Source organism: Meriones unguiculatus, chromosome 3 (genome assembly GCF_030254825.1).
Source record: "Meriones unguiculatus strain TT.TT164.6M chromosome 3, Bangor_MerUng_6.1, whole genome shotgun sequence".
NCBI lineage: Eukaryota > Metazoa > Chordata > Mammalia > Rodentia > Muridae > Meriones > Meriones unguiculatus.
In genome coordinates this window covers 180,559,893-180,828,689 of record NC_083351.1, presented here as the reverse complement: position 1 = coordinate 180,828,689, position 268,797 = coordinate 180,559,893, and the positions used below count along the sequence as shown (strand labels likewise).

The window sequence follows — 268,797 nt, the reverse complement described above, 5'->3', positions numbered from 1 at the left end:
AAACTGAGTCCCTTTGAGGCTTAAATCCAGACTTTCTGAAATGTTACTTTTGCTCTGTTCAAATGAGAAAAATTTTATGTCAGCCCTAACGGAAGAATTAACAATGAATTTATGGTTATTTTTAACCTATCACACCCTGGATGGTGTTGGCCTGAAACAAGCCGTGGCTAGAGAGAAATGAGGATATTTAGAAATCAGAATTGGAAAATCTTGGGTGAGGGATTGTTCTTGTGGAGAAGTTACAAATGACTCCAGGTCTGTGGCTTGGGTGATCGACAGTGGTAGTGCCCAACACTTAGAGAAGGAAAAGAAGAATGGGTTTAGATATAATACATCTCTGAGTGGTGTCAAGAAAGAGGTGTCTTTTAGACACCAGATGAGCAGAAGTGGGGGATACAGGTGAGGTTCAGGGACAGGTCTGCCTGCAGATACCAGTTTGGAAGCATCAGATGCCAGAAGCCTATGGCAGTTTTCAGAGATGCTATGTTTTAGAGTGGATGTTTTGGGGGGAGGATTCTAATAACTTGGTTTGTAGCTAAACTTGAACCTACTGGAGTTTCCAACACAAATTAGTAAGTCTGTCCTCTCAGTTACGTTGTCATAGCGATGTGAAAAGCACCTATTACATGCACTAACTCCAAAATGTACTTAACCCAGCTGCTGATTAAAGTTACTTATTTTGTCACCTGACTAGATGGCAGCATTGCTCCAGTGCAAAATGAGATGATGAAAAAATGAATTAAATATGCAGGAAGAGTCATCAATTCTTAACTTGTAAAGACTTGTAATTGATATATAGAGCTTAGGTCCTGCCAGGAAAATATCTCCCCAAAATGGCTCCTTACTTTGAAAGTAGGAAGTGCATTATCAACAGAAGGTACATTAAGGGCTAAAGAGCCATAATTAGGAATGCTGAAGAGGACAGTATCTCTCTAGATTAGAAGATAAACCTTGCTGCAAGAACCGATTCTTGGAAGGCAAACTTCTCAGGTTACACCCATAGACATTCAGCTTTCAGAATCTCCACAAATCTCCATTGAATGGTAATTCTACTAGGATGCCTGATCCTCACAAGGAGCAGCCCCTAGAGTATAAAAGACACATTGGCTAGGCTCTCATCCACTCATTCATTTATTGATTCTTTCCATATGCTCCGCACTGTGCCGCAGGAATATAGATAGACAAGTGTCAGTTTAGGGCTGCGAACTGTTTTGTAGCTGCTGTTAGCGCTAAGTATCTTCCCAGCTGGATCTCAATAAGGTAGTGAGAAGGCTTTTGTTTATAGCGCTGGTCTGATAAAAGACAAAGCGAAAAGTATTCAGTTTGACAGCACATGTGTTAAAATTAAGACAATATAAGCCCTGGAGAGATGAGCTAACAGTTGCTAGGACTTGTTAAAACTGCAGAGGACCCAGGCACAGTTCCCAGTACCCATGGCGGGGCTCACAATCATCTGTAACTCCAGTTCTGTGTGATCAGGCCTCAGCTGGCATCAGGCACACAAGTGATGCACACGCATGCATGCAGACAAAGCACTCACACGTAAAACAAGTTATTCTCAAACCGTCTCTTTTCTTTTTTTTTTTTCATGGAATGATACAGAAAAAATTTGCATGGTCCCTGCACAAGGACAGCAGGCATATTTTTGAAACTCATTTAGTAAAAAAAACACACACACATGCCAAATGAAAGGAATGGAATACCGTGTTGGGGAAATCTCCAACGGGGAAAATTCTCTGTCTGTGTTCAGGGAAATTTCAAATAAAACTTCTGGGCGAATAATAATTACAAAGATGACACGTATTAATCGTTCTCTCTGTGTGGTTATGACAGATATCACCGCTTTTCTTGGACGATACATACTCTTCACGCCACAGCGTAGTTCAGCACAAGCCTCCTCTGGGCAGCATCTTCACAGATCGTTAAATTACGCGCTCGACCGCTGGGAGACTTCCGGCATGTGGAACCTTGGTTCCGAGGCTGCGGTGGGCGCCCGGAGCTTTTAGCTGGAACTCCCGCCCTAGCGACGCGCGCCTGGTTGCTAGGGTCGGAGGCGCGGGAGGCTGTAAAAGCTGCGGATGCCAGCTACTCACGCAAGCGGGCCTCCTCGGCAGCCCGCCGGTGGGTATGAGCGCGAGGTAGGAGAATACCGGAGGTGACCCGATGGGGTCATCGGGGAGGTGGGAGTCCTCGTGCTGTCTCCGGCGGCAGCCACCTACCCACCCGAAGTGGAGGGGGGGTCTGTGTTGGACGAGTGTCACCTGCTTCCATCTTGGCAGAATACTCCCGGGGCACGTGCACATCAAAAATTAGCTCTAGCTACCTGGATAATGGGCAGGAATAGAAACATATATAATCTGAAGGGCAAAAAGAAGACAAACAAAAAACAACAACGAACTGCACACTGATTGTCCTCAGCCTTATGAGTTCTGATCTAACACTGACCCATAGTGAGACTATAAATACTTTTACTGTCTGAACTTTTTCATTAGAGTCAAACCGGACCACCTCCTAAGTAAGAGCTTCTGCCTGTAGTTTTGTTACTGTTTGGACACTGGTGTAGATGTCTTGGTTTCAGAGAGATTTGGAAAGAGAGCTGAGAATTAAAAAAATAAATAAATAAATAAAAAATAAATAAAAATCATTTACACGAACCAGGCAGTGATGGTGCAGGCCTTGAATTCCAGCGTTGAGGATGCAGAGGTAGGCAAGTCTCTGAGCACGAGGACAGCCTGCCTGGTCTACAGAGTGGGTTCCAACACAGCCAGGGCTACCCTGTCTCAAAATAACAAAACAAAATAAATCCCGTACTAGGAACAATGGTGACAAGCTACAAGTCTCAGTGATAGTATTTACAAGGCCAGAACATAGAGCTTTATTGAAAAGAATATGTTGCAAGAAGAGACAGTCCTAGTGGGCACATTCTCAGAGAGAGAATAATCCCTGAGAGGGACTAGTTCTTTTCTATAAGAGTTACAGTGGAATTGCTGTCTTGTGTGGTCCATGTTTGGATAAAGAGGTAAGGGAACATGTCACTATCTTGTTAAATAGTAAATTCTTCAGCACCATGTGCCTTGGATATTTGGGTTAAAGTACCTTGTGTCACTAGGAATCAGACTCTAAATGTTTGTGTGAAACATCCCAGGTCGATAGGACCAGGCTCTATGTAAGACTTTGTTTTGTTTTGAATCGTATGTGTGTGTGTGTGTGTGTCTTTACAAACAAGGTCAGGAAAGTCCAGGGAAATATAATTTAGCTCACTCAGCTCCGCCCCTGTAATAGCAAGTCAAGTCAGCCCTATGGATCTCAGTTGTATCAAAGTCTCTAAAGGAATTTTGTACTATATAACTGAAAGAGAATTTTCTGGGATCTATTTAATGTGATCAGTGTGCCTGTGGAAAGCAGATTTGGGCAGGGGTTCAGATGTACACCTGCTTCCCCTAGAAATCCATAGGGACATCCAGAACCATCTTCCAGCCTCTGTGGGTTGAAGCAAGATCATGTGCCTTCAGAGATTTTGCTGTACACTCTTGTTAGGCAGTTTGAAGAGACCATTATTTTGAGATCTGGTCACACATGCCTGTGAGGCATGAGGACTTTGAGCTGGAGGCCAGCTTGGGCTATACAACAAGATTTTGTCTCAAAAAAAAAAAAAAAAAAAATATATATATATATATATATATATATATATTCAAAAGCCAGAGAGTGTTATGTTTTGCCCTGAAAAAAAGCTTTCAGGCTAATCTGACTCTGTATTTTATAACCTGATTTTTAGCCTGATTGTGATCTGTCACTCTAGTTAGGTGATAAAAAAAACTTGTCCTAGACTCATAAGTCCAGACTCATAAGTCCATCTATAAAAATGCTGCCTCTGTGTGTTGGGTGTGTTTATTATGGGTGTACTATGAGCAGTGCTAAGTGTGAAATTGATGGTTCTGGTAATTATTGTTAATATTGCAATCAGACTGGCAACCATCATTCATTAATAGCTTGCCAAGTGGAGCTGGAGGTTCTTGAGGCACTAGCTTTTCTTTCTTTCTTTCTTTCTTTCTTTCTTTCTTTCTTTCTTTCTTTCTCCTTCCCTCCCTCCCTCCCTCTTCTTTCCTTCCTTCCTTCCTTCCTTCCTTCCTTCCTTCCTTCCTTCCTTCCTTTCTTCCACGGTTTCTTTCTTTTGGCTGTTCTGGAACTCACTCTGTAGACCAGGCTGGCCTTGAACTCATAGATCCACCTGCCTCTGCCTCCAGGGATCAAAGATGTGCTGGGATCTGCCCAGCTAAGAGGGCTGCAAGGTGTGATTTTGGGAAAATAATCTTTCCGCAATCTCCAGATCTTTAAAGAAGGCATTTTTTTCATTTTTATTTTTTATATTAATTATAGTTTATTCATTTTGTATCCCAGCTGTAGCCCCCTCTCTCATCCCCCGCCCAGTCCCACCCTCCCTCCATCATCTCCTCCCTGCTCCTCTCTAAGTCCACTGATAGGGGAGGTCCTCCTCCCCTTCCATCTGATCCTAGCTTATCTGGTCTCTTCAAGACTGGCTGCAGTGTCCTCCTCTGTGGCCTAGCAAGGCTGCTCCTCCATTGTGTGTGTGTGTGTGTGTGTGTCAAAGAGCCAGCCATTGAGTTCCTGTCAGAAACAGTCCCTGTTCCTCTTACTGGGGAACCCACTTGGATACTGAGCTGCTATGGGCTACATCTGTGCAGGGGTTCTAGGTTATATATTAATGAATGATCTTTGGTTGGAGTATCAATCTCAGAAAAGACCCCTGTGCCCAGATTTTTTGGTTCTGATGTTATCCTTGTGGAGCTTCTGTCCTCTCCAGGTCTTACTATCTCCCCCTTCTTTCATAAGATTCCCTGCATTCTGCCCAAAGCCTGGTTATGAGTCTCAGCATCTGCTTTGATACTCTGCTGTGTGGAGTCTTTCAGAGTCCCTCTGTGTTAGGCTCCTATCCTGTTTCCTGTTTTCTTCTCTTTCCAGTGTCCATCCCATTTGTCCTTCTGAGTGAGGATTGAGCATCCTACCCAGGGTCCTTCTTCTTGCTTAGCTTCTTTAGGTGTAGAAATTTTAGTATGTTTATCCTATATTATATGTCTAATATCCACTTACAAGTGAGTATATACTGTGTGTGTATTTCTGCTTCTGGGATACCTTACTCAAGATGATCTTTTGTAGATCCCACCATTTGCCTGAAAATTTCATTATTTCCTTGTTTTTAATTGCTGAGTAGTATTCCATTGTGTGAATGTACCACAATTTCTGTATCCATTCTTCCGTTGAGGGACATCTGGGTTGTTTCCAGGTTCTAGCTATTATGAATAAAGCTGCTATGAACATGGTTGAGCAAATATCCTTGTTGTGTACTTGAGCATATTTTAGATATATGCCTAGGAGCCAGATCTTGAGGAAGCACTATTCCTAATTGTCTAAGAAAGTGACAGATTGATTTCCAAAATGGTTGTAAAAGTTTGCATTCCCACCAGCAATGGAGGAGGGTTCCCCTTTCTCCACATACTCTCCATCATGCATTGTCACTTGAGTTTTTGATCTTAGCCATTCTGATGGCTATAAGGTAAAATCTCAGGGTTCTTTTGATTTGCATCTCCCTTATGACTAAGGACATTGAGCAATTCCTTTAAGTGTTTCTCTGCCATTCGATATTCCTCTACAGAGAATTCTCTGTTTAGTTCCATACCCCATTTTTAAATTGTATTGCTTGATTTGTTGCTGTTTAAGTTCTTGAGTTCTTTAAATATTCTGGATATCAGCCTTCTGTCAGATATGGGTTTGGTGAAGATCTTTTCCCAGTCTGTAGGCTGTCTATTGTTCTGATGACAGAGTCCTTTGCTTTATAGAAGCTTTTCAGTTTCCTGAGGTCCCGTTTATTGATCGTTGCTCTCAGAGCCTGAGCTGCAGGTGCTCTGTTCAGGAAGTGTCTCCTGTAAAGCATAATTTTTAAAGCACTTTGTTCATAAGTTCATGAGTCATACGTATTCAAAACAGGGAAGTTCCCTTTTTCACAAAAACAGGGAGCTCTGAAGTGAGCAGCCGACCCTAAAGATTGCTGATGGACAGGAGTGCTATACTGTGAGCAACACCAAATGCTTACTCACATATTCACTGTTTCTATCGCCCACATTTAAAAGTAGACACATAGTGGTTGGGATGGTAGCGCCTTGTTTGGTAGAGCACTTGCCTGGCATGTATGAGGCTATGGGTTCCGTCCCCAGCATTGATAAACTATGCTGGGGACAAGTGCTTGTAATCTCAGCACTCAATAGGTAGAAGCAGGAGAACCAGAAGTTCAGGGCCATCCTTGGCTACATTGTGAGTTTGGGGCCAGACTGGGCTACATGAGATTCTATCTCAAAACAACAACAACAAAGAAAGCCCCCCCCCCCAGAAAAAAAACAACAACAAATATGTGTGTAGTTACCACCGTGTTATACTCTACCCCACTGATGGAGATGAGGCTTATACACTCTTGGAAATTTGTGAGCTATTTTATTTATGAGGGCAAAAACAACACTAATAATCTTTTTAATTAAAGGAGGCCCTTATTTACATCTGTGCTGTAAATCTCTTTGGTGCAAACATATGCTTAGAGAGGAGATTAACTTGAGCGTCCATTCATTAATTACAGAGATTAGGAAGTGCCTGTCTGACCAGTTTCTGAAGGCTGAATGAACTACAGATCATCAAATACAGCAGCTCACAAAGAAGATCCGGTTGCTTTGGGGGTAAGTAATGCCAAATTACCCTTCCATAGAACATTTCCCCGGTGAAGATACCCACTAAGAATCCAATTGATTTTAAATATGCTTATAGCCCCCATGGTTTCCGGTGACCTAGATCTACAGGCAGCACCTGTCTGTAGTTTGATGACAGTGCTGGACACGGGTTAAGCTGTCAGATAGGCAGCCCTGCATTTTTGCATCTCTATAAATATGCACAGCTCAGGTCTTCTGGATGCTATCCTAGAACCTTTCCTTTTAGTCCATCATGTGGCCTATCACAGGACATCCCACGATGTTTGAATTGGAAGAGATTGCAACAAATATTTTTGTCATAGCGTAAGCCATTTGGGGTACAAAAAAAGTCCTTATTGAACAAATACTATACTGTGTCGTTCTCCATCCGGTGGAAGTCTAGGACTCAGCTGTCAGCTTCCAGATGAAGAACAGAGTGACCCGAATATTGGGCTTCCATTTTTCTCAGAAAATGTCTAGAGCACTTTAGGGCAAGGCCCATGTGCTTTGGTCTAACCAGGGCAGGTGGGAATGAGTTTTCCAACTGGGTGTTATAGATAGCTGTTTAAAACAAGATTGCTGGTATCAGGCAGTAGAAATTCAGGAGTTCCAGAAGTCTGATCTGATACTGACGTGTTATAGTGTTATAGACCATTAGCAGGGATGCAGGCAAGAGCCTGTGCCTCGTCAGCTTGAAGCAAAACATAGGCCTGGTGAGGCCCAGGCCTAGTGTGCATGAGGGCAGGTCTGGTGAGGTACAAGCCTGGGAAGCGGCTCTGTGGCCGCCAAGGCAGTTCCTCATACTAGTGAATGGTGGAAGCTCACTGCGGCTGGCATCATATGGTCGACCAACCAGCAGTCAAGCCTCTGGCAATCCAGAAGCTCTCAGCAGTCAGGCATGTCCAGCCAGCCTAATTGGCAACCAAACCCCAGGAGCTCAGCAGTGAATCTCCAGGGAGGAGGGAAGCCCTCCCTGCTTAGAATAAATGATGAATCTCAGGCGGCCATGGTGGAAGGTTGAAGGTAGCATGTAGCATACAGCATGCACATTTATTTCTTGTGAAATCAGGGACTTACAAACCTTGAGCAGTGGGAGGGGTTCTAGAGTGAATGTGTTTGATTTGCTGGGGTCAGGAGTACTGGGAAAACTTGCTTTACATGTAGTGGGACAGTATCTCATTTACATGCAGTAGCACTGTCCTATCACAAGAAGGAGAACGTAGTCCTTAATTATCCTTAATTAATTAATTAATTAGTCCTTAATTAATTAATGGGTGTGGGGAAGAGCTGTAGGTACACTTGAAGGGCATTGCTGAAAACTAAGATTTCCTTAGTATAGGGTGGGGTATTTCCAGGAATTCCCGGATGCTTGCTGAGTGGTTTTCTTATCAGGAGAGAGTCTGATCTGTAATCTTCCCTGAGGGCTGTATGACCCTTCTTACAAGATCTGGAGTTACCAGATCAGGTGGAGAGAGAAAAGGGAGTTCATTGTAATAGACCAAGCTCAGCTGGCTATCTGGATACTCCAGACTCCCACAGTACTGGTCACTTAGTAGTGTGCTGCTGCCTTCCATAGGGAGGCTTAGACACAAGTGGAGACTGGTGCCACTCAAGGACACAGTGAGCAGTGAGTGAGCTGGGGCAGAGCTGGGGCCAGATCCCAGAACTCTTGTGGCACACACTCCATTCTTTGCACTGCATTATGTCTATGAGCTGTTTGTCTCTTCTTTCCAGGATGCCAGCTCATGCAGTTCCTCAAACAATGGGATGGAATTCTCCTGGGAAACTCCATTTTTAGTGGAGGTGCTATGAATAAGAACATGTACTTGGCAGCTTTAGTTGCTTTCTTCTCTGTGGACAGTTCTTCATGGAGGTGGGCTGTTTGTGTCTGTAAGACACGAATCTTTCAGAACTTCTGTAATCAGAAATCTGGAAGAAATGAGGACTGGTCCCTCTCACTGCCCCTTTTACTTTCTTTAGCCTTTTCAGCATCTCAGGGAATAGCTAGTTTGAAGGGCATAGTTTGAAGGATTTGGGATAGATGAGATTGGTTCCTGGTCTGATTCCTGCCAATGGTCCTGGCCACCTCTTCAGAGTTCTCTCTTGTTCATGCAGAAACATCCAAGTTCTCAGGAGGCAGGTGTTCCCTGAGTGAGTGAAGAGATAAGATGGGTATCTTTGGGTTTTGTTTTTTTGTTTTTTGTTTTTCCTTTTATTTGTTATTTTGCAGCACTGGGGATCAAACCCGTGTTTGATGATGCTAGGCAAGCCTTTTCCACATCATGCAAGCACTCTGCTACCATGCTACTTCACCATAAGCAAAACTAGACCTTTTGTTTTTGTAGTTTAGTTATTGGGTTTTGCTCACTGTCTCCTAATGACAATAAAGCTGAGAAGTTTAAAAAATATCCTCACTTAAAACTAAAAGTAATAAAGCTCTTATAAATAGAATGTGGCCGTACCTGACTATATTAACAGTACTTGGGAAGCAGAGGCCGGAGAATTACAAATTCAAGACCAGCTTGGGTTACACAGTAAGCTCCAGGCCATGCTATGTGACTCTGTCTCTAAAAACAAAGTCTATCATGAGCTGGTATGGTGGTACATGGCTTTAATCCCAGTGTTCTGGAGACAGAGGTAGACAGATTTCTGTGAAGTTCTAAACTAGCCTGGTCACATAGCAAACTCTATGCCAGCTAAGGCTATATAAATGGTTTATTAAAAATTCTAAAAACTCTTAGTTGAAAAAAGTGGTATTGAGTTTTTGAAACTCTCTTTAATGTGTGATTTAAAGAGAAGAGAGTGGATTCTCATACCTGCTTCTTCGTTGTGTGTATCACAGTATACTGCAATAAAATGTATAGAAAGAAAAGCAGTCCTTACACCACGATGCCAGTGAAGGGAGGCTTCTGGACTCCTTGAGAGACTCAGACTTGCCCCCAGTGCCCTGGATTTGAGAACTGCTGGGCTAGTAGGTAGCTCCGTGGTCTCGTCGGTGTTGTCATCTCTTGTGTGCATAATATTCTTGTTGCATAATAACCTCATGATGCTGGTGTGCTGTATTAGAAAAGTGAGGCAAAGAAATTGCTGAAGACAAGTGAGAAAGGTTGTAACTTTAGAGTAACGGAGGCTCTTCTCTTTTAAGAAGCTTTTCTGGGATTAGTGTGGTGGCTTTAGGCGCTGCCTAAACCTGGTAACCTGAGCTCGCACATGAAGAACCCTATGAAGGTGGAAGGAGGGAAGTGACCCCACAAAGTTTTTCTCTGACCTCTGACTCTCACCTCTCTCTTAACTGGCTCAGCAGTTAAGAGCATTGTCTGCTCTTCCAGAGAGCCCGAGTTCAATTCCCAGCAACCACACAGTGGCTCACAACCATCTATCCTGGGATCTGATGACCTCTTCTATCATTTGTCATGCAGGTGCACATGCAGATAGAGCACTCATGTACATAAAATAAATAAATAAATCTTAAAAAAAAAAAGGTCAGAAACAGGCATCAGATCTCTTGGAACTGGGGATTTTGCTATTTTTTTCGTGTGTGTGTGTGTGTGTGTGTGTGTGTGTGTGTTTGCTGGGGATCAAATCCAGGTCTTGTACATGCTAGACAAGCTCTGTATTCTACCACTGAACCACATTTCCAGGCCTGAATTTAGTATTTTTATGAAAAAAAAAAGTGTCTTTTTAACTAGTTCATAAGGACAAAATTGTACATATTAATAGAACATTATGCATCATTCATATTGTATAATTGTAACCAGCCTTTTTGACTACTTTATTGAGTTCTTATATCTACCAGTCTCTTCCACTGCAATCCCTTCTAACCCCCCAACACTATGTAAGTGAGAAAGAATGTTAGAGGGAAAACGGGGTATAGACCTCTTTGGGCTACTTCCTACTAGGAAGGATGGGGCAAGTGCAATCTCCATCCTCAGAATATCTCCAACCAGCAACCAGCCATCCAGCAATAGCAAAAGCAGCAGCAGGGAGAGCAGCCACCGCCACAGGCCTTCTTGGGGCTCTCGCACTTATACCCTTTCGAGAGTCCTCAGAATTCCAAACATAAACTATGTGCAGCTGGCAAAAATCACGCCCCTTCTAGAGCATGAGATAAAACATAGTTAGCAGCTGTGGACAGTCTGAAGCAGCCCCATATCCCACACCTGGATTAAAACAAAAACATATTCACATAACATAACTGGGCTTTTAGCGAAACCAAACTCCCCACCACATGTAATATTTAAATCAGTTTAAAAATAATTGCTGGGTTGGAGAGGTGGCTCAGAGGTTAAGAGCACTGTCAGCTCTTCTGAGGTCCTGAGTTCAATTCCCAGCAACCACATGGTGGCTTACAACCATCTGTAATGAGATCTGGTGCCCTCTTCTGGCAAGCAGGCAGAACACCGTATACATAATAAATAAATCAATCTTAAAAACAACAACAACAAAACTTAAATCTTTAAAAAAAAAAAATACTGAGAGCTGGACATGGTGGTACAAGCCTTCAGTCCCAGCACTCGGGAGGCAGAGGCAGGTGGATCTCTGTGATTTCAAGGCCAGCCTGGTCTACAGAGAGTCTTCCAAGACAGCCAGAGCTCTGTTACACAGAGAAACCCTGTCATCAATGAATGAATGAATGAATAATATTGATGGGCTGGAAAAATAGCTAAATTGGTAAGTGTTTGACACACAAGCATGAGGACCCAAACTTAGTTCATAGCACCTAGAGAAAAACTTGGGTGTGGTGGCACTTGCCCACAATCCCAGTTTTGGGGAGGTGGACAGAGGCAGAGCCCAGCCTAATTCCCTAAGTCCTGGGGAGAGACCCTGTCTTGAAAAGCAAAGTAGATGGCTCCTGAGGAATGACACCTAAGGTTGGGGTGTCACACTCTGGCATTCACATACATACACACACATGCACATGTACCTTCACACATGAACACATGTAAACACAAACATGCACACATAAAGCAATTCTTAGTTGTTGTTTTTTTTTTTTTTGGTTGTTGTTTTGTTCAAACTCTCTGTGTAGCCCTGGCTGCCCTGACACGCTGTAAGGCAGGTTGGCGTTGTTCAAACTCTCTGTGTAGCCCTGGCTGCCCTGACACGCTGTAAGGCAGGTTGGAGTTGATTTGCCTGCCTCCGCCTCCAGGTGTGTACTACCACTGCCTGGCTCTTCTTAGGTTTGCTTTGTTTTGCTTTGGTTTGTTTTTAAACAATTCAAATACAAGGACTACTTTTTTTCCTTAAGATTTATTTATTTATTTATTATAGTGTTCAGCCTACACACCAGAAGAGGGCACCAGATCTCACTATGGATGGTTATGAACTATCATGTGGTTGCTGGGAATTGAACTCTGGACCTTTGGAAGAACAGCCAGTGTTCTTAACCTCTGAGCCATCTCTCCAGCCACCCCCCCTCTTTTATTTTTAACCAAAAAAATTTATTTTTTTTCCCTCTGATTCTATCCCAGTTGTTCCCAAATATCTGTTTCATTGATTTCCTTTCCACATTTTAAAAAAATTTTTATTAATTACACTTGATTCACTTTGTATCCCCCATAGACCTCTCCCTCCTCCCTCCCAATCCCACCTTCCCTTCCTATTCTCCACGCATGCCCCTCCCCAATTCCTCTGATGGGGAGGTCTTCCTCTCCTTCCTTCTGATCCTAGTCTATCAGGTCTCATCAGGAGTGGCTGCATTGTCATTTTCTGTGGCCTGGTAAGGCTGCTTCTCCCTCAGGGGGAGGTAATCAAAGAGCAGACCAATCAGTTCATGTCAGAAGCAGTCCCTGTTCTCATTACTATGGAACCCACTTGGACACTGAATTGCCATGGGCTACATCTGTGCAGGGGTTCTAGGTTATCTCCATGCATGGTACTTGGTTGGCGTATGAGTCTCAGGAAAGACCCCTGTGCTCAGATTTTTTGGTTCTGTTGTTCTCCTTGTGGCATTCCTGTCCTCTCCAGATTCTACTATTTCCCACTTCTTTCATAAGATTCCATGCACTCTGCCCAACAGTTGCCCAACAGTCTCAGCATCTGCTTTAATAGTCTGCAGGGCAGAGCCTTTCAGAGGCGCTCTGTGGCAGGCTCCTAACTTTTTTCCTAGTTTTGATTTATCTGCTGAACCTATATTGACAGCTACAATCCTAGGCCCAAAAGAATGAAGCAGACGAAGGAAAAAAGCCAAATGCACACAGTTAATCCCCTTTTTTAAAAAGACATGTACCACACACACACAAAAAAAAAAGGAAGAAGGAAAGAATCACTGCACTGATGTTGGACCTAACAAAATTCAGCGTGTGTGTTCTCTCTACAGGCAACACACCTCCCGGCTGACCGCAAGGGATGCTGTTACTTGGTAGCCAGCTGAAACCAGCGCTTCCTCAGAAGGCTTCGTGTGGGCTCTGGATTGTAATGGGGAAACTGCAGAGCAAACTCAGGCACAGCACGTACAAATACAGGTAGATCGTACCCTGGGGTCCCCAGATTCCTCATTCTGCTTTAGAATTCGGTACTGAAAAAAGAAGGTACGTATCGGTGGTCTTCCTTGCACGCCTGGCTTGGTGGACTGTTTTAGAGAGAACCCAGCTCCTCAGAGGTAGGCATAGGCAGATGGTCTCATCACCGTCTAGTACCCCCAATGCACACTCAGGGGTCCTGTATCTTTTGGAATCATTTCTAGTGAGATCAAAGACTTTTGTCTTCAGGATTCCCCTTCATCAGATTTCAATAACTCAGTCATTCTGGGTACTTCCCAAAGAAACAACACCATTTATTTCTGAGCATTTTCCAAACAAACAGTGGGTTTCTTTCCTGTGGGTCACAGCCTGGCCTGAATTCCTATCATTACCCACATTCTTCTGCCCCCTTCCCCTCTGTCCATTCAGCGGACCTCATCTTCCATCCTCTCTGTTGCAGGCCTGATGGAATTATAGAAGAGAGAGTCCAGACTAAAGTTTCCCAAGAATACAGCCCTGCTCATGTGGACACCGTCTCTGTGGTTGCTGCTCTGAACTCAGACCTTTGTGTCTCTGGAGGAAAAGACAAGGTGAGGTTTCCAGTGCTTCCCAAGAAAGCAGCTCACAGCAGGAAGAGGAAGCGATCCTGAGAGAGTCTAACACTGCATTTCTACATCACAACAGGGCTCCAGACGAAAGGCTGGAGTCTAAGCCTAGCTCTCCCACTTGCTATTACTGTAGGCTATTACTGTCTTTACATTTTCGGAGCTTTGGTTTCCTAGTCTGTTACATGGATCTACAACACCCGTGTCCTAAGACAGTCATGAGGATACAGTGCCTCACCGTATACCAGGCCACCCACATGCGTTATAAATGAGGGCGTTATGTTCCACCCACCTCGTTCTTAACAGTAATATGTAGACAGTAAGCCTCAGTCAGCCAATAATTTTCCAGTTGCTTTTCATTTTGTTCTCACAGTTCACGCTGGTATGCACCGACCCTTTATTCTTTTGTCTTTCCTCTTGCCTCCACTCTACATTTAATGGCTTTCTGTCCTTGTAGTAGGAGCTAACTTGACAGTCATTGCTAGTAAATTGCAGCAACAATGCACTGCTGGTTATTCCTGAAGGGAATAATATTAATGATGCCCCTGTTTCCAACAGACTTTCAGAATCACCCAGTTTCACCATTTGTAAGATGCATTTACTTTAGATGTTCTTACTTCAAATTAGGATACACTTAAGTAGCAATGTCTTGCCTTTTTTGGGGGGGAGGGGTGAGACAGGGTAACCTTAGCTGTCCTGGACTCCTTTGTAGACCAGGCTGGCCTTGAACTCACAGAGATCTACCTGCCTCTGCTTCTGCCTCACCTAGTGCTGGGGTCACAGGCGTGCACCACCATGCCCAGCTGCAGTGTCTCGTCCTAATATCTGTATTATTTTATATTATGCCTGTGAGAGGCAGGCAGGGCAAGGACTCTCCACTGTGCTAGGTAGACTGGGAACTGATAGGTCAAGTGCAACAGCGAGTAGGCCATGCAGCAGTTACTCCTTTTTTTGTCAGTGAACTGTAGACACTCAGCAAGAAAATGCTTCAAGATCCTGCCCGAGGGGCATAGGAGAAGAGGAGGGAGGAGGGCGGGATTGGGAGGGGCTGGGGAAGGGGCTACAGCTGGGATACAAGGTGAATAAACTCTAATTAATAAAAATTTAAAAAAGAGCCTGCCCAGGGGCCAGTGTGGTGGTGACACCTGCCATCCCATTTCTCTGCAGACTGCTGTGGTCTATAATTGGAAAACTGGACACGTGGTGAAAAGGTTCAGAGGACACGAGCGGGAAATCACTAAGGTAACTATCAGGTGCTTATTCTGAAGGCAACTGGGGAGTGAAAAAAGCCTCACCAATAGCTGTAGATATTAGAGAGCTTGTAGGTGTAGTCTAAAGGAAAAAATGTAAAGGCTTCCTTTGAGGCCAGAAAGAGCATGGAGATCATCTAAATACCTTCCAGAGGTGTAAGCACGCGCCACAGTTCACATAGAGCAAAATATTATAAGCCATCCAGTCTTTAGTATTTTGTTATAAAGGCTTGAACTAATAGTTCAATGGTTTTCTTTTTTAAAGAATGTATCAAAGGCTATAAATAAGGAAACTAAATAAAACCTCTCTGGCATGTCTGAAACATCATAACTTTTTTTAGGGAGTTATTTGTTAAGTCTTTTTTTCTTTTTGGTTTTTTGAGACAGAGTTTCCTTGTATAGCTCTGGCTGTCCTGGAACTCACTCTATAGATCAGGGTGGCCTCAAACTCACAGAAATTATCCCTGCTTCTACCTCCCAAGTGCTGAGATAAAGATGTACACCACTACCACCCTGTTTATTCGGTCTTACAAAGGAACAAAAGGGGGTGGAAACGTGGTTCAGCAGTTAAGCTCACTGGCTGCTCTTCTAGAAGAACTGGGTTCAGTTCCCAGCACCCACATAATGCTTATAACCATCTGTAACTCAAGTTTTGGCTTCCAAGGGCACTGAACACAAAAGTGGTGCACAGACACACGTGTCGATACACCCCACTCATGTGCATAAAATAGCAATGATAAAGACATTTAAAACTGTTATAAAGAAATGAAATTCTGGGGTTGGGTGCACAGCTCCATAAAGCCTAGCATGGGGAAGCCCTGGACTGGATCTAGTACTGAAAAGAAAAGCTATACTCTGATACGTGTGTCAACAAGGGCAAATGTTGGAAGCATGTTTAGTGAAAACAGCTAGACAAAAGAACAGTGTGGCTTCACCGATGAGACAGCAGTGATCAGGGGCTAGAGAGGGGAGAATGGCAGAGTTACACTTTGGGGTGATGAAAGTTCTACAGTTGGAGATTGTAGAAGTTTGTACAACAGTTTGTACAATTTGCTGTACACTGAGCTGTATACTTAAAGTGGTTAAAGTGGTCATTTCTGTCACATAGACACACACAGAGAGAAAAATTTTAAAGAAAAATTAAAGGTGTGCATGTGGAGTATACAAAGCCATCTTCTACTTTAAAGTTCTGCCTAGCATGCACACCTGAGTGATTTCTGTTTTTATTTGTTCTCTGAGCAGTTAGCCTGTATTCCCAAATCAAACCAGTTCTTCAGTGCCTCTCGAGATAAGACAGTCATGATGTGGGACCTGCAGGATTCTTCACAGCCCAGACAGCAGCTGTCTGGCCATGCCATGGTGGTCACTGGCATAGCTGTGAGTCCAGGTAAAGTGAAGCAGAGCTCTTGCCAGCACCTGGATGCATTCCCAGGCCCCATGTTGATTTCCCAGCTCATGGCCATTGTGTCTTCTCACCATTGTTTTTAAAGACTCATCACAGCTGTGCTCTGGCTCTCGGGACAACAGCCTGCTTCTGTGGGATGTGGGCACCGGACAGTGTGTGGAGAGAGCATCTGTCTCCAGGAACCTGGTACAAATTGAGACTTGGTGTAGAACAGGGTGCTGGGAAGAAGCACGGGGTGAGGAAAGCGTGCTGGAGGCTCAGCTCATAGCAGAAGTGTGCTTGGCAGGAGGGGCCTTGGGCTCAGCTGAGAGGGGAGAGGGGAAGTAAAAAATTTTATCTTCATTCATTCCTTCAAGGCCCACTTTTAGCATAACTTTAGTGGACCACACACTGCTAGGAATAGAAATATAACAAGTGACATGGTGTTATCTCTTGCAGGAGCTCACAACTTTTGTGTACAGAATTTGATACAAGCTGGCTCTCATGCAGAGAAAGAAGTGGTGCTCTTAGCTTGCTGTAACTCACTTTGTGGCAGCTGACTACTGCAGACTTCATACAGTCTTTGGGCTCTGTCCCAGCTGCCTTCCAAACTTGTATTTGTGTGGGATTTTTTCCCTTTCCTTTTTCCCATGCTGGGGATTGAACGCTGAACCTGGGTTTGCAAAGCAAACATTTTGCCTTTAACCTACACCCCCAGCTCTGCCTTCAAGTCACATATCTATCACTTATTAGTTGTGAGTGCCTATAGTGTGCTAATTAAGCTTAAGTTCTAAATAGCTCCATTTATAAAATGGGGAGTTATATCACTAGGCCAGAGTCTTTGGGTGATTAAATGAGATAATGTATAACATCAAACACCTGTTATTGTGGTTGGCGCATGGCAGCTGTCCCTTGGAGTTTGATTTTGAATCCAGCTGCAGACGGTAGGATGTGCTTGCCTAATGCCCTTCGTGTTTGTGAGAGCACTGCTGAGAAAAGGGAAACTCTGTTGCCCTGGGTTGTTGTGGAAATTGTTTCTGCTGTTCAGCCAGGGCTCGGGGCCAGGACTACTTTTTTTCTTATGAGCCTCTGTGGTGTTACAGCAGAGTTCAGGGTCCCCACTTAGCACAGGGGGCTGCTCTTCTGGCTGCAGATTGGGGTTCAGGTCTCCAGGGTAACCACAAGGCCAGAGATACAGATAAAGGACTGAGGGCTATGGGACATTGACCCTGCTAACCTGCACTCACTAGCTCAGAATCCTTGAGGGGATGAGGTCAGACAACTAATAGAATTGCAGTGGAGATATGACCTTCCATGCAGACTTGCTAATGACTATTTTCTCCAGGTCACCCACCTGTGCTGGGTCCCCAGAGAGCCATATGTAGTCCAGACCTCTGAGGATAAGACCATCAGGTGGGCTACTGAGCCGCTGTGGAGGTGTTTCTGGTGAAGGTCTGTGGCTCCTGTGCTTACATGACTCTTCCTCCATTCTGCTTCTCCATGCCACTATGCCCATCCTTAGGGCTCTCTTTCTCCTCACTCCTAGCTGCCACTGGGGACTCTCTGACCTGGAGCTTATGGGAACAGACTGAATGCACAAGATGAGGTCAGGCGAAGGTCCAGCTCTGAGTGGTTTGAGCACCTGACCTTGCTAGTGTCCACTGTGGCCATCAGCCTCAGCCTCACCCAGCCTTCAGGCAGCCTGGCCCTCAGCCACAGCCTTGTAGGAAAGCAGGATAAAAATCTACATCAGATAGTCAGTAGTTCACAAACTGGGGCGCATGACTTAAAATACTGCCTCTCAGGAGAGACTTTTCCTATGAAGTGGGAGGGCTGAGATAAGGAGGAAACAGTGAGATGAGAGGTACACAAAACTGCATGGGACCAAAAGGCCAAGGCTGACCACGGCCAGCCACAGCCCAGATCTGGTTCTAGAATGGTGGCGGCATCAGCAAGTGTCTTTTAGCTGTGGCGCAGATCTGGACTACAGTGTCTCAGCTCTTAGGAGGCCGAGAAGTATTACAGTTCGGATAATATAGCAAGACGCGCTTCCAAACAACAACAACATAGCTTTAAAATTTTTTATAGATACAAAAATAGCCTCTTTTCTGTTGAAAACAGTGTCCTAGAGGATCAAATTAACTTGCACAGTTAAGATGTGTATTCTAGCGGGTGGTGGTGTCACACGCCTTTAATTTCAGCACTCAGGAGGCAGAGGCAGGTGGATCTCTGGGTTCTAGTCCAGCCTGGTCTACAGATTGAGTTCCAGGACAGCCAGGGCTACACAGGGAAACCTAGTTTCAAAAACTAATAACAACAAAAAAAGATGTGTGTTCTAAAGTCTCCATGAAAGGTGGTGAGATTGCTCAGCAGATAAAGGCACTGCCACCAAGCCTGACAGCCCGAGTCAGTCCCTGGGACCCACACAAGCTGTGTGTGCAGCTCCTCTCCCCAGATAAAGAAATACCATTCAAAAAAAAGTCCATATGACTTTCAAAATTGAAAGACTCAAGATGGCATTGATTTGATTACTTCCTTCAGCTCTAGAGTTGTCAGGCTCTGACATGCTGTTCTGACTCGAAGCAAAGATTCAAGCTTTCAAGATTCCTGTTAGTGGGTGTGTTTTAGTTCCACTTACTACAAAGTCACTTTCTGCTTCTAATTCCTTTCAGACTATGGGATAGCCGGGGGCTTCAGATGGCTCATGTGTTTCCCACAAAACAGCATATCCAGACCCACTGTGATGTCAGCGTGGATGGGCACACGTGCATCTCCTGCAGCAGCGGCTTTGCTGGGGAAGGCTGTGAAGCCACGGTGAGTGGCCAGGCCAGGCGTCTGCTCACTGACGAGCAGGCTATTCAGCTCTCACTCCCCTCACTGGGCTGTACACACAGGCTCTGCAATAGCTTCAAGTGCAAACTGTCCCCCACCCTGTGCATTCTGGTGGCTTTCTTTAAGAAACATCTATTAACCTGGGTCTGCCTGAATTGCTAATAGGCAAGAGGAACAGGATGGAAATCAAGATAGAGAAGGGCTAGATAGAGCAGCCTGCTGATGTTCTTGCTCCACGTGAAGCCTAAACAGGTAGGGACTGCTTGAAGAGCCAGGTTTGGGGTCTTTGGGACTCAGCTCATTAGGGGAATGTGGAGCTCCACAATTGGTCCAGGGTTCACCCCACCCTTATCTGGATGTACACCTTCCTTCCAGTAATTGCAGGGTACACTCTTTAGGTCTCTCCAAAGTTCTAGGCTCATAATTTCAGATTATCAGTTAAAAGGATGATCTAGCTTCCAAATGAAAGAGTTGTATTTCAGACATGAATGCCATGCTATGCATTGAGCTAAGCATGCATGGTTTCATTTAATTCCTAAGTAAGTTGGTGAGTTCAGTGCTGTTTTAATACCTATTTTTTTACAGTTGAGGGAATGGAGACATGGCAAGTTGAAATCTCCTACTAAGGACATGCTCTTAGAAGGGGTAGATAGGGTGTTGCAAGCTTTGGATGTAGCATCTCTTATCCTGGCTGATGGATGACGGGGTCTCCCGGGCCCCCACTGTTGGCTGATGGATGACGGGGTATCTTGGGTTTCTACTGATTTTGGACACTTCAGTTTTCTCTCATTTCTGAATGGCACCTGGCAGGTGTGGTCTGATGTGTCAGTACAAATGGGGCTAAGAGGGCTGTCTCTTCCTTTGTCAGAGGTACTAGGCATGACCTCAGAGTGTCTGCACCTGTATGTACACATGAGAAGGTGGCCCTTACTGAGGGGTCCCCGGAGCCATAGCTAGTGCTGTTTGAGACATAGTTGGTGCTGCATGGCCACTGGGTGAGTGGGTGGTTGGATACGTAGTTGATATAAGGGGTTCCTCTGGCTTTCTGGGTCCAGGAGTGGAGGGGATCAGTGGGTCATGTTGCATGGGAGGGTGGGTATCAGCGAAACGTGAACATCTGTATGTGTGAGCTGGCTGCTGTCATTACTTTGCAGTTGTGGGACCTAAGGCAGACGAGAGACAGAATGTGTGAGTATAAGGGGCATTTCCAGACAGTTGCATCCTGTGTCTTTCTACCAAAATCCATGGCCTTGATGCCTGTGATTGCTACCTCTGCACATGACTCTAAGGTGAAGATTTGGAACCAAGATACTGGAGGTAAGCAGTCTGCTCTCAGAGCTTCTCAAAAGCTAAATGCAGTCTTAAGATTTTGCATTGCTCACTGTATGCAAAGCCACCCGTGTCCTGTCACCTTACAGTCCCCTGTGGTTAAGAGGTGAGACACCAAGGTTCAACCTCTGGCTGTAAGTCAGCTCTGAGCTTCCCTCATACCATGATGTACAGAGATATTTATTCCTAAAGACTCCAGAGAGAACATGTTTGGCGCCTACATTCTTTCCACATGAAGTTTCTTGTCAGATTTTTACTTGTGACACTCAAAATGTCTGAAAAAAAGAAAAAGAAATGCTACTTTTGAGTTATTACTTCAAGGATACAGTTAGAACCTCACCTCTTGTTGGGACTGTGATCAAATAAGAAAGGACTGAGAAAAGCTCCAGCTGTTGGCACTTGGAGCTGTGTTTGAGATCACAGTAAAGTCAAGTCCCCCAGCACCAGAGAAAAGCAGTGTCTTGTGGGCCATAGCTTCCCAGCTATGTGTGCAAAGCTGTAGAAGTCAAATAGTAGATACCTAGAAATCTGAGTCGTGGTTTAAACATTGGGTAGCATGGAATTCAGTCATAGTAGTACATTTATACCATGGAGATTAAGGAGTGCTGTGAGGAAGTGTTGGGTTTTCTTCTTTTGGAAGTCTGGATTCCCATCACTGACTCTGTGCTGTTTTACTCTGGATGTAGGATTTGGCGAGAGATAAAAACAGGGTTAATCTGGGTTAATTTAGAGAACTTCAAAAGCTTCCCATGGTCACTGTCCAGAAACTCAGTTTCCCTCAGGGAGAGATAGCTCCCCTCTCAGAGAAAAGAGGGGGGCATATCTAATATTCTGTAAACAGCCGTGGCCTCTCCTGTGGTCCACATCAGTGTCTTTGTCTGTTTCCCCTGACTTACCCTGTTTTGTTCTCTGTCCCTTCTACCTATGGCCCTAGGTGTCTTTAATGCTGCTTGGTAGCCTACATCCTGCTGGGTCTGGGTTCCATTCTCCTCATCTGAGGTCATGGAGGTGACTCTTGAGTCTTCCCAGTGAGGGGCACTGTGCCTCGTTGAGAGGCAGAACCCTCTAATAGCTTAGATGGTACAGGACATGCTGTTTCCTGTTCTCACGAGAGTCCCAACTGCATAATGATGTTTTAGTGAACAGCAGGCCACATCCAATAGTCTAGATGTGCTGAAGCAGGCTGCACTATCCACATGTGCCTATGTACACTCCATGATTATGGAGTGACAGAACCGCCTAATGATGCATTTCTCAAACATGTTTCCGTCATAAAGCATATGACTGGTTTTCCTTCCTTCTCCAGCCTGCCTTTTCACCTTGTCTCTTGATGGATCAGGACCCTTGACCTCACTGGCTGTTGGTGACATCACCTCCTTGTTATGTGCAAGTTTCTACAGAGGAGTTCACTTACTGAGAGTAGAGCACAGCCAAGGGCTGGAACTACAGGAAGTGGCAGCCTTCTGAAGCCAAGAGACATTGAGTGGACAATATCAAACAACGGCCCCTCCTTTCTGTGTTAGTTGTTGTTTTAAGTCCAATGATTCAAAAACCAGGGTGTCTGTTTTGTTTGTTTGCTTATTTCTCTGTACCAGGACTTACTCTGTAGTCCAGGCTGGTCTTGAACTCATAGCAATTCTGCCTCAGTCTCCTGACTGCTGGAATTATAGGTGTGAGCCAGCATTCTCAGGAAAACTGATACTTAGAAACATGGAAAAGAGCTGTAGAGGTGGCTCAGCAACTAAGAGCACTGGCTGCTCTTCCAGAGGTCCTGAGTTCAATATTCCCAGCAACCACATGGTGGCTCACAACTATCTATAATGGGAGCTGATACTCTCTTCTGGTGTTCATGAAGACAGAACACTCATGTACATAAAATACATAAGTAAATAAATCTTTAAAAAAAAAAAAAGGACCAGCTGGGTGTGGTGGCGTACCCCTTTAATCCTAGCACTCAGAGGCAGAGGCAAGCCGATATCTGAGTTTGAGGCCAGCCTGGTTTCAGAGTAAGCTCCAGGATCCAGGACAGCCAAGGCTACACAGAGAAACCCTGCCTTGAAAAACCAAAGAGAAGAAGAAGAAGAAGAAGAAGAAGAAGAAGAAGAAGAAGAAGAAGAAGAAGAAGAAGAAGGAGAAGAAGAAGGAGAAGCAGGAGGAGGAGGAGGAGGAGGAGGAGGAGGAGGAGGAGGAAAGAAGGAAGGAAGGAAGGAAGGAAGGAAGGAAGGAAGGAAGGAAGGAAGGAAGGAAGGAAGGAAAGAAGGAAAGAAGGAAAGAAAGAAAGAAGGAAAGAAGGAAAGAAAGAAAGAAAGCAGGCTAAATATAAGGCAAATCCAAATGGAATATTTAATGAGCTTTGGGACTATTCTTCAAAGTGAATGTATTTATTGCTTAAGAAAATAACTTGGAGTCATAAGAGCCTCTGAGAATGAAAACATGTGCTAGGGGCATGACTCCACGTCCCCATGAAGGAGACACATCAAGCTGGGTAAGAATAGTGCATTCCTAGAGAAAGGAGGGATATGACATTAAGCTCGGTCAGCCCAAAGCCACTTAGGGGGAGAGGGCAACAGCCCGGGATGGTCCTGGGTAACACAGCAAGAGGCAGGAACCTCCTGCCATCCACCTTCCTGGGCCAGTGCTGCCGAAAGGCCTGCAAATAAGCACAAGGACCTTGCCCTGAATTACAGAAATTACTAGGCCTCCCCCATGTATCAAGGGCAGAGGCAGGAAGAGGGCTAGAGAGATGGCTCAGTGGTTAAGAGCACTGTCTGTCCTTCCAAAGGACTTGGGTTCAAATCCCAGTTTCCACATGGCAGCTCACAACCGTATGTAACCCCAACTCCAAGGGATCTGACTCCTTTACACTAAAAAAAAAAATTTAAGTAGAGGGGATGAAGAGACTAAGGCTAAGAAATATGCATTCCTAATTCGAATATTTTCATTTATACAAAATACTACAGTATGTACTCTCTCTACCTCCCGCCCCCTGGGGATGGCCAGAGGCAAAGGAGCCATCTCTGGAGTAGAGAGCCGGAGGGATGGAGGCCACTGAGCACCTCAGCAAGAAGGGTTGAGGTGCTTAGGTCATGCTGTGTGGCCCCAACAAGACTGTCCTTAGCCAGGAGCCCAGAAGCCCATTTTCCTCACTGGAAAATGGAGCCTTTCTTGCTTTTAGATGAGCCCTCAGGTAAGGCAGCTGAGGCCCGGCTAGAGAATGGCTGCATTTATAGCTGCTGGTCTGTCTGTCCATGGTTCAGGGGTTGCCCCCCATTTCTTCTCCCTCCTGCTATCTCCAGGGTCAGGAGGAAAGTGTGTTCTTGGGGCTCAGAGAGTCTGGCCTGAGTGAAAAGCCCATGGAGTTAACTTTGAGAAAGTTATCCAGTCTTGGCTTCCTCATAGGGAATAGGCTACTCATGGCCATACCTTCCTCACAGGGCTGTTCTGAGGGCAAGCTGGAACTACAGCAAACAGCAGGCAAGGGAGCCACTTGGTATCTTGTCTGGACTGAATGCTCTCCCACAATAAACACTTACCATTCATCTGTTGTCAGATCTTATTTTCTAAACTTTTGGCCTTTCAATTTCTTAATGTATGGATCTTTGTACTCTGGAAGGAGTGGTAGACAGTGTGAGAAGAAACTGCTTCATTGGGCACCTATAGTGGGCTAAGTAGATTCTCAGTACAAGTCTCAATGATGTTCTCATTTCACAGATGGGAAAGCCAAGGTCCAGAGGCCTGCGTTACTTGGCTTACAGTTATGAACATAGGAAGGGAAGGGCTGAGATTGGACTCTGGGTCTGTCAGACTTTTGCCTTTGCTGTTTTAGATATTCATAGACCATGACATTGCTTTTTGTTTTGTTTTGTTTTTTTGAGACTAGTTTTTAATTTAGTTCTGGAGACTCAGGATGCCATTTCTACAGGCCAGGAGCTCTGCCACTGAGCTGTCCCTTAGCCCTTAGTTAACTTTTGGCTCTAGGGAAATCCTTCCGGTGGGTACCTGGGAGCTGTAGACAGTTCTCTTGGGACAGGCAAAAGCCTAGAATGTGCTGGCTTCGTAGTGCTGTGGCTGACAGTTCCTTAGAGGAGGAGACAGTAAGTAAAATTAGTAAAGGAGTAGGGAGGGAGAGGATCCTGGTGACTTGAAGGGTTCTGACACTCCCGCTCCTTCCTGGACTCTGCCGTGTGCTTGGTGCCTGAGAAGCAGATGAGCAAGTGCTTGTGTTCATGGAGTCTTTCCACAGTTACTACAGAGCCGGGTGTGCTGGCACATGCCTTTGATCCCAACACTCAAGGAGGCAGAGGCAAGCAGATCTCTATGAGTTTGAGGCCAGCCTGGTCTATGAAATAAGTTCCAGGACAGCAGGGCTGCACAGAGAAACCCTGTCTCAAAAAAAAAAAAAAAAAAAAAAAAAGTTATTGTACGCCCTAAGCACACTTTTAGTGTCCAACCTTCTGGCTGCTGAAGTCATGAACTCTTCATTTTAGAACTGCCCTCTACTTCTTACAAAGGAGTTTCTCCTGGCAGTTACATTCCAGGAATGTAAGCCCCGGCAGTCTTGTCAATTATACATTTAAATTTTAAACATTTATATATTAACATTTATCATGAGGATAAATATAAACAAAAGTTGGTGGTGATTATTAATGGTCTTCACTTGGGGGTCATCAGCAAAGTACAGAGTTCAGGTTTCTTGGAGAGTGTCATCCTTTGGCACTGAGAAGAAGGGCTTTGGGCACTTCTGAGTGGCCTCTTGAAACCAATTACTAAAGAGCAGCTTCATCATTAAGCTCGAGAGCCAGCTGCTGTGGTCTGCTTGTGTTCCAGCTTTTGAAAGAACAGGAGGCTCAGGAGTTCACCATCATCCTCACCTTTATGGTGAGGTCAAGGCCAAGCGAGGCCCCCATGCCCTGCCACCTGCCAAACAACAAAACCAAAACCAAAGATCTAGTGTTTTTTTTCAAAGTTGGTACATTTTGGCACAGGTTACCCAGCTAAGTCTACATTCTAGCCAGGCATGCCAGGGGAATGTCAGGGGAATGGTGCCCATTACTTTCACCCAAGTGGCTTGAAAGGAGCGTGAGTGTGAGTGCCCAGGGCGACCCCTCGGGCCCATCCCTGCTAGAGGAGTCCAGTGACTGCTTCAGCGGCTCAGAGGTCGGCGATGGGGTAGCAGAACAGAGAGAAGCCAGGGCCTGTGTCACCTTGACAAGCTGCTCTGCCAGCCTGTCTGTTTACACTGTTGCTAGAAAAGAAGAGCCTCTTTAGTCTACTGTATAATCTAGGCTCAGTCAACCGTATGAAAAATTTCAAATGTCCAAGCTTAAAGCTCTAAAAAATTTGAAAATTGAAAAACCTCTAGAAACCAAGACCTGAATGCAGATGTGTGCAGGACTGGGGACCAGTAGGCTGCTGTGTCCAGACCAAGTCGGGCAGACCCAGAATCAAATCTCAGACCTTCCCCTTCCTATGTTTGCAACTGTGGGCAGAGTGCTTCGTGTCTCTGGGCTTCAGCGTTCCCAACTGTGAAGTGGGAACATGATTGGGAGTTGTAGTGAGAATGTGGATCCAGCTGTGCAGCAGCGCTTTCATCCTCATGGATCTCTGTACTGAGAGGTAAAGAAGGCGGTCTAGGCCGCAAGGAGGAGGCTCCTCACTGCAGGAAGGAGCTCTTAGGGATGACATCACCATGGGCCTCCAAGCCCAGCCAACCTCGGCTCAACAAAGCCTGGTGCATGAACTCAGAAGCCAGCCCGTGATTCATGAGAAATAACAAACTGCTCTTGCTTTAAGACGTATTTTGAGTGGTTTGTGATGCTGCGAGAGACGTGAGTGAGACAAGCACATGCTGGTTGGTGGCACTGGCACAATGGTTACGTGCAGGTGGGCACCGCCGCATGTTCAGGTAGGAGCCCGTGGCACGGAGACTCTGATCTGTGCATGGGATTGGTGCTTGGGTAGTTTCTGCTCAGACGGCGCTGCTCCTGGCACTCTCGTAACACGTCCTCTGGTGAACAGAGGCCTGTGTTTGTGCCCATCCTCTGACAAGCAGGAACTTGCTGGACTGTGGAGTTCACGCCACCAGCTTTAGCGGATACTGCCAGACACTTCCCCCAAAGAATTTGTGCCACTTTGCTCTCAAGCAAGTGTGCAGGAGTCAGAGTTCTGGCTCTTCACCCTTGGTGCTTTTGAGCTTTAAAACCCTCCATTGTGAAAATAGGAGTCCTGATGCTAGAGCATGCTCCACAGGGGCTGGAGAAAGAGGCTGGACCAACCAGCTTCGCCATCCACTCTTGTCCTTAGCATCTCCAGCCAGGAGGTCAGAGTTCCATAATAAAGCCCAATGTGTAGACAGCGCCCTGTAATTTTACACTCTCATAGTCACAATCTTCATTTTTGTCTTCGAAGAAAATAACTCAGGGGGCTAGAGAGATGGCTCAGAGAAGAGCACAGGCTGCTCTTCCGGAGGTCCTGAGTTCAATCCCCAGCAACTTCATGGTGGCTCACAACCAACTATGATGAGACCTAGTGCCTTCATCTGGCGTGCAGGCATGCAACCAGGCAGAACACTGTATACATAATAAATAAATTAGAAGAGAAGAGAACTCCGAGGTAGCTGGCACGGAGATTAGCATTCCCATTCTATACAAGAGCGACACTCCCAAGGCCTAAGAGCACATGGCAGGCACAGACAGTAGCTTACGCCTTGTAACCAACACACAGGTTGGTTTTTCCTGGCAAGACACTCTGCTTTTAGTGGTTTTATGGTAGTTTTGAGTAAAGGCTGAGGGCTGGAGACCAGACACTTAAAACAGAGAACCTGCCTGGTGTGGTGATTCATGCCTTTAATCCCAGCAGGTAGCTCTCTGTGTTCGAGGCTAGCCTGGTCTACACAGGACAACTGGGACTATGTAGAGAGACTTTGTCTTAAAAAGTTAAAATAAAATCCTTCGACTCTACTGACTGTGGCTTATCTGGGTACTGAGTATAAAGCTGAGCTCACCTATTCTCTTCTGCACCCCCGTCCCCACTAACCTTCTCTCTCTTACCAAAGATTAAAGGGTTGCTGGAAGGGAGGAGAGGCTTAAATACCTCAAATAAAATGGTGTTTAAAACGAGCACAACAGTGAAGGTGTTTTTTTGTTTGTTTCTTAGACATAGCTTTTACAGTGACGAGACTGACTGAATGGGACAATATGGAAAGACTAAGCCAAATCAAGACCTTTGTTGTTTTGTTTTGTTTTTAAGGTGAACAAACATTTTGTTTGCACGTATGTAAGTGCCCTGCAATCATGCAGCACCCACAGAGGCCAGAAGGGGGCGTCAGATCCCTTGAGCTGGAGTTACAATAGTTGTGAGCCGCCGTGTGGGTGTGGAGAACTAAACACCAAGCCTCCTGGAGGAGCACCAGCACTCTTAAAAGCAAGGCCTTTGTTTTTAAAGTAAAAACTTTCTAGTCTGCATGATTTTATGCTATAGAAAGATGGCAAAGTGTGTGTGGGGGGAGGACACTACCAAATGGTACACAGAGGTCAGCACAATTCATGAAATGTATTTCTATATGTAAAATACAAGGAAAAGAGAGCAATGTGCACACCCCGGATGTGTCGTGACTAGCTCTGCATGTAGGATTTGGGGTGAGCTTATGTTCTTCGTCCAGAGGCAACGTGTCTTTGATAGTCGAGGCTTGATCTGTGTATCAATGTCCTAGTCTACAATGGAAAACATGGTGATAGGGTTGTCATTTGGCCAAGTTCTGAAATTTGCTGATCCTGGAGAATGTGCCTGTCATTGTTCTTAATTGTCAACAATTATAATCACCTGAGTTTTTATAATTTTCTGTCCTTGATGTATCTTACAACAAAAGTTAAGCTTCAGTGATAGGAGGATGACTGGGAGAGGGGGTGTTTGGCCATAGAGAGGTGACCACCCAGAAGGCCCTAGAGAACAGCAGCAAGCCTGCACACCCAGAGACATGCGGACCGCTGACCTCATGGCTTCAGCACTGTGGAAGCCCCACAGGAAAGACTTTTCCCAATTTATTCTTGCTATAATGGCAGGCCTGACACCCGGTGACTTAGAGGTTAAGAATGTCAAGATAATGTGCAGCTTCTAGCGAGGCCCTTTAATGTGTAGTGGAAAGAGGGAGGGCAGCAGGGATTGTTCTGACAGCCCACAGTCCAGAGGAAGCATTACTCCTCCAACGATAAAATCCCCTCTTAACGGCGTCACCAACTCTCAGCACTGTCACAAACAAAAAGCAAAGATGGTTTTAGAAGGGATGTGCCATAGTTAAAGCAGAGCATTTCACCCCTGCCTCCCTCACCATGTAAAATTCAAACCTCTCCATCCCAAATCTTAACTTGTTCCAAAGTCTATCCCAAAAGTCTTAGTTTGTTTTGGCACCGACTGCCAAGTACAAAGTCCATCTCTCAGCCTGTGAAATCAAAATAAGCTCTCTCCATCCAAAACACAACATCAAGGCCAACCTAAGGCCGGTACACTCCTGCTCCACAAGGGGCCATCCATCCACTAGGTCTGTGTCTAGCATCTGGCATGTTCAGGAGGCATTTCACTCTTCATCGCTCCTCTGGACCCCATTCTCTGCCACACACCATGAGCCCTGAGAGAGCACAGGGTGTGCCCAAGAGCTCAGATCCACTGTCCTTGGGGGAGGGAGGGAAACTTACGGCCTGTTCCAGCCTCACCTCTGATAGTTAGCATCCATATTAGCTGGACTAAATGGCTTGCTATCTGAATCAGCCTGAGGTTGGCAAGGGCTAGCAGATAGAATTGCACCAGTATTTCCAATTTTGTTCAATTGACACGGCCTGTAAACCAAATAAAATAACAAAGTCGGCAGCCCAAAACCCTTACCTTTAAGGGTGAGGGCATATCCCATGCTTTGAAAAATCAAGATTTTTTTTTTCCATTAAATTTCATGGCAAAGCTTCATATACTGTTGTGTTGTTTATTCTTCTGGTGTTAGTAGTTACAATAAGCTGTAGAATATTGTCCAAGGCTTTGTGGGGATCCAGTGCATAACCCGGCAGTATGACTGGCCATGTCATGGCTGGTCTGGTTAAGCAGAAGGTTTTCATTGTAGACAGGAGGGACAGCACAGCCAGAGGCGACTGGAAGAGTACAGAGCAGAGAGAGAAAGTAGGAGACTGCTTATGGCCAGCAGACTGGACTGGGACAGGAGAGCAGAGAGGAGAGAACAAGAGAGGAAAGACAAAGAGAGAAGAGACCCAAGAGAGAGGAGCAAGCAAAGAAGGGCATGGCTGAAATAGCGGGGTTAGGACAACGAGAGGCTGGGCTGGACCAGAAGCTCCTCAGCTGGAGAAGTGTGAGGGAGAAGAGCTGGCTTCTTCTAAGGGAGCCTGGAGGCCAGCATGCACTTTGGTGTGCGAAGACACCACAGCCATTTGTCCCTGCTTCCCAAGTTTCAGAGGAATTCTAGCTTCTGTGTAGTGACCAGAACTCAAACTGACAGGAAGTTCACACGAAGAGGAAAAAGCCACACTTAGATAAAGTGTCTACAAGGATGACTGACCAATCAGAACTTCCTGATGGCGAAGTTTAAATTTGCTAACCCAGAGTCAAAATTATCGAGTTATCTTCAATTTCCTTATTAGTCATTCATTACCCATCTGTGTATCTGATCAAACAATAAACATTTAAAACGTATTTTTAGGAGTCCACTAGTTTCTACCCATTCAAAACCTAGGCATGTCATCAGCTAACATCTGAAACCTATAGGAGAACTTTTTCCTGCTCGCTGTAACCACCTACCCACAGCCCTCACCTGTGTATTCAGTAAATGTGCTGGTTTATGGCTTTCTTCTGTTCTGTTTGTGGTGTGCACGTGTGTGTGTGTGTAATGGTGGGGGTGGCTCAGAGGTTAAGAGCATTTGCTGCTCGTGAAGAGGACTTGTGTTTAGTTTCCAGCATACACATGGTGGCTCAGAACTACCTATAACTCTGGTTCCAGGAAATCCAAAGACCTCTTCTGGCTTCCATGAGCTCCTGCATGCACACAGTGAACATAAACTTGCACGGGCAAACACATATGTGTGCACATAAATAAAAACTTTTTCAAAGAAGCTTATGTAACCACTTCCATGGCAGATCATATCGTTCAGGACCAGCTGGATGTCCTCTCCTGGGCTGGGATCACTCAGACTTGGCTCAGAGTAAATTGCTTCTTACTCTTTCCAGGTGAGTGTTGTGCTTTGTATCAACAGGTTTTCTGCTTGTTTGTTTTAAATTTATTTTGTTTTATGTGCATTGGTGTAAGGATGACAGATCCCTTGGAACTGGAGTGACAGACAGCTGTGAGCCCCCACGTGGGTGCTAAGAATTGAACTCTGGTCCTTTGGATTAGCATGCAGCGCTCTTAATCACCAAGCCATCTCTCCAGGTCTGTAGCAACAGGTTTTAATGCCAAGGATGGTCCATTTTCTCTCGAACACTCACTAAGATCAGCAGCGAGTACCACCATGGGCTTTTCATGCTGTGTAAGGCTGGGGCCTCTTGTTTCACTCAGCAGTCTGTTGGTTTGTTCTGAGCTGGTTACCGGACATTCTCTCCTTTGTTTCAGGGCACTTGTGTTATTTATTAATTTATTTATTACAGATTATTTGGACAGAATATTTGTTTGCTAGCATTCACCCTTTTTCTCCTGACATTTCTTCGTGTTGTAGGACTTTTTTCCTGGGGAGACATGAACAAATGTGTCTGGCTGGTTTTATGTCAACTTGACACAAGCTAGGATTATTGAAGAGGAGGGAGCCTCAATTGAGAAAATGCCTTCATAAGAACAGGCTGTAGGTAATTCTGAAGGGCATTTCCTTAGTTAGTGATTGATGGGGAGTGCCAGCCCACTGAGGATGCCATCCCTGTGCTGGTGGTTCTGGTTTCTCTAAGAGAGCGGCTGAGCAAGGCACACAGTAGAAGCCAGTGAGCGGCACCCCTCCCCGCCCCTGCCTCCTTGTCCTGGCTTCCTTCGGTGATATGAAAGTATAAGCCAAATAAACCCTTTCCTCCTCAAGTTGTTTTTGGACATGGCTAAGACGCCCCAGATGTGACACCAATGCCTGACCAGAGAGAAATGGTTCCAGCCGAGTCTATCTTGCTAAGCCCGTGGTTTCTTAGGGTTGCTTTCAGCCTTCTGCTTCCCTGGGAGTAAGTACGACTCCACTGGCTCTTGTTAGTACTGACACTTGAGGATTTGGGGGTTGATTCTTTTTATCAAAATTATATAGAACAACTCACCTCCAGGAACGACATTGTTTGTGATGTTTTATCCTCGTTTCCTTCCTCCCTTTCCTTCCCAGAAAGCTATGCCTCCGTCGCCCCTGCCCTGCACCTTGGCTGTGCTCCATCCGGTCTTATGACTCTTGGCTCACAGGCTCCAAGGTACTGCTTAGACCAGGTACTTTTCCAGCTGGCTGGCCTGGCCCCCCAAGCATGGGCTAAATCAATTTAACTCTCAAATTCCTGAGATGCCTCACCCTCCTCTGTGTATCTCTCATATTTAAAAAAAAAAAAATTCCACTGTTTACAAAGGACTTCTTAGCCTGGCCACCCACAGAAATCAAGATGACGGCCCCACTCACAGGACAATTAGTGACCCAGAGAAAGGCCCAAGATATTTTATGTTTACTTCACTTCTTGCAATGCCCTGACTGATTCTTACCTGCACTACCTGCTTTCAATTTTGTTTGTTTTTATATTCGTGGGTATTTTGCTTGCGTGAATTTCTGTGCACCATGTCTGTAGAGGCCAGGAGAAGGTGTCACATCCCCTGAGACTGGAGTTACAGGTGGCTGTGAGCCACCATGTGGGCACCGGTTATTGAGCCTGGGTCCTCTGGGACAAGCAACTAATGCTCTTAAACGTGAGCCATTGCTCCAGTGCCTAAAGTCTAAAACATCCTGACACATCTGAAAGTCCGTAGTTCTGTTCCACACAGCTAGAGGCCAACCTAAAATCTGTAGTAACTTTTGAATTTATTTTCACATCCAGCATTTACATATTTAAAATCAAAGGGTTTTGTCAGGCGTGGTGGCACATGCCCATAGTCCCAGCACTTGGGAGGTTGAATCAGGGGGATTATCAGGTGAAGGCTAGCCTTGGCAGCATAGTGAGTTTGAGACCAGCCTGAGTTGATTAGACTGCTGGGGACTGGTTAAGTAATTGATGGCACAGCCATTATGAAAATGAAACCAATTGGCCTGGTGAGGCTCAGTGAGGAAGGGCCTCTGCAGCGAGATGCAGAACAGCCTATAGAACTTGCACATTTGGATAGCAGGATGAGAAGGAACAAGGAAGCCAGCCATTTTGTTTGTGCGCACACAAGACATCTTTGGAAAGATACACTAAAGACATATAGTTTAGTGCTTTAATTTTGATGCAACTAAATTGCTGGGAAAAGAGAATATTTACTTCAGAATCAAGCCTTTCATGTACAAAAACACATGAATGTCCCTGTCCAAATAAGGGATCTAGAATCTTTGATTTAGCATCAATCATGCATATATATGTATGTAGATACATATGTGGGTGTATATATACATTTATTTCTGTGTATTCAAGAGCCACTGAAAAAACAGTAGAAGAATAAGGAGACCAGAACTGCAAAGAATGACACCAGTTAAAGATAAAATTTAACTTAAAAATTTAAGATCTGAGCAAAACAATGGGCCATGTGAAATACATTTTGGAAGATGGTGAGGCCATAGGGCCTATTACAGAGCCTGATTTCCAGTCTTCACTTGAACCTGTGTGCGCGTGCGCGTGCGTGCGCATGCGCGCGTGTGCATGCGCGTGCGTGTGCGTGCGTGTGTGTGTGTGTGTGTGTGTATGTGTGTGTGTGTGTGTGTGTGTGTGCGTGCGTGCGTGTGCGTGTGTGTGCGTGCACACTCGAATGTGCAGATGTTGCATGTGGCAGCCAGAGGAGGATGTCAGATGTTCCTGCTTTATTTCCTTGAGGCAGAGGCTTTCCTCAAGCCGGAAGCTTGCTGCATGGGCTGGGCTGGTCAGTCTCACCCTTCACCAGCTCCAGTGCTGGGGCTGCACGCATGCCCAGGTTGTTTGGGGTTTGAATCAGGTTATTGAGTTTGTGTAGCAAGTATTCTTTCCCACTGAGCTGTCTTCCTCGTACCTCCCACCCAGGTAGGTGTCTTTTTTCCTCCAGTTTCAGGTGAGGAAACCCCAGGCTTGCAGAAGTAAAGTCCTTCATTGCTCGTATGTATTCAGAAGTCACTGACTCTGGATTTCTGATGTCTGGCCTGTTGAAGAATTCAGGTTCTTCCTGTTCATGCTTACTGAGCTGTCTTTAAAGTGTCATTCCCCTGCTGTGTTATCTGTATTTTGCAAGAGCTCTTAGTGTGCCTTTATTGCAAGGGCTCAGAGTGCCCATATATCTGACTTCAGGAATCTCCTACCTTCCCGTCAAAGCCAGGCTGAGTGAGTTCAGACAGGTCAGCCTAGGGTGAAAGGAAGGTTTGAGCTCCTCCCTTTCCAGAACAGAAGTTTACAAGGATGAGTGCATGTCCTCCTTCCAGTCAGAGAGAGCAAGAGTGAGTCACAGATGCAAATTTTCAGGTCTCTCGTATGTGCAGAGGTCCAAAGTCGTCTGAGGAGGGAAGAAGGAAACCAGCCAGAGAATGGATCAGAGCTGGGAGTCCCATGCAAATGAGGCTGGTCCCAGTGACCTGGAAGCCAGTGCAGGATCGAGAAACCAAAGCACCTGCTTGAAGGCTGTGCTGAGAGAGGAGGAGGCTGGCCAAAGCTGGTAAGGAGGGACCAGGGTCTCTCAGGTAAGAACCGGGAGAGGGAGGAACAGGTGGCATTACTTAGTATGAACTCTGACCCGGAAGGCAGGCTCCTGGGTTAGTTTTCAGTCTCAGCCACTCTGTCTCTGAGGCCCCGACCAAGTCACTTTACATGGAGAGCCCCAGTCTCCCCACCTATCAGCTGGGCATTAACAGGATCATGCTAACTTCTGTACTGGTCACCCACTGTGACATGCAAGCATGGCTCCTTCCTCCCAGCAACAGTAAAGACGGGCCATGGGCTTTTTAACAGAGCAAAGTGGAGTTCAGAGAAGTGAAGCCACTGATTCAGATCAGCAAGAATCTTCTTGCAATTTGGGAAGACTTTTCCCTCCCCAGGCTGGCTTGTTTCTAGGCTGGGTTTAGAGAATCAAATGGCTTCAGAAAATGGCAACAATTTGTAGAAGGCAACCATGTTCTCTAGGTGTTTTACCACACCCAGCCTCTAGCAAGGACCCTTGAAAGACCATCAAGTGCCACCAGGATGCCAGTTTTCCATGCCTGATGTGTGTGTCTGTGTGTGTTGCTACAGACAAGTTAGTTAACGATGACTGCAAGGTGCTGTTTAGAATTTGCTGTTGCTGAGCTGTCCTGCAGGAAGCTGGGCCCAGAAGTCACTGGCTGTCTCCTAGAGACACCAAACTCTGTGCAGTGGGTGCTTGGGGGAGCACCTCAGATAAAGACCCAGGAAACTGTTGCCATCTTTTTATTGAACATCCATTTAGAGCTGTGGCCATGGAACTTCAGAGAATGTACTTCTGAACTAGGGTGAACAAGAGCTGATCTTCAAAGATAGCATGACAAGCTTATCAGGTCGTCGGGCTTCATGGCAAGTTCCTCACCGAGCACCTGGATGGGGACCTTATCACCATTTGATGTTCTTTGTTGTTGTTGTTTTAAAGATTTATAATTTATATAGTATTCTGCCTGCATATGTGTCTGCTCACCAGAAGAGGGCACCATATCTCACTTTAGATGGCTATGAGCCACCATGTGGTTGCTGGGAATTAAACTCAGGACCTCTGGAAGAACAGCCAGTGTTCTTAACCTCTGAGCCATATCTGCCCCCATGTTGTTGTTGTTGTTTTTAAAGATTTTTTTTAAATGTGTATTGATGTTTTGCCTACATGTATGTCTGTGTGAGGGTGTCAGATCCTCTGGAACTGGAATTATAGACAGTGTGAGCTGTCACGTGGGTACTGGGAATTGAACCAGGGTCCTCTGGAAGAGCAACCAGTGCTCTTAACCTCTGAGCCATCTCTCCAGCTCTATTCTTTGTGTTTTTGATAGCCAGTCTGACTAGGTGAGATGCAGTCTCCATACAGTATTAATTTAGCTTTTATTGATGGCTAAGGATGCTGAAAATTTTTCAAATATTTATTGTATTCTATGTTCTTTCAGCTATACTCTCACCTGACCTATACACGACATCACTGTCACACACCTGAGCTAACCACTGTAGCTATAACTGACCTTTCGTTTCCACTCTTGGCCCTTTCAGTCCATCCTCTGTAGCTGGAAGGCCATTTTAAAAATGGCCATAGGAGGCTGGAGAAATCACTCCATAAGAGCACTTGTTGCTCTTCCAGAGGACCCAGATTCAATCCCTGGCAGCCATACAAAAGCTCATAACCATTTGTAACTCCAATGTCAGGGAAATCCAATGCCCTCTGCTGGCATTCATGGGTACCAGACATACAGTTCATGGATAGACATACATGCAGTACCAAAAATTTAAACTACAGATACAATAGATATAGGAACCCTATATCTATATAGGAATAGATATAGGTGGATCACACCTGTTATCCCGGCGCTTGGGATTCAGGAGGCAAGAGGACCATTGATTGAGATCAAGGTCAGTTGGACAAACAGCAAGTTCAAGGCAGCCTTAGCTGTAGCATAAGACCCTATCTCAAATTTTAAAGAAACCTCCAAATAAAAATGAAAACAAGTCAAGGATTAGGTATATCCCATCAATGAATCTCAAATGAGTTTGTGAATTTAGAGATTTAGCCTCCTGCCTTCACTCTGAGCACTTTGGACTCAGCCCCTCAGCCAACCCATCCTTTCCCTTATCACACCGGCAAAAGCCACCTCTGAGCTTTGAGATGAGCTGTTCCCTGGGCCTGGCATGCTCTTCCTCCACTCTGCCTAGCTGGATTATTTTCAGCCTCAAGCTAGCAGTCACACCCCCTCTTTGGAGAAATCTTCCACTCCAAGCCCCCTTTCTTTTTTATTCTTTATTCATGCATTTCATTGGGTGAGGTGGCGCGCACCCTTAATCCCAGCATTCAGGAGGTAGAGGAAGCGTGTGGATCTGTGTGTGTTTGAGGCCAGCCTGGTGTACATAGTGAGTTCCAGGACAGTCAGAGCTACACAGTGAAATGTACATACATACATATATACATACACACACATATGTGTGTGTATATATATATATATGATTTCTTTGTATATTACTATTCATGAGACATCATTTTTTGCCTCAGCAGCCTACCTATGATTGTCATGAAATCAAAGATCAACTTTGTTCACTTTTGTCTCTCAGCTGCTGGTACTGCATCTGGCATGGGGTAAGCAGTGACCAGGAAGGGAAGAATGGCTGAGGCAGCAGCCACATCCTAGGGGCTCTTCCAGCTTTGGTTATGGCTCTGCCATTGCTCCCTGGATCTCCTAAGTCCATGTTCAGAGCAGTGACTGAGGTCTAGCTAAAGCCAGGAAGCCTGGGTAAAAGTGGACACAGGTTTTACTTCAGGCATCAAATTGGTCAGGATATAGATGTCATATCTCAAAGGAAGTCTTCCCCTGCACAGCTCCTAGCTTCCTCCCTGGAGTCTTAATTGATGTGAGGAATCAGGAGGAAACAAGAGCACCTGCTCAGCTCCTTCCACACATCCTGCAAAGTGGAGCGAATGGCTGCAGCGTCTGTGTTTGTGGCTACAGCATGTGGTGGACAGGAATCCAAAGCCATGTGTCCCGGGGTCACCGTGGCTACAGCATGTGGTGGACTAGGAATCCAAAGCCATGTGTCCCGGGGTCACCGTGGCTGGCTAGAATCACTTCTCATTTCCATGTGAATGGCTTTGAAGGAGAAGTAGCTTTCTTAAACACCCTCTGGCCCCAACAACTCAACTCCTCTAATTGAAATGACCAACATGAGTAAGGGATGAAAGTCAAGTGTTTCTGCTGGGAATGGGGAAGCAGGGCTTGAACGCTCCTCTCCAAGGTTGGTAGAATGGCCCTCTTTGGGACCGCTGACTGTCCCTGTCCTAAAGGTTTGCCTACTTTCGTTGCAGCCACCTAGTTAAAAAGGAGGGGAGGAAGAGGCTCTGGAAAGTTTAACAGTCACATCTTTAGGGGTATGCAGCAAGCCGAGCACATGGCAGTCAGCTCCTCTGCGCAAGGAGGAGGGTCCAGCAGTTTAGAAAGAAACGAGGGCCCAAGAGAGAAGAAACCCAGAAGGCTTGTCCTCATGGTGATCTAGAAAGGGGAAACTTACCCTCACCTTCCCGGTGCAGGGATTCCGGTGTGAGAGGAGCCACCCTCAGACCTGTATCTGCTTCACACTCAGTTGCTGCCACACCGCGTGTGTGTGTGAGGGAGAGTTTGAGTGTGTAGGTCTGTCTGTCTGTCTGCCATGCCCCTGTGAGTCTCATTTGGGTCTCCCGGGCACCGATTGGCCTTGACTCCAGGCAGGTGCTGAGGCTGCAGCCAGGGCCACCTGGCGCTGCAGGTGCTGTGAGCATGCTGTCATGGAAACGGCCCCGGGCTTGGTGGCAAGGCAGCAGATTTCCAAAGCTAGGCGGGTTCAGGAGAGGGAGAGCTGGGGAGCTCAGACCCTTTGGATGGTCTCCGGATTCCCCTCCTACCATGCACAGAAGCGCAGGTGGGTGCTGGGAGAGAGTGGGAGGAGGAGCCAGGGGAGGCCAAGAACTGGCAAGAGACCACACAGCTGCTCTGGGGGCCCGAGCAGGGGAGTTTTCTCTAGACTGGTCAGTTGGCTGTGAGGAGTTGGCCACTGGCCCAAAGGAAGGAGCAGAAAGGGGGCTGGTGTTTGTCCCCAGAGGATGGACAGACTATCTCTGTTCCAGTCAGGGATTTGAGAGCAGGTAAGGAAGCATCTGGCCCTTAGCAAAACCCACCAAATATGTAGTTCTCTCTTGCTCCATAGAGCCAAGGCACCTAGAGCAAATTCAGGCAACAGAGCTGGCATTTTAGCAGTCTCCAGCGCCCCAGTCCCCCCTATGGGAGGGTGACCCAGAGGGTGGCTCAGTCCTTTATTCTGGGCAATGAGCAGCAGGATAGCTTCAGACTTAAGTCTGTGACCCAGGACTGGGTGCTCTTGGACAAAATGCTCTTAGACATACATTCCTCCGCCTGTGAAATGCGGATGGGCAGTTTTTATCCTCTCAGTGCTGAGGGCTTCAGACCAAGCCCAGGGACAGAGCCCCACGGGCGCGCTTTACACTTTCTCTCCTTTACCAGGACATCTCCCGAGAGGCTCCCTGCATGCGATCCGAGGATGACCGAGCCACAGGGCCCGGAGCTCATAGCTGAGTGCCCTGTCTGCTGGAGCCCCTTCAACAACACGTTCCACACCCCCAAAGTGCTAGACTGCTGTCACTCCTTCTGCGTGGAGTGCCTGGCCCACCTCAGCCTAGTGACGCCGGCCAGGCGCCGCTTGCTCTGCCCACTCTGCCGTCAGCCCACCGTTCTGGCTTCAGGGCAGCCAGTCACCGATTTACCTACAGACACTGCCATGCTGACCCTGCTCCGCCTAGAGCCTCACCATGTCATCCTCGAGGGCCACCAGCTCTGTCTCAAGGACCAGCCCAAGAGTCGCTACTTCCTGCGTCAGCCTCGGGTCTACACCTTGGATCTTGACCCCGAGCCTGGGAGCCAGACTGGCCCTCCTCAGGACACAGCCCCTGACACCAGGCCTGTGCCCATCCCCAGCCACTACTCTCTCAGAGAGTGTGTCCGAAACCCTCACTTCCGCATCTTTGCCTACCTGATGGCTGTCATCCTCAGTGTCACCCTGCTGCTCATCTTCTCCATCTTTTGGACTAAGCAGTTCTTTTGGGGCATGGGGTGAGCTCTCCGTGTTCCAGGACAAGGAATGGGCCTTTCTCAATGGTTGCTGGAGTGGGGACTACAGAACCGCCTTTCGTGTTGTCTTCTTTGTAATGTTGCCCAGGGATCTGTTAGGTCATGTGTCTGCTTTGGAGAACAGAGATGGCCTGACAGGAAGAAAAGAACTGAAGGGCCAGAGCACTGATTATGAACTATGGGGTCACAATCAGGGGTAAAGAAGCAGTTCTGCGGCCACATGGCCACACAGCAAACTGTGCCAAAGGGCTGGCCGGCACTGTCCAGACAGCCAACTAGATGAGATAGCTTGTAGCATCTTTCACTGAGCTGTTCCTGTGTTGCTGCAGTTCTGGAAAGTGTTTCAATTCTCTGTGCTAATGTGCTTGTCTCCCCTTTCAGTTTTCTCATTCTTGCCACCATTTCCAGTAAAACAAGCCTGCATTCTTTAATTCATTGATTTCTTCCTTCCACGACCATTTATCCGTCAGATAGAATGACCCAGGGGTGGCAGGTGCCCCAAGGGGAAGGGAGGGTGTGCAAGGGGAACTTGTTCAGCATGGAGTGCGAAGAAAATGAATCTGAAGGTGAAGGAAGCCAGGATAACTCTGAAAAACCTGGGGTCTGAGGCAAAGGCCTTTATACTCCTTGTCAGCACCCACAGGGCAGATGGAGCAGAGCTCAGGACCATTAACTCTGGCCTCAGAGAGGTGCATATCTGGGCAGAGGTGATGCCTCAGCTGCATCACCTGGAGTGTAGTGGGGAGCAGGGAGTGACCCTGGCTTTCGATTCATGTGACAGAACCCAGGAATCAAGTACCTAAAATCCAGCAGAGCTAGCTGCTGCTGGACACCGCGCCACGTGTGAGCGCTGCTTCTCTGGTTTGAGCATGTCCTTCTGGGTCTAGACTTTGAAGCAATCCTAGTGTCCTCAACACAATCAGAAAAAGACATGTTACTTTTTTTTTTTTTTATTTCTAGAATAAGCTGTCAGAGATCAGAACCTGAGTCGGGTGTATTTGCTCTAAATAATATTTTCACAAAAGTATCATTTATTTATAACTTTCTTAAGGGTCTAAAGGTAGAAAATATTATTATAAAATGGTCAAGATAGAAACTATATTTTGAGTTAGTAAACCAGATAGTGCTAACTTCTAACACGGAGTTCTCCATAACTAAATTGGGAAGGCATCTACGTGTTCCTCCTGAGACTGGCGCCGTTGACCCCATCAAGTAGCTGTACTGATGGTGAGACTTGCAATCCCCACTGACTTCATTTCGTTACACATTTTTGCCTCTTAACTGTGTGGAAAGTAAGTTAATCAAGTTAGGCAACCATCTCACCATATTCTCTGAGCTAAGGGGGAAGAGTACAGCAAATGCCCAAGGAAGATTTCCCCTCCTTCAGGGCTCCTGGTCCAAGGAAGCTTCATCGGAATGGAAAGGCTCTGCCCAGGTGTTGTCCAGCTATCATGCTGGAGTCCTTCCCATAAGAATACATGCTCTGAGGTACCCAAACCAGCAAGTTTGTTGTTTTGTTTTTGAGACGGGAATAGGATGTTAGCTTCTGTTTTGTGTTTGTTAGTTCTAACCTTGGGACAGTTAGTCACTTCTATGTCACTGTGACCACAATACCTGGAGACAACTCCAGGGGAGGTTGACTTGGGCTCATGGTTTCAGAGGGTAGAGTATGGAGAGGGAGCGTGTGGTAGATGCTCACGTCATAGCCTATCAGGAGTCGGGGAGCCGCTGGAAATAGAAGCTGGGCTAGTAACTTCCAGTGCCCCCTCACTGGTGGACCTATTTTTACCAGTTGGGTCCTATGTCCTGAAGGTTTAATGGCACAAAACAGTGCTGGGGACATTTCCGAAGCAAAACTAAGAAGCAGTTTCACTCACCTCCAGGACGACTAGGAACACATGGGAGCACCTTCCCTGTGTTCCCGGGGACAGAGACCTGCTGCTGTGCTTACAAGCCTCTGCAACAGACAGCATCACCCACGCTAAGATACTATTCTGCTGAGGAGCAGCAGCAGGCTCCATGTCAAGGCAGGAGTGGGCATACTCCGTTTTTCATGACCTCAGAGAGGAATAATCTGTCCATGGCATCTACAGGCAGAAAGATGGAAAACATCAGCCACATGTGCTGTCCTTGTCTTGTCAGTGTGGCCCATATTCTCCATAAAACACTGTGAAATCCCTTCACATGGGCTTACATGGTCCCACTGCTTACTGGTAATTTCCAGTTACTGGAGTCCACTGCACCATTCTTAAAGAAGGAGCTGTCTTAATATGCCTGAGCACCAGCTAGGGAAGGTTAAGTAATAGTGGTTCTGTCACTTGGAAGCCACGAACCATTTCCTTACAATGGCAGAAGAAATGGCTATTTCCCCAAGCACTTGCTTTGCCTAATAAGGCTTACATGGAACATTTCCAACTCAAATGCTCTCTTGAATCAAACAAAAATTGTTAAGTCCCCACTAAGGGACTTCTAGAAACCAAAACCTGTTGGTGTGTTAGAGCCTGACGACAGGGTACTACAGCAGTCCCATCATTTTACAGACACTACATGTCAAGACAAGGATACTTATTGTGGTATGAAGGCTGTGTACTTTTTCCCCTGATGGACAATCTGTTCAGTAACATCAAGCATCTAGTGCCTGATCATGTTATCCCTGAGTTTGAGGCTAGCCTGGTCTACAGAGTTCCAGGATGGCCAAGACACACAGTGAAACCATCTCAAAAATCCAAAAACCAAACCTAAACCACCACCAACAAAAATGCATGTTTTAGTATACACCACCTACCCATAACCTGCAGACAGGCAGTGAACAACAGGAAGCCGGCAGAGTTTAAAATCTGAATACTGGATGCTTCCAGTTCATGCTAATTTTACTCTACACAGAACTGAGTCTGAAATTACTGTTTTGTGTGGATTTACTGTGCAATTTTGGAGTTTTGAGGATGGATACCTGCAGTGGGCAGGTGAAGATATTCACAAGACTGATGAGGAAGAATTGTGGAGCCCAGATACACCTCTGGTAGCCTGGTCTCTTAGCCCAACAAATCCATAAAAAAAACCTGCTACTGCCTGGATGTGATGGCTTACACCTGCAAGCTACAGAACCTGAGATGCAGAGGCAGGAGGATTAAGAGTCTGAGGCCAATCTGAGCAACATAGCAAGATCCCATCTCAAAAAACAAAAACAAAAACCCTTCCTCAAAAACAAAAAACACAAAACAAACCAACAAAAACTATACACATCTGTGGATAGAGTAACAGAGATTAGAACAATTCATGCAGAGAATGACATTAGATCTCAAAACTAAAGGGAGGCTTTTTGGAGTAATGGTCAGGTTCATAAAATGCTGAACTAGAAACAACCCTTTGAAAGATAGTTTTTATGGCAGGATTTTACTCTCAGGAAGTATATTTTAAAAAAAGTTTATGTCTGGGAACACCCAAGCATAAGTTAGGATTTTTCCAGTTGCTGTGACATGAAGCACCCTCTAATACATAACGTACGCCCTTTAAATAGTCAACAGGGAGGAGGCTGCACAACACAGGCATCAGGTTTGTTTTCTAAAAACTCCTTTGAATCTGGATACAATGTTTTGCTCTACCAGGAAGGATGCCGAACTTCAGAGGTGCTCCCTAAGAAGGCCAAGTGCTCAGTTCCGAGTTCCCCGATGAAGTTAGCATCCTCTGTGGGTGCCATGCCAAGACGGAAATCTTCACTGCGGAGCCACCACGCAGCCACAGTCTACCGCTCATCTCTGGGGCAGGAGAGGAGCTTGCCATCAGGTACTGCTCACCAATGCCAGTGACAAGGCCTTGTAACTGGGGGCATTACAGATACAGTCCAGCTATCTTGCTTGCTGGATCACATGCAGTCCAGAGCACACATCATGTTATAAAGACCCAAGTTCAAACACTAAAAATGCAACTGCTAGGCACAGCAACACACTTCTGTAACGCCATCACTTGAAAGGCAGAGGCAGGAGGATCACTGACGATGTGAGACTTCCTGACATATACACCAAGTTCCAGGACAGTCAGGGCTACGTAAGCAGACCCTGTCTCAAAATTTCAAATAAGAAAAAAATAAAAATGAAAGAACAGTCACAATCCTGAGTGCTAAGGGAAGTGGAAGGGCATTCAAAAGTGTTGAGTCTAAATAATGTCTACACAGTTTTCGGCAGAACCTGAGACGAGAATTGCGTTCTAACCATGAAGGGTTTGCCATCACCTAGAGACTGGGTTACTCAGAAGTGGGGCTGATGTGAAAATCCAATCCTATACATGGTATTTGGCAGAAAACATGATAGAACACAACACAGTTCTTTTCCTTTGAGAAAAATGGCTCCACGGTGAGAACACAAGGTCCAAGTCCTCCCATGGTCTGGCCTACTCTGCCATCCAGAGCTTGAAGGTCCTGTCATATGAGCAAGTGGCTATGAGTTGCCCATCTGAAGAAATGTCTAGGCCCATCACTTTGCCCTCATGACCAGCCAAAGTCTTCAGTGGGGACCAGCCTGGGTGGGTCCATATCTTGGCTGTGTTGTCATAGGCACCTGTGAGCAGGAAGTCTCCATGGATAGCTGCAGGGCACAAAGCAAACAGAGAATTCACGTACTGAGAAGGAGCTTAAGAAACAAACCACAAACATCTGCCGGAACACACTATTTTGAAAGAACACATGGATTCTACGTTTCCAGAGGGCTTCCAAGATAAGGGACAGTCATGAGCAGACCGAAGACAACCAAGTAATGGTATGAAGGCTGTGTGCCTCTTTCCCTGATAGACAATCTGTTCAGTAACACCAGGCATCTAGTGCCTGATCATGCATGAAGGACAAACTGACACTGCCTTCGCACAACTCTCTGCCTCAAGAAGCATGCATTGCCACAGCTTTGTCTACAGGTATGGCAGAGGGAAGGAAACTGAACCTTGCCTTTTTGAACACAGGTTCCATGTCTAATTTAGTCTAACAGCTAGCATGTCCTCCATGAAGCAAAGGCTTTGTGGTTTTAAGGCCAAAACTAGCGCGAAGCTTACGCTCAAACTTGACACCAGTCACTAGGTTCTGGTGGGCGGGGATGGTGTAGACGCAGCGCCGCTGCCGAAGGTCCCACACCTTGCAGGTGTTGTCGCCACTGCCAGTTGCAATGTGGTAGCTGTGGGTCACAAGTGTCACAGTCAGGAACAGTCCTGGCTGACTAGGGCCCTTCCCGTTCAGAGTGGGCCTTACCCATTGGGGGAGAAATTTATCCCATAGATTTCCTTCAGGTGGCCTTCTAGAAACATAATGCAACGGCCTGTGCGCAGGTCCCAAACTCGACCAAATGCATCCAGACCCCTGATGAAACAACACATATGTGAGTATACCAAATCCAATTTGACATGAAAGCAGGGATGCCTAAGAGGTGAGACTACTGAGCTGCCGCCCCTTACTTTGTAGAGGAAGTCTTACCCAGTGCCAGCCAAAGAGCCATCTTGATGGAAGGCAATGTCATACACACCCATGCTGTGGCCTTCCTGATGTAGGATCTCCTCTTGAGCCTCTAAATCCCATAAGCGCCACGAACGGTCATAACTTAAAATAAATGCAATAAAATTATGCCAACAATCGAGCAGCAGACTGATCCAGTGGCTATGATAAGGTACTCTAAGTGACCATAGTTCAGCTTATGCTCCTTATTTCCCCCTTCATTCATCAAGCATCTGTATGTTTACTGGAGTCTCAATAGGATGTTGGACATTAAAAAAAAAAAAAACAAAAACCCAGATGAACAAATAGACAAACAGAGCAGATACAGAAATAGACCCAAATATATATAACCAGAACGTTTTTACTAAGGGTGCTAAAGCAATTTTAACAGACATCTTAAACCAAAGAAGATATGCACAAGCTGTGTAAGCATGTGGTAAGACCATTCAACAGCAACAGTCAGCAGGGCAGCAACACTAACGTAAGGTGTTACCATGTTCTAGCCACAGTGGGCAGAACAGAAACACTGACAAAGCTACCAAACAAAGCGGGCAGAACTTACCTGTTTATAAGATTAAATATATATATATAATTCTAGGGAGCAGGGTTCCACTATGAAGCCAGGCTGGCCTCAAACTAGAGATCTTCCTGCTGAATGATGGCATTTATGTAAGCACGTGGCACTGAACCCAGCTTGCCTGAATGTTTTAAAAAAGCTAAACATACATCTATTCTATGAACTAGTAACTGTACTCCTAGGCATTTACCCAAGGAAAAGGAAAAGAAAAACATGTATCTACAAAAAGCTTCAAAGAGACTCTTCTTAGCTGGAGAGATGGCTCAGAGGTTAAGAGCATGGGATTTTCTTCCAGAGGATCAAGTCTGATTCCCAGCACCCACATGGCAGCTCACAACCATATGTAACTCGAATTCTAGGGGGTCTGATGCCTTTTTGGCCTCTGTGGGCACAAGGCACATGAGGAACACAGACATGCATGTTGGCAAAATATCCGTATACATAAAAAAGAATATTTAGAGTATTTTTCTCTTGACTAGCCACAACCTAGAAACATGCCCATGTGTTCATCAACAGAAGAATGCATAAACTGTGGGATAGACGCACAACAGACTACAGCTCAGCTTAACAGGCAGAATGAACAGAAATCAAGTCAGAGGTTACTTGGAAGGGGAGATTAAGAAGTACTGGGAGAGAACTTTGTTGGGTGGCAGAAACATCTATTCTGATCAGGGTGTGGGTCACAAGCAGTATGTACTGGTCAAGGTTGAATTGTACAACAAAACAATCTCATTGTACTATAAAACAATCCCATTCCATTGTATGTTGCTTAAACCTGAAGGAAAAAGAATTTTAGTAGAACTAAGCCTCACTGAACTTACACAATAAGAAAAAGAAGCCAACATTTTGGCACAGAGAAATTTTATTCAATGATTTTGTTTGTTTTTCAAGACTGGGTTTCTCTGTGTAGCCTTGGCTGCCCTGAACTCACAGATCCTCCTGCCTAAAAATTTACTTGGCAGATAACTGAAAAGGATTACCAGACCAAAAGGCTTGTAAAAACTGGATAGTATCAGATGACTGACTTACCAGGTTGTGCCCAGGAAACGCCCTGAAGGATGCCACATTACCCGAGCCACTCGCACTGTATGGCCTTCAATGTCTGCCACTGGTTCATCGCTGAAGGGGACCAAACACATACAGGGATTAAAACATCCTGACAGCCACGCAGACGCCCACTGAGTTTACTTGCTGCTGTAGACATACCCACTCTGTAGTTTGAGTGACCATGTACTCACTACACGAGCAGCTCAGGCAGCTGACAGCATTCTGCACAAGGCTTCATGCTAACTAGTAACTTTATGTGCAAAGGGAGAACAATAATTTAAGCTACTTGCTAAAGTTTTGTAAAAGGGAGGTTTATTTCTGTGACCACTGGGCAGAGTGTCCACTACCTCATTTTGGTGTGTCTACAAATTCTCCATCTACGATTAAGAGAAGTTCTTTTTTTTTTAAAGATTCATTTATTTATTATGTATAAATGTTCTGTCTGTATGCATGCCTACGTGCAGAAGGGGGCATCAGATCTCATTATAGATAGTTGTGAGCCACCATGTGGTTGGTGGGAATTGAACTCAGGACCTCTGTAAGAGTAGCCAGTGCTCTTAACCTCTGAGCCAAATTTCCAGCCCCAAGAGAGAAGTTCTTAAGACTGATGAGCAAAATAGTTTCACTGTATCAAAGCAGAGGATTCAAAAAAGAATATACTTTGGTAGAGGTATAGATACAGAAATCAGCCCAAGTGGGTTCCAGATAATCTTTCTTAGCTTGTTCAAAGACCTAAATGGAAAAAAGAATCCTAGGCTAGAGTGACTCAGTGTCCTCTGGACTGCCATTAATTTCTGTTACCTAGCAACAACAGAAAGACTGAAACACCAGAGAGGAAATAAACATGAGCCTAAAGAGGGCAATTAGAAGGGAACACTGTCAGTGAGCACACACAGACCCAACCCGTGTCCTATGGGGAGAAGCATTGCTAACTATTACAAAAGCCAATTAAAACTTGCTGTGCTCGTAGCTGAGACCCTATCTGGCAAAGCCTGCAGATGCTAATTAGTGCTTTTGGAAAAATCTGGAATGAAAACCTTCCTATGCTTTCTCTAGGAAAGGAAAACGAGCATTCAGTCTTTTAGATCACCGCATACTTCCAAAATTTTGATCGGACTAGTACTAACACCTGCACAGAGGAGTAAAATGCGCTATAGTTAGAAAACACATCCCAGGCAGAGATGACACCAGTCTCCTGGACTGCCACACAGAACCTCACTTCCCTCTCTTCTGTGGCTGTGTGCTAAGACCCAAGAGGCCACCAAGATGATCATCTTTAGTCTATCTACAAAACAATGCATTTCTCTAATGCTAACCTACCATGAAAGTTAAACCGGATTGTTTTAGAATAATGGCAGCTGGGAATCGGCTACTATTAGGCTAAAGGCAAGAACTGAGGCTCTAAGTCAGCAAGGAAAAGAAAAAAAACCCTAGCACACCTTCTTTGGAGAAAAAAAGATCTAAGAAGGACATCTACTTTCACTGAGTTCCCTAGACTCATGGAGCATGTCTGGTGTTAAATGTCACATTTTTAAACCTGAAGAGCCAGCCAACTGCCTATCAGCTTTAGGGATGGCAGTATTAACTGCAAAATGGCAATAATCACCTATCAAGACTCCAAAGCTTCACAGAACCATCAGCTGCACAAGAGGCCAAGTTGACATCTTTTTGGTCCAATGAGACAGTGGATTTGGGATGGAATACAATTGCTCCCACATTTGTGTTGTGACCTAAAGAAATAGAGGTGAACAAAATTAAAGGGCTCTTACCTGTTTGTAACCTATAGGCAAACAGAGACTACTGTAAACAATCTGGAAAGTACCTTTTAGGGAATGTGAACACAGTATTGAAGTGACTATTCAACTACTAAAAAAGAGATTCTGTAGTCCTGGGTGACCTGAACTTGCTATGAAGACCATGCTGACCTGGAATTTATAACAATCTACCTATCATTGTCTGAGTGTTGGAATTAAAGGTGTGTGCCACCATCGCCAGCTATTTATGTATTTTTTAAGATTTCTTTTTAAATTCTGTGTATTTGTGTGAGCATGTGCACAGGAGTCAGGTGCCTATGGAGGTCACTGGACCCCCTGGAGCCAGAATTACAGACAGCTGTGAGCTACCTGATGTGGTGCTAAACTCAACTTAGGTTGTCTCTAAGAGCAGCACATGTTTTTAGCCACTGACCTATCTCTCCAGCCTCCAAAAGAATTGTTTTAAACAATATATATGTAAAATTTAGGAGAAAAAAGGGGCAGAAACTGGCCTAGTGCACTATACCCAGCACTCAGGAGGCTGAGGCAGGAAGACACTGAATTGAAGGCAAGCCTGGAAAAGAGCAAGACTTCATTCTCAAAAGACTAAGCCAAATCAAAAGTGTAAACCACAGAAGCTTTGTGTCTTTTACTTTAGATGCTGTAGAGGCCAGAGTGTGGCTGGAGAGGACAGACAGCATGAATGTAAGTCTTGATATTCTGGTGTTGTGGAGATATCAGACCACACATCCACTCAAGCAAAAATGCATGAGCTAGAAAGATGGCTCATCAGTCAAGGGTCTACTGCTTTTGCAGAGGACCTGAGTTTGGTTCTCACAACCCATATTAGGTGGCTCACAACTGCCTTTAAGTCCAGCTCCAGGGGAGCAGACACTTTCATCTGGTCTCTGATAGCACTTACGTATGTATGTAGAGTACATGAGCACGTACACATAAGCAGAGGCAATGCTGTGTGTTGTCTCTGAGTGTCAACCAGAGTTCTGCTGTTCAACGGTTTGCTGGGAAAAGAACAATAACTCCCCACCAAGATTGTAACTCACCTCGGAGAGTATGAAGGAGACTGCAGTCGGGGACAGACCAGAGCTTGCAGAGTCCACTCCTATCAAACACAAAGGAGAGCATCTCAGCCAGGGCTGGTCTGGGAAGGGAAAGGCATCTTCGCACATTACTAAAGGACAATGCTATCTTGCCCCTATACACTTAACAGTGGCCATGAGAAAAAGTCATGGCTTGTTGAAGAAAAAGCTACAGCAGCTCTCAGTCCTCTTCTAGACTATCACGGAATACAAGCTGCTACTCTTAATGCCCAGGTCAACTTGCAAGGGAAGGGAGAACAAATTAAACTGGATCATTAATGACAGGACCTGAAATCTGAGCAGCATTTTCCCATCTACCAAATACTTTAGCCTTTAGCTTTCTCATGAAGCACAGCTTCACTTTCTGCCTTCTGAAGTAATTTCTCTGTGGTCAATGCTGTTTTCTCTTTCATTAGACAGCCTTGATCCAGAAAAAAAGGCAAAAGTAAAATAAATGGGGCTCAGGAAATGGTTTACAAACTCAATAAAGTGCTTGCTCCGCAAACATGAGAATTTAAGCCCAGATTCCCAGAACCCATGTAAAAGTTGGATATACCTGTCCATAACCCCAGCACAGGGACAACAGATAGATCCCTGGGGTTCAGGGGCCAGCCAGTTAAGAGAACTGATTAACTTCAGGTTCAGTAAGAGACCCTGTTTCACAAATCGGGAAGAGCAACTGGAAAGGAAGATGGCATCCAACACCGGCCTCTAGCCGCCACATGCACACACATTTTCAACTGCGCCCACATGTTCATATACATACACACCACACACACACACACACACACACAAAGCCACACACACCAGGCACCCTAAAACCAAAGTGATCACACATTTTGAGTTTCTTGTGTATGTGGTAATCTGTGCAAGACAAAGATAAGATTAATTAACATTTACCAGGCTCTTGCCAAATGGTTGACAAATGTTAGCTACTTTACCAATGGTACAGATAAGTGCCCCAAGGCTTCCAAAGACTGCCTACCTCACTGAGACCATAGAACTAAGAAAGAAAAGCTGACTAAGGCATGAAAACTACTTGATCTATAAAGTTCCCATGCCAACTACTCCAGACACCAGTGGAAGAGCCTAACAGATGTGTCATGGACCTCTGGGGACCATGACTGGTCAGCAGGAGATAAGCAGGCAGAGCTGTGCACCTGCTATGAGAAGCGAATGAAGAGGGAAATGTCTGAGACAAAGGCATTTTTCCTTCCTGAACTAATGCCCCGCTTAGGAAATTGCTATTGTAAAATGAAACTTACCAACAAGCCGTGGCTAGCATTTTGGAGTTGGGACTAAAGTGACAGTAAGAGATTGGCCGATCATCTCCAATCTGACTGCAGAAATTATTCAAAGACTAAAAGGAAAACAGAAACAAAAAAAGGTGATTATTAAAAGGTCAATCTAAGAGTTCTTTGGCTTTTTGACCTTGGGGAAAAAAAGGGGGTAGGAGGATGGGAGAGAAGGAGGTGGTAATAACCTTTCAGCTCAACCCACCCCAAGACTTGTTTTACGCCGGCTCTTGATAGAAGACACTAATGTTGATGAAAGAATGGAATCAAGGCTTATCTGTAATGCCACTTGCTTACCAGTCTCGTTAGCTTTTATGTCAGCCAAACCCAAACAAAAGCCACAGAGAAAAAGCAAAGGGAAATAGTCAAGGCAGAAGCACTGGCCTCTGTGAGCACAATGCTCTTGTCACTACAGCTGAAGGTGCCTCCCACATCACAGGCCTTTACCTTCCTGTGGGTGGGGCAAAACAGACATTAAGAATGTAAGAGACTGAAGAGCAAAGAACATCTCACCCGGAGAGACTTGTGCAGCTCCTGCATCTGGGAGGTTCTGGTTGTCTCGGGAATCTCCTTATGGAGACGGGCCTCCTCCAAGCGTTTCATTGCCCTGTGACCCACAAACATCATCACTAAAGGAACTATCTACAAGAGTCTGCACACTCGCACTTTCTCAATCCTATGAAACAAACGTCACCATCACAGAGCCTTCCCTTGGTCGCTGAGATGGCAGAATTCTTTCTGCTTACCTGGGGAGTGAATAATTAGCAATCCACAGTCTGGCCACCTTCAGGCTATTTGGCCCTTCATGATACCAGGTTTGCTGATACTGAAAAGGAAACAGAAGAAATGTTAGGTCTGAAGCATGCCTGCTCTTCCAACAGCTGTTCTCAACTGTAACTGCTCAAAGAAAGGACTGGCTCAGTAACAGAGCAAAGCAGGCACACGGGCTTTCTATTAACTACCTTTTGTTTTCTTTCGTAAGTTATTTAACTACATGTTATACGACTATGTGGGGGGATGTGCACATGAATGCAGGTGCCATGGAGGCCTGAGGACAGCCCAAGATTTGCTCAGCTGCTGGGAACTGAACTTGGCTCTTCTTGAAGAGCAGTGTGTACTCTTAGGGCGGAGCAAGTTCTCCAGCCTCCTAATTATTTTCTGGTTTCTTCTTCTTTTTAAATTTTATTTCTTTATTTCAGGTGTGCATGCTCTACCTGTATGTATACCTCCATACCAGAAGAGGGCATCAGATTCTAGTATAGATGGTTGGTTGTGAGCCACTATGTGCTGGGAATTGAACTCAGAACCTCTGGAAGAGCAGCCAGTGCTCTTATCCACTGAGCCATCTCCCCAGAATGTTCTTAATGAGTCACACCAAGAATGCCACAGTTCCTTCCTGAATGGAGAACTTCAGAGGACCATCCCAGGTCACATAAGAATTACCAATTATTGCCATCAACTGGTCCTAAGTGGCAGAGCCTGTAGACTCTTCTCTTCACGCTAGCAAAGCAAAGCACCGGAAGGAACTAGTCTTGGATTTCTCCATGTTTTACCTCCTCTTTTGACTTCTTAGACCTCTCATCGTCTCTCTTCGTCTTTTTCAAGGCATCAGTCCCAACCACTGAGAGGATATTTCTTAACCTGTAACAAATCAACACAGATGAAACAAGCTTGTTAAAAGCTCCAGTAGGCCATTACCACTTGGAAAGACACATCAAGATCCCTGAACGCTTACAACTACAGGGAGCAATGGACTTCACCTGTACTGTGTTTGTTTCTCAACTCACACATTTTTCTGAAAAAGTTTAATTCATAAATTAGGCAAGGTAAAAGGTTTGTAACAACAAAACAGATGTTTATAATTACGCAAACAAGGTCTGTTTTCCTTCTCACTCTCAAAATATCTTATTCAACTTCACACTAATGGGAAGGCAGCAAGGACATAGCAGACAAAGGGGCAGGGCTGGATGGAATGAGATTTCAGCACATCACTTCTGGTATTTTCCCAGTCAATATTTTTGGACATCAGATGACTACAGAGGAGAAAGCAGGAAAAACAAGCACCCTTTACTCTTTCACCTTGCAGACTCCTCCAGTCTTCCTTGGACTCAAGTGTGCATGCTGAACTTTTTCACAGTCTTTATTTGAAGGCTCCCTAAAACAGCTATGAACAATTACTCTAAATGGAATAGAGTAATTGCTGCCCAATACACTCCTGCCCCTTAGGCTCTAAAGACAACTGGAATCCACTTCATGCCATGATGTGCAAAGCACTGATTCAAGGGCTAAGGATATTTAATGACTAAGAATAGTTCCAAAGGAAGTAGGCTTGATGGCACATTCCTTGAATCCCAGCACCTGGAGGCAGAATCAGATGGATCTCTCTGAGTTCAAGGCCAGTCTGGTCTACAAAGTGAGTTCCAGGCCTGTCAGGGTAACACACAGAGATCCTATTTCAATAAAATAAAAATTACAAGCCAGGTATGGTGGTAAGCTTCAGGACAGCCAAGGACCCTGTTTCAAAACTACAACTACAAAACTAAACTAAAGGCTATTTCTGAAGGGAATCCATAAAGAAAGCAGTATATTACACCAAAATTAGACAGTGGTGAGAGAATGTGACGGGATTGTGAAAGAAGTATGGAGCAAAGGCTTTCCAGGAGTGTGGGACAGATCTCAGAGAAGGGTTTACAGAAAAGGTATTGACAACAGAAAAATAACAGTTGAGGCAGGAGGGTTCAACCATCAGGGAAAACAGGTTGAACTTAGGCCCTCCAAATGGCTCAGCAGAGCTGGAATATGGACTAAAGAAGGAGGGCTAGATTCAAGTCGGGCCCAGTTACCAGAACTATTTACTCTATAAAGAAGGGCTTGCAATAATAATGATATGACAATAGGCAGGAGAGGAAAAATGAAGTACAACACCAGAATTTACTGTTCCAGCAATCCTAAGTCACAATGGTGGACTCAAGCTAAGGCATTCACCTAAGGAACATAATAATGAAGTACAATAGACCTGGCAGGTGAAAGAGACAAACAGTAAATATAGCCCGAGTCAGGCTTGGTGACATGGCTCAAACCTGCTGACTTGAGATCTATAGATCCTTGGGACACACGGTGAGAGAGAATCAACTCTCACAAGTTAAGTTGTTCTATGGTCCCCATAACTGTGTGGAGGCACATACATGTTCTACACACACACACACACTTAAAATGTATCCCTTAAAAAGGTGGCGACAGAAAATAATGAGAGGCTTACTCCATAGGAGAAAGGCTTCTATGACCAAGTGGCACTTATGCTCAAACAAAATAAAACAACTCTCAGAGGTAAGAGAGAGAGAAACAAACAAAAATCTTGTGTGCCAGAGCCAGAAATGATGGTTCAGAGGTTAAAGAGTGTTTCCTGCTCTTCAAGAGGATCCAAGTTCAGTTCCCAGCACCCATGTCAGGTAGCTCACAATGGCTGGTACCTCTAGCTCCAGGAGCTCTGACTCCTTCTTCTCAGCTCCCAGGGTACCTGAACTCACCTGTGCACACTCCCACAAAGACACATGTGGAGTTTAAAATGTCTCTTAAAACAAAACAAAACAAAACAAAAAACCACTTAGCCTTTCAAACAAACAACTTCACACCAGAGCAGGAAAAGGTTTGAGGGGAAGTTGGCACCTTCTTCACAATCCATAAAACTAGACCCTTGTAATTAACAAACAAACAAAGCATATAACTACTCATAAAGGATACCTTTCTCTTCGTTCAGCAGGGCCCTCTCCAAAAAGTGTAATAGGTTCTCCCAAGGTTCTGAGGGAAGCTTTGACCTCTGAGTCATCCGTGGAAACATTGATTTGCCGAGCTCGCTTTCTTCTTTCAAACTCTGCCAAGACTTCAGCCTGCCGCTCACTGATGTGCTCCTCAATTTCAAATACTTCTCCTATGCAAAGAACAGGCAACACGGGGGGAAAGAAGCAATTAGGAATAACTTTCACGCAGTCCACGCGTCCTGCGGAGCCTAGCTTCTTCTTTTTTTTTTTTAATAATTTATTTAATTTTGTTTTATGTGCATTAATGCGAAGGTGTCAGATCCCTTGAATTGGAGTTACAGACAGTTGTGAGCTGCCATGTGGGTGCTGGGACTTGAACCTCGGTCCTTGGGAAGAACAGTGCTCTTAACCACTGAGCCATCTCTCCAGCCCCGAGCCTAGTTTCTTAAGCTGGGTAGAGAGGCCACAGAGTGTGCAAGCATAGGGCCCACAGGAATTCAGTAATTCTGAAGGGTTCTTGAAAGCGCAGTGCTCGATAATCACAAATCAGATTCAAAACAAATGGCCGTTGCTTTTGGCAGTGCCTGCTAGGCCACACCGTGAATCTTTGCTGCAGCCTTGGTTCTGAGCAGGTGCAGTTATGCAATACACTTATTGTCTGTCAGCTGTGAGGCATTCTGTCTCAGAGTGGTTCAGAGACCATTACATGTGATTAACTGCAAGACAACGGTTCTGTTATGGGGAAAAAAGATTTAATGCCCTCAGCATCAAATATCAAATAATTTTACTCTTGGATTATACTGTGTTAAATGTTCGATTATTTAAAATTGCTGTTTGGCCAAAACAGAAAAGAAAGATGGGAAGAAGCTCAGAGTACAGGGCACGCCTGTAATCTCAGTACATGGAAGAAGGCACGAAGTCCAGGAGATTAATGTCATACTTGGCTCCACAGTGAGACTGAGCACAGCCTGACAGACCTTGTCAGAAAGAAGGATGGAAAGAAGAGAAGGGCCAACAACAAAAATACTCACAATCTGAGCTGCCGATTAAAAAAAAAAAAAAAAAAAAATTCAAAGTACCCTGGAAAACATTTTAAATGTCCTATGCCTTACAATATTAAAATGTCAGCCAAGGGGCTGGAGAGCTGGCTCAGAGGTTAAGAGCACTGTCTGCTCTTTCAGAAGTCTTGAGTTCAATTCTCAGCAACCACATGATGGCTCACAACCACCTATAATGAGATCTGATGCCCTCTTCTGGTGTGCCAGTGTACATGCAGACAGAATATTGTACACATTTTAGTAAATAAACAAATCTTAAAAAAAAAAAAAAAATCAGCCAAGATTTAATTCTCTATTAACAAGTATGTCCATCTTATTAATACCCAAATCTGTTTTGGTCTTTACTAAGCTGAAATGTTGTATGCATATAAAATAACTCCATCTAATTTATCTTACATTTTATAGCTTATCATTTTCTGCTTATTAACTAATGCCAAATGATGCATTAAATTGAGAGCAGGAGAGCTGGGCCACCTTTCTCATTTATTTCATTATCTCTTTATATGGTTTAGAACATCTCTTATTTGGGAAGCCTACAAAAATATTACTTATAAACTGGCAAAGCTACCTGCTAAAATAGTACCCCTATAAAAACATTCACACACATTAACTAGTGAGAGAAAAAATGGCCATGAAAAAGATTCCTGTGACCACTGGCTTTTTGGATACTTTAGTGACTAGTTTTAAAACCCACAATACACACATTTGGAAGAAAAAAGGAGGTATATGGGAATAAAGACAAGTTTAGAGACAGTTAAGAACAGTATATGTGTGTAGGGAAAAGTGTGTGAAAGGTCAGTAAGAAGCACACAAAGCCCTTTCTGCACTGGAATCTTTTACTTCCTTTTTCTTTCTTTCTTTCTAAAAAAAAAAAAAAAAAAAAAAAAAAGTTAAAAAAAAATCATAATTTCTTACTTAAATTAGCCAGGCAGTGGTGGCACACACCTTTAATCCCAACAGTCTAGAGGTAGGCAGGCTAATTTCTGTGAGTTCTAGGACAACCATGGCTACACAGAGAAACCCTGTCTCTAAACCAAACAAAAACTAGAAAAATAAAAGTGAGAATATTATAAACAGTTACACATCAATGCTAGAACTAGGTTACATCTTCCAAAGACAAATACAACTGATGAACCCAAATATCCACTGAAGAAATTTGCAGAGATTACCAGTACTTCCTGCAAGGGACTGTATAAAATGTTACAAACAAAAACAACAACAAAACAAAGCAAACCCTCACTGGATGATGGCCAAGTAGGCAGTCATAGACCCAACAGTAAGAGCAGAAAGGTAGGCTGCATGTGTTAAGTTAGTCTGTCTTCCCAACACTGGGATTCCAAGTAGGTACCATAGTCAGCTTCTTTAAAACAAAACAAAACAAACAAACAAAACAAAAACAAAACAAACAAAACAAAAACAAAACAAACAAACAAAAAACTTGGTTTCTGGGGATCCACTGTAAAAGTAACTTATTCACCTGTTTCAATTGTTGTCTTAGAGGATTACTGTCTCTGCTAACCTAGGCCTAGTCCTGGAAGCTTCTAGCCTCTGTACAATCTAACCTATGCCAAGAATGTTTTCAGTCTCCGAGACTTACAACTTAATAAGCTCACCTTTACTTGTTCTTACTGAGCTCTGGGCTGGCTGGCTCAACTCAGCTCAAACGCCTCTTCCAGCTAACTTACTCAATCTGGCTTTTCTCTGGGCCTCTGAATTGCTTCACTTAGCCTCAAACTAACGCCAACCATCTGTTCTAATCTGGCTCCTCTGTCTTCACCTGTCTCTAACTTGTTCTCTCATTCTCTCTCTATAAAACTCTTCCAGTAAGGGGTAGAGAAATGGCTCTGAGGTTAAGAACACTGACTGTCCTTCCAAAGGTCCTGAGTTCAAGTCCCAGCAAACACATGGTGGCTCACAACCATCTATAACAAAATCTGGTGCCCTCTTCTGGCCCGCAGACATACATGCCATCAGAACACTGTATATATAATAAATACATCTTAAAACAAACAAAAAAAACCAACCCAACCCGGAAAAAAAAAAATCTCTCCAGGTAAGACTGCCTCTGTCTGCATTACCCTAGCTTCTCTTTCTTCTCTTCCCATGAGAAAAGAGAATCCTATTTTTTCAGATCTTTCACTATTTCTGCCACCCAATTAGACATCACTTTCAAACATGGGTGCTTTCTTCTACAAACTAACTTTACCTTCATTGTTTGGGATTAAAGGTGTACACCATCATGCCTTGACCTAAGCTTTTCTTTACCTGAAACTTGCTCTATACCAGGCTGGCCTTGAACTCAGACTAGCTGTCTCCTGGATTAAAGTTATGTTTGTATTCCAGCCAGATCACACAGACCTAGGTCTTTGGATGTGATCTCTTGCCAGAGCAGCCATGGTCCGAATTAAAATTCCTCTACAATCAATCTCAGGTCCTAATGGTTGCACAGCAAACCTTTTACCACCTGAACTAGCTCCCTAGACCAATCGAAGGTTTTGACCCTATAAACCTAATGTTATGTTGTTGGTATAATATTCTTGTGGAATGTACCCTTGTTAATTCAAATGCTGATTTCTTTATGCCATCATTTGGTTTCAATCCAGACATTGCATTGTGATGCTTATTCTAAGCATCATCTGTCTCAAGTTTGTGTAAACATGCCACTATTTGTTCTCTGTGTTGTCAATAAAACCACCAGCCATTGCTGTGCAACGGGGAATACAGGGTGGGACATTCTGGTCTGGAGGGGAGGAGAAGGAAGTGAGTGGGTAGGGCAGGAGTAGAGGTGGGCAGGAGTAGAGGTTGGCAGGACAGGACTTGGAACCATGAGGAGGGATGAACTGGACCCAAGATATGACTAAAAAAAGCAAGTATAATGGGTAAAATCTGAATGTTAGGAAACTATGAGGGCTTGAAGGTTTAGGATGGAGTAACTATTGCCCTGCATTGTGCTCTAGGTTAATTAACTAAATCCTAGTCTCTGCGTGGTGATTTGGTTATACAGCTAGTTTAGTAAAAGATAAATCAATAATAAATATTAATAAGCCACAACATTATGTGGTTTGGGAAGGTGTTCATCAGAAAACTGAATCATCAGTGGTGCACGGGAGTGAGTGTACACCTGATTCTAGTATCTGGGAGGAGGCAAGAAGAGTAAGAGGCAAGAGCAAAGGCAAGAGCCTAGCCAGAGGATGGGGCTGTGTTTCGGTGGTGGACCACGTGGGTAGCATGCCAAACACGCTGGGTGGATTCCAGGTCCCATAAAAAAAAAAAAAAGATTTGCAGTTTGCATCTTACCAGAGGTTATATTTATATTTCCTGCTTCAATGCCTGCTTTGAGTCCTTCTTTTCCCAAAATCCCAGACTCTCCTTTGGCCAGCCGTTCCCTCTCTTTCTCTTCCAAGCTTCCATAATAGATGTGTGGTTTCTTCACAACGGGAGCGACTAAATCATCAGGTGCTTTGGTTTTGGTTGCCTGTTAAACAAAGACCCAGAATAGGGCTTAATCCTAGTAAACCATGCTTTCCAAAAGACTAAATCTAATGCTGAGCTTTCATTTTATTGCCTCCAAAAACGAAAGGCCAAGGTTGAGACTGTGTGAGTTTGAGGCTCCTGTTAAGTTTGGCACACAAATACAACTAACCAATTTCTGTCTGATGTGTCTGGTTTGTTTTGGAAGCCGTTTACTTGATTGTATTGGAAATGCAATCTCCGATTTTTCGAAAACAACTGCTCACCACTGGGCAAATACCAAGAACAACCAACAATCAGGGCGGCTTTAGGTACACCAAGTAACAATGTTAGTGGAATACACATTTCAACTACTTCCAAATACTTTCAGAGCCTATTAGAAGTTAGGAGGCCTCATCTAAGTACGAGTCATACAGTTTAAGTCAAGTCACATCCCGATTTCAAAGCACCGTGTTTTGGAGCAGTCAGGAAAAGTGTTCACTGCTCAGGGCTTACTGAAAGCGGTGCAAAATGAGATGCAGCATACGAAGGCGTTTAGGAATCTGGAAAAGGCTGCTAAGCACCGCACCACTGGTCCCTCAGCCTTCCTCCTCTCCCACCGCCTTGACCCGCAAGGTAACGGCCCCTTCCCACGGAAATGCCGCCCTCTCTGGGACAGGCAGGCCTGAACTGCGATCCCGAGTTCCGTACCGTGGACGAAGCTCGTGAGGAGGCCATTCCGGGCTCCCGAGCCGCGAGACCCTAGCCAAATCCGCGCTGTTCCTTTCAGACCGTCCACCGCGCGCCTAGCAAAGTGGAAGTGCGTCACCGGCCGGAAACGTATCAGGATCGTACTCCGTGCTCTGGGAGGCGCGAAGTACCTTGGGAGTCGTAGTTGCCAAGGGTCGGCTGGCGTCCAGGGCCGTGGTCTCACGGAGCGTCAGGCACAAGCTCTCGGGAGAAGAGTGGTGTGGGAAGAGAGGGGCAGAGCAGCCTGGGAAGTGTAGTTCGGTCCGCGCAGCAATGGCGTCGTGGTGGGAGTTGAGCTTCTAGGAAGCCACAGAGGCCTGAAAAGAGGTAGGTTCGCGGATCGCGACTGTAATCTGGAGCGAACCGAGGGTCGCTGCTCTCCCGGAGGCCCTGAACTGAGGGTCGCTGCTCTCCCGGAGGCCCTCTTCCGTTTCGAAGCCGAGGGCTGTGTTGCCGTGAAAATCTCTCCCTAAACTAGTGCAGCTTTGGAGCTGGGACGGAGGTCCTCCCGGGGCTCCTCGTGACAGGGTGGCTTCGTTGTGAATTTGGGCTTCAAGAGGACGTTACACTCGAAGAGCCTTCTGAGGCTAACGTACTGACGTGGTGGAGGAGCTGCGGCCTGGCTGGCTGGTTTTCTTGTCTACAGCCTGCTCTTTGAAATAAAGCGCCCAGGGAGGCGCCAGGTAGAGTGCATACCAGCAGCTCTTGCTAGGCCATCAGAGATAAAGTTTGTATTCTTACGTGAAAATTGTGGGGATTGCCAGAATATTTGTGTTTGCTGAGCTGAGCAGACATTCTTCCACTCTTAAAGCCCTTCCCCGAAGAACTACAATGAGAGGAGCACTTCTCTTCGAGTCCTTACCAAATGCCACGTTGTGCCCTAGGAACTGACTCTCTTTCAGTCATTCAAGTCACGTGACAACAGACCAGAAAATAACTTCTGGTGAGAAAAGAAGGTAGTCCATCCTTCTGGAGCCATAGAGAAGTAGAACTCATGTGTCGGGTGGAGGAGAGCCGCGCTTGTAACCTGTACTCAGCGTTGCTCTCTAGTGGTGAGGCTTTCCGTTGTACACTAGTGTTTCTAAGTGTACTAAGTGTTTCTTCATTTCCCAATTCGCTTCTATTTCTGTGCTTAGGGATCTGGTGGACGGTAGTGTCTGATTTAGAATAAACCATTTGAAATGCCAATAAATAACTAAATACAATAATTTTTAAAAAAAAGCAAAAAAGTTTTAAAGTTACTAAAGTGGAAAAAAAACCAATAGAAGAACCTAGAACGAAAGAAAAGGTATTTCACTTTTTCTATTTGGATGGCTCAGTTTACTCCAATACTTGCTGTCTGATAATTATGGATACTGTGGAAGATAGAAAGATGATACCTGCAACAGGTACTAAGCTCAGCTTAGTATTTTTTAAAAAAATGTATTGATCCTTTGTGAATTTCTTTTTTTCATCATATTTTTTATTCTATAATTTCACGCACATACACACATGTAGAATGTACTTTGATCATATTTCCCCCCCTTTTCCGTTATCCCTTCCCCTTCCCATCGGACCCCTCCGTACTTTCACATCTTTTTCCTTCTGGCCCATGACATTTATCTAAGGTTGTTGGCGAAAGCCTGGCTGGGTTTGGGTTATTTCCTTGAAGGGGCCAATTTACCTGCCAGTGGCTACACCGCTGAAGAACGCCCTCTCCCAGCAACTGTCAGTAGATCTCCAGGGAGGGGCAGGGCCATCCGAGCCCCTCACTGCCCTTGAGGGAAGGTGGAGGAGCCCAGTGGTGTGCGGGTCTTGCTCTGGTGGCCCGATTCTGTGTAAGTTTACCAGTCCCCCCCCACAGAGCTTCTCAAACCAAGGCTGATGGCAACACTCATCTATGAATGTGAGAATAACATCCGGGCTGCTTGACCACGCGAGCCTGCCGCCAAGCCTGGGACCCATCTCCGGTACCCACGTGGTGAATGGGGCAGGAATGGGGCGAGGGGTGGTTCGCGAGGGGAACTCGGGAAATTCCAGATCGGCCTCATTACCCTGGTGTCCAGGAGAATGATCCATTCTTTGTGAATTTCACACCATGCATTGTGATCCCACTCATCTCCCTGTCCCGTTGTATCCACTCTCTGCCCTTGCAACCTCTCCCCCAAAATAAAATAAGATAAAATTGTTGTGGAAGCTGTAATGTGTCACTCACTACACTCTTTTTTGCTGCACCTCTTTACTTGCAAATGCTCACTGCAATGAGTCATGGGTCTGTTTTAAGGCCTCTGGCTTCTGCTGCACTATACTGGATCCTCACTGGGACTGCTCGAAGATATCCCCTTGTTGCTCTGTGTCATGGAGATTCTGCCGCTTCGGATCTGTAGAACGGGCCCTTTTGCCAACTCTAGAAGATCATAGATGGGGTAGATGATGGGGTGGACCAACTCAAAGCCCTGGATCTGTGCCTGGGAGATAGCTGAGTTAGTCAGCCTGCCAGCTCTCCTCCATCCGTACTAACCGTACTAACCGGGGTGAGCTCTCCAACACTGCTCCAGCTGGTCCATCCTATTAAAAAGATACCATTAACAGACTAACTCCCGACACCCACCTCCACTGCAGTCAAGGGGCAGGATCAGCTCTCCTGTTCTCATGTTCTTGGGGCTGGCTCACGCATGCCTTTACCACTCAGGCCAGCTCTACTGCTCTACTGCCCAGGTGAGGTACAGGGCCCACTCTCCGGAGTGCTGCCAGCTTGGGGTTCTAAATCAAACATGGGCTTTGTTAACACAAGCATTCCTTCTCCATATGAAATGATTTTGAACTTCTGTGGCCTTACTGGTTGTCTGCCTACCCTTCAAATTCACTAAGACACCCTTTTTCACAGAGAGTTGAGAGCCCTAGCTACTTATGTGCAGCCCAGCCTGGGCTAAATATTTATGTAGTGCTGTTGAAGGACCCTCCTCACAGTTCTGTTTTTACACTAGATAGCATAGTCTGTTTTCTGTTTTCCTCACAGATTGCAACAGTGACTTTAAACTCTTACAGCTCTGCACAGGAAGCATCTGATTAATGATTGACATACTCATTTAGGACTGCTTAGATCCTGCAGATAATCCTGTGAATTGGTAAGTTTAGTTTTCACAAGATTTAAGCCAGCTGATTTTAGCATCCAGGAATAGTCACAGTCTCTGATGATGTTTATAGAAAGCAGATTGAACTTTGGGTTGTTCATTTTCCGCTAACTACACTCGCGTGAGCGAGTGTGATATGTACACATGCGTGTATACCTTGAGGCTAGAGGATGTTTGTTGGGTGTTGTGCTCTATGCCCCTCTGTCTTACTCCTTGAGACAGGATATCTCCAGAGCCAGGCTGATAGCTAGCAAACCCCCAACCCAGAACTCTTCCATTCCTCCATAGCTCAGGGGTTACAGGCCCCCATAAGACCATGCCTCACTTTTTCTTATTATTGTTTTTTGTATTTTGAGACAGGGAACTATTGTCTGTAGACTAGGCTGACCTTGAACTCACAGCAGCACAGACTGCCTCTGTGCTGGGGATTAAAGGCATGGCTACCACCACCTGGCTTTTTATGTGGGTGTTGGGGATTTGAAGTCAGATCCACAGGCCTGGGCAGGAAGTGTCCTTGCTCAGTCATCTCCTTAACTCCTAACTTTGTCACTTTGTCCCTTTTGTTTCTTGTCTGGTTTTTTTTTTTTTTTTTGAGACAGGGTCTCCCAGAGTTTCTCTGGCTATCCTTTAAGTTCTGGGTCCAAGTTATCCCAAGAAGTTGAGACTGTAGTCATGTGCATTGCACTCAGCTGGTTTCTTTTAGCTAGTGCATGTCTTTGGAGGGTATTGCAGCACAAGATGAAAGTGATTGTGGGGTGTCTTGATTGGGAACCCGCAGCTGGAAGGGTCTCAGTACCTGAGTCTGGGGCCCCAAGCTTGGTTTCTGACCTCAAAACTCTGGATAGGGAATAGCTTCTGTGCTGTTTTATCAGTGGTATCCCCGAGATTTTGAACAAAGGATTTCAAAAAGTGTTTAAAAAAAAAAAGAGGATTGCTGCCTACATTCTCTGCTGGCAACTTGCTGGGTTTTGTTTTAAAAGATTTTATTTTATTTTTAACTTTGTATGTGCAGGTACGTGAGTGCAGATATGCAAGAGCCATAGACATCTGCTGGAGTTACAGATAGTGGTGAGCTGGCGATTGAACTTGTGTCCTCTGCAAGAGCAGTGTATGCTCTTAACCAGCTCTTAGCTCCAGCAATAAAAGATGCCTAAAGATTTTGAAGCTGGAGCCGGGCTTGGTGGCTGATGCCTTTAATCCTCAGGGAGGCAGAGGCAGGCAGATTGCTGTAGTTCAAGGCCAGCCTAATCTACAAAGAGAGTCCAGGAAAGCCAAGGCTACACAGAGAAACCCTGTCTCAACCCCCATTCCCCCCAAAAAGATTTTGAAGCCATAAATGAATTAATGTCCCATTCATTTTATTGTTTGTATTTACAGATTCAGCTATTTGTAGCTGAGACTTCGCACCCAAAGCTTTTCCATTTTTGCCATTTTAAGCAGCCCATAGCTCGTTGGATCTGGCTCCTAGTGTTGATTTCAGTATGCTGCGACGAAAACCAACACGCCTGGAGCTCAAGCTCGATGACATTGAAGAGTTTGAGAGCATTCGAAAGGACTTGGAGGTATTAATTCACTTTCTGATTCTCAGGGAATATTTCAGACAAATTACCTTCTGAACCTCAGATTCCACCCGCAGCTTCTTTGAAATCTATTTGGATGCTTCATAGACATCTCAAAACAAAAATGAATTTCCTGTAACTGTCACAGCAGAGAGCATGCTGGCCTGAAACAACAGTAAACGATCCTATTTATAGTGCTATTTTATTTATTGATTAGTTTTTCATATGCTTTGATCACGATTCTCCAACCACATTCCGCCCAGGTCCCTCCTACCTCCTTACCCTCCCAACTTTACATTCCTTTTCTCTTTCACAAACAAAACAAATCCTCCAACCCAGAAACAAAAAGTCCACAGAAGTACCACTGAGTTCATTTTGTATAATGTTCCTTTAGTAGAATTGTCTTAGGCTTTTCCTAGGCCTGTGATTTATCTAGTCTCAGTTTTGTGCTTGCCAGACAAACATTCTACCAACTGAGCAACATCCCAGCCCATTAGCATTTGTCATAACCTGGAGTAACCATTATTTTTCCCCCCTGTAGTGAAAATTTTAGTTTCTTTCAAAACACAGAAATAGTATATGTTTTTGTTTTAATCCCAGGTGTGGGATATGGGGCTGCTTCAGCTTGTCCACAGCAGCTGACTATGATTTGCCTCATGCTCTAGCAGGGACATGATTTTGCCAGCTGTTGGCAGTCTCTGTGATTGTGTGACATTTGGAGTTCTGGGGACTTTTCAGAGGGTATATAAATGCTAGGGCCTGGAGAATTAGGGGGCTCTTGGTAGGCTGCAGGTTGTTGGTCGAAAGTTTGTTAAGTAGTCATGTGGAAAGAAAAAAAAAACCCAAGAAAGTTAGTTATCCTGAAGGCAAAGATTAAATCTGCCTCAAGGAACTCAACACCCCTAATCAGCAGGAAGTGGTCTAAGGGTAATGTCTCTCACTTTCCCCTCTGTCCTTTTTTTATAATAGTTATCCATTAATAAGAATAAATTCCTTAGAGCCAGAGGTAGGAAGTGCATTTTTAAACTCTTTTATGTTTGGGGAGTTAAGGCCTCTCCCTCCCTTCCACCAACCCTTTAACCGTAGGTAAGAGAGGGGGCCCAGATCCCTTTACTTTTCCTGACTTTTTAGGGTCAATGGGTTATTTTGGGGGCTATACCAATCTGTCAACAGCAAGCTCAGCAAGCAGTCTCCTCCGTCTCTCTCCTCCAAGCTGCTGCGCCCCAAAGCATGGTCCTTCTCTGGTCTCTCCAAATTGCCACACTTTCTCTTTCAGGGCTCTCCTGTTTATAGCCCTCAGAGTCCTAGACCACGCCCCTCTCTGCCACAAGAGAGTCTGGCAAAGACCACGCCTTACAGGAAGCAGTTACCAGCTATGGACAAACTAAAATCCCACACTTGGGATTAAAACAAAAACATATTTATATAACATAACTGAGTTTTTAAAGAAACCACAACTTCTATTACAGAGCTCTGTGAATTTGAGGCCAGCTTGGTCTATAGAGCAAGTTCCAGGGCTGTTCACAAAGAAACCCTGTCTGGAAAAAAAAAAAAAGAAAAGTTCTTCAATGCCTTCAGGAAAAAGTCCAAATTCCTAAGCATGGTACATGAGGTCCTTTGTGACCAGGTCCTTACTGTCTCTCCACTTTATCTGTCAAGTTATCTTTCATCTCAGTGCTAGGTACACTGTTGCCTTTGCCTGATGTGCTCTATCCCTTCATCAGGCTAATTCCTCCCCATCTTGGCCCTTCTAGCCCCTAGTGGGGTTAAGTCGCTTACCATCCTGTGCTGACGTCTCCTGGGTGCCACTGCTTTCTGTTGTTCTTCTCTTGAGCTGGGCAGGATGCTCTTTGAAGGTTGGATGGTATATTAAGCTCTGGGCTCTTCCCAGAGGGCTCGCTATGAGCCTGTGTGTCTGTCACTCTGGGAGGTGCTTTATGTGACAGGGGCTTTATATCTGCGTGTTCCCAGAATGTGAATGGCTTCATTGTTCATATGAAGATTGATAATGTAGGTTTTTCTTGCTCTTCATCCTAGCAACTACAGTGTCCCCAAAGTGTCATTGGCTTTTGTTGTGTATGTGTGTGAGTGTGTGTGTGAGACAGAGACAGAGACAGAGAAAGACAGAGAGAGAGAGAGAGAGAGAGAGAGAATATCAGTGTCCTCTTGGAGCATGTGTCAGCTACAACATATCACATAGGAATTATTTCTCTTCTTTCAGCGTGTTTATTCTTGGGATTGAAGTCAGACTCAAAGGCTTGTCAGGAAGTGCCTTTACTTACTGAGTGATCTTGCTAGTCCACAATTTTTTTGCTTTGTAACAAGTCATATTGGTAGTATATTACTAAGGTTTTGTTTGTGTTTGAGATAGGGTCTCACTGGCCCAAAGTGGTCTGGAACTCATTGTGACCTTCTGCCTCAGATTCCTGAGTGCTGGGATTATGGGCATGCATCATCAGGTCTAAAAGGATGAGTTTCAAAAGTGTGGTTTAAACGTTAGTGTAAGGAATCATAAAATGCTGGCATAATGGACTTTGACTCTGCAGAGTCAGCTAATTGTTGAGTTGGCCTTTCCACTAAAGGTAGTGGGTTTGGTGTCTTTTCAATCAGCTTAGGAAGGAGGGACATTCTTGCAATGAATTAAAATGAAAAAGTAGAAAAGGTGGCTCTTCCTCTGTCCCTCCCTTCCTTGTTTAGTTTTGTAGCCCAGGCTTTCCATCTTCTCTTGGCCTTGTCTCTCAAGTACTAACATTATAATTGTGCACTCCTGTGACTGGCTCTGGTCTTTATTTTAAAAAATCTTTAGGAATGTTCTGACTACATACATGTATCTGTACTGTGTGTATGCAGCCTCCGTGGGAGGCCGGAAGAGGGTGTCAGAACCCTTGGAATAGTTGTAAGCAGCCGTGTGGGTGCTGGGAACTAAGTCTGGGCTCTTTGCAAGAGCAGCGGATGCTCGTTCTTAGCTGTTGAGTCATCTTGCCACTCCACCCCCTGGCATTCTAATTTTACTGACGTTGTTTCCACCTCCGTAAGTCTAGGTACCCGAACAGGTTGTGGTTGTTCGTAGCACACAACTTTTTAATGACTTCATTCCAGCTGAGTATCCTGAGAGATTCCTTTGCTTCTTTGAAGTGGTTTTCATAAAGGTTTTTGGGGTAAACTTCTTATGTTACTTCTTTGTAGTGTTGGCTAACTCGAGAGTAACAGGAAGTTCAATACACCCACGCAATTTTATTTATTATTATGTATATTAATTGTGTGAGGGTATTTGTGCTCCACAATGTTCAGCTAAATATGGTATGGTGGCTACAATGAAGGGAATTTGGCAATGGCATTATTACAGTCGTGATTAGACCTGTCATGGCTTTGGAAATCATAGACCCAAGAACTAGGCTGTTTTAGTTAAGGAAATGCAGGCAGATAGATGGTGGTGGAGATGTAGCTTCATTCTTTTGGAGATAAGGCTTCACCATGTAGCCCAGGCAGGCCTTGAAAAATAGTCCAGTAACAGAGTTCTGTTTTGTTTGGCTTTTAAAGACAGGATTTCTCTGTATAGTGCTGGCTGTCTTGGAACTTGCTCTATAGACCAGCCTGGACTCCAACTCAGAGACCTGCCTGCTGCTGCTTTCCCGCCACCACACCTGGCAAGGAGGAACGTTCTAAACACACAGAGAAGGACTTCCATTCTTAGGAAAGACAGTCGTCAAGAGAACTATAGGTTACTTAGGGACAGTCAAGCCAAATGCCTTAAAGAAACTCTAGGAAATCAGAGGGAGTAACACCTATAACAGGAAGGTTTAAAAAAATTTTTTTTTCTTTGTTTTTTGGAGACAGTGTTTCTCTGTGTAGCCCTTGCTGTCCTGTAAATCTGGGAGACCAGGCTGGCTTCATCCACCTGCCTCTGCCTCCTAAGTGTTGGGATTAAAGGCGTGCTCTACCACCTCCTGTCTGTAGATTTTCTTTTTCTCCATTAGAATTATTACTTAGTGAGTTGCAGTAGTAGTACCAAGAATAAATAGGAAATTAAAAAAAAAATTCAAACCAAAACCAAACCAGGAGCTGGGATATAGTTTGGTGGTAGATTGCTTGCCTGCCATTCATGAGGCCTTGGATTTAATTCCTAAAGTCACCAATAAGTAGATAATTAATTTGAAAGGGAGATGGAAGCCCCCCAACTCAGACCTATTGAGAAGATAGCAAAATCTCTCCTTGTATTAACTGTAGTTGTGTGGAGCCAGTCAGTCAGGTTGTGGGTTTTGGCGACTAAGAGTCATGTCATTTTTCACTTGTTCTCATTAGTAATAATTTGCTGAAGTACCTTAGTTGCCCATATCTGCTATCTCCAATTGCAGCTTCTTGCTGGACCTTTGTTCCGTACTCTAAATTCCTCACCCCCTTTTTTTGTGTTTTTTTGACATCGTGGGCATTCCCATTATAACCCTGAGCCCTCTAGGCTATAAGTAAAGGTTTGCATGTCCATTTGCCTTCTAGACTGTGACGTAGGGTTACATCTAAAGTTGCACGTCTGTATCCTTATAATCATCCTAAACTTGCAGCTTGTTGTTTATTGGCCCCTAACCCTGGCTCTTACCCAATACCTAGTACAGGTAAATGCTAGCTAAACATTTGCTGGTTGAAAGAATGTTGTGCTAAATCCTGATTTATTTGTTGGTTTGTTTATTTATTTATTTATTTTAATCCTTTCAGACCCGTAAGAAACAGAAGGAAGATGTGGAAGGTGTAGGAACAAGTGATGGAGAAGGAGCTGCTGGGCTCAGCAGTGACCCCAAGAGCCGGGAACAGATGATTAATGATCGAATTGGTTATAAACCCCAACTCAAGCCTAACAACCGCACATCTCAGTTTGGAAACTTTGAGTTTTAGAGATGAATTCTCTTGCATGCCAGACCTCTGGGACAGAATACAATGATGGTAGAAATATAACCAGATTTAGAGAATTAAGTGTGTACAACCAAGGAGAATGCTTTCTCTCTCCTGTAGGGAGAAATAACTTCTGTGTGAAATCATTGCTGTTCAACCTTTCTAATAAGCTGGAAGCCAAATTCTGGCTTTTCCCTGGAAAATTGAACTGCGGAAAGCTTACCTGATTTTTGTTTTTAAAAATAAATATATTTTTGGAAAAATGGGAGACATCCTTAAGTAGTAGCCCTGCTAAGCCCTACCTCTGCCAATTAACCATTACTGAGTGATGTCATCTCCTTGCCTTTACAAAAACCCCAAACCCAGAACACTTGCAGTTGATCCCTTGGACATTCACTTAGCTCATCTATTCAGTATTTGGTGACTGCTGACCGTGCTTCGAGCAACAGCTCCCAGCTGTAATCTAGCACTTGGGAGGCTGAGGTGGAGTCTCATGAGCTGGAGCCTAGTCTGGGCTACAGAGTGAAACCCTGTCTCAAAATGTCAAAAAACCAAACAAGACTAAGATCCCTGCCTCATGGAGATTGGATTCTAATGAAGACACTGTGAGAGTCAAATCCACTTAGAGGAAGTCTTCACACAGTGAGGGAAACAGCTCTAACAGGAAAGGCGTTCTATTCTGCTTGGGACTTGTGTAAGAACTCTTGCAGCAGGAACCCATCTGACAGCCAGTCTGGGTACTTTTGCACCATGCTCTATTTTCACCATAAAATCCAGGGACAGAGCCATCAGCTGTGGAAGCTACAACACCTGGAATCAAGTTTCAAAGAGACTCCTTAGCTGGGTTTTACCCAGGCTTTCGGATAGTTCGTGAGTGATGTGTTAGGAAGGTAGAGATAGAAGGGGATGTGTAGTTTCCTCTTCCTGCTCCAAGCTTTTCTACAAAACTTTATTCCAGTTTTATTGATGACCCCTAAGTCCTGTTATCTTACTGTGTAGAAAATAATAAGACCCTGAAAACAGGCTATAGATAGAAGACTCATGTTATTGCAGCCTGCAAAGTTTACAGAAGGGCAAAGGAGACACTCCGCCCGCTTCAGTCCTCTGCTGCAACTCCCCAGTAGTTTCATGCTCCCTGCATGCCTTGCCTCTTGTACTAATAGCTGATAAGCAGAGGGCTGTGTAAGGCAGTACTGAGTGATTCATGAAGACGCCTTCAATTCCGGAGAGGGCACACCATTCTGAGTTTGCAAGAAGTGAACCAGAGCTCAGCCATGAAGTGGTAGGTCGATTTGAACCCGAACAGTCTGCTTTCCAAGCCTGTGCTTCTAAATGGCCTTAACTATGTTGCTTTCTTAGGGTTCTTGGCTAAGTCTTTAAGAAAGCAGTGTGTGGGGGCTGGAGAGATAGCTCAGAGGTTAAGAGCACTGGTTGCTCTTCCAGGTCCTGAGTTCAATTCACAGTAACCATATGGTGGCTCATAAACAACTATAATAATAATTTAAAAAAAAACCCACACACACAAAAAAAAACTATAATGAGATCTGGTGCCTTCTTCTGGCACGCAGGCATACATGCAGATAGAAAACATTATACACAATAAATGAATAAATTTTAAAAAAAGGAATCAGTGTGTGGGGTAGAGAGATTTTTCTATTTTTAGGTTTCCAAAAATTTCCATGTTATCTTATTAGCAGAATGAGACAGTTATATTCATCAGTAGACCAGGACTCACTGCAATTGCTAATCTTTGGGCACACCTACATTATATGTATCAATTCTGTGTTCCTTAGGATCTGTTCCTTTCTGGATTACTAACACCCAGGAGGTTAGTCAGGTGTTTGTAGAGACACTGACCTTATTCAGACCTTTGATTTTTCTGAAGTCCTCAGGGATAATATAATCAGTAGACAGTAAAAATGTAATATGGCTTGGATGCCTGTCTGGTTTGGGTGCCTTATCTGTATTGCTCTTAATTTAAATAGGTGCTAGTCGTCCTTTGTGTGTATGTGAATGCACATGCTAGGCCTGCTAGGGATTGAACCCAGAGCTTAGAAAACTACATTAGGCAAGCACTCAGCCACTGAGCTACACCCATAGCCTAACCCATATTTTTGTAACAGGGTCTCTCATTGTATTAGAATCCCAGGCCAGACACTGTTCAAATTATGTCCCTCTCCAGCCCTCTTCATCACCATTTTCATAGCTGGTTCAGAGATTCCTACTGCTATAGGGAGACAGACATGGTTTGGAGCATCTGTAAACATGATGCCCAGGTGTGGGACTCCATGGCAGAGGGCTTCTGGTGGGGCATATCTGCCACCTTTGTGTGCCCCTCCTCACTTCCCCTATATTTTGAGTGATACCTTTCTTTAGAATTCCCTCCCTTCTCCCTGCCACAAAGAATCAGAGATAGACTGACTAGTGTTGGGCCTAAGCTCTCAGAATCTGTCATGCTGCTGTCTATTTTTATGGTGTTAATAACTCTTAATAAACTTCTTGCCCAAAAGGAAAATCCCCTTGTGTTCCCTTGAACCCCCAAACTGAAGACATTTCACTAGGTAGTCCAGTGATCTTTCCTCATGATCTTCCTGCCTCAATTTGACAAATACTAGAATGGCAGGTATGCATCACCATACCTGACTATCAACTGCCTTTTTTCTTTTTAAGATTTATTTTTATTTATTAGGTATACAGTGTTTTGCCTGCATGCCAAGAGGACACCAGAAGTCATTAAAGATGGTTATAAGCTACCATGTGGTTGTTGGGAATTGACCTCAGGACCCTATGGAAGAGCAGCCAGTGCTCTTAACCTCTGAGTCATCTCTCCAGCTTTCAACTGCCTTTTTATTTTTTTTAATTTATTTATTTTTATTTCTGTACATTGGCATTTGACTGTATGTATGTGAGGGTGTCGGATCCCCTGGAACAGGAGTTGCAGACAGTTGTGAATTGAACCCAGGTTCTCTGGAAGAGCAGTCAGTGCTTTTAACCACTGAGGTCAGCTGCCTTTTTATAACAAGAAAACTAAGGCTTAGAAATGGTTATAATAGGTGTTCCGAGTAGTAAAGCACAGATTTGAGCCCACTGTCCCCAAAGGCCATGTTTATCACAGCATACTGAAAGATTGCAGGAGTGGCAAATAATGATGCCCTGTGGGGCCAGTGGCAAGACTAATAACAGCAACACTTTGCCACTACTACAGGAATAGGCAAAAGTTCAGCAGTGAACCTTATGGAAGCCCAGTGCTCCTGCCTAGTGGCATACATACATGAATTATGAATTATGGATGAAAGGAGGCAAATGTTAGCTTTTGAACGAAGAATCCCTCCTATACTGAGAACTTGTAGCTTCATGAAGATACCATGCCCTGTGCATGAGATCATGTTGATCTAGCAGGCACTAGCTCAGCTTTTTCAGTAGTGAGGTGAGACCAAGGCCATGACATTGAAGACATCCTAGAACCCATGGAAATCTCCAGAGACTGCAAAAAGATAAGCTTATTTGGACACTACTTTCTGTAGACATGTATAATCACAAAATCAAGGTATTTATTTTGTTCTCTTTCACACAACACTTAAAATATCCCCATTACAGCAATCCTGCTCTCCGGGAGCTTACAGTCTCTGAAACAGTCAACATGAACGTAAACCTAGTGATTAAGGCATTACATCAAATGCAGACTTGTCACTTAGATGTATCTTCTGAGGTGGCTGGAAAGGGCAGGCTCAAGGTTAAATGACACGTACACCCTGCTCCACTCTTGATTCTAATAAGGAAAGGGAGTTTGGGACAACCCTGCCATAGGGGTAGTGAAGAAAATTGTTGAATTTTGAGGTTCTATGTGTGGGCAATGTGTTGAGTGTTCATCCGTCTTGGACTCGAGTTAGTACCTAGGATCTGTAACTCTGGGGAAGCTAGTCCTTCACCAGTTTTATAGAAATTCTTGAAGCAAACTTGGGATCTCTACCTGGTTTGTAAATGCCAAGTTCTAGTTAGGTAATTATAACCACGGCAGTAGCAGTGCCTAATGCATCAGGAAGCCGAGAGAGATCTTTGGGAGATAAGACAGAAAGGGAAAAGTGGGGCAGGGGCTAAAGAAATTCAGATGTCTTCCCACAAAAGAAAGGAGACCTTAAGATAAAATAAACACAAAGGCTGGGAATTAAAGTTCAAGAGGACGGGACTTCAGCTTACCTCTATTCTGCACTAACCACATTCTCCAGCAACCTAGTTCAGGGATCTCAAGTTTAGGTTGTGCGGTAGACTATTTCTAACCTGAAGCTACCCTAAAGAACCATGTCAAAGTGAGGTTTCTCTTATTTCAGATTCATAGCACCTTGTCCTAACTAGCCTTGTTTCTTCTCACCTCATTGATAAGGTCCTGTTTCTGATAGTTTATGCTTTATTTTTAGGGTGTTGTGGGTTAAGCACAGGGCCTAGCATACATCAGGTAAACGATCCACTCTGATCTGCACCTCAGTCCCTGGAAGTTGTTTTATTGTAGCTCATCTGGAGATTGCTAGAGAGCACGAGGGTCAACACAAAGTGTGGTTTCTGTATCCTCCCCGGTTTCCTTGCCTTCTGAGAGGACAGCAAGCTATTTGCACCTTGATATTGGGCTCTGTCCGTACCTGTCATTCACTGTGTAGTGCAAAAAACCAGCACAGCGGAATGAATAAGAAAAGCAAAGTTCTAAAGTTGGTTTCTTAGGTTTTTAGTCTCCATTCAATAGGCTTAAATTCCCTCTTGGTTCAAAGCCACCAAAATACACATACCTTGTTCTCCCCTATTTAATTGGCACTCACAGAGAAAGTACAAACTTCAAGACAAAGGGCCAACAAGATAGCAGGTTTGTTTCCTCTGCTTTGAGGCACAACTGGATTTAGCACCAAAGAGGGCAGGGCTTAAAGACCAGCATAGGAAGAATCACTTTAAAGAGGTAGTTTGGGAACAAGCCTGCATATAGACAAAAGATTGACTGAACATCCATTGGGACTCTTTATTGAGAAAAAGGTTTGGCCACTGTGATCTACATAAATCCTCAAATAATAAAGGTGGTCAAGCAGATGATAAGAGGCCCACATAGTGCACATGGAGAAGAATCTGGCTATTGACAGAACATGACCCAGAGAGCTGGGTTTTTGCTTTTCTGCCCTATTGACTGGCTGACTTACACTGCAGATCAAGGTCTCTTGGCCTTGAAATGACTTCCAAGGACCCTCAGATCTTTAAAAGTCAGGACTAGAGACTTCATATATGCTAAGTGTACTTTGGCTGGAATCCCACACACGTTTGTGTATGAGTACACATAAAGGGTATCTGGGACTGAATAAATGTTTGGGGAATGATTAAGTATTGACCAGCAACATTTAGATGTGGCATGTGCCCAAGAGATACCACCTTCCAACCAGCAAGTCAGATGCTTATGCCTTATATCAGGTAGTCCCACCCTCTGTCCCTTCTAGGTGCAACTTTGCTAGTTTAATGCAAAGACTCTTAGGGTAATCCTCTGGACTGTCAATAGAAACATCACCTAGGAATTTAGAAATGCCAGATTTGGTGGTTCTGTGATTGAGGTCCACCAAGCAGGGTCTTAACAAGCCCTCTGGGTGATTCTGAAGTACTCTAAAGTTTGAAAATCATTGGTTTTAGGAGACACACAAAAACAATAGGTATAAAAGCAATACAATTCTTGTTCAGCTGGGACAAACTAAGGTACTGAGTCAAAGTAAAATAGTTTTATTTAACAATCTCTATTTCTGTTGTCTTAAAATGATTGTCCTGTTTTGTTTTGATTGGTAAGTTCATTTTAATCAAAATGTTTAGTGGGAACACAAGTTGGTGAGTGAGGAAGAATACATACTCCACAAACTCTAGGCCTGTATTTAGTCCCTAACCACTCACCACACACGACAAGAATTTCATTGTAACACATCATACCTAGAGAAAGGCACAGTGTGTTTCCCACTTACTGAGTTGAGATTAGAGCTTATCTTCTAGTGTGAAATTTAAGTTCCGGTTGGGTGAGATTTCCCTAATTGCCTTTAACCTTGTTTGAAGTCAAAATCCCTTTCCATCACTGACCTAGAACTCCACCCACCAAAAATACATATTATCTGTTTAAAACAAAAATGCACAGAAAGAAAAACCCCAAAACAGAAAAGTAAAAAGAAGCAGATAACCAAGTCATTAACTGGGAAGCTACCTAGATTAGACAAGGCTCAGGATGATGAAGGAGAAGACATCTCAGAGGTGGCTTCTCAAGAGAAAAGTCAGTTTCACCTTACTGAAAAAAAAAAAAAAAAACACTATTCAGAGACTGTCAACTATGCCTCTATTCAGTAGGTGTGTGTGTTTAAAGAGACAGGAAAGAGAAGGGATGACTGGAGAGGGAATCATATATTCCAGTCCCAAGATGCTTCCTACAGCGATTGGTAAGGCCACATGTGGAGTCTGATGTTAATGGCAATGCTCTGTGATGTCCACTACCACTGCCTTCTTCCAGCTGAAGAGGAAGTATCCTGTCCCAGCCCCTGCTGCTACTGCAATGCACAGGTACCCATTGTAGGTCATGAAGATAAGCATGAGGAAGTAGCTGATGACCACCTGGATGATGTGCAGCACCGTCTGCAGGAGGTGGGGGAAGCTCAGCATCTGCTGCCTGAGGAGTAAACAGATAGGAAAGTCAGACATGGGATTCTGCAGCTCAGGAGAGCAACTACAGCTTTTAGCATTGCCTCAATTGCTTGCGTGCTCGCACAGTAAAACTGTTGATTGTCCTTGAGACAGGTTCTCATGAGCCCAAGCTGGTCTCAAACTCACTGTGTAGCCAAGGATGACCTTGATTCTGATTGTCCAGCCTTCTTCAAGTGCTGGGATCACAGGCATACATCATGTCTGGCTAGATATAACTTTTGACAGAAAGGAATCAGTTACATTCTGCCATTCTTTTATAGCTTAACTCTATATTCTTAAAATGTCCATTACTATATAGCAGATATTTTAAAAACTTGATGTTGTTAAACTTCTTTCAAAGTGACAAACACTTGCAACTTAGAATAAAGGTGCATGTGCCTTTGCAGGACCCCAAGTCCCATAACCACAACCTGGAACTTCTGAAGTAACATAGAATCATTAGCTCAGGAAGAAAGAATATCTGCTTTGTTACGTTAGTAAGAGCTCCTTAGAGTTTTCCTTTGGCTCTGTTTCATTTTCTTACCCAACAGTTTTGTGTGTCTCCATAAGAATGGTTCCATTTGGTCCTGGGACAGGCATGGAATTGTAGCGAATGCTGACTTGAGACTTTCGCAGCAGACCCTCTCGGGCTATCTTGAGTCCTTCATAAAACATTGCTAGTAAAAACACTGCCACAAAAGCTCCAGCCATCTCTGGGGAAAAAGAAAGGACAGGAAAGGAGAGGGGAGGGGAAGGGAGAAGAAAAGAAGGAAGGAGATAATGGTACAGTCAAAACCGTTAGTGAGCACGCTGCTAGGCACAGTGGCACAGGCCTGTGATCCCAGTCCTCGGGAGGCTGAGGCAGAAGAGTATGAATGCACAGTTAGCCTGAGCTCATGGCAAGCAACTATTTCCAAACAAACCAAACAGAAAAAGCATTAGTCTCAGCTTGTGACTAAACTGAATGGTTGCCTTTTTACCTACTCATTGGAGCAGAGATGTGTGTGTGTGTGTGTATATATATACATATATATGTATTTATATGTATATATATATATATATATAGTGAAGAATTGATAAGATGAATGTAGTTATAGGACTGACTTAAATTTAACTTACTACTTGAACTATGTTTCCCCTTCCTTTCCCAAAAGCAAATTGGTTTATTTCAGAAATAAGTTTGGTACCTAAAGCAGTTTAAGTGACCATTATACTCATGCAATTGCAATTTAAATGTAAAGCACACCAATACATGATAGATAAGTGACAGCTACTTTAAAACAAAGAGGGATTCGATGAAATCCGAGCATCAGGAACATGGAAACCAAAGTTTAATGCAACAGAGAAAGCACTGGTTTGGAGAGTTATAAAAAGTATGGACTTCTTTTAGCTCTGTGAGATTCAGAACAAGCTATCTCTATTATATGAAGCTATCTGTAAACAGGCAGTTATGAGATCAACACTCCCCCCCCCTTGGAGGTTAGCCTCTATGCTATCCTAAAGTATCTATGTAGTCATGGCTATCTTTGAACTCTCTATGTAGACAAACTGGCCTTGAATTCACAAAGATCCTCCGCCTTTGCCTCTCAACTGCTGGGATGGTATGCTGCCATACCTGCTAATATCAACAGTTTTTAACCTAGGGTTACACTGTGGTATTTGAACATGCTTATAATCTTAGGCCTAGGACCAATAGCTTAGCAAATGAGAATTGGATTGCAAAAGATCTTTACCTGGCATTTTAATTATTTTCAGTGCTCCAAAGCACACACATTAATTAAAGGAAGCTCACCAGAGGATCAAACATGTATGCATCCATCCACCTTCTGATTGGGACTAGGGATGGTGCTAGTTATGACCCAGCCATATTGACCCAGTGATAGGACAGAAAGAGGTGCTGGCTTTCCAAATCCATGTTAACACCTCTCATTGTCATCTTCAAAGATTATCTGATGGTTACTCACCTCCAGGTGTGTTGATTACCAAACCGGAAAACAATAGGTTCACATCCTTAAAGCCAAAGTAGAAGGTCATAGGCTGCCAGAAAACCAAAGCAAGTCAGTTAGAAGACTGAAGATCCTAATGGGACTCTCTGGCAAAGAGACTTAGAACAGTTAAAAGCAACATGTCTAGAGAAGAAGAAATACTTGAAGCAGTGGGCAGCTTTACTACCTTGGTGCTAAAAGCGTCCCCCACCACACCATCTCATGCCTTTCTCTTTTCTACATCAAACACAACACTAGGATTTAATCCAGGAAAGGATGGATTTTAAAAGAAAGGATCATAGAAGAAAGAGTTCTAGAGAATCTTGGTTCTGGTGTCACTTGGTTTTTAACAGTCCTGCCACACAAATAATGGTAAATCACGAGACTTGCGGGGGGGGGGTCTGCTTTGGTTTCTCTCTTGGGTAACCTCCCAGTACTAAAATTCCATGTTTCTATTTTCCACGTGTGTGGGCAAGGGCCTGTGCTGTCCTCTGTGACATTTACCATCTTCATGCTGTGTCCTCCACCATGATTGTGTGAGGCCGAAGTGGTCGGGTGATGGTGAGGTGGCATGGTACTGTTGTGGTCCATGTGGTTCATCTCCATATGGTTCATCCCCATATGGTTCATCCCCATATGGTCCGAAGGATCCAGTTTTCCAGAAAAAGATGACAGTCAGCAGAAAAGTCTTTCAAAAAAACAATTATATATATTAAGAACATAGTATTTTCAGTAACTACTTTGTCTAAACAGAATTTTGTTCAATGAACAAACCCTCTCCCAGACACAGAGGAACTTGGACTAAGGATCACCTTTGAGAAGAAGCACAAAGGGCTTGTACTGAAGGCTTGAGCCACTTATTCCTTACTCTGTAGAATTACTCCTCTAAGACACAAGTTTAATGTGTGTTCAATTTAAATATAATGTAGAGAAAAGCAGCTTCTTCAGATCACAGGAAATAGATAATTTGAAATAGTGTATAAGTGGAAGCCAATAACAAAATGTAATAGAAGGCTTTCTGATCATAAACACCAGTAGATAAAAAGCCAGGACTTCAGATAATTTTCCTAATTGGGATGGTCTGTGTTTAACCAGGACATTCAGGTTCTACTCAGGCTTAGAGACAATCAGCTTTGAGCTCATTTATATCTGAAGAAAAGTCTGTTGTTGCCTCAGGCAAGTAGTGTACCCAGACATTAGACACAGTTTCGGTCCCATCAGGACATTAGAGTTAAGAGCATGAAAAACAAGGTATAAATTGGAAATTGGATGGTTTCTATTAAATTAGGTTTAGATACTTCATATTCAGCCTTGTATCTTGCACCACATTAATGCTTTACTGCAGAGGTAAACGTGAGTCAGGGGCAGAAACTCCCATAGTTGTTGTGTGGGCAGGGGATTAGGAAGTTGGGCTGTATGTGCAGGTTTTCCATAAAACCTGCATTTCCTTTTTCTTCTTTCGGGGTTTTCAAGATAGGGTGTCTCTGTGTAGCCCTGGCTGTCCTGGAACTCACTCTGTAGAGCAGGCTGTAGACTCGGATACATCTGCCTCTGCTGGATTAAAGGCTTGTGCTTCCCCCACCCGCCAGGATGAAGACCTGTCTTCTCTCAGCCTTCTGCAAAACAGCAAGTTTGTTGAACCCCTGAGCCACCTGTCTAGCTCCTAAAATCTTTTTCTGTGTCCCTCAACTCCAGTGTGCAGAAGGAGTTCAAAACAGGAGCAGGGGATGGTGGTGCACACCTGTAATCTCAGCACTCAGGAGGAGCAGGAAGAAAGAATCAGAGTTTGAGGCAAGCTTGGACTACATAGTGAGACCCTCTCTTAAAAGGAAAAAGAACTTCTGGGCATTTAAGGACTTGAGTCTGAGTATGCTTCTGATTATTCATTCGATCAAGTTCCTATCGTGGACCCATGCTGGAAGCTAAGTACCTGTAGCTCCACCTCAAATAAAGCAAAGTACCTGATAAGGAGAGCAACAGTGAAGTAAACAATAATTTCATGATGTCCTCAGCTATGGAGGAAATAAGCAGGACAGCAGGACATCACTGAGATGTGAGGAAGAGATGCACCTCAAGTAGGAAGTTTAAAGCTAAAAAGTTGTATGTCTAACTCAAGAACACAGCCATCTCTCCCTACCCCATGACTCTGACAGCAGGCTTACAAATGTCACCACACAGGCAAAATCAGAGTTCCACTGTGAATTTCAGTAACTGTTATGCTGGACCCTGCGTTAGCATTATAGACAATCATCTAGTTCCCCTAACACCATTGTTATGGCATTAAGCGGTTTTACTCAGGAAATTTTTATAAATAAACAACAAATAACAGAAGATATAATAGCCCACAAGTGTCAACGATGGGACAATTGGCTAGCAGTCAGCAGTTTTCCTTTAGAGAGGAAATTATGATGAAATGGTGGGATTATTGGTTATAACCTATGATTCTGATGAAATGGCAAATGGCATCAGGATAAAAGAAGCCAGAACGACTAATAAAGATTCACAAACATAAGTTACAAATTTTGTTTCCTTCCACTGTAAGGCTGGAAAATGGGAACATTAGAAAGGCATTGAAGATAATTTCATTCCATATTATCAACAGGAATCCATGCCATGGAGAGGCTGGGGACATTTTATTGGGTACTGTCATTTCTATCTTATTATTTTATGTGCATTAGTGTGAAGGTGTCAGATCCCTTGGAAGTGAGGTTACAGACAGTTGTGAGCTGCCATGTGAGTGCTGGGAATTGAACCTTTGGAATTGGGTCCTTTGGAAGAGCAGACAGTGTGCTCTTAATCACCGAGCCATCTCTCCAGCCCTGGGTACTGTCATTTCTAAGAGGCTGAGGGAGATAAAGAAATGAACCACACAGTCTTTCCTTAAAGACGAAAGAGTTGAAGGAGAAACTGAGCAAACACTTCCTGACATGTACTCTTTAAAAAGGAGGAACACAGCACCACCAACTACTTGCGCTCCACACCCTTGATTTCTTCAAACTATGACAATACTGTTTTTAGTAACAATATTTGAAGACTTGGAGGTTTCCTTTTGTTCAAGCCCCATGTACCAACTAGAGAGAGCTATTCAATGGTAAATATAAAAAACTCTTGAGGCAGCTCAGTGACCCAGGAATTCATTCCTTCAAAGCTCAAGAAGAGCTTTAAACTATGCACCTGTTTTGCAGTGTCACTCATGTAGGATACATTCCACTCAAATGCACTAGAGAGCAGGAAGACAAGCTGCTGTGTTTCTTGTAGTGGACAATGGACTCTGTAATGGGAGCCTTCTGCAAGGCTTGCCCAGTGAGGTCTGCCTGGGAGGTTACAGACTGGGGGAAACCAGCATACAGTGTAGCTCAGACTACAACCTTGTGCTCACCAAACTTGCTCGAGGACTGTAGCTCAGTGAAGCATCATTTGCTTAGCATGGGGCCCTGGGTTTGACCCTAACAGTGAAAGGGTGAAATTAGGAAAATCCCCACACAACTATGTCAAGCCAAATTCAGATAAGTAGATTCAATATATAATATTAATAGAATATATAGCAGGAAGAACTCAGAAATTATTTTGAAAACATAATAAATAAGGGCTGGAGTTATAGCTCAGTGGCAAAGCACTTGCCTAGCACAGGTGAGGCCTTGCAATCCATCACCAGCATGGCAAAAAAAGTGTTTATTTTTAAATTTTGTATCTTTATTCACTTTTATTGCATGATTTTTTGGGTCCTTTGTAAGAACAGCCCGTGCTCTTAACTGCTGAGCCATTTTTCTAGTCCCCTGAAATTTTAATCATAAAAGTAAATGTCAGTTTATAATTTTTTTTGTCATCTTAGTTTTTCAGTGATGTGTCATGTGTTTGGATAACTGACTATATGTATATATACATACACATATATACATATATAACACACTTAACTCATTCCCTCTAGAAAATAAATTCTATTCATAGGAGGCAAACTGGTATTGTTAGTTTTCCTTTTATAGCTTTAAGTTGACCCAAGTTTAGTTCATTCTATAATAAAAATGGATACTGACAGGAGAAAGAGTAGTCAGAACTCAGAAGCACATGAGACTGTCTGGCCTTAGTTCACAATCTGAATAGTTTGACCCCTTAGTAACCTGGAGCTGGGCTTTTCTGTTTGATTTATTTATGCTTCTCAAACTCACAGCAACTTGCTCTCTAAGAACTGTTTTCTGTAATGTAGCTCCACCCTCACCACCTCTTTCTAAGAACCCGGTTCAAGGTCCACAAAGCAGCTGGAGTACATTTTATGGAATCAAGTTCTCCATTATAAAGCAATTAGTGGACCAAGTGGTGATGAATAAGAGGCGGAACTTAAAATCTCTGCAATAAAGCATTGATCCAGTGGGTTTCTGTTTGGGCACACTATGGGTATATGGTAATTCTATGCTAAAACTCAACTTTCCCTTTGCTCCTTATCCTCTATTATTTTATCAGGTTCATACATTATTTATAAAGAAGAACTAGCAAAACATGAATAGAACTGAAAAACAAACAAACAAACAAAAAATCCTTGACTCTTAACTTACAATGTGGTAAAAACCTACTTGCAATATTGTTCTGTTACTGAGCTTCTTATAAGTAGGTAGAAAGAACAGAGATACAGTACTTTTATTTACGTCATTGCCAATTCAGATTAATCTAGTTTTCTTTAATATAATTCAAATAGGACTCATATTTGAAAATCACCTTTGTATTGGAAAATGCAGTGAAGGAAGTTAACATCAGGTATGTGGAAGTTCCTAAGCTCCTAGTGTAGACAACTTCTTGTATTTTTAAGGAAATACAAAACAGTCTAAGAACTGACAAAAACATAACAAAACACATTGCAGATTTTAGTTCATATAACTTTGTTAAGAAGTCTGTTTCTACTCAGCTTCTTAGGAGAATCTGTCTTTAGAGGTGTCCTGATGGATACGGTCAGGTGGGGGAAACGGGACACTCTACAGTGTAAAGTCTACAATGTTGGGTAGCCCTGCTGTTCTCTCTGTCCTTCTTTCTTGTATCTAAGCATACATGTTCATACAAATAGCTTTCTTCCTATTCTAATTCATTCAGCCCACCCCTAAGAACTATCAGAAAAACTATCTTCTCTAACAAAAACTCACCTAAAAGATTAACTTGAGGCAGGTCATGATACAGACCTGTAAACCTTGGTAGGTCATAAGTTTCAGGCTAGCCTGAGCTACATAAAGAGACCCAGTCTCAAAAAGGTAAACCAAGTCAAATAAAACAAAATGCTTAAAAAGCCAGACTTTGCAAGTCCTGGAATATCTAGCAAAATAAAAATGAATTTGTGGACAGAAGCCAGACATTAATAAGAAAGCTGAATCCTGTTGGCACTCTGAGCCTCAGCACTCAAAGTGTTTCTAACAGTGAGCTCTAAGCTTCACATTCTTTTATTTTCCTGGTGTTACATAATACCAGGTGGAGGAGAAACACTCTCTTGGGACTATGGAGTAAACCCACAAAAGGCAGTAAGGAAGTGGTCATGTTTGGCATGCAGGCCCTCTTCCTAGCCCAGGCAGATATAATCTAGAGTCTTGGACAGTTCTGGAAACTGCCTAGGTCTCTCCCAACTTTCCTGAGAAGGGGAATAAAGAAGGCTTTTATTCTTAAAATGATGAAGGCTATGTTTCCTGGAGACTGGTACAAACACGAACCAGACACTCAGCCTTCTTGCTTTTGGAAAAAAACAAAAAACAAAACAAAACAAAAAACAACCCAAACACCTCAAGGTCAAACAGATTAAGCCACAACAAACAGGGATTTATGCTTCTGGACTATGGCCACATGATCAAGTAGCCAGTTTAGCTGCACTGATACTACCTTTTGATAACCTGTACAGGGCTAGTAGATAGTCTGAGAACTGGCCTGACTGTGTTTCAAGTAGCTTTCCAAAACTTTCTTGTATGAAGGATTGATCTACTCTTTCATAGTCCATCTTTGAGGATGACCATAAGGGAACTTTCCTATGGCTAAACTTGATGGCTTTATGAAAATCTCTCTCTCTCACACCTTTTCTCTTAGCTTTTCATATTTTAAGTTTCCCAATGAGCTGGTTCTGGCAGCTTATGCCTTTAATCCCAGCACAGGACTACCTAGTGAGACCCTGCGGGAGGAGGGAAACCCCAGGTGAAACAATGCTTCAGTTTCACTGTCTTAACTTTCACTCCAAAAGAGATCATCTATAAATCCTCACCTACTTCCCTTCACAGCATTGGCTGGGCTGTGAAAGATGTCAGGTGGGTTAAGAATTGATGTAGGGAATCTTTGAAGATTTTCAGTGATCACTATCATTATGTTCTTTTTCTTTTTCTTCACCACATGTCACAGTAAGCATTACTTGAGATAATTTGTGGAGTCCCTGAAAGCACTTTTTATGGAGGAAACCAGGCTGTGCCTTTGTACACATTCTAGCAACTGTAGAATTCATGTGGTTGATTTACTCATACATTAGACTCCCAAGCTGCATCAAAAGTAACTAACCACCAGACACAAAAGGAAACACTACTTCAAATAGTTAGACTTAAGAGCTTTCGTTTATGAGAGCAGCCAATAATCTAGGCAAACAAGAAATGCTGCAAGGATTGACAAGTTTTTAAAATCATAAAACAACAGCTATCAATTAGTGGCTCTTCTTCCTGGAGGCTTTTGGCGAGGACTATCTTTTCAGCAAGAACAGTAATTCAGTTGTCCTGAAACTCCAAATCTAATTCTGTCCATGGACAGCAAACCTGTGATCTGATTCTAATCAGAGAAAGACAACAAATGCCCTGTTTCCGGCTATTAGTTGAAGGTCACTTTCTCATGTCATAAATTTCATCAGCCCACATTACTCCACCTAATTAAGCCATTTGGACTGAACAAGCAAGAAAAGGAAACCTGTTTGGGCAAGACACATGCTGGGGGACTAACTGCATGAGGAATTACATAGCCACTGAGGGCCATCATTTTAAAGAGAAAGCTGCTGATGTCAAACAGTGCTTACAATGTCCCTTGCCCAGACCCTGCATCACTTTATGTCTGTCTTCTGGACAAACATAAATGAACAGTACAACTACCACATAAGCAATACAACAAAGGAGAGAAAAAAAAGCCAAAACTAGTTTAAACATGAGATGTGATAGTTTACTGTGAAAATTGTTGTGTACATTAGGGCGCCATTTCCCTTAACTGTAAAAACAGGACAGTATATTATTAGCGGAGCCTAACCCAAAGCTGAAGTCTCATTCTACACTCTGCCTTGTATCTAGTAAAACTGAATGTCTCTAACATCCTTACTATTGGACTTCATAGGGAGCACCCTGCCTTATTTACCTTTGGATCTCCTACATTTTAACACCTTGAATACAGTAATAAGTTATAGCATCTTCATAAGTAAATTGCTGTTTTGAGACAGTGTCTCACCATACAACTTTGGCTGGCCTTGAATTCAGAGATCCATGTGTCTCTGCCTCTCACGTGCTGAGATAAAAGTCATGTGCCACCACACCTAGCTTCCTTAATATTTAGGGATATACTAAAAAGACACCCTAATTTCCTCTTTACTATCTTAAGGTGTCTGATATGCTTTATAGTATCTGATATGTATCAAACCATTCAATAGCTTTATTTTAAGAAGTAACAAGCAGTAGATGATATAGAAGTAACAGACAAACTGATTTGTTTGTTTGCCTTACTTCAGACCTAAGTAAAACCCAGGAAAGAAAACTTGCAGGTAGGACTATCCATTATTTATTTTTGTGGTGGTAGAACTGAACTCAAGGCTTTGAGCCTGGGTGAACTTTACTGAGCTACATTCTCTAGCCTGCAAGATGAACCTTTAAGAGTTGGATGAATTAATCTCACTTCAACTATTTATTTCATAGAAGTCTATAGTTTGAAACTACAAATTTGAATATTTATATTTTCTGGCCTAACTGGTTTACCTTTATAGATAGATGGATTTAAAAGATATTTATTTTGATCGACAAATGTGAGGAGAGAGGTTAATAACAAAACTCTTACTTATTTCTAAAAGTGAAGGGGAAAATAAGTTAAAAAAAATGAAGGTAGGAAAAGGACAGTGGCTATCAACCTTCAAGTGGATTGAAATGTCAGCCCAGATCCTAGGAACTGAGTCTTGAAGGCCCTATGCCTTGACAAGTCACACGTAAATATACAATAGAGTAAATGGAAGAGCTGTCAGATTAGATCAAGCTAAAAGTCTATTTACTCTGTACATTTATTAAATAAATAATTAAACAGAACCTGAACAAGCTGGGCAGTGGTGGTGCACACCTTTAATCCCAGCACTTAGGAGGCAGAGGCAGGTAGATGGGATCTCTATGAGTGAGGCCAGCCTGGTCTACAGAGTGAGTTCCAGGAAGGCAAGATTATACAGAGAAACCCTGTCTCAAAAAAAAAAAAAAAAAAAAAAAAAAAAAGAACCTGAATAAATGGCATGTTAAAAAAAAAATCCTTTTTGAAAATCCAACATAGTATCTTTTCAAGACGAGGAACCAAGGTGCAGAGAACCTCATTGGCCTAGTCAATGCTATACTAGAAAATCGAGGCCTCTTTGCTAGCAGCTCCATCTTCCTGACTAGTCCAGTCTCTGGAATTTAGAAGATCTGGCCGGCCTCTGGGTTTCACCATTGACAACTCTGTTCCCACCTTTGCGCCTACATTACTCTTGTACTCCAGATACTAGTTTCTTCAGCTTTAAATGTCCACTCTTCCAATCTTCTGGGCAACAAGTCCTCCCCAGCTTCCAGGGTCTACTCAAAGACTACTGCACATCTGTAAAACATGTAGCTTTTCCAGTAAGTTTTAACTGTTTTCATGACTTTTTCAGTCTGTGTTTATTTCTGTTAGCATGCTAACAGAATTGTACAGAGAGAAGGCAGAAGAAGAGTTGGCTGGAAGAAGCAGTTCTCCAGAATTCCTTCTCATCAGCGACAAACACCTCAAACCTCTTCTACACACCTTTATTATTATTATTATTATTATTATTATTTTATTTTATTACATGCTAAGGAAAGGAGCCCGGAGTCAAACAATCAGGACCCCAAAGAAACAAACGAACTGGAAAGGCCTTAGAAGTCACAGCATGGACCCTTGTATAAATATAGGAATTAAAAAATATTTTATTTTTATTTTTTAGATTCATTTATTAGGTATACAATGTTCTGTCTGCATGTACACCTGCACACCAGAAAAGGGCACTGGATTTCATCATAGATGGTTGTGAGCCACCATGTGTGTGCTGGGAATTGAACTCAGGACCTCTGGAAGAGCCACCAGTGCTCTTAACCTCTGAGCCATCTCTCCAGCCCAAACACAGGAATTTTTAATAACTGCTCCAGCACCTGTAGGAACATGTCAGGGAAGTGTAATGCTCCATTCCAGCCAAGCCAAATACAGAAGCTGTTCCACGGGGATCGGAACTGCGCTGTTTGAGGGTGATGATGTTTGAAGAACCAGCAGTCCAGGTTGAACTAGTATCTCTACTTGAGGTGTTTACTGTTTCTCAAGCTGTAAATTGCTCTTTAGGCTGCAATACAAGGAACTCTATTCTCCTCAACAGGCACACTTATTTATTATCTGACTTTCAGGTCTCTCTCTCTCTTTCTCTCTCATATTCTCAGTCTAATCCTCTTGTGTTTCCCCTCTTATCTCAATCTAATCCTCTTCTTAGCCTTTCTGAATGAATTTAAAACTTTGAAACTTGCCTTTTTTTTTAAAACTCTGTCCTCTTGGAGGACATTATCTCCCATTTCTCCCTTTCTCCCATTATCTCCATAGGTCCAAATACTGTCATGATTTACATGTATTGTGTACCCGAAAGAAGGATAAATCAAAGCCTATAACTCTTGTGAGTGGACACTGCACTTCATTCTGTGTAATTAGGATGTCACTTTGATGAGGTTTTTCTTGTATTTCTAACAAAAAAAATCTCTTCTTTTTTGACTTTCCTACTTAATTGGCAGTTCTTAACATACTAGATGAAAAATATCACATAAACCTAGTAAGTTCCTTGAGGACAAGAAACTCTAATTCCTACCTGAAAGCCTCTAAAGAACACTCTACAAGTAGTCTTTGAAAAGGTATTTGTTGGGCTGTGGATGAAGCTCACTCAGGTGGCTGAAGGCTCACCAGCTTGCAGGAAGCCCTGAGCTCCATCTCTAGCATTACCATATAAACAGGGCACAGTGGTGCAAGTTTCTATTCCTAGCAATTAGGAAGTAGGAACAGAAGGATCAGAAGTTCAAGATCATCTTCAGCGACATAAGGACTTCAAGGCTAGTTATGCTACACAAGATCTTTCCCCTCTCCCCAAAACAAAGTATTTATTAATTCTTATAAAAGCTATGTAGATTTTAATATCTATTTACATGTAAGCAGATAAAAATGACAAGCTATTTGCTTTTGAGGAGCTCCTCCAGGAGAGAAATCCCTCATTAAATACGGAAGCAAATCAGTATGTGTAGGTATACACAATGTGTGGTAAGTGAATGATGGGGTACACAGCTGTGGACGGAAGAGCCCACCAGAGAAGAGGAGGCAGAGTGGGCCATGTAGAAAGAAAAGAGGAGTACTTTTAAAGGAGGTGGCATTTAAGCACTGCTAAATTATTAGAACTCAGTATATGAGCAGGAAAGTGTCAAGAGAAGAAAGGCAAGAGAAGAATCTCGGTTATCCATGGTCAACAACACATACAGGGAGAGAAGAGGTTAATGAGACTGAAGTGGTTGTTCCTTTGCTTAGACAGTGCTCAAGAAGAGTTGAGGAATATCAGATAAAGGGCTTACAGTTGATCAGTCAGGAGCCTATAACTGTATCTGAAGGATAACTGAGTTATTTCCAAGTAGCAAGGAGGGAGTGACATGAGTGTAGGGTTATAAGGTATTCAAATTCTGGCTCTGTCCATTTCTGGCTCCTGGAGATAATCCTTTAAGTAGTCTCTCGTGTTTAGGTGTGCAGTAAGCACCATGTACAGAAGTTGTGTTGAATTCAAAGCACTTGGATAAACCACTCAAACCTGATCCTTGTCAACCAGCCAGCTAAGCAAAGAAACAAAGTGCAGGTAGACTAAGCTCCAGGAAGCACACAGCACAATATAAGATGGCAAGTGCTTAAGAGTTTTCACTGGGCCCCATAACTGTGTTACTCTAGTACACTTTCTACAGCGGCACAAAACACACCAAATGCTTCACTTAAACCTCTACAACACCAGTGATAAGTGGTAGGTAGGTCCCATTTAAATGTCCTGCTTAAGGACAACATACAAGAGTCAGTTCACCAGTATAGATGGTTGTGAGCCACCATGTAGTTTCTGGGAATTGAACTCAGGACCTCTGGAAGAACACACAGTGCTCTTAACCACTGAGCCCCCAGAATAGCTCTTTGAGGGGGCCTAAAGACAGCCTAGAAGAAACCCTAATAAGCTATGGGATGATGCTGGGTCCAAGACCATCATGCAGAATTACTTTGTGTAAAACATTTCTTAAGTCTCAGTATCACTGGCATTTTGAGCTAGACAATCCTTCATTACAAGCTGCCACATGTTACAGGATGTTAAACAGCATCCTTATCCTCTCTCACAAAGTAACAGCTAGAAAACCAATCCTACCCACAGACTCACACTTCCCAGCATAATTCCCAGGCATCATGAGTTTGAGGTCACCGAACCTTTATAGTAATCACAATTAGAAATTTTGATTCTAGCCCTGATTATTTTTCTTATACATTAGGCAATTTGACCTTTCATAATTCTCTTAGTCAAGGGATGGAACAATTTATCTTTAGTGCCTATTTGGCTTAACAGTTCAGATGTGTACAGCTTTGTCAATAAAGCAAACACACATGTCTTTCTAAATGCACCTGGAGCTGATATGCTTTAGACAGTTTGACCTTTCAGGTCTTTAGCATTTACTTATCATCTACTACTGTCCAGTTCACTTTGAAATAATCATCTCTTCTGAGGCATTTTATCAAAGTTGAGACAGCAAGAGCCTTTGCTGCTGATTGGTGTATGGCTTGCCATCACTGTAACTCAGAGCAAGTTATTAAAACTTTGTAAAAACATGAACACATAAAACTGGGATAACATCACAGCATTATAAAAAATCAAATGTAAATATATACATGAAAGCAACTGCTACCCTAATAACACACACAAGAAATAATAATGCTAATTACTTGCTTCCTAATGCAAATTCTTCTCAAAGCACAGCCCAAAGACTACTTGGATCCAAATCATCAGTAATATTGTTGAAAATAAACCCAGGAAGCTAAGGAGGCAGGATTATGAGGTCCAGCCTAGCTTGAGCTACATAGCAAGTTCAAGGCCACCCTGGTCTACCTAGAGAGACCATGTCTCAAAAAAAAAAAAAAAAAAAAAAAAAAGAGTAGAAAAGAAAAGAAGCAAGGGATGGAGAGATGGCTCAATATTTAAGAGTAAGAGCACTGACTGCTTTTTCTAGCATCCAAATTAGCAGCTCACAGAAATCTGTAACTCCAGTCCCAGGGGAATTCCCACACCTTCTGGCCTTCAAGGGTATCAGACATCCAGATGATACATGGCCATTCAAGTGGGCAGAACACCTATACATACAGAAAGTTTAAGAGAAGAGGAAAGAACAATAGCCCTCCCTATTCAGTCTGTGTTCTGTGGTTTGCGAGTTAAGTATAATACAGTGATAAATTGTTTGGATGAGCCAGTGAGATGGCTCAGCAGGCAAAGGAACCTGCTGCCAAGTGCTTTTACCCTAAGCCAGCTCTCACTGGTCCCAAATAGTATACTTTCTATAGTTTTGCATTTCCAGTTTAAAAACAAGGACACTATGGACAGAAAAAAAGATATCTTTTCTTCTTACTTATGGCAACTCTGCAGATCTGTATTTACTTTCCAGTGGGTAGGATGGTGGTACTTACTAGTTGTAGGCCTGTGGGCAAATTACTTAATAGCTTTATGCCTCAGCACAAAGGGGAAATAAAATAACTTATCTCAGAGGATTACTGTAAGAGATATTATCAGGGTTCCACTGAGGCAACAACATAAGAGGAGAGTCTGATTCCCTCTAATAGGGGTGACAAAGCTGGGTGTGGAAGATCATGGCTGAAATTCTAGCCTTCACTCATCAGGCTGAGCCAGGAGGGCTGCCAGGCCAGCCTGGGCTAAACACTGAGACACTGTCTCAGACAAATCAAGTTAAGTGAAACACAGAGAAGACAACAATATCTGTATTGAGACAAGGTGGATGAAAACACTAAAGCACAGTGTCAAAACACAGCAAGTCCTCCACAAACATTCTAAATCATTCCATGGTCAGATTCCCTTTTCAGCACTGGGAGGCTCAGCAGGAGGATCTCTGAGAGAGTTAGAGGTCAGCCAGAGCAACGAAGGAAGAAAGTCTCAAAACCAAGTAACACCCCCCCCCAACAATTATTACTTTTTCTTAAAAAAAAAAAAAAAAAGCTGGGTGGTGGTGACACATGCCTTTATTCCCAGCTCTCTGGCAGGCAGATCATCTTGAAATGGAAATGGGATTTATTATAGTATATATATACATATAATACAGCATTTTTTTCCATCTTATCTCTTCTACATTCTATTTAGGACTAGGAACAGTTCAGAGGTACAAGATAGTACCCTCATGGTATAGCTGAAATCGTAATAAGGAAACTCTTTTCTCTACTAGTTTTCTATAAGGTTTCTGAGTCTTTGACAGAGTACCTAGCCAGGCAAAAGGTACCTGCAGGGCTTCAGTCACTCAGCAGCAACTTCCCCTGAAGGCCTGGAAGCCTTTGGTAGGGCTACCCAGGGAAGCCACGTGCTAGCCTACAAGTGTGTCCTCTGACCTCTAGGGGTTGTAGTTCAACACTTGGCCTGATTATTGAACTCTTGTCCCCCAGAGTTCATTGGTGCCATTCCACAGAGAGACTATGCACAATTACCTGGCCAACAGGAAGGTTTTATTCTAAAATCCAAAAGGCAGCGCTCATCAAATCGTATCTTCTTACTCTACTCTGGGTGGCTGGAGGAGTACAACAGCCCCCAAACTCCAAAAAACAACAAACCCAAACCAAACAAAAACCAACCAACCAACCAACAAAACAAACAAACAGAATCACAAAAATGAAAGCAAAACAAATCAGTTATCTACTTACTCTGAGTTCTATAGCTTCAGACACATGAAGTGAGATTTGTGGGAGTGAAGGAAGACATGTTTGATATGCTCATCTGCTGTGCTTACTATGTGTGCTTTCCTTCACAGCCAGCAAAACAATCCTCCAAAATGTCAACCATAACACCAAGAATGACCCTGGACACCAGGAAGATATGCGTATGCATTAATGCAACACACACACTCACACAACTCCTCAAGATAACCGCTGACTTTAGTCTCCTCTCTGGAATATACAAAGGGATGAGGAGTTGAAAGGTGACAAAGCTGTGCAGAGAAAAGGGAAGGCAGGAACCTGGAAGCTGATTCAGTACTCTCTGCCACAGAGGCCACAGGAAATTCATACCAAACGGGCAGGAGGCTCTGGCTTAAAGCTGTGAAAACACACAGCAAACTTTAGAACTGCCTTAGGAATGCAGCAGCAGATGAAGGAGGTAAGAAAGGAAGGAGAGAAGGTTACAGCTTATGTTTAAGAAAGTGTGTATGGGGGGGGGGCTGGAGAGATGGCTCAGCAGTTAAGAGCACTGTCGGCTTTTCCAGCGGTCCTGAGTTCAGTTCCCGGCAATTACATGGCAGTTCCCGGCAATCACATGTGATCTGATGTCCTCTTCTTGCATGCAGGAGTACATGCAGATAGAGCACTCATATATATAAAATAAAGAAAGAAATCTTTTAAAAAAGAAAGAAAGTATGAGGGGAAAAAACTTGATGTGGTGACATACATACCTCTAATCCTAAGACTCCAGAGGTAGAAATAGGAGGATCAAAAGCTCAAGGTTGCTGGGAGCAGTGGCACGCCTGTAATCCCAGCACTCAGGAAGGAAGAGGTAGGCAGATCTCTATGAGTTCAAAGCCAGCCTGGACTACAAAGTGAGTTTAGGCCAGCCAAGGCTACAGAGAAACCCTGTCTTGAAAAATGAGAAAAAGAAAGAAAGAAAGAAACAGAGAGAGAGAAAGAAAGAAAGAAAGAAAGAAAGAAAGAAAGAAAGAAAGAAAGAAAGAAAATTCTATTGTAAAGTTCTTTGGATTAAAACAAAACAAACAAACAAAACAAACAAACAAACAAAAAGCCCACCTCACTGGAGAGCTGAAGAAAGGATGAAGGGAAGATCAATGAAAATCTCAGGAAGAAAACCCCAGCAGTGGGCGGCCTCTGCTCTGAATTTTGAGCATAGTGCTGATGGTAGGTGTAGTCTAGGCAGCCGAGAGACTGCTCAAGAAAAGAGAAATTGACAAAACTGGAGAGTCTCGCGGCTCAATGTCAGTTTCCCTGGGGCATCTGGTGAATTCAGGGGTGGCATAGAAGTCCAGGTACTATGCCGGAGTCAGAACAATTTCTGCAGCTCTGTGTGCATTGGAGAGCCAAGACTACACAGAGAAACCCTATCTCCAACCAACCAAACAAACAAACAAAAAAGGCTCAAGGTTGTCTTCAGCTAGTTTAGGCTAGACTCAAAATAATAGTAGTAGTAGTAATAATAATATTTTAATAATGATGAAATAAAAGACGTTATTGGTGACAATTTTGACTTGTTTTATGGTCTCTAACATCAAAAAGACACAACTATGAAGGTGCCATACACTTCAGAAAGTTATCATACATACCCCATAATTACATACATCTAAGAGGAGGGTAAAACACATTGGCATGGTATTCTTTTTAATCTCACTCCCTCTGTAGATTGTTGTAAAAAGAAAATGTTCTGAATCCTATATGTAAGTAAGGTAAGTATGACTGGGACATGTCCCTTTTTCTGAGTTTATAATATATTCACCTTGTAAATTAATTCTTAAGTAATGTCACACTGAAAAGCATTAGCAAATGTCTAAGACTGTGACACAGGTTACTTTCTCAGTGTAGTTTGTAATTCTCAGCAGAAACCCCATTTACGGGAAAGAGGTGTATGCTAAACAAGTCCCTTGTGCAATACTAGTGGCTCCTAGTTTTGCCTTATCAGCTCCTAATTCTGTCCAAGGCCTCTCCAGAGCCACCTCACTTATCAAATGAGAAAAGGAGAATGGTTCTTAGCAACTTTTAAAAGACTGAATCACCAAAATGAGATATGGCTAATCTAGACAATTAGTTACATACTCTCTTGGAGAAGCCCACACTGTACTTGGGTCTATCTTGCTTTTCCTTTCTTTGGGAAGCTTACGTGTATCTGTCTGTCTTCTGAGTGCTTCTTTTTCTTAATATTTGTATTTCAGCCTATATTAAAACATCTTTTAATTTTTTTTTTGGTTTTATTTGAGACAGGGTTTCTCTGTGTAGCCTTGGTTGTCCTAGACTCACTCTGTAGACCAGGCTGCCCTTGAATTCACCCGAGACCCACCTGCCTCAGCCTCCCAGAGTGCTTGGATTACAGGCATGCTCCACTGTGCCTGGTTTATGTTCAAACATCTTTAATGTTCCTAAAAGTTCCAGAGAATTCCTCAGGCTGCTGAGGGTGGCAGTGTGGAGCTGCATTTGTCCTCACAGCTGACAAAGTTACCCATACAAGGTTCCTATTCAAGTCCTTGTCTCTAAATAATGGAAATTAAGATGTTTCGAACAATTTTCCCTTTCTTTCACTGTGCATTGGCAATTAAAACCCTATAATCATAGTCAGTCTTCAGTTAAAGTCTGATGTATGCGCCCCTGACACCTTGAAACAGCTCAAAATATCTATCCTAAAGGCAAATATGTGAACTGTTATATGTACAAAGCTATGCACTATAGGACTGCCTGTAACAGAAAACACTCAAATACAGCCCAAGTGTCCACTGATTAAATTAGTTATCATATTTCCAGAAAACAGAATACTCTATAGCTATTTAAGAGTAAGGCGTGTCTGTATACTTTAACTCCATGATCTTCCAGATACATTATGAAACTGATGGGAGGAGCACAGTACGCTACATGATATAATTTAAAAATACTTTAAAGGGGGAAAGTATATACACAGTTTACAATTTTAAAAATGAAAAGTCAGGTCTACCTCCTTTATTTTCCAGATAGGGAAACCAAAGCGCACGTTATTGAAGAATGACTTTAACAATCTTTCTAGGTCAGCTTTACACTTGCTTCTGCAATAGGACTCTGTAGGATTTAGCCTGCCCATTTCTCCAGATGGTTTGCTTGGGAGGTGGCTAAGCAGGATGGGTTTCTGAGCCCCACATATCCTTCTTTGGCAGTAAACAGTACAGTGGCTCTTTTCTTTAGCCCAGTCTCACCTTTCTACACAAAGAAGATCAAGTATAAAAATACATTCTTCACAAAGGCCTTTAGAAATCTTTTATTTGTCTGTCCCCCATCCACAACTCCAATTTGATCTGACAAACAAACTCAAAAGGTCCTTTAGTTATGCAATGGCAGAAGGGCCCAAGTTCACTGGGGAGTGGATCTCCTGGACACTGTACTCCACTTCCCTGCTACCCTTTGTTGCTGGCTAAGCCACATCCTGGAATGCAGCAAAAAAAAGACATGCGCACTTACTTCTCTTACTATCCCACTGCAGTCTGGGTGTAGTTTCAGTCCCATAATTAGATCTATTTCGAGTGTGATATATGTAAAGATTTCAGAATGCTTTATGTGTAGTACCAGAGTAAAGCAAAGTACTGTATTATAATACAGTACTTTCACAGACTGAAGTTTGCTAAAAAAAAAAAAAAAAATCACCAGTGAGACAGCTCAGTGGGTAAAGCCACTTGATGAGCAAAATTGGCAACTTCAGTTCAATTCCCAGAACCCAAGTAAAGATGAGAGGAAGAACTGACTCCCCCAAATTGTACTCTGATCTCTACACACGTGCACGCCCATACCCACACTGCATACAGAAATAAACAGCTCAGGCTGGCCTCAAACTGCCTATGTAGCTGAGGACAACCCTAACTCCCTGATTTTCCTGCCTCCACTTCCCAAACTCTATAGCTTTTTTGTTATTTGATTTAAAGAATACTAGCCACTCAAGACACACAGAGGGACAACGTGTTTCTTCATTTACTTGCTTGATATAGTCAAAGGCAGACTGTACTTTGCTACAATTCAAGGTCTTTTATGTTTAAACTGTTCTTTAGTGACAAATATTTCAACTGATGTGCCCAGAATATGGTATGTAACAAAAATTAGGAAACGGCTTTTGTTCAGTAGGAAACTGCAAGTAAATATATAATAGGAACTTAGGTCCGATCAAACTAATTCACAAAAGATGACTTATCAAAGTGCAATAAGAGAATGTAACTGAAAGCAAGAAAACTGCTCCTGGGAGTGACGGTTCAGACCTGGAATCCCAACAAACTTGGGAGGCAGAAGCAGGTGGATCTCTGTTGCTCAAGACTAGCCTGGTCTACAGAGTAAGAGGCTGTCTCAAAACAAACGAACAATAAACCAACCCTCAAAAATCAAGTTGTCCGAAACCCTGGCTAGCGGTTCCATGGTATACTGCAACCAGGGCTGACTAGGGCCAGGAAGAGTGTATAGACCTGACCATAGGCTCTTGCTAGTCATGTTACCCCGAGGAACATGTTCATTCATTCAAGATTTCTAAGATTTTTACTTTATATGCATGACTGTTTTGACTACATGTATGTAAATAGAATGTGCACAGAGATTAGAAGAGGGCGAAAGTCCCTTGAGCAGTGGTTCTCAACCTGTGGCTCATGACCTCATTGAAGATTGACCTACCCTTTCACAGGGGTTGCATATAAGGTATGCTGCGTATCAGACATTTACATTATGATAGCAAATTTATAGCTATGAGGTAGCAAGAAAAATAATGTTATGGTTGGGGGTCACCACAACGTGAGGGACTGTATTAAAGGGTCATGGCCTTAGGAAACTTGAGGGCTGCTGCCCTAGAAGTAGAGTTACAGACAACCGGGAGTTGCAATGTGGTACAGGGAACTAAACCAGGACCCCACAAGAGCAGCCAGGGCTCTTAACCCCCGAGCCATCTCTACTGCCATAGAACTTTGAGCTTTTTACACTTACTTATTTTGTGGGTACAAATGTTTTGCCTGCCATGTATTATATATGTATATGTACCATGTTGTGCATCTCTGATGCCCATGCAAATCACAGAAGGCATCAGATCCCTGAAACTGGAGTTACAGATGGTTGTGAGCCACAATCCAGGTGCTGGGAATTGAACCTGGGTCCTCTGCAAGATAACCAATACTTTTAACCACTGTGCCATCTCTCCAGACCACATTCAATACTTCTTGTTCATGTACTGAATAAAAGTACCATGATGAAGCCCAATCCCAAAGATGGTGGCAGACACATGTAGCTAACCACAACACAGTTTGAGATATAGGAGTTACAGGTAAAGACTGCATGGGAGCTTATATAAGGTTGCCAAAGGCTGGGCATGACGGCATACAACTGTAATCCTAGTGCTTGGGAGCTAGTGGCAGGTCCATCTCTGAATTCTAGGTCAGCCTGGTCTACATGGCGAGTGAGACCTTCTCTTAAAAAACAGCCAAAGCTAAGAAACAATGGAACAGAGACTATGTGTACAGTTAACAGCATCCCCCCTTTATCTTAGGAACCAAATGACTACATTCTGAATGCCTGAACTGCTTGAAAATCACACCAATCCTTATTAATAGTTCTTTAACAAATGTACTGTCTAGGGAAGGACTCAACAAGCTAAAAAGCATCCGTTAATGCTGCTAATGTTTTCCTGAACTTACTTTTGAGAGGCAGACTTCCATCTCATGTTGTATTGCATAATGTCCTCAGCCTACAAAGCCTAAAAAAAACCTAGGGCCATTGTGTAAAGGAAAAGAGGTAGGGTGGACCCTTCTCAACCCCTTCCTTCTCCACAGGGTTTGCATTCCTAAGGATGGGCCCCTCCTTTCTTGGGGATATTACCTAAATCATAAAATGATACAGCTCAAAGCCATGGAACTTCAAAAGCATTTTCTTCCCAGTACTACTATAAGATGTGTGTGAGGGTGTGTGCGCTCGTATGGGCACAGCATACTGTAATGTATTACATATAAGACTTTTGATAACTTGTTACAAACCTAGGTACAACAAAGGACAGGAGACCTGTTTTTAAAAATGGCTTTTCTGTGCTAAGACCTGAATGTGCGAAGTTGCATGAGCAACTTCCTATTGTCCCTACTCCCTGACCCCAGCCATACTTGCTTGGCAAACTTTAAAAAGCATAGTTTTATGAGCGATTTATCTAACATCAGTTGAAGTCCTGTCACTATAAGCATTTCATTTTTCTAGTGATAACTGTGTCATCTTTTGCCTCTTGTTGCACATCTGGAACAAAAACTCAACAGTAGAGCCAAGTTAGAAACAGGAAGGGGAAGGAGTGAAACATTTCTAAAGAGCAGAAACATTTAACACACACACACACCAGGCTGGCCTCAAGCTTCTTATCAATATGCCTTCTCAGATTTGAACTCCTCCCTCCCACATCCACCTCCCCAGTGTTGGGATTACAGGCCACCATTCCAGCTAAGGATCAGAGACTGCTAGTACTTAATTATTACCTTCACAACAGTCATTTCATTTTATTTACAGTCTGGAATCTTTGTTTTCCTCACCTTGAAATTTAGATTACAATCTAAAGGGAAACTGGATTAAAGTTTGAAGATTACTACCAGTGCCCTAAGTAGTGTTTACTATTCCTTAGTTTACCTCAACCAATCTGCATAACCTCATATGCTAGGATTAGTAGGAAGAAATGAAGGGGGTATCTACCCACAAAAGAGAAACTTAACCTTTACAGACTTCTAAAGTAACTGAAGCTTTAAAATGCTAACCATGGGCTGCTGTGGTGCTACGTGCATATAATCCCATCACTGTCGAGGCAGAGGCACGTGTATCTGTGTGATTTGGAGGCAATCCTGGTCTGCATAGCTCCAGGACAGCTGGGGGTACACAGTGAGACCCTGCTAAAAATCAAACAAACCAGCTAAAAATACTGATCATGTCATTTAGAGTACAAATCACTTGATGCTGATTTAAGTGGAAATCTGTCATCTTGGACTCTCATAATCCTGGCTTTGGGTTGCTTTTAAATATTATTTTTTAATTCTCTGTATATTATTACCTTAAACTCTCAGGAAAAAAATCCTAAAGAACTCCCAAACAATTAACTGACAAAGAAGATGTTTTATTCTATATGGTCATACTGGGAAGAGGGGAAAAATCCAGGGACTCTCTCCTTACAGTTTACCTCAGGATTCTAAAGTGAAGTTGGAGTTTCAGTGGAGGGCCTATTTAAGCACTCCCAGTCAGGGATGGTCTCACACATCATTGTCTTCTGTAACAAACAAAATTTATGTCTAACAAGTTTAAACTCTTTCCAGAAGAAAGGGTTCCTCTCTGGATGGCCCTGGATCTCCCATCATGAGATTCAGGGACCACTGTTTCAATAGTCCAGAAGCTAAACTGTGGAGCACAGGTTTACCCACCTGCTAAGTTGAATATTCTAATACTAACTGAGTACTTACTACCCTGCCAGGTATTGTTTTAGCACTTTATGCCTTACGTGAGTTAACCCATGACATTCATAAGAACTCTAGGAATGGATACTATCATTACCACTATTTTACAAAAGAAAAAAAAAATCTAGCAACTTACCCAAGAGCTATACAATTAATAAGCAGTGAAGAAATTTGACCCTAAAGCTTGCTTAAGTATATGACTTCTACTCTACATAGCCAGTCTAGTGGTTGTGTGTATGAAAATCAAGTTGAATGCTTTGGCTAGACTAGGTAGGAGGGAGTCACACAGATGTCTGCACTCTGCTGTTAGGTGTGGGATTCAACTCTAAAAGCTGGCAGAAACTTTTATAAACACCCAGAAAAATTCTGTAGACAGGCTTCTTTGTGAGCGACTTTGAACCAGTTTTTGTGTGTTGATTTGGGCCAGGCTTTGATAAGCTTTCTACAAAGGACAAAACAGTTAGGCACTGAGGACTGCGTCGTGGCTGCTGCAGATACTCAACTCCACCTTGTAGGATGAAAGTAGCCATAGATAATAAGTAAATAAATTAGCATGACTGTGCTCAATAAAACTGTAAAAACAGGCAGCTGAGATTAAGAGTTGCCTGTAGTCTATTGATCTCTGAGAACCATATGAAGACTAAGTTAAGGCTTTAGGTTATAAACAGCAAAACCTATAGAGGATATTTCTGTTTTAAGCTGGGATAAGATGTGTAAAATGTGCATGATTCCCCACTTCAGCATACTTGAGTTAGCCGAGCCATAGTCCTAAGTGCAGCAGGTAAAAACACAACTCTCATCTTGGAATAACTTGCAAAGCCCCCTTTAGGCTGGTGGTATGTGGCTCATGTTGCTTACTGAAATTCAAGATTGGAAATGCCTGCCTAGTGTCCCAGTCACCAAACAGGCCAGTTTTAGGGTTAATGAATACCTAAAAAACCACTTAAAACACCCACCCAGAATGCAAGAAAAGATCTCACATGTTCTCTTTGTTTTGTTCTCTGGGGAAAAAAAAAAAGCATTACTAGTCCAGTGTAATGACACAGTCTTTAATCCCAGTACTGGAAAGGCATAGGCAGGTGCATCTCTGTGAAAGTTTGAGGCCAGCCTCGTCTACATAATGCATTTTAGGACAGCTACGGCTACACAGATGGACTGTCTCAAAACAAAACAAACAACAATAAAAATACCCAAAACAACAACAACAAAAAATATTCTGAAGAAAGAAAGAAAGAAAGAAAGAAAGAAAGAAAGAAAGAAAGAAGGCATTCTTGAAATGTTTTAGTGCTGGAGTGATCAGGCCTAGGGCAGGGTTAGAACCTACCCATTCACCCCACCCACTTAAGTTCACAATTTCAACAAGCTATTGCTACAGGCTCTAGTCCTAGTGCACAGATTCCAGTTTCTCAATGCTCTAACAGTCAGATTTTACTGCTTTAACAAACATCTTAATCTGTAAAATAAACACAGGAAGCAGACCAACACGCCTTATCCGCAGATAAACAGGAATAATTTACTCACAAGAATTATTAACATATAACATAAAATCTAAGCTACACTGTTTCCCCTTCCCCCTCCCCTGGAGTTTTAGACAATAATACAGTCACCTTCAATGAACAAAAGAGACCAAGCAACCCAGACAGTTCACAGCCAGTACAGCATTTTTATCTTTCTGGAAGCTACCTATAAAAGACAAGGGCCATTGCTGGGCTCTTTGGACCTCACCCGGGGCGGGGGGTGGGGGGAGGCGAGAGTAAATTAAGGAACAAGGGAACAGGGATTAATTCTATTATTCAATCTAATAAAAAATTAATGAGTACCCACTGTGGGCAAGAATACTTACAACTTACTAGTTCAAAAACTATAATAAAAAGCCCCACAGGGGAAGTGCCAGGAGGTACAGAGTTCTCTGGAAGAGAGGAGCTACCAGTCCCTTCAGGATCATCCGAATAGACCAAAGCATTCTGGTAAGGGACACTTTCAGGACCGACCTGACTGAAAAAAACTGAGAGAAAGAACTCCAATGAGATCTCTGGAAAAGGATGTTACACACCCGGACACACTATCTGCTTATCCACAGCGCAGCTAAGCCAGTTCTGGTTCAGGAGTGTTCAAAAATGATACCTGGTTAACCAAACACACACACACACACACACACACACACACACACACAGAGAGAGAGAGAGAGAGAGAGAGAGAGAGAGAGAGAGAGAGAGAGAGAGAGAGAACTGGAGGCGGAGAAGTCAGCAACAACTGATGTTGACTTAGAACCCTGGTAGTAAAACTCAGCTCAGCAAGGTTGGGCTGAGGATTTTCACCTCGAAGTCCTCTCCATCATCCACCTCCCGAATATCCCAGCAATTCTGGACCGGGGACCTCTTCTAAGCAGTCTGCCACACAGTCTAGCCAAGGTTCTCCTTCACTCATCAGCTCTCTGAACTCCGATACAAAGGACCGGGTCTGCCCTTTACTCTGCGTGACCTCGGACTAGACACCCAAGTGACTCGTTCTCCTGTGATCTTGTCTGCAAATTCGTCGACTACGAAGAGACCCGGATCGGACTCGATGATCTTTGAGACTTAAAACCTGGCAACCCGCTTAAGGAGACACTGGACACACGGTCCTTTGCGTAGGTGGGGAAACTGAGGCACCCAGCACCCAGCCTAAGGTCATAACAGCAATGTCGCTGTAAGGGCCCTGCCACCACACGGGCTCTTTCTCCTTCCACCCTACAGGAGCTGCGGGGGGTCCCGGTTCGGACGGGAAGTGACAGCCGAGTACACTGGGATGGGAAAGGGAGGGGAGAGAAAGGCCTTACCTTCCCAGGTCGAGCTCCGCCGCCGGTGCCTTCCTCTCGGACCCGGATCCCCTCACCGGTCTGGACTTCGACCAAGCCCCCGCCACTACTGCCCGGCTCGACGTGTCCCACGATCGCCGCAGAGGCCGCCGATTCCCGCCCTGGCCCCGCCCCCCGAGCTGTCTGACCAATCCTTGCTCGGAGCCTAGGAACTCCACCCCCTCAGAGGGCAAGCGAGGCCGTGCGTCACTGGGAGCTCATCTTCTCATTTGCCTTTGCTCCACCTTCTCCAACTCCGGGTCTCCTCTAGGCCTCACCACCCTGAGAGACTTTGCCCAGCCGGAAAGCAGCTCGCTGCCACGGCACTTTACGACAGCGGCGGTGACAGGCCCTGGGAACATCTGACTTCCCCCCTTCAGCTGGGCGAAAGCCGACGTGATGTTCGGGGCCGGAGACGAGGATGACACCGACTTCCTCTCGCCGAGCGGCGGGTGAGTGACTGAGAAGTGGGGGCCGGAGCGCAGAGCCGAGAGACCGGCGGGCGGTTGCAGGGTCGGTCTCTTCTCAGGCCTCTCCCGACTTCCGGGTCCATACCCTGCCGCACTCCCTCTCAGACGTCGCCGTCGGGCGCAGCTCGCAGAGGGCTCCGATCGGCAGGTTTGGGTTCAGGAGCTGGTATCTACCTTGACAGCCTTCTGCTTTATGAATCAGTTTCTCCAGTGAAACGGAGAGCATTACTTGAGGAGACTGCCTGCCTCGGAGGTTTTATGGGCGTCAGCTCCTGTAATAGATCTGTGAGCTGTAAATTTAGGAGACTTTCTCTTCCCCGTGGACAAGCTGGTGACACTGAACCAGGAGCTAGTGGGTCGACCAGCTCTGGCATCAGTGATTTTCGGCCGGCACAGCCCCAGGCACAACAGACTGCTTTATCTTCTTATTCCCGGGAGTCTTTGCACATGGAACCTACTGAAATCTAAGTTCGGACAGAACTGCTCATTTTTGCTCATTTTTGTCCAGCGCTCAGAACAGTAACTCCTGGCGCGTACTGATTGCTCACGAAGTGCCTGCGAAATTTAGCTTTGTAAGCCCTAAGGCTTAAAGCCGATGGGAAAGACTGCATCTGTTTCCTCCTTCCCTCAAACATCGTCTATACTATTTTGGGATAGAAGTCTTTAAAGGCAGGAAAGATTCCCCCCCCCTTTTAATAATTAGCTCCATGTTTTCCATTGCATTGTCTTGGTGGCTCTCTTGACTTCCTTCAGACTTGTTAGCTGCAAAGCTCACATCTTTGCAGAAGCCCTACTTTGAACACCTGTTTTACAAGTTTTGTCATAACGGTGAACCTACTTAAAACACATTAACACGTCCATCATTCTGTCGGATGCTGAGGGGTAAAAATAATGATTAATCTTCTAGAATACTGGGAATTCAGTACAGGAGTGACCATAAAGTGACTGGCTCTCTTTTGACCTTAAATATTTGTGTGTGGGGGGTGTATGCATATTGTGAACATCTTTGTGGAGGACAGAGATTCAGTATCTTCTCTGTAATCTTCCACTTAATGTTTTTAGGCAGGTTTTCTCGCTGAACCTGAGCTTACCATTTTGACTAGACTGGTTGCCCAGTGAGCTCCTGTCCCTACACTTGGCTTTTTATGTGGTTGCGGGGGATCTGAACTCAGCACAGTATGCTCTTAACCTGCTGTTCAATCTCTCAAGCTCCTCTGACTTCCTTCTTAAATGGTTCAGATCCTTTGACAGACAGTGAGTGGCTTTATAGCACATATCCTTAACTCTTCTCACTTTTCACTCTTACCACCTTGCCCCACCACATCCTCACTTGAGGATGCCTGCATCCACATAGCTCCACTCCGAAATCATTTAGTTGCTACATTACTTTTGAGTTAATTTGGCACTGTTTCCTTTCTTTCCTATTTCACCTCAAACATCTACAGCCTCTGCTGCTGTTGGCTGGATTTTCAGCCAAAATCTTTGTGTGTGTGTGTCAGTACACAGGGCCTTTTGAATATCTTCAAGGGTTGTTTGTTTATTTGAAACAGTTTAACGGTGAAGCCCTGGCTGGCCAGGAATTCTTTATCTATAGAGCAAGCTGGCCTTGAGTTCACAGAGATCTACCTGTGTTCACCCTGAATGCTGGGAGTAAAGGCATGTGCCATCACAACCAGCTTTGAGGTATATTTTCATTTCATAATCTTCACTGTATGAGAGTATCTGAGGAAAGTCTATAAAGGAATTTAAAATTCCCAACTTTCATGCATCAAAGAATCTGCTGCTGACTAGGCAGACAATGATAGTCATGTGCTCTTCTCCTGATTCATGACCCAAGATCAGTTCTTCCTGCCTCAATCTGCGTTCTCAAAAAGGCTGAACTATGGATTTGAGCTATCTCAAGCATATGACTGTGAGTCCTTGTCATAAAAAACAGATATTGGTGATAAAAGACTCAATAAAGAAAGCTATATGGATAAATTTTTGTTCCCGGTAACAGCTAGGAAAACGTAAATTTTTGTCTGAGGTAGTAGTTAGGAAAACAGAATCAGACTAAGAATAAGAAAAGTGGGCTGGAGAGATGGCTCAGTGGTTAAGAGCACTGGAGCTTGAGTCCCGGCACCCACATGATGGCTCAGAACCATCCAACTCCAGTCCCTGGGAATCTTCTGTACTCCTTAGATACCAGGCACTCACGTGTTGAATAGACATACATGCAGACAAAACACCCACACACATAAAATAAAATGAAGAAAAACGACTAGAGAAAGTTTTGTGCGAGTCCTCTGATTTGGCTGTTCCTCCGATGGTTTTGCTAAGGAAGTAGAACATCTGACAGTGAGCACTGTAGCTGTGTTTCAGTTCCTCTTTTAAACTACAGTTTACTTTAAAAATGCTTCCCTAAGTTTTGACTTAACATTATGACTTTTTTGATCCTATTTAGGATATTGAAGGCTAACTGAAACAACAGTACTGATGTCAAGGATGTTGTTTAAGTGACCAATAATCTGATTTTCAAGTTCCTGGGCCTCTTTTTGTCTGTTTGCTTGCTTGTTTGTTTTTGAGACATGATCTTCCTGTATAGCTCTGGTTGCCCTGGTTCTTACAATGTATGCTAGAGTAGCCTCCAACTCAAGAGATCTGCCTGCTTCTGCCCTCTGAGTGCTGAGCCACCAGGCATGGCCAAGTTCTCTAAACTTAAAGTCAATGGTTATCCTAGAAGAAGTAAGCAAAAGGCATGCCTTCTCTTCGTTCTTAGCCCTTTCCCTCCATTATGCCTCTGAAATGAGGAAACAAATATCTGCTAAGCACATCACATTTGACTTCAGTTAGTATAGAGGGGAATAAGGCATAGTTCCTGCCCCTAAGAAACGTCAGTTATGCACTAGAACAAAATCAACCCAACAATATTAGATTTATGTACTTAGCCTTAGTTTGTGAGAGTGTGTGCACAGGTTGTCAGGTCCCCTGGAGCTGGGTTTACAGTGTTGTGAACCACCACCTGGGTCCCAGGAACTGAATCTAAGCCTTCTGTAGCAGCAACAAGTGCTCTTAACATCCGAACTATCAGAGCTGGAGAGATGGCTCAGAGGCTAAGAACACTGTTTGTTCCTCCAGACGTCTTGAGTTCATTTCCCAGCCACCGCATGGTGGCTCACAGCCATCAGTAATAAGATCTGGTGACTTCTTCTGGTGTGCAGGTATACATGCAGATAGAGCATTCATACATACACATACATACACATATACATGCACACACTCTAAAATCTTAAAAACAAAAACTGAGCCATCTCTCATAAGGCTTTGTTTTAAGATTGCACCTCACTATATTGCCCTGGAAGGTTGTGTGTGTTTGTGTGTGTGTGTGTGTGTGTGTTTTGAGACAGGGTTTCTCTGTTTTGCCGTGGCTGTCCTGGACTTGCTTTGTAGACCAGGCTGGCCTCAAACTGACAGCGATCTGCCTGCCTCTGCCCCCCAGAGCACTGGAATTACAGGCGTCGCCACCACGCCACCATGCCCAGCACCCTGGAAGTTCTTAAATTCCTGGGCTCGAGTACTCTACCAGTGAGCTTATGAGCTACAGCCCCACCTGACCTTTTTATTACCAATTATTTGTGTGTAAGCAATTATACCTTATCTAGATGTAAGCTTTGGGCCAGCAAAATAGCTCAGTGGATAAGGCCTTTCAAACCTAAGCTAAATCCCCATAAATCACAAAGTTGCCTTCTATCCAGCATGCACACATGGCACATACACTCCTACATACACAAACACATACACATCATACATACACCGTAGTGGTAAGCTTTTAAAATATATATAAGATTGGACAGTTTTTTACTATTGTTAAATACTATTGTTAAATGTATTGCTCAACTCTCCCAGAATTTTGCTCCTTTAAGGAACCCTAGCCAGGCATGGTAGCTTATGCCTTTAATCTCAACACTCAGGAGGCAGAAGAAAGTAAATTTCTGTGAGTTCCAAGTCCATCCTGGTCTACAGTGGGAGTTCTGGGTGGCCAGGGCTGCATAGTTAGACACTTTAAAAAGAAAGGAGAGGGAGTCTTTAGGTCACCTTGGTTAAAAGGAAAAATCTCAGTTTCTTCTCCTTTCTTTTAGCATTTGATGATGTTAAGTCAGCTACTCTTTCTCTTGTATTACGCTTGTAAACCTCATTTGAACCTCATTGTCTTTAAAGTAAGCATTTGTGGCTCCACTTATAGGACACTTAAAGGAAGCATACTAGATTCTTTAAGTAAATAGTAATGCCAAACCACATTGAATGTATTTTGTGAAATGCTAACTTATATTTATATGTACATATAAATTATATTTTTTAAAAAGCCAGAAGAATTGTGTTGTTGAGAAGCTTCAGAGTTTGTACACCCAAACTAAGAGGAACTTTGGAGAAGAGGAGTTCAAGGATAGACTGGATTCGAGAGTTAATTATTTTCTCAGTTGATTTGTGTTGCTATAACAGAATAGAACAGACTGGCTAAGTAATTAATGAAAAGAAATTTAGGACTTAGTTGGAGTACAATGCCGAATAACTGTTGCCCGTTTGGATAATTCATATTTTGTGATTATATGTTATTTAATATCTAACATCCTCATTTGACTATAAACTTCTGGAAAAAATCATTTTTGCTCACTGTGTCTCCCTAGGACTTAGTATAGTGCCTAACATCTATTAAGCCATTGGAAAAAACAATTTAACTTAGATTAGGGCAGTTTCTAGAGAGAGCAGGCCAGAAAGAATCCTTCAGGCTGAAAGAATGCATGTCTAAAGGTTGGAGTTTAAAAGGATCTTACATTGGCCTGGGAGTGTGGCTTAATGATCAAGTCTGTGCCCATCCTTCATGAGACTCTTGAGTTTAATCTCCAGCATTTGTCCCTCCTCCCCCAAGTTATTGCCTTATATAAGAAGAGATGGCCCACTGGTTAAGAGTTCTGGGTTCCAGAGAATCTGGGTTTGATTCCTAACCCACATGGCAGCTTAAGATCCTCTGTAACAAAAATCCCCGGGAATCTGATGCCCTCTTCTGGCCTCTGCAGGCACTGCATGCATGTGGCGGATAGACACAAGCAGTCAAAACATCCATACACAGAAAAAAAAATCTTATTGATGGCCTTGGTGGTACACACCTTTACTTCCAGCACTTTGGAGGCAGAGGCAGGCAGATCTCTCAGTTTGAGGCTAGCCTGGTCTAAATCGTGATTTCTGGGACAGCCAGTGCTATGTAGTGAGACCCTGTTTCAAAAACAAAACTCCAATAATAATCATTATTTTAAAAAGAAAGTGGAAGTTTCTTATAGTACCTGTAGCACACAGTTGGAAGTAAGAAATGGCCAAGTATGAAGCTGCAGAAGTAAGGCGAGATGAGAGATGAGATTTTTTTTCTTTTTAGTTCTCTTGTTAAGGGTATAGGTAGTTGTTAGCATTGCATTTCCTCATCAGGTCTTATAATTTCAGCCTCGAGAATTTTTAAAGAATATTGGGGTTTTTTTGTTTAATTTACATCATTGTTGTAGCCTCATCCCTCCTCCCCTTCCAGTCCCACTCTCCTTCCCTTTCCCTTTCCCCATCGACTCTTCTTCAGAAAAGGGGAGCTCCCTTTCCTGTCCACTCTAGTTTACTAAGTTGTATCAGGACTGAGTGTGTCCTCTTCCCCTGTGGCCTGGCAAGGCAGTTCTGCCAGATGGAAGTGATCAAAAAGCTGGCAAGTGAGTCAGTGTCCAATGTAGTCCCCCTTTCTTACTAGAGGACCCACATGAAATCTAGCTGCCCATCTGCTGCATCTGTGTAGAGTTCCTACATGGTCCTTGGTTGGTGCTTCAGTCTCAGCAAGCCCCTCTGGGCCTGGTTAGTTGGCTCTGTTGGTCTTCTTGTGGAGCTCCTGTCACCTCCAGGTCCTTTTCTCTTTCCTCCCACTTTTCCACAAGCCTTTCTATGCATCACCCAATGTTTAGCTTTGAGTCTCAGCATCTGTTTTGAGGCACTGTTGGGTAGAGCCTCTCAGAGGACAACTCTTGTTATGCTCCTGTCTGCAAGCTTAGCAGAGTATCGTTCATAGTGTCAGGGGTTGGCACTCTCCTATAGTGTGGGTCTTGGGTTGGGACCTTAGCTTTCATAGTGCCAGGCATTGGTTGGCATTCCCTCAATCTCTGCTCTATCTGCTCTTTGTCCCTTCACATCTCATAGACAGGGTAAAGTTTGGGTTGAAGTTTTTGTGGGTTGGTTGGTTCCCCTCCTCTGCTAGGGAGAGAAGAAATCTTGAAGTCTACTCTAAAATCATCTTGTACAGTTTGGATTTCAAATTTTTTTTTTTTACATTTATTTATTTATTGTATGTGTAGATGCATGGGCAAAGGCACACATGTGCCATAGCATGAGTATGGAGGTCAGGGTTAACTTATAGGAATTGTTTCTCTCCTTTCACCACATTATTACTACAGATTGAGCTCATGTTGTCAGGATTGGTGACAAGCACCTTTACCCACTAAGCCATCTTGGTGGCCCAAGTCCCAAGTCTGTATCTTACTAATGTTGAAAAGTGATCAAGAATAATCACGTAGATACAGTGTGAGTTTGTGTAAGAAAGAGGTAAGAAGAGTTGGGTCTGGTGGCTCAGGCCTATAATCCCAGCTACATAGGAAGGTTGATAGTTCAAGGCCAGCTTGGCCAATTTAGCAAGACTTCATTGTAAAGTGAAGTAACATAGAAGAAAGGGGTGGTTGTGATGGATATAGCTCAGTGGTAGAGCACTTGCCTAGCCTGCTCAAGGCCCTCTGGTTAGTCCCCAGTACTGCAGTAGAGCTGGCAGGGGCTCAGGGCGAGGTAGAGAAAAAAAGAACTATAGAAGACATAGTAGGGAAGTGAATTAGGAGATTGTTACAGTAGTCAAAACTAGACAGAGGTGACGGCAGCATAAACTGAGGAAGTGACAGTAAGTGTGGGGAGTGGTGAATGCATCTGAGAAATCTTTAGGATGTACAGTCAGATGGAGCTTGGGTCAACTGTTGCTATCAAATCACAAATATGGTTTTGATTCCCGAGAGCCCTGGTAGCTGTTTCTGTTACTGAATGGTAAGTTACAGCACCAGAGATATTTAAGATTACAGGCATCAGTGTTTAGAGTAATTGCAAATTCAGGACATGTCAAAATGAAAATTTGTTTTCCTTTTCCATTAACAGTGCCAAACTGGCTTCTCTTTTTGGACTGGATCAAGCAACTATGGGCCATGGAAATGAATTCTTCCAGTACACAGCCCCAAAGCAGCCTAAGAAAGGCCAGGGAATAGCAGCAACAGGTAAGTCAAGAGGCATCAGGATTGTGTCTTAATATAGATTAGTTGGAATGGCTGTCCTTGGAAAGTGACATGCTGTGACGATTAAGTCAATTTGATAGGATTTAGAATCAGTTATAAGAGCAGCTCTGGGCATATCTGTGAGGAGTTTCTATAATGGGTTAACTGGGTAAGAAAACCCACTTTAGTGTGGCTGCCACCATCCCATGGGCTGGGATCCAGCACTGAGTGAAAAGGAGAGTGATTAGAACAGCAGCATTCATTTCTCTCTGCTTCCTGACTGTGGGTGCAGAAATGACCAGCTGATAGCTATAATGTGTCTGCACTGTGTCCTAGGTGCTTCACGTGGATTCATTCTCACAACGATTTTGTAATGTAGGTGACATGACCAGAATTTGGAGGCTCTGAGCAGTTTAGGAACTCAACCGTACTGGCAGGATTGAAATTTGAAATCTGAACTGACTGACTGCACAGCGTTCTCTTTCCTCTGCACTTTGCTGTTTTGAGGCAAGAAGCTGAAGAGGATAAGGGGTTTGTGATATAAAAGCCCTGAGGAGAGCAGGCAGTGAGGACATTAAGCTAAATGCTTGAAGATCTAAGTGGAGGCCTGTTAATGCCAGGCATGATGCTGACTAGTCTGAGGATACTTGGCAGGATGTTGGCATCTCATGCATGGCGTGTAAGAGGAAGACACAAACACTCCTGTCCGTTCCCTTGGAGTCTTCATGGCATGCTTCTGCAGTCCTGGTGGAGGATCCTCCTTATGCACTAAGCAGTTTTGCAGCTGACACCATCTGAGTATCCTGTGATGCAGTTCAGTTCTGAAGTTGTCTGCCTGGGCATAATGTCAGATCCCTCACATAGAGGGTTACTTTGTAAGACTTTCCTCACCTAAGAAGGCAGTAGATAGTCAGGCTATCTGTATTTCTGCCTGACTAGGGGTCTCATGGTACCCTCTCCTGGGTTCAGTGAATTGACTGGAATTACTCATAATTCTGGTTAATTGTTTTTTTAATGAGTCAGTTGTCTCCTTTCACTATATGGGTCCCAGGATAAAATTCAGGCCATTAGGCTTGGCAGCAAGCAATTTTAATGACTGAGCTATCTCCCTTGCCCTCCTCCCTTTTTTTCATAATGTTGGGATTTTTTTTTTTTTTTTTTTTGAGGGTGGTATTTGAGGCAGGGTTTCTCTGTGTTGCCTTGGCTGGACTTGCTTTATAGACCAAGCTGGCCTCGAACTCAAAGATCCGTTTGCCTTTGCCTCCAGAGTGCTGGGATTATAGGCACATTCCACCATGCCCGGCAAAGGTAGGGAAATTTAATATTTTTCTGTTAAAAAGTATTTTTCAAGTGAAGGAAAAGCTGAAAGTCACACTGGAGTGAATAAACAGAGATTTTTACCTTTATAGATATAGCAGGGTATAGAAGAAAGCTTTTTCTTTTTCAAATGAAGAGATTAAAAAGGCACAACATAAGTTTACTAATGAATTTGTGAATATAAGTATAGATAATGAATTAGTGAATATAAGAATATATATAATGAATGTATAATGAATTAGTGAATATAAGAAAAAAAATCTAATCATCCCCTGAACAAGGAGACTAACTTAGTCTTTACTAACTTAGTAAAGAAATTTTCCTCAAAAACATTTTTTTTTTCAAGACTTCACATTATAAGATTTCCTCTTGAGTGCCAAGTCCAAGAATCAGAATAATGTTGGCTTCAGAGAAGGAAGAACCCTGAGCCAATGAGAAGAGCAGGATGATGGCCATGCTCTGCCTGTGTCCCTGGCAGATGCAGAAACAGCTTTCCCTCTTCAGGGCATGAGCTTGGTGATACTAGCCTGAGAGCGCTGCAGGTCGCTGTCCTCACCCCAAGGAGGATGCTAAAATGGCCGCCACAGAGACTAATGTCTAAGGCTGGCCTCCCCAGCCCACTCCTGTCGATTACTCCATCAGGAGAAAACACTTATTAGAGTGCTGCATACCAGAAAGTACAGATTAAACTGAACTGCATATTGCTTCTAAACACAGTAAGGAAAATATAGAACAAACCACTAAGAAACTAAGCAAATAACAGAGGGGTCACTTCATTTTTCACAACTCGTTCCCGTTCCTCCTAGGCTAGTATCCTGTTTCTGGGTGCCAACCCCTGGGGCACTGTTTAGTTTCTGCTTCTCTATAATCAGTAAATTCAGATAAAACAGCAGTGAGATGGTTAGCCCCTGCTTCCTGTTTCCTGTTACTTGGTGAAGATTTAAAGACAGTCCCCTTGTCAGTGATGTGGAATAGTCACAGCTGTACTCCTAAAGAGAGTATAAATTGCCGAGTCATTCCAAAGGACACTGGGGCAGGGGAGAGTCAAGAAAAAGTCTTTATACTGCTTCATCTCAGAATTCTGTTTTTAGTTTAGTCTAAGAAAGGAGTCAGAGGTCACACACAAAAAAAATGTGTTTGTGTGTTTTAAAGGCTGTTCACCATAGCATTATGTATAACAGAGAAAATTTTTGGAATCTGCTCAAAGAAATGAAGCACACTGAGAAATTAAGTAGGGGCTAGAGAGATATCTCAGAGATTAAGAGCCCTGGCTGTTCTTCCAAAGGTCCTGAGTTCAATTCCGAGCAACCACATGATGACTCATAATGATCTATAATGAGATCTGGTGTACCCTTCTGGCCTGCAGGCACACATGCAGGCTGAATGCTGTATAAATAATAAATAAATCTTAAAAAAAAAAAAAGAAATTAGGTAAATTCCTAGACTTAGTCATAGTATTTTGTCATAATAACGAAGCAGTTCAGGCAGTAGCCATGAGCCATCCACCCAGGTTTGTTTTGGAAAATATAGAGAAGACTTATAATATAGTCAATGAGAAATGGAAGAGGCCAAGGTGAATCTTCATTTTGATTTAAAATACTAAAAAGATACTGCAAAGCTTGTGTGTACAGAGAAAGGACTCAGAATAAATACTTGTTTACTAGTGTTTAATCTGAGTGATGAGGTTATAGGTGATTTTTATTTTCATTGTGCTTTCTTATGTTTATCTGACATTTTATCTGTTTATCTGTACTCTAAAATGTTTATCTGTACTCTAAAATTGAAGAGAGGTGTTCATACAGAGAAATAAAAGAGAAAAAGGCGTTTGAAAGTAACTTCACTAATTTTTAGTTAGTGTTCTCTCATTGGTTTTCTATCAAGATACTCATCTAGTGAGCTTAGCATCTAGTTTACCACTGGGTGTAATGGTGAACACCTGTGATCCCAGCACTAAGGAGGCTGAGGCAGGGGGATCATGATTTCCAGACCATGTTGGTCGACACAAAGAATACCCTGTCTCCAACAGACAGACAGAAAGACATACAAAAACCAAAACAACAGCAGAATGCAATTTACTATTAACATGCCTTTTTGAATCATTAGCATTACTATATAGCCATTGACAGATTTAGGTAATGGGTGTGATTTAAATGTTGATGCAAAAGTAGAGCCATCAACCTCAAAGGGGACAAGAGTTTATTCTGAAGCCAAAAATGAGCCATTGTGGCTCAGGAACACAGATTCAGGTCTCCCCAAATCTCACATTGAAACGTGGTAACAGTTTGGTGAAATTTTATGGGAACAGAACAAAGAAAGTCACAAATCAAGGCACTTCTCGCGTGCCTTGGTGGAGGCATGAGGTTAAAACAGACTGAGGAAATCTCTGCTGTATGCCGGTCTGATGACATTCTTAGCCTTTTGTTTGGTGGAAGCTAGTGGTCTTCTAAGTTAATACATTCCAAAAGGCTCTGCCTGTTAGTCACCAGGATGTTAGATTAGACACAGGAGTGAGTAAGAGGACCCTGTTAAGGGGCTGGAGAAAGCTCAGGATAGGTTGTAATTGGGCTGTGAACCTGCAAACATTCCTATGTCTGCCCAATCACTGGCCTTCTAATTGGCTGATTAGCCTTGTAGGGTTGAGTGTCAGGTAGGGTTCCTTCCAGGAACTTTCATCCGTATTATCATCCTAAATTCCCTGCGCTGGAAGAGGATCTAGCTTTATATACCTTAGCTTAGAGCACTGAAAAGAGAAGAGAAAGCTGTAGTATGGCCCTATTTTCTAGACTTCTTGTCCAGCCAGAAAGTTGGCCTGTGGTGGATAGTATTGGGGCTGGAGTGATTCAAGCCTTCCCAGCTGTTGTTGTGTAAAGCCCAGCCGCAGCCTATTTCTTCATCACCTGACAAAGTCACAGAGCTGTCTGTGGGTCCAGCGAGGAGAGCGACAGTGAAAGCATTGTTACGTAACTGTAAAGTGGGAAGTGGAATCCTGAGGCTAGATTTGAGGTGTATTCGTACAATTAAATAGTTAAGATTGTACAAAAAAAAATGTATCACTTATCAGTTACATTACAGTAATGCTTCCAAACTGTAAGACTTAAAAAATTGCCCAGAGGTTCAATAAACTTTAGTTAAGATTTTGTTTTAATATGTCATTTCAAAGATTTGAATTCATAATTGGGTCTGTTTTTCTTGTGCGTAAATTATCATTTTATTAGAATTATAAATGAGACTACAAATCCTATTTTGAAATATAATAACTAGAGATAGTAATAAACTTTATATAAGGTAATATTCCTTTTTTGGAGTAGGAGAATAGTTTGAAAAAGACACAAGTAGCCTCTTTAGTGTAGGGAAGAGAAATGTACCCAGAAAAGGAACATGTAACATTTTCAAATTAATAAAAAATGTATGAAATATTAAAAAAAAATCAAACAATGAATGACATCTTTGTTTTCTTCATCTTCAGGAAATCAGACAGCACCAAAACCAGTAACAGCCACCACAAGCAGTTCCTCAGTGCTGTTTGCAACTGCAGTGTATGCGTACCGATAGTAAGTAGTTGGGAGAGAAAGCTCCTGCGCGGGTGGAGGGCAGGCAAGTGCAGGCTGCAGTTCCTGTCCTTTCTCAGAAGCCTGTGTGCATTGCAGCCTATTTTCTCAGCGTATGCCTAGACAGAGCCTCAGAGAAACACAGCTTTATCATGTCTGTGCTGTTAGTGTTTAAGTCCTCCTCAGCAGCTTCCTAACTTCTAAAGGATGCTGTGGATAATGGATGATTCAAGAGTAAAGAAGTTGGGTCTGCGTGTGGTAGCCCTCACTTTTAATCCCAGCATTTGGGAGGGAGAGACTGCAGGATCTTTGAGTTCTTGACCAGCCAGAGTTATACCAATTACACCCTGTCTCAAAGAAAGAAAAGGAAATAAAAAAATGCTTGCCTCTGTCCTTTTCTAAAGGCGAAATGCCTAGCTGGTTGAGAACAGAGAACTGGCTCATCATGGTTTCGGGGGGTTCTGATATTTGTTGTTTTCTTGCTTCAATAGTGTAAATAGTCAATATGCAAAGCAGGGCAAATTTGGAGCTGCTGTCCTGGGGAACCACACAACCAGAGAGGTAAGAAGACCAATATTTATTCATATGCCACATCCTAAGTATTGTTAATACCAGGGGTCTGGTTTTTATTGACTTGGTCAGAGGATAACTCCGAGTGTGTACTGTTAGGATTGAGTAGATGGCCCTAGTTTGCTTACTGTTATGCACTAAAAAAAGTGCAGCTGCTTCGAATGTTTGCTTTAGACAGCTCCCTTGTGATGGTTCTAGTGTAAGAGCTGGAAAGCTTTAGAGTAACTGTCAAGGATGGGTAGTTAATGATCATTATTGGGTAGCTAATGATCATTCATCGTACTGTCAGTGCATTCCATCTTTAAGCCTGTGTTACGGACCAACATTTATTCTTTGCAAGTCTAAAAATGAGGGTGAGCAGTTGACCACTGTATATTAGTCAGGATGAAGTGTATTTTAGAGGCCCAGGGAACACAGGGTTCTTGCTGCTCTCAGCACAAAGCTAAGATTAGCTGCCCATGGTGACCGACACAAAGAACAACACTCTGAGACACTACAAAACAAGTATAGGAAATTTGAAACACAAATCAGTGGAACTTAAATATTAAGCCACAAGTATTAGCATAAGCTCTATGGTTATTAGTCTTTCATCTGTGATCCTACCCTAACCTCTTTCTTTTCCCACTCAGGTTGTTTTACACAGATCTCCAATATATGGTTTCAGCGGCAAATGCTTTAGTACATAATTCTAAGAGATGAGATCCTTAAAACAACTATCATGCCACTGTCACCCGAGAAAGTAAATAGTGCATCTTAGTCTCAGCCACTTTCAGGAGTGTCCAAAACTCTTTTTCTCCTCTATTGTTTTTCTTCTTATACTTCTATTTGAATCAACATCTAATGAGGTTAACCATTGCAGTTGGTTCCCATGTCCTGCAAATTTTTCATATTCCCTTTAGGAAGCAAATGATGCCTGGCTGCCTCTTGCTTTGTGTATTAGCAGCTTCTGAAGACTATTATCTGGACCTAGTCATTCACTGGAAATTACAATTTGGATCTTAGAATTCTAGTTTTGAGATATCACTATGCTTGACTGCCAGAAAAGGTGGTAGGTTGGAGAAGCAATTAGAAAAAAGCAGATAAGGGGCTGAAGAAATGGCTTAATGGTTACGAGTACTGGCTTCTCTTCCAGTGAACCTGGGCTTGGTTCCTAGTAGCCACATACTGGCTCACAACTCTGTAATTCCAATTTAGGGGATCTGATGCCCTCTTCTGGCCTCTGTAGACAGTGCATGCATCTAATACACAGCCATACACAGGCAGAACAGCTATGCACATGAAATGAAATAAATTTTGGGGGCTGGAGAAATGGCTCAGTGGTTAAGAACTCTGGCTTCCCTTTCAGAGGACCCAGATTCAATTCCCAGCATCTACATTGCTGCTCACAGCTATCTGTAACTTCTGTTGGAGGGAATCCAGTGCTCTCTTCTGGCCTCAATAGGTACCACACACAAGGCACAGACATGGTACACAGACATACATTTAGATAAAACACCCATTCACAGTGAATAAAAAATAGAAGCTGATAGCACACACCTTTAAGACCAGGATTTGAGAGTCAGAGGCAGGAAGGTCTCTGTGGGCTCAAGGCCAGTCAGGGTTGCAGAGTGAGATCCTGTCTTAAAAAGAAACAAGCAGCAACACCATGGTGGTGCCTACCTGTATTCCCAGCACTCTGGGATGCATAGGTAGGTGCATCGTTGTGAGTTCAAGGCCACCTGGTCTACAGAGTGAGTCTAGGACAGCCAAGGCAGAGAAACCCTGTCTTGAAAAACCAGAAAAAAATGGGCTGGAGAGGTGGCTCAGAGGTTAAGAGCACTGGCTGCTCTTCCAGAGGTCCTGAGTTCAAATCCCAGCAACCACATGGTGGCTCACAACCATCTATAATGAGATCTGGTGCCCTCTTCTGGTGTGCAGGCAGAATGCTGTATACATAATAAATAAATAAATCTTTAAAAAAAAAAAAAAAGAAAAACCAGAAAAAGAAAGAAAAGAAAGAAAGAGAGAAATTACAACAATTCTATTGTAAAGTTCTTTGGATTAAAATGAAACCAAACCAAACCAACCAACCAAACAACCCAAAAAACCCACCTCACTGGAGAGCTGAAGAAAGGATGAAGGGAAGATAAATGAAAATCTCAGGAAGAAAACCCCAGCAGTGGGTGGCCTCTGCTCTGAATTTTGAGCATAGTGTAGTCTAGGCAGCCGAGAGACTGCTCAAGAAAAGAGAAATTGACAAAACTGGAGAGTCTGGTGGCTCAATGTCAGTTTCCCTGGGGCATCTGGTGAATTCAGGGGTGGCATAGAAGTCCAGGTACTATGCCGGAGTCAGAACAATTTCTGCAGCTCTGTGTGCATTGGAGAGCCACTTGAGAGAGAGAGAGGACCTGTAACAAGTAGCAGCTATCTTCCCCTCCTGTATTTGCTAGATTTTAAAATGCAGATAGGTTTTCAGCCAAAAGCTTGGAAAGGTTCTGCCTGAGAATCAGGACAATTCAGAGATAGACTGGTTCTTAAAATTTTTAAGGTTTATTTATTTTACTTTAGGTGTGTGAATATTTTGTCTGTATTGCCTCTCTGTGTACTAAACGAGTGCATTGCCCCTGGAGGTGAGGAGGGCATTGGATCCCGGAACTGCAGTTAAGATGGTTGTGAGCCGCGTGTGGGGCAGGGTCAAGCCTGTGCCCTAATGCAAGAGAGGCACCCTGTGCAACCACTGAGCCAACTCTCTAGCCCTGGGGAACTGATTTTTACTAATGTCTTAAACCAGGTCAGTCTACAGTTGACCTGAGGGCTCAACCCTTCACTTTGAAAAATAAAACAATATCTCACGTAAAATCACATAGCAGCCTTCACAGCTTCCCATATGTCTGAGGACAAATTTTATCTTAAAATATTTATTTTGTTACTATTTTTAGTTATGTGTGAGTATTTGTGTCTGCCTGTGGTAATATGCTTATGAATGCAGGCACCTGAGGAGGCCAAAGGCATCTGTGCCCTAGAGTTAGAGTTACATTTGGTTTTGAGCCTCCTGTCATGGATTTGGGGAACTGGACTCAGGTGTTCTGGAAGAGCAGCAAGTGGCTCTTAACTCCTGACCATCATTATGTCTCTAGCCCAGAGGGTGAATTTTAATTCTTTGGATGTTTGTTTAGTCCTTGTGTAGTATACATGTGCACAGTCATTCCCATCTGTGATATAGAATAATGACATATATGATAAAATAATATTTTATGTAAAGTGGCAGAGGATTATACTTGTATATCCTTCCACATGCTTTAAATCGCCTCTGCGTTATTTGTAACGTCTAATAGAATTTAAATCTACACAGTTGCTGTATTATTTAAGGACTATAAGAAAAAAGTATGTGGTTTAAATCTATAGGACTGGAATCCATTCACAAGAAGGCTGACTGTAACATACATTTTTTTAAATATATAAAATTTTATAGTTTAACATTTTAAGTACACAGTCCAGTGGGTATTTTGTTTTATTTATTTTATATTTATTTATTATCCGTATATGAATGGTTTGCCTACATGTATGTCTGTGTACTGCTTGTGTGCCTGGTTCTAAAAGTGGCCAGAAGAGAGTGTTGGATTCCCTTGGGGCTGGAGTTACTGATGGTTATGAGCCTCTGGGTGGGTGCTGGCAATTGGACTCAGGCCCCTTGGAAAAACAGCCAGTGCTCTTACCATCTCTCCAGCCCGAATCCATTGGCCTTAATTATTAAGTACTCATCACCACTATTCCCATTTTTTTTCATATTCTCAAACAGAAACCATTCATTAAGTGGTAACCCTACATCTCTCCTATCCCTCTTCCCCCATAACCTCCAATCCGTTATCTCTGTGAATTTGCCTGTTCTTGATCCCTCGTGTAAGTAAAATCATATGTCTTTTTGTGATTAACTTACTTTATTAGCTCAGTTCCTTCAAAGTTCATTTATGTTTTTTTCTCATTCATGATCTTCCTAAGAACGTGCTCTAGCTCTGTACTATAATCTTGACCCTATGCATAATCCTATGTCGTGAAAAATAAATTAGCAGACAAGAAAAACTTGAGAGATCCATTTCCAGTAGAGAGTTACTATGGGAAACTTGGAAGGAAGTTTATTAGGTACGTGTCCATGTCCTTCACAAGACACAGAGAAAGTTCACAGATACACTATCCATAGTGGTTTCAAACTGTACACAATCTGAAAAGCCACGACGAGGAGAGTGGATAAAGATGTTGTGGTTTGTTCACACAGAATAATAATGACTGACAGTTGTACAGAGAACCAAGTACTGGTAAATGAAGCAACAAGGCTTAGTTTATGTTGTAAGTGAAAAAAGCAGAACAAAGTCAAGATCTGTAATCCATTTATAGTAATGTAACTGTAGTGAAATTGACCTGTGACTGTGTCAGAGTAGTGGTTCTGAGGGGTAGGAGGAGATTATTGATAGGAGGGGGCAGAGGGAGCTATCTAGGATGTAGAAAACACTGGTCTTGTCTCAGTCTGCCTAGTACCTACCTGAGCACATATACATGTGAAAATTTACTGGGCTGTACATGTATGATTTCCCCCCTCAAGTTGGAAAGATTTTTGTTTTTGTTGTTTTGGGTTGGTTGTTGTTTTTGTTAGTTTTTTGAGACAGTGTTTCATTTTATAGCTCATGCTGAACTCAAACTCATGGCAGTCCTGCCTCAGCCGCCCAAATATTGGGGTTACAGACATGTACCACCAAATCTGTCTTGTATTTTCTGTAAGGCATCCAGTTACCATCGTTTAGTCCCCCTCATATAAATGGAAATGCCAGCAAAGTAAAGCTATTGCTAATTGCAGTTAAAGAGTGAGGCCAGAATGAAAGTAGGTAAAATGGGCAGTTAAAAATTATAATTCACAGTCTAAGCAGTTTTGAGATTTACAGCTATATGAAGTATAGCCTCATGTCTTCCTGCTGATTCTGTGTTGCCTTTTAACATGTATTCTTTTTCTGCCTTTTGTGTTTGAGTACAGTATAGGATTCTTCTTTACCTCAGTCAGCAGCAGCCAGTGACTGTTGCTACAATTCATCTGAACTTTGAGCTAATGGTAAGAGTCCCTCACATTGGAATCACTAGCCCCTTTATGTTCTTGGGAGAGATGGGCCTGAACATTCCTGATAGAAAAAGATCCTCTCCTCAGGCCTGGCTATCATCAGTAAGCAGCCTTCCAGAAAGGTCTCCTGGCTCCTTCTGGGAGCGTGGCTAACTGGTCGGGGTGCAGTAGGGGAGAAGGGCTCCTCTTAGCTGCCTCTCTAGTCCCTGAATCAGTCCTCCTTCGTGAGCTGAGGAGGTCAGATTTACTCACGTGCCACTCTGCTTGAATTATCCAAACTTCTTTTTTTTTTTTTTTTTCTTTTCCCAGGTTCGGCCCAATAACTACAGCACCTTTTATGATGACCAGAGACAAAACTGGTCTATCATGTTTGAGTCAGAGAAGGCCGCTGTGGCGTTCAATAAACAGGTGACGTCTTCTTACTCTTTCCTGGGCAAAGCCACAGCACTTGTCTGGAGTCTTCTTTATTTAAGTTATGGCAAAACCGTAACTTCTCTGTGTTATTAATGACAAGGTAAAGAACTCACTAGACTTGCTGTGTTTCAGGAAAAGAAAAGAAGTTCTTACTGAAACTGCCTGAGGAAATGTGTAAAGGGAAAAATGGGGAATTATAAGCTTATTCGATTAAACACTCTTTTGCTGGGCTGGAGTGGTTAAAATGCTTGTTGCTGTTCAAGTGTCGGGACCAGAGTTCACATCCTCAGCACTCATGTAAGTGCTGGACGGATGTGGCAGAAATGGATTCCTAGGACCAACTGGCTGCTTAGACTAATGGAATTGGGAAGCTGTGGGTTCAGCCTGAGTCCCTGCATGTAGCCACATACATGCAGCCACACAATACCACACACACACATACAAAAATCACAGCTTTCTTGTAACACAATTTTTGTTTGTTTGCTTGTTTTTGAGCTAGGGTTTCTCTGTGTAGCCTTGGCTGTCCTGGACTCACTGTGTGGACCAGGCTGGCCTCACAGAGCTCTGCCTGCCTCTGCCTCCTGAGAGCTGGGGCCAAAGGCCTGCCAGCACCACCCAGCCGCTACATAGTTTTCTTAAAGATACATGAAACTTGTAAAAGTAGCATTTCAAAAGAGTGTCGAAATTTTATAAACTCATTGTAGAAAATGTAGAAACAAAATTTTGAAAACATCATTTAAGGGCTAGTTGGTAAAGCGCTTGCCATGTAAACATGAGGGCATGAGGGTTCAATCCTAGAACCATGTGGAAAGGTAAAGCCAAGAGTGGTGGTATGTGCTTGTAATCCCAGCATTGGTGAGGCACACAGCTGGGTCCCTACATTCCTCAGGCAGCTAGTGTAGCTTATTTGGCAAGCTCCAGACCAGTGAGAGACACTTTCTCAAAATGCAGGGTGGGCAGCTCTTGAGGACCAACGCTCAAGGTAGTCCTTTAGCCTCCACACATACATATATACATAAATGCACATGTATCTGAACATACATGTGCATCCACACAAACATACAACATACACACAAAATCTTAACTTTACTACCCAGAGTAACATATATTACATCACTTTAAAAAAAATGTGTGTAATAGGTGTAAGTATGGGTATTTCTTCAAGAGTTCTATATTTTATATATTTTTTCTTTCCACATCATGAAAAATTACTTAGAAGCTAGTAATGTGTATTTTGTCTGCTTTGGCTTGAATGTACCTTGTACCTTTCCCTCTAAAGATCACATTATTGAAATCTAATCTCTAAAGTAATGAAAGTAGGAAGTTGGGTCTTTGGAAGGTGATTATTAGACCATAAGGTCGGAGCCTCTGTTACTTACTGTTACTTCCTAAGTGCGTTGCTAAGCACTCTGTATTGGCCCTTTTAATTTTCACAGCCACCCTGTAAGATTTGCAAAGCTCTTTTTGCAAGTGGGAATGGGTAGGTATATGGAGATTAAGTTACTTGCCTCAGGTCAGTGTTAAGAACTGGCAATGCCCGGCTCTGTATCCAGACGTTCTGACTCCAGTGCTGTCTTGTTGGGCACCTTGATTCCTGGCCAGATTACTGACTTTGGAATTGCTTCTGACCTTGTAATCTGTTTGTCACTGGATGCAGGTATTTGAGAAAGAATGTTAGCAATGATTGGATGGCCATGAAGCTTAAACCAAGCTTATGGTGCTCTGATTTTGATCCTGCAGGTGTGTGTGGCCAAGTGCAATAGCATTTCTTCCTTGGAAACAGTGCTGTGTCAGGACCTGGTTGCAGCAGAGGGCCCTGCTGTGGACACTGGAGATTCTTTAGAAGTAGCCTATACAGGCTGGCTCCTTCAGAATCATATGCTGGGCCAGGTAAGACAGCGAACTCTGCAAGTTCTTTCTGTGTATGACATGCGGCCTTCCAGATGCAGGTGGAGAGGGAACTGTGGCGATTGGCCAGTGGAAACCTGTGGGGAGGCTCAGTTAGTCTCCATAACTGCATTTGGGGCACACTCACGAAGTGCTCCTGTACAAACGTGCGCAGTGCCCACACAGTCTCTGTCAGGTTTAGGTGGAAACAGTTCCCCCAGGATAATTCATGTATATGTCTTGTTTAAACTCACTGCCAGTTTAAAACTTGAATATATCTTTAAGAAATAGATTTTATTTAGATCTTCTCACCATCTTTCTTTCCTTTTTGAGAAAAGGGCTTACTATGTGGTCCTGGATGGCCTGGAACTTGCTGTTTAGACCAAGATGGCCTGGACATCACAGAGGTCTGTCTGCTTCTGCCTCTACCCCTGTCTCCAGAGGCCAGGATTAAAAGCACTTGCCATTTACAGCTACCATTTTCCTTTTTAACAGACACTGTAAATATGTTGGAATTTTTGAGTTTTTAATATTTTGAAAGTTTTTAATATTTTTAATATTCATAAAAACAATATGATATGACAGAAAGAGCTCTATGACTTTAAAAGTGTGAATGTGTGGGTCATGGTGGCACAGTTCTTTCAGGTCAACACTTGGGAGGCAGGTGTAGACAGATTTCTGTGAGTTTGAGGCCAGCCAGGGTTACATAGTGAAACCCTGTATCAAAAAAACAAGGGTTTGGAGCTGGGTGTGGAAGTGCATGTCTTTAATCCCAGCACTCAGGGAGGCAGAGACAGGCTGTGAGTCCAAGGCCATCCTGGTCTACAGAGTCCAGAACAGCCAAGTCTACACAGAGGAACCCTTGTCTTGAAAAACCAAAAGAAAAACAAAAAGAAAAACAAGGTGTAAGGGATTAAGTCCCAATTTTATCCCAATTTGACCTTGCCATTACGCTTTTATTCCCCCATTTGTGAATGGAAGTTAGTGATACTTGTTCAGCTTACTTGGAAGGACTGTCTCAGCACCAAATGAGTACATTTACTGAGAATATTTTATAGATGAAAAGTGCTTCAGTTAATGGTGCCAGAAGTGGGTTTTTCCCCAGTTTGCCAAATCATTGTTCTCAGGGGTATTTATTGTGATAACTTCCAACTATGTTGTAGTTCCACCTTTTAGCTTTTTCAGGAACTATGTGCCCATTATATATCTGCTGTTTTCTGTTCAGAAAGTACTGACCCCATTAGTTGATTATCATCCTGATGATTATTGTTTTTGAAATTGGCTGACTTTTTTCGCTTTACCAAATGGCAGGTTTTTGACTCTACCTCTAACAAAGATAAACCACTTCGCCTGAAATTAGGATCAGGAAAAGTTGTCAAGGTAAAATCCTGTTTTGGAATTTAGCTTAAACGCTATGTCATTTCTAACCTGTCCCTATCTTCTGGAGCCTGGAATTGCTTGGTTGAAAAGTTGGAAGGAAAACGGTGTTTTACACTGTCGACATTTAGGAGGTGTTTGCCTATGAGAAGCTGTGCTTAAGCTGAGTGCGCTTGTTTTCTCAGCCCCACCCTGTCTTTTCACCCTGTGGCTCTGAGGAAATATTTCACTGTGCCCGCAGCCCGATGGAGAGGTGGCACTGTTTCTTCTGGCAGCTACCATACTGCTTGGTCATCATGTGTTTGATTTGATGTAGCATGATAAGCACTGCTCTGGGATTTGGCTTGTGAACTGTGCTTGGTCAGTGAGCATTTGACATATGTACACTGTCATGGTATTGGGCGTGTTAGTGCATTACACCATGTCCATAGTATGGCTGTTTCCCCCAAATTCTTTGGAGCCCTTTTTTGTTAAAGAGTTAAGGCGCTCCTCAGAGTCTCATGTTCAGCCTCAGCTTAACACCTGTTGACTGTATGATCTTAGGCCAGCAGCTGAAGCTGTTTTCTCACTTAGGAGGTGAAGGCAATACTAACAGTCATGAGGCTAAACAGCAGGTGGATATTTAACCACCTGAGAGATGTGGTTAGTGATCGATAGCTTCCGTTCTCTTTTAATACTATATAATTCTTTTTTCCATCAGCTATGTGCCTTATCCAACTCCACATATGCCAGCGTGTAATCTTTTTTTCTGTTTGTTTACTGTGTGTGTGCGCGTGTGCTGTTTGTGAGTTTATGTGTTTGTGTGCATGTTCTTGTGCTTTTGGACTGATGAGCATTTCCCACTTGTGATTTCTGTAGGGCTTAGAGGATGGACTACTGGGCATGAAGAAAGGAGGAAAGCGGTTAATTATCATTCCTTCAGCCTGTGCTGCTGGCTCTGAGGGAGTAATAGGCTGGACCCAGCCAGCAGACTCCATCCTGGTGTTTGAGGTAGAAGTTAGGCGGGTAAGTGACTGAAGCTACAGATTGCTTTTAAAAAGTAGAAATAGAAGGGTAGGGAGAAAGTTGATAAAGTGCTTGCCTTCAGGTATGAGGTCTGAGTTCAGTCCCCAGAATCTACATAAACATGTTGACATGGTGGTGTATGTTTTTAATGACCACACATACTTGTATACATAGTCATACTTACATGTGTGTGTGTGTGTACATATATATATGTATATATGTACACACACATATATATACACATATAAACAAAAGACACATATGTTCATGCATTCATAGGAATTTCTGAAAGCTTCAGAAGAAACAATGAGTGGTTTTCCCTGAGAATGGCAGTGAGCTCAGTGGCTTGTCTTTTTTTAATGTATGGAAGTCTTGTCAGCCAGGTTTGGGGGTGCATATCTTTAATTCCAGTACTTTGGAGGCAGAATCAGTTAGATCCTAGTGAGCTTGTGGCCAAGCTGGTCTACTAATGAATTTTACGTCAGCTAGGGTCACACAGTGAGACCCTGTCTTTGAATATGTATAATTTCTATACTAAAATAGCAACAAATTTTGTTTAATTTATAGTATCACTTCTCCCAAATGACCTTGCTATTATTATGTTGAAATGGTATGGTACTGGTGACTAGAAACCTTAAAATACAACAGAAGAAAATGAATATTACAGCTGTTTCTATGTAGCAGTTACATAGAGCAGAGAGGGTATAGCAGAGAGGTAGTCCTCTTCATGGGAGACTTTTTTTCTCTGTTGGGCCACTCTAATCTTACAGTGACATGTCGCTGGTTGCCTTTTTTTTTTTTTTTTTTGAGATAGGTTTTCTCTGTATAGCCTTGCTTGTTCTGTGTTTGCTTTGTAGACCAGGCTGGCCCTTAACTCAGAGATCCACCTGCCTCTGCCTCCCTGAGTGCTAGGATTAAAGGTGTGTACCACCATGCACATAGCATTCTGCCTGCATGCCAAAAGAGGGCACCAGATCTCATTGTAGTTGGTTGTGAGCCACCATGTTGTAGCTGGAAACTGAACTCAGGACCTGTGGAAGAACGGCCAGCAGAGGCACTCTTACCCTCTGAGCCACCTCTCCAGCCCTCCCCCCTAAACATCTAGATTCTCTCAATTTTTCTTTGAGCTTGAGGAAATCATGGGTAATAATAGACAACAAACTTGTTCAAAGCTATAAATACTGACTTGTAATAAGCAAAAGTTTTCTAATTTAGCAATAATCAAGAAATTAGATCTGAGCAAAGTGGTGCAGGCCTTTAATTCCAGCATTTGAAAGGAAGGGACAAGTGGATCTTTGTGAGTTTGAGGCCAGCCTGATCTACATAGCGAGTTCTAGGACAGCCAAGGCTACACAGAGAAACCCTATGTTGAAAACAAACAAAAAAGAAAAGAAAAGAAAACAAAGCAAATGCCTTGTCATATCTAATATCTATGCTGATTAAACAAAAAGCCAAGAAGACCCTGGTGAAGACTGTGGTTTCTGTTTTTTGTTGTTTGTTCTCATTTCCTTTTGAAGGAGGGGCTGGAGAGATGGCTCAATAGTTAAGAGTACTTTCTGCTCTTTCAGAAGAGCAGGGTTCAGTTACCACCGTGCACATTAGGGAGCTCATAATTCCAGAGGAGCAATGCCCTCTACTGGCCTCAGCATGCAAGGCCTAGGCACACAGGATATGCATAATTTAACAATGGAAAATCAGTCTTTTAGAAAGGAATTGGAGCTTTTTAAATTGGAGTTGATAATGATAACCCCTAGCAATACACTGCTACAGCTTATGAACTAGCTCATACTTCCTAAGGAGAAGTTAATGATTTATATAGAAGTCTTTAAAAATGAGCACACTCTTTAAAATAACATTGATTGATTGATAGTGTGCTTGCACATGTGTGCACATGCATGCTACAATTCATGTGTGAAGGTCAGAGGACTACTTCTAGGAATCAGTTCTCTCCTTCCACCACAAGGGTTCTGGGAGTCGAGTTCAGGTGGTCAGGCTTGGCTGGAAGTGTTTTACCTACATAGTCTTCTGGGCTCAAGAGTATACCTTTTATCCAGTAATTTAACTTACAGGAATTAAAATCAGGGACTATGTGAGATGATGTACAAAGATCTAGATATAGAGCTATTTGTTAACGTATTATTTGTGATAGAAATAAGCCATCTAGTTATGTGAGATAGGTTTTTATAATAAGTACATACTTATAAGTTCTTTTAAAAAATCCTGTGAAGAATTTACCTTGTCGACTGTAGCAGGAAAGAGCATGACCTTGAAGTTAGACATACTTTTCAGTAGCTGAGAACAGTGAAGATAGATATTTAGTGACGTGGAAGTTCACTAATGGATAACCAAGTAAGCAGAACAGCTTTGAAGCTATGGCCCCATTTGTAAAAGCATAGGCGGATTCATTCATTCACGCAGATGACGTAATGGTAGCTGAGTTGTAACTAACCATTTTTTTGTCTTTTGCATTTTTAATTTACCTGTACTGAATAGGCAGCTCATTCTTATGCTAAAGAATAAGCGCAAGTGTGGAAGGGCAAGTGTGTACTTTTGTTCCACCCTAGGCCAAGTTTGCCCGAGATTCTGGCTCTGATGGCCACAGCATGTGCTCCAGGGATTCTGCAGCCCCCTCCCCCGTACCCACTGCTGACAGCCTCTCAGCTGATTCTGTTGTGACACCACCTGCAACACTGCCTCTCAAACCCGGGTAAGACGTTAGGGCCATGGCAAGCAAGATCTAGGAGCCTTCAACATGCTTCTTGATGTATAGTTTAAAACTACAAGTGATTTGAAGTAATTGAAAAAACAAGATCAGGAAAGTGCTGCATCAACTTCTTCTGGCAATGGATTGATAACTGTAAAAGTGGTCATAGAATACCTCCAAAACTTAGGAAGGAAGCTGAGCAAAGGTCAAAGGGTGTGAATACAGAATGCAGGGCCTATGGGAAAGTGGAGCGAATTTGAATGAAAGATTGTTCAGCTTTGGTGGTTCAAGGATTGTACAAAAAAGAGGGCTTAAAATTCTGTTTTAGCTATTCAGTTCAACATTTTAAAAACAACGTTTTAAAGCCAGTTTGATATGGACTTGCGATTATAGATTTTGTATTATCTCAGGATTTTTTATTTGATTTCAGGGAGCCGGTTCTTCGTTCCAAATCTAACTCTGTCAGTGAACAGCTTACTGTAAATGTAGTAAGTATGAGTCTGTACCCCTAAGCTCTGGAATGCTTGTTTCATGTGCCTAGCACATGGCTGAGAGCCACTGATGTAGGATAGAAATTAATCGTTACTAAATTCATTTTATTCTACTTGGAAATTAATCAGTAGAAATTAGCCTGGCCATTTACTTCCACAGATCTGAATTAAAAGATATATGGCCCTGAGAAAATGATCTAACTTTTCAAATACTCAGTTTCTTCATTATTACGGTGAAAATAATTTTTACAGCCTCATTTACAGTTCTGTGAGGATTAAGGATATTTGTAAAGCTCCGAGAGCAGAGCCCACGTTAAGCTGTTTTTAATGAGTGGCAGCTCTGGTATCACTGGGATGGTATACTAGCTCTGGCACGAGGATCGGAGTGGAGCCCTCAGGTAAAACGCGCTTTCATCTTAGAGATGCCATTCATCCCAACAGGAATGGGTTAGAGGTTAATCCTTGGCTGTCTTTGATGCTTATTCTGTGTGACCTTCAAGAACTTACTCTCTAAACATAGTTTTATTTCTTTATCTGTAAACTGACATAAGGAAATGAACACTTCTTAAGTTTTCAGTATTATATCTGGCATATTGTTCACATTATAATTGATGCTAATACAATTTTATGTTATGTATATTTATCTCAAAAAGAACAAAATACTACCACTGCCCTCACCATCAAAGGTGTATATAGGAGGGGTATTGGCAAGCACTCATTTAACTGAAAGAGTAGGCATCCTGTACTTTATTCTCTCAGAGGCACGAGGCTTCTTCATCCATGATTGACTCTGAGCAGGTTACTGATTTTCTGTTTCCCCAACGGTCAGACAAGAGGACCACCTGTTATTTCAGTAAGATTTGGATCTGAATGCTTGGTCCATGCAGGCTTTGAGTGCGCTGGAGGTGGACCAGATGGTAGACAAAGAACTTCAAGCTCAAGCAAGGCCTTCCCCTACCACTGGGACACTAGGTGATGGACGGGTGAAGCCGGCCTTCCTCCAGCCCTGTGCGCACTCAGCCACAGCAGGAAGCGCCTCATAGGCAATTGGTCTGATGTAGGTAAAGACTGTTCTAAACCCAGCAGGATAAACCAAATGTGCGTGTGCACTCTCACTTGGTTTAAAAGAGATCATGCATACGAAATCCATCCATTCCTATATAGGGACTTACTTTTACTGTTGGTATTAACTGTTTACTTCTATACATGACATCTTTAATTCTTACTTTCTTTTGAGGAGGATATAGGGATCGCATATGAGCTAAATGTGCACAGATAGACATCTTTCTTGTCACTATTTTCTCAATATTGTATTTACATAGTATTTGTATTGTATTTGGTATCATCAGTTCTTGATTTCTAGAAGAAATGGTTTCTAATAAGTAAGAGTGGAGCTAAGGGTTTTGACACAAGGCAAAGGAGTACACCTGTTTGAAAGCAATAAACCTCAGTCACAGTAGTGTTTGTACCTTCTTTTCAGAGTCCTGATACAGTCAAGGCCAAGCTGATCTCTCGGATGGCTAAAATGGGTCAGCCCATGCTGCCTATCCTTCCACCACAGCTGGACTCCAATGACTCAGAAACTGAAGTATGTCCCCTTCACTGTATTACAATGAGAAGTGTGGGTGCTGTCATCTTTTTCTTTGATTCAAATCAGTGCCTTTGCTGCTTCTAATCCAGAGTCACTGAGATCAGTGTGGGTACATGTCCTTTACCGTGACTAGCCTGTCTCGGAATAGAGGTGAGCCCTGCATATCTGACCAAGCTCTAGTTCCACACAGGACACAAGAACTAGACCAGGAGGTTTGGTTAGCGTTCATGTGACGGGATATGCAGTGTGTGGGCTCACAATGTCTAGCTGCCTGTCTGGAAGTGATCGGTCTGCTGCATGTTGAGGACAAGGCTCCGTCTTCAGACAAGAAGACATGCAGCTATCGCAGGCACTGCTTTAAAAGTTTCTTTTCCTCTTTTAAAATGTGTTACTTTCTTATTTTTTTATGCATATGGGTGTTTTGCCTGCATGCATGTCTACATTTTTACAGATACTCAATGCTTTTTCCTTTGAGACTGAGTCTCACCATGTTGCCTAGGCTCTTATATTCAAGTGACTTCCGACCTTAGCCTCCCCAGTGCATAGGATTATAGGCACATACCACTGCTTCCGGCTTTCAGCCGTGTTTGTTGATTGAGTGTTTAGATCAGTTTTGAAAATACTGGTCTTCTTGCCAATGTTGTTTAAATATCAAATTGTTACATTTTATGACTTTTTATACAATGCTTTTCCGCATTTAAATATATTATTTAGAAGTTCAAGAATTTTATTGAAATCAAATCTACTAATCCCCCTTGTTTTTTGCTTTTGATGTTGTGCTTAGAAAGTATTCCCAGGTCTGGGGAGATAGTTCAATGGTGAACTGTTTGCTGTGCAAACCCCAGCACCCACAGGAAAGCCAGGTGCAGTGACTCAGGCCTGCAATCCCAGCTCTAAGGAGGCACTGACAGGGGGATCTCTGGGGTGTGTGAGTTAGCCAGGCTAGTCAGTGAGTGAGCTCTAGGTTGCGGGGGGACCCTGAATCGAAATTAAGGTGGAAAGTGATCATGCCAAACATCCAGTGTTAACCTCTGACCTCCACATGCACAGAGTGCACAAGTGCACATGCCTTCCTGTATACACACATGAACACATACAAACACATGCAAAAAAAGCATTCCCATTTTTATACTTCAGAAACATAGCATCATATCTTCAGAAGCACAATTATTTTATATTGATTTAGATCTAAATTTATAATCCAAGCTTAAGCCTTTTTTCAATGATTAGCTTGTTACTGATAAAACAGTCCTTTCTCAAGTGAACTGAAATATATAATATATTGATTTTTAAGAATATTTTCATTTGATATAAAATGAAAATTAATGATATAAAATATGCTCTGAAATAGGTGTTATTTTTTTATAGTATTGATTCATTTTTTTCCTGGCAAAGATATAAAATGTAACATTTTAAATGAAAGCTTACTGGTTTTTTACTGTTTTCAAATGAAATTTGAGTATTATAATTCATTAAAAATCAATTTTTTGATATATAATTAATTAAAATTTAAGTATAATTAAAATTAAAAGTTACTTATTTCATTATTAAAAATTGTAAAGAAAGAATATGTTTAACAAAAAGCATTTTCTTTACATATTGCTTTATAAACTAACTTTCAAAGTTAGTGTTATAAATACCTTTGTGAATATCAGTAATATACGTAGTGTTTTGCTCTAAAGTACATTGCTTTAAAGGTCTTCTACTACCATAATTTCCTTTACTCTCCTGGTAGACATGGAAATCAGTAATAATTTAAAAGTGGACTGATTTTCCCAGAAGAGAACATCTGGGGCTGGGGAAAGCTCAAAAGTATAAGAACGATCAAGAGGCGACAGCCCCAGACCACAGCACAGCAAATAATAGTCACAGGAATCATGTGTCAGACTTGGTGTCCTTGCATGAAGCAGGAATACAGAGCAGCTTTGCTTAGAGTTACAGCTTTGGTTTTATGAATTTTTAAAACTTTTAAGAATGAGAACAAACAGCCAGGTGTGGTGACACACACCTTTAATCTCAGCACTTTCGAGGCAGAGACTGGAGTGTCTCTGAGTTTGAGGCCAGCTAGTCCACAGAGTAAGTTCCAGGATAGCCCTGACTGCATAGAGAGACCTTGTCTCAAAAAAACCAAAACACCAAGCAACAACAACAACAACAGAATTAGGACAGATAGCCTAGGTGGACAGGACATTACAAAAGCCAGCTTGCTAGTGAAGTGCAGTGACTCCTGCTCTGTCCAGTTTTCTGTGGGTGCCCTGAGGTCTGAAGTTGCTTGGCAATTCCTTTCCTTGTAAGAGGCTCTTCTTGTGGGAACAAGTTAGATCCGTGGGGTAGCTGGTGGTGAGTTTGTTCTGTAGAACTGTCAGTTTAGCTGCTGGAAATGATCAAACACCAACAGAACATCTGTAGAAATGAACTGTGTATAATTACTTGAATGATTTGTAAGAATCATTGCTTAATGATTTATAAACTTGTACTCTCTTGCGTAATTGAGTGCTTCCTCCATATAACTTATTTCACTGACTACTGCCTTTCTGCCTGCCTTTTCTTCCTCTTTCTTGACTAGGAATCCTGTCTTGTGAGCAGAGTTAGAGACGGGCAGCCTTTGTCGTCAGCCAAAGGCTTACACTTAGTGACCAACCCTTGTGCTTCTTTCAGGATGCAAATGTGTTGCGAGGGGCTGGGCAGCCCCCAGTGACGCCGCCCATTCAGTCTTCTCTTCAGCCGGTGTTACCACAGATGGCCTCACAGGGTAAGGAAGGGGACTCTAAGGCTGGGCTCTTGAGTTGAATCAGTTTTCATCAGTGTTCCTTAGATTATTAGCTTGCATTGTTAATGTTGGGGCCTGGGTTAGAGACTAAAACTTGCCAGTTAGTCCCCAAGTGGAACACTTTCAGGCTTCGATGTATTCAGCCTGTAGTGCTTTCTGCTGTGTTGCATTATCTCTTTTGGAAGTCTGTGCTCAGCTGTAGAGACAGCTCGGTGTGTGTTATTTTGCACTTGTGTCAGCTGATGGGATTTGAGTCATTGTTTCCGTCCATTGCTGGGATGCCCATGGGGCTTCTTCAGGATATTAAGGGAAGGGCGTGCTCTGGTTTAAAGCTTGGGAATGTCAGGTGCTAGTTCTGATTTCTAAGTGAAGGAAAGTTTCTGGAAAGAGCCGCACTTGACACTGACCCTTCTGTATGGCTGGCTGACTGATAAGAATGCCAGTGATTGTGGAAAGGCAAGGATCCAGCAGGTTCAGAGACCAACTGTAAATTATCTTGTGCTATCTTTAGCACACTTAAAAGCCATTATTGCCCTTCTCTGTGTGTGACCTAATATCTCTGACGCTACTAGATAAATCTTTCAGAATGTACAGAATACTAATCTCCACCATCCAGAAGCTAAGAATGTGGTTAGAAAGCATCTGAGGTCTGAAACTAAGACCTTCTGCCTTTCTGGAACATTCCTACCTGGAGTTTCCCCTACTAAATTTAAAAAGCATCGAAATTTGTGAAAACTTTATACAACTGTTAACTGTGTAAAAACATGGAATTTGGAGTAATCTGAGTCTGTGCTCCCAAGCCATGATCACACATATTTGGCTCCAAAATAAATTATCTTTTATTTCTTTCAAGATGAGAGTTGGTATTTTTGCATTGACACAAGAAGCAAACAGGAATAACAGTAAAAATATCTTGATTTATTTTAGCACATCAGCCATCTGTTTCTGGGCTCCAAACACCCTCTGCTGCCTTGCTGCAAGCTGCACCCCTCGATTCCCATTCAGCTGTATCTGGAAATGCTCACAACTTCCAGGTAACTATTTTTAATTAACTACTTTGTTTGTTTGTTGTTGTTGTTTGTTTGTCTGTTTTTCAAGACAGGGTTTCTCTGTGTAGCCTTGGCTGTTCTGAACTTGTTTGTAGACCAGGCTGACCTCGAACTCACAGAGATCCTGCCTGCCTTTGCCTCCTAATTGCTGGGATTAAAGGCGTGCACCGCTACCACTGCCGCTGCCACCACCTGTTCTAATTTTTTTGTTATTTTGAGAGGGGGTCTTACTATATAGTCTTGGCTGATCTGGTTCTCTCTCTCTCTTCTTATGTGTATGTATATATGTGTGTATGTATGTATGTATGTATTATTATGTATTACACACATACATACATACATATATATACAAACACACACACACGAATTTTTGTTTTTGCCTCAGCACCTGTTCTTCTTCTGTGGCTGGCGAATCTTCCTGCCTCAGATACCTTTCCAGAGTTTCTATCTTTGTCGGAAGTCCTGCCATCTTCTCTTGCCTCAACTATTCAACTCTTTATTAAGCCAATCAGAAGGTATTGGAGGGAGTGTTTACAAAATATGATGCCTGCCTGAGGAGTTAGAATGACAAAACCTTTGGAGAAATGGAGCAGCAGTTAGGAGCACTGGCTATTCTTGCAGAGGTTCCAAGTTCAATTCCCAGCACGCACAGCTCACAATTGTCTGTAGCTGTAGTCCCATGGTATCTGCTGCCCTCTTCCAGTGTACAGACGAAACATCCATAATGAATAGACAAATAAATCTAAAAATAAAAAGACACAGAGCGCTCCCTGCGGTCTACAATTACAAAGCCAAAGTCCGACCTCTAACCAGATCTCTGCCAGTACAGAAACCAGCATTTGGATTATATTTAATTGAACACACACACACACACACACACACACACACACACACACCTCACCAGGTGGGCCTCAAACTCTCAGTGATCTGGTTGTCTCCTGCCTCCTGAGAGCTAGGACTAAAGGTGTGCACCACTACACCCAGCCCTCAGGTGACAAGGTTATTTTAAAAACCTCTTAGGCATGAGATGTAATTTATGTTCTTCTTGTATGAACATAGAAGACCCCTTCTCTCTATTTTACATAGCAGCAGTTCTCTATAATGGGGCTTTCTTTGGACCACCAGCTCCCAAATAATGACACAGAGAGACTTATTATATTTATTATTAGCTTTGGGGCACTATAGCTGGGCAGATTCTGAGCTGTTCTAACCCAGCAAATACTGGTCTGGCATGTCCCGCCACAGTCTTTTAGTCCTTGCTTCTTTCTGTCTGTTTGGCTGGGAACTTCTGCATCTCCAGTTCCCAGCTGCGAACCCCTCTCTCTCTGCCTCCTAATCCTGCCTCAGCTATAGGCCATTCAGCTCTTTATCTGACCAATTATAATAACTACTGAGACAGGAGATGCTTTATAATAATGACAGTACTAGGGTTTTACTTGTGGTCCGATCTCTGTCAGCACAGAACTCAGCATTTGAGTAATACAAGGGTAATCTTTACGTAGTGCACAAAGCGTCACTCCAACAGCTGGCTGCCTGGACAGTCGCCCGAGATTCCTCTGCAGTGTAGGAGCATCCATGTCTCCAGTCTGCAGCCCAGAATATCTGACGACTTATTTGTGAAGCAGGAATGTTGAAGGACTGGCCTACCTGGTCTTGGCAAAATCGAAAGTCAGTTTTCTCTGTGTCTGGCTTGTCCACAGTTTGAACAGCATGCTATCAGCAGTTGAGGCAAGGGCAGTTTTTTCCCCCTGATGGTTAGCTTTGGCACATTTGAAGCAAACTCCATGTGGAAGTTCTTCAGTGCCCATCATCTTCTTTGAAGTGGTATGGGGTGCTGCCAGGAGCAGGGCGTGTCTCACTGTCAAAAAAAGCCTTTTATTATTAAAACATATTTAAATGCCATATTCTGTAGATCTCTCTATCTATAGTGTATCTGAATAGGCAAACATTGCTTGTTTCTAGGTATTTATTGTCTGTTTAACTTTGAAAACATTAACAGGAGGCTAAATAAAGCGTATTTCTGTAATTAGCTAAACTAGCACCTAACAAGAGTTCAGGTTGATTGACTGGCTACACAGTTTGCAAGAGCAGCTTTCAAAAGGACTAGAACGGCACATTGCATTTGTGAATGAGTTGTATAGGTACAGTACCCCAAACAAGAGTTGAATATAAACAGTAGGTTGTAGTGAGAACAACCTTAAATTTTTATCAACACACAAAAATCTACACCAACGTAAAACATTTGGCTTGTTGATGCTCTTTAGTTTAAAAGTAGATTCAATAATCTACCCTTTTATCCTATTATTTCTAGATTCTTCCCTTTTCTTTATTTAACACCCCCCCTGTCCCCTAGCAATTGATAGGGAAGAAAGAATAGAGGAAAGTATAAGAAAGAGAAAGAAATCCCTGAGTCTAACCACCTTTACTTGTCTCCTCCATTAACAACTTGTAACCAGGGGCTGCAGAGATGGCTCAGTGGTTAAGAGCACTGTCTGCTCTTCCAAAGGACCCGGGTTCAATTCCCAGCACCCACATGGCAGCTCACAACTGTCTATGACCCCAACTCCAAGGGATCTGACACCTTCACACTAATACACATAAAATAAAATTTAAAAAAAATTTTTAAAAATAAAAAACAAAAAACAACAACTTGTAACCAACCCCCTTAAATGACAACAAAGATCCATTACCCATCAAACGGCCAAAAACCACCTACCCTACCTCTTGGGAATGGGACATAATTCTCTTGAGATTGCTTCTTGATGTCTGGGGTGGGAGGAAGGAATCTTTTGGGGGCCCTAAGAAAACTGGGATATTGGCCAACTCCTGGGAAATAATCTGGTGTTCCTATGGGGAAGAATGACTCTCCTTTAAATGACAGCTGATATTTATGGAGCATGAGCCTTCTGCCAGGCACTTAATTTGCCTGTATCCCTTCATTTAGTGCACATAGCAAATCCCATAAAGCAATACATCTTCCTTTCACAGTTGATACTCCAGTTCAGAAAAATGAGATCTGCTGGTCACTCAGATAAGCCTCAGAATCTTGCAAGGGTACTGGACATGGTGGCATAAACCTGTAATCCCAGCATGAGGTTGCTGGTAGCTGGAAGATCAAGAATGCAAGAGTATCCTTAGCTTTATAGTGATTTTGAGGCCAGCCTGAGCTATATGAAACCATGTTTGAAAACACACACAAACAAAACAATCTAGGGGGTGAGCAATGGATGGCTCAGCTGTTAGGAATTCACCATATTTGGTGGCTTAGAAACTCTCACATACTTGTACATACCCACACATAGACACACATGCATACATATTTAAACAAACAAACAAACAAACAAACAAAATCCTTTTAAATGAAAAAAGACCCTAGCAGTGGAGAAACATCCTCAGACATTCAGGAAGCTGGCTAGTTTAGTTTAGAATTTTAAGAAATGTTTTTTTTTTTTTTTCTTCAAAAAAACTAAACAAGATTTGCTTAGTTTTAAATTTGCCTTAAAAATACACCTGGTAGTAGGAAGTAAATTCCCACTTCATTAAATCATATTACCAGAGGACTAGGTAGTGACCCAGGATTCCTGTTCCTCAGGTTTTGGGTAGGACTGGAGTGACCAGGTACCATCAAGTCCCATAGACAACTGCCTCACTCTTATTTCATCGTTTCCAGCCTTAGTCACCAAGCCTCCTCCCTGTTTATCTGCTTTGTTCTATCATAGGAAACTAAGCAAGTAACTTGTCACTTTCTCAGCCCTATGCAGGTGTGCAAGCCCACACATATCCCCAGGCGACCTCAGTTGCCTCCCAGCTGCAGCCTGTTCGGCCCTTGTGCCCGGCACCACTGTCTCAGGCTCCCCACTTCCAAGGTAGGGATAACTTCCTCCTTCCAGTTTCTCATCTGCCCTTGCTGGGCTCTCCTCCTTCCCATTCTGTTTTCATTTTTCCTCTAACAGCTCTATACTCTTTCTTTCTTTCCATTGTTTGTTTTAGCAGCTTGAGATGTAATTTATATACCATATAATTTAAACATATCATTCAAAGACAATACAATACATGTTCTGTATGTGTATATGTGTGCATATATATGAATGCACAGCTATGCACACCTGTGGACATGTATGTGGAGGCCAAAACAGAGCATTGGATGTCTTTTCTTTTGTTCTGCAGCTTATTGTTTTGAGATGAGGTCTCTCACTGAACTGGAAACCTGCCATTTTGGGTAGACCAGCTAGCCAGGGAAATTTCAGGATCCATCTGTGTCCACCCTACGGTACTGGCATTACTGGTGTCCGCAACCATGCTCAACTCTTTTTAGTTAATCTAGATAGGTGCGGGGGATTCACACTCAGGTCCTTGATCTGTGGAGCAAACATTTTACTGGCTGAGCACTTCCCAGACCCCAGGATTTTTTTTTTAAGGAAATGTTCAGAATTGTGAACCTATCACAACAGTCTGTTTTTAGAACATTTGCATCTTCCCCAAAGGCCCTTTGTGCCCATGGGATGGGCTTTCTCCTGCCATGCTCCCCTACCAGCTTTTTAAATTCTTCTGTCAGAGTGACAGCTTAAAGCAGATAGTGGAAGAGCAAACAGTGGAGGTACTGGGAGGAAGCAGGCAGACTGCTATGGGCATTTAGTTACTCAGATGAAAACTATTTTGTTAAACATTATGAATTAGGAAAGTAATTCACTTTAGTAAAAATGTCAAGCAATACAAAATGGGATAAAGTGTTCTCTTTGTCATTAACCTTCTGCCCTCTCTTACAGTTGCTTGGGTAACTTTGTATGTCTTTTATGCACTTGAGCAAATGTAGACATCTTCTGTAAACAAAGCAAGTGAAATGTGTCCCATGTGTTGCTTTCCTGCCGACATGTGCACCTTGTCTTTTGCTTGGTAATCACTTTGGCATCAGGATAGTGGCAAGAGGAAACAAGTACATCCAACAGCTCAGCTGAAGTTCTGCAGTGGGAAGGGCTTCCTAAATGTACCCTTTGCCTGGAGCCCTGTCACTTCTCCATCTTTGAAACACTTCTGCATCTCTGCAGCCTGACATTTCCTCTGGCTCACCCACCTCTCCATCACTATTCCCGGAGACACAACTACATATTTTCATCACAATAAAGCTTAATACTATTTTTAAGATGCTACTTTTGTACTTTGTACATGGTCTTTTTTTCTACACTTGAAATCACCTCCTTTAAAAAATATTTTTGAGACAGCATCTCCTGTAGCCCAGGCTGATCTGAACCCTGAATCCTCTGTGCGCCTAGTGAGTTACAGTCATGTACCACCATGCCCATCTTGAATTTAAAACACTCGTAATGATTTGTTTATATGTCAGTTTCCCAGCTGTAGCCCGCTAAGATCTGGAATCATATTTTATTCATGACTGTATTCCTAGTGTCTTTGCAATACCTGGCATGCAGTTGGTGAATGGGAAAACAACGTTGGAATTACAGTAGTCCAAAGTGGAAATATTTGGACCAATGTGCATTTGGACCGTATCTTAGCTCTTGAAGTATTTTGCAGAAATTTAACTTAGTTATTAGTAGCTTGGGAGCCCCTTTGTCTTTATCCTCTCTTCAATGTCTTCTCTTGACAATGTGAAATCACCTATCATAGTTCCTCATACATGATCCTTTCTTTCCTCTGCTAAAACTGCCCTTGCTTTTTTCACACATGGTTTCCTTTTCATGTCTGTTTAGGATCAGGTGACATGATGTCCTTTCTCATGACTGAAGCGAGGCAACACAACACTGAAATTCGAATGGCAGTCAGCAAAGTGGCTGATAAAATGGATCATCTCATGACTAAGGTGATTGAGTCAGAGCTGAGGCTCTGTTGAAAATGGTGCAGTTGGGCCAAAGGATGGCTTAGCAGGTAAAAGTACTTGCTGAATAAGCCCACCAATTAGAATTTGATTCCTGAAATTCATCATGGAAAAAGAGAACTGACTCCTGGTAATTATACTCTGACTTCTGTACATACACAGGTGTATATGTCTGTATTCATGCACTCTATATGTAAACATGATAATAGACTATTTTAAATAAGTAGCTGTGGGTATAACAAAGACACATTGTTTACGTGTATGGAGTTGTAATAAAGAGATAATAAATAAAGGGCAGGGTGGCAGTTCACTGATGACGAGTGCTTGCTGCCCTTGCAGAGGATCCAGGTTGTTCCCAGTAACCACATGTGGCTCACAGTCATTCATAACTCTAGTTCCAGGAGACCCGATGGCCCTCTTCTCATCTCTGATGCACCAGGCACACACATGGTGCACATACATCCTTGCAGGCAAAGCACTCAAGACATAAAATAAATCTAAAAACATTTTTTTTTAATTTTAAAAAGAGATAATAAAATATTAAAAGGGGGGTAGGAAGTGGGCAATAGTAAGATGTAAACAGGAGCAGCCACAACTGTAAGAAAACTCTTCCTTGGTTTCCCGTATTCATAGTTCTTAGCCATTTCCCTAGAAAAGGGGTTATCTCTATTTTGGGATCAAGTTAGCAGGAGGAAGCAAGTGTGCATTTAGATACTGTCTCAGAAATTTTTTAGCTCTCTCAAAAAAGTGATTAGTCCTGGGTGAATTGTATTTCCTCACTTATACTTGTTCACAGGGTCTTTCTGGCTTTGCTTTTGCAGGTTGAAGAGTTGCAGAAGCATAGCTCTGGCAATTCCATGCTTCTTCCTAGCATGTCAGTCACAATGGAAACAAGCATGATTATGAGCAACATCCAGCGAATCATTCAGGTGAGGACGACTGGGAATACAGCACAGCCTGGAGGGCTTGTCCACACTCCCTCCTCAGGGTGCTACCCTTTAAGGTCTGTCCCTCACTGTAGAAATAGCATGTGTTGAATTCTACCGTTGGAAAAACTATTGTGGCTTAATTTGGCTCTGTGACTTATACTTTTGTTTTAGTAATTTTCCTTATTGCTGTGACCAATTACCTGACAAGAAACAACTCTAGGAAGCAAGGTTCATTTTGCATCCTAGTTTGAGAGCATACAGCCAGCCCATTGTGGCAGGTAGGAGTGGTAGCAGAAGTTGAGGCAACTGGTCTCTTTGAGCAAAAGGAGGTGGGACCTAGCTAGGAACTACATTCTACAAATCAAAATGACTTATGCTGTATGTAGTAAAAAAGAAACATTGCTTTTTAGCCCTATTTTAAACTCTTGTTTCATTTTATGACCATCTCAATCTTCAGCCTATCTAGCCTAGTGATTAAAATCCATTAGGTATAATTCAATTTGTTCCTTTAATAGTTATGTCTGTGGGGGAAGTAAGTCTTAGTGTTTGTTTCAAAATGTGTTCAGAAGGCCACTCATGGGTTCACGTTATTTAGCTGCACATCTTGGGGATACAGCCTTTCCTGGCAGGGAAGGCATGGTAGCAGGCCATCAGATGGCTGGTTCTGTTGCAGCTGCAGCCCAGGAGGCAGGGAGTGGATAGGAAGTGGGACCTTCCAGATACTTACTGGGTACTTTTAAGACACTTAACCACGAGAGTTGTATATTTGGATTTAGGAAAATGAGAGACTGAAACAGGAGCTCCTTGAGAAAAGCAGTCGCATAGAAGAGCAGAATGACAAGATCAGTGAACTCATTGAACGAAATCAGAGGTAATGGCAGGGACAAGGCTGGGGAGGGTAGACAAAGGCCTAGTGTGCATTTTCCACTATAATACACATTTGTTGAAGGCAGTATATTAATCACAGCTCTCTTCTCTACATTTTTGTTTTGTTTTTTGAACCTGAGGCCCTTGCACATACCAAGTACAGAATACCTCTGAGCTGCAACCTATTCCTCCGCATGTATTTCAACTATTTCTCTTTCTGCTCCTGTGTCAATTACTTGTTCTGCTTCAGCAGTAAAAGCTGAGGTGGCTGTGGATGGTATGAGACTTACCTGTGTTTGACTTTCAGCTCTGCCCTTCACTTATTGGGTGGCTTTGGGTATTTTGTTTATGTCTGCAGGCCTAGCTTCCTCATCTCTGAAAATGGTGTTGTATAGAAAATTATCCACTCTTTTCTGTGTGGGCTATTTTATCAATCAGAGCTCAACCAGAGCCTCATTGATTTCATAAAGCACAATCATTTCATACTTTTGGGCTTTGTGGGAGGTAGAAAGGTAAACAGAAATAGTCTCAAATCAGTATTTTACTTGAAAAAGTTCTTTTTTCCCATATTTCTCTTGTCCAGTGTTTTTGTCTCTCACAGGATAGGATTGGAAGAGTGGCTTCTTCTCTTCTTTTTCCCTAACAGTCTTTCTAGCCCCTTTTTCTTTTCTCCCATTAACATGCACCCTTGAATGTCTCCCTTCATTATGCAGAGTGAGTCATCTGTGGCCCAGATTGCCACCTCCTTAGTCACTGCAGGTAGCAGGGTTAATTTCTGCAGGTCTCAGGAAAGCTACATTCTTTCAGGTTGCTTGATTTTTTTTTTTTAAAGATTTAAAAAAAATATACATTTGGATGTTTGGCTTACATATCTGTGCATCATGTATGTGCAGTGCCCTGGGAGAGAAGAGATAGCTGGATCCCTTGAAACTGGAGTTACACATGGTAGCAGACCACCATGTCGGTTCTGGGAACTCAACCTGAGTCCTCTACAAAATCATCAAAGGCTCTTAACCTAGGAGCCATCTCTCCAGCTCCCTTCAGATTGTTTCTGAGGACGGCATGGAGCAATGTTAGGAGAACTGAGTAGGTTGCCTTGTACCTGTCAAACATTCAATGCTTGATAAATGTTTTCTTTGCCTTTATTTCTGTCTCAGGTATGTTGAGCATAGTAACTTGATGATGGAGAAGAGGAACAACTCACTTCAAACAGCCACAGAAAACACACAGGCAAGAGTATTGCATGCTGAACAAGAGAAGGTAAAAGAACAGGACAGAGGAAGGCCCAGGTTGGGAAGTGTTGAGCTGAGGTATAGTCCTACACGTGAACTTCTTGGGAAGAGACTTAGACCCTCCAACAGATTGTCATGTACTGATCACCTCTAGATGTGTTTACTAAATGTTTTGCAATAAGTTGACTCAAAAACAATGACTGAACTAGGGGTGATGTTTCATGTCTATAAGCTCAGCTTCTGCCAGGCAGAGGCACGAGAATCTGTAGTTCAAGGGTAGTCTGAGCTACATAATGAGATCCTCTCGGGGGAAAAAAAAAAGGAAACAAAAAGAAGAAAAATCCAATTACTTGTCTTCATAATTTGACAGTTGTGAGATTATTATACTTTATAAGAAGCTAAATTTATTCTTTTGATAGAATCAACAGAAAATTTCTGTTATGCCATGTAACAAATGAGCATGTTCTTAGTGGAATTTAAGACTGTCTAATTTGCTACTTCAGCTGTGTTTAGTTTGTTATTCATTTGGGATAGTTTTCGGTCATTTCACCTTCATCGGAAGTTCCCTGAGAATATTTAGTCTCTTTAAAGTTGGTACTTGTCTAGCATAGAAATGTTAGAAAGTGGCACAAATGCCATTTCTCACCAGCTTGATTGAAATTTTGGCAGTGGATGATGAAACATTTAGAATAGCTGACAGAGGAGAACTAGTGATATACAAAATTGTACATGGATTTGCTTTGATCTAGAAGTTCTGCATCTAGGACTATTCTAAAGGGCTCTTGACCACAAAGGGGATCATTGTATAAAATGGATCCAAGATGCTCATTGGTGTAATGAAAAGGACTAGAAACACTCCATATGTGCTGCCGTACAGATTAAACTATCTTACATCCACACAGTAGAATATGATACACATTTGAAAAAAAAAAGGAAGAGGACTCATATGTACTATTGAATATATAGCTTATCTGCTGTTTTATCTGGAATGTGTGAAGACTCAGTATGTATATAATAATCACTTTATATAAATATGAAGTTGGATACATATGTCTTTTGCTACATTTTTATTTATTTTGTGTTGTGTGTGTGGGTATGTGTGTATGTGTATATGCATTTGCTGCAGGGCACATGTGGAGGTCAACTTTCCAGTATCAGTTTTCTCTTCCTACCAGTCCTGAAAATTACCTCTTGGACCATCTTGCAAGCTCCTGAAAAAAACATTTCTGTGTGGTTATCAATATGAGGCAAGGCAGAACTGGATAGAGTGGAGGACTCTCACTATTTACTTTTTAAATACTTTAAAAATTTTTTGAGCAACAGACCATTATTTTTTTTAATTCTTTATTAATTACACTTTATTCACTTTGTATCCCCCCCCCCGTGGTTCCCTCCCTTCTCCCGTCCCAATTCCTCCCTTCCTCCACCCTCTGCATGCATGCCCTTCCCCAAGTCCACTGATAGGGGAGGACTTCTTTTCCTTTCTTCTGATCCTAGTCAATTAGGTCTCATCAGGAGTGGCTGCATTGTCTTCTTCTGTGGCCTGGTAATGCTGCTTCCCCCTCAAGGGGAGGTAATTAAAGAGCAGGCCAATCAGTTCATGTCAGAGACAGTCCCTGTTCCTATTACAATGGAACCCACTTGGATACTGACCTGCCATGGGCTACATCTGTGCAGGGGTCTTAGGTTATTTCCATGCATAGTCCTTGGTTAGAGTATCAGTCTCAGGAAAGACCCCTGTGCTCAGATTTTTTTGGTTCGCAACAGACCATTATTAAAGATTAATTTATGAACCATCGTTTTGAAAGACTTACATAAAATATAATCCAATCAACAAGAAGAAAGTAGAAAGCACCCAAGTTCTCTCTAGAACTATTGGCTATTGATGAAAAATGCCTGCAAGCTCTTTCCTTCACATATGGATCATTTTACAAAAACAGAATAATATTTAAAATACTATTTGATAATCTACTTGTATTCTTCATTTAGCAGTAGGTTCCTGCTGTATTCCATGCTGCTGAGTATTCTTTTCAAAAGCAATTTTGACAGCACACAGGATGAGTGTTTTACATTTTCCTTGCTTAGTCTCTTCAGTGTTTTGTGTTAGTTTTGCATTCTGTTATAACTTAATGCTGCATTGAACAGCCTTGCAACAAACTTGTTGTCATCACAGATAGTCCTTGTTTCTTTGTGTGCTTTTGAAATAGCTCTGTTACATAACAAAGGCTTGTCTGGAACTCCTTATGCTCCTGCCTCAGCCTCCCAAGTACTGGATTTTAGCTATGTGCCACATCTGGCTGTGTAGTATTTCCTAAGAACAGATTTCTGCAACAGAATTCACTCTGAACACTGGTATGTTTTCAAGACTTGATTTTAGCCCACTGCAGGTGAAAAGTATCCTTTTCTCCCTTCCTGTTTACCAGTTCCATTAGCTTAGAGTCACTGGAGGTTGAATCAGTACTTGGAATGCCTAGGTCTTAAGTGATGTCACCCTTTGTCACTGTTCAGGCCAAGGTGACAGAAGAGTTAGCAGCAGCCACTGCACAGGTCTCTCAACTGCAGCTGAAAATGACGGCTCGCCAGAAAAGGGAGACAGAGCTGCAGGTGCAGCTGACAGAAAGCCTGAAAGAGACAGATCTTCTCAGGGGCCAGGTCACCAGACTCCAGGCTGACCTCTCAGGTAAGTTCTCAGAGGAGAATGCCAGCAAGACTGCCATTTAAATTTAAGGCATTAAATGGCTTCCTTCCTGTCAGTTCCTATGTCATAATGTTCATGTCACTCATGAAGGACTGAGCATCAAGGGGGACTGGTGGAAGAACTACACGATTGTTTTACAGGAAGACACCCTCTCCCTCAACTCAGTTCTAAGTAATGAGTCGAACTGTTTCTCTGTTTGAGGAAATACTGACTCATAACTCATGGACTTTGAAGAAGCACTTCCTGTTGTGGTTTGAAACTCGTTCCTGGAGAGTGGATTGCTGTGTGCCAGCTTGGACTCAAGGCCCAGAGCTCTGCCATAAAACAGTCCTGCTGGCTACTCTTCTGCTCATTTTGTTTTGCTTTTCATCATGATCTTCTCTTAGAATAATTGTGTTTAGGGTGGTGTAACCATCATTTGGTGTGCTCGCCATCAGTAGTATCTCCAATCCTTTCCAAAATCTGCCTCTTTCACAAGTTTCTCCAGGTTTTTCTAGACTATTTGATCTTCCTTTAAAATCTTTTATCTCTTAGTGCATTATTCTGGTCATTGAAATAGCCTTTGATAAGCATCATTTATAAGTCTATTCTTCTCTCTGGAATATAAGTCCCTGGAGGGCAAGGGCAGTGATTTATTCTTTGTAAAATCCCTTCCTCCATATAAGGGTGTTCAATGCTTGGCACAAGGGAGTGATGAAGACATGCTGATTAGCTAAAAGTTTGTGAGTGCCGGCTTGTTGACTCATATCCTGGTGTAGAGAAGCCTGTGTGGAAGGCATCTGGGACCAGTGGGCAGGGACAGAGACAGCATCAGCGTGTTGGAGGCACACTTCCCTGTCCAAGACAAAGTTCAGAATTACTGGCAGCATTGGGAAGGTGATTTCTTGAGGATGCATCCCTTCTCTTACAAAGCACTACTTGGCCACCTCAAGCAAACATACTGGACAATTTTAGATTTGAATGTCATGTAGATCTCTCACTTCTGCTCTTGTAGTTCCCCTGACTGTTCCCTGTGACAGTTACTTCAAGAGCTAGCTTTGAGACAAGTTTTAGTATACTAAATTAAAAGATAACCCCCACCCCCAACCTTATTTGAGAAGGGATATTTGGAAAGCAAATTCTTGATCAAATGTCCTAGCTACCAAGAAAGCTGAGAGTGTTACCCAGGCAGTGAGAAGGCACCTGAGCTTTACTCGACAAAGACACCCCATGTGGTTGTATAGCAATGTGACCAGTGTGAAAGGTGTTCTCTGACTGTCCAGGGAACATTCTCTCCTACGTTGCATGTGTGGAAGGAGGTGTATGCATACAGAAGTTACCTTTTCCGGGTTGACGGGCTGACTGCAGAGTCAGTGCAGGGCGTGCTGATTCTTATTGCAGGTCAGGGCGGATCGTTCATGTGGTAGTATTGGGAGATTAAAGCATGCAGCTTTGAAAGAGCTTCTGGGATTGTAGAACTCTGGATCTACAGTCAAGTCTCCCTTCTCTGTCCTAGAGCTCCGAGAAGCCTCTGAGCAAACACAGTCCAAATTTAAAAGTGAAAAGCAGAGCCGCAGACAGCTGGAGCTCAAGGTGAAGTCCCTGGAGGAAGAATTGACTGACCTCAGAGATGAGAAGGAGTCCCTGGAAAAGGTAAGTTCCAAGGCCAAGTTCCTATTGGACCCAAGTGGCCAGGCATAGATGATTAACAAACAGTTTTGTTTGACAGTAAAAAATTTTAATAGTATGAATGTATTAAGAAGGTGCAAGCAATACAGAAAAGTATAAAGTTAAAAATTGTCTTTAGTTGCTTCTTTAATTGTATGGGTTATAAATATCAACTACAAACAACACATGAATCTTCCAGGTTGCTCTCTGTATGCGTAAAATATTGCATATCCTGTACACAAACATGTGCTGATAACCTTTCTAAACGACGTTGGGCTTGTATGTCGCACTTTTCAAAGTGTTGACAAGACAACACTCACTACTTCTTAGCAGTGGCTGAGTGTTAGCCTGCTGCGCAGCTGTCCTGTGCTGAATCAATGGATATTTAGGTTTTCAGTTTCCCATTTCAAACTGCTGAGGATCTCCTCAGACTGAACAGCTGTTTGTTTGTTTGGTTGGTTGATTTGGGTTTTTTAGACAGGGTCTTTCTATGTAGTCCTAGCTGTCCTGGAGCTGTGGTAGACCAAGTTAGCCTCCACCTGCTGCCTCTGCCTCCTGAGTGCTTAGATTAAAGGTCTGTGCCACCATGCCCAACAGCTAAGTATTTTTATTAGTAACAAAAGTTTTCATACATTTCATACCTATTTCTGTTTCTCCTGTGAATTCTCTTTTGGAGTCCTTTATCCTCTTTCCTACAGAAATATTAAGAGTGCTAATCCCTTTTCAGCCATAAACATTGCTAATATTTTCCATCTTTTAAAAAGTTATTTTTTAAAAAATTATTCTCATTTTTTAAGACTTACTGTGATGACATGCCATTAATCCCAGGACTCTGGAGGCAGGAAGAGGCAGGTGGATCTCTGTGAGTATGAGGCCAGCTTGGTCTTACATAATGAATTTTAGGCCAGCATAATGAGAGCTGTCTCAACAAACAAACAAACAGGCTATGTGTGATAGTGCATGCCTTTAATCCCAGCCCTCAGGAGGCAGAAACAGGTGAATCTGTATGAATTTAAGAAGAACAGCCTCTTCTACATAATGAGCTCTAGGTCAGCCAAAGATGCTTAGTTAAAACCCCGTCTGAAACAAACAATCAAAACCCCCTCGTTTTTTATTACTTTGTGTGTGGGTGTGTGTATGTGTGGGTGCTCTAGGAAATCAAAAGAGGGTGTCAGATACCTTGGAGCTGGAGTTACAAGTGGTTGTAAGCCACCCAACATGGGTGCTGGAACCCCAAATCTGGTCCTCTGAAAGAACAGCAAGCTCTCTTAACTGCTGAGCTGTCTCTTTAGCTCACTTCCCCTAGCCTGCTATTTCTGAGTCATACATTATTTAAATTTTTATATCAGGGTAATCACCCCATTGGACAAAGCAGGAACGTTGCTATCTTTTTCTTTGTTCTCGAACAGTTTAATATGAAAAGAACAAACTGTTACTTAGGTTTCAGTAAACCTCTATCAAAGTTATTCTTGCCTACTACCTTTTCAGGAGGCAATCTTGATCTGTGTTTATGGTTTCTTCTATGATTTTATCACTTAAAGTATGTGTGTGTGTGTGTGTGTGTGTGCTCGCACATGTGCCTGTGCCTGTTAAAGTAGGGAGAGATCATGAGAACAAAAGCATGCGTACATGTGAAAGTCAGAGGATAACCTTATGTGTCAGTCCTTGCCTTCCGGCTTGCTGGAGTCACTGACTTGTTCCCTTGCTGACCAGTGTCCCCTCTTGCCGTAGTAGTGCTGAGACCAAGTCTCCTTTTTATGGGTTCTGAAGGTCTGAACTCAGGTCCTTATTATTTGTGTGGCAAGTGATTTACCAATTGAGCCATCTTCCCAGTTCCCCTTTTATTTCTTTTTTTCCTTGTACTTTTAAAAGCAATTCCGGATTTGGAGCCATTTTCAGTTTTTCCTTATCTCAGACACTGTCATAGTAACTATCCTTACATATTTCACATTATGACTTATGATAAATTACAATTTATAAAATTTCTGGATGTATGCATTTTAAAAAGCATTTCATAGGATTACCATCCAAAGAGACTGTGTTCATTTATTTTCTCAAAGCCAGCCAGATGTGAATGTACACACATCTGTACGTCTTGTACCACACTAACATTATGCTGTCTGAGGCTCTTAGGAGTTAATCTGTTATCCGCTCTTTTCCCTGTCATAGTTGATCTCAGTAGCAGGGATGTAGGAAATAAAGGTGTGTGTATGGGGAGGGGGGATTAAAAAGGAATTCCTAGAAATGATCCCCTGAGGTCATTACTGCTACCCGTCTACACTGTTGAGCTAGTGCTGAGGGTGGCTCTCTTGTTCCTAAGAACCTCTCAGAAAGGAAAAGGAAATCAGCTCAGGAGCGCTGTCAGGCCGAGGAGGAGATGGATGAGATTCGCAGGTCACACCAGGAGGAACTGGACAGACTTCGGCAGCTCTTGAAAAAGGCTCGAGTATCCACAGACCAAGCAGCTGCAGAGCAGGTAATGGGCACATGTCAATACAAGGAAGCTATGAAGGACACAGAGAGAAAACATAGCTCCCACTTACCATAGAAAGATGTTTCTTATGGCTTATACACACCTGGGAGAATAATGGAAATCCTAACAACCAGCAACATCCCTCTCTCAACGTTTAAGTTATGCTTACTTTGGGACTAGGGGTATGACTGAGTAGGTGAGAGTACTTGCTGTGTGTAAGTGAGCATACAGTGAAAACCCCAAACTGGACTACTCCATAGGTAGAAAGGAAGGTTTATTGGGATGCAAACTACCATGCCTATCTCCCGGGCAGAGATGCAGTGGAGAGGGGAGAAGCAAAATGGTGGGGGAAAAGCAAATTTTATAGGAGAGTCAGCAGGGTGGAGGTCTTTGAGGTAATATAGGCCATTTAGATGGATGGGGGACTAGATGGCCTTTGAGGTAGTTGACCTTTGGTGGTAGATTAAGGGAGGTTTCTGGTAAACAGAAACCCTAAAAAGAAAGTCTAAAGGAAGGTTTCTGTTTACCTAGCCAGAGTCCTGTTTAGAACTTTCTCACCATTGCCATTGCACTGCCATTGGGGTGGGGGTGGGGGGCGAGGGGCACTTTGGACCTGTCACTGTGCAAGCACGAGGACCTGGGTTTGAATCTCCGGCACTCAAGTAAAATGTTGGGTCTGACTACATGTGCACAGTAGAGACAGGAGGCTTGCTGGCTGCCAGCCAAGCTCCAGTGAGAGACACTGTCTCAAGGAAGGGACACAGAGAGTGATAGACCCTGATGCCACACACATAGAGACCAAGAATAAATAAAAGGATACCTTTAAAGTAATTACCATAATTTCAACAGTTGTTTCTACCCAAATGGGCCAAGAGTCTTTAAATTCTATGGCAAATGGGCTTCCTTTATTGTAATGGGAATCCCATCCCCCAACTCTCCATTACTCAAGGATATTGTTTATCTTGGTAGTTGTCTCTCGCACAGGCTGAGCTGCAGAGCCAGTGGGAAGCAAAGTGTGAGCATCTTTTGGCCTCTGCAAAGGATGAGCACCTGCAGCAGTACCAGGAGGTGTGCGCACAGAGGGATGCCTACCAGGAGAAGCTGTCTCGCCTTCAGGATGAGGTGGTTCTTTCCCTGAGTCAGCTTATTAACTAACACCAGACCTCTAGGCTGTGGGGGGCTTGCCCAGTCTTTTGAGCCTAGGCTCAAAAGTATTAATAGATAGAAAACACAGCCAGGCTAGTATAACTTACAGTCAGTTATCTTTCACATCCTTACTTAGGGTGACAGGTCAGGGACCTGGAAAAAGACAAAACAACCAGTGTTCCAGGACTTGTTTCCTGCTATTTGAGCCTTCATTTATTGAGCATCACTTTGGCACCAGCCACTGTGTTAGACAAAGAGCATGCAGAGGTCTTTGCCCTCAAGAATCACACAATCACAAAAAAGAAACAAGATAAGTGATTAGGTACTCTGAGAGGAAGTACCTAAAGGAGCTGGGAAGGAGTCCCAAAGAAAGGACCTTTGCACAGAGACAGGGGCAGGTAGCTGTGGTATAAGGTATATGGGCAGAGTGTTAGGTATGGTGGGTACATAGACATGGAAAAGAGAGCTAAGAGGTGACTTGGTGTGCTATGAAAGTTTCTTGTCTGCAGTGCAGTTCCTTGCATTACCCAGTTAAAACCCTTTGACTTGGAGGGCTTAGAGGTGAATAGGTTGCTGAATATTTGTATGTATGTGACTGCCGTTATTCACGTCAGCTTCTTTTCATTATATTCTTCACCTCATTAGGAACATGGCAAGTATCCTTGATGGGAAGGGAGAATGAAGCTGTGAGGAAGTAGAGTGATCTATACCAGCTGGTCTAGGGTGAGGACCAAGGCTGGGCCTAGCAGACCTAGGTGAAGTCAGGACTTATGCTCAGAATAGTTCTCTTGTGTCTCCTGACCATCACAGTCCTGCAGGTTTCCAATGCCACAACTCTAGTCTGTTCATTTTACAGTGTGTAACTCTTCAGGACCAGGTTGCAGCCTTAACTGCACAGAATGAGCACATCCAGCAACTGGAGAAGAATAAGTCCCAGGCACCTGCACTCAGAGCTGCCGCTGACCCCTCAGAGAAGGTGAGCTGGTAATTAAAGAAGCAGCAAAACCTATCATATCAAGGCAATGAATGTGATTATCAAGTATTCAGAAAACATATGATCCATATGTGATGCTGACAGCATTTTTCCGGCTTTATTGATGCATCATTTGTCTGGCATAAAAGCTGACTCTTTAGAATTGACCACTCTGGTAGCAGGCATTTCTCTGAAGCTTTGGTGGTATGGAAAGTACCCTAAGTTATAGAGAGGAGTTGGAGGATGGTGCCACACCCAGCACCACATCCAGCATCCACTAATCCCTGTGGGCAAGGCCACACAGCTTTCTGTGGTACTCATAGTTGGAGTTACATCATATCAGTAAATGATCTTTGGGCAGTCATATACACTTAACCACCACTTGACAGGGAATTCTGCTAGTTAGCTTTTCTGTTGAACAGGTTTTTCATTTAAAACTCTTCTCTGATAAACAAAAAACAAACAAACAAACAACAACAACTCTTCTCTGCATAATGGGCGTTCTCAGCCACTCACTCTTCAGCTGTTCATGACCATCTATGTCCCTCTGTAGAGTCCTAACTCTGCAATTTCAGTGTGTTGCTTAATGTTAAACTAGGTTTTGGTAGCATTTGTTTTTGATTGTGGCACAGGTCAAGAAGATCATGAACCAGGTGTTCCAGTCACTGAGGGGAGAGTTTGAGCTGGAGGAATCTTACGACGGCAAGACCGTCCTGAGCACCATCATGCATACAATCAAGGTACAGCCAGAAAGCTGTCAGTTCGTGCATTGGAGTGGGCATTTAGTTCAATTACCTTCTAAGCACTCATACTTAAAAAGTTACTCAAGACCAATTATTAGTGATGGGGACCCCGGAAATGACATGTGCCTGGATGGATGTGGCCAGCCTCTTCCCGCAGCGAGGAGCACAGTCATTAGAATTAGGTGGCAGCTGTGCTTCTGAGGACAGAGGACCTATCAGTGCATGCTGTCTTCCTTTCCGTGCTCATCTCCTCCTTGGCTTTTGAACAGATGGTGACTCTGCAGCTGTTGAACCAACAGGAGGAAGAACAGAGAGAGTGCAGCAGTGAGAAGGAGGAGAAGCCTTTGAGACCTTCCTTGGAGCAGCCAGGCCTTGCCACTCCTGGGCTGTCTCCAGCACCCTCAAGTGGGGAAATGCAGGAGGCCCCCAAGGTTCTGCCAGAACAGGTAGCAGGGGAGACTACCCCACTGCCTCCACAGGCTCTCCCCATGCCACAGAATGGTGTACAGACAAGGAAAGGGGAGCCCTCAGACCCAGAGGCACCGTCAGAAATCAAAGACAGTTCTCTCCCTCCTCAGCCAGCTGACATCCCACCCCACAGAGTCCTCGGGCCCCCGACTTCAATCCCACCTACACCTCCAGGACCTGTAACTGTGAACTCTGAGTGTGAGGAGACACTTGATGCTGGCCAGAGGACAGTGCAGCCCAACAGCCTACTGGGAGAAGAACATGTCAGGGAAGTAGCCTCAGATGGCACACTACAAGGAAGCTCCAGGAGATTGCCACTGACACCAGACCCTGCAGAGGGGGAGCCATCAGCCTTAGACCCTGAAGGCCAAGGAAGAGAACTTCAGCCTCCTGAGCTCAAAGTTGAGAGTGACAGTAGTTCTGGTCCCCGTGAGACATTGTTAGACACAGAGCTTGCTTCTGTGGCTGCAGGAGCATCCCTTGGACACACCCAGGACTCCCAGCACTGCAGGTATGTGTCTGAGCAGGTACAGATAGCTGTCTGTGAAAGTGGTCTGCATTCTCAAGTTGACATGAATGTTGTACTCATTCATTTTCTCATCAATAGCTCTACACACAGGGCTCTGTGGCAGGCCTCATGGTGGTGTGGTGGGCAAAGCACCTGTGGGTTATGAGTGTGAGGAGCTTACAGTCTACTGGGGAAGACTAACATGCTAACGTATTATAACAGGGTTAAGTGCTGACAAAGAAACTGCTAGTGTTGAGAATAAGGAGGGAGAATTTTGTTAAAACAGGTGATTAGGGAATTCATCTGAAAGGCAGCATTTAAACTGTAATCCAAGGAGTACTAAGGCTCATCCAGACCGACACAGGGAGAGACTGCAGAGAGAGGAGCACACACAAAGGTGCTCTGGCGGGGTGGACACATCATAAGAAACTAAAAGGAGCTAGTAGGAGACAAGAGGGGTAAAGCTGAAGTTAGAAAATAAAGAAGGGGCCAAGACATGTCATATTTTATGTCACTGTTAGAGCTTGAATTTTGTGCAAATAAAATAGAAGCAAGGAAAAGCTAAGCAAAGAGTAATGAGTCTTGATTTATTAGCTTTAGGAATCACGCTGACTGTAGACTGTGGAGAATCTGACACAGGGTATAGACTGGAGGGACTAACACAGTGTAGACCATGGAGGGGATGACATAGAGAGTAAACTGGAGGGAGTAATACAGGGTGTAGACTATGGAGGGGAGAACTCAGTGTAGATTTAGAGGGTCTAATTCTGGGTAGGACTGTGGAAGGATTATATAGGGTGTGATCTATGCTGAGTGTAGAAAGAGATATTTTATTTGGGTAAATGGGTCTCACTTCAGGACCCATGACCCTCAAAATTTGTGGGCACTGTGCTTGGGCAGAAACAACAACATATTTGTGCCTTGATTCCCTTTCAGTCTGTCTGGGGATGAAGAGGACGAGCTGTTTAAAGGGGCAACTCTAAAAGTTCCGATGCCCAAAGCCCAGCCCGAGGAAGAAGATGAAGATGAGGTGGTAAGGAAATCTCAGGCTCTGCAGAGTCCTCACACCACCACCTGGGGGCTCTTCCCTGCAGGGCCAGAAAAGAGAAAAGGAGGCTGTTGGTGGCCTGCTTCCTGGACTCTGTGTACAGGACCCTGTGGGAGTAAGCTTGGGGCCCAGAGTGGACAGCTCTGTAAGCAGAGAGCAGATGGCCAGCTGCCACTGTACTCTTAAAAGAGGACACCATAGCTTCGTCCCCTGTGGAATCATTCCCATTTAGAGTGAGGGAAGGTGGGAAAGGTTCTAAAGATCAGCTTCTTGGGTCTCCTCATCCCTAGACAAAGAAAACAGGTCAGAAGGATCATTCATAGGAAGCTAATGGTAGATTAGGACTGAGCCCAAGCTCTTCTTGGAGCCGCTTGTTTCTAAGGACCTTTGCTCACCCAGCCCACTTCCAGTCTGCTGCTGGTTTTGTCATGTTAATACTCTGGGCAGCCCATGGGTCCAGGGTTGACAGTGTAGCTTCAAGTTGGGAACAGGAGAGTCAGGGACAACAAGGGAAGTTGCTGACAGAGACAGGATTGGAGCCCTGGCTTCTGCATCTGAGCTTGATCATTTGGGCTCTGTAATGGGAATTTCACTGTCAGGAAATGAAGGTAGAGGAGACAGAAGGGGACAGAACCATGAGGTTGATATGGGCAAAGCCTAGTGCCCTTTTATACCACTCATCTAGATTGAGTTTTGCTTTCTGCCAGAAGGCAGTGACATCTGGAACCTAGCTTAGGTGGACCTGAGCCCTTCTCTCTTGCCTGCCTACCTTCAGAGAAGCTATACCTATTCCTCCCACTGAGCTGTCTGCTGAAGAATTAAGTTTGCATTTGAGAATACTAACTACAAATTCTGCACAAATACAAAAGAGAAAGGATGAGTATCCCAAATGATGAGCAATATGATGATGCTATTATTGTCAGTTTAATCAAGCTAATAATCTATTTCTTGGGTATTCAGGAAAATATTTCACATTCTCGTTTAACCTTCTATTGATATGTCCTATAGAACAGAGGAATACGGTTCAGAGAGATTAAATAATATGATTCAGGTTATATGATGTGTGAACTCCTTAGAACAAGACAGAAGCTGTGGTCCACACTTCAAAGTCCTGCCCAGGCAGCTTTTCAGAATTACTTAGTTGATGCCTAGAGAGAAAATACAGGTCTGCTAATAGATGGGCTAAGGTTGAATTCAGAGAATTCTGTACAGTACAGTCTTCCCTTGGGCTGAATCCCTGGTTAGCAGAAGCTCACAGAGTGGAAAATGTCCCAGAGACTAATACAGTGTTACATTTGTCTGTAGCATCAACCCCTGTTGTCACCCTAGCAAACCAGAAGAGAAGCCAGAAGCTTATAAACATGAAAAGGGCAGGAACATCTCCTCCATGGCTCTTTGTGTTAGTCAGCATCATCCCTGGTACAAATGCCTGATACAGGAAGTATTTAAAGAGAGAATGTGCATTTTTGGCTCACAGTTTCAGAGGTTTTAGTCCAAGATGAGTTCATTTCATTGGTTTTAGGTCTGTGGTAAGATGTGTGTGGGAAACACCAGTCTTTTAATGGTCAGGAAGTGAAAAGACCAAGAAAGGAGGGGCCAAAGCTTCTGTTCCCTTTATGGGCAACCTGCAGTCTGAGACCTTTACTGGGCCCCATCAAGAAAGGTCTCCACCGCCTCCCAATGGCGCCACGCTAGGGACTTGAGCCTCTCCATAGTAGCCTTTGGCTGGGACTCAGGGATTCTAGCATGCTTCAGCCCCTTATTCCACTCCCCCATGAGAGAGCATGGGCCCTGCCTTTGTGGGCTTTCTTTACCTCTAAGGTAATCCTTAAGACTTTGCCTCTATCTATATTCATATCGTTCTGAATTTGTCTGGTCTCTTCAGGCTACAGCTGCCTTTCCCATGTGACTGTACTTTTTCAAACCTCTGTAGTTTTTCCTTATTCTCCCAGGCTGCTTTGCTTCTGTTTCTTTCTCTTATCTGGTCTCTCCTCAATGACCCTTCTTTTTTCACACAAAATGTGTAAGTTGGCATATTTGTCCAATCAATACATGTGTTTCACAAATAAACTACAAAATTAGCCAAGTAAAGTTGGTCTTTTGTCTCTGTTGAAAGATGGCTTCCCTCTGTGCCTGCTTGTCCCAGCTTTATCTGAAATGCTTCAGTTCTCTAGCCACAAAGCCTGTCTTTCCAGTTCCTCTCCTTTCCAGCCAAAGGCAGGACAGACACTGGACCATACTTCCCCTTGTAGGCAGGAAGACACCTGGGCAGGGATAAGTGAGGACTGACCTCTCTTTCCTGTTTTGTCAGAGCATGAAGGGACGCCCGCCCCCAACACCCCTTTTTGGAGATGATGATGATGACGATGACATTGACTGGCTGGGGTGAAGACCTAGGAAACAGGCATGCAGGTCTCTCTCCCAGTCCTTCCCTAAGCAGGATTTTGCACGGCTGGCCTCAGGTCTAGGTGAGCCTCAGGGTGAGGTTCTGGGGACCATTCTGAGGACAGTGGTTCAGGTGTCTGAGTTAGCCGCCATCTAAGCTCCCGCCTGACCCGGTGAAGAGGATCATGAACTTGTCTGCAGAACTGATATTGTAAGAGCCCTCAATGAGTGGCCCTACCATGAAGGAAGGGATGGCAGGGTCAACGGCAGCCAGTCACAAGCATCCTGCCATCTCTCCCTAGCTTTTCATTTCACTCATTCTCAAGTTGACCTGTAAGCCCTTCCTTCTCTCTCCCAGGGCTCATCAGAGCACTGCAACAGCCCTGTAGGCTGGGAGGGGTCTCCTCAGAGAACTGGAAGAGTGATCATGCTGGCCTAGCCTGTGGCTCTGGGGCATGTATCTTCTGTCTCTGCCTTAAATCTTATAGAAGAGGTCAGTGGGTATTTGGAACAAGACTAAAATAAATGTCTAAAATAAAACTTGATTCAGGCCCTTGGGGAGAAACGGAGTTTGGTTTCTAGGGTTGTCATTCTCCTCCTTAAGATCTTAAGGGTGGGAGGTGTAACTGGGTCAGTTCTGTTGGCATGTGTCCTTGAACTTGATGTTCAAAGAGTCAGAGCTGCATAAGGCTGGGTGGGGCATGATAGTTATCTGAGGACCAGTCCCATCCTGTACTGATTTCTGTGGGATATACTATCGGCTAAGGAGTCATGCAGGGAAGGCAGGGGTGCTAATATCCACTGTTCACGATATCTGAGGGATTCTTCCATTTCCTGTGAGCCCTGAGGGCCAACACTACTGCAGAGAGCAGTGAGAAAATACTTGTGGCCTTTTACTTATTCTAGGATCTTCCAAAGACCATGTACCCAGTCTTCAAAAATAATTCAAACAAAATATTCCATGATTTTAAATATAAGACTGTATCCTGAATTCCACCGTGTTTGGCCCTTATCCTTGCAGGCTTGGTGCCTGTCTCCCACATTTGGGCCTAGGAAGCATCGAGAAAGACTGTATTAAATGGTTATTTAAACAAGTTACTTTGCCCTCTAAGCCTAAGTTTTCTCATCTATAAAACATGGATAACAGTGTCTTCAGTGGCTGGTGGCAATGAGACAGTCTGTATACAGTGCCAGTTACTACAGAAGACACTGTTATTCCCATTTTTTAAAATACTACTTTTTATTTGATATGTGTGGTTGTTTGGCCTGCATGTGTGTCTGTGTACCATGTGTACACAGAAGCCAGAAGGCAGTAGAGCCTCTGGAACTGGGCATTACAGATAGTTATGAGTTACCATGTGGGTGCTGGGACCCAGGACCAGAACCAGGTCCTCTACAAGAGCAACAAGTGCTGTTAACCCCATTTTTAAAGAAAAGAAAACAGGCTTAGAGGAATAAGCCGTCCACAGTTATATTGCTAGCAAGCAGGACAAGAATTCTGTCCTACTCTTGTCCACCATCCTTGACCGTCCCTGGGTTGAAGGAAGACGCTAATGCTTGGCGGCACCACTGGCCCTAGGGCTGTGCATCTCAGTGTAGAGCCATTGCCCTAGATTTGACTCTAGCACTAAAGAAAAAAGAAGACTTCAGGCTCCTGGGCCCATTCCAAATCTGCGAGAATTTATAGGTACTGTGGAAACAGAGCACAGCCTCATCTTCAGTCTGAGTCCACTTCTGTATACCACAGGTGCTGTGTGACCTCTGCTCCTCATCTGAGCCCCAGCTCTGCTGCTCACCCACAGGTGACTGCCTCATACCTCAGCTTCCTCTGTCTGAGATGAAGGCAGATAGTTCCTGTATGGGAGTGAGGATTAGATGAGTCAGTAACTGCATAAAGTGCTAGAACTGCCCAGCACTTAGTCAGCCCTTATGCAACTATTTGTTTTTCAAGGAACCACCTTTTGAGACTTGGCTCTGAAAATGTTAAAATGAAGACATATGTTACCAAAGTCTAATCATATATTCATTCTATAGACCATAGGCAAAAAATTTTTATAAAGATCTCTACCCCCAAAAGCTTCAAATATCATGACTGTAATAAAATAGTATCAAGCTGAGGAGCCTGTCACTCATGAAAATGTTCATCCCAGCAGTGCTGGTCAGCACAGGCTGTCACAGCACCACTGAGACTGGGCAGCTCTGCAGGTTCGGTGTCAATGGAGGGAATGCAGCACGCAATCCCACAGGTACCCTGTTCTGACTTCCTGTGCTCTTGCTCCATACTGCAGGTGGGAAGATGACCATGGCCTTGTGTCTGCCCACTGGAAGGGAGGTTGCTAACTGCCACGCCAACACGGTTGTTTATGGTCTGTGTGGCAGTTCTCTTCTTCCAGCAGGCATGTGTTATAATCAGTAACTTGATGCATGGACCTAACATGGCTAAGCTGGCACTCTGGGGTCGACCTACAGGACATTTCCAGTCTCAGTTTCTCTGCACAGAGTTGTCTCTAATACATGCAGTCTTAGTCCTTGTTCTCACAGAGCGTTCTCCAACTCCTACATTGGGAACATTTAGGGTTATGTACTGTTGGAAAGAGAAGAGACCAACAAACAGACTGTTCAAAAATAGAAATTTATTAAAGCGTATTTGTTTTTAACTGCCAAAGCTTCGTAAAGCCATCTTTTCACTGAGCCCATGAGGTACTTGAACATAGACACTATATAGTATGTAGCATTGATTGTCGTGTGTGTGTGTGTGTGTGTGTGTGTGTGTGTTCACTGTGGGTGTGTTTTACCCGGAACTCTCTATGTAGCCCAGGCTGCCCTCAAACTCACAATCACCTGCCTTAGCATCCTCAGTACTGGGGATTATAGGTGTGTGTCCTCATTCCTGTCTTTTAACTTTATAAAGTGGAAAGGCCAAATATTTGGAGTCCACTTATCTCTTTAAATGGCCTGGCTTTGGTTATTGCTTATTGCACCCTCAGTCAGTACCCAGCCCCCAGCACACCCCTGCTGAATCAGTACTTCAGTGACTGACTCATGCTTCCCCACCAGATCATTAGGAGTTAGCAGTAAGTAAAAATAAGGGCAGTCAGCTCTGTTACTAAATGCTGGTCTCTGTGGTACATGTAAGAGGATAAGGCAAGGCCCTGACCACTAACCTGCAGTGGCCCTGACAAGTCCACAGACTCAGAAACAGTCCTGGATCTTTGTCTCAAAAAGAAAAGAGAGGTCTCTGCCATCCATCATGAATACAGAGTTCATTAGAAATTTTGTTTTGCATTAATGTACAAAATTGCCAGCCAGGAGTTCAAAAATGAAATCCTTGTTTTATCAATGACAATCTTCATGTATTCCAAGGCAAAAAGGTGAGAACAAGGAGCTAGCATGGTCTGTCCCCCAAAGACTGGAGGTGTCCCTGACATCAAGGCACAAAGCAGAAGAGGGTATCCAGGTTCCATGGCTTTCATCACTGAAGCTCTTTGGAAATTTGCACTCAGAGATCTGAGGTCACAGGCCTGGCCATCTTGCCTCCAGGTTCTGGTCTCTCCATGTTCCCTTTGGTCATAGCTACTCACTTTAGGCACCACAGGAGACCTGGGTCCAATATAGGCTGGGGACGGAGGTAGCTTCAATGGCCTCTATGCTCCAGAGACCATTTGGCAGCTTCATCTCAAAGCTGTCAAGAACTGGGAAAGATGTGAACAATGGCCAACACAGGAAAAAGCAGCTGGAAGTTCAATCTCTGGAACAGGCCCCAGCTCTCTCCAGCCCTCAGCACTGTACATCTCTGGCCCACTAAGTCAGGTTGAGGAGTGGGTAGGCTAGGTAGTAGCCCACAGCTGAGCCCAGAACCACACCGAGGAAAATCCAGGTATTGTAGGACATTACAGCCAGCATCACAAAGTAGCCAATGACCACCTGAATGACATGGATTAGGGACTGGCCAAAGTAACACAAAAACCACCTAGACATAAAAGAGGAACAAGTTAGTTAACTAAGAATAAGCAGATGTGTTTTACTAGGGAGAGAAAGCCAGTGTCACAGCATAACATACTTTACCCAGCAGAGATATTTCTCCAAAGAGGCATCTCCACCACATTAAGCTCTAAGCTTCTGCCATTCTCGGCAAATGGGGAAACCATTACGGTTTATGTAGTCAATTTTGTGTGATAAGGGATAAGAGGAAGTGATTGGGAAGGCAGTCTCTCCTTTGCATTGAAAGTAGGAGGTGAGGTAGCAATGAAAAGAACAGAGACTTTGTTGCCTATTAAATCTGGCCTCCCACAAATCTCTGGATCTTTTTGAGTGCTGATTTTCTTCCCAGTAAAACCCTGGAAGAGCTCCCTCACAGGGTGGTTATGAGGGCGTGAGGCACCCAACTAAGACTGCTGGTAATGTAGCAAGCAGGCTTATTAAGCATAGGTGAGGCTGCAGAGAGGGCAGACTGGGGCCTGTAAATGGTTGCCTGGTAAGAGTAGGACCAGTAGACTAGGCTGATGGCAGTTCTTGCTCTGTTACACCTGCAGATTTTCTAGTTTTGGGAGCCTAGTGAGAACTATGGGAAGGCCGGTGCCTGTGCCTACTGTTTGACAGAGGCCTGCAGCACAGATTTGAAATTCCCTGTAGAAATCCTTAGGATGGGATAGCTTTGGCCCAGACACCATAGACCCAGGCTTTAGTTCATCTTACTAAATACTTCTTGGGGCCCAAATTATCTTTCTGTGCACAGGGCTAAAGTTCTCTGGGTGAACCTAACCACCTCTCAGGGTGAGAGTGAATGTCCTGGCCATCCTTCCTTTTGCCCAGGGTTTGTACCTGAGACGGGTTCTATTGGCTGGAGTTGATTCAGAGCCAGTAGAATCCTGGTCTGGTTCTAGGATGAGCTGCTGGTTGTTGATAGTAGGCAGGCTCTCCAGGGTCTTGTGGAGCAACTTGGCTTTGCCAACCTTGATGCTTTCATACAATACAGCCAGGAGCAAGACGACCAGCACCGAGAAGGCCATGCCTGTGCAGAGGCCAAGTTGAAAACTCAGTTTTGGTGCACATACTAGATATGGTGACTTCATATAATGATACAGTGTCACATGTTTCGAAAATAAGGTAGGAGAGGGTTTTTACATGTTCTCACCATGAATAAATGATATGTTTGAAGAGACAGATAGGCTAGCCCTGATTTTCATGCAATACAACATGTACTGAAACATCACAAAGCACCACTTAAGATGAACAATTTTTGCTAATTCAAAATAAATAAGCTGGCCAGGTATGGTGGCATGAGCATTTAAGACTAGCACTTGAGAAGCAGAGGCAGGTGGATTTCTGAGAAGAAGAAAGAAGGAGAGAGAAAGAAGGAAGAAGACAGGAAAAGAAAGAAGAAAGGAGAAGTGTTGCAGGATAACACAGTGAAACCTGAGATTGTTGTTTACTGGAAAAACCTGTTTCTAGTTGTGGTGTGGCTTAGCCCTAGCATACCCCTTTAATCCAAGAGCCTTCTGTTTGACTATTGTAAACAAGATTAAATAAAGTCAACCATAGGTCAAGAGGCAGAGCAAGCAACCAGCTGACAGGGAGTAAACATAGGGGGAAAAAAAGACCACAGAGAGGAAGTCAGGGGGGATGGACAGAGAGACACAAGAAGTAGAGAGGAAGAAAGTTTGAAGGTTTTTTGAGGTGGGGTCAGGAAGTAGCAGGCCTTTTGGGACTTTGGCTGAGGAGGAAGGTCAGCTGGGTGCTTTCTCTGACTCTCTGAACATTTGAGATTTTGTTAAAAATAACAAAGAAAAAGAAAGGAAGAAAGGTGGAAGAGAGAAGGAGAAGCGAAGGTACCACCAAGCACTAGGGAAGCAAACACATCCAGGCCCTGGGCTTGCCACCAGCCCAGTCTAGCTTACAGAAGTGGGTTCTGAGCCAGTGAGAAACCTGTATAAAAACAAGAATGTCATCTGATGAATGAAAGCCAAGGTTGTCCTCTGACATGCACGTGAACACATATGCACACCCACTTCCACATATAAGTACATGTGCTTATAAATAAAGAAGCAAGCCAGATGTTGGACACAGGCCTGTATGTAATTTCAGATACTCTGACGCCTGAGGCAGATAGATGGCAAGTTCAAGGTTGGCCTGAACTAGAGTAGATTCTAGGCCAGCCTAAACAACTCAGTGAGACCATATCTCAGAAAGTAAAGAGGCTTGGAGACAGAGTGCTTGCCTAGCACAAGGGAGGCCCACATTCAATCCCCAGTGCCTGGCAAACTCTGCTTTTCCCACAGGTACACTCCACAGGCCTGTCTCAGGAGGCAGAACAGCCTGCTCCTCACCCCTCTGAATCCATTCCAGCCACCTGTCTCTGTTTCCTGACCCTTACTAAGCTCAGCCCTTCCCCATCTGTCTTCCTCTCCAGATATTTCTTGGTAACTATGATATACTGGAATGTGGCTTCTCATTTTAGCAAAGCCAGTGATTCAGGGTGAAGAAGCCGTGTGGCACCATCCCCAGTAGCTCCTCCAGGATTCTGCACACATCTCTATCAAGGTTTCTTGCAAAGGGAGAGGTGCATACAGTGAGGCATATATTTTTTTACATGTAGGTTTACTGAAACTTCTCCCCTTCCAGGGGTGTGCATGTAAGTTTACCAAAAACCCAGGCAGGACAGCAACAGCAAGTTGGAATACAGGGGGTATGTTTTTTTCTTCTTGCCTAATTTTCCAAAAATATTATCTATGAGTATTCCTTGTAGTACTTCCATGTATTACTTTTGTAGAGAAAAATCCAGTAAGTTCTTTGAAAGAAAATAAGTGCTTCTAGCACCTCTGGGAAAAATTAACTCTGATGCTACTTGTGTTTTACAGGAGACAGAAAATAAATGGTCCATCCAAAGAATATTATGAGGCTTTGTGACATGAGAATATATTTGGAACTGAATGGTAGCATATGACTGTAACCTCAGCCCTGAGGAAGCTGAGGCAAATGGGTTGTGAGTTCAGGGCCAGCCTGGGCTATATACTAAGAGATCTTATATCCAAAAATACTTGCTATTGGGGGCTTATATATGCCAAAAACTTGTGGCTGGAGCTCCTGGGTAGCTGGCCTCAGGATGGAGGGGAACCAACATGTGATAAGAAGGTTGGAAGACTCAGCCTTATTCCTGAGCTCTGGGCTGCAGGCTAAGAGGATCACCAGTAGCTAGTGGCTTAATTATGCCTATATAAAGCATTTCCCTGAGTTCTGTGAGTTGTTCTAGCAAATGATTGATGCCAGTTGTGGGGGAGTTCATAGCCTTGATTTTACAGCTCATTGGTCAGAAGCACAGGCATCGGTATGACAATCTGAGAGGAACTGTGCTTGTGATCCATGGGGTGTGACTGACTCTAGTTAAGTGTCAGAATTACATTGAACTGTAGGATACTCAGTTGCTGTCAGGAAAATGGCTGCCAGGGAAGAACTACACATCTGATCATAGACGTGCTGAGTGTAAGAAAAGGAAAAACCGTAGGCTGCTTTTTTCTTGCACAAAGGTGAAAGCCATAGGTTTGGTTTTTTTTTTTGTTTTTGTTTTTTTTTAAGATAGGCAATCTCAGGTAATTACATGCCCATAGTAAAGGTTTATTCATGGAGAAGAGCACACCCAGACTCCCAGAACCCAGCCTCCTCTCCAAAGCAGCCTCTGTTGTTCTGTACCAGCCATCACTATCAAAATGGAAGCATCCTGTCTGCACCCTCACCCACATCCAGCAGCAGCATCCATCTTCCTCAGGACACGGGATTCCTTCTGTTCACACACATCTGCCTTATTTTTTCAGGCTACTGTACCCCCCCTCACACTCATCTATCCTAGTTCAACCCTTCTTCCATTATGGGATGGGAGCCATTGTCCTTTCCTTTTGGCCTGGAACGGTAAGTTAAAGGGTCAGTCCTAATGCTATGCAACTTGCAAGTGTAGGTTTTACCTTTTTGTGTGTATGTGAATGTGTATATGTGTACAGGCTCATGTGTATGAATGCGTGTGTGTGTGTGTGTGTTGGGGGAGTGCACATGTGTGTAGAGGCCAAAGGTCAACATTAGGTGCCTTCAATTGCTCTCTACCTTACTTTTTTGATACTGAGTCCCTCACTGAAGTTATAGATAAGCTGGCTGGCTGGCCAGCCCAGGAATCCTATCTCTACTCTTGAGTGCTAGAATTATGGGTGCATGCTGCCATGATGGGCACTAGAAATCAAATTTAGATCGTCATGCTTTCTCAGCAAGCACTTTACCAACTGAGCCATTTTCCAGTTCCTAGTGTTTGTTTTTAAAATCTCATGCATTTCACCCATGTTCTCATAAGATACCTGTTCTTAGAAGCTAGCCATTCTGCCATGAAGAAGTCTAGCCTACAGCAGGTGCTATGTGAGACTCAGACAAGAGACTCGGCTGAGGCTGCAGTTCACAACCAGTACCAGCCACTAAGCACGCAAGCAGCCACTGCCTGGCTCCACTGTGTGAGTGTCACAGAGTTCAGGCTACTTAGTTAGCATAGGCACCCCACGGAATCTTGGGAGATAGTGACAGAAGTGTTCGCTCCACTGCTTAGCCTGCAGGGTAGCTGGACAGTGACCAGCCATTGAAAGGAAGGATACACCTGCCGTGACTGACCTATTTCTAGCCCACCTTGGAAAGATAAACGCAAAGTTCTAGTCCAATGTGCCTTAACTTCCCACAGAAAAGAAAGAGAATCCAGGTTCTCTGCTGTCCAAATACAGGCTTGCCCAACCTAAAGTCTGACCTTCCCCATTCTTACCTGTTGGACTGTGGACTCTCCAGAAATCAAAGAGAAGCACGGCCTCATCTGAAAAGATGAAATGCATCTGAAAGAGACAAGGATGTCCATCATAGGAGGCTTGGACAGAGTCCCTTCCCAGGGCTCTCCAGCAGCTACCTTGGGAGACCTCCTGGGCTGCAGGACTCACATTAGAGGCCATATGGACAAGGAGGGGCTTGCCCATGTGGGTCAGTAACACTGTAACTGAGCCCTGCTCCATGTGGAAGGAAAACTGATGAGTGCCTACCCTCAAAAGGCCAAGCAGATGCAGGATGACACAGTATCCTTGGGTCGCAAGGAGATATCCCCTCTGGGTCCTCCAAACTCAGCAGGAAGTACTAGGCCAAGCCTTATCTACTGGCTTAGGCCCTTTCGCTCAGTTCTAGGCTCTCTGGAGCCAACAGGAAGTCCCCTTTGTCCTCATGAACCTGGACAGATGCATCAGTTTGTCATGCAGGGCTAAGGGCAGATGTCCACTCATTCACTAGAATCTTTGCTAACCTCAGTCTATGGCCAGCATTGAGAAGGTGAGGAGGAAGGTGGAACACTTGCCTCAAATATGTGAGGTCCTAGGTTCAACAAAAGGGGGTGGTGGTGGCTGGAGAGATGTGTCAGTGGTTAAGAGCACTCACTGGCTGATATTCCAGAGGACTCAGGTTTAATTCCCAGCACCCATATAGCTTCTCACAGCCATCTGTAACTCCAAATCCAGGGGATCAGACACCCTCGCACAGACACACATGTAGGAAAAACACCAATGCACATTAAAAGAAAAATCAATCAAAAAAAGGAGGGGACATACTGATTTAGTCCAGCTCCCACCTCCTCAAAAACATCTCATCTCCAGATGGGATCCCTAAGAGGGAAGGGAAAGGGATTTTCCATGGGCGGGCTTCTTAAGAGGCCTCGTAGCTCTCAGTGAGTATTCTAGGGGAAAAGACCCGGAGAGAGAGAGAATGCATTTTCAGAAAGGCTGTTGGATTTTGGATTTAGGCACACTTCCATGGGCAAATGGAGAACAGCCAAATTAGGTTAGCATCAACTAGGTCTGGAAGCTGTGCCATTGTATGTTCTCTGGCCACCTGGAAGCCAGAGACACACACTCGTTTGTATGTGATAGCCCTAAGTCACAGATCACATATATCTACCTGTTTTTTCTCTCCCCTCAAAATTTGGGATCAGAGGAGATAATAAAGAACAGTAGGATGAAAGTAGGCATAACCCCAGCTCTTGCAAGGCTGAGGAAGGTGCACTGTTGTGAATTCAAGGCCACTTGGTTCTATAATGAGCCCCAGAATGTGGTGGTTTAAGTAAGAATGGTCCACATATTTATGCTCATATATGGAATGTTTAGTCATTAGGAGGTGACAAAACTTGAGGATTAGGAAGTATGGCCTTGTTGGAAGAAGTGTGTCAGTAGGGGTGCACTTTGAGGTTTCAAAAGCCCATACCAGGCCCAGAGTCAGTCAGTCAGTCTCTCTCCCAGTCAATCTCTCTGTCTCTCTGTCTCTTTCTTTCTCCCAGCAGATCAGCACGTAGAACAGTTGACTAAGAAACAGGCCAACCTGGAGTAAAGTGAGTCACAACCTCAGAAAAAAAAAAAAAAAAAAAAAAAAAAAAGATTGGGAGAAAACCAGATCTGTCAATCAAGGGCTTTCTGGAGCCTTCGCACCACCCAGGGAGGCTAGAAGACAATGTGCAGCCGGTCACATGAGGCGACAGTCACTGGGCCCTCTTTCCACACCGGTCAAGGCCAGAGGAATGAGAACCACAGGCTGTTAAGACACTCGGAGATGAACCTGGAAAAAATAAATCTGGGGGAAGCTGGAACTGGGCAAAATAAAGTTTAACAACTGCTCCCTTTCCTGCCAGAAGGTAGCCCATACAGCCTTGCCCTGCCTGCTTCCCGCTCCTTTTTTAAAAAATTACTTAAACTACTTAAAAAAAAAAAAGATTAATTTATTATTTATTCAGTATTCTTCCTGCATTTATGCCTATACTCCAGAAGAGGGCACAAGGCCTCATTATAGATTGTTATGAGCCACCATGTGGTTGCTGGGACTTGAACTCAGGACCTTTGGAAGAACAGGCAATGCTCTTAACCTTTGAGCCATCTCTCCATCCCCCTCTCTTCTTGCTGGACAGCAATCTACTTTGAGAGAGTTAATCTTACCTCTTATCTGGGGGCATGTTAGCCGACAGGTTTTTGCCCAGGCAGAACGGTTTCAGAGTCTGCGCTCTCAGCACAGCCTTAGAAGTCCAAGGTTACACTGAGGTGGTGGCAGCATCAGGAATAAAACCCAGGTCTGCATACCTGAGTCTCATTTGTCGTAAGAAGTAAACAGACACTAAGATATCCATTTTTATCTGTCCACCTATCACCTATCATCTGTCTGTCTGTCTATATATGTATGTATGTATGTATCTATCCATCCTCACCATGTATTGGAACTTCTATGTAGACCAGATCTACCTGCCTCTCCCTCCCAACTGCTGTGATTAAAGACATACACCACCTTATCTTACAAAAATATTATTTTTATTTTATGTGTGTGTGTGTGTGTGTTGTGTTTGCATGTGAGTGCAGTGCTCACAGAGGCCAGAAGAAGGTACCAGGTTGTCCCTGGAGCCAGAGTTAGACAGTTCTGAGCTACCAAAGGATGACATGGGTTCTGGGAACCAGTCCTTTGCAAGAGCAGTATACAGTCTTAACTGCTGAACCACTTAATCAGTCCATTTTGTTTTGCTTTAGTCAGGGTCTTGTGTAGCCCAGGATGGCCTTGACATGAGAATGATTCTGAACTTCTGTGGCAATGGGGATCAGATCTATGACTCTGTGTGTGCTAGACAAACACCCACCCAACCGATCATTAGTTTTAACATTTCCAAAAGATGATGTGAAAATAGAAGATACAGGGCCATGTTGGGAGAAGAGAGAAGAAGAAGCTGTGAATGGAGAAAAAATATAGGTGAAAAGATCCCCATGTAATCACCGTGGTGGTGCTTAGGCCTTTCAAAGAATAAAGGAATGAAGCAAACAAGACCATGCTATCTGAGGACAGAGAAGAAAAGCCAGTGCTCAAAGCTACAGGAAAAACAGGATGCAAAGCCAAGGAGGAAGGACGCTGGAGCAGAACACAGGTATGCAAAGGCCTGGCTCACATACACAGAGGAGTTACAGGTGAGCTGCTGAGTGCAGAGACTGTCAAGTCCCACACTGCCAACGCAGCTTAGTGAAGGACATCACGATCCTCAGGACTTCACTAAAAATGCAAGTGCCTAGGCCTCCTTAGGCCTGTAATCGGAACCCAGGGGAAGAGCCAGACCCATTTGAGGAAAGAGTTCTGATGCTCACAGTTTGAACAAAGGAGCACAGCCTAGCACACAGGACACAGATTCTAAAGCTAAGCATCCTGTATCTGCCTTCCTCTTCTGCTAGGACCCTGAGCAAGCCACATAGCAGGCTCCTACTTGAGCTTAGTCTCCCCACCTGTAAAATGGACCGAACCCCAGGGAGCCTTTCCCCTTGGTTTGGCTTCACTTTCTCAGATCCCTGTGAACCTACTGCAGAGAGGGTCCCATTGTGAACTTCACGCCTACATCAAAACACAATAAAGGACAAGAGAAAACAAAAACTGAATATGCCTGTATTGAGAGTGGAGAGAAATGCTTCGTCCACACATGTTCTATTCCCCATATGCAGACTTGCACCTTGTAGACCGGATCTGAAATGGGGGTGACCCTCTTACACATACCTTCAGTTCTGAAAGGGATCTGACTTGTGTCTCCAGCCTATCTGTGCCTACACTAAAGCTAAGCCCCCGGAAGGCCCTAGCTTGTCAGTTCAGAGCTGCTCAAAACAATCTGATTGACTAGTACTGCCAAGCAGCCCTCTGTCTTCTGAGGGCCTGCACAGGCTTGCATTGTACTCAGCTCTCACCCTGTACATCCCCTGGCACAACATCTCTGTTTTGCCAGACACTGTTAACAGAGCCTTTGTTTAAAGGCCACGCATTCAGGCTCATCGAACTTTCTAGATAGCATGAGCTACTCTTCAAATTGCAGCATGTTCGATAAGCACTCTGGGTATTTCTGGGGCAAGTGTCCGTAGGGGTATTTCTGGAGAAATGGTCTGAATCCCCATGTCCCCTGTCTACTAACAGGTGCTGCTCCTACAAATTATGAGATATCTGTAAGTAGTCACTGCAAAGTCATATTAAATAACGAGCACTTTACCTTCTTTATAGGAAAGTGGTACTTGGCAAATATAAATGGCTAAAATAGTACCAAATATGAAACTCTTTTCAGTTCTGCCATCCTGAGACATCTCGATAGAGTTTCCAAATGAATGGTTGATGAACTGGGAAATGTTTGCAAAAGAATAATGTGGTGAAGCAAACAACTGGGGAAAACTCCATGTATACTGCAGCGGCCTTCATCAGAATGCAGGAGAGGCCTTTGGCACCACCTCTGACAGGTGGAGGCTGTGCTCATCACTTCTTCAACCAGTCTGGCTGGTAAAGCTGTTGGCATGAATGGAATGTCTCCAGTAGTTAATTTAGTCATTCTGGGAGTTTCCATAACTCATTTTATTCTGTCATCCTTGGGTCCAGGCCAGCTCCCTCAGGAGCAAAAAAACAAAACAAACAAACAAAAGCAAAAACTAGCCAACACCTATTGCCACCCATGGGAAGAGCTTCATACAGAAAACTTTTCTCAACCATTACCTCCTATTCTTCTGCTAGGAATGTGGAGACCGAGCGGAATGAGAGAAGGCTGGTTGCATTGGAACTGCTTAGCTATGGGGGTGGGAGAAGCTGGTGGACAGATAATTAAAACAGAGACTGCAGACATGAGCATGGAGGCCAAGTGACGGACCTGGGGAGGGGACAAAGCCACCTGTGGGAGAAGAGTCAAGTGCGGGAGCCAGCCAGGAAGAGTCGAACGGTTCTTGAGTTGGTTGTGAGGATTAAAATTAATAAAATAAACACACATCACACAGGAAACTTTTTAAAGGTCCAGACTCGACAGCCACAGCAAAAGGCAGACTGCAGCAGCAAGCAGTGCCAGCAGCCAGTCTCAAGTCTCTGCCTGCCTCCTCTGCCTCCAGCCTTCTGACCACTTTATTATTTGAGTACTTTTTGCCAGTAAAACATCTCAGAACAATAGGTTAATTTGCACAAGGAGCCTGAGGAAGAGGTGTAACCCTCACAAGCTATCCCACCTGTTGTCACAAACAAAAGTAGATGGACTTGCAAGTTCTCCTCTGCCATTAGTAAAGGCCTCCTAAAAGCCATCTCTCCGCCGAGATTTAAATATCAAAGCAGGTCACTGAGTCACAGTCAAGTGGCTGAGGCAGCTGACAGGACAGACTGCAGGGTGTCCTCAACTAGGAGCATCCATAGACGACAAGTCCACTTCCTACCAAGTTCAAACCCTCTGGTCCCCCCCCCCCCCCCCCCCCCCGCCTTCCTCACTTTCTGCATTTTAGCTCAAGAAAAGGATTCAAAATCAGCACGCCCAGACTTATGGGAAGGACGGCAGCTTTCAGTTTTCAGGTCCTATGGTGCGATATGCAAGGGCGGGGCCTGAGTAGTGTTCCCACTGGGGATAAATCTGTGTCTCTGGCAGTTTATCTGTGCTTTATGAAGGGCGGCACCTCACAGAGGAGGGACCGTGGCCAAGGGGAGAGCTTGCTTTCTTTTTGCTCATTTAGGGCTAAACTTAAAGAAAAGTGCCTTCGTTTCTTAACCAGACACCTCAGAAATGGATGAAGGGCCGTGAAACTGATAGGATTTCCTCAAAGAGCAGAGTCTTGCAAGCTGTCATCTCTAGCCAAGGGGAACCTCACCAGGAAAAGACGCCTGTTGAAAACGCTACTTTCAGATTCCGAGGGTAGGAAGAATAAGGGGGAAGTAACTGGGTCCATCTTAAAGGAACAGACCCAGGAACCTGCCCAGGAAAGGCCAAGCCGCTTCGGCTGCGGCTGGACCCCGCCGGGCCTCCCTGGGAGGAAACCTTTCTGTAGTGCCCCAAATGTGGCTAGAGTCCAGGAAGGGACGGCGGACAGCTGTCCCCACTCTCCGCACCCACCGTCAGCCTCCCGGCTGTGGCCAGACCGGCTGGAGTAAGGCTGGAGTAACTGACTCCTAGCGGCAGCGGGTGGGAGGGGGTACAAACAGAAACTCCCACAGCCAGCCTTACCTGCCGCGTTCCCCAGCCCTCCCGCCGTGACAGCGTCGCTGACACCATCTCCCCTGCAGCCCGGGGGCAGGGGCTGCAGGGGTCTCTGAGGGTCTCGCCCGGCCGCCCACCTCCGTCCCCTCCGCCGCGCAGCGCAGAACTCACCGCCATGGTGCGCGCACTGGGCGACCAGCCGGGTAGCGTCGGGCTGCTCGCGGCCCGGGACTGCGCCGGGGACTCCACCAGGCTTGCAGCTGCTACCGCGCCCTGGCCGCGAGGATCACGTGGCCCCGGCTAGGTGGCGCGCGGGCGCCTGGGAATTGTGGTCCTCACTCAAGCCCCGCCCCCACAGCCCAGGCCTAGCCCACCGCGGGGCAGCAAGTGTCCAACCCCCGGGTGCTGGCTGCTTTGCCGCGGGGACTCCCCCAGCAAGCCCGACTACCAGCAATTGACCTTGCCTTGGCAATTATCATAAAAATGTTTATTACTTTTTCTTTTTGATCAGACATCTAGAGAAGTTTAACATATGTTGAGTGGAAAATTAAAATGTTCATCCTAGGAACAAAATAGAAACAAATTAGGAGTACATCAAGTCAATTACGTCCCAGACTTTCCCTGTCGCCACTTTATCGTCTCCAATCTGATAAGCAAACAGCAGTGCACAACTGTAATTTTCTCTCTTGTGTGTGTGCTCACTATGATTATGTTTCTATACTGCACAGATTTTTGGTCTTCCTTGTAGGTAATAAAAAAAAAAATTCAGTTCATTTGGGCTGCATTAACAGACTATCATACACTGAGGGCTTATAAAATATAGAATATAGAAGAAATTTATTTCTCACAGTTGCCAAGTCCAAGGTAAGGGTATAGATTCCATATCTCCCCAGGACTGCTTTCAGCCTGCACACTGCTCTCATTCTCCCTTCCGACATATTAGTTTGTATTTATTTTATTATTAGGTTAGTAAACTTTTTCTCTTATTAGTATTTCCATTTTTGTGTACTGCCTTTTCATCTCATTGCTCTAGTTTTATCAAGAATACATATCAAACTTGTTTGTTTGTTTGTTTGTTTGTTTGTTTGTTTTTCAAGACAGGTTTTCTCTATTTAGCCTTGTCTGTCCTGTACTCGCTTTGTAGACCAGGCTGCCCTCGAACACACAGAGATCCACCTGCCTCTGCCTCCCAGAGTGCACCAGCTTTTTTGTGTTTTTGTTTTGTTTCTTCTCCTCCTTCTTCTTCTTGTTTTTGGATGTAAGTCCTTACATATACTTAGTAATCCTTTGCCAACCAATCTGCCTATAGGCTGTCCTCCAAAAACTCTGACCAAGGGTTAGGTGAGGCTAGAATCTGACTTCTTAGTTCAAATCCTGAGTTCTGGAGTATTAGCCGTGAGGCCTCAAACAGCTTTACATGTTTGATGCTCAGCTTCCTAATAAGATTAAAACCATAATAATAGAATCTATGTCACAGAGGTGTTGAAAGGGATAAATGAAAACGTCTGTTGAATTCTCAGCATTCAACCTAGCAGTGGAGCCTTGCTTGATAAATGGAAGCATTGTCGTCATTAACAGTAAATATTTCCACCTCGTGAGAGAAAGCCACCTGCAAAGGTTAAGTAAGCCAATGCTCAGGGCCACACAGCTTCTGGCCAAAGCCAAGGAGTGTTGTGCAGGAAAAAAAAAAAAAAAAAAAACTTATCTTCAGGTCACATGAGGGACGTCTGACCTGAATGGCTAATGTTAGACCTGTGCTAGGCCACTTGAAGCCTCTGAAATCCAAAAGTGGGGAAGGGAGTTGGAGACCAGAGATGACTTTTTTTTTTTTACCCCGCTGATCCTCTCCGTGGAAGCAGCTGTAACTAGGCTCTTGTGCCAGCACACGCCCCTTCCCCTCATTGTCCATGGAAAGATTAGCAACACAGCTGCATTCATTTGAAGATTTTTGTTGGCTTTGCCACAATCTGATGACCTTCACACTTAGTTCTGGCTTCCTCCTCCATGTTACGGTTATAGCTTTTAACCCTACAGTCCTGAAGCAGCTGGTTTCTCTTGAGCCCCCAGAGTCTGCCCCTTCTCAGGCTCCCAGGAGAGGAACTGGACTGTGATACAGAATCCCATACCTTAAGATTACACCAGAGCTACTCACGCTGTGGGCTAGGGCAGGATTCTTTCCGGATTCTTTTTGGACAGCCCATGAACTCACTTCCCCCCTGTTTTCACAGCACAGACCTGGAGTCTTGAGACAAAATCTGAGGCAGGAAGGACAGCAGCACCCAGAGAAAAGCAAAGGGCCCTGAGCACTAGGCACTGAGCTTGTCCAGAGTCAGTAGGGAATCTGACCAGTCATTCCACTGTCTGAGGTTTAACAGAGGAACTCTCAGAAAGGCCACATGTACAGAATGGCTAATTCCAGCTGGGCATCTGGCTTTTCCTGGGGAGCCATGAACAAACATGTACCCACCTGGATAGAGCCCCTATGACAGGCCAAAAACATGACTCCAACCAAGTCCCACTTGATGAAGCAGCAAGTTTAACTGGACTTATTTACAGAAGCATAGATTAGCAGTTAAATACAGAGCACAAGCAATTTAGGGGCTACATCACTACAGAACAATCTCTGACACCCCCCCCCCCATAGTTAGTCACATATGTCCTTAGTGAGGAGTGGAATTTCATATGCCATCTCACAACCCGCCCCTAAGCTGTCTAGTGAGCCCCCTCTCTCTCAGGAAGAAATTTCAGGGTCCCAATATAGTGAAGGTCTCCTGCGACTTATCACAGCTTCTATGAGTTCAAGGCAGCAGTAGCCATGGCATGCCAAGAGCACAGCAGTCTCAGGATATGTACATGGACTGGACATTTTTCTCTGAGTATTAGGGTTAGAGGCATGAGCCACCAACACCCAGCTGCGGAGATTTTGTTCATTTTGATTGTCATTCGTTCTCATTTGTGTGTGAGAGAGAAACACACAGAGAGAGTAGGTATATGTGCCAGTGTTCATGTAGAGATCAGAGGACAACTGTTTTGTTGCTATTTTGCTTGAGGCAGGGTCCCTCTGTGGCTCGTTGCCCACACTCCAGGTTGGCAGCCTTTGGCCTTTGCTGCCCCTCTCTTACAAACACTGGGATTATAGCCAAGCACTCCTGGGTGTGGATTCTACAAGCATGGCAATTACTGTAATCACTGGGTCATTTCCCAGCACCCTTTCTTTTTATTGATAGGCTCTTGCTGTGTAGCCCAGGCTGGCCTTGAACTTACAGCAATCCTCCTGCCCACCTTCATGAGAATTGAGATTACAGGCATTTGCTATATGGCTTTTTATAAAATCTTAATTTTTTAATAGACATCTTATTTATTAATTTAACCTGCTCCATTACAATTCCTTTTGGGAACCTCACAGAGATAGTCAAGGAAGGAAAAGAAGAATGAAATAGGTGAGGTGAAGAGTTTCAGTGATCAAAGAAGGAAAACAACGGAGTTACTAAGAAGACGCATGGTGGGTGCTCAGGAACTAGAGCTATGATGGGGCTGGTGTGGCGCCGGGCTAGGGTGGAGGTCTGTCATGGGGAGGGCTCTCAGCAGCATCAGGGAGTGTACATGAAGAGTCACCTGGGGTCAATCAACTGTGTATCTTCCAACCTTTCTAGAGGCTTGGGGCACTGATTTAGATCCTCTCTGAGTGGGGGCTTTACCACCATCAGGACCGTGATGTCTTTCCTTGCTCCTGAATATGACCCTACTCGTCTGGATGGCTGCACCCTGGAGGCAGTTCCACCTGTGCCAGTGCACACGGAGTCAGAGACTCACTGATGTTCTGTTTTCCCTGCTAGAGAATGTCCCATGTTCCTTCTTCCAGGCCTTTGTTCTCCTAGCTTTGAGAGAGTCCTAAAGAATTTGGGATGCACCCAAGTGCCTCTGCTCCTGAGAGCCTCAACTGTCCATCCATCTTCCTCTGGTGTTTCTGAAGCCTTCGGGATGAGGGAGGTCAGGGGCCAGCCAGCTTCTCTTCTGGAGTGTATTAGTTTCCTCTGACGGCCATAAGAAATTTCCTGACGATTTAAAGCAACATGTATCTACACTCTTAGAGTTCTGTTGGTTTGAAGACTGTAAACAGGTTTGATAGGAGTGAAATCAAGCCATCAGCAGGACTGCACTGCCCCCAGAGGCTCCGGAGAGTCTGATCCTTCACAGCTTCTAAAGCTACATTCCAAGCACTTGTTGGCTTGGGAATCAACAGCTTTCCCGTCTTCAGTGTCGCCAGCCACGCAGCACCTTCACACTTGCCACAACCTTGGAAGCTGCAGGTTCTCAGGGAGCCAATAAGCTTATTGGGCTTCCCTTCAGTGCATGGGTGGAGTTACTCATGGGAGTGTGGGTGACCCCAAAACTGCTACACCACTGCAAAGCCTCATTCCAGCTTGGCTGCAGTGATGGACTCACCCTTCAGCTAGCTCTTCACAGTCTGTATACTGTAGCACCTCAAGTCACATGCAATTAGGGCAGAATTACATACAGCAGGCTGGAAGGTACAGGAGGAAGCGTGGCCAGAGCCACAGATGAAGGTCGAGTGACCCTCTCTACTCCTCTTTTTGAGGGAACATTGTTAGGAATTAGGTGCCTGTAGAGGTTACACGCGGGTTCACAGATCACACCACGAGATCGTTCCACATGGGAGGCTTATTAGGGAAGGGGGGTAAGGGGTCGCAGGGAGACGAGGCAGAGAAGAGGGGGGGCAACTAACATGAGTCCTGTGAGCAAGGCAAACCTTTCTTTTCTTTTTAAATAAGAGATCTAGTACCTGTGGTTCTAGCTGATGAATTGATCAATGAGCTAACAGTCGATCTAATTGTCTTCTCTCTAGCTGCAAAGCTACCATAAGCTTAGCATAGCCGTCAAGGTGTTCAGAGACCTGAGAAGGATAAATTATAAGCTAAATAAATATACCAATCCATGTGCCAATCAAAATGACAGGGATGACTAGTTAGTCCATTACCTAGGCAGTGTCCCTGGCTCCTGTGTCTCACGGCATCCTGAACAGAGGCAGTTCTGCCAGGCACATAAGATGAGAGACTGTTTCTGTGGAGAAAGAAACGAGAGAATGGCCTCACCTCGCCCTTAGCAACGTGAAACATTGACTCCAGGTGTCCACAGTTTTGGCTGAGCCTTAGCAGTGGGCCAGTTGAGGCAGTATTGCCCAGTGGTTAGCATACCACAATCCAGAGTAGCAGTCATCTGTCGTTGTGCCCAAATCTTCTCGGAGACCTTGGGGGAGCTACTGCCAGGATTTTGGGACTTCCTGTCACAATAAGCTTACACATGTTAAAATGCCATATTCAGATTTCTGACAAGCTTGAGGGCCAGCATATCTGAGTTACTCTTTGTCTATCTTTATAATTTGCTCTAAACTGTGTCCTATAAAACAGAACGCTATCTAGAACCATATTTTAGAAAAAGGGGGGAATGTTGGGATCAGCAAGCAGGCATTTCTACAGGCAGCCCCTGGGGCCTGACAGACCGGGTATCAGGCATTTGGAAAGACACCCAGACCACCTGCTGACCACCTGGAAACACCTGCACATGCTCTGGATCACCCTATAAGAGAACTGGGGCCCCTCCTCCTTCTCTCTCTCCCTTCCTTCTCTCTTCCTTTCTCTTCCTCTCTCTGCCTCTGTCTCTCTCTCTATCTCTATCTATCTCCCTCGCTGTAACCCCCTTCCCTAATAAACCTCCTGCGTGGAACTGATCTCGTGGTGTGATCTGTGGACCCACGTGTAACCTCCTTTTCTACATTTTCTAACAAACATCAGCATTCAACAGACCCAGTCCTGAAGGTCTTTAGAAAGTGCTCTCAGCTGCTCTGATGAAGATGGATGTTTATCCTTGGAGGGTAGCAATTCACAGCATGTCTCTTCAGCCTTCTTCTATATCCTTCCAACCTTCGTGAAGACTTCTAGGCCTATCCAGACAACCTAAGACCATCTCCCCATCTCAGGATCCTCCACTGGGGCACATGTGCAAATCCTCTTTTGGCTTGTAAGCCAACACTCACCGGTTCCAGGAACCAAGAGCTGGGTGTTTTTGTAGGGCCTTTGTTTAGCCTATCATAGAGGACATCAGTGTCTGTAACTTATTGCCTGCCTAGACAATCCTTCTGCTGAGCTAGAGCAAACATCAGGCCTACAGACAGCTGAGGGAGCAGGGTGTTTGGCTTTTGTCTGACTGGGAAGGGTTAGCTCTGTGGATCCGTTCACTGCTGTAGCCAGCAGTAAGAAGGATGGTGCCTGAAGGCTCATGGTGCCCTTCCCAGCCTGAACTGGGCATGCCCAGCTTTCACACCCACTCTGAGCTTTTCCAATGCAGCTGCCAAGGACTCGCATGCCTGTGTCCAGCAGGAGGAGATTTCATGTGTTCCCATCAAAGCTGTGAGACCAGGCGCTCAAACTGTTCCATATCAATAGAATAGATTGCTCTGAAGAACACTATCCATGTCCAGTCAATGAATGGCAACAGCTCAAAATCACTTTTTTAAAAATCACTGAAAGGCAGGGGATATAACTCAGCTTTTTTTAGTCCTTGCTTAGCATGCATATGACCCTAGGCTTGATCTCTGTAATGCATGATATACCCCTAATCCTAGCACATGGGAGGTAGAGGCAGGGGGGTTAGAAGTTCAAGGTCATCCTCAGCTACACAAGACCCAATCCCAAAGAAAAAGAAAAAAAAAAAAGAAAAACATAAAATTGTATGAGGCTGGAGGGAAGTGTGCTTGCTGATCTTTCCCGTTCCATTCCCCAAGCTCACGTCAGGCTGCCTGTAACGGCAGCTCCAGAAGAGCCAACAACCTCCGACAGCTTCCAAAGACGCTTGCACACTCACCACCACGTATCACTACACATGCTCAGAATTAAAAAGAAAATTAAATCTGTTGTGGATATAAACATGCTTTTGTTTTGGGCCCAGGTGTGGGATGTGGGGCTGATTCAGAGGGTCACAGCAGCAGACTATTTGCCTCATGTGGGCTCTGAGAGGAGCTCTTTGCCAGCTGCAGACAGTTTAAACCTGAGGATTCTGGAGACAGAATAAATGCCAGAGCCCAGAGAGTGTAGAGCTCAGAGAAAGGACAATGCTGCTCCGGCTTCCACCTTGTTCTTGGTTACTGTTGTGAGACAAGAAGTTGGAGATTCCTGAAGTGAGGACTGGACTGGCTCCAAGGAACCTGAGGACCCTAACCAGCAGGAAACAGCTAAGAGAACTGTGGCCCCCTCCCACTAACCCTTTCTCTCTCCTACCTGGTGTTGGGATGTTGGGAGGGATTCAGGTGGAGTAGGGAGAAAAATATATAAGAAACACAAATAAGAGGTTTTTTTTTTTTTTAAGTATGCCTACAGAAATCTTTAAAAATAAAGTGAATATTAAATTATAGCAAAATCCACGTAGCAGGGGCTGGGGTGTTGGCTTAGTAGTAAAAAGTTCTTGCAACGCAAGCAACAACCAGGCGGCGCCATATACGCCTGTAACGGAGCACTGGGCGTTAAGGAGCAGAAACAGGAGGACCGCTGGGACCCCCTGGCCGCCAGGCTCCTGTAGGCTCCATGAGAGACCCGTCTCAGGGAACGAGATTTACTTATCTTCACTTTGTGTGCTGTGGTGCTTTGCTTGCAATCTCTTCAGGCTTTTTCCACATTGGAGCAGGCGTTTGGGTTCCCTCACCTTTTAAGGCTGAATGATATTTAACTTTATCTGTGCAGAGTGCTGCTTTGCTCAGTCCCCCTTCGGGTTGGTCCCACCATTTGGCTAACGGGAATGATGTTGCTATGCACGATGTGGATAAAGCTAAAGTTTCCTAAAGGCAAGTCCTTATCGATAGTCTGCTCTGCCAGTTCTTAGGGAAAAATCCTTTCTTTTCCCTGCATCTGTCCCACCCTGCCCTCGTGCAGCGTGCCTGAGGCACACAGGCCGCAGTGTGTGTTTTGAGCGTCTCTGCCTGAGCCTGACGGTGCTTTATTTCTCAATCCCAGGGAAACGTGGGTCGCGGCAGGTTTCATTTGGAGAACGGAAATTGTGCTTTATATCTGGTTTTTCTCTGCTTGGTAAGAAAAACTAATGCTCAGCCCCCACCCCCATAGAAACCCTAAAAAGGTCCAGGTGGGAGCATTTTGCCACCATATCTGGGTTGATCTTCTGTGTCTATTTGGCTCCTAGTGTGCCATGAACCCACTGATTGCTTGACGCTGGAGGAAGAAGCCAGGCACAACCTGACCTCTGGTGGTGTAAGGACTACCCACTTGAACTGGATGAAATGGCTGACAGCCGAACTCTTCCTCAAATTGGCAGTTCCGTGTAGTTCAGCCACTAGCTGAGGTACCTAGGGTGAGCTTCCCTTTCCTGGGGTGAAAGCGCCCTCTTTCCCCTGTCTGAGAAGAAGGAAGATGATGACCAAAGCTCTGGCTCTGACGCCATCATCTGGGTAAGGGGTATGTGTGGTGAGGGTGGGGCAATAGTCCAGCTCTGACCGTAAGAGCTTTCTCCAGAGGGACACCAAGTGGGCCCCTAAATGAGATTCAACTCTGGGCTGCCAAGTGGGCACTTGAGTGAGACCAAGGCTGCAGGGGCTAGCATCGTGCCAACCAGGAGCCCGCCCTCTAGCCACAGCCCACAGTTCTCTGGCTGGGTGGGGAAGATGGACCGCGGTTGCTAAATGATGGCCCAAAAGGAAATCAGACAGGACGACAGTTTCTTTAGTAACCTCCATCCTAAAAGGCGGTCTGGGCACCTGGTCTGCAGAAATGGCTCAGAACTTGGGGCATGGTTGGACAAACAGGGCCATGTGTGCCTTTTCTTTCTTTTCTCCCTTCCTCCCTTTCTTTTCTTTCTTTTTTTCTTTTATTTTTGGCTTCCCTCCCACTTCCCCAAGATAAGCCTTTTAAAATTTTTAATTAATTTTGCATATATGGGTGTTTTCTGTACATGTATGCCTGTGAGCCACTTGGATGTGAGAGCAGGCATGAACAAATGTGTGTTTGGGAATTTGATTCTGTATTTGTGAATTAGAGTAGGTGGCTCTTTGGGGTTGTGGGCACTGATGTGTGCGAGCACTAGAACCTGATGTGGGTCTAGTTGACACTTGGACCTGGAAGTGCAGCACTTCAAAGGACGGGGAAAGAGAACTGAGTGGACACTGTCTGCTGGCCCTGGGAGGCCAAGCTAGGGCATGAAGGCTTCAGGGTTAGTGGGTAACCCACACTCCTGATCCCACTTGGCAGGTCTCGGGCTGTCGCTGCTTCTAGCCATTGCAGATAACAATGAGTGTAGGTTAGTCTGTCGGGGTGTCTACTCTTAGGTCACCTCTTGAATAGTCTCTCTTCATTTCTTGGTGCTGCGAGGTACCCTCCTCTACAGCTGTCTCCCTCTGAAGGCCCTGTTGCCTTACAGAAAGGAAGGTAGGGTCCGAAGCTACCAGGAAGTGTCCTGGAGTTGATGCTATAGAAATGAGATGAGTGGGTGAACCAGACAAGGAGGTCACTTACAGTCTCTCCAGTCACTGATGGAGAGAAAAGTTTCTAGAAAGCCAGAATTGGAGACAAAGAGCCTTAAGGAGCAATACTAAAGAACCCTTTCCTTCAGAGAGGAAATATAAATTTAGGGACTGTCTTACCTGTATGAGACTCAGGAGGCCTCACTCCAGACTGGGTTATTTCCCTGAGGCTGTAGGAAGGTGCTCCTCCTCTTCTGGCCTCTGTAGGTTAAGTGAGTGAAGTGAATAATAAACATAATTTGTGATACAGAATCTCTAAATGTATTTCTATGTCCATATTTCCTACCTATGAAAATTCCCTGTCAACTTGTCTGTCTCTGCTACTAGCATGTGGAGTTCTCTTATGATATGTCAGCACCCAGTCTCTGGCATGTCTAGAATCACACTAATGGTGTCTAACAGTATTGGGCCCTTACTCTCACCTAATTCTGCGTTAGCCATTTCATGTGAAATTTTTTTTTAATATTGATAAATGATGTTAACCATGATGACTTTCCTCTTATTTCATGTTTTATTTTTAGTTACGTGTGTGTGTCTGTGTGTGACTACATGTGAATGCAATGCCTGAAGAGCCTGTCAGATCCACTGCAGCAAAAAAGGGTTATGAGCCACCTGATTCGGGTGCTAAGAATCAAACTCCAGTCCTTTGGAAGAGCAGTTTCCTTAACAGCTGACTCATCTTTCCAGCCCACTTTAAGAAAGTGTGTGTGTGTGTGTGTGTGTGTGTGTGTGTGTGTGTGTATGCACATGAGAGTCTGAGCGAATTCATAGGCCAAGTGTCTTCATCTATCATTATCCACCTATTACTTTGAGGCAGGGTCTCTCCTTGACCAGAGGGTTCATTCTATCCTAGTCTGGAAGCCAGCAAGTTCCACAGTCCTTTTGTCTCTACCTGCCCCTGAACTTGGATTATAGGTGTGTGTGGAAGGCCCAGGTTCTTATTATGTGGATCATGAGAGCTGAACTACAGTTCCCATGATTGCTGAGCAAGTCTTCCTACTGGATCACTCCAGCCTCAACCTCCATCTTTAAAAACCAAACCAAACATCAAGTAGCTCACTGTGGGGCACATAGACTGATAGAGAGCAGCCCTCACGTGCTGGGCTGACTCATCCTTCCTTAGATGGCACTTTAGTTACACCTTAGTTCAGTGAAAGAAGCTGTTACTGCATGCAAATGATGCCCGCTTCTGTGTCGGTGAATCCCATTTCCAGGCTCACTTTTCCTCACTCTCCAGGAAGACAATGCATTGCCCTAATGATATTCTCTTTTGAATAATTTTTGATGTTGCATTGTCATTCTTAATGATTCTTGACTCCTGGCTCTTTTATTTTTTATGCATCCTAGGTCTACTACCTCTTGGCATTTCCTCCAGGCATAGAGTAGATAGATGGTCGGTTAACACCAAGTTACTGAATAGAAAAAGGTGAAGGATCTTTTCTCAATGTCTTGCTCAAAGTGACTGTATGTTGCCTCACCTCAGTGGCACCTTTAGAAGAAGCTACAACCCAGAGAGTTTTTCCCAAGACCTCTGTGCAGGTGAAGCCAGCATTCTCGGCCAGTTTGAAGCAGAGTGGGAGTTCACTAAGATCTTCTAAAAGACTTATTTCAATTTTGTGTATATGGGTGCTCTGCCTGAACACATGTCTATACACCACTTGTGTGCAATGCCTGCGGGGCCAGAAGAGAAAGCTGGCTCCTGTGGAACAGAAGTTATAGCCATGTGGGTATTGGGAACTGAACCCGGGTTCTCTAGGAGAGTAGCCAGTGCTCTTAACCACTGAGCCATCTCTATAGACCCTTAAGAAAAAATTTTAAAAATTCACGGATGCACGGGTGCCAACAGGAAGAGAAGTGTTCAGGGGAAGGGTAGTGCACACCCACTACCCTTGGGCTTCTCAAAAGAGTTGTGCACAAGTGTCGTAACAATAACCAAATACATGATTTTTGTTCTTGTGAAGTTGCAGTGTTGGAAGGGTCTCCGAGGGACCCCTCCACTCTTTTTCAGCAAATGTAACCCTAGTGTGGCATCTGAATGGGATCACAGTAAGTAAGGCCAATCAACAAATAGGTCATGAGGGTTGCATAAGGAAATGGAGACACGTTTTTATTGTAAACAAAGTTTATGGTTTTCTTTTCGAAACACTGGTTTACACCTGGGAACAGAGGAGAGCCATATCTACATAGGCCTCAAGCATTTTTATTTGAAATATCTCTACATAAGAGGAATATTGCCTCTATGTTTGGCAAGTCTCATTGACTGTCCTCAAATACTCGGGAGATGTAAATCTTCTGGAATGGGAACAGCCATTCTCTGGCCTCTGCATAGGGCGGACTAAGAGGAAGCCTGCAGATCTCACCGGAGATAAAGCATCAGTGCTGTGCAGTGATGTGAGGGGGTCAGGAGGACACAGCCGAGCTCTGAGCTCTGACCAACACAGACACCCCCACGTGGTCCCAGCCTCCTTTCTTTCACTTTCGGGCACAGCCAGACCACAGTGACAATAGTTCTTTGTGAGCTGCCAGCTGATGTCCTTTTCCACTGCAGTCAGCGCGGCCATGGGGGACTGTCAGGCTCCCTGTTCTACATCTGGAAGAATCCTTCTCAACGCAACATCAACCAACCATCCACAGGATGTCACCACTGTCAGCGGTCACTAACCACTGTTGTGACTATTCTGTTGCTGTTATTGTTTTGAGAGGAAAGTTCAAGTAGCCAAGGCTGACCTCAGACTTCCTGTGTAGCTGGCTGGCATTCAACGCCTGACCTTCCTGCCTCTGCTTGCCAAGTGCTGGGTTTTCAGGACAGCACCACCTGTCCTGTTTACACAGAGTGCTGGCTCTCTAACCATCATCAGCCAACCTGTTTCCTGGTTTGTTTTTAAGACAGGGTTTCTCTGTGTAGCCTTGACTCTCTGCCTCTGTAGACCAGGCTAGTCTTAAGTCTACCTGCCTGCTTCCCAAACACTGGGATTAAAGAATTATGTCACCATGCCCTGCAACCAACCCATTCTCTATCAACAACTGTAGTTAAATACTTTATGAACAACCAATCTGGGACACTTCTATCAAAAACCATCATCATAACAGCTAGTCTTTATTAACAGCTTATCTTTATTTTTAGAGTAATTTTTTTTTTCCAAGACAGCATTTCTCTGTGTAGCCTTGGCTATCCTAGAACTTGCTCTGTAGACCAGGCTGGCCTTGAATTCACAAAGATCTGCCTGCCTTGCCTCCTAAGTGCTTAAAGGGATTAAAGGTGTGAGCCACCGCAGGCTGACTTCTTACTACCTTTAACTGTGTGGTTGTGTGCATGTGAATACACGTACCCAGGGAACCAGAGCAGCAGGTGTGCCTCTGGAGCTGGAATCACAAGCAGCTCCGATCAGGAGCAGCCCAGTGGTGGTGAGGGGAACCAAACTTGGGGCCTCTGAAGAGCAGAACATGTGCGTATCCACTGTGTCCTTTCTGCAGCCCAAGAGGTTAGCTTTAAATGCTAAGTGCACAAACCTATGAGTTGAACACTACGCTTTTTTCCCCTTTCTTTTCTTTCATCTCCTTACAATTTCCAAATAGAAAACACAAAGGCAACAGACTTGGTTTCAAACACATATGCAGTGGCTAGAGTTGAAAGTGTTGCTGGTGGTACTGTCACAGCTCAGTGGCACCCCTGGGCACTTCCATGCTCCTGAGAAATAAATATGGTTTCTCTTTCCTTCTGAGGGGATGTTCCTGGCCTAAGTCACTGCTCTTTGGTAGAGAACACAGACCTTGCAAGTCATGCTGACTGTTGGAGTAGGCCACCCCCAGTCCCCTGCCAGAACCAGGGGAATGGCCGCATTCTTTCAAAGAATGTGAGTGAGAAAACCACCCCTAATCTAAAGCTAGCACCTAGTTTTACCATGCAGCCATAGGCTGCTCCACTTTTTGCTGAGGTCGGTTTCAACGTGTTCCCCACTGGCAGCTCCTAGCTCCCACTACTGGTTTTGTTTGTTTTTAAAGCTGATGTAATTTATGGTTCTTTTTCATATATGTTCTTAGTATGTGAAAAGGGTTTATATACATATGCATATAAGTGTGTGTGTGTATGTATGGAAAAATGGGGTGGCTTGTGTATGGAAGGATAACCTTGAAATTGTCAAGTAGCCAAGGATATCCTTGAACTTTTGATCCTCCTGCCTTCACTTCTTGAATGTTGGGAAGATAGAAACATGCTACCACATATAAGTGTGCTGCTTAAAGCAGTTAAGAAGCTACAAAATCACTTACAGAAATGTTATTTAGAAAAAGTATATATTAAGAAAACAAAAAAATAGTAAATGTATCTGAAGTCATTTGTTCTGAACAGAATACACACGCACACACACACACACACACACACACATGAACACGCACGCACGCACGCACACTCCTACAAAAGCCTTGGAGAAAAATCTCAACAGTTAACAAATTTTTACTGGTTTATGGACCACAATTACTCTAAAATGACATAACAGGCCAGAATCCCGGGGCTGGAGAGATGGCTAAATGGGGAAAAGCATGGACTGCTTTTGCAGAGGACCCAAGTCTGGTTCCTAGTCCTCATGCCAGGTGCCTGTAACCTCAGCTCAAGAAGTTCTGACGCCTCTGACCTCTGGCACCTTCACTCATGTGAACACACCCACACCCAGGCATACAAACACACATGTAGTTAAAAATGATAAAATTTAAAAATCAAAGTGACTTGCACGTTAGGAAGACATTTCAATCCAACTATCATTTTTAAATGTTTTCAAATATAAGCAGAAAGAAGTTATTGACTTGGTTAGTGAAAAAATTGCTACTTATGCTCAGACACTACTGCTTAAATACATCTTAATTAATAGCATCTACAGAAGAGCACAGTGAAGACAGCTGTAGGAGAACTCAGGAGTCTGGGAACCACAGTGATCTACCATTGGCCAAGCCTCAGTGTCAATGTTCATATCTTCCTGCAATCTCTGAACTTTTCTCCAGTGCGAACATTCTGTAAGGTCCCTGCATGGCTCTGGAAGAGTAGCAGAGCCCCTCTGGCATCCTTCTCCAGCTGTAAGCTGGGCAGAGCCATCCATCTCCATGGGGCTGCTCCTCTCCACGGGACTGTTGTGCCCTGGCACACTCTTCCCAGAATCCGAAGGCTCTGAGTGTGTGCCTCTTGTTTTCCCTGAGGGCTCTGAGCCCTGAGGGAATGATGGACATCTGCGACAGGCAGGGGTCCACTCCCTTTCGGTTTGCGGCATTTCTGTGGCCAAGAGGAACAGCAGAGATCATTTTGACCATGACTCAGTTTGGAAACCATTTCTCATTTGATGGAAGAGACAGCTGATGCTGGCAAAGACTGTGGCTTGTATCTCAAGCACACCTGGAGTGCAGGGAAGGGCTGGAGCTGCCTGTTACAGGTGTCTACCAGGGAAGACTGCTCAGACATGGGTTTAAGCCAATACAAAGTGTTTATTAGCTGGCGGGCAACTACTCTGGGTGTTCAGGATCCCAGTGTAGCCCTGAGCCTTTCTCAGGATAAGCTTTTAAAAGCCATGTTCTGGGTTGACATACTTTAGTTAAAAAACACCTTTCAGCCAGGGATGCTGGTGTAAGCCTGTAATCCCTGTTCTCAGGGAGGCAGAGGCAGGTGGACTTCTGTGGGTTAGAGGCCAGCCTGGTCTACAAAGTGAGTCCAGGACAGCCAAGGCTACAAAGAGAAACCCTGTCTCCAAAACAAAAAACACCAAAAAACCTTTAGCCAGAAGGATAAATACAGAAGCCAAAAGAATAATTTTACACAAAGACCCAACAAAAAAAGAGAATTTTAGGCCAATCTCCCTTATGAACATTGATGCAAAAATACTCAACAAAATACTTGCAAACCGAATACAAGAACACATCAAAGATATCATCCACTATGACCAAGTAGGCTTCATCCCAGGCATGGAGGGGTGGTTTAATATACGGAAATCCATCAATGTGATCCACCATGTTAACAAACTGAAAGAAAAAAGCCACATGATAATCTCTCCAGATGCTGAAAAAGCATTTGACAAAATTCAGCATCCATTCATGTTTAAAGTATTGGAGAGATCAGAGATACAAAAGGCACATATCTAAACATAGTAAAAGCGATATACAGCAAACCTACAGCCAACATCAAACTGAATGGAGAGAAACTTAAAGCAATCCCACTGAAATCAGGGACAAGACAAGGCTGCCCACTCTCTCCATATCTCTTCAACATAGTACTTGAAGTCCTTGTTAGAGCAATAAGACAATTGAAGGAGATCAAGGGGATACAAATTGGAAAAGAAGTCAAATTATCACTATTTGCAGATGATATGATAGTATATGTGAGTGACCCCAAAAACTCTACCAGGGAACTCCTACAGCTGATAAACACCTTCAGCAAAGTGGCCGGATACAAAATTAGCTCCAAAAAAATCAGTAGCCCTCCTGTATACAAAAGACAAAAGGGCTGAGAAAGAAATTAGGGAAACATCACCCTTCACAATAGCCACAAAGGACATAAAGTACTTTGGTGTGACCCTAACCAAGGAAGTCAAAGACTTGTATGAAAAAAATTTCAAGTCTCTGAAGAAAGAAATAAAAAGATATCAGAAGATGGAAAGATCTCCCATGCTCATGGCTGGGCAGGATTAACATGGTAAAAATGGCCATCTTACCAAAAGCAATCTACAGATTCAATGCAATCCCCATCAAATTACCAACACAATTCTTTACAGACCTGGAAAGAAAAATTCTCACCTTCATATGGAATAACAAGAAACCCAGAATTGCTAAAACAATTCTCTACAATAAACGATATTCTGGAGGTATCTCCATCCCTGATCTTAAGCTGTACTATAGAGCAACAGTTATAAAAACTGCGTGGTACTGGCATAGAAACAGAATGGTGGATCAATGGAACCGAACAGAGGACCCAGAAATAAACCCACACATCTATGGACACCTGATCTTTGACAAAGATGCCAAAACCATACAATGGAAAAAATATAGCATCTTCAACAAATGGTGCTGGTCTAACTGGATGTCTACATGTAGAAAATGAAAATAGATCCATACTTATCACCATGCACAAAGCTGAAGTCCAAGTGGATCAAAGACCTCAACATAAAACCGGATACACTAAATCAGAAGAAAAAGTGGGAAATACCCTTGAACTCATTGGCACAGGAGACAACTTCCTGAACAGAACACCAACAGCACAGGCTCTAAGAGCAACAATCAATAAATGGGACCTCATGAAACTGAAAAGCTTCTGTAAAGCAAAGGACACCATCATCAAAACAAAACGACTGCCTACAGACTGGGAAAGAATCTTCACTAACCGTTTATCTGACAGAGGGCTAATATCCAGTATATATAAAGAACTAAAGAAGCTGAAAAGCAGCAAACCAAGTAATCCAATTAAAAAAATGGGGAACAGAGCTAAACAGAGAATTCTCTGTAGAGGAATATCGAATGGCAGAGAAACACTTGAAGAAATGCTCAATGTCATTAGCCATCAGGGAAATGCAAATCAAAACCACCTGAGATTTCAACTTACACCCATCAGAATGGCCAAGATGAAAAACTCAAGTGACAACACATGCTGGAAAGGCTGTGGAGAAAGGGGAACCCTCCTCCACTGCTGGTGGGAATGTAAACTCATACAACCACTCTGGAAAGCAATCTGGCGCTTTCTCAGACAACTAGGAATAGCACTTCCTCAAGATCCGGCCATACCACTCCTAGGCATATATCCAAAAGGGGCTCAAGTACACAATAAAGACATTTGCTCAACCATGTTTGTAGCAGTTTTATTTGTAATATCCAGAAGTTGGAAACAGCCCAGATGCCCCTCAACTGAAGAATGGATGCAGAAATTGTGGTACATCTACACAATGGAGTATTACTCTGCAATGAAAAATAAGGAAATCATGAAATTTGCAAGTAAATGGTGGGACTTGGAAAGGATCATCCTGAGTGAGCTGTCCCAGAAGCAGAAAGACACACATGATATATACTCACTCATATAGACATATAACATAGGATAAATCTACTAAAACCCTGTACATCTAAAGAAACTAATCAAGAGAGCGGACCCTGACTAAAACGCTCAATCCCCATCCCGAAAGGCAAAGAGGATAGACATCAGAAGAAGAAAACAGGAAACAACCTAGGAACCTGCCACAGAGGGCCTCTGAAAGGCTCTGCCCTACAGACTATCAAAGCAGACAGACTTAAGGCCAACTCCATGGGCAAAGTGCATGGAATCTTAAGAAGTGGGAAGTAGTAAGATCTGGAGAGGACAGGAACCCCACAAGGAGAGCAACAGAACCAGAAAATTTGAACACAGGGGTCTCCCCAGGGACTCATATTCCAACCAAGGAACATGCATGGAGATAACCTAGAACTCCTGCACAGATGTAGTCCATGACAGCATAGTATCCAAGTGGGTTCCATAGTAATGGGAAGAGGGACTGCCTCTGACATGAACTGATTGGCCTATTCTTTGATCACCTCCCCCTGAGGGGAGAGCAGCCCTACCAGGCCACAGAAGATGACAATGCAGCCACTCCTGATGAGACCTGATAGACTAAGATCAGAAGGAAGGAGAGGAGGACCTCCCCTATCAGTGGACTTGGGAGGGGCAAGTGAGAAGAAGGGGGAGGGAGGGTGGGGCTGGGAGGGGAGGAGGGAGGAGCTTATGGGGGGATACAAAGTGAATAAACTGTAATTAATAAAAAATAAAAAATAAAAAAATAAAAAAATAAAAAAAAGTAATTTTAGTACATTTAGATACTTTTCCAGAACTGTGGTTTTGATGGATTATGTGTCTGTTTTTATTTTGGCTGATGGTGCTGCCTATGTGCTGAGTTTTAGAGCCTGAATGGCACTTCCATCATGGTGTCAATTATGCTAAGGTCTGGAGTGCTGTTAGCACTGACAGCACCCATATAAAAAACAAAGCTGAATGTGTCATCATGTGCCTGTGATCTCAGGGCTGAGGTCACAGACAGGTGGATCCTGGGGACTCACCAGCCAGCTAGGCTGGCCAAAACAGCTTCCAGTTTCAGTGAAAAACCCCATCTCAAATAAGTTGGAGAACTGAGTGAGGAGGGAGACATTGGCTTACCAGCCTCTGGCCTCCACGTGTGCCCACAAGGGTGAGAACACCAGCATACATACGTGTATATCACACACACACACACACACACACACACACACACACAGAGGGTTTGAAGAGAGACAGGTGAAATTAATGTCTTGTTTAACTGATGTAGCCAAAATACCATTAGTCATGTGATTGATATGATCAATTATAGAGTAAAAAGTTATATAGTTATTTTAATAATAGGCCTTTAAAATGCAACACATTTTATGGCATAGCTCAGTTTGGACTAACCATATTTAAGGTAACAGATTAATGTCAGCTAATGACTGACTCCTTACGAGGTATTAGTGCCCTTCTGGCGGAAAGCCTCACTGTTGTTTTCTAATGGAAACTGGCAACAGTGCCCATTCTGAGCGGCACTTGAGACATATCCCGGACGGAAGAGAAGGCCTCAGGCCTGTCCTTGCCTTGCCTGCTGTTCCCCAGCATGATCTGTTACAGAGACCTGCAGTGTGGTCCTGCACAAACTTCCTGGAACACGACAGGAGGGCTCTCGGCCCCTCACAGGTGGCCGGGCCAAAGGGCAGTTGGCCTGAGCTGGACAGCAGAGCTGGGATGCCAGCTGGAACCGGCGCCTTTGAACTCTGTCAGGCTTCCAGGAGATGTGGAGAGGTGCTTTCCCAGGGGGGAAGCTTCTCCGCCAAGTTGTACTTAGGACTTCAGCTAGACCAGTCGATACTGTTGGGCTTTATCGGAAGACAGCGTGTTCACCTGTGACTCCCTTCACGGGAAGGGGAGTGGGAGTAGAGGGAAATTTTGAAAGAAAACATGAAGCCTACTCATCACACAGGACATTTTAGCTGTCTTTCTTGCCTAAAGCTTGCAAGCTGGATTGAATTCTTTTTGTTGCTGTCTTACGAAAGGCTCTGGAAAGTCTTCGCAAACATACTGTGTTTGTAAGAATCCTTGGTCCCCAGTGTGGCATGCTGAGCTTTACCCCTGACAGAGAAGCTCATGGAAATGACACTTTTTACACTGCCACAGCCCAGTGAATGGGTCAAGATTTTCATACCTGCTCCACAGGCTGAACAGAAGGACACTCACGGAGTAGTTAGAAGACACAGCAGGGACTGTGTTTAGGTTTTGATTTGTTGAGGTTCTCCTTAAAGCTGTGGCTCTCAGCCTTCCTGATACTGGGAGCTTTTACTATGGTCCCTCATGACCCCAACTATAGACTCTTCACTGCCACTGTTCTAAATCATAATGTAAACATCTGATGTGCAGGTTATCTAGTATGAGAGACCCCTATGAAAGGGTCATTCAACGTTCCAAGGGGCGCAGCCCAGGAGTTGAGAACCACCGCCTCAAACCTCCTTTCTAGGCTCTGGCCCTCTGTGTGGTCCATAGCTCTACTGGGACCCCAGAGTACTAGGGGTCTGCACACTGCATCCCAACCCTCAGGAGCTGGCGGAGACCACGTTCAGTGTGGGGACCCAGCAGAACACCTGCCGCCACAGTGAACTTGCCATGTGAGTCCCCGCAACTTGCCTTCTCTGGTGTTTTGAAGAGGCTGGTGGCCAGGCTATCAGCAGGCTGTGCCCTGAAGTGTAACCCTTCAGATGTCTGCTCAACAGGTGGCCCCAGTGGCAGTGTCACAGCAGCAGGAGGGAGGAGCATTGTTCTGCAACCTGGGACCAGGCTTGTCAAGAGCCCAGCAGCACCTGGTGTACATAGCAAAGACCAGATCATGTCTTTAAAGATCTTAAATATTTCCTTACCACCTCGTTGTGACCATTTTCCCCAAGAGAAACTGGTAGAATGCCGCTCTTCTGTGTGGATGTTTATTAAAACGGTTTATCTAAAACACTAAGATTATCTTTTATGCAGAGACTTCGGCTGTTTATTTTTTCTTCAAGGAATTTACTTAAACCATAGATATATTCTCCTTGTGGAGTTCCTGTCCTCTCCAGGTCTATCTCCCCCTTCTTCTGTAAGGATTCCGATGCTCTGCCCAAAGTTTGGCTATGAATATCAGCATCTGCTTTGATAACCTGTTGAGTAGAGTCAGAGGTCCTCTGTGGTAGGCTCCTGTCCTGTTCCCTGTTTAGAGAAATGTGCTTGTACACAAATACATAACATTTTCTTTATGATATCTGTGGTTATTTGATGTCCAGAAATCCATGGATCTGAAGTTTTTTTTTTCTTTTTATAGTTTATTCACTTTACATCCTGATTATAGCCCCCTCCCTCATCTTCTCCCAGTCCCACTCTCTCTCCTCTCCCTCCCTCTTTCCCCTGACTCCTCCCCTAGTCCTCAGAAAGGGGGAGCATTGCTATTACTTTTTATATTATTTTGGTTTCTTAAGCCTCTTTCTCCTTTCTGCACCCCAATCCCTTCCAACACCCACACCAGGTAGGAGAAAGGGAATGTTAGAGGGGAGAGGAGGACGCTGTTCTCTCAGCTACTTCCTGCTGGTTAGGGTATTTGGGTTCCTTGGAGCAAGTCCAATCTTTGTTTCACATGGAGCCTGAGCTGCCTATTGGCTACATCTGAGAAGGGGGTCTAGGTCCTCTCCATGCGTGGTTCTTGGTTGGTAACATCTGAGGTTTTAAACGTCTAGAAAGGCAGTGTTTGAATTCCACGGCATCTCAGAAGCCAGCTGATGCATCTTCTCTGTCTGTCAGCAGAGATACTCAGTTCAGCCCTACCAGAGAGAACTATCCAGGCAGACTCAGACCTCTCAGCAACTCTTCTTCACCCTTACTGCAGCTCAAGTGCAGCAGCTTGTATGGACCCACTGGCAATGACCAGTGTATATGGGAATAAACACAACAGAGAAGCAGCTGGGGACAGGTGGACATCCTCTGGTGTCACAGAATTTGCTCTCTAGACTCAATAGCATCTATGTGAAATAATAGCCCCATAGGCTCAAACAGAATACTTAGTCACCAGGGGGTGGAACTCTTTGATAGCATTAGGAGGGTCACAACCAGGATGAGTGGCCTTGTTGGAAGAAGTGTGTTACTGGGGGGTGGGCTCTGAGCTTTCAAAAGTCTGTCAAGCCTAGAGTCTCCCTTGTCTCTACAGATCAGACATAGTTCTGTATCTACGCTGAGCCAGCTCCATTTTGAGTATAAGTGTCTTTCATGTCCAAAGTAGTATTTTAGAGTAGACACAATATAGTCACATTCTTTTTTTTATGTTTTTATTTTGACATTAATATTTACTATTGTTCTATATTTTTTAATTCTTTATTAATTAGATTTTATTCACTTTGTATCCCCCCCTGTGGTTCTCTCCCTCCTCTCGTCCTAATTCCTCCCTTCCTCCACCCTCTGCATGAATGTCCCTCCCCAAGTCCACTGATAGGGGAGGACTTCTTTTCCTTCCTTCTGATCCTAGTCAATTAGGTCTCATCAGAAGTGGCTGCATTGTCTTCTTCTGTGGCCTGGTGATGCTGCTTCCCCCTCAGGGGGAGGAAATTAAAGAGCAGGCCAATCAGTTCATGTCAGAGACAACCCCTGTTCCTATTACAATGGAACCCACTTGGATACTGACCTGCCATGGGCTACTTCTGTGCAGGGGTTCTAGGTTATCTCCATGTATGGTCCTTGGTTGGAATCTCAGTCTCAGGAAAGACCCCCGTGCTCAGATTTTTTGGTTCTGTTGCTCTCCTTGTGGAGCTCCTGTCCTCTCCAGATCTTACTGTTTCCCACTTCTTTCCTAAGATTTCCTGCACTCTGCCCAAAGGTTGGTCACATTCTTTAATAACACTTATAGTTAAACATTGTGTCACTGTGACAGAGGGCTTGACACAGCTAAAAGAGAGAAATGATTCATTTGCTCAGCATATCAGAGCGTTCAGACAAATTATGGTTGCTTGGCAACATGGGCTTTGGGCAGAATATCTCAGTGTTGGAACTAGGTGGTGGAGGATGAAGGTAGGGGGGTGCAGACGAAAAGGGGGAGGTGCAGAGAAGGTAAGGATGTGTTCCTGGTGACCTGCATTCCTCTAACGAGGTCCCACGCAGTTATCACACCAAAACTGCCAAATGGGAACAGCTACTTCCCTCATTGTTAACAATATAACAGACAAAAGCGACTTGTGGAAGAGAGGGCTTATCCTGGTTCAGTTTGATGGTACAGTCCATCACAGCAGGGAAGATATGGTGGCAGGAGTGAGTCAGCATTCTGTTGTGGATATAAACCTGTTTTTGCTTTAGTCCCAGGTGTGGGATGTGGGACTGATTCAGATGGTCACAGCAGCAGACTATTTGCCTCATGTGGGCTCTGAGAGGAGCTCTTTGCCAACTGCAGATAGTTTAAATCTGAGGACTCTGGAGACAGAATAAATGCCAGAGCCCAGAGAGCATGGAAGCTCAGAGAAAGAACAATGCTGCTCTGGCTTCTGCCTTGCTCTGTTGCTGTTATGAGACAAGAAGTTGGAGATTCCTGAAGTGAGGACTGGACTGGCTCCAAGGAACCTGAGGACCCTAACCAGCAGGAACTCCCAATAACCCTTTCTCTCTCCTACCTGGTGTTGGGGTGTTGGAAGGGATTGGGATGGAGTAGGGAGGAAGAGATATAAGAAATGTAAAAACTTAAAAACAAAAACAAAAACATACACCTACAGCATTCACATCACGCCAGCCAGCGTTCCAGGAAGCATATGAAGACAAATGCTACTACTCAGCTCACGTCCTCCCGTCTGCCATCCCGGGCCCATGGAATAGTGCGGTGCATTGTCAGCATGGCTCTTCCCACCTCGATTAACCCTACCTAGACCACCCTTCACGGACACACCCAGAGAGACCTTTTCTTCAAGGCAAGTCTAGGTCTTGGCAAGACGATAATATCCATCACACAAACCCTGGCTCTATGGAGTACGTTTACATGCCAAGTTCGGTGCTAAGTAAATAGAATTCAGTAGTGAGCAAGTCATTTATGGCCTTCGTTTCTCTGGTCTCACGGCCAGAGGACAAATGGCTAGCCCAAGGTCACAAAGTTGGTGATGAAGAGAGGACCCCCTGCGGATGCATCATACCTACATTTAAAACGTTTTTCATGGAAACTGGAGGGTCATGGCTGGGAAATGTAATCACACTTGGCAAGGAACACCAGCAGGCAGTGGGCTTGGGTGTTAGAGCCAAGCTGGGGTCGATAATGCATGAAGTGCCTGACTCCCGCAAGAATGGTTGGATCCCCAGCCATTTCACTCCGGCAAAGGAACAAACTCCAAAAGCCCTGGCAGGTTTCAGCAGTTCACTAGGAAGCAGCATGACTTTTCTGGATGGTACAGCTTCATTGCCCTGCCCAAAAGGCCCTGTCTGTGTCATGGAGTACTTTATGCACTGGATAGATGCTGCAGTGAGCAACAGCACCCACATGGACACTCTGAGGCCCAGGTACGTCCAGCTCTGCACCCACACCCTGCTTCTGACTCCACTGCACTTAAACCTCTGTACTTCTCCCTAGTCCATAGGATCTCAGCAGAGAGACTATGATCTGAAGCCCTCCCTCCCCACCGTCATTCTGGACCTTAGCAGCCTAGCACAGAGCTTAGCAGTGATTAAACTTTTCTTACCTTGAGCTGAGGGATGGTGCCTGCACTCCTGTCCCAGTCACATGGACACATGGCAGGGAGCCAGTGGGTTTCAATGGTACATAGATATATGCCTCGTGGCTTGTGCTGTACCCTAATGCAAAAGTGACCATACTGTGCTTTCTGTGTTCTACTCTGCAGTCTCATGTAAAATCAATTATACTGTAACCCACCAAGATAATGAATTAGAATATTAAGAAATAGAGTCCACTTCCAGCTTGGGAGAAAGAGGATGGAATCTGGGAACATTTCCTGATGTGAAAGCATTTCTATGTTTAATCTGGACTTCAAGTATTGATAAGGCAGTCCAGGAAGGAAAACTTCCATTTCTGCTGTTTCTGAAAGCAACATTCCTCCTCATCCTCATCCTTCTCCATTTTCTCCTCCTCTTCCTTTTTTAAAACTCTCCTGTTCCTGGGCAAATGAGGACAATTCACATTGATTGTCTCATTTGGAGCCTTCTCCCCAACCCCAGCTGAAGAAGAAAATGCACCCAGCTGGAAAGAGGTTGCCTTCCTCTTCTGCAGGATGAACTCATGGTCCAGGTGGGTTCCCCTCTCCTTCTGGAACTCTCTCTACAGCTCTCTGGCCAGGGTTAACTCTGAGGGTGGTACTCAAGATGTTTAAGAGGACAGAGGAAAGCTATGATAAAAGTGCTTATTACCAATTCTGAAAAGTTCAGCCCACTGTCTCACTGTCTAGTAAATAAAGATGGTGGTACTCTTTCTACTCCATAGTGTCATGTAAAATCATTTTCTTTAGATTGCTAGGCTCCCATGAATTTTTCCAGATGTGAAACTAATCTTCAGTTACAGCATGATAAAAAGCCTCAGCTGAGCAGCCAAGCCATGTTTGTTGTTACTGCTTCAGAGCACTGTATTGTGAATTCGCTCAGATGGAAGTCTCTTAGCATGTGTTTCCTTGAGGTTCCAGTCAACACTGACTTGATTCATTGAGATTAGCCAACAAAGGGAATTTGCTTTGTATCTCTTTACTGCTGAAGATGTCATTTCTCTCCTCTCTTGAAGAGCTACAGTGTGTATTTTACTTTAACGTGTATTCTGCATAACATTTGTACACGCCCTCATAGTCTGTTATTTGTTTTTCTCATTGCTATAACAAAATGTCTGACTAAAGCAATTTTAGGAGGAGAGGCTCCGTGGGGTCCCATTGTTACCAGGAAGACATGGTGGCTGAGACTGGGCTGGAACCATGTGTTCAAACACATGAACTTGCAGGGGACACCAGATCCGAAACGCAAAAGCTCTTCTCACTTCTCATCATTTCTCCTTCTTTTTCTTTCTTTCTTTTTCTTTTTTTTTTTTGTTTGTTTTGTTTTGTTTTTGTTTTTGAGTCAGGGTTTCTGTATATCCTTGGCTGTCCTAGAACTCACTCTATAGACCAGGCTGGCCTTGAACTCAAAAAGATCCTCCTGCCTCTGCCTCCTGAGTGCTGGGATTAAAGGTGAGCACCGCCACACCCTGCCATTTCTCCTTTTTCTAATTGATTTCTTTTCACTGTTCTGTGTATTCTCGTCCATTTTATGTTAGTAATTCCACAGAATGTTAGTTCCTAGGGTGTAATCAGCAAGTATGTACAGGCTGGAGAAGTGTTGAGTTAGTCAAGGTTCAAACACCAGCACAATGAAACTTCAGCACAAGGACACAAGAAAGTGCAGCAAGGATGAAGCCTTGATGAGATCAGAACCGTGGACAGGTCCCCCAAACCCAGTCTCCTCAGAAACTAGATGCCCTCAAAGGAATCCTTTCAGTACAGGCAGTATGCATGGGACACCTTTCCCATGCTTACTCCAACATGAAATGTGTGCCTTGTGATGACAAAACTAAATTTGCTCTCAAAGTAATCTTTACCACTCTGATATTACGCTCCTAACATGTCAGATGGTAGCAGACCAGAGGCTCCTTTGCTAGGGGCACACAACAAAAGATGCTGTGGGTGTCAGGGTGGATCAGAGACTTTTGGCTTCCTCCAAACAAAGCTTAAAACGTTACACCTTCCAAGAGGAAGTCTGTAAACAGTTTTGAATAGAATTGGCTGTCTCTCCCTGCCATGATACCTCACACACACTCCTACCATTACTCCTACGACTTGCTGTGTGCTCTTCACATCTTGTCTTGTGATACTGTGCCCTCTTTCAGCGTGGACCACCTGTCCCCCTTGACAAAGAAGTCACCAGACACATTAGACACTCAATAAATTCTGTTGGCTAGGAGATGGAGAGATGGCTCAGTGGTTAAGAGCACTGACTACTCCTTCAGAGTTCAATTCCCAGTGCCCACATGGCCACTCACAGTTGTCTGTAATGCCAAGATCTGATACTCACACAGGCACATAAAAGAAATTATTTTTAAAAATCTGTTGACTAGATTCAAGGGAATCTATATGAATCAGTATTGGAAACAACCTTCCATGATCAAACCCTGTCCAGGAAGATCAGAAAGAAAAGCTCTCTAATTCCTGACTGTAAGCCCTTTTCTTGTATTCTTGCTACAGGTGATGACTTAGTAAATAGTGAAAATGATTCCTGACTGTCGGTGTCTTTCTCCCCTCTCTCCCATGTTGCTTACTGGCTCTTGGTAACATTGAAATGATACCACAGAAGCTACTGGCTAGTTGAGTCAGGCTGTCAAATGTTCAGTGTTTCCATGGTTAGAGACAAAAATCCTCCAAACGAATAAAACAAGAGTATAAAGCTGCACATGATGTCTCCTGACCATGATCTCAGCACTTGGGAGGCAGAAGCAAGAGGATTTCCATGGTTTCAAGGCTAGACTGGGACTCCAAGTAAATTCTAGGCTGTCCTAAAGTAGAAAGTAAGACTCCTATCTCAAAAGCAAAAATCAAACAACAAAACGAAAAGAAAAAAAAATCTTACATAAGTAATAAAAACCACAAAAGACAGATGCGACACTGAGCGTCTTTGTAAGGTGGTAGGTATTGTAAATCAGGTGCTCTGCAGGTAGCTTACATCATCAACCTTCATTACCAGGTGCAGTATCGCTTCACTGTCCCTGTAAGTTGCATATTTTCCTATGTGACAGTGTACACACTTTAAAAGGTTTCTCCGGACATCACATCTCTCTCCCTCCCCTCCCTCTCCCTTTTTCTTTCATTTTCTTTGTCTCCAGGTGTCTGTCTGTCTGTTTTTCTCATGTCTCCACTCAAGTCGGCCTTTTGCTCTCCCCCGTCCCCCAATAAATCTCTTGCATTAGATCTATTGTGTAGTGTGATCTCTCAGTGGCACACCTTGGCCCAAACCCACCAAGATATCTTTCACCACCTTATCCTAACAGAAGGTGCGTTCTGGAGAGAGTCTGGCTAACCCTGGGCGCTGGAGAGTGTTCTCTAAGGCATGTCAAATCCATGTACTGGGAGGAAAACATCTCTTGGTTGACAAGAGAGTTGTCTTTGCCTACACACTAGTCCTTGGCCCGTGTGGAAGGCTGAATTTAGGTGTGCCATCAGCACAAAGCTAATTCCATCCCAAGGAAGCAACAACCCTTTCTAAAAGTATTTGTTTTAAAAGTGTGTTTGACCTGCTTTCCATCATATGTATGCCTGGTACCTTGGAGGTCAGAAGAGAGGCTTGTATCCTCTGGAACTAGAGCTATGGGTAGCTGTGAGCTACTATGTGGGTACCATAGGGTTCTGAGAATAGATCCTGGGTTCTCTGCAAGAACAGTACATTCTTAACCACTGAGCCATCTCTCTAGCTCTATGAATGCCAGTCTTTAGACAAAAGAAGGCAGTCTAAAAGCCAACTGTGGCCTAGTAGCCCTGCTGAGATCTTCACCAACACGCCATATTCCTGGACAGGCTTTCATATCAGTTCACTTTCTGTCACTGTGATAAACAACATGATCAAAAACAAATTTATGGAAGAAATTATTTACTTTGGCTTCAGATCCAGAGGGTGAGTTTAAAATGGTGAGGAAGGCATGGCAACAGTCAGCCAGAGCGTGAGGCTGAGAGATCACATCTTCAACCATGAACAGTGATGAGAACTGGGAGTGGGTATGTACATAAAGTCTCAAAGCAACTCCCAGTGACATGCTTCCCCTGGGAAAGCCACACCTCCTAAAGGCGCCACAGCATCCCCACGTAAGGTCACCAATTGGGAATCAAGTACTGAAATACCTGAGCCTTTGAATCATCCCAGTTTTGAATACAGAAATTATTTTCTGGGAAGTTCATGCCTTGGAACATTAGCTGCTTTCTTGAGGATTTAAGTTTAGTGTTGTATGCTCACTGCAGATTTGGGGAATAAGATAGGATAGAGATTGGGGGGAGGCTAATTAGACAACTGAGCAGGATTAGACATGTTTTGCAAGAACATGCAAGATTCACAATAATCACAAATGGTGAGGAACTGCTTGTCTGTCAGGCTGCTTTGTTATTTGAGCCTCAGTGGAAAGACATGTTTTTATTCTGATCTTCACCTGGAGTCAATGATAAACAAAATGTTTTGCCAAGTCTACCTCCTTTTGTTTGAGACAGCAGGTGGGATGTCTTATTAAGTTCACACCTTTTGTTTATGTGAGGGTCACACAGACAGGTGGTCAAGGTAAAAGACTTCTCTGTGAACCCATTCATTGTACTGAGGTGCCTCTGCTCTATGAAAAGAGATTATTGGAATAAACTGTTTATATATATATATATATATATATATATATATATATATATATCTCGGAATAGACTAGTTTTTTTACCGGAAGCCCTCTTGGATAGATCCCATGTGTGGTGTGTTGCTTTATTAATTTTCTTTCGATCCTCATTCCCGACTCAAGAACTGTTCAACTCTACCAGCAATTTGGCACCCAGACAGGGACTTGAAGATACAGGGAAGCAATAAAAAACACCACGGGTGTTAGCTAGCTTGGATCATAAAGTAAAAAGGGTGCAATGAGTAAAATTTGAGAAAAAAAATGGGACAAGGCAGTAGCCTCATGTTTTTTATATGGAATTTAATTAGAGATAGTCTATATATGTGGCATGGAACTGAGAAGGTGAAACTTTCAGGCTTAGAGAGACAGAGGATAGAAAGATGGGAGGCTTTGAGAAAAAATGAGATTAAAACATCAGCTCCTCCAGAAGAGTTATGTCCCTCCTGATTATAATAGTTTCTTGTTAGGAGAAGACTTTGAGAATGACTTAGATCCTGTTGAACTTGCAGAGTTGGGAGAAAAACAAGCTAGGCAGAAAGAAGAAGATATAACTGAGTTTTATGGCTTTCCACTTATAGAGCAACCCGATGGACAGGGTAGTATGATGAGAGTCTATGCACCTATACCTTTTAAACAGTTAAAAGAATGGAAAATTACATATGATCAATATGGTCCTGCATCACCTTTTACTCAAACTCTGTTAGAGTTCATGTCTACTGAGGCCCTCTGCCCAAGGGACTGGGAGCAATTAGCAAGAGAATGTTTAACAGGAGAAGATCATTTGTTATGGAAGTTAAAATGTGCTGAGCAATATCAAGCAACAGCTAAAATCACTCAAGCTAAAAAAAAAAAAAAAAAAAAAAAAAAAAAAAAAAAAAGGCAGCTTCTCAGTTTTTCCAGTAAGAAAGCTAATGGTTAATTCTGTTACAAAGCTTCAATGGTCATAAAAAATTGGATTCAACAAGTAGCAAGGTGTTTTGTCTGTCTTGAATGTATAAGTTTACCATGTTCAATATATCTTGGCTATAGATAATTGGTCATTGGGTTATGTTGAAAATCTGTAACATAAAGTTAACTAACTTAAAGCCTAGGGTTGAAACCATTCTAAACAACAAATGGACATTACTCATATCCCAGAATTTGAAAAACTAAAATATGTTCACATAACAATTGATATTTTTTCAGGATTTATCATGGCAACTCCCTTGGTAGGAGAAGCCACCAAAGAGGTTATAAGTCATTGCTTAAAATGTTTTGTTACAATTAGTATTCCTTCCATTATAAAGACTGATAATGGCTCTGTATATATTACGCAAGTTTTTCAGCATTTTTTTTTGTACACAAATGAATATAAGTCAATAAACAGGTATTACATATAATTCTCAAAGCCAAGGAATTATGGAACAAGCCCATGGATCTCTTAAGAACCAATTACAAAAAATAAAAAGGGAGAGTCATATCCCCAAATTTTAATCATGCTTTCTTTATTTTATATTTTTTGAATGTGGATATACAAGGCCATTCTATGGCTGATTGATTGTGGTACCCTAATACCAAAGACAGTTATTCCCAAGTAAAATGAAAAGATCCCATTACTGGAATATGGCAGGGCCCCAACCCTGTATTAATATGGGGAGAGGACATATTTGTGTTTTTCTGCAGGACGAAAAAGGAGCCAGATGGATCCCAGAAAGGCTGGCAATTTGCAGATGTGCCCTGGAAGGAGGATGCTCCTGCTCAAGACTATGGTGAATTCTGTGCTGATGGTGAATGGAGAGCTTGGGCTTCTGCTCCCTGACCCACTTTCTTCATTCTGCTCCTGGGAGATGTTATGCAGGGAAACCTCTTACACAACGTGATTGGACTTGATTGATCTGTTAATCAGGACAATTCTCAACAAAATCAGAAAGAATAAAAAACAGGACTACCTATGGGACTTTGGTCTGATTCTGGTTTTCAGCAGACCTATATTTGGAAACTTGCCATAGAAACTCTTGGGAGGCCCTATAACTACCTATGTATATTCTCCTTATGCTTTGTTGTTTGGAAATGTTAATGTTTATATGCAAGATTCAAACTTTAATGTTTCTTGCCATCAATGTAAACTAAAACTGTATTTCTAAGCTTTCAAATGGACAATAGGATTGTTTAACAGCCTTTTATTATGGTTCCTATGCATGTTTCTCACACTTGGTATTTGGATAAGGGGTCATCTTTTAAGTCACTTTTAAGGAGTGTTATAGGACTTGTCTTATTTCTCTTATTAGGAGCATGTCTCCTACCAATGATAATTAAAACCTTCATGAAGGCCTTTTAGAATGTTAAAGCTGATCTGCATAAGATTAAACCCCAGTGTCTACCCTAACAGACGTTGATAGTCAAAGATCTCTCTGAAGAATATTCAACCTAAGGCAGGGCATAAATGACAGAATTCATATACCAATGATGGGTAAAAGTATCTTTCAAGAGAGACAACCTAGGACAGACACAATCTTCTGCTCCAGAGCTCTTAAGTTATGGTCAATTTTTAAAATATAAAAAAGGGAACTGCTGGTATGTCAGTGTGCTTTGTTATTTGAGCCTCTGCAGAAAGACATGTTTTCACCCTGGCCTTCACCTGGAGTCAGTGATAAGCTGGATGTTTTGCCAAGTATACCTCCTTTTGTTTGAGACAATAGGTGGGATGTCTTATTAAGTTCACAACTTTTGTTTATGTGAGGATCACACAGACAGGTGGTCAAGAAAAACAAGTTTGACTTCACCAAGAACCCATTCATTGTACTGAGGTGCTTTTGCTCTGCTTGAAAAGGAGTTATTGGAATAAACTGGGGTGACTAGTTTCTACTGAAAGCCCTCTTGGACAGATCCCATGTGTAGTGTGTTAGTTTATTAATTTTCTTTCACCCTCACTCCCGACTCAAGAACTGTTTGACACTACCCGTGGGCTCCAGCAGAAAATCATCAGCTCTACTTCATAAAACCACAGAAATATCAAACATTTGCATGGGAGACTACATAAAACAGTGCTTCATAATATGCACACACTTTGAACCCATTCTGAGTCTCAAATGCCCTACTACAGTCTCTACAGTAGAAGCATCTCTCTTGTAAACAAAGGATGGCACTTAGAAGTTAATTCTGGTGAAGCTGGTTCTTCCTAAATGAAGTTATAGGTTCTTATTAAAATTTTAGTGGGATGTTTGAGAACTGCCAAGACAATCCAAAAGCTCATCTGGAGTAAAAAAGAGCAGATTACCTTAAAAAAATTTGGAAATCTTAGTGATGAGAGATTCTATGAGAAATGCTAGGCATTTGAACATTTTTTCCCCATGGAAGTGTTAATGTTTTTCATGTTGATGTACAAAACTTGTTATGCATGTTCATATGCACAGAAACTTACTGTAGATCATAGGTGGCTATTGTTATCATTTGGATATAAAATGCCCCCCGCCCCCAAGAGTCAGGTGTTGAAGCCATGGTTCCTAGCCTGTGATGCCAGTGTAGAAAGTTCTGGAAACTTTAGGTGGGGACTGCCTGGAGGAACTGGGCCCCGAGGGTTCTGGAGGTATTCTCTCCTTGGCCTGTCCTGTCTCTCTCTGCTTCCAAGCTACCATGAGCTGGATAATATCTACCATTATACATGTGTGTTTCTAGAATGTTCTGTTTAAGAGCATGGGGCCAAGTGGCCATGGAATGAAACCTTGCAACCATGAGCCCAAATAAATCCATTTTTTTCTTTAAGTTGCTTTGTCAGGTATTTCCTCACAGACATGAGATCAGAACTAATACAGTTACATTGATTTCCACTCTTTTCCCCCAGAAAGGGTCTCATTCGGTAGTCATGACTGGCTTTGAACTCAATGTGTAGACCAGGCTGACCTTGAACTTCAGTCACTCCTCCTGCCTCTGCCTCCCAAGTGTTGGGGTTGTGCACAAGTATCATCATTCCTGGCGGTCTTTTACATTTTAAAACTGTTTCCGATGTCCCAAATATTTTAATTTTGACATGTATTATTAATAAGAAGCTTTATTTAATATATTAATTGCTTTCAGTCATGTTTATACAAACATTCACCTATATTGTTTGTAGTAATTTATTACTTTGTCATTAAGTTAAGTATTCAATCTGTAAAGACAGGATGATGAATTCTACAGTGAAAGAAACAAGAAAAGCCAATCTAGACTAGTAACATAGATTCTGAGGGAGAAGACATTTATTGCTGAGAAAATTCTCTGGGTTACTGTAAAATGGAGGAAAACAACAACAACAAAAAAGAGGCAGTCAGTGAACACATCAGTCCTGGTGAGAAGCCCAGATTGGGTAAAGACATTTCAGCAGAACTGCACAACTGTTAAAAAGGAATTCTCAGTGCACCACTTAACATGTTAACTCACTCAACAGTTTTTATGTAGATTTTTTAATCTGCAAGTATGTGTAACCAAGGTGCTCTGTTGATACCGGGCAAAGAACAAGACTGCACAGCCTTCATTCCCCAGTTTGGATTTGCAGTGGACCAGAGGTGATGAGATGATTGCAAATACATCATTCTCTTTATTGACTTAACACCCCTGTCTGAAGGTAAAATGAATGTGGAGGCCCTGCCGAGAATCCCAGAACACAGGGGGCAGAGGGAGACAGTCTTCTCGAGACTAGCCTGGTCTACAGAATGAGTTTAAGGTTAGGCTGGGCTACACGAAGCACTTGTCTCAAAAGGCCAAAGTAGAATAAAGTTTTAAAAATTGAGTTATTTAATGTGTGTGCACAGGGGGAGAGAGAAGGTTGATTTCTGGAGGCCAGAGTATAAATCTGTAGAGTGAGTTCTTTCTTTGTGGGCTCCAGGGATCTCACTCAGTTCTTCAGACTTACCCACTGCCAGGGTCTCTACGCTCTGAGATTTCTCGCAGGCACTAAAAATTTTAGAGCTTACAATATTCTCTGAAGTCCCCTTCTGAAGACAGAACGTAGGGCCTTGCACTTACTAGGCAGCTGCTCTATGCTGAGCTAAATCCCAAAATAAAAACAAACACCCTGGTTTGCACCTCCCTCTTGTCTGCCTATCAGCAATACTTTTATCCCACTTTTCTGGGGCCTCTTGTTGTGGGGCCTTCACCACAGAAGTGTGCTTGGACATGGGTTTAAGCCAATGGAAAGTCTTCATTAGCCAGCAACTGACTACACTGGGTGTTTGGGATCCCAGTGTAGCACTAATCCTTTCTAAGGATGACTTTTTAAGTACAAAAACCATGTTCTGAGTTGTTATTTCAATTAACAAGAACAGTTAGCCAGAAGCAGAAGCAGAAGCAGAAGCCAGAAAGCAAGCTTTCCCAGAACAATATGGGCTTAAAGGAAGAGGCCTTTGTTGTTTTTGTTTGTTTGTTGGTTGGTTGGTTGGTTGGTTTTATTGGCGTGTGTGTGTGTTTCAGTTTTGGCAGCTGATGCTATGTGCTGTGTTTACAGTTTAATAGCACTTCCATGATGGAGTCAGTTGTGCTAAGGCATCATGGCCTAGTAAAGTCTGGGGACATGTTATAAACTCAGTCTTTCTTCTAAGTTCAATGCTCATTAATTATTTTTTTTGCTATATTATAAAATGGCAATCTGAGAATAACTTACTTCAAGACAATTTTTACTTCACCTCCAAGCCCACACAATTTTTCTTTTTAGTTTGTTCCTCCAGATTGCAGTAATTTCTCTCTCATCTCACAGTTACTGACTGATTTGAAAACAATAGTAACATTTGTAAAGCTTGTTTCTGGCATTAATTCAAGGACCTGAGGGATTTGTTATAAATTAACTATGTGTTAAATTGCATTCAAATATGGTCCCCATTATCTGTCCCCTCTTCTGTTACAGTCTCTTTTGACAGTCTCTCTCTTCAGTACAGGAGGAACATGTGACTTTAAATACATGTTTTATTAGAACACAGACTAATGGTTCTGGGTTCGTGTCCCACACAGAGCAGCACATCTGCATTGTCTGATAGGCACTCCCTGAGCCCTGTGGTCATCTCCTCTCTCTCCTCTCTCAATTACCTTTGTAATGTTTTTGTTTTGTTTTGTTTTGTTTTGTTCTTCATCAATAGCTACATCCACCTGATTCTGAACAAATTTTATCCTGTCAGATTCCGTACCTTGCCCAGATAGTCTCCTTAGATAAAAGTCCTACATCTGAGTGATTTCCCAAAATAATTTTCCTTTAACTTTTCACAACACTGTGGACACCATGATCATTTCAGTGCATCTTTAACTATTACTCAGCTTCCTAATAGAATAAGTATAGGGACCTGAGTGTCCCCAGCTGTGATTCCATGAGATTCACTCACTGCCAGGGCTGGAGAAGGAGGCAGAGGCTCAGGAGGCAGAGCACAGACACACCACAGTGACAGATTGCTTGTGAGGAAGCCTATTGACACTCTACACATCACATACAGTAGAAGGAGAGAGCTGAGTGTCACAGCATCTTTGAGGACTTCTATCTTCAAAGCAAGGCAAACACACACACACACACACACACACACACCGTACACAAAGAGGGACAAAGAGGAAGGGATAATAAATAAAAAGTAGTATCCTAGGAAGTACTTGTAGATCATTTTCACAGGCAAGTAACATACAAACATAAATGCTTTGTTGACACAAGAATTTACATGACACGATTTATACTTAGACAAGTTAAATCTTAACAAAAACATTAAAAAAGAAATGAATATCTTTAAAAATGAAATAAAATAAATAAAAAAATACACACATCAAAAAGTCAATGTAAAAAACTAGTAACACACACACACAATTTAATGCCCAAAGTCTGGTGATATGAAAATCATCAGAGAGGGAGAGAGAGAGAGAGAGAGACAGAGACAGAGACAGAGAAGCAAAGAAAGGAAGGTAGGTCAGGGGAGCAGGATTGTTGGTCCAGGAGTTTAATGTCAGGACTTGGGAGTCAGCTGCAGGCAGAGCTGTGTGAGTAAGAAGCCAGCCTGGTCGACAGAGCAAGTTCAAAGACAACCACTGAGGACAACTAAGACCCAGGTTCAAGCCAACTAACCAAATGTTCACTGAGCCTCAGTCCCTGAGCTCAAGCTGCAAAGCAGGCATGGAGGGAGGAAGGGGCTGACTCTCAAAAGCTGTGCAATGACCTCTACCTACAATGCATGGTGCACACTCACACATCCACCATACCCACACACACTCAAGAGAAAGAGAAATAATGAAAAAAGGAAATAAGCTGGGATTTACTTGTAACAAGCACCACAGGCAAATAATGTACAGTTGTAAATACGTTATTGAGAGCTGAATTAAAACCACATGATTTACATGTAGACAAATATCTGTATAGAGAAGTGAAAAACAAAACGATCAAGCATTAAAAGTTAGGATTCCACGAAGAAAGAAAATAAAAAAGCCGATGGATGCAGTCAACACATCACAGGTTTAAAATGCGGAACCAATTGATTCTCTCGCAAAGAAAATGCAGTGACCCTGAGTGGCGGACTGAACTTCATCAACAAGCAGAAGCTAGAGGAGTCGGGAGTCCATTTGGCTACGCCGAGGCCAAGTGCGGAGGTCAGGCCGTGTCTAAGTGCTCAGCAGAGAGAAGCCAGGCAGGGCAGAGTCAAGGGCGGCGGCCCAGCCTGCTTAGTGCAGGGAAGGAAAGGGCCTGGCAGCTGGGACGACGGGCTGCTAGCACCACGAGGAATGGAGCTTGACCCCAGCAGGCCGAGTCTGTCTGGTGTGTTGGCCTGTGCCTGACACGATAAGTTCCACACCTACTTGGCATAAGGGATGCTGTCCAAAAGAGGAGGGAGTGTCTGTGCAGACCCAGGCTCCATTTGCTGATTTCGTTCCAAGAGTCAAAGTTTTGTCCAGGAATACGCAAAGTGTCTATGTGCGCAGGTGGAAAGGTTTTGCAGAGTCCAAGCCCCCAAGCGAGTATTCCAGGATTTTCTGTCCAGCCGGGTCACCTGTCCTTGACCCAGACTCAAGGCTGTGAGGTGGGCACTGGGGCACGGCCTCCGAGGAATCGGCGTGGAACTAGGTGTATCTGGGCATCCAGGCCTGCGCAGCCAGGATGGAATCGACGGTGTGAAGCGCCCAGTGCAGCGCAGCCCCGGCGTGGGACAGCTGCCAAGTGAGCCAGGCGCGCTGCGAGACGCTGGGCTCCGTGCTGCTCTGGGGCACGCGCAGGTAGGCGCCTCCAGGGGCCTGCAGGTCGTCCAGGATCACCTCCAAGGCGTGCACGTTGTTGATGGCTCTGGACAGCGGTGAGAGCACCCGGCGGGAGCTGGCTTCTGGACCATGCTGTCTGCGCCTCTTGGGACAGTTGGCTGGCTCACCGCGACTGTCTCCAGAGCTTCTGCGCTTCGGACCCCTCGCTGGAGAGCCTGGATGGGGCCTTCTGTCCCGGACACGCGCCTTGGTGTGCGGAGAATCTGTGGCAGGGACAACGGGCAATACTCATTTGGCAGACTGATTTCACTCAGACCGCCACCCACCACAGCCCCGCGCCACAGCGTCCTTTTCCATAACCCAGGAAGGCAGGTCCCATCCAGGATAGATACAATCCCCTCGGCCCTGGTGGCCCTGAAGCCACATCTAGCCAGTCAGGACCAGCTGTGTTCTCTCCAGGCTTGCTGAGCTCCCAGGGCTCCTGGGCCCTCCTCACACTTGCTTCTTCCAAGGCCCAGACTCACCTCCTGTGCAGGGCTGTTTTGATCTGCTGGACTCAGCCCTGTCCCTTCCTCTGTCTCTGCTGGGACATGCTTTCTCGCTCCTCCTCTCTTCAGGGTTGGCACTTCCCTTGTGGCTTCTGCAAGAGGAGCCACTCCAGCTTGGCCGAGATGGTTTGTGCCTCTGGTGCTTGGCCTCCTGGTCCTGCCAGGTGTTCTCTGGGGGCAGAACAGGTGGTCAGCGAAGGGCCCCTGTGCCTTCCCGGGAAGCCCCAGAGCAGCCTCCAAAGGGCCAAGCTCCAAGAGTGCCTTGAAATCCCGTGCCCCCGACAGGCCCCCATTCCCTCTTTTGCCAATGCCTACACAGGCTTGTAACTACATGGATGTTCCCAAGCCTCCTCAGCAAACACTCCCAAGAAGACAGACCCAGAGGACCACTCAGCTGGCACAGCCACTGGCAAAGAAAGGCAGCCTCCCTGCCTGCCTTCCCCTCCCCCACTCTCAACTCCTTAAGGACTGTGGAGGGAGGACGCCTTCCTGGCCTCCCCCACACCTGCCTTTGTATTTCCCGTGAGTGTGTCAAAGGGTCAACCCTACCTACCTTGTCTCCCAGGAGAGGCCTTGCCACTGTCTCCCCCGCTGTGAGAAGGGTCTTCCTCCTCTTCTTTCTCCCCTAGGGGCTGCTTTAGTTTGCAAGGAGATGAGCTGAGCATCTCTAAATCCACACATCCAGGCTTCATGGCTTCCCTTTCACCCATCGCTGCTCCCAGAGACTTGCCTCTGCCTCCTTCTTCTGATGGAGTTCGTTGATAATGACCCTGATTGCAGAGAGGACTGACTTTTAAGTGGATTTCTAAAAACCAGGCGGAGCTTAAACTGGCGCCTTGGCCACGCCCCTGAGAGGCCACACCCCAGGCCAAGAGCTAGATTCAATCTAAGTGTCTTGTGCTCAGATAGTTCCCCTGTACCGTGGCCTTCTCTTTGCCCCCTTTTTTTGGCTGATCAGTACCTTGTCTCCGTCACTTTGATGCCTGACCGGTGTTAACAACTTGCATTTTGTAAACCGAGGTATAATTTTGGTTCAGTTTCTCCAGCGTGGGAGAGCTCCTCTATTTTGAAATGGGTTGTGGAAACATTCTGTTATACAGGATTCTGCCTAGGAACAAGGTGAAAACCTCTGCACAAGTCTCTGTGATGTTCTGCCTTATAATAGACACAGAAAGCCAGAGTCAAGTTGTCACAGAATGAACCCTATGATACCAGAAAGCGAGGGTGGTTTCTGTAAACACTTTTAATCCCCGTACTCAGGAGGCAGAGGCAGGCAGAGTCCTGAGTTTCACGCCCAACCACACTAGAAAAGAAACCATAAACAAACGGAAAAATCCTCCTTTGTATTGTTTCTGTCAAATATTTTTGTCACCCCCACACAAATGTAACTAGTAATCTGCAATGCACAGGAGAGAGATGGGAAGCTCTGGCTTTCTCTGCTGATCGAAGTTGAAGTTGCCAGTTAGCTTTTTTCCTTTATCCTCCAGTGTTATTTAATTTAGTAAGTAGGATGTCTTAGAATTCACAGATCACAGTCCCCAAGGTCTGTAAGCAGCTCTGGCATTGTTACTGGAATGCAGCCATTAACCCTGGGTATGATACCTGATCATTCTAATTTGGTGGGGGCTGGGTGGCTGTGGAATTGTAGGCATAAGGTTAGTGTGTAATTCAAACGCTGATTTCCACACCACACAACCCATATCTGGTTAGTCTAAGACTCTCCTGTCTCAAAGTTGTATAAACACTGCTTCCCAGTTGTGCTCTGATATGCCAATAAAGCAGCTTACAGCAGTTGCTGAGCAGGAGAGAGAATAGGGCTGGACTTTTGCCAGGCAGGGGAGGAGCAGTTAGAAGAGGAAGTAGGGGATTCAGCAGTCCCAAGAGGTCCAGGTGATATCAGGCAAAGCCCTGGAACAAGGAAAGCTACAAAGTGCAAGGATCTGGGGATTGTACGATCTGCGGGAGGAAGCCAAATTAGCTTAGAGGGTTAAGAACAGAGTAACAACTGCTTACTTCTTGTGCTGTGAAGCTTATTATTAAACAAATATAAAAGAGTCTCAGTGGGTGTGCTAGATGGGTTAATAGAGAAACTGAGAAACAAACACAGTTTTATAAAAATAACATTAATAGGGAATGACGGCTGTTGAGATAGGGTCTTGTTGTATGGCCCAGCCTTGGAGCTCTGGACTGATCTCAGCCTCCCTAGTGCTGGGATTTCAGATGTGTACCACTGTGCTGGCTTTTATGGTTGGTCTTCATTCTCACCTTGACAGTCTCCTAGCAGAAGCTCCTAGGAGATTTGGACAGCGCACTCCTGGGACTGTCTGTGAGTGCATTACAGAGAGGATTAACTAGAGAGGGAAGATTCTCTCTGAAGAGGGTGGCAACATTCTCTTAGACCACGGATGCAATAACAGGGCATATTGGAGAGAGCCATTTGGCACAGCATCCTTTGCTTCTTCACAGCCCATTTGCCCGGGCACATGCCCCATGATGCCTCTACAGAGAGGTTCTGGGGTTTCAGCTTGAGCCTGGACTTCTACATCATAAAACAATGCAGTCATATTTGGAAATGAATGCCTGTATTCTACCAAACACTAATTCTAAGAAGCGCTGTAGTGTCTCTCGGGTCCTGTCTCTTTGAAGGAAGGAATTCCGTCAAGAGAGCATGAGTAAATGTTCATTTAGCAAGTGCATGGTGGTGGCAAGGCCAAGCTGAGTACTCCAGGACCCACTGGAGCTGGTGCCCCGAGGGGGGAGCAGCACAGTAGCTGGTTCTTCTTCACTTTAGAGTGTTACGAACACGTATGGGTTTCATGGCATGTTTCTTAGGTAAAATGATTTTTTTTTCCCAGTCTCAAATTATGGTGCCTCAATCTTCCTTTTAGGATATTTCTTCCCATGGACGCCACAGCAGAAGGGTGTTAGAACCACAAGGTGAGTGATATGCTGAAGTCAGGTGTTTTGAAACTGTAGACTGGTTTTTGTATCCATGTGTAGATGAGTTCCCTGGTGCTCTAATTTCTTCTTCTTTTGAAATGTTTATTACCGGGGGGCTATTCCATCGCACATATGTGGGGTCAGAGGGTGTACTCTGAGGGGCCAGGTCTCCCACCAGGCCAGGCTTCTGAAGCAGCCACCTTTACCTGGTAAATGTCGCATCCACCTGCTTCAGTTCAGTGCAGCGGCAACGATTGGCCACACGGGGCAGCAGTTCATGGAGACACAGCTCCCACAGTCCAGCTTGAAGTTTCCTATTCAGAGTTCATTCTGTGTCTGTGTCTGTAGGTTGTGGTCTCCCTGCCAGGACAGGTGAGGTTTTCTCTACAACCTTTTCTGTTGCAATCAGATTGCTAGAAGAACTGGCAGAGGCGCCTTACCAGTGCTCTCAGAGGGAGGCTCCATGGTGCCAGTCAGTCTGTTAAGATGGAGGCCATATTTGTCCCTTTTCCTACCACCCTGTTCTTTCTCTTGTCTGGTCAGCATGGCTGTCTTCCAAGCTGCAAGCCCTCTTATTTTCCTTGCTCAGGGCTCTCAGCATTTTTTTAATTAATTTTTATTTTTTATTTTAATCACAGGTCATTGACTTTGTATCCCAGCTGTAGCCCCCTCCCTCATTCCCTCCCAATCCCATCCTCCCTCCCTCATCTCCTCCCTTCTCCTTTCCAAGTCCACTGCTAGGGGAGGTCCTGCTCCCCTCCATCTGACCCTAGCGTATCAGTTTTCTTCAGGACTGGCTGCCATGTCCTCCTCTGTGGCCTAGCAAGACCGTTCCTCCCTCTCGGGAGAGGGGGAAGAGATAAAGGAGCCAGTCGTTTAGTTTATGTCAGAAATAGTTCCTGTTCCCCTTACTAGGAAACCCACTTGGTTACTCAGCTAACATGGGCTACACCTGAGCAGGGGTTCTAGGTTATATCCACACATGGTCCTTGGTTGGAGAAACAGTCTCATAGAGGACACCTGTGCCCTGATATATTTTGTCCTTGTGGAGTTCCTGTCCTCTCTAGGTCATACTAACTCCCCCGTCTTTCATATGATTCCCTGCATTCTGCTGAAGGTTTGGTAATGAGTTTCTGCATCTGCTTTGATACGCTGCTAGGTAGAGTCTCTCAGAGGCCCTCAGTGATAGGCTCCTGTAACAACTTGTTTTCTCCTACTTCCCCTGTCCATCCCATTTATCTTTCTAAGTGAGGATTGATCATCTTACTTTGGGTCCTCTTTCTTGTTTATCTTCTTTAGGTGCACAGATTTTAGCAGGTTTATCCTATCTTATAGGTCGATATAAGTGAGTATATACAGTTGTGTGTCTTTCTACTGCTGGGATACCTCACACAGGATGCTCTTTTCTAGATCCCATTTGCCTGCAAATTTCATGATTTCCTTGTTTTTAATTGCTGAGTAGTATTCCATTGTGTAAATGTACCACAATTTCTGCATCCAATCCTCCTTTGATGGACATTTGATTCGTTTCCAGGTTCTGGCTATTATGAATAAAGCTGCTACAAATATGGCTGAACAAATGTCCTTGTTGTGTACTTGAGCATCTTTTGGATATATACCTAGCAGTGGTATGGCTGGGTCTTGAGGAAGCACTATTCCTAATTGTCTGAGAAAGCACCAGATTGATTTCCAGAGTGGTTGTACAAGTTTACATTCCCACTAGCAATGGAGGCAGGTTCTCCTTTCTCCACAACCTCTCCAGCATGTGTTGTCACTTGAGTTTTAACCTTTTCTCAGCCTGTTCTTAACCCTTACTTAAAATACGAGTATGTGTGTTTATCCTGCATGGTGCATGTGCAGTACACGGGGCCTGCTGCCTGGTAAGGCCAGAAGACGACGTCAGAGCCCTGGAGAGTGGGGTTACAGACAGTCAAGTGCTGCCTCACGGCTGGGTCCTCTGAAGAGCAGCTAGTGCTTTTAACTGCCGAGCTGTCACTCCAGCCCTAATTGTTGTTGTTTGTTTATTGTTTTTTGTTTGTTTGTTTTTCTGAGACAGTGTTTCTTTGTTAGCCTTTACTGTCCACACTCACTTTGTAGGCCAGGCTGGCCTTGAGTTCATAGAGATCTACCTGCCTTTGCCTCCCAGAGTGCTGGGATTAAAGGCATCCACCACCGAACCTGACTCCCTTACCCTAAATTTTAACATTCATTTTACCCTCACATTTGTCTTCAACTATAACACTACTATTGGCAAAATACATTCATAGAAAAAAATTTCAATCTGTTTGGATGAAAAAAGTTCATGGTTTTTTGCTGTTCATGTTCCATTATTAATTCCAGGCTGATAAAGAAACTTTTTTTAATCCAACATAATATTTTTGTTATTAATTTTAATATTAATTTATTAATATATTTCCAGTTTTTACAGGTTCATACTACTCTCACCACCCTTGTGATCCTTCTCAAAAAAAAAAAAAAGAAAAAGAAAAAAGAAAGAAATCCATTTCGTGTTGCTCATATCCTCCCTGGAGCATGGCCAACCTCGCAGTGGCCAGCCCGTTGAGTAAACTGTGAGGAGCTACACTTCTGAATCTGTAACATAAACTTTAAGGGCTCACTTCAATGGCTTCCCATCTAGACTGGTTGTTTTGTGGAGGGGAAGGGTTGTCACAGAAACCTTCTATGTCCCCAGTTCTCCCATGAGTCTTCAGGCATCAGTACCGTGCAGGGGAAGCTTCCTTGCCCTTTGCAGTTGGTGGCAGCACAGGTCATGAACTTCCACATGGCTCCTCCGGACAGCACAGACCGCTGACGCATAAATGGCGTCCTGTGTCAGCAAGGACAAATGACCTCAGCATGGCCTCCAGTGACAGTACACACCATGGCCCATAGACACCATCACGGCCCTCAGACATCAACATGGCTTCGGGCAGCAGCAAAGACACAGAATGTCCACATGGCTTTCAGTAGGAAAAGGAGCACAGACATCAAATGGCCTCCTGTAGAGCACAGACCACGGACATGCTTAAGGGAACGGGACAGTTCACACTTCACCTTGACTGACATGGAAAACCTTTGGATCAGCTATGATGGCGTTCTCAGAAAGGTTGACCTGAATAGGAAGGCCCGAGTGAGGGCGGCACCATTGCTCTTCAGCAGAGCCCTGGGCTGGAGGGGGAAGCAAGCTTGGCACCAGCCTTCACCATTCTCTGCTTCTCAACTGCACAGCAGGGTGACCAGCTCCCCTGCTACTCTGACCAAGATGGCCTGGGCCTTCCAAATGGAAGCCAAATAAATCCTTTTTTCTGAAGTTGTTTTTCTTAGATATTTTGCCACTGCACCAAGAAAGTTCATTTATACATAGAACTTTTTGTTGTTGTTTTGATTTTGTTTGTTTGTTTGTTTGTTTGTTTTTGTGGTTTTGAGATAGGGTCTTCGTAGCCCAATGCTGGTCTGGAACTTTAGACCTTTGTGCTTTAGCTTCCCACGTGCTGGGATTATTGGTGTGTCTTCAACCTCTGCTCTTTCTTATGAATGCCTAGGTTTGTTTTTGTTTTTCCCTTCAATCTATGTTCCACTAAGAAAAGTATTCACACTTCAAAATTATAACAAGCCCCCAGCCTTTAGCATAACTGACTTCATAATAGAAGTACCATTCAGGCCATAAAACTCAGCACATAGAAAGCACCACCTGCCAAAATGAAGACATAATTCATCAGTGTCCCTGGTTCTGGGAAAGTCTCTAAATGTACTAACCTGATTTGTAGCCTCTGTAATTCTTGTTCTGGCTAACTGTTTTTGTTAACTGAAGTATATCAGCCCAGGATACGGTTTTCCTGCATAAAAGCTCACCCTGAGAAAGGTGTGGGGTTATTCTGGGTTCTTGAACAGCCAACGTAGTCACTGGCAGGCTAATAAAGACTTTCTATTGGCTTAAACCCATGTCTGAGTAGTCTTCTCTCACAACAAGAATCCTTATCCAGTAGAATTTAAAAATTACCATGCACTCCCTAGTTAGAATGGGGGACTCATTGTGATGTTACGGTCTCCACAGAAAACAGCCACTGTAGAGTAGTGCATGGGAGTTTCTGTGTCTCCATGTCAGTGTGGACGCTTTACTTCACCTAGCCTGGGGAAATCTCTCCAGTGTGACCCATCTGAGGAAGGAAAGGAAACACACAGACACCACAGAGAGAGACAGAGACAGAGAGACATATACATATTCCCTTGAAGGATCTAAGATGCATGCCCAGGAAATCCAGTGGACCTTCCTCTTGGATACAGAACAAAACATTGCACTGGATCAATGAGATGGCTCACCAGTTAAAGCCTTTTGTTGCCAAGCCTGATGACCTGAATTCTAGCTCTGGAACCCACAGGGTAGAAGGAGAGAATGAACCAACTCCTTCAAAAGTTGTCCTCTGACCTCCATATGTGGTATAGCTTGCAATGCACACATGTACAACTTTACATGCATGTAGGTACACACAATCGCACACACAAAGGTAACAGAAAATTTTTTTTCATCTCTTGTCTTTTATTGGGACCACACAGTTGAATTCTTACCAGTATGATAAAACAAAAGGCACAAATTCTATATTTGGATTTGACAACTGTTATGCTTTGAATCTGGCAACCCCACCCCCACTCCCAGAGGCTCCTGTGTTGAATGGTTGAGGTTCTCAGAAACATAATGTACAGAGGCAGGGTGTTTAGATAATAGCAGCTCTTCCAAGTTCATTGCCAAGGGCTAAATGTTGCTCAGTTGACCGAGTGTTGTCTAACTTGCACAAATCTTATATTAGACCCTTAAACTTCAACAAACAAACAAACAAACAAACAAAAAAACCAGGCACAGGGATGCTACCTGTAACCCAAGCCTTCAGAATTTAGAGGCAGAAGGATTAGAAATTCTAGGTTGTCCTCAGCTACAGAGTGAGTTTCAGGCCAGCCTGGCTTGCATGAACATTGCCCCCAAAACCCAGAGCTCCTAGCTTTATGAGAAATTCAGTGATGGCTGTACTGAGGAAGTCTGGGAGACTGGCAATGAAAAGTGTATTTTGGCCCAGATACCCCACCCACTCTCCTTTCTGACCACCAGTGAGAGCAGTGTCTCCTGGCACATTTGAAGACATCATCATATTCTATTTCCATATCTGATGTTGGACCAAAACTGTACCAAAAGGCAACTTTGTTCTCCCTTCCGATGATCTGTCTCAGGCATTTTGTACAGTGACAGAAAGGTGACTAACGTGGACATGGACCTTTCCATATGCTGCCTTCATTTTACTAGTACACATACATCCATGTCAAAGCTGGAGCCTTATGCTGAACAAACAGTGCTGTCAAATTTTACTTGTTGAGCAGAACTCGGGTTATGTAATGGAAATTATCCAGGTTTATGGCCCAGGAAAGAATCAGGACTAGGAATACTGCATTACTCCAGCTGGTGTAACATAGTTTGTGTGGTGTTGCTTGTATCGTGGTGCTCTAAAACCCAGGAGCAAGCCTTCATGCGTGGATGTGCCTGAGCTCCATTCTCCTCGCCAGGATATTACAGAAGGAATAGTCAAGACCCACTAAGATCCCACAGATCTCCCTTTCCTGCCCCTCTCTTGTTCTTGTCTCCTTCCCTCTCCTCCCTCTCTTCTCCACTCCCCTTGCCTTTCCTCTTTCTTTCCTCCCCTCTTTCCCTTCCCTCCCTTTCCTCTCTTCTTGTCCTCCTCCCCTCCGCTCTCTGCTTCTCACCTCCTCTCTCATCCCTCCCCTATTCTCTCTTCCACTACCCCCTCTCTTTCCTTCCCACCCTCTCTCTCTGCTCCTGAGACCTGCTTCATAGCCAAAAAGTTTCTTGACCTATTTTCCTCCAAAGCAGGGGCTTCCTATTCTTCTGTTCTCTCTCTCCCTGTCTCTCTTTCCTCTGTGAGCAGAGATTAAGGTGGAAAATAGTAAGAGAACCACAAAGCTAGAATCAGATTTCAAAATGTTATGGAGTCCACTAGAATCCAACACAACTCAAACAGCAGGTCAAAGAAGTTGACAAACATTTATTTGTGATGAAGCCATTACTGACCTGTCAGGGATACAGAACAGACTCAGGAGCTGAACTTCAAACCTGAGCCAGAATATCACAGAAGTCATAAACCTATGTGCCAAGTTATTTTCCTATTTTTTCCACCAATCAGGATTTAGGGATAAGGGCTTTCCTTATGTGGTTGATCTACGTCAACTGACAGAAAATGCAGGTTTTACAGTCCTGTTGGAGGATGGTCTAATGCTAATTACTGGCACACAAGATCTGGTTACTGCACGCTGGACATACCATCCTTGTTTGCGTTAACCTCCCTAAATCATTGTCCCCGACTGGTATATTGAATGGCCTACACCTGAGATGGGCAGAATAGATAGGTGTGCTAGGTTCGTGGGATTTTGAGGAGGGAAGAGACAAGAGAATCACAGGACACAGACAGAGGGAGAGGAAGAGAGGAAGAAGGAGGATGCCATGATGGATGAGCATGGACAAGGAACCACGGAGGCCTGGAGAAAGGAATCCAGTGATGGCATGGAAAGGCCCAGATGAATATTAAAAGCAAGTACCAAGGGATTATGGATGAAAGGTATTCCAGTTGAGGAGGATTAAGGTGGATGGCATTGGATGGGGGTTGGGAAATGGATGGTGAGGATATGGAGACAGTGTAGGAGAAATATCTGTACAGCCCAAGGTAAATAAGGTAATTATAAGTCTAACAGGTGTCTGTGTCTCATCGTTGGTGATAGCAGGTGAAATAATGCTGCCATGATCATCTCAGGGCTAATGATAATCAGCATTATGTAGCTCAACACATAACGTCCACAACAGCTCAACACTTTGTATATACTACAACACAGTCCAGCCACTCAGTTCCATTTGTTCTTTTACAGCTCGGTACAGTCGTAATGTTTGGGGGAGCAGAGAGCGGCTAATGTTCTGGAGCAGAAGATAACAGAAGCTGTTCAGCTATTGGGAAGGCCCCAGCTCCCCTAGGGCCTGGAGCCTTGAACTTGGTGTCCCCCTAGAATTAAAAGGAGTCTGAAAACAAAATGGCAGCACTCAGAACAAGTTTCTTTTGCTTGTTCCTGACAAAAGCACAGAAAAAAAATAATCGTGAAGCTAAATTTCAAATATTTTCCCTTAGTGAGAGCAAAATTAATGGTGTGTCAGGATGTCTGTGAGAAATGCCCAAATGAAGGGTTTTATTTATTCAAGGGAAAAATGAAAAATTAGTCATAGAAAGAAAAGATCAGGTTTCTATTTTTAAACTAAATATATTTGAATCCATTCCTCCCCTCTGCTGCCTGAGGGATAAGTGTCCAGCGCTGATGTCAGTGTCCACGAGGGTGCTGCTCCGGTGGGTGGGACAGCTGCACAGCATTCCTGACAGTACTCGCTTTAAAGGTCTCTCTTGCCCCCACTTCTGCATCATATGGAAGATACTCTTCTCTTTCCCTTGTCTCATTCCAACTAAAGAGCTATTAGAAACTGGGCAATGCCTGGGACAAAAGACCAAGGAACGAGCAAGGTCAACAGAGGCTGCTATGAAGTGGTTCTCGTGGAGAGGGGCACGCTGGACGCACAGCTCATTCTTCACTCTGTCAGAAAGAGCTTCTGCTTGGTGGTTTTTTCTGAGTGCTGGGGGTTGAACTCAGGGACCTGCACACGCTAGGTAGGTTACTCTACCAACTGAGCCACATCCCAGTGCTATAATGTTGCTTTGCCTCTCTTTTCTCTTTAACTTTATTTTTTATAATTTATTAACTTTACATCCCAATTGTAGCCCATTCCTCCCTCAGCTCTACTAGTCCCACCACCTCTCCCTCTCCCCCACTACTTCCTTTTTGAGAAATAGAGGGAGCCCTCCTCCCCTACCATCTGAGCTCAGCCTATCAAGTCCCATTAGGACCACTTGTATTCTCTCCCTCTGTGGCCTGGCAATGGACCCCCACCAGGGGGAGGTGATAAAAAAGAAAGCAACAGAGTACATGTCAGAGACAGCCCCTGCTCCCCTTGCCCAGAGAGCCACATGCAGACTGAGCTGCCTATTGGCTATATCTGTGCAGGGGGTCTAGGTCCTCTCCATGCATGGTCCTTGGTTGGTGCATCAGTCTCTGCAGGTCCCGATGGACACAGATTTGTTGGCTCTGTTGCTCTTCTAATGGGGATCCTGTCTGCTCTGGGTCCTTCTATTCCCCCACTTTTTCCTACAACTCCCTGCGTCCTGCCCAAAGTTTGGCTCTAAGTCTTAACATCTGCTTTGCTCTCCGTTGGGTGGAGTCTCTCAGAGGACATTTATGGTAGCCTCTCATCCTGTTCCCTCTCTTCAACTGCTTCCGGTCTCTATTCTGTTTGCCCTTCTGAATGAAAATTAAGCATTTTCCCTAGGGTCCTCCTTGTTATTTAGCTTCTTCAGGTCTGTGGATTGTAGCATGGTTATCTGATAATATATGGCTAATATCTGCTTATAAGTGAATATATTCCATGTGTGTCTTTCTGGTTCTGGGTTACCTCACTCAGGATGATCTTTTCTAGTTCTGTCCATTTGCCTGCAAATTTCAGGATTTACTTGTTTTTAATGGCTGAATAGTATTCCATTGTGCAAATTACCACAATTTCTGTATCCATTCCGTGGTTGAGGGACATCTAGGTTGTTTCCAGTTTTTGGCTATTATTAATAAAGCTGCTATGAATATGGTTGAGCAAATGTCCTTGTCGTGTGGTGGAGCATCTTTTGGGTATGTGCCCAGGAATGGTATAGCTGGATCTTGACGTAGTTCTATTCCCAGTTGTCTGAGAAAGCACCAGATTGATTTCCAAAGTGGTTGTACAAGCTTGCACTCCCACCAGCAATGGAGGAGGGTTCCCCTTTCTCCACATCCTCTCCAGCACATGCTGTCACTTGAGTTTTGGATCTTAGCCATTCTGATGAATGTAAGATGGAATCTCAGAGTCATTTTGATTTGCATTTCCCTGATGACTAAGGATGTTGAGCATTTCTTTAAATGTTTCTCTGCCGTTCAATATTCCTCTGTTGAGAATTCTTTGTTTAGTTCTGTACCCCATTTTAAATTGGATTATTAGGTTTGTTGGATTTAATTTCTTGAGTTCTTTTATATATACGTTGGATGTTAGTACTCTGTCAAATTTTTCTTTCTCTCCCCCCCCCCGTGTGTGTGTGTGTGTGTGTGTGTGTGTGTGTGTGTGTGTGTCTTTCTTGGGAGTGAACCCAGGGCCTCCTAAAAACTAGACAAGCACTCTATCACTGACCTATGACTCCAGATATTTTCTTTTATATTGGGAATGGTTTACTGAAATTTTCCTCTTGGTCCCAAAAAGGCAACGAAGATTCCAGAATGTGGGGGCCGTTAGTGAGGAGAGGGGTTCTCTAAGAGACACATTGCCCAGGATTCATCTGAAGCACTTCACGGACAGGAGGACACATCCCGAGAGGACATTGTTTGGGAGGATAACGGGTTGGCTCATCTTTGAGGGAGAGGTAATGGCAGAGGGTTCTCTGTCCTGGAGAGTCCAGGGATGGGATGGGGGAGTCACAGAGTCTGCTTAGCCACTTATCCGTAAGACAGCCTCCAGCTGTGGTAACAAGATGTTTGGATCGGTTCGGAGCCTGTGTTTATCAAACCAGGAGAAGTAAACACAAATCTCACCCGCGAGTTTGACTCCAAGGATCCAGAAGCCTAGCTAGCGGCTAGGTTAAAATAAAGGTGAAAAATAAAGATCTCTTGTCTCTACAAGCCCCCATGGGCCTAGGTTAGGTGGAGATGGAAGCACCAACCAAGGAGCATGCGTGGACCGGACGTGGGTCCTCTACACATGCGCACCCGGAGGGCCGTTTGCTCTAGTGTGTTGAGCATGTGCTATCTATGACACACTGTGTTGCCTGCTTTCGATCACTTCCCCCTAATGGGGCTGCCTTGACTGGTCTCAGTGGATGAGGATGTGCTCGGTCCTGATGTGGCTTGATGTGCTGGGATGGGTTGGTGGGGGGCGGTCCCCTTTTCGGAGGAGTAGGGGAGGGAGGACAAGGGGAGGATGGAAGTGGGGTCAGGGAGGAGAGGAGGAAGGGGGCCACGATCAGGATGTAAAGTGGATATACAATTTAAAATTAACAATAATAAAGGTCTTGCCAGGTGGTGGTGGCAGTGGCACACGCCTTTAATCCTAGGACTCAGAGGCAGAGGTGGACGAATCAACGTGAGTTCAAGGCCAGGTCTACAGAGCCGGTTCTAGGACAGCTAGGGCTGTTAAACAGAGAAACCCAATCTTAAAAAACAAATAACAAAGGCTCTTATGTATTTCTTAAATATGCTAGAGCTTGATTGGCACTTTTAGTGAGAGTGGGGAAGTTTATTTAGTGACTTGCAAAGTCAGGTGTCAGCTGAGAATGGCAGGCCTGCTGATTGGCTGCAGAGAATAGTTTTGGGGGTTTGGTTTAATCACCATGATGTAAGCCTCTTCCTCCATCTCCTCATTGGCTGATGTCTTAGTTAGGGTTCCTTTGGCTGTGGTTGAAGCACCATGACCAGAGCAACTTGGGGAGGAAAGGTTTCTTTGGCTCAGATTTCCACATTGCTGTTCACCTCTGAAGGACAGGACAGGAACTCAATCAGGGCAGGAACCTGGGGTCAGGAGCTGACCCAGGGGCCATGGAGAAGTGTTACTTTCTGGCTTGTGTAGTGGGAACATCAGTAGAGTCACTAGCTAGGGTAAACCTCAGAATGAAGAAGTTGTTTTCCGGAAGTATTTAGAGTTGAAGAAATCTTGTAGAGTTGCTTTCCTGACGGAGCTTTACAGTTTTTGCATGACTTTAGTCCCAGATGTTGCTGGCACAGGAGCCTCGCCTTACCGGGTACTGCAAACATTGCCCAGGAAGGGCTGAACTTGCAAGGGTGAGGTGGTACTTCAAGAAACACATAGATTGGATTGGGGTTTGGGTACGAGGAACCTGTTTTTCTCTAAACATGACTTTTGTGTAACAGTGCATTTGCTTCTGCAAACTGCTCCTCTGTGAGTGTCTCTCCTCCTGCAGCCGTCTCACGTGACTCAGAGACAGGCTCACTCAGCCTGCTTTCACATAGAAGCAGGACCACCAGCCCAGGGGTGCAACTACCCAAAGTGGGCTGAGCCCGCCCATATCAGACACTAACTGAGAAAATGCCTCACAGCTGGATCTTATGGAGGCGGTCTCTAATAGGCATCCCCTTCTCTCAGAGGACTCGAGTTTGCCAGTCAGGCTGACCTAAGCCTAGCCAGCACAGCAGGTTAAGCAGAAGATGGCCTCGTTTGACTTTCTACTGCTCGGAGAAACAACTGCCAAAAGGAACTTGGGAGGAAAGGTGTTTCTGTTTGTTTCTTTGTTTCTTTGTTTTGTCTTCCCTATTCTGATCATAGTCTCTCACTGAGGGAAGCTAAGGAAGAGGCTCAAGCAGGGCAGAACCTGGAGGCAGGAACTGAAGCAGAGACCCTGGAGGAGTGCTGCCCCCTGGCTTGACCCTTGTTACTTCCTTAACTACCTCTGTTGTCCACTCTGGGGCTACCTGCCCAGGGATGGTATTTCCCCTAGTACCATAGGAACAACCCCTCCATCATGGATCAGGAAAATGCCCTCTGCAGACTCGCCCACAGGCTCAGCTGACAGAGGCAATTCCTCAGCAGAGGCTTCCCAGCTGTGTGAGCCTGACAACAAAACCACCCAGCACAGGTGGGGACGACCTTTTATGTTCATTGGCAGTTTTTAAAAATTCTAAGATATCACACAGTGGTTGTAAAACATCTCACTCCCCAGCCTGAGATAGGTTCTTGTGTGTTCCTAAAATCTGTGGAAGTTAATGAGATGTGATTGACTGGCAGAACCCCTCTCATCACTCATCGGTACGGAGCTATTACTGCCTTGATTTGAACCTCATTCGTTGGAAATAAACTCTTTTAAAGCACAGCAAATGGCTCTGGGAAAAAGCCACACTTACTGACATTTTAAAATTTGGTGTGGCTTCCAATATGGGTTTACTGAAGGAGTTTGGATTTTTGACATTTTTTCTCAAATACAAACTTCATAATCCCTAAAACTTGCCCTTCAAGGTTACACCATTCAAAGCCCAAGATAGCAGACCTGAAAACTTAAAGTGAATGGTAAGGGGCTCGGCGTGTTCTGCCTTTGTGTAATTGTCCCATGACTATCTGAGCTGAACCTCTGGGTTTGGAGGATCCCTGTGTGTTCTAGGGCTGCCAGGAACAGATGGCACTCTGGAACCCAGGACAACCAGGACCACTACTCAGCTCACCCACTGTGGCCACAAGCATGTCTTTCTCTGTTAGCCAAGTATTCGCCATGATGACTGGCTCGGTCTGACATCGTTCACTGTGGGACCAAGGAACGGTTTACCCTATCAGTTGCCTTTGTATCTGTACTGACTTCACTCAATGTCTGCGTGAAGCACTCACCAGAAAGAGTTTGATGCCCTACCGGAAAGTAAATGGACTGTTTTTTCTTTAAAGACCTTCACATTTTGTCTTGAAATTGGTAAGAAAGCATCATTTTTGCCTTTTGTTTTGTCTTAGACTACACACAATGGCTTCCAGCAGAAAAATAACTCATCTGTGCCACTAAGAAAAGGGAAACAAAGAATTACCCTTGGCAAGCATCACCTGTTAAAAAGTGTTTTTTTTTTTTTTCTTTCCCCCAGGCCCCACAGACACACAGGAGATGAAGATCCACAAGGAGCCCAAAGCTTTTGCTTTTCATTTCTATCAAGACAGGCAGTGGTCCAAAATAGAAAGGTGGGGAACTGTAGTGACGTGGCTTGAAAGGGGAGGGGAAGGGGGCTCAGCTCCTTGGCCCTGATCTGCTTTTACTGCTCAGAAGGCAGGAGACTTCAGATAGCAGATGCCTCTGCTAAGGCCCAAAGCCTTTGGTTCACCAAAGACTATAATAAATTACCCTCACTTGAGTCAGATGAGATTCCCAGCAATGCCTCAATCACTGATGTCAAGTGTGGTGGCTTGGATAGGTATGGCTCCCATAAACTCATGTGCAGTATTAAGAGGTGTGGCCCTGTCGGGGGAAGTATGTCACTGTGGAGGCGGGCTTTGGGTTCTCATTTGCTCAAGCCACATCTAGCACTGAGACAGTCTCCTCCTTGCTGCCTCTGCATGAAGATGTAGAACTCTCAGCTCATTCTCCACACCATGTCTGCCCGGATGCTGTCGTGCTTCCCAGCATGACGATGATGGACTAAACCCCTGAACCTGTAAGCCAGCCCCTATGAAAGGTTGTCCTCGGTCATGGTGTCTCTTCACAGCAATAAAACCTAAACTGAGACGGTAAGTAGGGCGTGCTTACTTAAGGCTAAAATGGTGTCTAACCTTATTTTCCCAGCATTCCCTTTCCTAGGCCTTGATAATGCCCTTCACGGCTTTGTTAACTGAGAAAAGTTACTAAAGCTTTGGCACATACTGCATACAATCTAAACAGTGTTGGAAAGGAACAGTTTCTGGGCAACCTGTACAGATAGAACAGGAGCCATCAAGAGCACTTGGTTAGCCTTTGTGAAGACACCCGTGACTCTCCCCACACTTGCCCTCAGCGCTCTGCTTTACTTACTGGGGCACTTCTGCATTTTAAACATATCCAACCTTGCTTCCTATTTGACTCCCCTTGAAACACATTTCTCCATTATAGCTATGAATCTCGGTTTCCCCTGAGTGTGTGAGTGAGGAATGTCTCTGCTGCCAGTGACACTAAGAGCCTGATTGGGGTGTGTGGGAGTGAGCTGGAGAGACAGCCCAGCAGTGAGGACTACCTGCTGTTCTCACAGAAGACTTCAGTTTGGTTACCAGCACATTAGGTGGCTTACACCCAGCTTTAAATCCAGGGGCATCTGATACCCACTTCTGACCATGACTGACACCTGCACACACACACACACACACACACACACACACACACAATGTTAAATAGAAGCCTTTTTATAAAGAGTGGATTAAAGTTTCCTTTGTGTATAAAAATAAATCTCAAAGATGTTTTTCGTGTAACACAAAGGCATTTTCTTGTATAAATAACTGTGTTTTAAACGCTGTCTTTTGTACGTGTGAGTGTTTGACCTACATGCAGGAAGTACGCTGGTGACCCACGGTGGTCAGTGCCTTAGGACTGGAATTACAGACGGTCATCAAGCACAACGTAGTTGCTGGAGATGGCACCTAGGTCTTCCCAAAGAGTGCCCTGTTCTTAAGCTCTGAGCCCTCATTCCAGCCCCAATCACGTTTGGTTTATTCTGAGAAAATCTTGTTATCCACAGATGGAAGCAAAACCCAAAACTCTTAGAGGAAACTTCCAGAACTTCAGTATTTCCTGGTGTTGAAATCATGGCCATCTATGCATCAGACATTTAATAATCATGATGTTAGTGAGAATGTTCTTTGAGGATATAAGTGATTTTAAATATTCCATAGTTGCCCCCATATAAAGACACGTGTGACTCCTGGGAATAATCATTTTCATGGGACACACACATGAATCTTTTAGCTTTGTAAAAAAAAAAAAAAAAAAAAAAAAAAAGACTCAGACATTAAAGAGACTCTCGCAATAGCCCGTAATGTGCCCAACACATAAAGCCTTTCTGCCGCATGCCAGGAACATAAGCGTAATCAACCAAAGGCAGCTAGGATTGTTCATTTTTAATATGAGAGACAATGTGTACGCCAAACCAGAGAACCCACTGCAGATATGTGGACACATGAATCTGAACTTGAAAGTGCTAAGTGGGAGAAACAACCAAAGTTCTAGAACATCAGAGTATTCAGCAAAAGTTGGGCCCCTCAAGGATGTAATGGGAGTTCAGCCCAAGCCCCCACCACAAACATTCACATCCTCATCCTCATCAGAGTCAAAGTGGGAAGAGGTTAGACATCACGAACCCTACCTGGCTTCAGCGTCCTCCTGTCCTCTGTCCAATGGACAAGAAGCCCCACCCCCACCCCTGACTCTAACATGGGTTCAGGCTGACTCTGCCACTTAGCTCTGGAGGCTAGTGAAGCTCAGTCTTTCCTATACCAAGGGCAACCTCTGAGCCAAGAGACAGAAGGCTCTCATCCTCGGGAGAGAGGGCCAGGCACCTAGGGCACACGAGGAGCGGCACACAGGGCTGTGTGGAGCATGGAGGCACTGGCAGCTCCTCCACTCTCACTGCTCCGTCCTGTTCCCCAGACTGCCGTGAGAGCTGCCCCGGCTCAGCCGCGGCACAACTTCACGAACAGCAGTTGTTCCTGCTGGGACCCCGGCTCAGCATTTGGCCCAGAGTGTGGCACTGGCAAGGACACGGACTTCACCTCCTCTAGTTCTCTAGTTCTCTAGTTCCCTCCTTGGTAACACAGGAACGGTGCCCGCTGTCACCCACAAAGTGACAACGGGCACCAAATATTGTTCCCAGGAGGGGACAAGGGGACTAACAACATGTCTTGCTGAAGGGGTTGGTGGGAGCCTGAGGACACAGGGTCCACCACAGACAGCAGTCCCGATGACTGACAACAGGAGGCACCAAGGCCTCAGGACAGTTACACCACAGAAAGCAGTCACATAACTACAGGAGGCTCTAGGGCCTTCTAAGTCTTTGGAGGACTGGGTTGTGACAAGAACATGACATGCCCCACATGTCTAAGTATGAGACTACTGTCCTGCCAGTTCTGAGACATTCTGAATGTATGATAGTGCATTCATTCTGCAAACGCGTTTTTTAAACTTGGTATGTTAGAAACACACACACACACACACACACACACACACACCTGAATGAATACAGAAGCACCTGTGGAATCAGGGGAACTCCAGGGAGCTCTCTCCTGGGGAGGAGGAGGAGGAGGAGGACCAGTGACCATCTAGCTTACAGGGAGCACAGAGGAATTTAACTGTGAGGATGCTGGAGGGGGTATGTGTGCGCAGGAGACCCTCACATCTCAAAATGGTGTGAGGAGTTTGTGGTCCAGCTGTGGGGATGATGAATTATCCTGGGCTAAGGGCCACGGAGTGACTTTCAGATCACAGGCCCCTTTTTGTGCCTTTAGGAATTCTCACACGTGACTGAGCCTCCAGGAAGCACTCCGTGTGTTTCTTGCTCATTCAAGAACACAGAGAAAGATATATGGTGGTGGTGGTGAAGGTCTGTTCCCGTGGGTTCACTAAGCCATGGGCTATGGTCCCTTCCTTTGTAAGAGCCTCGTGTGCGCACTGGGCTCCCCTGTCCCCTCACAGACCCTGAAGAGGGCAGCAAATAGCCTCCTCTATCACTGCACATGTTCCCTTAAGGCAGGGCCTCTTCCCGAGCCCTGGGGTTCACGTCTCCGCTAGGCCGGAAGCAGGCAAGCCCAGCTATCCTCCTGCCTCCATCCCCCGCAGTTATGGTGGCAGGAGTTCTCAGGAATGCTGGGCCTAGTACATGGGTGTGGGGATCTGAGATCTGGTCCTGAGGAGAATGGAGCGAGCAGCGTTAACCTCTCAGCCACCACTTCAGCCCTTTCCAGTTTTACATTTTTGTGAGGGGTGGGCCTGGACTTTTTGCCATGTGACAGAATTCAGTAGCTTCCAATCGGCCAAGCAGGTTGACAACAAGAACCAGACAGTAAGGGGGAGCCCAAGCAAAGCCCAGAGCAGCCAGGGACACTGTTCCTCCTCTTCCTTCCCTCCCTCCCCCCTTCCCGACTGTCTGAAAGACTTTTGGAACTCAGAGAAACCAAGCAAATGTCCTCAGAGAAAGAGATATGGTGAAGTAGAAGAATGCAGAGGTAAGCTGGGCAAGACAGAACCCAGGCTCACATGTGCAGAGGCCTCGGGACTCAGAGCCTGGTGGTGAAGGCTACGCTCCTGCCTCAGCCCCGAAGCATGGCCTGGCTCCCTGGTGAAGAGCTGCCCTGAAGGGCTTCAGGAGGCACACTGCCAACACTGTCTACAGAGCTGACCAAACTCACCCAGCACATGAGGGCTCTCTCCCTCTCCCTGGCTACCCCTAAACACCTCCAGCTCTGGGAGAAGCCTGGCACAAGGCAAGAACCCACAGGAAAGGACAATGACAGCCACCCGGGAGGGAGAAGGTGTAGACCTGGGCCAGAGAGTGACCCTGATCTGCTCCCATCTCTAGGGAGTGACAAGGCTTCTTTGGGAAGTGACTTCAGGAGCAGTTATAGACAGAGCTGAGGTCTGAGAGGAGTGACAGAACTGGGCGCTGTGTCCTGCTGGGGGCGGGAGGGGAATCTGCCCCTCGTCCACTCCGTCAAGGGAAGCGGCTCTCAGTGCCGCCCTGTCTGCTCCAAGGCACCCTGCCCAGCAGCTGAGGCCCCGTGTCGCCCCCCCCCCCCCACCCACACAACCCGGGTCCCGAGGATCAGGGGCCACTCCTCTCCCCACCCCTGGCCTTTGCCCTCCTGTCCAAAGGCCACAGACACAATCTGGAGCCTCTTCCTGAACATGCCACTTTCTTTAGGACATGCCGTGACCTGAGAGTTGGTGTCCCTCCAAATTCATATGTTACGACCTAGTTTGCACCGGGAGAAAAGGAACAGGGTGCGTGTATTGGAGACACACGTACACGCACGCGCACACACCCCTTCATGAATGTGACTAGCGTCCTCGAGAACGTGGCCAGGGTGAGCTCTCTTCACCCTCTGCCCGTGGAACTCAGCTCTAAGGTGCTGTTCATGAGTTAGGAGCTTGCACCAGGCCATCTATCTGTCAGGACCTTGGCTTTGGACTTCCCAAGTCCGGACCTATTTCCAATCATTGTCTGTCTACTGATTTATGAGGGATTCGTCTTTTGTGTTGAACCCGTCATCGGGAACCACCACCTCGCCAGGCAACAGCCACTCTCAGGATCCAACAGGGCACAAATCCTTATCTATCCCAGGGAACAAAGAGCTAAGGGGACAGCTGTCCCTGTGAGGCCCTGCCTCCTCCATGGTGCTCAAAGACTCTCACCTGCGCCCCGAGGCGGGACAAGAGTGAAAAAAAGAAGACTCGATCAGCAACCCCAGAGGACCACGGGCCACTTCCCAGAGCTCAGGAGGGAATGAGGCGTCCTGCCAAGGCAGGCCAGAGCGTCCCGGGACTGGACCCAGTGTGTCCTTTGCTTGTGCAGCTTCAGCACTGACAAGGAGGAAGGGAAGCAGGGAGCCAGGCCACACGGTGCCAGGTGATCCTGGAACAGAGCTCTGTCTGTGGAGGAGTGACGTGACCCAGGAGTGCAAGCCGGCCGGTCACTGAGCACATCACAACTTCTGAGAACCACAGACAGGGCTTTGCTGCGGCCAGTGCAAGGAACACAGCTACCCAAGAATAGATGCAAGGTCCAGATAGGGACCACAAAACCAAGTTCCCTTGAGCACACAGGAAGGGGATGAAGTCTGAAACTCACGGAGTCCCCAAGAACCAGTGCTGTCACCAGCAAGATGAAGGTCACACCAAGGTCATAAATGTCAAGATGCCAAGGCAAACGGGGCAAAGGCAGTGTGTGAGAGGCGCCACCATTGCTGCCACCGGGTTCTCTCGCCCGGTTTTAGGAGTCTCCCTGTCTAAGTTAGCAGTCAACAGACTGGGAAAAACAGCCTGGGGTTTGCTTATGCCTCCATCAAAGGAAACCAGGAAGGGCGTTAGGTTCAAAAATCAAAGGGATGACTCTTCACACTGACAAGGGAGGGAGGGGCGGCGAAACGAGTCCAGCCAGATATTTCAGGGGCTGCCTGGTGTACCGGCAGCTGGATGGGACTTGCCAGCCTGGTCCAGGGAGCCGGTGCGCGAGGTCAGCAGTTGGAGTCCCTGTTTGCCTGCAGAGATGCTCTCACTTAGCATCCCGGCAGCATCTTGCTCCCTGGCCCTTCAGAAGGCAGGTTGTGCAACAGCAGCACGCCATGTCACAGCGACCCTCACCCTAGCAAGGCGTCCGAGGACTCTCAGTGGATCCCAAGAAAGGTCAGTTCCCCGTGCCATTTACCATCCCTGAGCTGGCTGCAGTCCCCGGTCTGCTGGGAGACCCAGGCTCGGCTGCTCCCGGACCCTCTGACCCCAGCCTGTGAGGCCTCCGCCACAGCTGCCCCCGGCACGGACGGGGCTCGACCACTGCCACCCGACAGGCCTGGGGACCGAGGCTTCCTGGCATTCCACAACTACTCATTTCTAGGCTCCTTCATTGCACCTGCTCAGAGGCCCAACTGTCAAAATGCTTCCCCTTTTCTTGCTAACTCCCAGAAGAACAAAAGAATTACTAAGCAGCACACAGAACTTGTAGCATAGGACAATGAACCAAAGACCAGAGACTACGACCTAGACAAAGCAGAAGACACCTGCTGCCTCAGCACCTTAGGCCCTAGAAGGCAGTGAGCAGGTGAGCCAGGCATGGAGCGGCAAGGGCCGCCCTCTTAGGAACTCCCACACACCTCCCAGCTGCTAAAGACACAGCTCCTTACCTCCCGGAAGGGGAGGGACATTTGAGCTCCATGACCATGCACTCACAGTGGCAGGGCCAAAAGGCCCATCAGTGGCAGACCCCGAGCCTCCCCAGCGTCCAGAAGCTTCTGGCCATCCTGCCTGGGGCACAACCAATCCCGTAGCACCCCCCCCCTTCCCCTAGGCCGAGCTCGGCTCTCCCTGTGCCAGGTGTCCACCAGGACAGGAGAGAGGCCTCTGGCTCTGTGGTGTATGGTGGGAAGGACTCAGGGAGGCCGGGCTCTGCCTCCTCAGCAGGCTCCTGGGCCACAGAGTGGGCTCCACGTTCCCTGCAATATGCAAACACACCCTCTCCAGACCCAAAAGAAGATGGGGCCTCCCGGGGGTGGAGGGAGGGGTGAGAGGACCACAGATGTGGCTTCCAGGTAAAGCCAGCCAGCCAGGTGCTGTCGAGAACAGCAGCAAGAGAGAGGGCTGTCAGGGAGCCTTTGCTCTTCTTGCCTTTCCAACAGGAGGGCTTAGTCACAGTCATGGGAAGACAGCAAGGATGTCAACCACAAACCAGGAGGAGGAGGAGTGATGACATCATAGCTATGAGCAAGGAATCTCAACACAGTCACACGTGGTATGCAGGTGCCTTCTAAGCCACTGCTGTGGAGACTCCGGTCCCTGGTAGGAGCGCACCACCAGACCTCCGAGTGGGACTTAGTCCCCACCAACCCACACCAGGAGGGAGAGGGTCTCGGGAGGGCGCAGGTTTCCAGTGTCATGTGAACAAGTAGACAGCGAGCACAGGGTCTGGGGCTGACGGGCGCAGGTCCAGGAACACACCGGGTGCCAGGGGTCTGGCATGCCTGCAGCAGAGTGCTGTATGTGGTGGTGAGGCCACGTGCAGACCAAGAGAAGCCCCTTCAGCAGGATCTCCACGGTGGCTGACCTAAAGCATCGGCCAGCCTTCGCTGTGCACACGACTTCAGTCAGACAAAGCGCCTGGGGTACAGGAGGCAGAGAGTGGGCATGCTTTGAGGGAGCAGTCACCTGGTGGTCCCTTCAAGGACCTTGGAGAGTGTCCTCTATCTTGGCTCTGGTGGCTGCGCCTCTCCTCTTGGGGCACAGAGATGATGCCTGAATCAGGGACCTTTCTTTGGGCACGTGGCTCAGGCCCTCCTCACCTCCAGTATTCACGACTCACAGAAAATGCTTATCTTCTGTGCAAAGGGCTTTCCTGAAGGGTTCTGGAGACCTCAGGGCCTTTCTCCTGCTTGGCAGGGTCATGGCAGCACTCTCTGTGGACAGAGCTCACAAAACACAGGCAGGCCCTGGGGAGACAGACACACACCACAGACAGACAGACCGGCAGACAGACAGGGAGAAGACAGAAGTCAGTGTGCACTCTTGGAGGGCTCTCTTACTGGGCTCATGCTGTCTGCATCATTATCTTCTCTGACAACGAAACCTGGCGGGTTCACCAGTGGGCCCTCCTTCACTGAGGGTTTTGCATCCTGTGTGTCAAGTCCCCAGCACGGGTCAGTATGAGCTGCCTCTACACTGCCTCCCGGCTTTTCCTTGCCCAGTCCCTGCCACCACGGCCCACTGCCTGTCATTACTGCATGGAGCCTAGTATTGGAGATCACAATTTCCACAACAGTTGCATCCATTTCTCTGGGAAAGGTGTCCCTGTTGACAAAAAAAAAAAAAAAAAAAAAAAAAAGACACCGTTCCTCATCCTTGTCTGCTTCCGTCTTGATTGTGTGTTTGTCTCTAGCCAGGGTCTCATTCAGCCCAGGCTGGCCTCGTAAGCTCTAGGCGGCCAAGGATGGCATGGCCCTCCTGATCCTCTCACCTGCATCTCCTCGAGTTCAGATTACAGGTGTGGCCCGCCACATCTGTCTTAAAGTGGCCTTCAGGGATGCCAGACAAGCAAGCACCCAGCAGCCAAGAACAGTCCCTTCCCTTTTCTCTCTTTCATTCTCTGGGGGCACTTTGTCAGACAGGCTGTCGCTCTGCAGTGCTGGCTTGTCCTCCATTTACAGCAGTCCCCCGGACAGCACTCCTGAATGGTGAGCTAAGGGGTCTCAGCCCCTCGATAGGATTTAGCTTCAGAGCCTTCCTGATTTAGACCCCTTTTCAGTTTTCAGTTTGGAGGCCAGGCTAAGCTACAATTCCCAATGCTCCTGCCTCAGCCTTTGGGTAGCTAGAAGGACAAGTCTGCCTGGGCTCCCTGGCTCCCCGGGCTCAGCCTTGGCTTTTAAGGCACTAACCAACAAGTGCTATTTGGAAAACCTAAAGGAAAAAGATCGGTGATGGACCTGGAGTCATGGCTGTTCTACCGTGTCTAGACCTGGCATGCAGCCAGCTGGACCCACGCCCACCTTCTCAAAACTGTTTCCAGGGCAGGATCCAAACACAAGGGATGCCAGGGAGCATCTTCAGAAAAAAAAATAAAAATAAAAAAAAAAACCCACTGGACATTGCCCTTTACCACAGTGTAGAAACGGATTGCTTTAAAACGAAACGTCAGCGTCTCAGTGTGTGGGAATATGAACACTTTTAGGGACGCCATGTCCTTACACAGTCACTAAATACCCTGAGAGGGGCAGGGGTCATCGCGTGGTGGACGGCAGACTGGAGAAATCCCCCTTCCCTCTGTAAATTCACCAAGAAGCAAGCTCAGATTTCGTGCTTCCTAAGTCCCAGGCACCTCTTCCCCCTTGCCCGGAAAGACTGGGGCTCTCTCTTCCCTGACCCCGGTCTGGACTGCTGAGCTCTGGACCTCTGCTGCCGCCTTGACTCTCAACACTGAGGGCCACGGGGGCGGGAGGGGAGGTGTTGCCAGTGGCAGAGTGGGGGGAGATGGCCTCCTTACACGTGAGCCCGAGCCCGCTGGCGTTCCTGCCACCACAGAGAAGACTCCAGGCAGCTTTCCCTCCACCCTACTCCCACAAGTGTGAGCAGGAGCCCGTCTCTCGGCTGGCCTACAGTGAGTCTGACGCTGGAGAACAGAGATGAGCGAAATACCCAGTTATAAGACGATTCCTCCAAAGCGACGACGACCGACTGACCGTTGAAGGCCCACAGGAGCCTGGAAAAGGAAGGACCGGCTGAGGTGGGGCCATCTGCCTCGTCTGGGCGTCGGACAGAAGTCAGATGGAAACGAACCGAATATTGGTTTGGAAATGAGGCTCTCAAAACTTTTCACTCACTCCTGACGTTGCGATGCTGTATTCTCCGTGTCTGACCCTCAGCAAAGCTGGCTGGATTCCCTGCTTCTCACAGTTCTAAGGCTGTGGAGCCTGACCTGATCAATGGTTAGTTTACATCCCGGGCGCACGCCCTCTGCTGGCCGTTGGTACGCAATGACTTTAGCGTTGTGCTCGCGCTTGATTGGTTGTTTCCTCCTTTGTCTTAGGGTCACTGTTGCTGTGAGGAAACAGCATGGCCAAAGCAACTTGGGTAGGAAAAGATTTCTTTAACTGAAGCTTCTACATATGAGGAAGTCAGGTTAGGGAGTCCAGCAGCATCGAAAAGTGGAGGCCTTGCTAGGCCTGCTTTCTTTCAGAACCTGGGACCACCAGCCCAGGGATGGTACCCACCCACAGTGGGCTGAGCCTTCCCACATCAATTGCTTGCCCACAGCCCGGTCTTATGGGGGCATTATCTCAGTTGAGACTCACTTCTCTCGATGACTCTAGTTTATGCCAAGTTAATATAAAACTAGTTAAGACATTCAGTACCTTCAGAATCACGGCTACTTCTGAACCCTGGGTTTCTCCTGATGGCCCAGCTGCAGATGCTCTGCTTCATGTCAGCCCAGGCCAGTGGTGACATGAAGAAGACAGTGTTTTTGATAGTAACCCGTCTCTATCATGTGTGTTTGGCAAGGCCTGCTCCCATATCTCATAGAACACAAGGCATCAAAGTGTAGATGCCTCGTGATTCTGGGAGAGCATCGATCAGCTATGTATGAGGAACTTGGGACCTTCTGAATATAAAACATTCTAGTCTTTAACACAAACATGAGGATTAAAATAGAACATGTTGGCTTGCCTCTGTTTAGGAATCGCTGCCCAGAGGTTCTAAGAAATCACCTCTCCCTGTATGGAGGCAAGGGAATAAAGGTACTGTATCCCGGAGAGGGCCAGATGTGAGACATTTGACATGACATTCAGGAAACCACAGAGGACACTCTAAATGTAGCTTATCCACTATCTGGATTGCAGATTGCCTGGTTTGAAAAGTCCCCCCGAGGAATGGTAGCATAGCTCAGTAGTTAGGAGCACTGAGTTCCGTCCCCAGCATCCACATCAAATGCCCCGCAAGCACCTGCCACTGCAGGTCCACAGGATCTAACACCCTCTTCTGTGTGCAGACACTCATCTCTAGCCATTTCTAAGAAGTCATCTCGACTGCTGTGGCCCAGAAAGGAAATGTGGGTACAAACTCGATAGTTCTGTTTTAATACGAAAATTTTTAAAGTTATTTTTTATTTTGTTGTATGTCTGTGAGTGTCCTTCATGTGTGTACCTGTGCCCCATGGGCGTGCAGCTCCCAGGGAGGCCGGAAGAGGGCACCAGAAGCTCTGCAGCTGGAGTTAACAGGCAATTGTGAGCACACATTAGAAAACCACTGGGGAACACTCAGCACTCTTTCCCGCTGAGCCGTCTCTCCAGCCCTTAGCATGCCTTACACATTATGAGCATGTATATGTTTGTTTATATACATATATGCTGGAAATGAAAGCTAACGTTTACTTCATTGACCTTATGCATCCTTGAAGCTTGAGTTTGACGCTTTTTTGTAACACCTTTTAAAATGGTATTTGTTCAAAGTGAATAAACTGTAATTAATATAAAAAGTAAAAATTTAATTTCAAAAAAATGGTATTTGTTTAGAGAGGTTGCTGCAGCAATCAATAGCTTCTTTAGAACACAGTTTTATCTTTTTATCTTTTTATCCTTTACTAGGTCAGGAAAGGCAGTATCGGGTCACCCGCCTGTGTGGCTCTCCTTCGGATAGCTTTAGAACAATGGCCCGCTGCTGTTTTAAGGCTATGAGATTTTTACCATATAATCAATAGTGGGGTAGTGATGTGGGGACAATTGGGATGCTTTTGAAGGGAGGAGAGTATAGGGAAACAGATGAGAACACATGAACTACTGTTCAAATACCCCTTAATTTCTGCACACATCAGCTGGCGTGCTGTGGAGCACTTATGCTCCTTCAATACAGGATAGTGTCTTCTTTAGTGAGCTCTAGGAAGCCTGTACGGGTTAGGGCTCGGGTTAGGGTTAGGGCTACGGCTAGGATTAGGGTTAGAGGGATAGGGTTAGGGTTAGAGCTTGGGCACGGGATAGGGTTAGGGTCAGGGTTAGAGTTAGAGGGATAGGGATAGGGTCAGGGGTTAGGGTTAGACAGATAGGGTTAGGGTTACAGGGCTAAGATTAGGGCTAGGGTAAGGACTAGGGGTAGGGGTAGGGGTAGGGGTAGGGCTAGGGCTAGGGCTAGGGCTAGGGCTAGGGCTAGGGCTAGGGCTAGGGCTAGGGCTAGGGCTAGGGCTAGGGCTAGGGTTATGCTTTACATATATTTTGTGGACTTATTCCCCTTTCCTTGTCTTCTGATCACCACTCCTTCCCCCAAATACTTTGAACTGAGGAGTAAAGGGCAGGAGAGCCAAAGCGGTAAAGAGACCAATCAGGAGGAAGGATTATTACTGCTGACCTGCCCTCGCTGCGCTCAAACGGCCAGCAGAGGGAGCGCGAGGCCGCGAGACTAACGGTCGCTCTTAGACCAGTTTGACAAACCAATTGATCCAGGAGGGTCGTTTACGAACCAGGGCAATTCCCAGAGAAAACCACACACCCCAAGCTGCATTTGCTCGGGGTCTAAGATTGGGGGGGCGTCAGGAGTGAGTGAAAAGTTTTGAGAGCCTCATTTCCAAACCAATATTCGGTTCGTTTCCATCTGACTTCTGTCCGACGCCCAGACGAGGCAGATGGCCCCACCTCAGCCGGTCCTTCCTTTTCCAGGCTCCTGTGGGCCTTCAACGGTCAGTCGGTCGTCGTCGCTTTGGAGGAATCGTCTTATAACTGGGTATTTCGCTCATCTCTGTTCTCCAGCGTCAGACTCACTGTAGGCCAGCCGAGAGACGGGCTCCTGCTCACACTTGTGGGAGTAGGGTGGAGGGAAAGCTGCCTGGAGTCTTCTCTGTGGTGGCAGGAACGCCAGCGGGCTCGGGCTCACGTGTAAGGAGGCCATCTCCCCCCACTCTGCCACTGGCAACACCTCCCCTCCCGCCCCCGTGGCCCTCAGTGTTGAGAGTCAAGGCGGCAGCAGAGGTCCAGAGCTCAGCAGTCCAGACCGGGGTCAGGGAAGAGAGAGCCCCAGTCTTTCCGGGCAAGGGGGAAGAGGTGCCTGGGACTTAGGAAGCACGAAATCTGAGCTTGCTTCTTGGTGAATTTACAGAGGGAAGGGGGATTTCTCCAGTCTGCCGTCCACCACGCGATGACCCCTGCCCCTCTCAGGGTATTTAGTGACTGTGTAAGGACATGGCGTCCCTAAAAGTGTTCATATTCCCACACACTGAGACGCTGACGTTTCGTTTTAAAGCAATCCGTTTCTACACTGTGGTAAAGGGCAATGTCCAGTGGGTTTTTTTTTTATTTTTATTTTTTTTTCTGAAGATGCTCCCTGGCATCCCTTGTGTTTGGATCCTGCCCTGGAAACAGTTTTGAGAAGGTGGGCGTGGGTCCAGTTGGCTGCATGCCAGGTCTAGACACGGTAGAACAGCCATGACTCCAGGTCCATCACCGATCTTTTTCCTTTAGGTTTTCCAAATAGCACTTGTTGGTTAGTGCCTTAAAAGCCAAGGCTGAGCCCGGGGAGCCAGGGAGCCCAGGCAGACTTGTCCTTCTAGCTACCCAAAGGCTGAGGCAGGAGCATTGGGAATTGTAGCTTAGCCTGGCCTCCAAACTGAAAACTGAAAAGGGGTCTAAATCAGGAAGGCTCTGAAGCTAAATCCTATCGAGGGGCTGAGACCCCTTAGCTCACCATTCAGGAGTGCTGTCCGGGGGACTGCTGTAAATGGAGGACAAGCCAGCACTGCAGAGCGACAGCCTGTCTGACAAAGTGCCCCCAGAGAATGAAAGAGAGAAAAGGGAAGGGACTGTTCTTGGCTGCTGGGTGCTTGCTTGTCTGGCATCCCTGAAGGCCACTTTAAGACAGATGTGGCGGGCCACACCTGTAATCTGAACTCGAGGAGATGCAGGTGAGAGGATCAGGAGGGCCATGCCATCCTTGGCCGCCTAGAGCTTACGAGGCCAGCCTGGGCTGAATGAGACCCTGGCTAGAGACAAACACACAATCAAGACGGAAGCAGACAAGGATGAGGAACGGTGTCTTTTTTTTTTTTTGTCAACAGGGACACCTTTCCCAGAGAAATGGATGCAACTGTTGTGGAAATTGTGATCTCCAATACTAGGCTCCATGCAGTAATGACAGGCAGTGGGCCGTGGTGGCAGGGACTGGGCAAGGAAAAGCCGGGAGGCAGTGTAGAGGCAGCTCATACTGACCCGTGCTGGGGACTTGACACACAGGATGCAAAACCCTCAGTGAAGGAGGGCCCACTGGTGAACCCGCCAGGTTTCGTTGTCAGAGAAGATAATGATGCAGACAGCATGAGCCCAGTAAGAGAGCCCTCCAAGAGTGCACACTGACTTCTGTCTTCTCCCTGTCTGTCTGCCGGTCTGTCTGTCTGTGGTGTGTGTCTGTCTCCCCAGGGCCTGCCTGTGTTTTGTGAGCTCTGTCCACAGAGAGTGCTGCCATGACCCTGCCAAGCAGGAGAAAGGCCCTGAGGTCTCCAGAACCCTTCAGGAAAGCCCTTTGCACAGAAGATAAGCATTTTCTGTGAGTCGTGAATACTGGAGGTGAGGAGGGCCTGAGCCACGTGCCCAAAGAAAGGTCCCTGATTCAGGCATCATCTCTGTGCCCCAAGAGGAGAGGCGCAGCCACCAGAGCCAAGATAGAGGACACTCTCCAAGGTCCTTGAAGGGACCACCAGGTGACTGCTCCCTCAAAGCATGCCCACTCTCTGCCTCCTGTACCCCAGGCGCTTTGTCTGACTGAAGTCGTGTGCACAGCGAAGGCTGGCCGATGCTTTAGGTCAGCCACCGTGGAGATCCTGCTGAAGGGGCTTCTCTTGGTCTGCACGTGGCCTCACCACCACATACAGCACTCTGCTGCAGGCATGCCAGACCCCTGGCACCCGGTGTGTTCCTGGACCTGCGCCCGTCAGCCCCAGACCCTGTGCTCGCTGTCTACTTGTTCACATGACACTGGAAACCTGCGCCCTCCCGAGACCCTCTCCCTCCTGGTGTGGGTTGGTGGGGACTAAGTCCCACTCGGAGGTCTGGTGGTGCGCTCCTACCAGGGACCGGAGTCTCCACAGCAGTGGCTTAGAAGGCACCTGCATACCACGTGTGACTGTGTTGAGATTCCTTGCTCATAGCTATGATGTCATCACTCCTCCTCCTCCTGGTTTGTGGTTGACATCCTTGCTGTCTTCCCATGACTGTGACTAAGCCCTCCTGTTGGAAAGGCAAGAAGAGCAAAGGCTCCCTGACAGCCCTCTCTCTTGCTGCTGTTCTCGACAGCACCTGGCTGGCTGGCTTTACCTGGAAGCCACATCTGTGGTCCTCTCACCCCTCCCTCCACCCCCGGGAGGCCCCATCTTCTTTTGGGTCTGGAGAGGGTGTGTTTGCATATTGCAGGGAACGTGGAGCCCACTCTGTGGCCCAGGAGCCTGCTGAGGAGGCAGAGCCCGGCCTCCCTGAGTCCTTCCCACCATACACCACAGAGCCAGAGGCCTCTCTCCTGTCCTGGTGGACACCTGGCACAGGGAGAGCCGAGCTCGGCCTAGGGGAAGGGGGGGGGGTGCTACGGGATTGGTTGTGCCCCAGGCAGGATGGCCAGAAGCTTCTGGACGCTGGGGAGGCTCGGGGTCTGCCACTGATGGGCCTTTTGGCCCTGCCACTGTGAGTGCATGGTCATGGAGCTCAAATGTCCCTCCCCTTCCGGGAGGTAAGGAGCTGTGTCTTTAGCAGCTGGGAGGTGTGTGGGAGTTCCTAAGAGGGCGGCCCTTGCCGCTCCATGCCTGGCTCACCTGCTCACTGCCTTCTAGGGCCTAAGGTGCTGAGGCAGCAGGTGTCTTCTGCTTTGTCTAGGTCGTAGTCTCTGGTCTTTGGTTCATTGTCCTATGCTACAAGTTCTGTGTGCTGCTTAGTAATTCTTTTGTTCTTCTGGGAGTTAGCAAGAAAAGGGGAAGCATTTTGACAGTTGGGCCTCTGAGCAGGTGCAATGAAGGAGCCTAGAAATGAGTAGTTGTGGAATGCCAGGAAGCCTCGGTCCCCAGGCCTGTCGGGTGGCAGTGGTCGAGCCCCGTCCGTGCCGGGGGCAGCTGTGGCGGAGGCCTCACAGGCTGGGGTCAGAGGGTCCGGGAGCAGCCGAGCCTGGGTCTCCCAGCAGACCGGGGACTGCAGCCAGCTCAGGGATGGTAAATGGCACGGGGAACTGACCTTTCTTGGGATCCACTGAGAGTCCTCGGACGCCTTGCTAGGGTGAGGGTCGCTGTGACATGGCGTGCTGCTGTTGCACAACCTGCCTTCTGAAGGGCCAGGGAGCAAGATGCTGCCGGGATGCTAAGTGAGAGCATCTCTGCAGGCAAACAGGGACTCCAACTGCTGACCTCGCGCACCGGCTCCCTGGACCAGGCTGGCAAGTCCCATCCAGCTGCCGGTACACCAGGCAGCCCCTGAAATATCTGGCTGGACTCGTTTCGCCGCCCCTCCCTCCCTTGTCAGTGTGAAGAGTCATCCCTTTGATTTTTGAACCTAACGCCCTTCCTGGTTTCCTTTGATGGAGGCATAAGCAAACCCCAGGCTGTTTTTCCCAGTCTGTTGACTGCTAACTTAGACAGGGAGACTCCTAAAACCGGGCGAGAGAACCCGGTGGCAGCAATGGTGGCGCCTCTCACACACTGCCTTTGCCCCGTTTGCCTTGGCATCTTGACATTTATGACCTTGGTGTGACCTTCATCTTGCTGGTGACAGCACTGGTTCTTGGGGACTCCGTGAGTTTCAGACTTCATCCCCTTCCTGTGTGCTCAAGGGAACTTGGTTTTGTGGTCCCTATCTGGACCTTGCATCTATTCTTGGGTAGCTGTGTTCCTTGCACTGGCCGCAGCAAAGCCCTGTCTGTGGTTCTCAGAAGTTGTGATGTGCTCAGTGACCGGCCGGCTTGCACTCCTGGGTCACGTCACTCCTCCACAGACAGAGCTCTGTTCCAGGATCACCTGGCACCGTGTGGCCTGGCTCCCTGCTTCCCTTCCTCCTTGTCAGTGCTGAAGCTGCACAAGCAAAGGACACACTGGGTCCAGTCCCGGGACGCTCTGGCCTGCCTTGGCAGGACGCCTCATTCCCTCCTGAGCTCTGGGAAGTGGCCCGTGGTCCTCTGGGGTTGCTGATCGAGTCTTCTTTTTTTCACTCTTGTCCCGCCTCGGGGCGCAGGTGAGAGTCTTTGAGCACCATGGAGGAGGCAGGGCCTCACAGGGACAGCTGTCCCCTTAGCTCTTTGTTCCCTGGGATAGATAAGGATTTGTGCCCTGTTGGATCCTGAGAGTGGCTGTTGCCTGGCGAGGTGGTGGTTCCCGATGACGGGTTCAACACAAAAGACGAATCCCTCATAAATCAGTAGACAGACAATGATTGGAAATAGGTCCGGACTTGGGAAGTCCAAAGCCAAGGTCCTGACAGATAGATGGCCTGGTGCAAGCTCCTAACTCATGAACAGCACCTTAGAGCTGAGTTCCACGGGCAGAGGGTGAAGAGAGCTCACCCTGGCCACGTTCTCGAGGACGCTAGTCACATTCATGAAGGGGTGTGTGCGCGTGCGTGTACGTGTGTCTCCAATACACGCACCCTGTTCCTTTTCTCCCGGTGCAAACTAGGTCGTAACATATGAATTTGGAGGGACACCAACTCTCAGGTCACGGCATGTCCTAAAGAAAGTGGCATGTTCAGGAAGAGGCTCCAGATTGTGTCTGTGGCCTTTGGACAGGAGGGCAAAGGCCAGGGGTGGGGAGAGGAGTGGCCCCTGATCCTCGGGACCCGGGTTGTGTGGGTGGGGGGGGGCGACACGGGGCCTCAGCTGCTGGGCAGGGTGCCTTGGAGCAGACAGGGCGGCACTGAGAGCCGCTTCCCTTGACGGAGTGGACGAGGGGCAGATTCCCCTCCCGCCCCCAGCAGGACACAGCGCCCAGTTCTGTCACTCCTCTCAGACCTCAGCTCTGTCTATAACTGCTCCTGAAGTCACTTCCCAAAGAAGCCTTGTCACTCCCTAGAGATGGGAGCAGATCAGGGTCACTCTCTGGCCCAGGTCTACACCTTCTCCCTCCCGGGTGGCTGTCATTGTCCTTTCCTGTGGGTTCTTGCCTTGTGCCAGGCTTCTCCCAGAGCTGGAGGTGTTTAGGGGTAGCCAGGGAGAGGGAGAGAGCCCTCATGTGCTGGGTGAGTTTGGTCAGCTCTGTAGACAGTGTTGGCAGTGTGCCTCCTGAAGCCCTTCAGGGCAGCTCTTCACCAGGGAGCCAGGCCATGCTTCGGGGCTGAGGCAGGAGCGTAGCCTTCACCACCAGGCTCTGAGTCCCGAGGCCTCTGCACATGTGAGCCTGGGTTCTGTCTTGCCCAGCTTACCTCTGCATTCTTCTACTTCACCATATCTCTTTCTCTGAGGACATTTGCTTGGTTTCTCTGAGTTCCAAAAGTCTTTCAGACAGTCGGGAAGGGGGGAGGGAGGGAAGGAAGAGGAGGAACAGTGTCCCTGGCTGCTCTGGGCTTTGCTTGGGCTCCCCCTTACTGTCTGGTTCTTGTTGTCAACCTGCTTGGCCGATTGGAAGCTACTGAATTCTGTCACATGGCAAAAAGTCCAGGCCCACCCCTCACAAAAATGTAAAACTGGAAAGGGCTGAAGTGGTGGCTGAGAGGTTAACGCTGCTCGCTCCATTCTCCTCAGGCCCAGATCTCAGATCCCCACACCCATGTACTAGGCCCAGCATTCCTGAGAACTCCTGCCACCATAACTGCGGGGGATGGAGGCAGGAGGATAGCTGGGCTTGCCTGCTTCCGGCCTAGCGGAGACGTGAACCCCAGGGCTCGGGAAGAGGCCCTGCCTTAAGGGAACATGTGCAGTGATAGAGGAGGCTATTTGCTGCCCTCTTCAGGGTCTGTGAGGGGACAGGGGAGCCCAGTGCGCACACGAGGCTCTTACAAAGGAAGGGACCATAGCCCATGGCTTAGTGAACCCACGGGAACAGACCTTCACCACCACCACCATATATCTTTCTCTGTGTTCTTGAATGAGCAAGAAACACACGGAGTGCTTCCTGGAGGCTCAGTCACGTGTGAGAATTCCTAAAGGCACAAAAAGGGGCCTGTGATCTGAAAGTCACTCCGTGGCCCTTAGCCCAGGATAATTCATCATCCCCACAGCTGGACCACAAACTCCTCACACCATTTTGAGATGTGAGGGTCTCCTGCGCACACATACCCCCTCCAGCATCCTCACAGTTAAATTCCTCTGTGCTCCCTGTAAGCTAGATGGTCACTGGTCCTCCTCCTCCTCCTCCTCCTCCCCAGGAGAGAGCTCCCTGGAGTTCCCCTGATTCCACAGGTGCTTCTGTATTCATTCAGGTGTGTGTGTGTGTGTGTGTGTGTGTTTCTAACATACCAAGTTTAAAAAACGCGTTTGCAGAATGAATGCACTATCATACATTCAGAATGTCTCAGAACTGGCAGGACAGTAGTCTCACACTTAGACATGTGGGGCATGTCATGTTCTTGTCACAACCCAGTCCTCCAAAGACTTAGAAGGCCCTAGAGCCTCCTGTAGTTATGTGACTGCTTTCTGTGGTGTAACTGTCCTGAGGCCTTGGTGCCTCCTGTTGTCAGTCATCGGGACTGCTGTCTGTGGTGGACCCTGTGTCCTCAGGCTCCCACCAACCCCTTCAGCAAGACATGTTGTTAGTCCCCTTGTCCCCTCCTGGGAACAATATTTGGTGCCCGTTGTCACTTTGTGGGTGACAGCGGGCACCGTTCCTGTGTTACCAAGGAGGGAACTAGAGAACTAGAGAACTAGAGGAGGTGAAGTCCGTGTCCTTGCCAGTGCCACACTCTGGGCCAAATGCTGAGCCGGGGTCCCAGCAGGAACAACTGCTGTTCGTGAAGTTGTGCCGCGGCTGAGCCGGGGCAGCTCTCACGGCAGTCTGGGGAACAGGACGGAGCAGTGAGAGTGGAGGAGCTGCCAGTGCCTCCATGCTCCACACAGCCCTGTGTGCCGCTCCTCGTGTGCCCTAGGTGCCTGGCCCTCTCTCCCGAGGATGAGAGCCTTCTGTCTCTTGGCTCAGAGGTTGCCCTTGGTATAGGAAAGACTGAGCTTCACTAGCCTCCAGAGCTAAGTGGCAGAGTCAGCCTGAACCCATGTTAGAGTCAGGGGTGGGGGTGGGGCTTCTTGTCCATTGGACAGAGGACAGGAGGACGCTGAAGCCAGGTAGGGTTCGTGATGTCTAACCTCTTCCCACTTTGACTCTGATGAGGATGAGGATGTGAATGTTTGTGGTGGGGGCTTGGGCTGAACTCCCATTACATCCTTGAGGGGCCCAACTTTTGCTGAATACTCTGATGTTCTAGAACTTTGGTTGTTTCTCCCACTTAGCACTTTCAAGTTCAGATTCATGTGTCCACATATCTGCAGTGGGTTCTCTGGTTTGGCGTACACATTGTCTCTCATATTAAAAATGAACAATCCTAGCTGCCTTTGGTTGATTACGCTTATGTTCCTGGCATGCGGCAGAAAGGCTTTATGTGTTGGGCACATTACGGGCTATTGCGAGAGTCTCTTTAATGTCTGAGTCTTTTTTTTTTTTTTTTTTTTTTTTTTTACAAAGCTAAAAGATTCATGTGTGTGTCCCATGAAAATGATTATTCCCAGGAGTCACACGTGTCTTTATATGGGGGCAACTATGGAATATTTAAAATCACTTATATCCTCAAAGAACATTCTCACTAACATCATGATTATTAAATGTCTGATGCATAGATGGCCATGATTTCAACACCAGGAAATACTGAAGTTCTGGAAGTTTCCTCTAAGAGTTTTGGGTTTTGCTTCCATCTGTGGATAACAAGATTTTCTCAGAATAAACCAAACGTGATTGGGGCTGGAATGAGGGCTCAGAGCTTAAGAACAGGGCACTCTTTGGGAAGACCTAGGTGCCATCTCCAGCAACTACGTTGTGCTTGATGACCGTCTGTAATTCCAGTCCTAAGGCACTGACCACCGTGGGTCACCAGCGTACTTCCTGCATGTAGGTCAAACACTCACACGTACAAAAGACAGCGTTTAAAACACAGTTATTTATACAAGAAAATGCCTTTGTGTTACACGAAAAACATCTTTGAGATTTATTTTTATACACAAAGGAAACTTTAATCCACTCTTTATAAAAAGGCTTCTATTTAACATTGTGTGTGTGTGTGTGTGTGTGTGTGTGTGTGTGCAGGTGTCAGTCATGGTCAGAAGTGGGTATCAGATGCCCCTGGATTTAAAGCTGGGTGTAAGCCACCTAATGTGCTGGTAACCAAACTGAAGTCTTCTGTGAGAACAGCAGGTAGTCCTCACTGCTGGGCTGTCTCTCCAGCTCACTCCCACACACCCCAATCAGGCTCTTAGTGTCACTGGCAGCAGAGACATTCCTCACTCACACACTCAGGGGAAACCGAGATTCATAGCTATAATGGAGAAATGTGTTTCAAGGGGAGTCAAATAGGAAGCAAGGTTGGATATGTTTAAAATGCAGAAGTGCCCCAGTAAGTAAAGCAGAGCGCTGAGGGCAAGTGTGGGGAGAGTCAACGGGTGTCTTCACAAAGGCTAACCAAGTGCTCTTGATGGCTCCTGTTCTATCTGTACAGGTTGCCCAGAAACTGTTCCTTTCCAACACTGTTTAGATTGTATGCAGTATGTGCCAAAGCTTTAGTAACTTTTCTCAGTTAACAAAGCCGTGAAGGGCATTATCAAGGCCTAGGAAAGGGAATGCTGGGAAAATAAGGTTAGACACCATTTTAGCCTTAAGTAAGCACGCCCTACTTACCGTCTCAGTTTAGGTTTTATTGCTGTGAAGAGACACCATGACCGAGGACAACCTTTCATAGGGGCTGGCTTACAGGTTCAGGGGTTTAGTCCATCATCGTCATGCTGGGAAGCACGACAGCATCCGGGCAGACATGGTGTGGAGAATGAGCTGAGAGTTCTACATCTTCATGCAGAGGCAGCAAGGAGGAGACTGTCTCAGTGCTAGATGTGGCTTGAGCAAATGAGAACCCAAAGCCCGCCTCCACAGTGACATACTTCCCCCGACAGGGCCACACCTCTTAATACTGCACATGAGTTTATGGGAGCCATACCTATCCAAGCCACCACACTTGACATCAGTGATTGAGGCATTGCTGGGAATCTCATCTGACTCAAGTGAGGGTAATTTATTATAGTCTTTGGTGAACCAAAGGCTTTGGGCCTTAGCAGAGGCATCTGCTATCTGAAGTCTCCTGCCTTCTGAGCAGTAAAAGCAGATCAGGGCCAAGGAGCTGAGCCCCCTTCCCCTCCCCTTTCAAGCCACGTCACTACAGTTCCCCACCTTTCTATTTTGGACCACTGCCTGTCTTGATAGAAATGAAAAGCAAAAGCTTTGGGCTCCTTGTGGATCTTCATCTCCTGTGTGTCTGTGGGGCCTGGGGGAAAGAAAAAAAAAAAAAAACACTTTTTAACAGGTGATGCTTGCCAAGGGTAATTCTTTGTTTCCCTTTTCTTAGTGGCACAGATGAGTTATTTTTCTGCTGGAAGCCATTGTGTGTAGTCTAAGACAAAACAAAAGGCAAAAATGATGCTTTCTTACCAATTTCAAGACAAAATGTGAAGGTCTTTAAAGAAAAAACAGTCCATTTACTTTCCGGTAGGGCATCAAACTCTTTCTGGTGAGTGCTTCACGCAGACATTGAGTGAAGTCAGTACAGATACAAAGGCAACTGATAGGGTAAACCGTTCCTTGGTCCCACAGTGAACGATGTCAGACCGAGCCAGTCATCATGGCGAATACTTGGCTAACAGAGAAAGACATGCTTGTGGCCACAGTGGGTGAGCTGAGTAGTGGTCCTGGTTGTCCTGGGTTCCAGAGTGCCATCTGTTCCTGGCAGCCCTAGAACACACAGGGATCCTCCAAACCCAGAGGTTCAGCTCAGATAGTCATGGGACAATTACACAAAGGCAGAACACGCCGAGCCCCTTACCATTCACTTTAAGTTTTCAGGTCTGCTATCTTGGGCTTTGAATGGTGTAACCTTGAAGGGCAAGTTTTAGGGATTATGAAGTTTGTATTTGAGAAAAAATGTCAAAAATCCAAACTCCTTCAGTAAACCCATATTGGAAGCCACACCAAATTTTAAAATGTCAGTAAGTGTGGCTTTTTCCCAGAGCCATTTGCTGTGCTTTAAAAGAGTTTATTTCCAACGAATGAGGTTCAAATCAAGGCAGTAATAGCTCCGTACCGATGAGTGATGAGAGGGGTTCTGCCAGTCAATCACATCTCATTAACTTCCACAGATTTTAGGAACACACAAGAACCTATCTCAGGCTGGGGAGTGAGATGTTTTACAACCACTGTGTGATATCTTAGAATTTTTAAAAACTGCCAATGAACATAAAAGGTCGTCCCCACCTGTGCTGGGTGGTTTTGTTGTCAGGCTCACACAGCTGGGAAGCCTCTGCTGAGGAATTGCCTCTGTCAGCTGAGCCTGTGGGCGAGTCTGCAGAGGGCATTTTCCTGATCCATGATGGAGGGGTTGTTCCTATGGTACTAGGGGAAATACCATCCCTGGGCAGGTAGCCCCAGAGTGGACAACAGAGGTAGTTAAGGAAGTAACAAGGGTCAAGCCAGGGGGCAGCACTCCTCCAGGGTCTCTGCTTCAGTTCCTGCCTCCAGGTTCTGCCCTGCTTGAGCCTCTTCCTTAGCTTCCCTCAGTGAGAGACTATGATCAGAATAGGGAAGACAAAACAAAGAAACAAAGAAACAAACAGAAACACCTTTCCTCCCAAGTTCCTTTTGGCAGTTGTTTCTCCGAGCAGTAGAAAGTCAAACGAGGCCATCTTCTGCTTAACCTGCTGTGCTGGCTAGGCTTAGGTCAGCCTGACTGGCAAACTCGAGTCCTCTGAGAGAAGGGGATGCCTATTAGAGACCGCCTCCATAAGATCCAGCTGTGAGGCATTTTCTCAGTTAGTGTCTGATATGGGCGGGCTCAGCCCACTTTGGGTAGTTGCACCCCTGGGCTGGTGGTCCTGCTTCTATGTGAAAGCAGGCTGAGTGAGCCTGTCTCTGAGTCACGTGAGACGGCTGCAGGAGGAGAGACACTCACAGAGGAGCAGTTTGCAGAAGCAAATGCACTGTTACACAAAAGTCATGTTTAGAGAAAAACAGGTTCCTCGTACCCAAACCCCAATCCAATCTATGTGTTTCTTGAAGTACCACCTCACCCTTGCAAGTTCAGCCCTTCCTGGGCAATGTTTGCAGTACCCGGTAAGGCGAGGCTCCTGTGCCAGCAACATCTGGGACTAAAGTCATGCAAAAACTGTAAAGCTCCGTCAGGAAAGCAACTCTACAAGATTTCTTCAACTCTAAATACTTCCGGAAAACAACTTCTTCATTCTGAGGTTTACCCTAGCTAGTGACTCTACTGATGTTCCCACTACACAAGCCAGAAAGTAACACTTCTCCATGGCCCCTGGGTCAGCTCCTGACCCCAGGTTCCTGCCCTGATTGAGTTCCTGTCCTGTCCTTCAGAGGTGAACAGCAATGTGGAAATCTGAGCCAAAGAAACCTTTCCTCCCCAAGTTGCTCTGGTCATGGTGCTTCAACCACAGCCAAAGGAACCCTAACTAAGACATCAGCCAATGAGGAGATGGAGGAAGAGGCTTACATCATGGTGATTAAACCAAACCCCCAAAACTATTCTCTGCAGCCAATCAGCAGGCCTGCCATTCTCAGCTGACACCTGACTTTGCAAGTCACTAAATAAACTTCCCCACTCTCACTAAAAGTGCCAATCAAGCTCTAGCATATTTAAGAAATACATAAGAGCCTTTGTTATTTGTTTTTTAAGATTGGGTTTCTCTGTTTAACAGCCCTAGCTGTCCTAGAACCGGCTCTGTAGACCTGGCCTTGAACTCACGTTGATTCGTCCACCTCTGCCTCTGAGTCCTAGGATTAAAGGCGTGTGCCACTGCCACCACCACCTGGCAAGACCTTTATTATTGTTAATTTTAAATTGTATATCCACTTTACATCCTGATCGTGGCCCCCTTCCTCCTCTCCTCCCTGACCCCACTTCCATCCTCCCCTTGTCCTCCCTCCCCTACTCCTCCGAAAAGGGGACCGCCCCCCACCAACCCATCCCAGCACATCAAGCCACATCAGGACCGAGCACATCCTCATCCACTGAGACCAGTCAAGGCAGCCCCATTAGGGGGAAGTGATCGAAAGCAGGCAACACAGTGTGTCATAGATAGCACATGCTCAACACACTAGAGCAAACGGCCCTCCGGGTGCGCATGTGTAGAGGACCCACGTCCGGTCCACGCATGCTCCTTGGTTGGTGCTTCCATCTCCACCTAACCTAGGCCCATGGGGGCTTGTAGAGACAAGAGATCTTTATTTTTCACCTTTATTTTAACCTAGCCGCTAGCTAGGCTTCTGGATCCTTGGAGTCAAACTCGCGGGTGAGATTTGTGTTTACTTCTCCTGGTTTGATAAACACAGGCTCCGAACCGATCCAAACATCTTGTTACCACAGCTGGAGGCTGTCTTACGGATAAGTGGCTAAGCAGACTCTGTGACTCCCCCATCCCATCCCTGGACTCTCCAGGACAGAGAACCCTCTGCCATTACCTCTCCCTCAAAGATGAGCCAACCCGTTATCCTCCCAAACAATGTCCTCTCGGGATGTGTCCTCCTGTCCGTGAAGTGCTTCAGATGAATCCTGGGCAATGTGTCTCTTAGAGAACCCCTCTCCTCACTAACGGCCCCCACATTCTGGAATCTTCGTTGCCTTTTTGGGACCAAGAGGAAAATTTCAGTAAACCATTCCCAATATAAAAGAAAATATCTGGAGTCATAGGTCAGTGATAGAGTGCTTGTCTAGTTTTTAGGAGGCCCTGGGTTCACTCCCAAGAAAGACACACACACACACACACACACACACACACACACACACACACACGGGGGGGGGGGAGAGAAAGAAAAATTTGACAGAGTACTAACATCCAACGTATATATAAAAGAACTCAAGAAATTAAATCCAACAAACCTAATAATCCAATTTAAAATGGGGTACAGAACTAAACAAAGAATTCTCAACAGAGGAATATTGAACGGCAGAGAAACATTTAAAGAAATGCTCAACATCCTTAGTCATCAGGGAAATGCAAATCAAAATGACTCTGAGATTCCATCTTACATTCATCAGAATGGCTAAGATCCAAAACTCAAGTGACAGCATGTGCTGGAGAGGATGTGGAGAAAGGGGAACCCTCCTCCATTGCTGGTGGGAGTGCAAGCTTGTACAACCACTTTGGAAATCAATCTGGTGCTTTCTCAGACAACTGGGAATAGAACTACGTCAAGATCCAGCTATACCATTCCTGGGCACATACCCAAAAGATGCTCCACCACACGACAAGGACATTTGCTCAACCATATTCATAGCAGCTTTATTAATAATAGCCAAAAACTGGAAACAACCTAGATGTCCCTCAACCACGGAATGGATACAGAAATTGTGGTAATTTGCACAATGGAATACTATTCAGCCATTAAAAACAAGTAAATCCTGAAATTTGCAGGCAAATGGACAGAACTAGAAAAGATCATCCTGAGTGAGGTAACCCAGAACCAGAAAGACACACATGGAATATATTCACTTATAAGCAGATATTAGCCATATATTATCAGATAACCATGCTACAATCCACAGACCTGAAGAAGCTAAATAACAAGGAGGACCCTAGGGAAAATGCTTAATTTTCATTCAGAAGGGCAAACAGAATAGAGACCGGAAGCAGTTGAAGAGAGGGAACAGGATGAGAGGCTACCATAAATGTCCTCTGAGAGACTCCACCCAACGGAGAGCAAAGCAGATGTTAAGACTTAGAGCCAAACTTTGGGCAGGACGCAGGGAGTTGTAGGAAAAAGTGGGGGAATAGAAGGACCCAGAGCAGACAGGATCCCCATTAGAAGAGCAACAGAGCCAACAAATCTGTGTCCATCGGGACCTGCAGAGACTGATGCACCAACCAAGGACCATGCATGGAGAGGACCTAGACCCCCTGCACAGATATAGCCAATAGGCAGCTCAGTCTGCATGTGGCTCTCTGGGCAAGGGGAGCAGGGGCTGTCTCTGACATGTACTCTGTTGCTTTCTTTTTTATCACCTCCCCCTGGTGGGGGTCCATTGCCAGGCCACAGAGGGAGAGAATACAAGTGGTCCTAATGGGACTTGATAGGCTGAGCTCAGATGGTAGGGGAGGAGGGCTCCCTCTATTTCTCAAAAAGGAAGTAGTGGGGGAGAGGGAGAGGTGGTGGGACTAGTAGAGCTGAGGGAGGAATGGGCTACAATTGGGATGTAAAGTTAATAAATTATAAAAAATAAAGTTAAAGAGAAAAGAGAGGCAAAGCAACATTATAGCACTGGGATGTGGCTCAGTTGGTAGAGTAACCTACCTAGCGTGTGCAGGTCCCTGAGTTCAACCCCCAGCACTCAGAAAAAACCACCAAGCAGAAGCTCTTTCTGACAGAGTGAAGAATGAGCTGTGCGTCCAGCGTGCCCCTCTCCACGAGAACCACTTCATAGCAGCCTCTGTTGACCTTGCTCGTTCCTTGGTCTTTTGTCCCAGGCATTGCCCAGTTTCTAATAGCTCTTTAGTTGGAATGAGACAAGGGAAAGAGAAGAGTATCTTCCATATGATGCAGAAGTGGGGGCAAGAGAGACCTTTAAAGCGAGTACTGTCAGGAATGCTGTGCAGCTGTCCCACCCACCGGAGCAGCACCCTCGTGGACACTGACATCAGCGCTGGACACTTATCCCTCAGGCAGCAGAGGGGAGGAATGGATTCAAATATATTTAGTTTAAAAATAGAAACCTGATCTTTTCTTTCTATGACTAATTTTTCATTTTTCCCTTGAATAAATAAAACCCTTCATTTAGGCATTTCTCACAGACATCCTGACACACCATTAATTTTGCTCTCACTAAGGGAAAATATTTGAAATTTAGCTTCACGATTATTTTTTTTCTGTGCTTTTGTCAGGAACAAGCAAAAGAAACTTGTTCTGAGTGCTGCCATTTTGTTTTCAGACTCCTTTTAATTCTAGGGGGACACCAAGTTCAAGGCTCCAGGCCCTAGGGGAGCTGGGGCCTTCCCAATAGCTGAACAGCTTCTGTTATCTTCTGCTCCAGAACATTAGCCGCTCTCTGCTCCCCCAAACATTACGACTGTACCGAGCTGTAAAAGAACAAATGGAACTGAGTGGCTGGACTGTGTTGTAGTATATACAAAGTGTTGAGCTGTTGTGGACGTTATGTGTTGAGCTACATAATGCTGATTATCATTAGCCCTGAGATGATCATGGCAGCATTATTTCACCTGCTATCACCAACGATGAGACACAGACACCTGTTAGACTTATAATTACCTTATTTACCTTGGGCTGTACAGATATTTCTCCTACACTGTCTCCATATCCTCACCATCCATTTCCCAACCCCCATCCAATGCCATCCACCTTAATCCTCCTCAACTGGAATACCTTTCATCCATAATCCCTTGGTACTTGCTTTTAATATTCATCTGGGCCTTTCCATGCCATCACTGGATTCCTTTCTCCAGGCCTCCGTGGTTCCTTGTCCATGCTCATCCATCATGGCATCCTCCTTCTTCCTCTCTTCCTCTCCCTCTGTCTGTGTCCTGTGATTCTCTTGTCTCTTCCCTCCTCAAAATCCCACGAACCTAGCACACCTATCTATTCTGCCCATCTCAGGTGTAGGCCATTCAATGAACCAGTCGGGGACAATGATTTAGGGAGGTTAACGCAAACAAGGATGGTATGTCCAGCGTGCAGTAACCAGATCTTGTGTGCCAGTAATTAGCATTAGACCATCCTCCAACAGGACTGTAAAACCTGCATTTTCTGTCAGTTGACGTAGATCAACCACATAAGGAAAGCCCTTATCCCTAAATCCTGATTGGTGGAAAAAATAGGAAAATAACTTGGCACATAGGTTTATGACTTCTGTGATATTCTGGCTCAGGTTTGAAGTTCAGCTCCTGAGTCTGTTCTGTATCCCTGACAGGTCAGTAATGGCTTCATCACAAATAAATGTTTGTCAACTTCTTTGACCTGCTGTTTGAGTTGTGTTGGATTCTAGTGGACTCCATAACATTTTGAAATCTGATTCTAGCTTTGTGGTTCTCTTACTATTTTCCACCTTAATCTCTGCTCACAGAGGAAAGAGAGACAGGGAGAGAGAGAACAGAAGAATAGGAAGCCCCTGCTTTGGAGGAAAATAGGTCAAGAAACTTTTTGGCTATGAAGCAGGTCTCAGGAGCAGAGAGAGAGGGTGGGAAGGAAAGAGAGGGGGTAGTGGAAGAGAGAATAGGGGAGGGATGAGAGAGGAGGTGAGAAGCAGAGAGCGGAGGGGAGGAGGACAAGAAGAGAGGAAAGGGAGGGAAGGGAAAGAGGGGAGGAAAGAAAGAGGAAAGGCAAGGGGAGTGGAGAAGAGAGGGAGGAGAGGGAAGGAGACAAGAACAAGAGAGGGGCAGGAAAGGGAGATCTGTGGGATCTTAGTGGGTCTTGACTATTCCTTCTGTAATATCCTGGCGAGGAGAATGGAGCTCAGGCACATCCACGCATGAAGGCTTGCTCCTGGGTTTTAGAGCACCACGATACAAGCAACACCACACAAACTATGTTACACCAGCTGGAGTAATGCAGTATTCCTAGTCCTGATTCTTTCCTGGGCCATAAACCTGGATAATTTCCATTACATAACCCGAGTTCTGCTCAACAAGTAAAATTTGACAGCACTGTTTGTTCAGCATAAGGCTCCAGCTTTGACATGGATGTATGTGTACTAGTAAAATGAAGGCAGCATATGGAAAGGTCCATGTCCACGTTAGTCACCTTTCTGTCACTGTACAAAATGCCTGAGACAGATCATCGGAAGGGAGAACAAAGTTGCCTTTTGGTACAGTTTTGGTCCAACATCAGATATGGAAATAGAATATGATGATGTCTTCAAATGTGCCAGGAGACACTGCTCTCACTGGTGGTCAGAAAGGAGAGTGGGTGGGGTATCTGGGCCAAAATACACTTTTCATTGCCAGTCTCCCAGACTTCCTCAGTACAGCCATCACTGAATTTCTCATAAAGCTAGGAGCTCTGGGTTTTGGGGGCAATGTTCATGCAAGCCAGGCTGGCCTGAAACTCACTCTGTAGCTGAGGACAACCTAGAATTTCTAATCCTTCTGCCTCTAAATTCTGAAGGCTTGGGTTACAGGTAGCATCCCTGTGCCTGGTTTTTTTGTTTGTTTGTTTGTTTGTTTGTTGAAGTTTAAGGGTCTAATATAAGATTTGTGCAAGTTAGACAACACTCGGTCAACTGAGCAACATTTAGCCCTTGGCAATGAACTTGGAAGAGCTGCTATTATCTAAACACCCTGCCTCTGTACATTATGTTTCTGAGAACCTCAACCATTCAACACAGGAGCCTCTGGGAGTGGGGGTGGGGTTGCCAGATTCAAAGCATAACAGTTGTCAAATCCAAATATAGAATTTGTGCCTTTTGTTTTATCATACTGGTAAGAATTCAACTGTGTGGTCCCAATAAAAGACAAGAGATGAAAAAAAATTTTCTGTTACCTTTGTGTGTGCGATTGTGTGTACCTACATGCATGTAAAGTTGTACATGTGTGCATTGCAAGCTATACCACATATGGAGGTCAGAGGACAACTTTTGAAGGAGTTGGTTCATTCTCTCCTTCTACCCTGTGGGTTCCAGAGCTAGAATTCAGGTCATCAGGCTTGGCAACAAAAGGCTTTAACTGGTGAGCCATCTCATTGATCCAGTGCAATGTTTTGTTCTGTATCCAAGAGGAAGGTCCACTGGATTTCCTGGGCATGCATCTTAGATCCTTCAAGGGAATATGTATATGTCTCTCTGTCTCTGTCTCTCTCTGTGGTGTCTGTGTGTTTCCTTTCCTTCCTCAGATGGGTCACACTGGAGAGATTTCCCCAGGCTAGGTGAAGTAAAGCGTCCACACTGACATGGAGACACAGAAACTCCCATGCACTACTCTACAGTGGCTGTTTTCTGTGGAGACCGTAACATCACAATGAGTCCCCCATTCTAACTAGGGAGTGCATGGTAATTTTTAAATTCTACTGGATAAGGATTCTTGTTGTGAGAGAAGACTACTCAGACATGGGTTTAAGCCAATAGAAAGTCTTTATTAGCCTGCCAGTGACTACGTTGGCTGTTCAAGAACCCAGAATAACCCCACACCTTTCTCAGGGTGAGCTTTTATGCAGGAAAACCGTATCCTGGGCTGATATACTTCAGTTAACAAAAACAGTTAGCCAGAACAAGAATTACAGAGGCTACAAATCAGGTTAGTACATTTAGAGACTTTCCCAGAACCAGGGACACTGATGAATTATGTCTTCATTTTGGCAGGTGGTGCTTTCTATGTGCTGAGTTTTATGGCCTGAATGGTACTTCTATTATGAAGTCAGTTATGCTAAAGGCTGGGGGCTTGTTATAATTTTGAAGTGTGAATACTTTTCTTAGTGGAACATAGATTGAAGGGAAAAACAAAAACAAACCTAGGCATTCATAAGAAAGAGCAGAGGTTGAAGACACACCAATAATCCCAGCACGTGGGAAGCTAAAGCACAAAGGTCTAAAGTTCCAGACCAGCATTGGGCTACGAAGACCCTATCTCAAAACCACAAAAACAAACAAACAAACAAACAAACAAAATCAAAACAACAACAAAAAGTTCTATGTATAAATGAACTTTCTTGGTGCAGTGGCAAAATATCTAAGAAAAACAACTTCAGAAAAAAGGATTTATTTGGCTTCCATTTGGAAGGCCCAGGCCATCTTGGTCAGAGTAGCAGGGGAGCTGGTCACCCTGCTGTGCAGTTGAGAAGCAGAGAATGGTGAAGGCTGGTGCCAAGCTTGCTTCCCCCTCCAGCCCAGGGCTCTGCTGAAGAGCAATGGTGCCGCCCTCACTCGGGCCTTCCTATTCAGGTCAACCTTTCTGAGAACGCCATCATAGCTGATCCAAAGGTTTTCCATGTCAGTCAAGGTGAAGTGTGAACTGTCCCGTTCCCTTAAGCATGTCCGTGGTCTGTGCTCTACAGGAGGCCATTTGATGTCTGTGCTCCTTTTCCTACTGAAAGCCATGTGGACATTCTGTGTCTTTGCTGCTGCCCGAAGCCATGTTGATGTCTGAGGGCCGTGATGGTGTCTATGGGCCATGGTGTGTACTGTCACTGGAGGCCATGCTGAGGTCATTTGTCCTTGCTGACACAGGACGCCATTTATGCGTCAGCGGTCTGTGCTGTCCGGAGGAGCCATGTGGAAGTTCATGACCTGTGCTGCCACCAACTGCAAAGGGCAAGGAAGCTTCCCCTGCACGGTACTGATGCCTGAAGACTCATGGGAGAACTGGGGACATAGAAGGCTTCTGTGACAACCCTTCCCCTCCACAAAACAACCAGTCTAGATGGGAAGCCATTGAAGTGAGCCCTTAAAGTTTATGTTACAGATTCAGAAGTGTAGCTCCTCACAGTTTACTCAACGGGCTGGCCACTGCGAGGTTGGCCATGCTCCAGGGAGGATATGAGCAACACGAAATGGATTTCTTTCTTTTTTCTTTTTCTTTTTTTTTTTTTTTTTTTTGAGAAGGATCACAAGGGTGGTGAGAGTAGTATGAACCTGTAAAAACTGGAAATATATTAATAAATTAATATTAAAATTAATAACAAAAATATTATGTTGGATTAAAAAAAGTTTCTTTATCAGCCTGGAATTAATAATGGAACATGAACAGCAAAAAACCATGAACTTTTTTCATCCAAACAGATTGAAATTTTTTTCTATGAATGTATTTTGCCAATAGTAGTGTTATAGTTGAAGACAAATGTGAGGGTAAAATGAATGTTAAAATTTAGGGTAAGGGAGTCAGGTTCGGTGGTGGATGCCTTTAATCCCAGCACTCTGGGAGGCAAAGGCAGGTAGATCTCTATGAACTCAAGGCCAGCCTGGCCTACAAAGTGAGTGTGGACAGTAAAGGCTAACAAAGAAACACTGTCTCAGAAAAACAAACAAACAAAAAACAATAAACAAACAACAACAATTAGGGCTGGAGTGACAGCTCGGCAGTTAAAAGCACTAGCTGCTCTTCAGAGGACCCAGCCGTGAGGCAGCACTTGACTGTCTGTAACCCCACTCTCCAGGGCTCTGACGTCGTCTTCTGGCCTTACCAGGCAGCAGGCCCCGTGTACTGCACATGCACCATGCAGGATAAACACACATACTCGTATTTTAAGTAAGGGTTAAGAACAGGCTGAGAAAAGGTTAAAACTCAAGTGACAACACATGCTGGAGAGGTTGTGGAGAAAGGAGAACCTGCCTCCATTGCTAGTGGGAATGTAAACTTGTACAACCACTCTGGAAATCAATCTGGTGCTTTCTCAGACAATTAGGAATAGTGCTTCCTCAAGACCCAGCCATACCACTGCTAGGTATATATCCAAAAGATGCTCAAGTACACAACAAGGACATTTGTTCAGCCATATTTGTAGCAGCTTTATTCATAATAGCCAGAACCTGGAAACGAATCAAATGTCCATCAAAGGAGGATTGGATGCAGAAATTGTGGTACATTTACACAATGGAATACTACTCAGCAATTAAAAACAAGGAAATCATGAAATTTGCAGGCAAATGGGATCTAGAAAAGAGCATCCTGTGTGAGGTATCCCAGCAGTAGAAAGACACACAACTGTATATACTCACTTATATCGACCTATAAGATAGGATAAACCTGCTAAAATCTGTGCACCTAAAGAAGATAAACAAGAAAGAGGACCCAAAGTAAGATGATCAATCCTCACTTAGAAAGATAAATGGGATGGACAGGGGAAGTAGGAGAAAACAAGTTGTTACAGGAGCCTATCACTGAGGGCCTCTGAGAGACTCTACCTAGCAGCGTATCAAAGCAGATGCAGAAACTCATTACCAAACCTTCAGCAGAATGCAGGGAATCATATGAAAGACGGGGGAGTTAGTATGACCTAGAGAGGACAGGAACTCCACAAGGACAAAATATATCAGGGCACAGGTGTCCTCTATGAGACTGTTTCTCCAACCAAGGACCATGTGTGGATAGAACCTAGAACCCCTGCTCAGGTGTAGCCCATGTTAGCTGAGTAACCAAGTGGGTTTCCTAGTAAGGGGAACAGGAACTATTTCTGACATAAACTAAACGACTGGCTCCTTTATCTCTTCCCCCTCTCCCGAGAGGGAGGAACGGTCTTGCTAGGCCACAGAGGAGGACATGGCAGCCAGTCCTGAAGAAAACTGATACGCTAGGGTCAGATGGAGGGGAGCAGGACCTCCCCTAGCAGTGGACTTGGAAAGGAGAAGGGAGGAGATGAGGGAGGATGGGATTGGGAGGGAATGAGGGAGGGGGCTACAGCTGGGATACAAAGTCAATGACCTGTGATTAAAATAAAAAATAAAAATTAATTAAAAAAATGCTGAGAGCCCTGAGCAAGGAAAATAAGAGGGCTTGCAGCTTGGAAGACAGCCATGCTGACCAGACAAGAGAAAGAACAGGGTGGTAGGAAAAGGGACAAATATGGCCTCCATCTTAACAGACTGACTGGCACCATGGAGCCTCCCTCTGAGAGCACTGGTAAGGCGCCTCTGCCAGTTCTTCTAGCAATCTGATTGCAACAGAAAAGGTTGTAGAGAAAACCTCACCTGTCCTGGCAGGGAGACCCCAACCTACAGACACAGACACAGAATGAACTCTGAATAGGAAACTTCAAGCTGGACTGTGGGAGCTGTGTCTCCATGAGCTGCTGCCCCGTGTGGCCAATCGTTGCCGCTGCACTGAGGTTCTTCCATCACACATCTGAAACTGAAGTTGGTGGATGCGACATTTACCAGGTAAAGGTGGCTGCTTCAGAAGCCTGGCCTGGTGGGAGACCTGGCCCCTCAGAGTACATCCTCTGACCCCACATATGTGCGATGGAATAGCCCCCCGGTAATAAACATTTCAAAAGAAGAAGAAATTAGAGCACCAGGGAACTCATCTACACATGGATACAAAAACCAGTCTACAGTTTCAAAACACCTGACTTCAGCATATCACTCACCTTGTGGTTCTAACACCCTTCTGCTGTGGCGTCCATGGGAAGAAATATCCTAAAAGGAAGATTGAGGCACCATAATTTGAGACTGGGAAAAAAAAATCATTTTGCCTAAGAAACATGCCATGAAACCCATACGTGTTCGTAGCACTCTAAAGTGAAGAAGAACCAGCTACTGTGCTGCTCCCCCCTCGGGGCACCAGCTCCAGTGGGTCCTGGAGTACTCAGCTTGGCCTTGCCACCACCATGCACTTGCTAAATGAACATTTACTCATGCTCTCTTGACGGAATTCCTTCCTTCAAAGAGACAGGACCCGAGAGACACTACAGCGCTTCTTAGAATTAGTGTTTGGTAGAATACAGGCATTCATTTCCAAATATGACTGCGTTGTTTTATGATGTAGAAGTCCAGGCTCAAGCTGAAACCCCAGAACCTCTCTGTAGAGGCATCATGGGGCATGTGCCCGGGCAAATGGGCTGTGAAGAAGCAAAGGATGCTGTGCCAAATGGCTCTCTCCAATATGCCCTGTTATTGCATCCGTGGTCTAAGAGAATGTTGCCACCCTCTTCAGAGAGAATCTTCCCTCTCTAGTTAATCCTCTCTGTAGTGCACTCACAGACATTCCCAGGAGTGCGCTGTCCAAATCTCCTAGGAGCTTCTGCTAGGAGACTGTCAAGGTGAGAATGAAGACCAACCATAAAAGCCAGCACAGTGGTACACATCTGAAATCCCAGCACTAGGGAGGCTGAGATCAGTCCAGAGCTCCAAGGCTGGGCCATACAACAAGACCCTATCTCAACAGCCATCATTCCCTATTAATGTTATTTTTATAAAACTGTGTTTGTTTCTCAGTTTCTCTATTAACCCATCTAGCACACCCACTGAGACTCTTTTATATTTGTTTAATAATAAGCTTCACAGCACAAGAAGTAAGCAGTTGTTACTCTGTTCTTAACCCTCTAAGCTAATTTGGCTTCCTCCCGCAGATCGTACAATCCCCAGATCCTTGCACTTTGTAGCTTTCCTTGTTCCAGGGCTTTGCCTGATATCACCTGGACCTCTTGGGACTGCTGAATCCCCTACTTCCTCTTCTAACTGCTCCTCCCCTGCCTGGCAAAAGTCCAGCCCTATTCTCTCTCCTGCTCAGCAGCTGCTGTAAGCTGCTTTATTGGCATATCAGAGCACAACTGGGAAGCAGTGTTTATACAACTTTGAGACAGGAGAGTCTTAGACTAACCAGATATGGGTTGTGTGGTGTGGAAATCAGCGTTTGAATTACACACTAACCTTATGCCTACAATTCCACAGCCACCCAGCCCCCACCAAATTAGAATGATCAGGTATCATACCCAGGGTTAATGGCTGCATTCCAGTAACAATGCCAGAGCTGCTTACATACCTTGGGGACTGTGATCTGTGAATTCTAAGACATCCTACTTACTAAATTAAATAACACTGGAGGATAAAGGAAAAAAGCTAACTGGCAACTTCAACTTCGATCAGCAGAGAAAGCCAGAGCTTCCCATCTCTCTCCTGTGCATTGCAGATTACTAGTTACATTTGTGTGGGGGTGACAAAAATATTTGACAGAAACAATTCAAAGGAGGATTTTTCCGTTTGTTTATGGTTTCTTTTCTAGTGTGGTTGGGCGTGAAACTCAGGACTCTGCCTGCCTCTGCCTCCTGAGTACGGGGATTAAAAGTGTTTACAGAAACCACCCTCGCTTTCTGGTATCATAGGGTTCGTTCTGTGACAACTTGACTCTGGCTTTCTGTGTCTATTATAAGGCAGAACATCACAGAGACTTGTGCAGAGGTTTTCACCTTGTTCCTAGGCAGAATCCTGTATAACAGAATGTTTCCACAACCCATTTCAAAATAGAGGAGCTCTCCCACGCTGGAGAAACTGAACCAAAATTATACCTCAGTTTACAAAATACAAGTTGTTAACACCGGTCAGGCATCAAAGTGACGGAGACAAGGTACTGATCAGCCAAAAAAAGGGGGCAAAGAGAAGGCCACGGTACAGGGGAACTATCTGAGCACAAGACACAATCTAAGCACAATCTAAGATTGAATCTAGCTCTTGGCCTGGGGTGTGGCCTCTCAGGGGCGTGGCCAAGGCGCCAGTTTAAGCTCCGCCTGGTTTTTAGAAATCCACTTAAAAGTCAGTCCTCTCTGCAATCAGGGTCATTATCAACGAACTCCATCAGAAGAAGGAGGCAGAGGCAAGTCTCTGGGAGCAGCGATGGGTGAAAGGGAAGCCATGAAGCCTGGATGTGTGGATTTAGAGATGCTCAGCTCATCTCCTTGCAAACTAAAGCAGCCCCTAGGGGAGAAAGAAGAGGAGGAAGACCCTTCTCACAGCGGGGGAGACAGTGGCAAGGCCTCTCCTGGGAGACAAGGTAGGTAGGGTTGACCCTTTGACACACTCACGGGAAATACAAAGGCAGGTGTGGGGGAGGCCAGGAAGGCGGCCTCCCTCCACAGTCCTTAAGGAGTTGAGAGTGGGGGAGGGGAAGGCAGGCAGGGAGGCTGCCTTTCTTTGCCAGTGGCTGTGCCAGCTGAGTGGTCCTCTGGATCTGTCTTCTTGGGAGTGTTTGCTGAGGAGGCTTGGGAACATCCATGTAGTTACAAGCCTGTGTAGGCATTGGCAAAAGAGGGAATGGGGGCCTGTCGGGGGCACGGGATTTCAAGGCACTCTTGGAGCTTGGCCCTTTGGAGGCTGCTCTGGGGCTTCCCGGGAAGGCACAGGGGCCCTTCGCTGACCACCTGTTCTGCCCCCAGAGAACACCTGGCAGGACCAGGAGGCCAAGCACCAGAGGCACAAACCATCTCGGCCAAGCTGGAGTGGCTCCTCTTGCAGAAGCCACAAGGGAAGTGCCAACCCTGAAGAGAGGAGGAGCGAGAAAGCATGTCCCAGCAGAGACAGAGGAAGGGACAGGGCTGAGTCCAGCAGATCAAAACAGCCCTGCACAGGAGGTGAGTCTGGGCCTTGGAAGAAGCAAGTGTGAGGAGGGCCCAGGAGCCCTGGGAGCTCAGCAAGCCTGGAGAGAACACAGCTGGTCCTGACTGGCTAGATGTGGCTTCAGGGCCACCAGGGCCGAGGGGATTGTATCTATCCTGGATGGGACCTGCCTTCCTGGGTTATGGAAAAGGACGCTGTGGCGCGGGGCTGTGGTGGGTGGCGGTCTGAGTGAAATCAGTCTGCCAAATGAGTATTGCCCGTTGTCCCTGCCACAGATTCTCCGCACACCAAGGCGCGTGTCCGGGACAGAAGGCCCCATCCAGGCTCTCCAGCGAGGGGTCCGAAGCGCAGAAGCTCTGGAGACAGTCGCGGTGAGCCAGCCAACTGTCCCAAGAGGCGCAGACAGCATGGTCCAGAAGCCAGCTCCCGCCGGGTGCTCTCACCGCTGTCCAGAGCCATCAACAACGTGCACGCCTTGGAGGTGATCCTGGACGACCTGCAGGCCCCTGGAGGCGCCTACCTGCGCGTGCCCCAGAGCAGCACGGAGCCCAGCGTCTCGCAGCGCGCCTGGCTCACTTGGCAGCTGTCCCACGCCGGGGCTGCGCTGCACTGGGCGCTTCACACCGTCGATTCCATCCTGGCTGCGCAGGCCTGGATGCCCAGATACACCTAGTTCCACGCCGATTCCTCGGAGGCCGTGCCCCAGTGCCCACCTCACAGCCTTGAGTCTGGGTCAAGGACAGGTGACCCGGCTGGACAGAAAATCCTGGAATACTCGCTTGGGGGCTTGGACTCTGCAAAACCTTTCCACCTGCGCACACAGACACTTTGCGTATTCCTGGACAAAACTTTGACTCTTGGAACGACATCAGCAAATGGAGCCTGGGTCTGCACAGACACTCCCTCCTCTTTTGGACAGCATCCCTTCTGCCAAGTAGGTGTGGAACTTATCGTGTCAGGCACAGGCCAACACACCAGACAGACTCGGCCTGCTGGGGTCAAGCTCCATTCCTCGTGGTGCTAGCAGCCCGTCGTCCCAGCTGCCAGGCCCTTTCCTTTCCTGCACTAAGCAGGCTGGGCCGCCGCCCTTGACTCTGCCCTGCCTGGCTTCTCTCTGCTGAGCACTTAGACACGGCCTGACCTCCGCACTTGGCCTCGGCGTAGCCAAATGGACTCCCGACTCCTCTAGCTTCTGCTTGTTGATGAAGTTCAGTCCGCCACTCAGGGTCACTGCATTTTCTTTGCGAGAGAATCAATTGGTTCCGCATTTTAAACCTGTGATGTGTTGACTGCATCCATCGGCTTTTTTATTTTCTTTCTTCGTGGAATCCTAACTTTTAATGCTTGATCGTTTTGTTTTTCACTTCTCTATACAGATATTTGTCTACATGTAAATCATGTGGTTTTAATTCAGCTCTCAATAACGTATTTACAACTGTACATTATTTGCCTGTGGTGCTTGTTACAAGCAAATCCCAGCTTATTTCCTTTTTTCATTATTTCTCTTTCTCTTGAGTGTGTGTGGGTATGGTGGATGTGTGAGTGTGCACCATGCATTGTAGGTAGAGGTCATTGCACAGCTTTTGAGAGTCAGCCCCTTCCTCCCTCCATGCCTGCTTTGCAGCTTGAGCTCAGGGACTGAGGCTCAGTGAACATTTTGGTTAGTTGGCTTGAACCTGGGTCTTAGTTGTCCTCAGTGGTTGTCTTTGAACTTGCTCTGTCGACCAGGCTGGCTTCTTACTCACACAGCTCTGCCTGCAGCTGACTCCCAAGTCCTGACATTAAACTCCTGGACCAACAATCCTGCTCCCCTGACCTACCTTCCTTTCTTTGCTTCTCTGTCTCTGTCTCTGTCTCTCTCTCTCTCTCTCTCCCTCTCTGATGATTTTCATATCACCAGACTTTGGGCATTAAATTGTGTGTGTGTGTTACTAGTTTTTTACATTGACTTTTTGATGTGTTAAACTTTTCCATTTATTTTTCTATTTTTTTATTTATTTTATTTCATTTTTAAAGATATTCATTTCTTTTTTAATGTTTTTGTTAAGATTTAACTTGTCTAAGTATAAATCATGTCATGTAAATTCTTGTGTCAACAAAGCATTTATGTTTGTATGTTACTTGCCTGTGAAAATGATCTACAAGTACTTCCTAGGATACTACTTTTTATTTATTATCCCTTCCCCTTTGTCCCTCTTTGTGTACGGTGTGTGTGTGTGTGTGTGTGTGTTTGCCTTGCTTTGAAGATAGAAGTCCTCAAAGATGCTGTGACACTCAGCTCTCTCCTTCGACTATATGTGATGTGTAGAGTGTCAATAGGCTTCCTCACAAGCAATCTGTCACTGTGGTGTGTCTGTGCTCTGCCTCCTGAGCCTCTGCCTCCTTCTCCAGCCCTGGCAGTGAGTGAATCTCATGGAATCACAGCTGGGGACACTCAGGTCCCTATACTTATTCTATTAGGAAGCTGAGTAATAGTTAAAGATGCACTGAAATGATCATGGTGTCCACAGTGTTGTGAAAAGTTAAAGGAAAATTATTTTGGGAAATCACTCAGATGTAGGACTTTTATCTAAGAAGACTATCTGGGCAAGGTACGGAATCTGACAGGATAAAATTTGTTCAGAATCAGGTGGATGTAGCTATTGATGAAGTACAAAACAAAACAAAACAAAACAAAACAAAACAAAACAAAAACATTACAAAGGTAATTGAGAGAGGAGAGAGAGGAGATGACCACAGGGCTCAGGGAGTGCCTATCAGACAATGCAGATGTGCTGCTCTGTGTGGAACACGAACCCAGAACCATTAGTCTGTGTTCTAATAAAACATGTATTTAAAGACACATGTTCCTCCTGTACTGAAGAGAGAGACTGTCAAAAGAGACTGTAACAGAAGAGGGGACAGATAATGGGGACCATATTTGAATGCAATTTAACACATAGTTAATTTATAACAAATCCCTCAGGTCCTTGAATTAATGCCAGAAACAAGCTTTACAAATGTTACTATTGTTTTCAAATCAGTCAGTAACTGTGAGATGAGAGAGAAATTACTGCAATCTGGAGGAACAAACTAAAAAGAAAAATTGTGTGGGCTTGGAGGTGAAGTAAAAATTGTCTTGAAGTAAGTTATTCTCAGATTGCCATTTTATAATATAGCAAAAATTAATTAATGAGCATTGAACTTAGAAGAAAGACTGAGTTTATAACATGTCCCCAGACTTTACTAGGCCATGATGCCTTAGCACAACTGACTCCATCATGGAAGTGCTATTAAACTGTAAACACAGCACATAGCATCAGCTGCCAAAACTGAAACACACACACGCCAATAAAACAAACCAACAAACAAACAAAAACAACAAAGGCTTCTTCCTTTAAGCCCATATTGTTCTAAGAAAGCTCAAATGTAGTTACCTTGCTTTCTGGTTTCTGCTTCTGCTTCTGGCTAACTGTTCTTGTTAATTGAAATAACAACTCAGAACATGGTTTTTGTACTTAAAAAGTCATCCTTAGAAAGGATTAGTGCTACACTGGGATCCCAAACACCCAGTGTAGTCAGTTGCTGGCTAATGAAGACTTTCCATTGGCTTAAACCCATGTCCAAGCACACTTCTGTGGTGAAGGCCCCACAACAAGAGGCCCCAGAAAAGTGGGATAAAAGTATTGCTGACAGGCAGACAAGAGGGAGGTGCAAACCAGGGTGTTTGTTTTTATTTTGGGATTTAGCTCAGCATAGAGCAGCTGCCTAGTAAGTGCAAGGCCCTACGTTCTGTCTTCAGAAGGGGACTTCAGAGAATATTGTAAGCTCTAAAAATTTTAGTGCCTGCGAGAAATCTCAGAGCGTAGAGACCCTGGCAGTGGGTAAGTCTGAAGAACTGAGTGAGATCCCTGGAGCCCACAAAGAAAGAACTCACTCTACAGATTTATACTCTGGCCTCCAGAAATCAACCTTCTCTCTCCCCCTGTGCACACACATTAAATAACTCAATTTTTAAAACTTTATTCTACTTTGGCCTTTTGAGACAAGTGCTTCGTGTAGCCCAGCCTAACCTTAAACTCATTCTGTAGACCAGGCTAGTCTCGAGAAGACTGTCTCCCTCTGCCCCCTGTGTTCTGGGATTCTCGGCAGGGCCTCCACATTCATTTTACCTTCAGACAGGGGTGTTAAGTCAATAAAGAGAATGATGTATTTGCAATCATCTCATCACCTCTGGTCCACTGCAAATCCAAACTGGGGAATGAAGGCTGTGCAGTCTTGTTCTTTGCCCGGTATCAACAGAGCACCTTGGTTACACATACTTGCAGATTAAAAAATCTACATAAAAACTGTTGAGTGAGTTAACATGTTAAGTGGTGCACTGAGAATTCCTTTTTAACAGTTGTGCAGTTCTGCTGAAATGTCTTTACACCGGGAATCATATTGTTTTTGTTTTCCTCCATTTTACAGTAACCCAGAGAATTTTCTCAGCAATAAATGTCTTCTCCCTCTAAATCTATTACTAATCTAGACTGGCTTTTCTTTTTTTCTTTTCTTTTTTTTCTTTCACTGTAGTATTCGTCATCCTGTCTCTGAGGTTTCCGTGGCAACTGCAATTGGAAAACCTTGTGGAAAAGCAATTCCAAGTTTTGTAACAGAACTCCTCGAGTCAAACCTCCCTGCGCCTCTGGGTGTTTCAATTCTGGGGTCCGAGTTCCGCAAAGCAGCTCAGTATACGGCTATAACATAATGCCTGTGGTATTACAGACATACTGAATAGAGGATCGCCGAAATTTTAGGAAATCAGTGTTTTGATGGATCTGCCTGGATAGTGACGCTTGGGGGCGAGGAGGCGTTTGTAACAGTCAGTGATTGAGCATGGGTCCGGAAAGCTAACAAGATCAAAACTGAGGGCTGCGGATGCATCAGAGATGAGGAAGGACTGGAATTCACACCCCGCACTTCCTGCAGCTCCAGGACCCTGGATTAACCAGCAGCCCGCCCGCTCTCACTGTGATCCCCGAGCCCGCGCCTCCGCTGTACGGAGGGGTCCGTGCCAAGATGGCCGCACCCACAAGCAGTCTCCGCAGGGCGCCGCCATCGAGGCCGCGGGACCCTCAGAAGCAGTGCTCGGGGTGGCCGC

General features: G+C 44.9%; 9 protein-coding genes across 23 annotated transcripts in view; 6 read left to right on the top strand and 3 right to left on the bottom strand.

Annotated features, from left to right (window-relative positions):
- Window positions 1-2,011: 2,011 nt before the first annotated feature.
- On the top strand, window positions 2,012-22,743 carry Wdr31 (WD repeat domain 31). Of its 2 annotated transcripts, none has more exons than XM_060381164.1 (11): window positions 2,012-2,121; window positions 6,644-6,740; window positions 13,069-13,213; window positions 13,671-13,800; window positions 14,983-15,057; window positions 16,308-16,452; window positions 16,556-16,656; window positions 17,795-17,862; window positions 19,122-19,263; window positions 20,436-20,598; window positions 21,917-22,743. In XM_060381164.1, exons 3-11 carry the CDS (start codon window positions 13,098-13,100, stop codon window positions 22,075-22,077), a joined length of 1,101 nt encoding a protein of 366 aa, XP_060237147.1. In that variant the 5' UTR covers window positions 2,012-2,121; window positions 6,644-6,740; window positions 13,069-13,097; the 3' UTR covers window positions 22,078-22,743. The 2 variants fall into 2 exon arrangements, with proteins under 2 accessions (XP_060237147.1, XP_060237146.1); XM_060381163.1 differs by having other exon boundaries at window positions 2,013-2,138.
- An 11,368-nt stretch (window positions 22,744-34,111) lies between these two features.
- Rnf183 (ring finger protein 183) lies at window positions 34,112-39,994 on the top strand. 2 transcript variants are annotated; one of them, XM_060381162.1, is made up of 2 exons: window positions 34,112-34,411; window positions 38,940-39,994. In XM_060381162.1, exons 1-2 carry the CDS (start codon window positions 34,284-34,286, stop codon window positions 39,547-39,549), a joined length of 738 nt encoding a protein of 245 aa, XP_060237145.1. In that variant the 5' UTR covers window positions 34,112-34,283; the 3' UTR covers window positions 39,550-39,994. The 2 variants fall into 2 exon arrangements, with proteins under 2 accessions (XP_060237145.1, XP_021504493.1); XM_021648818.2 differs by having other exon boundaries at window positions 34,271-34,436.
- Window positions 39,995-42,928: 2,934 nt separating this feature from the next.
- Window positions 42,929-59,932, bottom strand: Prpf4 (pre-mRNA processing factor 4). Its single transcript, XM_021648836.2, has 14 exons — window positions 59,781-59,932; window positions 58,917-59,094; window positions 54,545-54,731; window positions 52,357-52,444; window positions 51,550-51,629; window positions 51,317-51,410; window positions 50,774-50,868; window positions 49,473-49,531; window positions 48,264-48,387; window positions 46,640-46,729; window positions 45,016-45,138; window positions 44,794-44,901; window positions 44,601-44,719; window positions 42,929-44,143 (listed from the first exon to the last, which is right to left on the bottom strand). The coding sequence occupies exons 1-14, from the start codon at window positions 59,805-59,807 to the stop codon at window positions 43,950-43,952; spliced, it is 1,566 nt and encodes a 521-aa protein (XP_021504511.1). The 5' UTR covers window positions 59,808-59,932; the 3' UTR covers window positions 42,929-43,949.
- A 63-nt stretch (window positions 59,933-59,995) lies between these two features.
- On the top strand, window positions 59,996-69,638 carry Cdc26 (cell division cycle 26). Of its 6 annotated transcripts, none has more exons than XM_021648843.2 (5): window positions 60,021-60,146; window positions 61,663-61,768; window positions 62,818-62,926; window positions 64,310-64,494; window positions 69,202-69,638. In XM_021648843.2, the coding sequence occupies exons 4-5, from the start codon at window positions 64,414-64,416 to the stop codon at window positions 69,376-69,378; spliced, it is 258 nt and encodes an 85-aa protein (XP_021504518.1). In that variant the 5' UTR covers window positions 60,021-60,146; window positions 61,663-61,768; window positions 62,818-62,926; window positions 64,310-64,413; the 3' UTR covers window positions 69,379-69,638. The 6 variants fall into 6 exon arrangements, with proteins under 6 accessions (XP_021504514.1, XP_021504518.1, XP_021504516.1 ...); XM_021648841.2 differs by lacking the exon at window positions 60,021-60,146 and adding an exon at window positions 60,162-60,775; XM_060381161.1 differs by lacking the exon at window positions 60,021-60,146 and adding an exon at window positions 60,162-60,775 and having other exon boundaries at window positions 61,663-61,779.
- Window positions 69,639-72,906: 3,268 nt separating this feature from the next.
- Window positions 72,907-102,657, bottom strand: Slc31a1 (solute carrier family 31 member 1). 2 transcript variants are annotated; one of them, XM_021648832.2, is made up of 5 exons: window positions 102,501-102,657; window positions 78,543-78,726; window positions 78,018-78,090; window positions 76,598-76,766; window positions 72,907-76,039 (listed from the first exon to the last, which is right to left on the bottom strand). In XM_021648832.2, the coding sequence occupies exons 2-5, from the start codon at window positions 78,672-78,674 to the stop codon at window positions 75,838-75,840; spliced, it is 576 nt and encodes a 191-aa protein (XP_021504507.1). In that variant the 5' UTR covers window positions 78,675-78,726; window positions 102,501-102,657; the 3' UTR covers window positions 72,907-75,837. The 2 variants fall into 2 exon arrangements, with proteins under 2 accessions (XP_021504507.1, XP_060237140.1); XM_060381157.1 differs by lacking the exon at window positions 102,501-102,657 and adding an exon at window positions 79,553-79,665.
- A 144-nt stretch (window positions 102,658-102,801) lies between these two features.
- On the top strand, window positions 102,802-159,713 carry Fkbp15 (FKBP prolyl isomerase family member 15). 4 transcript variants are annotated; one of them, XM_060381155.1, is made up of 28 exons: window positions 102,804-102,970; window positions 110,183-110,298; window positions 115,079-115,163; window positions 115,652-115,721; window positions 120,733-120,807; window positions 121,123-121,221; window positions 122,968-123,117; window positions 124,426-124,494; window positions 125,350-125,496; window positions 128,061-128,203; window positions 128,631-128,688; window positions 130,172-130,279; window positions 132,941-133,034; window positions 133,980-134,086; window positions 137,853-137,967; window positions 139,807-139,916; window positions 140,753-140,860; window positions 141,637-141,731; window positions 142,885-142,987; window positions 145,468-145,639; window positions 147,153-147,289; window positions 149,625-149,780; window positions 150,762-150,899; window positions 151,780-151,899; window positions 152,529-152,636; window positions 152,909-153,618; window positions 154,552-154,648; window positions 156,975-159,713. In XM_060381155.1, the coding sequence occupies exons 1-28, from the start codon at window positions 102,918-102,920 to the stop codon at window positions 157,050-157,052; spliced, it is 3,621 nt and encodes a 1,206-aa protein (XP_060237138.1). In that variant the 5' UTR covers window positions 102,804-102,917; the 3' UTR covers window positions 157,053-159,713. The 4 variants fall into 4 exon arrangements, with proteins under 4 accessions (XP_060237136.1, XP_060237138.1, XP_060237139.1 ...); XM_060381156.1 differs by having other exon boundaries at window positions 102,805-102,970; window positions 142,885-142,957; window positions 150,747-150,899; XM_060381154.1 differs by having other exon boundaries at window positions 102,805-102,970; window positions 150,747-150,899.
- On the bottom strand, window positions 147,353-172,324 carry Slc31a2 (solute carrier family 31 member 2). 3 transcript variants are annotated; one of them, XR_009591017.1, is made up of 5 exons: window positions 172,203-172,324; window positions 165,834-165,900; window positions 161,870-162,059; window positions 152,692-152,923; window positions 147,353-149,769 (listed from the first exon to the last, which is right to left on the bottom strand). XR_009591017.1 is itself a non-coding variant. In XM_060381159.1 (4 exons), the coding sequence occupies exons 1-4, from the start codon at window positions 172,206-172,208 to the stop codon at window positions 158,860-158,862; spliced, it is 306 nt and encodes a 101-aa protein (XP_060237142.1). In that variant the 5' UTR covers window positions 172,209-172,324; the 3' UTR covers window positions 158,769-158,859. The 3 variants fall into 3 exon arrangements, 2 of the variants coding, with proteins under 2 accessions (XP_060237142.1, XP_021504505.1); XM_060381159.1 differs by lacking the exons at window positions 147,353-149,769; window positions 152,692-152,923 and adding an exon at window positions 158,769-158,902; XM_021648830.2 differs by lacking the exons at window positions 147,353-149,769; window positions 152,692-152,923 and adding an exon at window positions 159,662-161,018.
- A 90,631-nt stretch (window positions 172,325-262,955) lies between these two features.
- LOC132652919 (uncharacterized) lies at window positions 262,956-264,681 on the top strand. Its single transcript, XM_060378867.1, has 4 exons — window positions 262,956-263,112; window positions 263,495-263,715; window positions 263,800-263,887; window positions 263,951-264,681. The coding sequence occupies exons 1-4, from the start codon at window positions 262,956-262,958 to the stop codon at window positions 264,346-264,348; spliced, it is 864 nt and encodes a 287-aa protein (XP_060234850.1). The 3' UTR covers window positions 264,349-264,681.
- A 3,672-nt stretch (window positions 264,682-268,353) lies between these two features.
- Zfp37 (ZFP37 zinc finger protein) overlaps window positions 268,354-268,797 on the top strand; it is a 13,241-nt gene continuing 12,797 nt past the window's right edge. The window contains exon 1 of one of the 2 annotated variants that reach the window (XM_021649796.2): window positions 268,354-268,797. This exon is cut by the window's right edge and continues 130 nt beyond it. In XM_021649796.2, coding sequence (XP_021505471.2) covers window positions 268,586-268,797 — 212 coding nt within the window. In that variant the 5' untranslated portion in view covers window positions 268,354-268,585. The other variant, XM_060381152.1, reaches the window with a different exon arrangement.

Coding starts and splice junctions, on each gene's coding strand:
- Wdr31 (XM_060381164.1), top strand. CDS start 13,098: ATGCTGTTACTTGGTAGCCAGCTGAAACCAGCGCTTCCTCAGAAGGCT. Junction 17,863..19,121: donor TCTGAGGATAAGACCATCAG/GTGGGCTACTGA, acceptor AATTCCTTTCAG/ACTATGGGATAGCCGGGGGC. Junction 20,599..21,916: donor TTGGAACCAAGATACTGGAG/GTAAGCAGTCTG, acceptor TTCCTTCTCCAG/CCTGCCTTTTCACCTTGTCT.
- Rnf183 (XM_060381162.1), top strand. CDS start 34,284: ATGGATCAGAGCTGGGAGTCCCATGCAAATGAGGCTGGTCCCAGTGAC. Junction 34,412..38,939: donor GAGGAGGCTGGCCAAAGCTG/GTAAGGAGGGAC, acceptor CTCCTTTACCAG/GACATCTCCCGAGAGGCTCC.
- Prpf4 (XM_021648836.2), bottom strand. CDS start 59,807: ATGGCCTCCTCACGAGCTTCGTCCACG. Junction 54,732..58,916: donor AAATATAAATATAACCTCTG/GTAAGATGCAAA, acceptor TTCTTTGCATAG/GAGAAGTATTTGAAATTGAG. Junction 46,730..48,263: donor AAGCTTTGGAGTCTTGATAG/GTGATTATTGCC, acceptor GGTCCCCTTCAG/CGATGAACCAGTGGCAGACA.
- Cdc26 (XM_021648839.2), top strand. CDS start 64,414: ATGCTGCGACGAAAACCAACACGCCTGGAGCTCAAGCTCGATGACATT. Junction 64,495..69,201: donor GCATTCGAAAGGACTTGGAG/GTATTAATTCAC, acceptor TAATCCTTTCAG/ACCCGTAAGAAACAGAAGGA.
- Slc31a1 (XM_021648832.2), bottom strand. CDS start 78,674: ATGGGGATGAACCATATGGGGATGAACCATATGGAGATGAACCACATG. Junction 76,767..78,017: donor GGTAATCAACACACCTGGAG/GTGAGTAACCAT, acceptor CTTTTTCCCCAG/AGATGGCTGGAGCTTTTGTG. Junction 76,040..76,597: donor GAGACACACAAAACTGTTGG/GTAAGAAAATGA, acceptor TTTACTCCTCAG/GCAGCAGATGCTGAGCTTCC.
- Fkbp15 (XM_060381153.1), top strand. CDS start 102,918: ATGTTCGGGGCCGGAGACGAGGATGACACCGACTTCCTCTCGCCGAGC. Junction 139,917..140,752: donor TGGATCATCTCATGACTAAG/GTGATTGAGTCA, acceptor TTGCTTTTGCAG/GTTGAAGAGTTGCAGAAGCA. Junction 141,732..142,884: donor CTCATTGAACGAAATCAGAG/GTAATGGCAGGG, acceptor TTTCTGTCTCAG/GTATGTTGAGCATAGTAACT.
- Slc31a2 (XM_021648830.2), bottom strand. Junction 162,060..165,833: donor GAGAGTCCACAGTCCAACAG/GTAAGAATGGGG, acceptor GCCTCTGCACAG/GCATGGCCTTCTCGGTGCTG. Junction 161,019..161,869: donor GCCAATAGAACCCGTCTCAG/GTACAAACCCTG, acceptor TTTTATGTCTAG/GTGGTTTTTGTGTTACTTTG.
- LOC132652919 (XM_060378867.1), top strand. CDS start 262,956: ATGGGTGAAAGGGAAGCCATGAAGCCTGGATGTGTGGATTTAGAGATG. Junction 263,113..263,494: donor GGCCTCTCCTGGGAGACAAG/GTAGGTAGGGTT, acceptor TTCTGCCCCCAG/AGAACACCTGGCAGGACCAG. Junction 263,888..263,950: donor CGCTGTGGCGCGGGGCTGTG/GTGGGTGGCGGT, acceptor TCCCTGCCACAG/ATTCTCCGCACACCAAGGCG.